The sequence below is a fragment of the Mesocricetus auratus genome, unplaced genomic scaffold (genome assembly GCF_017639785.1).
Source record: "Mesocricetus auratus isolate SY011 unplaced genomic scaffold, BCM_Maur_2.0 Super-Scaffold_100020, whole genome shotgun sequence".
NCBI classification, from domain to species: domain Eukaryota; kingdom Metazoa; phylum Chordata; class Mammalia; order Rodentia; family Cricetidae; genus Mesocricetus; species Mesocricetus auratus.
Window position 1 is genome coordinate 14,365,816 of NW_024429201.1, and position 288,358 is coordinate 14,654,173.

At 39.5% G+C, this 288,358-nt stretch overlaps 3 protein-coding genes and 1 non-coding gene across 5 annotated transcripts; 2 read left to right on the forward strand and 2 right to left on the reverse strand.

Annotated features, from left to right (window-relative positions):
• The first annotated feature begins 22,717 nt into the window (after positions 1-22,717).
• On the forward strand, positions 22,718-40,774 carry Shisal2b (shisa like 2B). The gene is made up of 3 exons (XM_005065571.4): positions 22,718-23,247; positions 27,865-28,022; positions 40,254-40,774. Exons 1-3 carry the CDS (start codon positions 22,787-22,789, stop codon positions 40,385-40,387), a joined length of 753 nt encoding a protein of 250 aa, XP_005065628.2. The 5' UTR covers positions 22,718-22,786; the 3' UTR covers positions 40,388-40,774.
• Positions 40,775-46,171: 5,397 nt separating this feature from the next.
• Srek1ip1 (SREK1 interacting protein 1) lies at positions 46,172-68,657 on the reverse strand. The gene is made up of 5 exons (XM_005065572.4): positions 68,519-68,657; positions 58,688-58,735; positions 50,983-51,126; positions 49,467-49,539; positions 46,172-47,158 (listed from the first exon to the last, which is right to left on the reverse strand). The coding sequence occupies exons 1-5, from the start codon at positions 68,529-68,531 to the stop codon at positions 46,975-46,977; spliced, it is 462 nt and encodes a 153-aa protein (XP_005065629.1). The 5' UTR covers positions 68,532-68,657; the 3' UTR covers positions 46,172-46,974.
• A 290-nt stretch (positions 68,658-68,947) lies between these two features.
• Cwc27 (CWC27 spliceosome associated cyclophilin) lies at positions 68,948-235,369 on the forward strand. Of its 2 annotated transcripts, XM_005065573.4 has the most exons (14): positions 68,954-69,155; positions 73,307-73,403; positions 77,002-77,114; positions 80,043-80,186; positions 81,548-81,646; positions 82,179-82,282; positions 83,719-83,788; positions 93,655-93,734; positions 94,587-94,620; positions 97,019-97,176; positions 154,482-154,579; positions 201,930-202,039; positions 206,017-206,120; positions 234,786-235,369. In XM_005065573.4, the coding sequence occupies exons 1-14, from the start codon at positions 69,114-69,116 to the stop codon at positions 234,946-234,948; spliced, it is 1,416 nt and encodes a 471-aa protein (XP_005065630.1). In that variant the 5' UTR covers positions 68,954-69,113; the 3' UTR covers positions 234,949-235,369. The 2 variants fall into 2 exon arrangements, with proteins under 2 accessions (XP_040584801.1, XP_005065630.1); XM_040728867.1 differs by lacking the exons at positions 154,482-154,579; positions 201,930-202,039; positions 206,017-206,120; positions 234,786-235,369 and adding an exon at positions 113,196-113,958 and having other exon boundaries at positions 68,948-69,155.
• Positions 201,468-201,540, reverse strand: Trnak-cuu. Its single transcript has one exon. It is a non-coding gene; the product is annotated as a tRNA-Lys (tRNA).
• Positions 235,370-288,358: the final 52,989 nt, after the last annotated feature.

Consider the following 288,358-nt stretch of genomic DNA (forward strand, 5'->3'; position numbering starts at 1 on the left):
CGTCCTCGGGGAATGAGTTCAACATGCAGGTGCAGGGTGGATCCTATGTGGAGATCCAGCACTAACATCTGGCTTGCCCTGCCTCCAGGTCCAAGTTTCAGTTCACCACCGTTCCTTCCCTTGATTCTTTTTTCTGTAAATAGTGCTTATTCCTGAGCTAACATCTTATTCCTAGGAACATTCTCCCCTGCCTAGTAACACAATTTCCTTCCTAGGTCTCAGCTTCTTATTTGGACAGTTAGAAGGCATTTTTTACTATGCTTACGGATCTTAAACTTACCCCCACCATGGACAAATGTCTTGATATTTTACCTCCAGTCTTTTCCTGCATTGAGTTCTGGGAATCCTATAGACTCCCTGGTGCTGCTGGCTTCTTGCTGGAAGGCTTCTTCCTTCCCAAGACTGAAGGACTAACTCCAGGGTCCAGCCCTCCTCTGTTCTACCCACCTGTTATCCTCTCCCCACATATGTATTATATCCATAGTTTTGATTCTCTGAGGAGTCCTGAAGTGTGAGTCACTGTCAAAATCCTCAAATATGATGCACTGGGTAATTAATTCCATGCTTTGCTGTCCTCCTTTGGTCCTCTGTTCTGACCATAAATCCTACTCCAACACTTGTAGCATAGCCCAGAACAGGGTCCAGGGTACATGACCAGAAGACTTTTCATCTATAACTGGACTTTGTTCCTCTGGAGAATCTGATGGTGGAGATAAGTGGCTACCCAGTAGTGGAGAGCTCTTCCAGGAGACCTGAGTTCTGTTCCTAGAATCCAAATCAGTGGCTCCCAACTGCCTGAACTTCAGCTCCAGACCTGATACCCTCTCCTGACCTCTTTGGATACACACACACACACACACACACACACACACACACACACACACACACTTTAAAAAATTGAATCTTTAGGAAATATCCATCCTTTCTCATTTTATCACAATTATTTAAAACTATTTTCAATGTTCTATTTGATGAAATAACACAAAATTAAAAATAATATGTAGATATATTTGAAATGGAATAAAATTATGGTTTCCAGATAGCCATATAACCACTTTAAATGATTAAAAGAAACTCTATTGAAATATACTAATTAATATGCATTCACTAAGGCAGCTAGTTACAAATATAGAGAGAACTAGTTAAATTGCTAAGAAAAATCTATCCTAAAGCAATGATTGAGTCTATAGGAACATACTTTACAGCATTGATGTTATAAATTGTAATTGGGCCCTGGTGTCAGCCTACACAAAGCCCACTTGAGGCAAACACATCAGAAGTATTATTTGCCATCCTCCAACTCTATATCAACTGGTTCTGTAAGGAAATGGAATTTGAGTTTTAGTTAGCAATTCTAGGAGCAAATCAAATCACTGTGCCGTAGCAGTTGAAAGATGAAATTTGTTCATTTCTAAGAAGGGCCTGTACTAAAATCAAAAACACCAATGACAGTTTATGCTGGAGAGGATGTGGAGAAAGGGGAACACTCCTCCACTGCTGGTGGGAGTGCCAATTCATAAGCCACTTTGGAAATCAGAATGGAGATTCCTCAGTAAAATGGGAATCAGTCTACCACAGGACCCAGCATTCCACTCTTAGACATATATCCAAAAGATGTACATTCAAATAACAAGAATGTCTGTTTCGCTATATTCATAGAAGTATTATTTGTAACAGGCAGAAAGTGGAAGCAACCTAAATGCCCCTCAACTGAAGAGTGGATAGAGAAAATGTAGTACATTTACACAATGGAGTACTATTCAGCGGAAACAAAACCAATGGACTCTTGAAATTTGCAGGCAAATAGATGGCACTAGAAGAAACCATTATGAGTGAGGTAACCCAGTTACAAAAAAAGAAACATGGTATGTACTCACTCATATATGGATTTTAGACATGAATCGGGAGTGCCAGCTTACAATCCCACTGCCAGAGAGTCTGGGAAACAGAACCTTCATCCAATGACTGATGGAAGCAGAGGCAGACACCCACAGCTAAACACTGAATTGAACTCCTAGGATCCAGTGACAGAGAGGGAGGACTGATGAGCAAAGGGGTTAAGACTGGGCTGGTTTAACTCCCAGAAACAGCTGACCTGAACAAGTGGGAACTCTTGGACCCCAGACTGAAGGCTGGGAGACCAGCATGGGACTGATCCAGACTCCCTGAATGTGAGTGTCAGGGAGGAGGCCTAGGCAATCTATGGAGCCTTGGGTAGTATTTATCCCTGGCATACAAATGGACTTTGGGTGCCCATCCCACAGTGAGGGTTGCTCTCTCAGCCTCGACTCTTGTGGGAGGGCCTAGGCCCTTCCCTGGATGAAATGACAGACTCTGGAGATCCCCCATGGAGGGCCTCACCCTCCCTGGGGATCAGAGTGGAGATTGGGAGAGGGACTGGGGGGCCTGGTGGATGCAGGGGAGGAGGGAAGGGAGAGAGAGCTGGGATTGACATGTGAAGCCAGCTTGTTTCTAATTTAAATTTTAAAAATGAAAAAAAAGAGTGAAAAAAAGAAGGGACTCAGAAAGACCCTTTAAGAACACAGAGATAACCGTAGCTAGGTTGACTGGAAGAGCTGGAAATATACTGACCTCAGTTATTGCTATTCAGAGCATAAGGGTGGAGAGAGAGCCCATCTGGTGAAGAACAGAAAGTAGGGAAGACACTGCTGAGAATGTCATACTTGGGCTGCCACTGTGGTTGGTAAAGAGCAGTGGGGCTGGACAAGGGAAGCTCTGTGCTAATGTAGTATGCACAAGATCTTGGGTTTAATTCTTAGTGCTTGTGGGAAAAAAGCAAGCAAGTAAGCACACACACACACACACACACACACACACACACACACACACACACACAGAGTATCATCTGCTACTTCGGCCATAGGGAAGCTTGCTGTATCAAAGCTAGAACATAACAAGCCCGAGAAGGGACTAAGAGTATGAACAACAGAGATGTAAGAACTGAGAAAACCTGTGGGCCTTTCTGCCTGGAAATACCCTGTTTTTCAATACCCATGCCATTGCAGTGTGAGGCCACCAAGGTAAACCATTGTCTTTCCTGAACTAAGCAGACTGAATAAGGAATTGACATTTCCTCCCTAGATATTGAAGACTAGGATGATTGAGACAAAATTTAAGGTCCCAGAGTTGGCCATAGAACAGAAACCCAGTTTGAGACAGAGGAATCAACTCGTTTGTTTATTCATTTATTCAGAAGGCGGTGTGGGGAGCAAAGGAGCTAACACCAAGTGATCACAATGTGCTGCCTGCAACATCACAGAGGATGCTTGGGAGAGCAGAGTGGGGTTCAAGAAGGGTGATGCAGTCCTGTGGGGAGCTACTTGATTGTGATGATTAATTTGGCATGATACGGAGTCAGAGACAAAAGGCTTCTTTGGCATTTTGGGTATCCACTCAGGACTTGCAGCTCAACTAATAAGTTAGTTCTTCATCTTTGCTGAATGACGCAGACCTAAGAGAATCTCTGTGGGTCTCATCTTGAGAAGGAGTAGCTTGTTGTTCTCTTTGTTTATATAGAAAACTTTGGCCGTCCTGTCTCAATATCCATTATGTTCTGAGTGAAAGACTAAGGTGCTGGTAAGGAAATATCCTGAATCTTGGTGATGGTGGCGCATGCCTTTAAACCCAGCACTCTGTAAGCAGAGGTAGGTGGATCTCTGAGTTTCTAGCCAGCCTGGTCTACATAGTGAGTTCCAGGATAGCCAAAGCCATATGGAGAAACCCTGTCTCGAACCCCACCCACTCCCCACAAACAAAGAAAGGATGAAAAAGCACACCCTGAGACAAAATCTGTAATCTGTAGGGTGGGTGAAGCACCTTGCATAACATGCACAATTTGGTGGGTAGTTGTTAAAACATCCATGGTCAAACTTTGTGATTTTAATTAATGTATTCTATCTCATAAAATTGTGATATTTTGTTATCTTCAAAGACACACTATCACCCACATTATTCACAATAACACATTTTACTGACAAGCCAACAGAACAATAATATAATCAAGATGAATATTGTTATATTGGTAAAAATAAAGCCAAACTGTAATTAACAAGTGGTGACTCAAGAGGAGAGTAATATTGCTGTGCTTGTGTGCTTCAAAAGTACCACAGATGCAATCATTTTCACTTCTCTAACTTGATAACTCTGTGTTTACAAGGACTGCTATCAAAATAAAAGTCTTCAGTACTCTTGACTCCTGTGGCAAAACAAAACAAAACAAAAAACTCATGAAAAACTAGCTCTGTGTATCAGCAAGGGTTTTCGAGAGAACAAGAATCTGTTGGAGAAGTATGTATGTAGAATGAAAGTCATGTAGAAAGAGATTTATTGTGAAGGTTTGACTGAGGCTGATGTGATTATGAAACTAAGTCCCAGAAAAGCTGAGTCTGGGAACCCAGCTGAAGCAATGTTTAAAGCCTAGCCGACATGCCACAGTCCAAGCATTGGGAGCATTAATGTTCAAGGGAGGAGACTGGGGTGTCCTGGCTCTGGAGGAGAATAAACCTGCCTTCCTCCACACTTTCTCCAGGTCTTCACTGGACGGCGGGGGATGCGTCCTGTACTGGTGTTCTGGGAACTATGGAGAGCAATCTTTATGCAGCCCACAGATTCAAGCACCCACAGAGACATGGCCACAAATGTTTTAGCAGCACTCCACACATCACTTAGCCTGGTTCAATAATATTTAACCTACTATCACACTATGTTTTATATTTATGATCTCTAAACAAAACTAAGAGATGCTTGCTCCAAATTCCCGTCCTCATCCCAACTCATCTTTTTGCAACACTTCATGAAGAACACTGGAAAGTTAAACTTTTCCTTGTCCCAGGACTATGTGTAGAGACGTTTTATCAAAACCAACCAAACAAGCAGAAAGCAGAAGTGTCCAATGTGTCAGAATTAAGCCACTTTATTGATGGCAGAATACAGTGATTCAGGAAGCTACAGAAGCTGTCCCCATGATGTGACTGCCCTGTTGCCAGTCTGAGATAGACAGGAATCCAGACTTAAGGCCACAGCCAGCACACTTGACACCAGTTTTTTTTTCATTCCTTTACCTCTTTGAGAAAAACCGTTCTTTGAATTAATCATATAATAGTGATTGTAGATGGAAGTTTTCTGTCCCACCAGCAGCTCCCAAATAATGGGCACAGAGACTTAATATTAATTACAAATGCTTAGCCAATAGCTCAGGCTTATTACTAACTAGCTCTTAATTTTTTTTTGAGACAGAAGTTCTCTGTGTAGCTTTGGAGCCTGTCCTGCAACTCACTTTGTAGACTAGGCTGGCCTAGAATTCAGAGATCCACCTTCTCTGGCTCCCAAGTGCTGGGATTAAAGGCTTGTGCCACCACTGCCCAGCTTAGTTCTTACATTTTTAAGTTAGCCTATATTCATTATTTATGCTCTGCCACATGCCATTACATTTATTAGCACGGCACGTTCATCTCCTGTTCCCTCTGCATTTGGTTGATGACTCTTCTGACCCCACCCTTCTTCCTCCCAGCATCCTCTTAGTCTGGTTTTCCTGCCTAACCTCCTTCTGCCCAGCTGTAGGCCAGTCAGCTTCTTTATTAAACCAATCAGATTAAGACATTTTCACAGTCTACAGAAAGATGATTCCACAGCAAGTGGTGGCTTTCTTCATGTACTCCTTAGTTTTAAAATAATTACCAAGTAGAAATACAATATAAGCTGTACTGTATAGAGCATGTCAAATATTTCCCATTGAACTAAAATGCACAGACTAAACAAGAATATTATACACTGTAATTTGCACTCTGATGCACAGCTTTGAATTTTAAAGAGGAATAAGACTCCACGGTGCCATACAGAATTGATAAATTAAGATATCTAAAGCTCTTCGTATATCTGTGTAATTAGTCACTGTATAGACTGTTTAAATTAAGGTATATGTAATAACATAAAACTTTGTTTAAGTAATTTCTAGTATTTTATAATTTATTGCTAAATAAATATATATGACTGGTCTGTGGTAGGTGTAGGATTGGGACTGATGAAAAAATGATGAAATAACTGATGTTTTATAGTTAAAGCACAAGTAAAAGAAAAATATTAAAAAATAAGTAATAAGTGTGCTCATTTGGGCTCACATATGTATTGGCATCTAGAAATATAAATGATTTTTGTGGAGGACAGAAAATGTTTCATTCACATTGTTAAAGATTGCAAAGCAAGATGTCTTAGCTTCATCTGTTACGGTGACAAAATATCCAGTCAAAAACAACGTAGGTAAAAGGTCTTATTTTGGACCACCATTGCAGAGAAATCAAAGTGTCAGTCACCAGTCAGATTGCATCAGATGCACTGTCAAGAACAGATAGAAGTGAATGCATGCATCCCTACTACTCAAATCACCTTCTCTACTCTAATATGGTCCAGGACCCCAAACCAGGGAAGGTGCCACCCACAGCTGTTTGGATCTTTGCTTATCAATTATCATAATGAAGATAGTTTCCCACAGACATGCTCACAGAGCAGCCCCTCAAGACAATTCCTCACTGAGATTCTCTTCCCAAGTGGTTCTAGGCCATGTTGAGTTAACAATTAAACCCATTCACATATGGCTATAGCAAGAAAGCAAAATAGAGGGAGGGGCCAGAAAGACCACTCAGCAGGTCAGAGAACTTCCTGCATAATCAAGATGACCAGGGTTTGAACACCAGCACACGTGCAACAAGTTAGGATTATAACCCCAGATCTGTGAGGGAAGGACACAGGAAGATGGCTGGGGCTGGATGGCTTCCAGCCTAGCTGAGAAAATACAAGCCCTAGGCATAGGGGAGACTGTGTCTCCAAGGAATAGATACAGAGTGAGAGGGGAGGATCTGGCCTTCATTAACATACGGATATGCACATACACACACATTCATTTTCTGTCAAAACATGCATACCTATGTACATACATACATACATACACCCTTTTTTAAAGACAGTGACTTTGAAATCAGCATTATTATTGTTTCAAATTGCAACAAAAAAAAACCTTATTCCTATACCCAAGACAAGCTGTTCCCAACAGACATTTTTTTGTTATCCAAAAATTATTTTGACTTGCATAATCTTCCCAGGACATGTTAACTGCCCAAGTAGAAATAACAGCCTCCCCAAGTATAACTGGGGCTAAATTTCCTGTCAGTCTTGTTGGCATTCAACATCATATTTCATTTTGAATTTTTAGAATTGTATTTTATGTTATTGTGCATATGTACTCAATGGGGGCATGCACATCACCGTGTGTGTCTGGGATCAAAGGACAGCGTTGGGCATTTGGTTCTCTCCTTTCATCTCCACATGGATTCCAGGGATTGACCACAAGAACTTTGACCCACTGATCCATCTCATTGGCCATAATTTCAATTTAAAGAAATGATTAACTTTTTTTCCTCCATCTGATAAATTCATGTTAGTTATAATAATATTACCATAGCTTAACTAACTTAAGAATATGTTACATGCCTACATGTTTGTATTTCTATATGAAAAACTCTAAGCATTCCTAGATTTTTCACTATAAAACATGGAAGAAATTGTCAAAATTTGAAAAACATAAAAAAAGCAAATAATAGAACTTTGGGTTATTTTTAATAGAAAGCTCTTCTTTCAAAAACGTAAAGCCTTCTACATATATGATAAACATGAACTTCCTTTATCAGCCAGGTAGTCACCAAATGTGTTCCAGGTTTGGAAAGTATGCTTATGCTTCCCCAGGTTACAGCATCCTAAGAATAAAATGGTGTTGCATAAATGGTAATTAAAAGCCTTTCTTGCTCAGCTCCACCTGCTACTTCAGTTCTTCAGTCACTCTCCACATACCTAATGGGACAGTTGACTTTGGCAAACAAATAAACCCTCTTAGTGTCCATTAGCTCAGAGAGTTCTACCTTCCCCGAGCTCATGGAACCCCTTAAGGTCACCTGGGCTATTACCATAGCCCTTTGGTTCTATGGAAGACATGTTGTCACTGCACAAAGATGTTGTCATCAATGTTTTTATCCGATCTGGGACACGGTTTCACAGTTGGCATGAACTGTGAAATCTCTGTGGATATTTGAACATTGGTAGCAGTGCTTGAGGCTGCAAACACAGTTAAGAAATACATACTTGTCCATGAGGAGTAAGGAAGGAAGATTTCCCAGAATGTTAGAGGAGAAAGCCAAGGGATAGTCTGAGCCCAGAATATAGAAAGCATGACCATTTCTCTTAACACTCAAACTTTCAGACTAGCAGAACTCCTCCCATCCAATTTTCAGACCCACAACCTGGCAGAAATATAGGCAGATACCTTTGACTAGACATATCAGTTAAGACTAGGTTTTCTCTGGTCATAGATGATATGCGTTGGTAGGATGACTATAAATTTTATCCTTTGTAATTGGGTCCTGTGAGCTATATATTACAATCAACTTACTGGATTCTTGATACTCCTAAGCAAAGAAACCTCAATTACTAACCTAGTCTAATAATCACTGCTTAATCTTACAATTAATTTAAAAATGGCTGTGAATTAGGTGTTGGTATAAAGAGTAATTCATCCTTTTCCTTTCTCCCAGATTTAATTTTTTTCTTTGCTTATGGCACCTGGCAAAAAGAATATAAAGACATTGCTAGATTGAGACTAATTCTGCTTAAATAAAGGCGGTTATTGAGAGCAGTGCCATAAATACAGTCATTTGGTTGTGATAACCAAATTTTGAGAAATATTTATTTATGTGTATGAGTGTTTTCCTGCATGTATGTATATACACTATGTGTCTGTCTAATGCTCACTGAGGCCAAGGGAGACCATCAGATCCCTTGAAACAAGTGTTACAGACAGTAGTGAGCTGCCATGCGGTTCCTAGGAACTGAACACAGGTCTTCTTCAAAAGCAGCCAGTTCTCTTAACTGTTAGTCCTTGTCCCCACCACATCCCATTGATTGTTTTATTTTATTCTTTGTTTCTTTGTTTTTGTGTGGGCATGGAAGTGGGTGTTCAACTTTGTGACCTCCTTAAAGATATGAGAAAATATATTGTCTCAGCTTAAGTCAAAAGTATTTGGTGGTGTGACAAAGACAGGTTTGACACTCATTTGTTACCACTTGGAAAGGTATTGTGTTTGCCTTCATAGTCATTTAATCAGATTACATTCTATTCTGTGTGAGGGCATAGACTCTCAAACATCTTGATGAGATAATACTTTGTCCCAGAGGGGAAACCTATAGATCTCCTGTGTCCATTGGATCATGTGCCTCTCTAGCTTATCCCTGGACCAATCCCTCTGTTGGGAGTGAAGTATGACACTACTTTCTACATTGTATTGTGAATTCTGTGCATGGCTGAGATGATACACTGTGTCCTCTTCAGGAGAGAAGTTTATTCTTAGGGCAAGGACAAGGGGTTGAATTTCCAGAATCCCATCTCAGCAAGTTTATCCAAGGCAGCAGTTTCTAACTTCTGGGTTGAGACCCCTTTGGGAGTCAAAGGACCCTTTCATAGGGGTCGCCTAAGACCATCAGAAAACACAGAAATTTACATTATGATTTATAATGGTAGTAAAACTACAGTTGTGAAGTAGCAATGAAAATTTTACAGCTGGTGAAACTGTATTAAAAGGTTGCAGCATTAGGAACCTCTGGTATAGGGCATCAGGATACTGCAGGAACTATTTTTACTTTTAATGATAAGAACACAGCTATAAATTTTATATATAATTTTGTGGGCATAAGATATGTATACATACATACATGCATACATACATACAATTTTGAAATTTACTCCTAATAGCATATTGCTATACTCATAGATCAGTGCAGTACTCAACTCTCGGCAGAGAAGCTTGCTCTTGCAGTAGATGGTAGTTAGTACAAAGACACACAACTGGACACTATGTGGACAGTGAGAGATTTTGGGACACTCAGTGCTAAATGGGATGCCTTCATCCAGCCCTCCTTTCAAGGATCTGAAATATTTGCAGAAGAGGAGGTGTTATTATGCAGACATCTGCCTGTTCTTAGCTTCAGCCACTAAGAGCACCACTTGTGCACATTCACTATACTCCCTTTTAAAAGGTTCCTGCCCACCGCCCACCTCCCATCCTTCTGTCTGTGTCTGTCTGTCTGTCTGTCTCTCTCTCTCTCTCTGTCTGTCTCTCTCTCTCTCTCTCTCTTTCTCTCTCTCTCTCTCTCTCTCTCTCTCTCTCTCTCTCTCTCTCTCGCTGGTCCTCACTCTGCTTTCTCCTTTTTATGATCCCTTTCCCTAATAAAAAAAAAACCTCTGCTTGAACCCTGTCGCATGGCATCTTTCTCTAGCATGGTGCCTTTCTTAAATTACCACAGGAGGTAGAACGATCCTTGGAGCCTAAGGTGGTGGATGACTCCAAGGAAGCAGTGTCTTCCAGACACAACAGGGTTGATGCAGTTTACTCAGAGACTGTAACAGCACACCCAAGACCTGCACAGTTTTAAACCAGACAAAATCCCAGTACTGAGAGGGGGAAATAAATGTAATCCTGCCCTTGACCAAGAAGCTATTTGCAATTGATATGCTGGGAAGAGAAAAATCTGTTTTCCCCAATGAAGTGTCACTGGCTGTATCAACCATGTGCCCAGGAGAGGTTGTCCAACACAAAAGAGAATGTGTTGTTTTGGTTTTTGTTTTGTTTTGGTATTTTTCTTATTGGTTTTCTCTTTATTTTGTTTTGTTTTAAATGTAGTTCTTTTCTTGTTTTAAATGTTGTTCTTTTCTTGGTTTTGTTTTGTTTTTTAAGAAAGAGAGCACAACACAAAGTTGAGTGTGTGGTGAGGAGGGGAATATCGTAGAGGAGTTGAGGGGGGGAAGAATATGTTCCAAATATATTGTATGATAAAACTTAGAAAAAATCTACATATAATGTAAGCACATATATAGACATAAAATTATAAAAATTAATCTTCTCATAAACCATTGGAGGTGCCAAGGAGCAGAAAATTGAGTGAAGGTAATGTATTCAGGCTAGATAGAGGGATTAGACTTTTACTCTTCCAGTTACTAACCATGGAACCTTACTGGTCTGTGAGCTTTAAAACTCTCTGTGCTTCAATCTACTTATTTTTGAGAAGGAAATGAGCACTTCCTACCTCAAATAGAATTATAACATTTTTTTTTTTTGGTTTTTACGAGTCAGGTTTTCTCTGTATTGTTTCGGAGGCTATCGGTCCAGCCCGGCCTCGAACTCACAGAGATCCGCCTGCCTCTGCCTCCCGAGTGCTGGGATTAAAGGCGTGCGCCACCACCGCCCGGCAGAATTATAAAATTTAAGTAAGGTAATACCTGTGCCATGTTCATGACAGCACCTGGCATGCTGAGGGATCCATAGCCATCATCAGCACTAGGTGATGTGGTATGAGTCAGAGAACAGAGCCACTCAGCTTTCCTTCAATAATGAGGGGATATTGTAAGCCTATGCATGGGATTAAGGATGCTTAGTGACTGATCATTTCTCAAACGTGGCTGATTTCCCCCCAGCATGTGCAAGGTTTGCAGGTTCCTCTTGCCACCTGTGCATGCTGATGACTCTGTTGTGGCTGATTTCCTCATGTCAGCTATAAAACAATCACATTGCTTTAGCTTAATGTGTGATCTATGAATGATGTCACTCTCACCATAGTCATTTGCAGCGGAACCTGAGCTCCTACTCTCTAAATTGAAGTTCTTAAACCAGACTTTAAAGAACAAGTTATTAGTTTTAGTGCAGTGCTCTCTGCTCCAACTTGTAAGTGGCCAGAGAGTAAGGTTGCCATGCATTGGCCTGCAGGGTGCAATGCTTCTATTTTCCCTGTAACTTGTCCAGGGATGAATGTCAGAGAGGTAGCCTGTTTGCTAGAATCTTCCAGCTGTTTGAAATGATAGCTACCTTTGTTTTAATGTCTTATGCTCATGAACAATCCAAGCATAATTGTTAAGAACATGTGTTATTAAAGTTCATGTCAGGGGAATAAGTTTATGAATGGACTTTTAAGCTACTTTTCTCTACTGCTTTTCATGTAAATTAGTTTTGTGGGTTTTGAGACGTCTCTAAAGGAAATTGTCTTCTTATCCCCTCTTGGCAGCTAATGGACTTTTACCAAATTTGAATGCAATGCTTACCCTAAGAACAACAACAAAGCACTAACGTAACTACCACTCTCAACCATGGCTCATATCCCCCTTCTAAGCCCCTCAAAACTGAAGAGGAATTTTTATTTTTGTAGGTGGGGTATGAAATTGATTAACAAACAGCTAAGTGTTTCATTTAAAATTTTAGTCTATGGCATTTTTTAGTTTAGGAAGCCAGTACATCCTTGGCCCACAGTGACAACGGGCAGCAATAACTCTTAACTTCTGTGCTTCCAAATAGCTGTTGGTTTTAAGAATTTCTTGATGTTCTTTACATACTACCTTTGACTTCAATCCTTTATTTCTATTAGACAAATGCACAGGATCACCTTTCTTTTTACTTCATCTTACCCCCACCATTTTGAATTGGTGGCCATATATTTGGGAAAGGCTCCACTTTTTGACTTTACTGAGTGTCTATGATACCCCACTTCATCTGCTTGCTTCCCATGGCCTCTGCTCATCCTCTTTCCTGTGGTGCAGCTATTGGCCCTTCATCTCTTTATTGGACCCATCAGGTATTTTAGACAGGCAAAGTAACACAGCTTCACAGAGTTAAACAAATGCAACATAAAAGAATGCAACACATCTTTGCATCATTTGCAACAAATGTTCCACAACATAAACAAATGTAACACATCTTAAAATAATATATGGATAATCACAGAAAAGAAGAAGGAAGGGATAGATATTAGTTGAAGACAGTAGCAAATACCATTTGTTACCCAAGAAAAATGACTGAAAGAGAAAAAAGACTTATTTTACCTCATGGTTTCAGAGACTTTTCTCTGTGGTCAGCTTTTGGGCCCAAGGTAAGGTAGATAGATAATCAGCGCATGGAATGTGTGTAATCTGCTCACTTCGTGGCAACCAGAGAGCAGAGGGTGACAGAGGCACCAGTGAGATGATAACCTCCAACTACTTATTTCCTCTAATTAGGACCCCTCTAAAAAGTTTCCACTGCCTCCCATTATTGCCATAAAATCATGACTCTATCAATAGATGAACCCATTGATGGGGCAGAACTCTTACCATCCAGTCATCTACCCAAATCCCTACCTCTGATATTGCAGTATCAAGACCCAACAACTCCAGGAGGGATGATCTTAACAAACTAACAAAATGTAAGAGACTCAGCCAGGTGGTGGTGGCACATACATTTAATCCTAGAGCTTAAGAGGTAGAGGCAGGAAGATATCTGAGTTTGAGGCCAGCCTAGTCTACAGAGTGAGTTCCAGGTTAGCCAGAGCTAGAAAGAGAAACCCTGTCTTGAAACAAAACAAAACAATATGAGATTCAGAAAGCTCAGAAAATTACAAGACTCACAATACCTATTCCCAAGGTGATGTGAGCAGTAGGCAATTTGCCAGGGAGCAGGGAGAAGACTCTAGAGGAGCTGCTTTAAATTGTATGGGATCTCCAGTGATACAGCCAGAGTTGCAACATCTGTTGTGTGTCATGAATGTTGGAGTGACTTTTAGGACACTGCAGCTACTCAAGCAAGGAACTGGTCACTTGTGCTGGTATAAGTAACCCTAACACACTTGCTACTTTGCCAAGATGCATTTTGGTAATATTGTTTCTTTGATCTACTTTTAAGTTTGGCCAGTTTTTCTTTCCTTTTTCCATTTTTATTAGAAATAGATTCTTTTCTCATACAATATATCCTGATTGTCTCTCCTTTTATCCACCCTCATTCCTCCTCACTTCCCCTCTTTAGCCTATTTTTAGTGCCCTATCAGAGGCAAATAAAAATTAGTTAATATCTTTCCAGGAAAAGCCACACAACAAACATAAAGAGATGTGTATTTTGAGGTTCTTTGATTCTGAGTGTATATTTCTAAAAAGTAAATGGGAGCTGTAATGTGGGCAGGAAATGTAGAAACGTCTGTCAATGTAACAGAGCACTTGAGATAGTTTAAATAGAGGGAGTATTTGTTTTGTTCATCATTTCAGGAGAGTTAGTTCATGATTCTTGGCCCTTGACACTTAGGCAGAACATCATGGCAGTAGATGCATCTGCCCAAAGAATTCTCTTAACCTCATGCTACACAAGAAGCACAGCAAAGGAAAGGGACTAGAGCCACTCCAGTTTGTGAGGGTATCCTCCTAGTCATCTATTTCCTCCATCTTGGTCCTTGTTCCTGAAGTTTCTACTACTTCCCATTGTAACATCACTATCTAGGGGACAAAATCATTGAACATATGAGCCTGTGGAAGAGATTTCATATTCAGATCATACATTAGCTCTCGTGTATGGCTGTATTCTGAAGAACACAGAAATTTCCAGGCACAGGTGAGTTAACCCCATCAGCAGCAAGGAGCCATTAGTGTCCTATCTACTACCTACACGGGGCTCACTCTCTTTTCTGTTCTAAGGCTCCTTTTGTTGCAAATAAATCATCTACTCTTTGTTTTTTAAACATGTATACTCACATGTGATAGTGCCTAGTAATATATAAGCCATATTTTCAGCACTCTCATGACCCCTAATTCCTCATTGCTCCTACATATGTATCTTTCCAAATCCAACTCTGCCTGCCAGTTGCTCAGTTCTATTAGTTGCCGGAATCTTCTTGGGGAGAGAAAAAAAAATGTGGCTTGGCTTTGAAAATTGCATACAATTTGAAGAGAAAGAAAAAAGTTGTAGAATTCTTTGGATAGAAAAGCAGATGAGAAGTTATTTCTGGGACAGGAAGAAGTCTGACTCACCAGCAGAGAACATTAAAGATGAAGAAGAGAAAAAGGAAGCTGGGAAAGTAGAGTTACACTGGTCATCCACACCTTGGAAATAAGGACTACTGAAGAGGTTGAGCAAAATACTCATGAGTCCACTGTTTTACAGACAAGTTGGCTTCATTGAACCTTTGTCTTTTACAGCTTACTAGCCAACTAGTTATTATTTTTATCTTCCTCTGTTTGTTCTATCATGGATATCGTGGGTGAACCTTGTTAGGCTAGAAGTTACCTGTTAGCAGTTAGGAGCATTTCTCATCGCTGTAGCTTAGTATTTTCTGTTGTCCTCACTATTAGACTCAATCTCCTTATCTTGTAATAAATATTTCTGAAGTCTTCCTTTGCTGTCTTAGAATGAAATTCATATGTAGTAATACTATATCTACCTAAAATTGTTGCAGATTAACCGGTCCACCTCATCCCATCAGAAATGTAGGTGCTGAAGTCCTAACTTCTGCTAACTTTGAATATGTTTGGAGATGGACCTTTAAAGAGGTCATTCAGATAAAGCAAGGCCATTAAGATGTACTTTAATCAAATGAAACAGGTGTCCTTATTTAAAATTGAAAATGTGGATGCAGACATGCACAATGAGATGCTGTAGATGATAGATCATTGACAAGCAGGGGAGCCAGGACTAGAGAGGAAGCAACCCCACTGACACCTTGATATTCTACAACCATAACAAACTAATCATTTGTTCAAGATACTGGATAAAGATAACGTACTTTAAACTAAATGGAGAGAAACTCAACACCATTCCTCTAAAATCAGGAACAAGAGAAGTCTGTCCAATCTCTCCATACCTCTTCAATATTGTACTTGAAGATATAGCTAGAGCAATAAGACAACAAAAGGAGATCAAGGGGATACAAATTGGAAAAGAAGTCAAACTTTCACTATTTACAGATGATATGATAGTTTACATAAGTGACCTGAAAAACTCTACCAGGGAACTCCTATAGCTGATAAACACCTTCAGCAAAGATGCAGGATACAAGACTAACTTTAAAAAAATCAGTAACCCTATCATATACAGACAATAAACAGGCTAAGAAAGAAATCAGAGAAACATCACCCATTACAATAGCCACAAACAACATGAAATACTTTGGAGTAATGCTAACCAAACAAGTGAAAGAACTGTATAGCAAGAACTTTGAGTCTTTAAAGAAAGAAATTAAAGAATATACCAGAAAATGGAAAGATCTCCCAAGCTCTTGGATAGGTAGGGTCAACATAGTAAAAGTGGCAATCTTGCCAAAAGCAATCTACAGATTCAATGCAATCCCCATCAAAATCCCAGCACAATTCTTCACAGACCTTGAAAGAACAATTCTCAACTTTATATGGAAAAACAAAAGACCCAGGATAGCCAGAAACCCTGTACAATGAGGGAATTTCCAGAGGCATCACCATCCCTGACTTCAAACTCTATTATAGAGCTATAGCTTGGTATTGACACAAAAATACCCAGGTAGACCAATGGAATCAAATTGAGAACCCTGATATTGACCCAAACACCTAGGAACACCTGATTTTTTACAAAGAAGCCAAAATTATACAATGTAAAAAAGAAAGCATCTTCAACAAATGGTGCTGGCATAACTGGATGCTGGCATGTAGAAGACTGCAGATAGATCCATATCTATCGCCATGTACAAAACTTAAGTCCAGATGTATCAAAGACCTCAACATAACCCAGCCACACTGAACCTCTTAGAAGAGAAAGGGGGAAGTACCCTTGAATGAATTGGTTCAGGAGACCACTTCCTGAACACAACACCAGCAGCACAGACACTGAGATAGACTATTAATAAATGGGACCTCCTGAAACTGAGAAGCTTCTGTAAGGCAAAGGACACAGTCAACAAGACAAAAAGGCAGCCCAAGGAATGGATAAAGATATTCACCAATCCCACATCTGAGAGAGGACTGATTTCCAAAATGTACAAAGAACTCAAGAAGCTACTCACCAAAACACCAAATAATCCAATTAAAAAGTGGGGTACAGAGCTAAATAGAGAATTCTCAATAGAGGAGCCCAAAATGATGGAAAGACACATAAGAAAGTGCTCAACCTCCTTAGCCATCAGGGAAATGCAAATCAAAACAACTCTGAGATACCATCTTACTCCTGTCAGAATGGCTAAAATCAAAGATACCAATGACAGTTTATGCTGGTGAGGATGTGGAGAAAGGCGAACACTCCTCCACTGCTGGAGTGCAAACTCGTACAGCCCCTTTGGAAATCAGTATGGCAGTTCCTCAGGAAAATGGGAATCAGTCTACCTCAAGATCCAACAATTCCACTCTTAAGCGTATATTCAAAAGATGCACATTCACACAACAAGGACATCTGTTCCACTAGTTCATAGCAGCATTATTTGTAATAGTCAGATACTGGAAGCAACCTAGACGCCCCACAACTGAAGCATGAATAAAGAAAATGTGGTACATTTACACAATGGAGTACTACTTAGCAGAAAAAATAATGGAATCTTGAAATTCACAGGCAAATGGATGGCACTAGAAGAAACCATCCTGAGTGAGGTAACTCAGTCACAAAAAGACAAAAATGGTATGCACTCACTCATAAATTGATTTTTAGACATAGATCAAAGGAGTGCCAGCTTACAATCCACACCACCAAAGAAGCTAAGAGAAACATACATGGTCCCTTGGAGAAGAGAAAAGGGACAAGATCTCCTGAGCTAATTGGGATCATGGGGAAGGGGAGAGGGAATTAGGAGAAAGAGAAGGGGAGAGGAGGACATGAGAGAGCAGGAAGATTGAGTCAGGGGAAGAATACATGAGAGCAAGAAAATAGGTACCATAATAGAGGGACTCATTATAGGTTCATTATAGGTTTAAAGAGAAATCTGGCACTAGGGAAATGTCCAGAGATCCACAAGGAGGACCCCAACTAACAATCTAAGCAATATTCAGAGGCTATCTTAAATGCCCTTCCCTGATAATGAGATTGATGACTACCTTATATGCCATCCTAGAGCCTTTATCCAGTAACTGATGGAATCCGAAGCAGACACCCACAGTTAAACACTGAGCTGAACTGTGGAATCCAGTTGCAGAGAGGGAAGAGTGATGAGCAAAGGAATCAAGACCAGGCTGGAGAAACCCACAGAAAAAGCTTACCTGAACAAGGGGAAGCTCATGGACCCCAGACTGATAGCTGGGAAACCAGCAAAGGAATGTTCCAGACCCCCTGAATGTGGATGCTAGTTTGGAGGTCTGGTTAATCTATTGGGCCTCTGGTAGTGGATCAGCATTTATCCCTAGTACATGAATGGACTTTTGGAGTCCACTCCAAATAAAGGGATACTCTCTCAGCCTAGACACCCTGGGGAGGGTCTTAGCCCTGCTCCAAATGATATGACAGACTTTGAAGATTCCCCCATGGAATGCCTCACCCTCCCTGGGGAGCAGAAAGGGGATGGGATAGGGGGATCAGTGGAGGTCAGGGGAGGAGGGGAGGGAGAGGAAACTGGGATTGACATTTAAACAAGCTTGTTTCTAATTTAAATAAAGTAAAATACTTTAACCATTTTATTCATAAAAAATATTGTACTTTATTATAGCATACCTAGCAAACAAGTACATGTATTATCTATAATTGTTTTATTGTAATATAAGCATGAAATGTCATTTACAATAAAATATACACTATATATGAAAATTCCAAAGTACAGCTATATTTAGTATCCTGCATGCAACAGCTATAAACCATGCTTGAGTGACAGTCTGACTACAGCCTGGCATGTTGGACTGTATTGGCAGGACAAACACAAAACCTTGAGCAGTATTAATCCTGGCACATGATTTTCCTAAAAGAGTGAACAACTCTTGGCAAAGTCCCAAACCAAACATAGTTACAAAGTAATTACATTCCTGGAAATTCAAAAGTGTGTTCCGTTTATTTGTAAAACTGGGCTGTGTTCTAGGCAGAGACCATTGTACATGGGCTTTTCACCTAACTGATGTCTTGTGGAACATTTGGAGGTCCCAGACAGTGCTCATCTTCCTGTAATTCTGCACAATGTAAAGCCAAAGACAGGTTGTTCTGTTGGTATTGTTACTAATGTTTGATACAGTATGCTAGCCAGTGTTTCTCATTCTGTGGGTCACAATCCACAGGGGCCACCTAAGACCATCAGAAAATACAGATGTTTACATTATGATTAATAACAGTAGCAAAATTACAGTTATAAAGTAGCAACAAAAATAATTTTATGGTTGGAGGTCACCACAACATGAGGAACTATATTAAAGAGTTGCAGCATTATGAAAGTTGAGAACCACTGTGTCAGGCAAACATTCCACCATTGATTTATATCCCAGGCCTTAAAAACATATTGTTTGTTTGTTTACCTATTTATTTATTGTGTGCATATATGATAGGGGTGGTGGTGGGTGTGCCAGGGTGCATGTACAGAGGTCATAGGACAAATTTGTAGAACCAGTTTTCTTCTTCCACACCTTTAAAAGGGCTCTGGGCATTGAATTTAGGTCATTAGGCTTGGACAGCAATACTTTTACCTGCTGATTTGTCTTCCAACCCTTCTCCCAACTTTAATAAAAATAAAAATAATAAAAACTTTTTATTTTGAGACAGAGTCTTGATAAATTCCTCAAACTAGTCATGAGCTCTTAGTCTTTCTGCCTTAGACCCCAGCATAGCTGGGATTATACCAGGCCAAGTTGGCATTTTCTTTTGAAAATATTCTTTATTGTTCAATATGATTTATTGTTAGTTACTTGTATGTTGCTGTGACAAAACATCATTACCAAGGCAACTTATAAAAGAAAGAATTTATGGGCTGGAGAGATAGTTCAATGGTTAAGAACACCAGCTGCTCTTCCAGGGGACCTGAGTACAATTCCCAGCAACCACATGGTGGCTCACAACCATCTGTCATGAAATCTGGTGCCCTCTTCTGGCCTGCATGTGTGCAGGCAGGCAGAACACTGTATACATAATCAATAAATAAATCTATAGAAAAAAGAAAGAAAGCATTTATTTGGGCTTATGGTTTCTGAGGGTAGAGTCCATGATGCCCAAGACTTAATGAGAGGCATTTCATTCAAGTCACATCATCATCATCATCATCATCAATGTTGGTGATGTTACAGAATCTAGACAATTGTTCTACTACCAACTATATCCATGGCCTTCTGTATTTTGAGGCCAGGTCTCAAGCCTATGTATCTTAGTCTGGTCCTGAAATCATGAGCTGTAGTGCTATGAGTACAGACTTATGCCACCCTATTCAGCTGGCTGTCCATTTTCTAAGCTAGTTCAGAGGTGTGGTCTTGACACTGTCACTGAATCCTGTGTGTTAAAAGGTGTCTCCTTCAGTTTGAACTTGGGCTGGTCCCTGCTGGGTGGAGTCTGGCAAGCGTGTATTGTGTATTTTGTCTGTGTCTGTGGGATCCTGTGATGCTCGTGTCAACTCCAGAGAATCTCCTGACCAATTCTCCCAGTCTTTCTTCTGCTTCTGTACTAAGTGATTGGATATTCATTGTCAGAGAGATTCTACCAGAACACTGTGTCATCTAAGATGGAGCCCTAGCAGTACCCTCTCTCCTTATTCCATCCTGCCTGCCTCCAAGCTCTATCCCCGCAGTGCTCATTCTCCATCTTCCCCATGCTTATCAAGCACCCACGTGTCAACTCGTGTGGTCTGACTTTCCCTCTAGCAAAGGAGCATGCCCATTGATTTAGGAGCCTCATTATTTCAACACTTCCTCCTCTGGCTTTCCCCCTGACAAATGCCTGTGTGAGGCAGAAAACAGTTTGCTGTTACCAGTCATTCACCAATGACACATTCAGAGAGTCCTTACTAATTGACTTTGTTGTGTGAACATCATAGAGTATATTTATACAAACTTAAGATTTCTAGGATGTCTCTAGGCAATTAGATTGCATGGGACTTCCTGTACCCCTTATATATGTGGTCCATCATTCATCAAAATGTTTTTTCATGGTGCCTGTCTATAGTAGAAACTAACTTGGGGCTATGGATGCAACTCAGTTGCTGGAGTGCTTGCCCAGCTTTCAGGAGACTATATTCAATCTCCAGCATGAGATGCATGGAACACAGCAGTGCATATCTATAGTCCCAGGAATATCAAAAGGTCAAAGTTACCCCTGATGACATAGCAAGTCAAATCCCACTGAGACCAGTGTCAGGAATAAAGTAAAATAACTTGAAGGCACATTCACCAGAAAGGGGCATTTGCTCTTGGGTAACAGGAGTCTCAAGGAACTTAAGAATAGGGAAAGAATTGACATGGCACAGGAAAGAACTCAAACAAAACATCACAAAGCCACCAACACTTGTCAAACCCTTGTTTGTTACTCCCCTCTGGCTCTTTTTCCTCTGTTACGTTTACTGCTTCTATTTTGCCTTCTTGTGCACGTGATGGGATTGCAATTCTATGAGAGAAACACACCCCTGTTCTAACTAAATAGGTTCCAATCTCTGGCTGAGTCTGTAGCCTGCTAGTGCTAGGGACCAGATTTAATTCAGAGAGAGAGAGAGAGTGTGTGTGTGTGTTCAGGCATCAGGCAGAGGGAACAATCCCTAGAGTTCCTACAGATCTGGAGATAGTGGGGGTGCTCACCAGTGGTGAGCTTCGCAATTTACAAGGTGTGGGGTAGAATTTTCAGAAGTTATTAGACTCAGTAGAGAAAAGCTTAGTTCTCAAGGCCATGCTGGCCCTGCCTATCAAAGCTTGAAAACAAAATGGAAAGAATCAAACTGTCTCCAAGTTACTACATTCCAGGGCAGAGCTCAGGAATATTTATGAGAACACAAAAATATCCAGTACTCAAGTTCATGATGTCTGTCTTCCAATCAAGCTCCTGGCCAAAAAGAGGATGGAGAAAATGACAAGGAGCAATATTCTGTCCTGGAAATTCTGAGTGCTAGTCTCATATTAAGGCTATTGTTATTTTTGTCCTTATACCCCTCAGTATTGTTTGACTTGCTATAACAAGCATACATCACTACTATTTTTTCAAAAGATTGAATAAACCACGAAGCAAAATGAGACTCATAGGCCAAAGCGCTTCTGTACTTCAGGAGTGATTGAAATCTCTTTCCTGATTCCTTCCCATTCTGTCTCACTTTCTAGAAAGTTCTCCCTTTCTTTTCGGCCATCTCTTGCCTTTCCTCCCTTTTCCATGTAGTTTAGGTCAATGTGGTAGTACTGGTGTATGTTTTTAAAAACCCGGGACTGATTCAGACCCCCTGAATATGGTATCAGTGAGGAGGTCTAGGCAATCTCTGGGGCCTTGGGTAGTAGATCAGTATTTACCATGGCATGTGAATGATCTTTGGGAGCCCATCACATATGGAGGGATGCTCTCTCAGCCTGGACACGTGGGGAAGGGCCTAGGCCCTGCCCTGGATGAAATGACAGACTAAGGACATACCCATGGAGGACCTCACCCTCCCTGGGGAATGATATGGAGATTGGGTGGGGAGCTGGGGGGCTGGTGGAGGGACAAGGGAAGAGGGGAGGGAGAAGGAGCTGGGATTGACATGTGAAGCAACCTTGTTTCTAATTTAAATAAAAAATTATATTAAAAAAAACCCTACAGTTAGTTACTCGGCTTTGAACACCCCATGCCCTCACTAAAGCTAGTCTAAAGCCTTTTTATTCAGCCTGCTCCGGGGCCTGGATCAGTTGGTAAGTGCCGGTAAAGCCTCTGCGAGCCAGGCTCTATTGCCATGTCTCTGGGCAAACAAAGATGACACTTTGGCTGCACTTGTGTAGACAGACTGCACCCAAGTTCACCTCTGCTGTTCCCGCTAAAGAGATCCTTCTCTTGTGGAGTGAAGACTACTACAGGCTATAAATGAAATGAATGAAAGTGGAGGGGAGTCCGCAGAAAACAGTCGGAGGGAGAAGCAGAGGGCCGGGCCACACAGAGAAAGGGACCACTCAGCGACGAGACCCAGCTGTGAGAGCAGAGCGCTCCAGCACGGCCGTGGACAGTGGGAGGAGAGCCTAGGGGCGCGGAGGCTGAGTGCCTGCACTCGGACCCCAGATCACGGGAGTCTCCCGAGCTTGGGACGCACGGTCCGAGGGCACATCGCACGCACCTCGGTGTCCTGCTCACGGCCACCAGCGATGAGTGAGAGCAGCCGCCTGTGCTCGGGCTACTACAGCCTCAACCGCAGCTTCGTGGAGCCCTTCCAGTGCCCGCGGCGCGGCGATGGGGCCGCGCTGCTCTACTGCTGCGGCTTCGCAGACCTCAAGTACTGCTGCAGCGAGCCGGGCAGCTACTTCCCCTACAAGCACAGCTACATGTGGAGCCTCAGGTGGGCAGGGCAGGGCAGGGCAGGGCAGGGCAGGGCAGGGCAGGGCAGGGCAGGGCAGGGCAGGGCAGGGCAGGGCAGGGCAGGATGGGGCAGGACAGGGCGACCCCTCCCGGACCTGGGAAAGTGGCCAGTGGAAGACACAAAACCGGAATCAGGGAGGTCTCCCAGTGCCCGCTGTGTTCAGGTCCTTGTGCCAAGGCGCCAGGCTTCTGAACAGCAACTCTGCAGGGCACCCTGGAGACCAGTGGGCACCATGTGCATCGCAGCCTGCCTCGGGGACCACTGCTGGCTGACGAGCTGGAGGCTCTACTAACAAGACTGGAGGTTTTAATTCCTTTTTAGGTGTTTGGCGTTTTTTGTTTGTTTGTACATTTGAACAGAAAGGGGGCTTCTTTCCAACACGAGTTAAGGTAGTAAGGATCATTAGAGTACTTAAGTGTCACTGGGCAGCAGGAGCCCTTAAAGTGTGTGTGTGTGTGTGTGTGTGTGTGTGTGTGTGTGTGTGTGTGTGTTTGCGCAGGTGCTTGTGTATAACTGGGCTTTACAACACACTCTTCTTGGAGGTTCGAAACACTGACACTGCCCAACCAGGCTGAAGATGGAAGAAAGCTTGAGTTACTCTGCTTATGCACACAGCACGACCTTTCTGGACACCCTTCCCTTACACTCTCACGATTTGACCATTGCTAGACGTCAAAGCCACATCTTTCTTGTTCCTTTTTCCTACAGTGGGGTTTTCCCTGTGTCTATTAGTCCTTATGCAGGTGTTTTCATGAAGAAATGCTCCCCTTAAAAACAGCAGACTTTGAAACTTTAAACTTGATTCTTTTCTTTTGTCTACAGAATGAGTGGAAGCCTGAGATTATAGGAAAGAACTTGCACTACCACCACCACAAATTGTGTGTGTGTGTGTGAGAGAGAGAAAGAGAGAGAGAGGGAGGGAGGGAGAGAGGGAGGAGGGAGGGAGGGAAGGAGGAAGAGGGAGAGAGAGAGGGAGACAGAAAGAGAACTAGCTAGTGGGAGTACAATAGAGTACAATACTATTGCTCCACTCTCTCATCATGATCCAGAACTTGGCACACGTGCCAGCCAGATCAACAGCAAAAGTATTTCTCGAGGCAATAAAACAAGTACTATTTTTCTGTATTGCCAACCTGAATAAACTCTCAAGAGAACTGCCTTCCCACTGGGAAGCCAATTGACCAAGTTGTTCTTGAGTTGGACAAACTTGGCAGAAATGATGCCAATTTATTCTCTATATTTGGGAGAAAGAAAGTGAGGTACTGCCCTGTCGTTTTGGGCTTTTAGAGACTAGCTCGGTAGGCCATCTGTGAGTGTTTGAATCTCAGGTGCACCTCCAACAGAGAGTGGCAGTGCCCAAGTCAAACTCAATTGGAAATGGTGCCCAGGGTCTTCCAATCCCCCGTGGTGGCAAAAAGAAGAGGCCATAAACCCTTCCTAAGGTTTGAGAGAGCACAAAGGAGGGAACAGCCTGCTGGTGTCTACCTTCATCAGGAAAAAATGGGCAGCGAGCTCAGTGTCAGGGAAAGAGAAAAACCATGCTAACTAAGGGCATCAGTTGGTAACTTTGAAGGGGTTCCTGTGAATTACTGAGCTCTGAAAACACTGTGGGGCGGTAAATTCATTAGAGCTTCATTTCTCTTCTATTCTTTGCTCTTCGCTGCTAATTTAAAATGTTCCAACTGCGAAAAATATTACAGAAGTCACTAGCTTTGGAATTGAGATTCCACAGCAACCAGCGAAAGACAGCCATAGCTACTTTGAAGCGAGCGAAGGTGCTAAGGAGGAGGATGGTAGCAATGCTATGATAGCAGCTTCAGACACTTTCCGGTGCTGGAAAAGCAACTGTGGTGGGACACCAGGAGGAAGGGTGATTCTCCCTTCCCTGTGTCAGTCCCTTTCTGTTCTTCCCTCCTCTTTTAAAGCACTAAATTCAAAGGGTCTCCTTTAGTAACCTTTTCCAGGACTTAAGTAAGAAAAGAAGGCTTCTTTGGCAGGGCCATTCATGGAGGGATGCTGAATAAGCATTTGTAAAAATGACCACTTTAGGAGACTCCTGGATCCCCACCTTTACATGGAAATCTGTAGGCACATAAGGAACCATGACTCTGAAACAATGTCAGCATGCTGTTTGGGTTTCCTCCAAATTGTGTAGTCTTTTTAAAACCCTGCACACTGAACACTCATGATGTATATGCTGAATTTCATTAGACTGACAAATTTTAATTTACAAAATAGCTTTTTTTTACTTTGAAAATTCTTTTCAACAACTGGGTTCTCATTTCAAGAGTCTGTCCAGATGCCCTACCTATCTGATCTGTGCACAAAGTAATTCTAATTCTAATACTAATAACAGATTCCATTCTTGTGTGTCTGTGTATAGGCAAGTAAACCAAAACCTCCCTGGCACAGTTTGCAGAAGACAAGGTACAAGGGTTTCTTTCCCAATCCAACTAGAAGAAAGGGCAAACAGTATGGCAACCTCCAAGTGCAAATACATAGCTCTGTTTGGACTTTGACATAAAATTACCTAGTCATCACTATATGCAGGGCTGGTTGAAACAAGCTCAATGTTAATAAACCAAGTACAAGAATTTGGACCTTTGACTCAATGTTGCCTATAGTTCAGGAGGACACAATGTCTTTTGTGCAAGGGTGTTTTATCTCCTCAAACAAGGAAGAGTGGAATAAACAGCCTGTCACCTTCAATACTGTTCTTTCTCTCAAAGCAGTGATGCTCCTGGTGTTCCTGATCTAATTTTCCCTTTCCTTTCTTTTGGTAAAAGTCAAGCTTGCCAGGGGCCTAATCCCCGAGAGAAAGCAGGAGCCAGAAGACAAGCCAAGAAGATAATGAAGACTAAGATTATTATCTTTCAGTGATGTGCATTGCAAATTGCTACATGCAGATCAATCATGAGCTAATTAGTGTTTACTCTCATCTGTTGAATATTTTCTACAAGCTAAACATACATGAATACTTATAGTATTCACAACACCATGGGAAAACCGACTGAAGTCAGCTCTTGAATAGCCTAACATCTAATTGCGGCTGTTTCTCCATGACTCAAGAGACACAAGTCTGCATACAGCTCAGTATGACACTGACTGCCACGGACCACCCCAGCTGTGTATGGGGGTCCCTGGGATGAGGGTTCTCAAAGACTAGGTGGGTAAGGATTCAGCGGTGACAAACAGAAACAAACACAGAGGCAGTTTGAATCTGAGTGTATTTTGCAGTTCTCAAGCAGGGCTTTTTATAATGAAAACAAATAGCATCTCAGGGGTTGTGTTCAGTGAAGCAATACCCAAATAACATCATCGTTACCAGGCACAAACACACAACTTATCCAACAATAGATCAGAAAATCATTCAGGGCTAACCGCAGCTATTTCTAAGATCAGGTTAATAAATTTTTATAGTCAGTTATTGTTTCATATCTGTTACCTAGTTCACAATTATTTGATATCTGTTACCTGGTTTTTGTGAGTCTTTGAAATATTCTACTTTGACTTTTTCTTATTAAAAAGCTTTATTTACCAAACATTAAAACCACTCTCGATTACACATGTACAGCCATGTGAAATTTTATTGTTGGGAAAGTTTTTATCAATACTATCACTATTAACTTATGTGAATGATTCGAAAAGCACTGGTTTTCCTGGAGACAAGGTCATGGTAGTGACCATGTCTCAGAGGACCGTTTCTCATTTATATTTTTTGTTTAAAATGTCAGCATAGGCTTTCAGGAACATTTCGTTAATATCAGAAAAGAATAGAACAGAGATGGCCATGAGAACTACGGCTCAATTTTTATTTCCTCTGGCCAAGAGTTCCTCAGCTGTTTCCAGGAGACCTCCTTCTTTTGAAGTTACTGCCTCAGTCTGTGGAAGTTATCACACAGAATCTACTGGATTTGGTGTGGTAATTGACTTTTTAAATCCCCTCTTTTTTTAACCGTAACAAGTGCACAGGCTTTATGAAAACTGCTGTTTCAGTGTCTAGCATATGTGTAACCACATAAAAAAGTTACTGCAATTGTGGTGCGGGGAAAATGACAGGAAAATCTCAGGCTTTGAAAGTGAATTTCATATACACCCTGTAAACAGCTTTATTTTAGCTAAACCCTCTTCTCTTTTGCAGAGGTTGTGGTTTTGTACACTAGCACATGGTGTCTTTCATATACATCTCTAAGAGAAAAGTTTTCTATCACTGATAAATATGTTTCCTGACTCATACTGAAGCAAGTATTTTCCTGTTTATCTTTCCTTTGTGAAACTGATCTTTCTAAGGTGTGGTATTAATTTGATTAGCTTGATTTATTGGAGTGGGATATTTATGACGTTCCTAGAGAATTGTCTGACCGCTGACCTCTCTCACAGATGCCATACTGACCGTAACATAACAAATTTTAAAAGTCCTTAAATACCATAGACAGGATATGACAAGAATTCATTGTGAAAGTTTCCATCGGTTACTCCTCGTAGTAAAGCAGAATTTGGTTATGAATGGATGAGAGCAAGAATGAGCGGTAAAATCTTGGGTCTGGCTTGTGTGCATAGATGTTTGAATGGCATGACTCTCTCCTGTTTCCTCAGCATTGGTGCTCTGATTGGATTGGGAATTGCTGCCCTGGTTTTACTTGCCTTTGTCATCAGCGTCTGTGTCCTTTGCTACTTATTTCTGTACACAAAGCCTCAAAGATTGGACAATGGCCTTAAACTTCAGCACCTGGAGGTATCTTCTACCCTAGAAGGTAACCCGAATCCATTCTTTGTAATCAATTACTTGTGCTGTGTCTTAGCTGGGTGACAGAGCACACTGTTAAGAATGCATGCTCTTTATTTTTTTCTTCAGGGACATAATTTTGCTCTCTTTTATTTACTTAAATAAGGAATTTGAACAAGAAATTACAAGATTAAGAAATGTGAGTATTTCCATGGCTGTTACCACACACTGGGAAACCTTCGATGTTACCTGACCTTCTCCAAATTAACCACTCTCAGCACCAGAATGCATGCTCTTTAAAGATTCTATTTACATCCGGGTGTTAGTGCATGCCTTTAGTCCCAGCACTCGGGAGGCAAGCAGGCGGATGTCTGTAAGTTTGAGCCTGGTCTACAGACTGAGTGCCAGAATAGGCTCCAAAGCTACACAGAGAACCCCTGTCTAGAACCCCCCCCCAAATAAGATTCTGTGTCCTTGCAAGAGTTCACGATGAATCAGCTTTAAGTTATGGGATACTTTAGGGAAATTGTGGTCAAGACAAACTAGCAGACTATAAATGCTTATGCCCTCATGGAAAGCAAGTCAATAGGCCAGAACTTTCACTTTGATATATTTAATTCCTTTTTAGTTATCAATAGCTATCCTCCTGAAACAATTACATTTTGGTTTTCTGGCAGAACCAAGGATGTCAAGTACATAAGACAATAAAATGCCCCTGTAGGACACTCTTCGTAGTGAGCTTTATATTGGTCAGTCAGTGGTCAGACTGGCACCTGGCGTGAGGAATCAAGGGGGTACCTGAGACAATTTAGACGTTTCCAAAAAAAAAAAACCAAAAAAAACAAAAAACAAATAGAATGTAGAATATTCTCTTTTAAAAAGAGAAAGCATTTAATTTGGGCCTCATGGTTTCAGAGGGTTAGAGTCCATGGCCACCATGCAAGGGGCATGGCAGTAGGCAGGCAGGAAGTGGGCAGTGGCTGGGAGCTCACATCCCATTCATGAGCAGGAGGCAGAGAGACACATAGAACATTCTTTGTTGTTGAATAGCCAACAAACTATTTATACTGGTGTAGGTATATGTGTACAATGTAACTTTAAAGTAGAAAGAAACTTTTATGTATAAATTACAAATTCTGTGTCTTCTTATTGTTTCAGTTATAAAATAGTATATAGATGTCAGTTGTTATCATTACGAAACTATCAAAATATTGTGAAAACTGGTTTCTATTAGTGTATTAGGAAACACCAATCATGAAATTTGGCATGTGTGTATACAGAATATAATTTAAAGACCATGTAGGTGACAATACATAAATTTAGGATCTGTGTTGACATACTTAGAATGGCATATGAGTGTTTATTGCTTCCATTTAAAAACAAAAGGAAAATCTTTCTCAAGACATGAAGGAATTCATAGGCTGTATTTTAGCTGAATGATGAGATCTGTGATGTTTACGCAGGCCTACCTTGTGACCTTATCCAATATATCACCATCACCGTGTGCCTGCATTAGCTATAGTCTTCTCTGGGGAGAAGACTCTCTCCAGCCCCTCTTGTTCTCTCATCACAGTACAGCAGGATAGATTCCTCTGGAATTCTCTTCCCAAAATGCTGATAACGAGGGGCCAAACTGACAGACTTGGAGCTGAGTTTAATCCAAGTGACTTTGACCCAGTTTCTCCACGAGCACAACCATGCGATTGATTGGCGGTTATCACATCATCAAACTGTAAAAGTAATTATCATCTCATTTGCTTAAAAGATTGAAAATCATGGCTCTAAATCTTTTCTGTACCCAAGAATCACCTGCACGGGGGTGAGGGGGCATCTTAAAAACACAGCTTCTCAGCCCCAGCTTTTCAAACGAACACCTCTTCTTCCCACTCTTGCTCGTCCTCCTACTTTCCATAAAGCAGTCACGGTGAGACTGTTAAAATCTAAGTCATAGGAGCTGGAGAGAGATGGCTCAGTGGTTTAAGGCACTGACTGTTCTTCCAGAGAACCTGGGTTCAGTTCCCAGCACCAACATGGCAGCTCATGACAGACTGTAACTCCAGCTCTACAGGATCTGATACCCTCATACAGACATACATGCAGGCAAAACACCAATGCAAATGAAATAAAAAGTAAGTAAATAGTCTTTTTTTTAAAAAAGCTCTGAGTCCAAGTAGGCCTTCAGTTCAAGATCCTCTTGCCTCAGCCTCCTGAGTGCTGAATTTATAACACAATGAAATTTGTTCATCATGAAATTATAATTTCTAAATGAAAATACATAAAATGGAGGGAAGATAGACTATGATAGTCAAATAATGGATGCCTGGATTCCTTTTCTTTTTGGACAGGGTTTCATGTCAGGCTGACCTCAAACTCACTATCTTATCAAAGATGATTCCAAGTCTCCTGACCCTTTTGCCTCCAATTTCCAAGTTCTGGGATGACAGGCAGGTACCACCATGCTTGCTTTATGGTTCTTTTAAAAATTTTTTATGTTTCCTTATATCTTTAAAAAGTTTATAAGTGAGCCGGGCATTGGTGGCACACGCCTTTAATCCCAGCACTTGGGAGGCAGAGGCAGGCAGATCTCTGTGAGTTCGAGGCCAGCCTGGTCTACAAGAGCTAGTTCCAGGACAGCCTCCAAAGCCACAGAGAAACCCTGTCTCGAAAAACCAAAAAAAAAAAAAAAAAAAGTTTATAAGTGCTTTGAGATGACTGAGTGGGTAAATCATTTGCCCCCAAGCCTGGTGGCCTGAGTTTGAGTCCCTGAACCCATATGGCTGAAGGAGGATTCATTCCCATTTGTCCTCAGACCTCTACACAGACAGGTGTCACAGGGTGTGTGTGTGTATCTGCACGTGCACGTGCATGCGCGCATACACATACACACTCACACACAGTCAAACACACTCTCACACACACTCACACACAGTCAAACACACTCTCACACACACTCACACACATACACACACACTCACACAAGTCACACACAGTCTCACACACACTCACATACAGTCACACACACACTTACACAGTCGCACACTCTCATACATGGTCACACACACAGTTACACACACTCTCACATACACACTCACACACAGTCTCACACACATATAGTCACACACATAGTCACACATACTCACACACAGTCTCACACACTCACACAAACTCTCACACACACTCACACATGCTCATACACAGTCACACACTTTCACACAGTCTCACACACACTCACACAAACTCTCACACATACTCACACAGTCTCACACACTCACACATACTCACATATGCTCACACACAGTCACACCCACTCACACACACTCTCACATACACACACAGTCACGCACACACACACTGACACAGTCACACACACTCACACATACTCTCACACATGCTCACACACACTCACACAGGTCTCACACACACTTACACACAGTCACACACACAGTCACACAAACTCACACAGTCTCTCTCTCACACACACACTCATATACTCTCACAGAAGTCACCCTTCAAACCCTAAGTTTCCCCCAGCCCTCTCAATGGATACAGCTCTCCACTGTAACCTTTTTATGGATGGCCCTCTAGGTCTTTCTTTTTCTAATCTCCTTCGCCAAACCACATTGGGCCCTTTTCCATTTCTTGAGATTCTTGAGCAGGACCTTTGCGCATGCCACCACCATTTCCTCAGACATCTATGTGATTTACAACTCTTTTTCCAGGAGTTCCTCTTTGCGTGCTGCTCTTCCTAGTCAAGCCCCACCCCACCCCCAGGCCCAAACATTCAAGAAATGTTTGGGTATGATAAGCACTGGGGATATCACAGTGAACAAACATGACCAAAAAAAATCTTACTTTGCTGAAACTTAGTTTCTAGTCATAATGCCAAAAATTATAAATAACAAGCAGACTAGAATAGATAATGGTGAAGTCAAATGTATCTTGTGAAATACTGACCAGGTATGTTCGTTGCTGCTGTCATCAAACATGTGTCTTCTATGTAATGCACTGTGCTAAATAAAAAGTGGTCATTTTTCCTGGCTTAGCTCAAGGACTATTGCAAAATTTTATTTCATGTTTGCTTTGTGAAGCCAGAAGCAGAATTACTTACTGGCATGTCAATTCAGATTTGGCATGTTTCTTGCTGTTTATGGGTGAAGCCAGTTAATATATTTCTTATGAAGTTAGATGAGACTGCTTTCTTGCAGTGAAATAGCCCTACTTTGTTCCTCACAAAAATGTATCAAGGTAGCAAGTTAATTTAATAGACCTTTCCTGAGTCTGCCTATTAGAAAGAAGTATGCAAAATTTAAAGTAACCAGGGCCTTGCTGTTACTTTCAAAGGACTTGATTTTTGTCATGTGGGTTAATTTTTTTTAAAATCATATTGCAGAGCACGAAACAAAATAGGTAATCCATATGCTGTTGGAATAGAAAAATGGGTTCCTCTTGAATCAACCCTTAGAAATATTTAAACACTGTGCACTTTATTAAATATGAGCATCCCATTCCAGTGTTCCCACCACCTAGCAAGAGATGCTGTTGTTTAAGCTATGGGGAAGAAAAGTTAGAGATAGTATTGCAGTTAAGGAACATGTTAAAGACTGGAAACATAAGGAAATGTTTGCATAATTAATCAGCTTTGTAAGTAGAATTGATTTCACCATTAGAAGCCTTTTGTTTTCAACACTATCTGTTCAAAAAAAGTATTACATTATTTTAGACTAATTTCTTAAAGTTATCTTTTATTTTCTGAAATTCTAATTACATATTTTCCCCCATTTCATGCTCCTTACTTAAAACCCTCCCACATATCCCTCCATGCTCCCTTTGAAATTCATGTCCTCTTTTTTCATTAATTGTTACATACATGCGCGTGCACACACACACACACACACACACACACACTCCTAAATACATGAATACAGCCTACTCAGTCTGTATAATGTTACATTAAATATGTTTTCAGAGCTGAACATTTGGCATTAGATGATTGATTGGCCTGTTTTTCCTTGGGGAAGAGTATTTAGATTAATTTTTATAATATAGACTGTTTTTGTTACAGGTAGTGAATGACCTAAGAGGAACTGTGTTCTTATACATTTTACAATGGATATAGAGTCATCTTTTTCTATAAATGACAATGGTGTAGGTCTAAAATAGGATAATCATAGATTACACTGCCAGGATTTTTTCTCAGCCTATTTTTATTCCATGGTATTTCGATTTTAAATGCATACAGCTTAAGGCTTTACAGTCTTTGAACTGATCTTGAAAAGGCAGGTAGGTCTCTTCTGGCCATGGCTGCAGACATTAGTGGTATAACCTCTGCAGTCCACAATGTACAGAGTACCTCTCACTGAGCAATTGGTGGACTTTTAAATTGGGCTCTGCAACTGTTTTCTTCTTTTAACATTTTTACAGTTTGGATTATGCACATTTCAAATGCCAATATTCCAAAGACTACTGGGGCTTGCATTGCTTTGCCTTGGGCACTATGTTGCCAAGCAAAAGATGCCTGTATGAAGACAGTCCTAGGTATGAGGGCTCTTCTCAAGACTGTGGGAGACTATTCACGGTCAATGATGGAGTAGTCAGGGGGACGATGCCATAGATCGCTGCTTCTCAAATGTGCCCATACTGAAGCTCTTACAGCTGTATCAGTGATGAAGTCAAGGCCCCAGAGTTCTCAGGGCTAGAGTGGGGAAGGTCTGCCCTGACCCTCCTGGGCTTCAGTGCTTAACTGTTTCTCATTTTGCTTTAGAAATCATGGGGATTTTCAACCGAATGCATAGTGTAAAGCTTGCTGTCCTTTAATAATGACATGTGTCACCCACATCTAAGTAAAATGGCTGCTTCAGGAAGATGAAACCTGTTCACCCTGAGGCTTTGACTAGATCTGAGCAGGTGAGGTGACGGGGAGTGATCAATGACAGGGACTCTGAGAAGTGGCATGTCTGAGAAAACTTAGAAAGACAGCACCAGGAGAACTGCTAGGAACAGTAACACAATTGTATAGACATAACAAACACCCTCAAGCTGGTATTTGGTGGTCACTTTAGAAAGGCTGAAGATAAGCTGGGCGGTGGTGGTGCACGCCTTTAATCCCAGCACTCAGGAGGCAGAGGCAGGCGGAAGGTGGAAGACAGAAATGAATAAGAGTAGGTAATAGCACTAAAGCACAGTAACAGGCAAAAAACAAAACTGCATATAGAATTCTGAGAGTGTAAGTTAGGGGCATATCACATAATCATTTATGCGGCCATGAGCAAAATGAGTCTCAGGCTGACTTGAAATGGTTTTGTGTTTCGTAGATGTTCTCACTTCCTCAGAAAGAAAAGTTTCTTTTCACTCACATTCATAATAGAAACACTGGAAATATGGAGAAACAAACAAATGCTCTGGGAACAGAGGTGAAAGGTGTCAGCACTAAATGAATATCCTTCAGGGAGGCTTTTCTACATATCCCTAGGTCACATATGAAGCAAAATGGGAAATGCAGGACATGGCAGCCTATATCTGATCCCAGCACAGAGGGTGAGGCAGGATGGTAACAAGTTTAAGGCAAGCCTGGGTTTTATGGTGGTTCTCTCTCTCTCTCTCTCTCTCTCTCTCTCTCTCTCTCTCTCTCTCTCTCTCTCTCTCTCTCTCTCTCTCTCTCTCTCTCTCTGTCTCTCTCTCTGTCTCTCTTTCTCTTTCCTGCCCCTCTGTGTGTGTGTGTGTGTGTGTGTTTCTGTCTGTCTGTGTCCCCACCCTCCATCTATCTCCAAAAAAACACAAATAGTTGCATCTTTCTTTGCCTATAAATGAATGCCTGTTATCATTTAACCCATTATTACTTCACAACGCACCATGACTTTTGCTGTTGATATGAAAGCCTTTTTATGTCACTCCGAAGATTTGCTGATTGTTAATATTTTGCTTCATTAGTTCTATCACTGGTACTTTGCAAATATTTTCTGGACTATATGACTTTTAAACTATAAAATCAATAGCATTTCCTAAAAACAAAGATACGTCCTCATGTGTGAACCCTGCACACATCCAAATCAGTCACCACAATGATGATACAGCAACATACACTCTGGGATTTATATTCAAGTTTTACAGTCTCAATAGCTAACTTTTCTTATCTCAGATCTGTTCCAGAATTACATTTGTGTCCTTTCATTCCTTGTTTCCTTGAATCCTCAGCCTTTCTTCTTTTATGCCCTTGGCAGATATTTTGTGCAGTGTCCCTCAATCTCTGCTTGTCTGCTTTCTCATTATTGGAGAGATAGCATAATTCTTTACATGAACACACAAAAGTTATAGTATCAAAGTACCACAGATGACACACAATCTTGATTGGCCTGATTATTTGTGATAGTAACATGATTACAGTGAGGTATTTGTTTGTTTGTTTTTTTATTTGAATTAGAAACAAGCTTGCTTCACAGGTCAATCCCAGCTCCCTCTCCCTCCCCTCCTCCCTCGCCCCCCCCCCAGGCTCCCCAGCCCACCCAATCCCCACTCTGTTCCCCAGGGAGGGCCTCACCCTCCCTGGGGGTTATCCAGAGTCTGTCATTTTGTTCCAGGCAGGGCCTAGGCCCTCCCCCCAAGAGTCCAAGCTGAAAGAGCATCCCTCATTGGGGGATGGGCACCCAAAATCCATTTGTATGCCAGGGATAAATACTGATCTACTACCCAAGGCCCCATAGATTGCCTAGGCCTCCACATTGACACCCACATTCAGGGGGTCTGGATCAGTCCCATACTGGCCTCCCAGCCATCAGTCTTGGGTTGCAAGAGTTCCCCCTTGTTCAGGTCAGCTGTTTCTGTGGGTTAAACAAGCCCATTCTTGACCCCTTTGCTTATCAGTTCTCTCTGTCACTGGATTCCAGGAGTTCAGTTCAGTGTTTAGCTATGGGTGTCTGCTTCTGCTTCCATCAGTTGCTGGATGAATGTTCTTTTTCCAGACTCTCTGGCAGTGGGATTGTAGGCTGGCACTCCCCTGATTCATGTCTAAAATCCATATATGAGTGAGTACATACCATGTTTGTCTTTTTGTGACTGGGTTACCTCTACAGTGAGGTATTTGAAACCATGAAAATATCCTGTTCCTCTGCAAATCTTCACCCAATCACTGATTTTTTTGACAACTGTTATTATGCTGACACTTATAAATGACAATTTTACAACTTCTAACAGCTTTTAAATTGATTATTTCACTGCTCCCCTATTTATTTATCTAAGTTCTTTGTGACACTGAAACAAAGCATCTTAGACTGTGTAATTTATAAAGAACAAAAGGTTAATTTGCACAATTCCAGAGGCTGGGAAGTTTAAGATCAAGATGGCCATGTAGTGAGCATTGAGTGAGAGCTAATGTCTGCTTCTCAGCAAGTGTCTCAATGCTGTGTCTTGTCGTAGAACAAGGAGAAGATGGGCAAAAAGAAGCCAGCTTGCCCCCTCCCCAGCCCTTTTGTAGGACTGCCAAATCCACACATAGGGGCAGAACTCTCAAGGTCTAATCACCTCCTAAGTTCCTCAACTCTTAATACTTCTGCTTTGATTTTATATGCCTTTTAGAGGAACACATGCATTCTAACCATAGGATTGCCTATTCATTTTAATTGTCAGTATGGACGTGTGCATTTTAAAATATTGTTGTTGTTGTTTATTTTGACCCATGAATGACCTTATATTTGGTCAGTGGTTTTTTAAAATTTATTTTTGGGTGTATATATGTATGTACTATATGCACATTGCATGCAGAAACCAGAGGTAGGCACTGAGTGTCCAGCTGTATCAGGTTCTTCCTCACTTCCGTGGATCATGGTTTGTCACTAAAGCTGGAGCTAGGTCAAGTGATCTTCCAGCACCGTCTTCTATAGTACTGGATTACAGGCATACACAGGATCTTGGCTCTTTATATGCATGCTGGGACCCAAACTCTCTTCCTCATCATTGCATAGAAAGCACTCTAGCCACGGAGCCATCTCTCTCGGCATTGAACAAACTCTTTTAAATTGTTTCCCATGCCTGCTTGAAGTTTGCCTATCATTTTGGGAGCACTTTTTTGTTCTTCAAGAGATTTGGTACTTTCCCAGTTCCAACACTGGAAGCTACCATTTCTTCAGATGGTAACAGTGTTTATAAATCAAATGTGGTTACACCATATTTAATTAACTCACTGACTTCCACTTTCACCATTCTCTTACAAATATATTGAACACCTAAGTATTCTCTTAGCATAAATCCTTAGCATTTGAATTCCTAATCTGAATGTGCACACATATCAAAAGATTTGGGTATAGTTTCTACTTACCCTCCAGAAAATTACTATTTACAATACTTGTTTTTCCACAATCTCTGTGGCTTTGTATATTATTTAAAGGTATTTATTTTACTAATTTCATAAAGTATATTATTTTAAAATTATTTAATCAGACACTTTCATGTTTGTATATTTTGTGACACACTGCTTATATTTTATACATTTTCTATGAGGGTATTCATTCTTTAATAGATACTGCAGGTTTTCTTCTGCTGCACTTATATTTGTGTGTGTGTTTAAAGCTTTAATAACTCTACAGAAGCAAAGTTATTTTTTTTATTTCCAAATGAGTCAGTTGTCCAAATATATAGTAGTCTTGTCTTTCTAATGTCAACCTACATGGTTACTTATCTTAAATTATTACATGTACTCAGGTCTGTTTTTAGACTTGCTCTATTAAATTATTCATTCTTATTATTCCTAAGATATGATAGACTTTAAATTATTGCTGTTACATTATTTTAAGTCAAGAATCTATTCCCTTCCTTCCATCAAGCTTCTTGTAAGAATATATTGGCTTTTTGTATGCAATGCTTAAGTTTCCAAATGAACTTTTGAATCACACTTTAAAATTTTGAAACAGTCAAGTGATATTTTGATGGTTTTATAGTAAATTTATAAATAACTTTGGGAGCCACTTTACTAAATACTTAATACTCCGTAAAAAACAAAGTGCTCAAAACTCGTTAAACTGGGTTGCTGACTCTACTCAGAAATACTTTATTTCACAACAGCTTTTAAAGAATTCATTGTGATATTAGTAGAAAACAGGATTCTAGCATAAAAAGCACTCATGGAGTCTCTTGGAAAGAGAGAACAAGTTGACAAACTTTCTTGATCACGGCCTGCAGCCGTGTCTGTGAGTCTGTTTTAAAAAAAATAAAAACCAACACCACCACAAAACCACAGAGTGACCTCGGAGTGCAGATTTGAGATTGATTCCCAAAGCTCTCCAGCTAGCCCAGCAGTGGAGGGGGGGGGGGAAGGAAAGGGGGAGCTGCTTGGAGCTCCATGGAAACAGAAGCTAGGTGAAGATGGATGGATAATGAATGGCAGGAAAGTGCCACCACAGTCTGCCAGGTGGCCAGGGGACAGAGACCTACAGGGATCCCCAATCCTCATTTTCTGTTTTGAAATCCCTGTCAATACCCAAGCTCACAATTACCCGGTAAGCTGATCCCCAAGGAACAGCTCTGAAATAAATACAAGTTTAACCGGTATCATAACAAGTATTTGGCATCACTGCAATGAGAACAGGTAGAATGATTTTGTTTGGTGAACTGAATTTAAATTTTGCCAAAAGTCAAAGCTTTAAGTGCCAGTTTATTATGTTCAGGATTAAGGGAAGACTAGGATTTACATATAGTAGCCAGACTAAAATGAAATAAGTGCAGAAACATGAAAGCTCAGCACTAGGAACCGAAGGGAAGAATTACAGTCTTGGCAACTGTACCCAACTAAAGACATAGGTATTAAATAAGAAAAGCTCTCCGAGTGTAGCAAATCCTTGGCAGTTCAACGGCATTACAGATTTCTTACTTGAAATCAAATCCATGCTGCAACGTGTGATAGAAGGCTTTATCCCTATTTGGCTGGATGAGAAATTAGTTTCTATGAAAGGAAAACTAGGCCAAACAGGATGCTGAGATGGCCCCTTCTCTTAAAATAGTCCCAGAAAGACGTTAGGGGACTTCGTCATCTCCTGGGCTCCACTTGCTGTTTTCCTGTATCTCCAATTACTTTAAAGTGCTGGAGGGAAACCCACTGAAAGTGCTTTTGGACTTTTACAGTAGTAAATTCTGGAGTGTTCAGGTGTTTACAACCAATCTCTCCTTATTCGAATAGGAAAGTGCTTTGTTAGGGGTAATTACTTTGGTTTTAGAAGCCAACCTAGGAAACTATCTTGATAAGCTAACTTGTTTAGAAGGATGTAGAAGCCAGGTCAACCATGAGTCAGGGCTGGGGTAAAAGGGCTTTTGCAAGTACTAAGGATGGAGAATTATTAACATGGACTGCATTTTGATAGCTTGTAAACTCAGAGAGCTGTAGGCAGTTCTGATGAATTCCTTTAGTTTTTGCCTCAGAAATACATAATGGAAACCAAACCTGCCAAAAAAGAGACAAGTTAAAGCACCCAAATTATTAGATTACTGAATAACACCCAGAGATTCCCCTTTGCTATATAAAATCACCAAACATGTATGTGATGAAGTGGGTGGGTGGGGGGAGACCTTGAAATTTTAATTCAAATATTATGAATTTTAAATATGTAGGCATCACTTAGTAAACATGTGGGAGTCAATATACCCACATTAGATTTAAGTTTTCAAACCCCCTCTAACAATACCCTAATTTGAAGCCTTTTAAATAAATGCTTGTATAAGATACAAGCACAGTAACAGTCCACAGAATAATATCCACCTCTCCTTTGTTAGCTCAAATGCTGATGAATGAAGGCTACATTGTCCAGTTCTTGCTTATTATGGGTTGTATGCAGTGTGTGAATTGGATTGTGGAGTGAATGTGTTCTTTTGAAAAACTCACATCCAAGTTGCTGATGGTGGCAAAGCCTTCAAGTCTTGAAATCATCATGATTAGCTTTAATGCAGTTTATTATATTTCTGTAGGGTTGGAACAGTCACTTTCATTAAGTGACTATGAATTGTTGCCTCCTAATGAGATGTATGCTTTCTCATAAAGAGAGACATGGAGAAAAGAACACGGAAATGAAATTCATATTCCTGTGACTAAGTATCTCCCTTCACTTTCAGAATGAATGGATCAAACTCGTTCTGAATGGACTTGCTTCTCACTCATCTATATAGTATTATCAGAACATCGTATTTTCAATACTATTATAACAATTCTAGCACAAACTTTGAAAAGGCAAATTCTATGTCACAAGTTTGACTAATTATTTCATTTGGTCTTGTGTATTTGCAGGAAACTTCAATAGAAAAACCAAAGGCCTCATTTCAAACGCAGCATCAAATTCAACAAATGAGACGGTCTATGAAGCCGAAGATGTAACGCAAGAAAAAACAATGGATGCAACACAAATAAATATTGCTTATTAGCTAAAATTCCTGTTCTAAAAGCTTACTGGAGAGGTGGACCATTAAGAATAAAGAATGTATTCTACTTTGACTTTTTGAGATGGGGTCTCTCTACATAGCCTTGACAATCCTGGAACTCACTGTATAGACTAGGACAGTCAACTTGCCTCTGCCTTCTGAGTACTGGGATCAAAGAATGCATTTTCAATAAGCTTCTAACATTGCCTCTTAAGTCTTTGCCACTCACAAAGCAAGATCAGCTTTAGCTTTAATTAACTCATTTATTAAGCACTTATTGAGGTTCTGATAAATGTTTATGTGGTTAAGTTTCCTTTGTAAAGTTTCTGTATGACATGAAACTATGCTATTTCTTCAAAATAAAGAGTTTAGTAATAACAGAAAAACAAACCAATCTCAGTGAAGCACAATCAATGGGTTTGTTTCATAACATTTCACAATGATTTAACACATTACTGTCATAAGAGATAAAAATGGGTAAGTAAATCTTGGGGGGGGAGGTTGTCTCATAAACCAAAGCCTCCCAATGTTTTTGAAGGATTATTGTGTGTACATCTGTGTGTATGAAACAAGAATATATTACCTTCATAAAAGTTAATATTCAATGACAAAGATATCACTGTATAACCTGTAAAAAGGGTACGTCCTAAATTTCAAGTATACAAGGCAATTCCTCTGTCAGTACGCTTCCTGAAGAATGTCCGTAATGAAAGTCATAAGAAGTAAGTTTGAATGTCAGCAGTAGGCTCGGCTGGACCTTTGACACATTTCCTGCTGAAGTAGCTCACCTCTGGGTTACCTGAGGAAACGTCATGGGGCTCCCCCTTGAAGCAACTGGGCATCTCTCTGTAACTTACAACAGTAGGTGCTTCTTAAGTTGACACAAAATATTAAAAGCAAAAAGCATTATTAAACTATGACTCATCTTGAACACTGAAAAACATATTTTAAATGATTTACTTAGATTTCACAAATATTCAGTGTAGTTCTAACTAATGCTTCCATCTAACATATAGAAAGTTTCAGTAGCTTACATCTCAAAAGATTTTTCTCATAAATGTATCTATTAAGAATAGAGGCATAGTTCTTTTTCTTTTCTTTTTTTTTTTTTCGAGACAGGGTTTCTCTGTGTTTTTTTTGAGCCTGTCCTGGAACCCACTCTCTAGACCAGGCTGGTCTCGAACTCACAAAAATCCACCTGCCTCTGCCTCCAGAGTGCTGGGATTAAAGGCGTGCGCCACCACCGCCCAGCTAGAGGCATAGTTCTAAAAATGAAATTCAATAGAAAAAAGGAACAACTTAGGGCCCTTGTCACTGCACTCATCTGCTTTAGGTAAGGTTTTCATAGCTGAAAGACTTGTCTTTCAAAATGCGCTGACCATGGCTTCTTTAGTCTGCTCTCAAGACTCATTCTTGTGCATGTAAAACTCAGGGGTAGATGTAGAAACTTCTCATCCTGTCTATCAAAGCAATGGGTTTCTCTCAGGCTAGCATTAGATTTTGAGGGGATGGAAATGCTTTCTTATCTGAAGTCTAGTACCACTGCTGCCAATCTTAGTGACACGTTTATTATTTTATTAAACAACTACATTTGACTTCCCCATCCAAATAGAATAGTTTCACTAAGGTTTAAATATTAAAATGCTAGAGTGTAACTGAAGTTTGAAAGTTCAAACATTTTTAATTATAAAAATGACCATTTCTATTTTTTTTTAGATCAGAACAGCAAATAAATTTTACATTGTGCAGGTTCAGAGCGTTCATGGATACTTGTGATCTTTTCCAATGTTTTAAAAAAGAAAACCCAGATACTGGGCAGCAGGGGCACATGCTTTTACTCCCAGCACTCAGAAGGCAAAGGCAGGCAGATTTCTGAGTTTGGGGACTGCCTGGTCTACAGACTGAGTTCCAGGACAGCGAGGGCTACACAGGGAAACCATGCCTCAAGAAACCAACCAACCAAAGAGGGGAGAAATGGAAGGAGAGAAAAAGGAGTAAAAAGGAGAAGATAGATAGAGGGGGGAGACGGAGAGGGAGAGGGAGAGGGAGAGGGAGAGGGAGAGAGAGAGAGAGAGAGAGAGAGAGAGAGAGAGAGAGAGAGAGAGAGAGAGAGAGAGAGAGAGAGAGAGAGCCCTGAAAATGTTCTATATTGATATACAGGAGTCAGTGATATTTCTATACCAGCTTGGATGGACATCTGAGTGGACAATGCTAAGTCAAGGCACTGGTACAAGTTTATTTTCTTTGCTGAAAGGCAAGGGAAGGTGTCATAAATGGCACAAAAGAGGGGAAATTAAGGTTGGGAAAGACAAAACTGAGACACACATGGTTGTGTACACTATAAACAGTGCCCAAAGAGTGGGACTTCAGACCTTTGCTGTGCCAGGCACTTACAGAGGGGTTGAAGGGAGGGACATGAGCGAAATTAGATGTCCCTGACCTTAGCAACAGGGGCTACTGTCACCTCTGTTCTTAGATACTGAAGCCTGGTACCGTGATCAGTTGGCATCCTTGACAGGTGACCTGCAGAGGCAGCTCACCTCTAGGTCACCTGAATGAAGTGAGTGATGTGTCTGTCTGTAACTCTGAAGCAGTGCTACTTCCAAAATTGAGACAAAATATTAAAAGCAAGAAGCCTTATTTAATTATGACATAATCTATACATTGAAAATATATATAAAATTATTTATTTGGGCTTCATAGTCAAATCACAGCTTTAAGCCCATCAAGAATAAAGTAAAATTAACAAATCACATTTTGAAAAAATGTACATGAATATAAATTCTTAGACCAATCTGGTGGTAATTGTAAGGCTTTTATTATTACTATTGGCTTTAGGAAATTTAAGCCATTGTGTAATTAATAAACAACAGAGCATAAAACCCTAAAATTATCATCTATGTGGACTTTTAACGACAGCAATTTCACCTTCTAAAAATTGAAGAGCAGAATCATGAAAGAGATGAGATCAAACCCCCTTGAAAGCCATTTTCTGCCTTATAATGCTGTCATGTCTCATGTCTCACAAACATAGGGTCCTAAGGGCTCCTTCTCTTGGTCACAGGAACCTGAAATGGTGTCAGTTTTCACCACTCTGCCGTACACAGGCACACTGCCCTGCCAGGTGTCCATTTCTTCAGACACAGTTCAAGTCTATGTCATCGTCTTCTTCCTGCCCAGCACTCCCTTGTCAAGAAGTGCCCAGACTCTGCTCATCAGCCCTAATAACATGAGCTTCAGGGTTGTGTTCTCTCTGCAGCCCCTCTAGCTGCAGCGGACTAAGGCAGCATCTGAATTTCTTTCCATGGATCTTTGGGTTCAGTACTGCACTCCCATGAATGTACTTCTAATGGCACTTCTACCAACTGGACTGTGAGCTCTTCAAGACAGCAGTTGGGCATGGTCTACAGGTACTAGTAAGAACTCTGCTACCTACTTCAAGGCAAAAGGTAACCTAGAATCTTAAGAGTCGTAAATATATTCACACACAGTTGTCCAAGTCATTTATTAATACCCTGGCCTCCAAGAATAAAAGGGGTGAGAGATGTACTAAATGCGAGCAACTAAGGAAAACACACTGAGAAATTTTAGACAAGATTTGGGAAATAGAATGGGAAGTTGGAGGACACACTTATCAGCTTAAAAATACTAGCTTCCAAGTGTTCAGATAATTTAGCTACAAACAGAAATCTATGTAAATTCTGTCTGCATTTGGAGAAAATGACATACAATCGGGTCATAACAAAGTGAAATGAATACCATTTATCTACTTAAGTAGATATATTTAGCAGTCATAATAATAAACACAGCCGCCGGGCGGTGGTGGCGCACGCCTTTAATCCCAGCACTGGGGAGGCAGAGGCAGGCGGATCTCTGTGAGTTCGAGGCTGGGCTGGACCGATAGCCTCCAAACCAATACAGAGAAACCCTGTCTTGTAAAAACCAAAATAAATAAATAAATAAATAAACTGCTGGATGCTTATCTATAATACTTCCTTAAAAGAATATTATTTGAAATTCACTAGAAGTGATCTGAGAAAACATAGTACAATATTTCATAGGCAAGAGACATCAAGGCCCCAAAAAGCTAAATGACTTTGCTGGGGATTACAGAGGGAGTTGGAGATAGAATGTACTCAGGATGGTGTGGTCAAAGGCTGTCTGTCGGGAGCTTAGAGGAGATGGAGCACAGTCAGGGTTGCAGAGGCTCAGACATCACAGATAGTTACCATACCAGGCATCTGGATTGTTACTACTAAATAAGCCTTCTTTCTGCTTCACATTGCCTAAAAAGAAATTTCACAAATTTTCCTAGGAAATAGTAATGAGACATGGATCCCACTCCAGCAACAACTTCTTACTTTAGTAAAAATAAATGACTTTTACTTGGGTATACTAATATTATAGGGAAATTTATTAATAATGCTAAGATTATTCCTGGGGAAAATGTCAGGTCCATTAAACATTTTTTATTTTATTATACCAGATTACTGAGTGAGGCCTAACTGTATATATAAAGTTTCTGATTAGCTGAATTAAGAAAAAAAATCAATAAAACCCAAAACTCACAAGTATAATAATCTCTTCATTTACAACTACTGTCACTGATAACATCTAAAAATACAAAGGGATGAGGCCATTTCTTTATGTAGTATTTGCTATTCTTTTTAAGTTTAAAATTAAAAAGCCTTAAATTTACATGCACATGTATGTGTCTGTGTGAGCATCTGCTAAGTGCTCATGAGTACCACAGAGGTCAGCTGAAGACACTAGATCACTTGGAAATGGAGTAATAGGGTTACAGGTGGTTATGAACTTCCCCGTGAGGATGCTGGGACCTGAACTCAGGTCCTCTCTAAGAGAAACAAGAGTGTTTAACTGCTGAGTCAGTCACCTTTCTTTGCAACTACCTGCTATTTTTTAAAAAAGGATTTTAAGAATGACATTTATCTATTTTCATTAATCCAGATAACCTAAATAATCAAAGAACTGAATTTTACAAAATTAGTGTCAACAAAACAAGTCCTTAAAAATCTAAAAGTTCTGTGCTTTAGTCGTAACAAATGACTAAACTATGAATCAAACAACTTCTTATGGGCCAAGAGAGTTATCAGTTTGTGGAAAAGCTGAGGATGTGTGCGCTTCATGGAAGCGATGCTAGGGAAGGGTGTGGGGGTAGCTTCTGTGGAACTCGGGGAGAAGGGAGGGTTTGTTCAGAGACTTACAAGGCCCCAGTCTGACCGGGGCACGCAAGTTTGGGTGCTGGGAAAGGGAAGAATTAGTAAATCTCTCCAGGCTGCAAGACCAAGCATACTTACCTGACAAATTTGCCTGCAGCCACATCTCTACTGACCAATCCCATGCTATATAAGTGCACCCTAGCAAGGTACTTAGAAACTTTGGTGCTGTTCCAGGCTAGCAGGTTGGTTTTCAATGCTTTTACAGCAAAATAAGGTAACCTGTTGGGATTTTGGAATACTAGACTTTAAAACACACTACCATGAAATTAAAAATGTCAGAAATATTCATATCTACTAACATGTTACTGAAAATACGTATGTATACCAAGTTTCATTATTATACAAGGCTTCTATTTTCAAAAGTAGAGAATGAATTTCTTGATTTAAAATTTTTTACAGTGCTACTAAAATTTGTGACTGAAGTGAAAGAGGAAGTATCAACATTGTGAGTGAAACTCACTCCAAAGCCATTTAAAAATAAATACATATGCAAACATTCATAAAAACTGCCACAAAACTCATGCATGCAAGCACCATGTACACTAGATATAATAAAAATCAGCTTTAATGAGGATTTTGCTGTTTCTACACAAAAGTTCTGTGTTTGAGGTATCACTGTAAGACATGTCAATGTGGCACACGTGTTCACAACCTAGGGTCGACCCTGATAATCCTGACCAGCACAGAATCTCCCTGCCAGACTCTCTAGTAAGCTAAGTGAGTCTCTTTAAAAAGGGGATATTTTAATTTTCATAAAAACGGGAGACAAGTGTTGGAAACATGCATTTCATAAAACAATGACACTTGTTATAAATACCTTCATTATCTTCCTATAGATCCCATTCATTTAAAAACTTAAGATCAATAAAGCAGTTTTATATCTTCAGTGATATTATTTAAAAAGCCTAGAGAATTAAAAACAACAGTGAAGAACTTCACTATCTTTATACATTACACAGTAGATAAAGCTATTAAATTCCTCAAGAGCAAATCACTACCACCAACCTAGCTATGTTGCTGGAAGGTGGATACCACTCAGTAGCTGCTATGTAGATTACTTGGAAATCTACATGGCAGTAAAGCCATGTGATAATTAACTCATGAAGTGACAATGCTAGCCTAACACACAGAAACACAAATACAAATATCTATACTTGAGGCATGGCTGTCGAGTAACAAGATGTATTTAATACAGATGAGCATAGAGACAAGGGTCCCAAAACTTGAGAAATGTCTTTATGGAAGAGGCTGGGATTTTCTGTGAAGTGTAATTATATAGTAATTCCAAGGAAGGTACAATAATTAAAAATAATGAATTCTTCAATTTCCTGAGTTAGGCCAAAGATGCAGTTACTTTTTAGTGAATTCAGAACGGTTAGGGGAAGAACGTTTTTCCTTTTTTCTCTTCTTTTTTTCCTTTTTGTGATGTTTTCCTTTTTTTGATTTGTTCTTCTTTTCTTTTTTCTTTTCTTTTTTCTGATACTTTTGTTTCTTTTGTCTTGAAGAGTCCTCTTCGGTGGAGCTGGAGTAAGACCTATGGGCAAGAACACAATATGTCTGACCACGCAGCAGTTAGGACTGGAGACATGAATTAAGTAGAATCTGAGCTGCCTTAATTCTTGAAAGAGAAAGTGCAAACACAGATACTAAGAATTTACTTTCTATTCTCTTTAAATGCAGAATTCGAAACTCTTGCTGCTTGGTTAAAGAAGCTGATAAAGCTACATCTGCATTCTGCTCAACTCTAGTAATGTAATGGGCTCCAGACTTGGTGAGAATGACATTCCCTTTCTGGGGCTGACACAGGTATGCATGCTGCCTGCCCTTCAGAATCTTATGGGGAAAACCAGAGGAGCTCACTGACCTCATGCATACAGCCCACTTGTATATGTAACAACTTGTTAGCATATTCTCTCAAGTCACAAAGGGATGCAATTATGGCTAAATATAAAAAGGATCCTAATTGTTCCTCAGTGTGAATGGATAAGAGCTGAAAATTAACAAAATAAAAGCACTTTTGTAATTCCTGTGATTTTTCATGATAATGAACTTGATCTGTCTGCTTTGCAGTGCTAGAAATGAACACTTGTATTTCCCAGTAATTTTTACTAGTTACAGAAAGGGTGCTTTGAAATGAATACTGCACATAGATGAATGAGGATGATTTATCATTATACTGTATTAATATTCTAACACAAAATTGAGAGGGAACACCCACAGAATTTCCTTCCCAGACATGGGCTGCAGCAGGGGGTAGGGGTAAGCTAAAGAAACAAACAAACGAACAAAATCTCGATCTTTTCAGACCTTAAAGTACAACATTGTACCCATGTCAAAACTAAAAATACATGTGACAACATAGAAATTGAATTATCTTAAAATCAACAGGTGCTTTAAAAGTTAGTTCATACAAGTAACATTATATGAACTGAGTAGGCTCTATTTATATATTTAGGAGTCTGTCTGTCTGTCTATCTATCTAAAAATATAAATAATATTTCAATGCCTTTTTTAAAAAAGCCATGAATTTGAGAGTTGGGGGAAGAACACAGGAGAGTCTGGAGGGAGGAAATTCTGTAAATATATTAATTAAAAAATTTTAATACTAGCTTACTAATTTAGGAGTAAAATCCAAACTAAGAAACTTCAGGACAGACACAGGGAGACAAAGGGAATCCATAGCCTGCAGGGCTCAGGGATCCCTGACCCTAGGAGAGGCTTGAGCGAGGCCCTGACTCCAAGCTTCCCTTTACTTCCCTCCTGTGCTCTTGCTGGCCTACTTATTTCCACACACAGCTTCGTCCATTCATGCACATTTTTCTCCATCTTTTTGGTCCTGGATTCTCATTTTTAAGGCAAAACTAGGTTTGGGCACAACACACTATTAGGTGGCTATCTGAATGTGCATGAAGAAGTTTGGGTTTCAGGTCCAAAAGTCTGCAAGGCTTGACACAGACAGACGTGATTATAATCTCTAGCTGCAAACCACATGTGTCAGAACGTGGAAGACTACATAGCCTTGTGTCTCCTACATGCAATGCAGCCCGCTCCATTAGCACAACTAACAACACACCAGTCAGAAATCCAAGCCTCTGCTTCTTCAGTTCTTAGGTTAGAGATTAACTTTCAACACTTGAAAGTGAGCTAACTTTGACAATTCACAGGTTTTCTGAAATATAGTCAAGTGCATTATAAAATTATAAAATGGGAACACCTGATTTAAAAAAGAAATCTGGGAGAATAAAGTCCAGACCAGACCTAACTGTGAACAAATGCTCAAAAACATGTCTACTTATTTTAGTATGAATATGACTGTACTTAATAACCAGGGGGAGGATTTGTCTTTTACATGCATTTGACAAATTTCTTTAATTAATCATTAAACACATCTACCAGTAAAAAATTCACAAATGGCTAGTGAGGATTGTGAAAGATCTGAAGGAAGTTTAAGCTCCATTAATAAATTATTTTCTTAGTCATGGTAATGATAGAATACAGACATTTAGAATCCAATTTCAAAATGAGCATAAAGAATTTAGATGTGTATCCAATCAAAATTTCAGCTCTCATTCTAAATGTGAAATCCAGAACACAAATGTATAAAGGAAGAATGTACTGCCTCTCATCAGGACCTTGAGAACATGTGAGGTGACTGCATGGTGACACCATTTCTGATCCAATGTCAAGGGCCTTGCCATTTCAACTAAAGTAAATACAAACATATTATTCTCATTAAGAAAACTCTTTAACTGGACTACATGAAAAAGAAAATTTATAAACCTTCCTGGACTAACAGCTTATCGTTTTCCTTTATAACACCTAAATAACCTGTTAAAAGGTACCTTTTCCTCTTTTTCTTCAATTTAAGTCTCTCCTTGCTTTTTTCCTTTTTCTTCTCCTCTTCTTCATTTATTCCTGTAAGGGAAAAGGGGGAGAAAAAAATCAAGCCACCATGAATCTATGTACAAATATGCTGTATATGTCTGCCTGCACACACACGTGTATGTGTGTGTGTGTGTTCCTGCATGTGTGGGCATGTGTATTCTAGTTTACAGTTAGAAAGATGAAGTCAACGAAAACAGGAATAAAAGCAAAAGTAATCAAAGGCCTGCAAATGGCTTTTCCTTCATTGATGGTAATTACACTATTAAACATGACATCTTCAACTATGGAACCCAGACCACATTAGCTCATAAATTATGCCTTAAAATAAAATTTTGCATCTTGCTGATCACAATGATATGAAATTAGAAATTAGTATCAAGCAGAAGCCTGTTTAGAGGTAGATTACAAATATGTATGATCAAACAACACACCATGACCCAACTTCCTGTCTGAAAGAAGAAGAGGAGTCAAAGAAAAGTGAAACACAGCACCCAGTGGGGCTTCAGCAGAGCAGATGGAGAGGAAAGCCCTCGATGCAGTATCCGCACCAACAAGAGGCTGAGACACCCGCTGGGCTCCTCATGCTTAACTGCTTCTCTTACCTCACGTGGGAATAATACAAAAATTCCTGCTTTAAGCCCTCTGAACATCTAGAACACAATGAGTTTACTTCTGCATAATATCTACATAGAGGCTGTGAAGTTTACAAACCTCCAGTGTCATGTTTACCCATTACAATAACAAGGCTTTTATACAAAAGATGGAGCAGAAGATTAGAGATGCTTCTTTTACAACCAACCAACTAAAGCTGGTTTTTGTTGTTTTTAAAAAATAACATAAAAACTTCTTATATAAATCACTCAATGATTTGACAAATTATTTTTATTTTCTGACTGCGTGACTGTAGGCAAGTGCTGTGGAAGCCAGAGGAGGGTGGAGGATTCCTTGGAGCTGCACTCACAGCAATTGCGAGCTTCTTGAGGCTGAATTCAGTCTCCCTGGAACCACAGCAAGAGCTTGTAACTGCTGAGCCATCTCTCCAACCCTTCTTAGGTGAATCGTGGTGAGAGTATGTTCAAAAGCAGAAAGGGAATTCCTGGGGCTTATATATTAGCACTCTTAGAATTCCTGTTTGCCTATGCCTAGGATTCTTTGATTACTTAAAATTGCTACTAAGCTTGCGAGCATCTAAAACCTCTGGTATTTGTCAATGGGACCTGAAAATCTGATGCATGTCTTATACCAGGTAACAAATAAGGGAAAAGCAAAACACCACTATGAAATCAGAAACTAACTTGCTCCTGATCTCTAATCACTGATCACTAATCTCATGCCAATGACTTCCATCAAAGCCTATGTTCTCACCCATGCTGTAGCCCTTGCATGTGAAAGGAAATACTACTTTGTAATAAGCACATTCGCATAAGTGTGACAAGACCCAAAAGAAGAAACAGGAGAAAAATCACTACTTACTTTTCTCCTGCAGAGCCTGCAATTTGTTCAGTTCTTCATTTTCTTCATCGCTGTCCTCACTACTTGTGCTGCTGACATCCAACACGATGTCCCTTTTGGGGTCTACCCGGAGAAAATTGCGGCACTCAAAAGTCAGATGGCCAGCTACATAATGAAAACAAGAGCCAAGAAGGATAAAACTGCACACGTGTCTATGCTCTTTGTTTGGGTGCTTCACAGGGTACAAGTTCAATAACAGCACAAAAGCTGCAAGTTTAGTAATTTTCCCTATGTGGGTTTTTGCTTAAATACAATGTTTCAACAGAACTTGCCCTTGGAACTTCTAATTCAAGAAAAATTGTAGGGGCACTTGTCATGCATTTCAGAATACTGAATCACTTTTTCCCTTTCTAAAAGCACAGGTTATTTTACATTATTTAGATTAGGGTAACTAAAAACATACTCTCATACATGAAACTTTATATTTTATTCCCCCCCTGTAGCCTTTCTTCCTCTGCTTGACTACTAACTCATGCTGTTACATTTTTCATCTAATTAAAGTAATCATAATGCATAAGCATCACACAAAACTAAATATACTTATCTAAAGGATTTAAAAAACTAAATATTTAAATTCTGATTTCATTTTTCCTAAAAATTCTTCCAGTAAGAAAACTTCCGTAATTGTTCACCATGATGGCTATCACTATCATGATCCTGACAAGATCTAGGATCACCTGAAGACAAGCCTCTGGATGTCTTTGAGGGTTTACATTAGGTTAGCGGAAGTGGGAAGATTCACCCTACCCATGGGCAGCGGCATTTCCAGGGCTGGGTCTGGATTGAATAAAAAGGACAAAGTTGGGGGTCAACAAGTTGGTTTAGTGGGTAAAACCACTTGTCACTGAGCCCAAGGACTTAAGTTCCATTTCAGGGACCCATATGGTGGAAGGAGAGAACCCCACAAGTTTCCACACACGGTGTGTGTGTGTGTGTGTGTGTGTGTGTGTGCGCGCGCACGCGCGCCAAAGTTCTGCCTCAGTCCTATCCCATCCCATTCTACTTTCTAACCTAATTACGGGGCTGCGATTGCAGGTGTTGGTCACTATGCTCAGAGTTTATATGATACTAGGAATTGAACTCACAATTTAGCGAATGCTATGCAAACACTCTACTGAGTACACCATTGGCCCCTATAACACCAATTTTTAACAATAATGTCATAGCACTGGAAAAACACCTGCCTCAATGTAAACCGTACAATTCAAGGTTTGATTGGCAAGTCTGCTTTGTTCTTTTCCTTGTAGTTGCTATTTTACAGGTACTCAAACATGAGTATTCTTGCTAATATCCCTGCTTCACAGTTAGGGTAGGGATCCTGGCTTTATGTGAGTGGCTCCACTCTAGGCATCCTGCCACCATCGGGGCTCTAAGGCGTCACTGAAGACTCACTGTGTGTTGAGCATGACTCCTGCTTTCACTTTAAGACCTTTTCATCGCAACACTGGGTGGGTTACCTTTCCTTCTTGAGAGCTCCAGTTCTAGGTTTGACTGTGCTATTATCGCATTATTTCCCTCCATGCTATGTACTTGGCACAGAAAAGTGGGCTTTCCATTGTAGCCCAGCTGGCCATCATGACCAGAATTCCTCATGATGCAATCTTACTTTACCCACGTTAGCTTTACACTGAAATACCTGGCACTGAAATGAACATGTATGGAAAATGCTTAAGAGTACCACGACTATTTTAGCTTCACTTTAATAGAAGTGACATGATAAATACTTGTGAAACTCTAATAAGTGTGGTTTTTGTTTGTTGCTGCTGTTTTTCTTCTTAGGTCTAAGGGAAAGAAGCTTAGGACATCATTATCTTCCTAACCATTTGTGTCCCTGTCTTTAAATATACTCTAAGAAGATGAAGGGCAAAGAGTCATTATAATGTGATGGGCAGGGAAGTTGGCTTAGTGAACAAAGCATTTGCCATTCAAGATGAGGACCAGAGTTTGGGTCCCTACTGACCCTATAAAAAAGATCAGGTGGACATGGGGGATACCTGTAGCCCCAGTACCTGGGAGGCAGAGATAGGGATCTATGGGGCAAGGTGGCTAAGGAGAGTAGCCAAATCAACAAGCTCTGGGTTTACTGAGACCGGGTTCAGGATGACACACCCCAAATGTGGGCTGTACCTTCCCATGACTTGGAGTTCCAGATAGAATAAGGGGGGTGGGGAGGATACCAGCAGTGCAGGACTTCTCTGCTTCCTGTCAGCAGTGAGGTGAATACACACTCCACCTGCCACCATGTTCTGCCCTACCTCAGGCTCAAAGACAACACAGCAAACCATGAGAGCTAGGAATCCAGGAAAGCTTAACTAAAGAGAAGCAGCCCCTCTGATGGGGGATGTCCTTCTATATATATGTTTCTCTTATTGGTTGGTGAAAAAACACTGTTTGGCCAATAGAGGCAGGAAGATAAGCAGGTCTAAGAGACAAGGAGATTTCTGGGAAAGAAAGGCAGATACAAAAATGGATCCCAAACCACCAAACCTTTAGAAGAAAGCATAAGGGTAAATCTTAGCTGTTTTAGATTTGTCAACAGACTCTTAGATGTGACACCAAACCATAAACCATCAAAAGAAAAAAATTGATAAAGTTTAACTTTATCAATCTAAAAAACTTGCTCTATTATAGAGTCATAGTCCTGAAAACAGCTTGGTATTGGCACAAAAGTAGACAGGTAGACCAGTGGAACTGAACTGAAAACCTTGATATTAACCCACACCCAATAAACACCTGATTTTGACAAAGAAGCTAAAGTTATACAATTGAAAAAAGAAAGCATGAGCTGGCACAACTGGATGCTGGCATGCAGAAGAATGCAGATAGGTCCATATCTATCATCATGCACAAAACTTAAGTCCAAATGGATCAAAGACCTCGACATTAATCCAGCCACACTGAATCTCTTAGAAGAGAAAGTGGGAGGTACACTTGACCGAATTGGTATAGGAGACTCCTTCCTGAACATAACACCAGTAGCACAGACACTGAGATCAACAATTAATAAATGGGACCTCCTGAAACTGAGAAGCTTCTGTAAGGCAAAGGACACAGTCAACAAGAATGGGAAAAGATCTTCACCAATGCTACATCTGACAGAGGGCTGATTCTCAAAATATACAAAGAACTCAAGAAGCTAGTCACCAAAACACCAATCTAATTAACAAGTGGGGGTACAGAACTAAATAGAGAATTCTCAATAGAGGAATATAAAATGGCTGAAAGACACTTAAGAAAGTGATCAACATTCTTAGCCATCAGGGAAATGCAAATCAAAACAACTCTGAGATACCATCTCACACCTGTCAGATGTGGAATTAGAAGAAACCATCCTGAGTGAGGCAACCCTGTCACAAAAAGACAAATATGGAATGTACTCACTCATATGTGAATATTAGACATACAGCGAAAGGTTACCAGCCCACAATCTACACTGCCAGAGAGGCTAGGAAATAAGGAGAACCCTAAGAGAGACATACATGGTCCCCGGAGAAGAGGAAAGGGACAAGATTTCCTGAGCTAATTGGGAGCATGGGGGGAGGGGAGAGAGAGTTAGGAGGAAGAGAAGGGGAGGAGGGGAGAGGAGGACATGAGGGAGCAGGAAGATTGAGTCAGGGGAAGAATAGAGGAGAGTAAGAAAAGAGATACAACAATAGAGGGAGCCATTATAGGTTTAAAGAGAAATCTGGCACTAGGGATGTGTCCAGAGATCTACAAGAATGACCCCAACTAAGAATCTAAGCAATAGTGGAGAGACTATTTTAAATGCCCTTCCCCTATAATGAGATTGATGACTACCTTATATGCCATCCCAGAGCCTTCATCCAGTAGCTGATGAAAGCAGAAGCAGACACCCACAGCTAAACACTGAGCAGAACCCTGGAATCCAGTTGTAGAGAGGGAGGAGTGATGAGCAAAGGGGTCAAGACCAGGCTCGGGAAGCACAGAAACTGCTGACCTGAACAAGGGGGAGCTCATGAACTCTAAACTGATGGTTGGGAAAACCAGCATAGGACTGAACCAGGCACCCTGAGTGTGGCTGTCAGTTAGGAGGTCTGGGCAGTCTATGAGGCTCCTGGTAACAGAACAGCATTAATACCTAGTGTACAAACCGACTTTGGGAGCCCATTCCCCATGGAGGGATACTCTCTCAGCCTAGACACAAGGGAGAGGGCCTAGGCCCTGCCCCACATGATGTGACATACTTTGATGATCCCCCATGGAAGGCCTCACCCTCCCTGGGGAGCAGAAGAGGGATGGGATGGGGGTAAGTGGGGAGCATGGAAGGATGGGAGGGAGAGGGAACTGGGATTGCTATGTAAAATAAGATTGTTTCTAATTTAAATAAAAAAGAAAAAACAAAGAACATGATTAAGAGAGGGAAAAAGTAACAGAACTGGAAAAAAAACTTACAAATCATATATTTGATAGTTTGATATCTGCTCACTGCATGTAAGAAACAACTAAAACTCAATGAAAACATAACTAGACTAAAAAAATGGCAAGATAAACATCTTCAGAAAATAAATACAAATGACCAAAACGCATTTCAGCAGTTGTTGCAAATTATTAGAGAAAAGCGAAACAAAACGATAGTGAAATACAACTTGACATCTATTGGGATGGTCTGGACTCTACTCACACTTCCCACAGCAACGTGTAACTTTCTTTCCATCCAACAACTAGTTCTTCACTCTCGGGGTACTGGCTGGGCACCATACAATTAAATCCACTCATGTGCCCAGGTGTGCACACGGGGATCAGAGGGCAACCCTACAGAGCTGTTCTCTCCTTCCACCCTTACATGCACTGCAGGGACAGGCAGACCAAGAATGCTAACCACTAAGACATCTACCTCGCTGGCCCCAGTTAAATTCATCCTGAACATTTTTCAGGCTGAGTGCAGCCCCACAGATTAAGGATTCAGTTTCACAAGGTTCCGCAACTTCAGATGTCAATCACAAATCTAAACCACTCACACAGACTGGGCAGCTATAAAGTCACAGAGTTCCCAGAAGCTCCTCAAATCTGATGATTCTCTTCAAGGTTCACTGAATGAAGGGAAACAGATGACTTACCATTCACAGTTAATTAGGAAGTACACAGATCACAGGCAGCTAAATGGAAGGGATGCATAGAGAAATATCTGGGTGTGTCTGTGAGGGGCAGCCCTCTCAGGGTGTGCCATCCCCAGAGCCCTAGTATATTTACCAACCCCAAAGTACTCACAATTCTGTAGAGTTTTCTATGGATTTCCATCAGACATGAATGGTTAATTAAATCACTGGCCACTGGTGATTGAAGTCACCCTCTACCAATTCTCTCTCCCTACCCTGGAGGGCTGGTTTCAACCTTCTAAACATCTGTATGGTTCCTCTGGCAATCAGTGTCTATACCGGATGCACTAAAAGTCATAAGAAATTCATGTCTGGCTGAAAATTATTTGTTATAGATAACAGAAAACAGCACTACTATCTCTTTCACTTGGTAATCCAAGTATATATATATATATATTTACCAGATCTGAATCTGGAACTAGGGACAGTATCAAACCAAATATATACTTCTTACTATTTCCCAAGTCTATACATTTCATCAAATTGGAAATACTATAAATGCTGGTGAGGGTGTGGAGACATAGGAAGCCTTATTTATTCCTAATAGGAATATAAAGTTTAGCCAGAGAGGAAAAGTTGGGAAGACTTCTCAAAAAGTTCAGACAACTCAGTAATTCCACTCCTAAGAATATTCCTACAGGAATGATGATCAGGACCCATCAATGATCATTTTAGCATCATTTGTAATGTTAAAAGGTAAAAACAACCAACTGTCTACCCACAGGTGAATGGATAAACAAAGTAGTATATCCATGCAATGCAACATCATTCTACCAAAGAAATAATGTCAACATGTGTGCACAGTACAACATGGGGTAACTTTGAAACACGCTAAGTCAGACACAAAGGACAAACAGTGTATGGGTCCTCTAATAGGAACTATGTAGAGTAGCAGAAATTATCGGGAGCTAAGGAAAGGAGGGAAAACAGACTTTCTACTTCGCAGTTAAGAGTTTCTATTTGAGGTTACCAAAATGAATTGGAATAGAAAGTGGAGATGGCTGTCTAGAACTATGAAGGTAATTAATGCTCAGAATGCTTTGTTGACAAATGGTTCAAATTTTACATTTGATACATTCTGTGTCACTATGGGAAATAAGAAAAAAGAAAAAAACATGGCACAGCACTGAGTGGAGTGCTGTGGAGTTCAAATTCCACTTTCCCATCTTATAATGGAAGAGCCTCAGTTTTCTAATGTGCAACAATGACGGCCCACAAAAATCGAGGACCAACTATGGCCAGCCAATGACCTAAAGTCATTACTTGCACAAGCTCATTTAATATTGACAGCAACCTCTATGAGGTTAGGCACCAGAATTATCTTGCTTTGCAGACAGAAAACCAAAATGCAGAACGGTTAAGTCACATGCCCAGTATTGCACATCTAGTAAGTGCTGAGGTGTTTACCGCAATCATCTGCTGCCAGAACCACCAGAAGCAAATGTCCATTAAAATGAAGATCAGGAAACTTCTTCAGAGAGTTTGTAGTCTGTGACATTTATTTTATTTGTAAGTTTTTTTTAATAACAAAGTTTATAAATCAATTTCTTGGTCTCCATGGAAATCTTCGTTAAATCACTTATATTTATAAGAAAATAACCTTTCAATGAAGTGAATAGCCTAACAGTCCAGTTTAGTTAGCACAGATGTCAAACAGCTTTAGAGACAGCAAGTGCTGCCAGAAACAACTATTGGTAAGGCCTGCGGAGCTGTTGGATTTATCCCCAGGAATGCTGTTTACAGAATAAAATCACATGACATTGTATGTAGTTACAAAGGCTTGGGTGTACCTTCTAATTCTATTATATTAATCGCATTGGAGACATTATTGAAATCTAGGTTTTTGGGGTTTTTTTTTGTTTGCACATGAGCAGAAATTCTGAGACCAATCAAACCTTTATGCAAAGGGATAGATTCAGAAAACATTCAAAGATTGTTTTCAATGCCTTTACTCCTCATCTGGTATCCAGAAACAAAGCGGTGGACATATAGCATATACAAACATACATACACATTTACATTTTTAAAAGATTTACTAATTTTATATGTATTATCATCTATCTATCTATCTATCTATCTATCTATCTATCTATCTATCTATCTATCTATCTATTTTTGCCTGCACGTAAGTATGTGTATCACGTGCATGCCTGGTGCCCTTGGAGGCTAGAAAAAGATGCTGGATCCCTGGGACTGGAGTTTCAATGGCTAAGAGTTATCACAAGGAGGGTGCGAATCAAACCCAGGTACTCTACAAGGGCAACAAATGCTCTCCAGCAACACCTATATTTTTATATGCATAGTCTCTTACTTTTATATTTTAAATTAACTTAATTCTATTTTTTCTAAACTTCTAAATCTCATGTCAACCCCTCGTATTTCATGGCACCTTGCTAGTTTCTGAGCCAACTACAAACCCTGGGAGGGGCTCAGGAGCCACCCACTGAGCTGCTAAAGTCAGGATGCCAAGCCATCCTGCCCACCCTCTTGCCCCCAACAATGGCCCCAGCAAACACAGTAGACAGTATGTTGCTTTTCAGTGCACTTACGGTAGCCACATTTTTTGCAGCCTGCTCGGACATTGTCCTTGTTGCAACCTGAAATATAATTGGAGAACATTTGGGGAAATACATGTAAGTAAAAATGAAGACTTTATCATACTTGCAACCCAAAATGCAACAGGAGAACATTTGACAAAGTACAAGTAGGTAAAAATAAAGACTTTATCATATGATTAAAACCCTATGATCTTTTATTCTAAAATCTCTTGAAAAAACAAAACAAAACTCTAATCTTAGCAATACTACTCAATTATTTTGATCAAGAGTCAACTTACTGAAAATGAACTCACCCAAATCATTTGACCAGTATTTCAAGAACATATATTTTTTCTAATTCAATAGGAACATAGCATTATACTTGAAAGCTTAAACATTTTAGGAATCCCACAATATTGGGGAAGAAATTCTAGGATATTATGACATATTGCTGATATATAACTAATTTACCATCTATCTATCTACCTACCATATATATGTATATATATATACAACATATGTATATATAAACACTAAGGTGTAATAAACATTTTTGTCTTTCAGTTGAAAAAATAATTCCATCTCTACTCCAGGAAATTGGTAAAATTCCATAAAATTCACTATAATTGTGAGGTACATAAAAAACAACTTAAATTCAGCACTTGAACTTTGAGAAGTGAAAACAAAGTAGTCACAGGTTCAATTCTGATAAAAGTTTACAAATATTCAGAGTAATTCTGTGTAGTCAGGGCATGCAGATGGTGCTGAAGAAATAAAACTAATTTTTAAGATTGTGATAAAATACACACCAAAGAGAGAATTTTAATCACTTCAAATGCACATTTTGGCAGCATGGGTGATAGTCACAGTGATGTACAGCTCTCAACTACTGTCCTGCAAATGACTTTTTATCATCAAGAAGAGTAACTACACCTAGCAAACACTTTGTGTCTCCCTAGTCTCAGCTACTCTAGTCTACTTTCTATTTGTCTCTCTGGAGAAACTGGACAATATTTGTCCTTTTAAAAGTCAGACACGGTATTTTCAAGAATCATGTATATTACAGCATGCACCAGAATTGAATTTTCTTATGGCTGAATATTCCACTGAACATCAAAACAATCATCAAAACAAAAACTTTAACCTCTCAATGCCTTCTGTGAAGAGAGGTCTGGTGTAACATTATTCAATTTCTCTAGGGAAGGCTGTCTACTTTCTAAATCCTTCAAGTGGAGTTATCCTAACAGGAGACTACTGTCAAACGTAGGCAGCAGATAGAAAACATTAGAAATTGTAAATAATTGTAATTCTTAAGCCATTTCTTTAACACGATAAAGTTGAAACAGTAGATATTTCTCCCTACTCCGAATTTAGAGAAAAATATACTAAATGAGCTGCTCTTGTGAACATGATCCTACAATGCCTGTTTAAATAGCAAGCATTGCCCACAGACATCCTATCCCAGGATATGCACCTTGCATCCAGGTGATGGATCAGGTGAATGCTGCATCTCACTGACATCTGAGCCTCTTGTGGACACCCAGTACAGATGTTAACATCTCCACGCTAGTCTGTGAGTGACAGCTTCATCAGGTCTGGTGCTAGAACTTTTCTGACATTATCCACTACACCTTCCTCCTTCATCTTCCTAAGAACTCATCAGGTGCAGTTCTTCTGAAGCCTACTTTCACCCCAAATTCTAGAGAGCGTCACTATTGTTTTTAAACAGTATTTACGTGTTTAAATCAGAAAATGTGTCACTGCCGAAGTTTCTGAGCACTCTGTATAGATAGATCCCTTCCCCTCCAGACTCTGTGTCTCTACTCAGTCCTGCAAGATCCCACACGCCACAGTTAGCAGGATCCACTGTAGAGTAAGACTGGATTCATATAATCTAAGGCTTCTCCATTATGATAATAATTGCATGTTGGCAATAAAGCTCAGAGAATATGGGTGGGTCAGTGTTAAGTTTGTTTCCATAGAAACCACAGATGTTGAATAATACTGAACAAATTGCTTCATGCACCATTATTACTACCATCACAGACTAACAGTAACAGTCAGGTGTGAAACTATCTCACCTCTGCCTATTCTAGAACTGAACTCATTTATAGCAAGAGACACTGGTGTGGACTCATTCTTCAGGTGCTTCATATTTTCAGAATGAACAGAACATGAAACTTTTCTCAGACTATCTTCTTTAACCAAACAAAAACTTTTATGGCAAAGATATAAGCAGATCTCCTTATAAGCTACTTGCTCACTAGCTTTTGGCTAAGATAAGATCCCAGCTTCCTTTGTGATCATTTGCAAGCCTGCCTGGCCAATGAAAAGCTCTACATGGACCTTTGAGACCAAGGCAAATGACACCACAGACCTGGGAGAAGTGAGGTAATCATAGTTCACCTGTTGTTAAGATCTAACTTCTAGCTAAATATCTGTAATCTCAACATCTGGAGGCTGAGGCAGGAGGATGCTGAGTTCAAGCTTAATTGGGCTACATAATGAGTTTGAGGCCAGTTTGGTCCATTTTCCAAAGCAGCAATGGCAGTGGCATAGTGTTTGGTTTGGTGTCCTTCACTTTTCTAGTTTCTGAGCACTGCTAGGAAGGATTTTCTTAGATTCAATAAATCCCTTGGCACCTTTCCTTTTCAACTTAATCTTTAATTTTCTGTTGTTGGGATAAGAACTCTGGCTGGGGTGGTGAGGTCCCTTCCCGGTGTAGAGATCCACTCTTTCATTTATTTGTAGCTCCTTTATGGTTTTGCCTTCCTTACCACTAAGTTGGCTTAGGCAGTGACACCTCCTGCCACCTTCAAGTTCTCCTTGGTAATCAGGACCAACAATCTAAAGGTCACAATAGAAGTGCATGATAAGGCCAGGTTGTGAGTGTGTTGCCAAATGGGGCATTGAGGGCTGTATTCTAGTGCTGAAAACCCCCAGAAGCAAACTCAGTACACACTTGAAAGATTGTGAAACAATATATGGAACTCACAGGAGGGACAAACTCTCTATTGTGGAAAGTCAACACAGCCTGAGTAAAAGACCAACAGCAACTGGGGGAAAAATGGGGAAGAGGGCATACAGTGGACCTGCAAGTATATGGAAAAGAAATAGGAATGACTCTAAAATGTGTAGAGGATTCTCACTTTTCTTTATATGTGAAATGCCTGTTGAAAATGGTACCAGGATTCCCTTTCACTTATGAAACGAGCTCAGGCAGAAAAACTTGAAGAGCTTTGAGTGGGTGACACTCTGGAAGGGTCAGTGGGGTGCAAATTAACATTGCACAGTGTCTACCACAAGGCTTTAATCCAACCATCTTAAACCTGGGAACTCATACAGTTCACTTGCATAAACGCAGACCAACTATGTATAAAGTTAGCCACAACAACAGTGTAACTCTAAGAAAAATGAGTTTAAATATAAGCAGGAGAATACTACATTCCGTTATGGCATAAAGGAATGAGGCCAGTGTTTAACAAAATGTAACAATTCTAACACATACAGGAAAAGGAAAGAAAGCTATAGCAGAATGGTTTATGATGCTGTATATATGTGACAAGGATTGACCTTTACTTCAGTTACCTATTGTTTTTCTTCTACAGCAGCGGTTCTCAACCTGGGTGGAGAACCCTTTGGGGTGGAACAACCCTTTCATAGGGGTCACCTACATAGAAAATATTCATATTACAGTTCGTAACAGAAGGAAAATTACAGTTGTGAAATAGCAACGAAGATAATTTTGTGGCTGTGGTCAGTAGAACACGAGCAACTGTATTAAGGGCCACAGTGTTAGGAAAGTTGAGAAGCACTCTCTATTATACATACACAAATTTTCGAGGCTGCACATTTTTATGTGCGGGCCTTTTAATGTATGTAAATTATATTTCAGAAAAGCAGTTGGCACAGGAGAACTTAATAAAAAGCAGCAGTGGGAAGCAAAAGCAAGAAAAGAAAAAGGATCAGCAGAAGAAGCAGCTGAGACAGGAAGACCACAAGCTGCTGGGTTACAGGGTGGAGACAATGTTTCAAAAACTGAAACAGAATGGCTAAAGGAAGGAAAGGAAGCTGGCGGTGGTGGTGCACGCCTTTAATCCCAGCACTCGGGAGGCAGAGGCAGGCGGAGCTCTGTGAGTTCGAGGCTGGGCTGGACCGACAGCCTCCAAAACAATACAGAGAAACCCTGTCTCGTAAAAACCAAAAAAAAAAAAAAAAGAAAAAAGAAAAAAAAAAAAGAAAGGAAAGGAAAACAAGTGAAGAGATTCTCTTGCAAGCTTTTGCAAAACAAGGCGAACACATCAGATTTGGCAAAATGCAGTTACTTGGAAGGTATAAAGCCTGTGATGCCCAAGCCAAACATTAGTTTTGAACGAGGCTCTACAGACCAGCTGGCCTGTGATTTACTATGTAGGCCTGTCTGACTCCAAATTTATAACACTGTCCCTGCCTCCAGCTCCTCAATGCTGAGATTCTAGGCAGGTATACCACACTAGACTCAAAGTCACCATTCAGTCATTTAAAATTGGAACCTTCAGGTCCCAGCCACACAAGATGGCAGTCTGGGTTCAGCACAAGTGGGACATTAGCATTCCTCAGAAACTGTGTTTCTTGCTTGCCAGGAAAAGCCTTTGTTACTGTCTTATCCACTCCTACACCTGCCTCCCCCAGTCTCCAGAAAAGGACATCTAGTTCTCTATTAACTCTAACAGGGCCCCCACACTAGTTCCCAGGCTGTTCTGGCTAACCTACCTTCCTCCCCCTGCACCATAATCCCTTATAACAGGCAGGACTCTCCAACTATTTTTGCTATCTTCTTTGTTCCCACATATCTGGCAACTGTCAGTCTGCTCCTCTCCCCACCTTCTTTCTCTGCTTCTGTCTCTGTCCCTGAGAGGTAGCCATGGCAGTCCCCCAGAGGTTGGCTATTTTCCCTCTCTTATATACAATAATAACCTTCCCCCTTATTCATGGAACAGGCATTTAGGTGGTTTCTTTATTGGGCTTCTCATACACCGTAACAGCACGGAGTAGAACTTAGTTTCCTATTTTTATTATCTGCCTTGTACTTTGAATACATAATCATTTAACGTCAGAAGCAAGCAGTTAACGAGACTAAGCTTTCTCTGTATCACTTAGCAACTGCATCACCTCTACCCCAGAATGCCATCTTTTTATTTTTAATTTGATTAGATTCAGTAACAGCGGGTTAGATGTCTTTTGTTTCATAACAACTTTTCCATTTGGTCATCTTATTATCATTTAACTTAACATACTATGGGGCTCCTTCAATAGAATATCAATTTATTGTGTGGATGTGTTTTTTTTAACCCCAAATAGTAGGGATATTTAATATAGAAGTGCTAATGTCTGTATAAAATATAATTCTGTCCTGTGGAAGTCAAATGCAAAAAAATAAAACAAGCTTTTAAACTTTCCCCTGGTTTATATTAATAGTTGTAGACATACTCTCCTTTGGGATCTTACATGGACTAATGAGACTAAAGTATAAAAAAATAAAAGAAATCAGAAAATTTTCATGAATTGAAACAGTAGGCTAAGTGAAATTCTTGATGGAAATTCTTCAAAAGAGTGGCTGTCATATAGTTTATATCTCTTTAATCATCTGATCCCTAAGAGAAGGATGAAAGTAATTCAGTTAGAGTCCCTGAAACTACAGATATGAAATAGTTAACTTAAGTAAATGCAAAAAATTCTTCCTTCTACATGTTTTACAAAATAATCTATGCAGGAAAAGCTAAGCTGGGTATGGTGACACTTGCCTGTAATTACAGAAACCACATCAAGAGCATTGCCTTTAGCTTGAGGGCAGCCTGCAGTTTGAGGTAGATCTGAGCTACACTTGCAAGAAGTTACAGGGACAGGTTAGAGAAATTACGAAGGTCTCCTTCAAAAGTATGTTGCAACTGCCTCCAACTAAGATAAGGACAAGAAGCCTGTGGTCTTTCCCAACTCTAAGATCCCTAACTTACCTCTTCGCTCTGCCCAAATCAGTGAGATCTTAACCCAGGTACCCATAAGACCTGGGTATATAACCAAAGTTATTGTCACAGGACAGCACGTTTAATCTGTTGTCTAATGAAGCAATCAAGGCTGCTGGCACTGGATTGTGCTTCTCATAAATGAGCTATAAATCCTGCAGATGGGTGTATAATTCTGAACTGCTATTAGAAAAGTCATCAAAAGTCCCTTACTACAAGAAGCTAGATCACATACTAGGTTACCTAGGGCAGTGTACCCATAGCTGTAACGCATGACAGCCTGTGCTAGGCAACATGAAAAACAACATACAATTTTGCTAAAAGGCATAAAAAAGCGGCAGACAAGATTGTCAGATGAAAATCTGAGGCAGGTATAAATATACAATGAAGTGATAACAGTAACAGAGGCACATAGCAGAGAGGAAACACATTTGAGAGGTCAGAAAAGAGCCAGGTCAGATTTTTTGCACCATCAAAGAATACATAAGAAGGGTAGAAAAGATTGGTCATGTTCAGAGATATATACTTCACTCTTATAGAGAAGGGAGTTTGAACATTTTAGAAACTGAAGAAGTCCAAGACACTGTCCCCTTAGTTATAGAGACAATGAAGCAGCCTATGAAAGGTTAAGTGGATTAAAGAGAAATATAAAATCTACAGGTTACGGTCTGCCTCCCAGGAATGACAAATCAGACATGATTTCAGCAGCCATGTTAGAGAGAAAAGAAGTTACCTATAATATGGCCAAGGAATGAAGGAAACAGTAGTGTGAGTTCACATTTCTATTAGTACATAAACATGCTGAAGGGATGTGAGACTGAAATGTTAACATACCACTGTCATCCTCTATCCTGGGGACAGACCTCTTTGAGAGACATAAAAAGGTCAGTTTTTGTGCCATCCATATCAGTAACACACATTGCCACTTGTGCCGGGTCTACTCTCGATGGAGAACAGTGACTTACCGACACAACTTCAACAACTGAGCTAATCTGAACAACTGTGAATGAGCAAAGAAATGTTCCAAAGAAGGTAAACTTTGCTGAATCCTATGTTCAATGCTATTTGTCAAATAACTGAGTGTCGGAGATTTTTTTCTAAGGTCTTCAGTACCTCATTGTTACTTACATAATGGTTGAAGCTGGCTTACAATGCTGAGAAACAGCAGTGGAAGCACGTGACCACTGAAACAGACGAGGCTGGTGGCTTGTGAAAAGCAGCCTCATTACTCTATAGTTACACCTTATAATAACCAGAAGCAGAATCACCCCAAGCTGAATCCATCACACCTAAAATAAAGGAGCATGACACAATACTTGTCCTCCTTGATGATCACCTCAATGGAGCTCTATTTTCCTTGCATGCAGCGTCTGGATCGATCATCCAAGAAATTATCTTAACATCTTCTGTGTCTGTACTTTCTAAAGCGGTTGCATTGTGCATTTGTGCCATCTGTCACGCCTATTATCTTGATTTTTTGGTGGGTTTAAGCAGTTTATGTAAGTCGTTCCATCTAGCTTAATGACACAATTTATTATTATGCTTTGAAGCATTATTTTGAATTGAAAGGTTAACATATTTTTAACACTGGTCTCAAGTTTAAGAGCATCTCAAACAAAGCTAGAAGAAAAGTTGTTTTTGTCCCTTTTCTTAAGTAGCAAATTTTCATTCCTAAAGTTTTACATTGTGTCTCTGGGTGTGCTCATACCACATGGGCACTCAGAAAGCCCGCTCAAGTAATAAACAATGACAGCAGGCCAATTCTGGGAGCAGATGTGTGATGCAGAGGCCACCCAGCATCTCAAAATGCCTAGGCAAGCTACTGTTCAGACTCTCTCTCTCTAATATCCCCTTATATGCTAACACTTTTGTAGGCTCCAGTCAGAACTCCCCTTCACACATTACACACTGTGTCCATACAGTCTCACACTTTCATCCCTTAATTCCTATGACTTGTTGTTTTTGACTCTAACTTCTTGCCTAAGATCTATTCACTCCTACGGTGTCTATTAGCTATTTCCATTTTGTGTCTGCATAACCTCAACACAAGCTCCAAACAACTCATTGTCACTCTCTAAACTCTGTTATTGGGAGGTGTCTTTCCATTTATAATGCCTCCCTAGTCATCTAACACCAAGTACCAAATGAATCTCATTTTCCACCTGCATCAAAGCAATCATCAATTCCTAGTAATTCTACCACCAAAAACCTACCCGTAACTTAGCTGCTTCTCATCAGAGCACAGCCTAGACAGGTGTCGTGATAATTCACCTGAATCACCTCTAATCACTAACTGTGTCTGTAAATTAACTAACTCTCCTTGAGGTTACTGCATACTAAGATGTAACTTAAAACTCTTAAGCAGTTTCCTGTCGACTATCAACATCAAAACACTCTGTTCTTCTTAATGTCCTTCAATTACAGGTCATCTCCTTATTGTTCCACGGATAGGTTAGGATATGCATTCCCACACGGTGGGGAAGAGCTAAGATATGCCGCCATTAGCTCTTGTAATAGGCAGGTTACTTGATTTCTACATCCCCCCTCTGTGATACAATGTTTGACATAGTATAGGGTGCATGGGTAACAAAGTAAATGTTCACTACTGTTATTATCTCTTTAATTTCTCTTTTCTCTCACACAGCACACTGAAGGTTAGCCACCACAGGCATCTTTCATTTCCTCTTCTTACTTCCTCTTCCTTTCCACATTCCATCCCTCTCCCTGCATGGTCTCATCTGGAACATCCTTTGTACTCTCTGTACCCTACTAGGTGTCCTTACTATTTTGCTTGCCATGGTATGAGTTCCACTTTTTGTCAATTCCTTCCTTTTCCCTGCTGAGTTCTAAGCGATGAAAAGTGTCTCTCATGCCCACTACAACACAATAAAGAGTGTACAGTCTTTTCACAGCTCCAAATGCGCTCCTTTGCAAACTGCTGAAGTTAGGAGAGCAGCTACCCCCCACCCCCGCCCCAGCTTTCTTTAGAAAAAGAAAAGGCTGCCACAGAACAAAGGCCAAGATCAAACTGTGGCAGGAAAGGCAGTTTAAAGAAAAATCGGGGCTTTAGAAACATTTCAGGGTGTTTGCTACAGTATGTGTGAATCTCCAAGAGTCGAGGCGGGCATGTCTCTTAGTATCACGGGCCAATAGGGTTCTGCAGAGACACATCTTGACCAAGACAGCTTGGGGAAGTTTTTGCAGCTCCTGCCCTCGCCAGTAAACTGAAGTAGCCGACAGAAACATCCCCGGAGCACAGTTTGCCGTTTCTAGGTTAGAAATCTCTGAAGATAAAATTGAAACCTATCAAGAATCTTAGATATAATTCACCAAAACTCCATCTTTTACAGATAGGGAAACCGAGGCCCAGAAGGGCACAGCAACCGGCCTACAGCTACAATGTAACTACAGAGAGGAAGAACGAAACAAACCCCAGGTGCGCTTCTGGACTTAAGTGTCTTTCAGTACAATGTGTATGGCTACCTGGGTAAGCCAGATGTTCACATTTCGAATTTTATTTTGAAGCCTGGTGAAAGTTCCTGTCAGTCTTTTGGGTAACTTGTCTTCTTAGGCCTACAGCTCATTGCTCCCAAGTCTTCTCTCCCTCCTACAATACACTTTCCGTGTAACCCTGTATAGGTCGGGCTTGCCTAGGAGCGACGAAGATGATCGCTCCCTTTCCCCCACTCCCTTTGGACTTGTAGTGTAAACTTTTTCATGGAAACCAACTGTACCTTTTCAGGCCTTCGCCCGAATCCCCGAGGATTCCCCGCCGCCCCGCTCCCTAGACTCCACTGCTCGGCCCATTCCTTTGTAAGGGGACCCTGTGGTTGCTCTTCACCTGGGACTGCCATGACGCAGGTGAGCGGAGTCCTGGGCTTTCGAGATCGCGTTAGGTTCAGGTCCGTTGAGAGGACAACGCACTATCAGAGAGATCTCTCCCACTTGGTGACCGCTACTGTAGCACTCGGCAGGGGAAGGCCGGATGCGCGGTCAGGGTTGGCGGAACTAAGACGCTGCGGATGCAGGTTCCAGGGGAGTCCTATCGCGGAGCACACTGGTCGGAACCATTCCGGCCAGCTTCGGGAGGTGAGTGCCCTTCGAATACTTGACGTGGACGCAGCACTGCGATTTACGGATTGGTCCTTTAACTATTATGACAGTTAACACGACAAATTATCTAAAGTTGCAGAAGTCTTATAATATTTTCTAGCTACCCGAAGAACGCGGAGTCCCCCCCTTCCGGAGTTAGCGGTGCTAAGGTCCGGGAGCAACATGGCGGCGTCCATGAGCGGCTAGTTTGGGGACTCACTAGTGTTTAGTACGGCTGTCTTGCCTAACTCTGAACGAGTCAAGTTTTCCCCAAGTATCCAAGTTAAGGATCCGCCATTCACTCGCGACCACACTAAGGAGCGGAGTTCTGATCACTGACCAAGATGAGTAACATCTACATCCAGGAGCCACCCACGAATGGGAAGGTGAGACCCTCTCGCTGGACACCTGGACACCCCCAATCGAGAGCTCCCTGATTTAGGACGCGGAGGGAGGGGCAGGTGTCGGGTTCGTAGAATTGGAAAGACTAAAAGAACTGTGGTCCATACACTGCTTATGGACAATGTTGCATCTACATTATTTTATGTTGACACGTCTCAGCATATTTTTGAAAGAATCCTTTTGAGTAACTTCTCTATTCGCTAGTCTTCTTGGTCCAACTCATGTGGGCGCCTTCTAGTGTCTGGTTTTTTTTTTTTTAAGATTTATGCTAAGATTGTTAAATTGGTTGTTGTTTAACTTGGAGACCATGCCTCTCCCTACAATCAATTATTGAACGCCTGCTAAGCACCACATTCTCTATTAGGTGCTGATGATACAAAAGTTGACATGCAATTATCTAGTTATTACTCTGACAGAGCAAGTAGCTTAGTTTGGGATTTGAATAGTTAAGGAAAGTCTGCACGACAAGCTCTCGTTATGTAGTCAACGCTAATTTCCTATCTCGTCTCAGCCTCCCGAGGGATGGGGTTATAGTCTCACCAACCTGGCTTTCGTATGTAAGGTTTTTGAGGAGGAGATTATATTGCCATGTCAGTTTGCTGGAGTGAAAAACTGGAAATGATGGGGAAAACATCTTGGAGGAGGTATCTTTAGAAGCAGCAGAAGAGAGGAATGGGAAAGAATTCCCTGATAGGTTTTGTGAACATGCTATATTTCTTGAGGATAGTGTCAATGTCAGTTAACCAATGTTGCCAGACCATTCTGTTTTGCAGGCCCTTCACATTGCTGAACATTTGCTGAACACATATGCCATTTTACCTGTTCAAATGTCACTCTTAACAAAAAGGCCCATCAAACAGCAAATCTCAGTGATGCCCTTGTTCTCAGCACTTTCTGGCCCTCAGGGTATCTTAATAGTATCTTCTTTTTGTTTTAGAATACAAACAGTATAGGGACAGAGTATGAACATCTAGAACAATGCTTGGCACATAATAGATGGCGTTCAAATACTATGCAAGAAAGTATGGCTAGGCAAATGAATTAATACTGTTTTCTTTAGCTCGTGAAAGGTATTAAGCACAGGTGAGGGTGAAGTTAAACTGTTGTGAGTCATGGGCACATTTAGTTGTTCCATTCTAATACTCTGGTGACTTTTTTTTTCTTTTTTAAGAAATAAAACTGGGTCTCATATGAGTCCTTATCTGTCTTGGAACTGGTTGTTTACTCTAGGGAATGATTTGACATGATCCCAGAGTTAAAGCACTTTTGAACAGGAGGTCATTCATTTAACAAATATTTTAAAAATTGGTATGTATATGCAAGTGTGAGATGTATGCATTTGTTTACCCATATACACATGCAGATGCCATAGATGTTTGTGAACGTTCAGAGTATAACCTGAGGTGATGGTCTGTAGCACGAATAATAAAACCCAGAGACAGATATTGGGGTTAAAGCTGAAGATCAGAGAAGCAAAGTGACCAAGCCACCAGAGAGCTCTTGCCTGTACCAATGCTCAGAGCGAAGGGATGATCCACTGAACCTCAGATTGCATCTCCAGATTACACTGCTCCTCACCAAATCTGAGACTGTTCTGAGCTCCTTATAGTCTCTCTAGTGCTGGGATTAAAGGTGTCAGCTTTGTTTCTCTTTTAGACTGATTCACTGTCAGGTTGCACTGGGTGGCCTAGAACTCACAGAGATCCATCTGCCCCTGTCTCCTGAGTCCTGGGATTAAAGAAAGGTGTGTGCCACCACTGCTTAGCTCCTATGGCTACAGCTAGCTTTGCATTTGAATTCAGGTTCTCAGACTTGTATGCCAAGCAATATCCATTGAACTATTTCCTTGGCTTAGCATTTTTTTCTCCTGTAAAGTACATGCAAGGTTTTATGTTAGGTTTTAAGGATGAACTGGAAGAAAATCCATCATCACCCCTTTTATTGTTGAGTCAGTTAAAAGAATGTGTATTGATAAAATAATTGTGTAAATAAAAAAATAGTTACAAATTATGATGAATACTGTTTTTCTTCAGGATAGAAACTGGCTGAAGGAGAACATAAAGCATGGTCTACAACCTTTTAGAGCGTCTACTGTCTAATGGCCCATTAGGTACCGTAGGGTGTAGTTGGATTCAGAGTCAATGGAGCACATTTCCCTTATTCAGGAAGCATGGTATCACATAGGAAGAAGTTGGTGCATGACACCAGCTTACTTCTGAATGCCATCATGGCTGAAGGAGGAAAAAGACATTATTAATTTAGTAGCTTATTAGTGGAAAGTTTTAAGGCATGCAATGTGTCCAAACCACACATTTTTTCCTAGATGTAAGTTGTCACCAGCAATAAATATATGTGTGTTAGTGTTTCTTGATTTATTTATGTGTAGTTGTTCCTAGCATTATATGAATAATAACTCATTTCATCCTCACAGCAACTCTATGGGGCTAATATGTCTGTTTTTATAGAATGAAGTTAGTTGGATGAGAACTGGTGGATATTATGTCCAGGTAGTCCAAGCTAGTAGGTGGAAGACTCAGCTTTGAAGTTGAGCCCCTTGACACAGAGTATGTGGAGGGAAGGGTAATATGTGGTACTTTGTTCTCAGAGATGGTTACTAAACTAATGAAGGCATGTTTTAGGGCTTGGGCCACTATTCCTGAGACACTGGGAGAAAATGTGTGTCTATTTGTATTATCTTCTCTTTATTTGTTTAGTTATGTATGTGTGCAGACTCCTCTTGAGGATCAGTTTAGTTTAGTTATTCTGCAGTGTTTCTTTGCAAGAACATTCTGTGAGGTAGCCACAGATTATTGATACTAATCAACTTCTGTACATGTGGGATAGAAAAAAGTTGATACTGGAGAAATTAGACTCCAGCTGTGCCACAATGTTCAGACGTAGGGACTATCATTCTTTTTCGTTATTTGTAGTTATTGAGCCAGTTGTTGAATAAGCTCTTTCATCCTCTGGACTTAGCAGAGGTTCTGGTTGTTTTATATCAGCTGGTTCCACCAAAGAGAAACTGTTGCCATGAACCAATAAAAAGGAGACTATTACATATGCTACCTATTATAGAGATGATGATTTTTAAGACATAACCATTTTAGCGAGTCACAACCGGAATTTGATTAAGAATATTCCTTTGGGCCAGGACTGTAGCTAAGTTGGTAGAGTACTTGCCTAGCATGCACAAAGTACTGGCTTCAGTCCCCAGCACTGCTGGTAACACATGCCTGTACTCGGAGATAGAGAGGAAGATCAGGAGTTTAAGGTGAGTTTGAGGCCAGTCTGGACTACAAGGCTATAAGACTGGTTGGAAACAAAACAAAACAAAAAACCTCCACAAAATACAAAGGAGCTAGCAAGATGGCTCAATTGATAAAGTGCTGCTTGATGTGGATTCCCAATATCCTTGTGAAAATTTGGGCATGGCGGCATGTATCTGATACCCCAGACTGGGGGGTTGGGGTATGGCAGAGACAGGTGGATCTCTGAACTTATTCACAAGCCAGCCTTGTTGAATTGGTGAGATCCAAGTTCAGTAGAAAAGCTGTATCAAAAAGTTAAGGTAAAGAGCTGTTGAGAAAGACACGGTGTCGACCTCTGACCTCTGCATGCACATATGTATATGCCACCTGCACACATGCATACACAGAAGAAATACTTATTTCCAGATTAGAGCTAGCATGATTTCAATATAAGAAATAGGGTTCAAAGGCAATTTCAAATGAGTGATTGTAAAATTGCCTAATACTGTCATAATTCAATGGGTTCATTAACTTCTTAATTTCATAATTTGCTAATCAATTTTATTGGAAATAAAGCAATGAGAAGCAGTTAAAAATTCTCACTCTTGGTTTTTAAATGAATGAAGTTTGTTTTCTGTGATTAGAAAGAGTAGCTGCCTTTTTTTTTTTTTTTTGACCTTAGCTTTTTCTGAAAATGGTGTGTTAAATCATCTAATGATGATTGGGCTATAATAAATATTTGACATTTGTTCCGTGTAACAACAAAACCCATACAGAGTTTATAATATTTCTTCTAAAATTAAAAACTCAACAGTCAGTGTTGCCAGTTGCATAGCCAATTATCAAGCAAAATAAATACTTAATGTGATGTCATGTTCTTTCAATAGGTTTTATTGAAAACTACGGCTGGAGATATTGACATAGAGTTGTGGTCAAAAGAAGCTCCAAAGGCATGCAGAAATTTCATTCAGCTTTGTTTGGAAGGTCAGTATTACAGTCAATATAATTCTGGGGAGAAACTTGCCTCAGTTTACAGATAATGGCAGTGTGTTAGGCATTCGGGGCTGCTCCAGTAATTCCAGAACTTGGAAGGTTGATGCAGAAACATTTCTAGCTTCAGAATAGCCTGCAAAACAGTAAGACTAAGTAAGACCTTTTTTTTTTTTTTTTTTTAAGAAGGAAAAGAATAAACCACAATGTGTTTTTCACATTGAGGTCTGGTGCTAGCGACATGATGTTATTGAGCAGTACATAAGGACATAGGCTGCAGGGATAACAGCTTTCCTCCAGATAAACTATAAATTCTGATATTTAAACACAAATCAGGCCTGACGGTGATCTCTGCTAATTGACACTCATTTCATCTTTCGTTCTTTAAATATGGATATTCCCTAAGTTTGCCTCTCATTCTGTGTTATCTTTTCCACTCTTGTATTGTCTCCAGACAAAAGACTATTATTTTCAGAACTCTATTCATTTCTTCCCTTCTTGTGCCTAATTGATCTGATGGTGTAATGGTCTTCTCTACTGGAAACTTCTGTTAGCTACCTGTTAAGAGAAGCTTTTTCTTTGAGAGAAGCCTTTCCGCCAGCCTGGTTCCAGAGCCGCTTTCCCGCCAGCCTGGTTCCAGATCCACATCAGTCCCAGATAAACACACAGGAGGCTATATTAATTATGAAGCTGTTGGCCTTGTTTGTCTCTTACTGGCTAGCTCTGCCTTAAGTAATTACCCCATAATTGTTAATCTAAGTATGTTTCTTACCGGAGAATAGTTCCCGGCGTCCTACCCCCATGGCGTCACATGTTGACTCTCTTGTCTTTCTCCTTCCCAGAATCCTCCTGGACTCCTAGCCCCACCTATCTAGATTCCTATTGGCCAGCAGTAATTTATTGACATATACACAGGACTTCCCCAACAGCTACCACTAGACCAAATTTCAGCTTCTTCCTCAGATGGCCTGAACTTTCATTTCCATGACTGTAAATGCTGCATACCTGGCCTCCCTTTCATTTCTTTACCTTCTGTCTGTGCACATGATACTTGAATTTTTAGAACTTTGGCTTCCTAGCTTTCCATTATTCTCCATTCCATTAATCGTGTGCTTTCAGTCAGCCGTTCTCTCTATTTCCTGAACATTCCTTTCCTCTTCTGCACATCCTCATACTAGTTCTCTCTCTCTCTCTCTTTCTTTATGGTATATTTCTCACCCTGTTTTCACTTAAGCATAACCAATTGTATAATTTCGCTCTAAGTCTGTTTTTCCACAGAGCTTACCACCTGGAATTCACTGCTTTGTTATCAATTTGAGTCATGACATGATTATTTTTCCTTGTAAGAAACTTGGCAGAATTTTATATTCACTTGGGTATTTTTGTTCATGGATATTTTTGTATGCAGCTATATATTCCATACACTCTTTACAGTTTCTGTTTGACTTCTAGAATGCATCACATATGACTTCAAATACTTCAGTGTCTTCTAGTTATACTTGATTTTTAGAGACAGTGTTATTCATAGGGTCAGAAAACAATATTTTGGGTGAGAAACAAGGTTTTTAAGAATCCACAGTACTCTTTTGTATGACATAGACAAAGCTCTCCAAATAGAAATTAGGTAAATATAACACTGCAGGGGTAAGATTAAAGAAATAATAATAATAAAAGAATCCAATTCCTCAGATGAGACAAAGGAAATATGTCTGCAAAGACCATTATTAATAATTGCTATGACAGGCAGGCAGGAAATCAAATCAGACAGGTAGTTTAGTTAGAGAGGCCTCGGATAACTGTCAACAAAACTAAAAATCAAGGGGGACAGAGAAGTCTGACTTCTGGGAATAAGTTTAAAGAAGTCAAAAGCTCAAATTTTACAGGAGAGTGAAATTACAAAAACACTAGAAAGAATGAATGGTAAATGCAACCGAGGACCAGGTGAATGAAGAAACAGAAAGTATCTGGATAGAATTCGACAATGAAATAAACATGAGGTTCAGCTCGATGCTGAAAAAGCTTCCTTGCATCAAAAAAAAATTATTATTCCATTTATAAAAAGGCCAGGAGATAGAAATAAAGAATGGAAAATTTATGAAACGACCAGAGCAATTTTCATAATGAAACAGGCAAGAATTTAATGGAATTATTGTTGGGAAGGCTAAAAACCTGAGAAGACTAATTTTTTAAAAAGATACTCCTACCAGGAGAGATGGCTCAGCAGTCAAGATCACTGACTGCATTTCCAGAGGCCCTGGATTCAATTCCAAGCACCTACATGGCAGCTCACAACTGTCTGTAACTCTAGTTCTAGGACATCCAATGCCCTCTCTGGCCTTCAGGGTCACCAGACATGAATGTGGTATATAGACATACATGCAGGCAAAACACACAAGCACTTGTTTTAAAAAAATATATCCATTTAATTCTTTGAGTATCTGATTCAAAGAAGTTAGGATGTTTCTGGGTCTTGTAGCGCGCATTTCAATACAACAGCAGCAGAATGAAAGGAAAATGGACAGAAGCCTAGGAGGGAAGGAGAGAGCTCAGTCTCCCATATGGCCCTTGATAAAACAGGCTTTTTTTTGTTAAAAGATGTCACATTCTTTGCAGAACTCAAATATGTCTTTACAAATTTAACCTTGGACTTTGAGGTCTTTGCTTATAGTTAGGGAAACATCTAAAATAAATATATTTTGAAAGTTGCCAATCTAAAACATGGTATAAAACTGTTGCAAATGAAGGAACAGAAACAAAGCAAAAGGCTACTAATTTTCAATTTTTATAGAGGATGTCCTATGGGTACCATGCTTCTGTCTTACCTAAGTTAACTTTTTCCTTCTTAATGATTCTGGTTTCAGAGAATAAATCTTATGGGAGACCATATTTCATCTCTGCTGCATACTTGTGGCTAAAATATATTTATAGTGTAGAAATATATTTAAATTGTATGAATTCTAGTTTGGTTTCTGAAAATCATTTAAGTGAATGACTCTTTGATTGGACTAAAATATATATTGTTTGTTTCATTTGCTGAACATTTTGCTTGAGGGAACTGCAGTGGACAGTGCTGGAACTATGATCAGTTAATAACTTTAGTATATTTGGGTTTGTATATTTTTGTGTATTGGTAAGTTAATTTCCTGTCAGGGGAAGAGTCTCAGTCTCAACACTGTTGGCATTTGGGATGGGTTAGTCTTTGCTGTGCAGACAACCCTTTGGAACTTAGGGTGCTTGACAGTATATTTGCCGCCTTGTATTCCAGTAGTATTCTCTAGTTGTGATATTTCAAAATGTTGATAAATATCCCCTGGGATGCTCCTCTGTTTCTCCTAGCTGAGAGCCATTGATGTGTATTAAATTTTTGTCTTCGAGAAAAGTCTGGAGATAAAACAAAAGCTAAAACTAAAGCACCGTTGTTTCTGTAGAAGCCTATAAAGTTATGAAGATCGAATGTTTTATAAAATGTATTGAGGAAAGGTTCAGGTCTAAAAGAATACTTAGCATTCTAGAAATTAAATCTGTGACTCTCTTTGTATATTAACTATGATAACTAAAGCCACACTGACATTTGGAAATTGATATATTTCAGCGTACTATGACAACACAATTTTTCATAGAGTTGTGCCTGGTTTCATAGTCCAAGGTGGAGATCCCACAGGCACTGGGACTGGTGGAGAGTCCATCTATGGAGCGCCATTCAAGGTCAGATCAATTTATTGTATTCTAAGTCAGCTTGGAATATGTCTTCCAAAGTAATAGTATTCCACAAGAAAAGTGTCTCATGTAGTATACGAAAATCAATAGAGTTAGAATTATTTAGAGATAGGAGAAAATATTACCTACCAACCATTTTTTCTGATTTATTTTGTGCTAGATTAAGTTGAGGTAGAACGAAGGGTTGCAATAAGAGTGAGGGAGAGAGAGAGAGAAGCAGGATTCAGGAACAAGTCCATATGGCGTATTTCCTGATGTTTGGCTGTGTCTGATCTCAGCAGCCAAGTTTAAGAACATTGCATGTGCTATTTTAGATTAAAACAATTTGATATAATATTATATGGAATTTTCAGTAGTCTCCTTGGGCTGCTACAACAGACTGTGGGGGAAAATTAGGATTTCTTTCTTTCAGTTGTGGAGGCTAGGAAGTCCAAGTCACAATGTCTGACCACCCCTCTTCCTGCCTTGAAGAGGTATGGGAAAGTAAAAGCCAAATCTGATGTCCTGATCTTTTCTTATAAGAACATGAACCCTATTGGACTAGAATGAGAGCCGAACCCTTATGACTTCATCTTACTTTTTCATGCTTATAATGTTCACCACCTTGACAGAGCCACAGATACAGCTGCACCAGGGATTAAAACTTGAATATAAAGCTTTTAAAGAACCAAGCTTCCATACCGGAGCTTACTGTATATTATGTACTAACTGTCCACAAAAGAACTCTGTAGCACAAAGCCATGCATGATTATCAGTCAGTCGTAAGTGAGGATAAGGAAGAGCCACAAATATTAGGAAAAAGGTATATTAATCAAAAATGGGTGCATAATTTCTCAATTAAAATTTTTATTAGATTTATTTGTTTTATGCATGAATGTTTTGCCTGCATGTTATATGTTTACCATGTGCTGCTTGCTGACAGCAGAGGTCAGAAGAGGGCATTGGATCCCTGGAACTGGAGTTATTGACGGTTGTGAACTACCATGTGGATGCTGGGAACTGAACCCAGGTTCTTGGCAAGATTAACAAGTGCTCTTAACTGCTGAGCCATTTCTCCAGTGCTGGCCTGTGATTTCTTGAGTGCCAGCATAAACTTAAGAAGGAAAAGAATTAATCTGTTTAAGAAATTAGGGACAGTTATGGGCTTAAATACAACAGAAATTGTATTTGTTATTAGTCAAATTATAACAGTGTTAGGTTTTTTGAGTGAATAATTGTTAGTAGTTCTAAAAACCAGGAAACTTTGAAAAGTTCATATTTATTCTAGTGGGAAAGAGCGTCTGGAGATTCCTTTTATGTTTTCCCGGGTCAGTGTGATTTTTAATTGTTTCAAAGTTTCTATCGAGGGTCCTGCTATATTGCCTTAGTTGGAATTTCAATATAGTACAGACTGGCTTTAAATTTGTGACTGTCTTTGTGCCTGAGCCTCCTGCATGCTAGGAGGTATGTGCCAACAGTTCCTCACTGCAGTATGATCTTGATTGTTGAGTAAAACAGTGGAACTTCTTTTTTTTTTAAACTTTGTTTCCAGACAATAGTCACCCTGGAAAGTAGGACACAGTAGTTAAAAAAAAACTCAGCTGTCACTGCTAATCACATCTCATAATTTTAGGACCTCCACTTGGTAAGAAATATTCCTGTATCCTGCGAATCCCATTGTTTAATCCTCACTTCTCTGTTCTGGTGTTTCCTTTCTGAGATTTTTGCTTTGTTATTTTAATAGGGTTACTATTGCCATGATAAAATGCCATGACCAAAAGCAACTAGGGGAGGAAAGGGTTTAAATTTCACTCACTGTTTCCCATAATGGCTCATCAAAAGCAGTGAGGGTGGGAACTCAGGCAGGGCAGGAACCTGGAGGCAGGGACTGATGCAGAGGCCATGGAGGAGTGCTACTTACTGGCTTGCTCCTCATGGCTTGTTCAGCCTGCTTTCTTGTACAGCCCAGGACCATCAGCCCATGGATGACACTTCCCAACAGTGGGCTGGACCCTCTACCCTTAATAGCAACCAAGAAAATGCTTTACAGCCTGATCTGATGGAAGCATTTTCTTAATCAAGGTTCCCTCCTTTCAGATGACTTTAGTTTGAGTCAAACTGACATAAAACTGTCCAGAACACATGCTGTAGAAATATCACAGATTCAGGGAATTTAAACAGCAGGGGTACTTTACTCACAGTCCTTCTGAAAGCTGATCAGTCAAGAGGTCAAGGTGTATGACTCTCTGGTTCCTGATGAGATGGACTGAGTTCAGCTCTTAAGAAGAATGTATTAAAGAAAAATAGCATCTAATGCTTGAAAAAGCACTGATTACAGAGATGGGTGTGCTATAGATGATCTCAGTGTAGGTCTGAGGGGAAATCCTAAGTAGCTTTCAGAACAAGGAAGGTACCCAAGGAACAATGGTTCTGCATTGTTAAAATCTGTCAAATGAGACTCTTGCCATCTCTGAGAAGAGTAAACTTAGAGAGGCTTAGGACTTTTAAAAGCACAGTAAAATCACTAACACATCTTAGTTAGGGCTCTGAATTGAAAAAGAAGAAGAAAGCCACTGCTTCACAACATGTGGAACCGGATGGGAAGGAGAATAGCTGGTGGCTTCCCAGCTGTTCAGATGGGTTTCTTGAGCAGGGAAATGATATTACACCCCGAGTCCCTTCCTCTGTGTGAATGGAGACTTGCCATAAACAGCTATGTGGCTGAATATATTTAGAAGATACAAGCTGCTGAATTCAGGTTGAAAAGGATTGAACAGATAGTAAATTTGGATTTGATTGTACTTCAAAATCAGTTAAATAAAGCTTCAGCATATTTGATTAGAAATTGTCCGAGCCTCACTGGTCTACTGCATAGCTGATTGAATATGAAGGGTCTTGTGACTGAGAACAGTCACTAAATCTCCTTCATTCTTGTAGGATGAATTTCACTCGAGGTTGCGTTTTAATAGGAGAGGACTGGTTGCCATGGCAAATGCTGGTCCACATGATAATGGCAGCCAGTTTTTCTTTACTCTGGGTCGAGCAGATGAACTTAACAATAAGCACACCATCTTTGGAAAGGTCAGTGTCCATAAGTTAAGTATATGGTTTGGTTTTGGTTTTATAATCTTTTAAGTTTTTATGGTACATACAATTAACACATAATTACTACCTTCAAAATGTTATACTGTTTACTTGCTGTTTTCAGAAATGATGGAGTATGTTCTAGTATGCTGAACTGTAAAGGACTCCCTGAACTTCGGGTACTTTAAGCCGGTCATTTGTCATGTTCTTTGTCATAGTGGTGGCATTAGCTACTTAAGGCCACTTTAGCCAGTGTTGTTGTACTTTTAAAAAGACATTTAGCCAAAACTATTTTACAGTTTAAAGTTACCAATGATAAATCCCCTTAAATATAAAGTGGAAGTTGTATCAGTACTTGTAACGTTACTGGAAGTATTACTTTGAACAATTATCTATTTAATCCTGTTGACATTTAACAACAAATGAAAACATGATTTTCCCATAGAATTTTCAACAGTTCTTTTTAGAGAGGGACCCTGAAAGCATCTCTTGCTCATTCTCCCCCCTTCTCATCTGAATATCCTTGTATTAATGCTTAGGCATAGTAGATATTAATAGCTTTTTAGCCCCCTCTGCTGGTTCAGTAAGAATTGCTCCCTTACGTCCTAGACAAAAGTGAGTTTTGACTATAAAAGGATGGAAACAATTCAGCACAGTTGGACAACTAAACCTTTGAATTCAAGTCATACGCAAACTGTAAAATATATCATTGTTGCTTATTTCTTAAGGACATGAGTTAGGAAATATGTACTGTTATATTCTTTTGATGCATTCCTAATGCAGGTTTTTCTGGCAATCATAAATTTTTCTTACTTGTAACCTTTTTTTTATTAGCAAGATGAGACTTGAGTTCCAATCTTGTACTGTGTTTTACACTCGTTGCTATATAACCCAGGCTTGGAAGAACATATAGTACAGCAGTCTATGGGTCTGCTTTTTTTAAGCCTCTGTCAAGGAAGGCAAATCTTAACTTCTCATTTTTAGAGTTTTTGTGTAGATTAGCTTAGGCAATAACCTGCAAAGTATTTATCATACTGTTAATGCTTAAGCTGCTTTAAGTCCAAGTTTGTTTGTGATATTTGGGTGAACTGTCATAGTAAGAAGGTTGACATTGTATTTTTTGTAACTGACCTTAGTATACACTGGAAATACATGAGGCTTATTAAGGGACTGAGCCCCTCTGTGCTTTTCAGTATTAAACTGAGCATGCTTTATCTTGATTGTTAATTGTACATAGTCTCAGTAAAAAATATAAAGATTCTCTTTAATTATTTAAAAACATCTTTTCAGAAGTCCATTGTCTATTGAAAAAATGACTACAGATGTTTGCGGTCATGTTCTGTGTTTTTGTTTGGTAGGTCACAGGGGATACAGTATACAACATGCTGCGCCTGACAGAAGTAGACATTGATGAGGAAGAAAGACCTCGCAATCCACATAGAGTCAAAAGCTGTGAGGTAGGCCCATGACTGCTAGGTGCCACATTGAAACCATTAGACAAAAGATTTATACCAAACACAATGTTTAAGAACAATTGCTGATACAGATGTTTTTTAATTAAAGGTTTGGATTCTGATATGAAACTTTAGATGATAGTATAAAGAATGGAAAGCTCAATGCATAATGAAAAGTTAACAGAATTAGGTTTCTTTGCTTAAAGAAGTGGATTTTAGGTGAATTAAGTTCGTCTTTATAGAGGAAGTGAGGTAATCATTAAGAGCATTTGATATGGAGTCCAAATGTCTGAGTTGGTTCCTTATGTTTTTCCTTCTGTAAAATAGGTATCAGATAAAGTATCTTTTCTTGAAAAGAAAATGTTTTGGGACAATCAGTGAGGCCGCGTGACCGGAAGTGCATTGGGTACCCCTGCACTAATCCAATGCATGTAGGGAGGGTTAGACACTAGTGTTAGTAAATTTCAGTGTTGTTTTTCATTTTTTATAAGGTTAGAAAACTGGAATAATGTCTTCAAAATGCTTCTTTTCATAGGTTTTGTTTAATCCTTTTGATGACATCATTCCAAGAGAAATTAAAAGGCCCAAAAAAGAGAAACCGGAGGAAGAAATCAAGAAATTGAAACCCAAAGGCACAAAGTAATTATAGTAGAAAGATTTTTCTTCAACTTTAATTTATTTAGTTAATTTGTTTTTACAGTCACTGTTTACCTTAAGGGGAAATGTCATTTTAAATCAAAGGGCTAGCAGAATTGGGGAGGGGTGTTTAAAAGTGAACATTTCTTACATTTAATGACATGAAGTTAGAAATGTATTGTTGCAGATGACCATATAATATGTGCTCATAAATATGTAGTATTCATTATATTTATATACCTGAATTACTGAGAAACATTTGCTTGTTTGTAAGTTAATTTATCCTTAGGATAAACAATTTGGAGAGGCAAGAACACTATAGAGAATATTTTTAATGTGTGCTATAGGATTGCATACTTTATTTAATCTACTTTGGTTCTATTCAAAGTAATCTTTTTATAAATATTTTTAAATAAAACCATTTCATTATTCTGATTTTCTTAAAGATATTTTTCTTAAAAATAGCAGTTTATTTTTTAATAGTTTATTAGTTTGTGTTAATATTGTTTGCATTTTTCTCTGTTTCATTAAAAATAATACAGTTAGATTTCAACTTGCCACTTTGCTAAATTGTAGCATCCTATTTATCAGTGTTAGATTCAGATAATTCTATGCATGGGCCTGGTACACCCAGTATCTCTTCGCTTTGGCCTTTTCATGGCAAATAAAGGGGGGGTTATATTAAGCACAACACCTGGTTGTTAGAAAGGTTAACATACAAATGCCCTGAAGTATATATAGGTGATCAGTGCATACTGGTTCCCACAAAGTAAATGCATTGAACTGTGTTAATAAATTGTCAAATATGAGCCAGGCACTTTAACAAACAGTAGATGTCTTGTGGCAAAATCCCTTTTTCTAGTGTTGTATGTTTAATTTTCTTTTATCCCACCATTGATTTCTTACTCCAATTCATTGGTGCTGAGAAGTCATTGTCACTGTGTTAGGATACAGTGTTTCAGTATTAGCATTTAGCCTGATGAAAAGTCTTTCTTTGTGTGTTTTTCATTATCTTGTTTTCATTCAGAACTTTAGTAACTTACAGTTCATCTTACCTGAGTTTTTGTTGTTTAGTTTGTAGGAGCTGAGACATTTTCTACCCATCAACTCTTTGTGTTTCTTAGTTTTAAAACGTTAAGATATATTTGTCAGCTGTTAAAGTAGTTTAATTACTCTCCTGTAGTACTCTCAGGTTTTCTCCCGGCTTTGATAACTGTCAAAAGCTTATTTCTGTCATGCGTGACTGACTGCACTATGGTAACGTTAGTGGTCTGAGGCCAAACCCTTTGCTCAGAGTTGTAGATGCTGGAACACTCCTGCTGAAGACTAAGTGATAATGTATAAATAAAATGTGTTACTTAGAAACCTGTGCTATTTCCTGAAAATAGGGCATTTATGAATTTCGTCTAACTTTTCTCCTGAATTTTCTTTTCTGATAGAAACTTTAGTTTACTTTCTTTTGGGGAAGAAGCTGAGGAGGAAGAGGAGGAAGTGAGCCGCGTCAGTCAGGTAGTTCCTGTTTGCCCTTTGCTTTATATTCTTGTATCTCCTGCTCTGCCCAGGGCAGCATGGTTGGCTTCACTTGCATAGTAAGTGTGCATTGTATTGTGGCATAAAGTCATTTGTGTAGATTCTGAATTGATTTGCTCTCATAGAAATATTGTTCATATTTATTTATTTATTTTTAATGTTGGTAGTTTTCTGTCAGTTGAATCCAGTCTTTAAGTATTTTGAATGGTTTGACTTTATGATTCAGATTTTAGTTGCTATTTACCTTTTATTTTGCTATATGACGATTATCACTATTATAATAGTCAATGACTCAACTACTTAATATTCATTTTAATGTTATTTCCATATATTGTGTTTGCTTCATTAATTCTCAACTAATTCCTATCATAGCCTTTTGAGATAGGTGTTGTTGTGAACCTTATATACATATTCAGATTTACTCATAAGTAAAACAAGGTTCAAAATAATGCCTATAGATTGTAATTATAAATATAAAATCACATACCTAGTAAGATGCTACAGCTGGAATTGACCTCTGAGTGAGGCTTTCTGCACTTGTCTGGAACACCTACCATATTTTGTCTATTTTTGGAACAGATTGCGATATTTGTACCCAAAGAAAATCACCTTCAGAAAGTTTTGGTTCCAAATGTTGTGCTTTGTGATTCTTTCTTGGAAGAGAGTGAGCACTGAGACCTGAGAATTAGATTAAGCTTCATAACCCAGTTCAGCTTTACCTGCTTATGATGATCTCCTGTTTCTCCCCGTGCTACCAGCAAGACAGACTGAAAAACACACCATTGTTGTTCTTGTCTTCTTTATCCTTGTGCTTTCATCAGTAGTGAGCATGGTTTAGATAGGGTCATGCTGAGCACAAACACTCGTGCAACAAAACTTTTTCTAGGGAGATGCTAAACACATCTACTCAACCTAGCTAGGGAGTTCACAGCAGACCAAAGTGTAGATACCACCAAAGTCCATCTTGGTGAACCAGTGAGTTTTATTGGGGTTATTTACGAGGGAATGGAGCCGAAACAACTCAGACAGCTGCATCACCAAAACCCATCTCAGCATGGCTGATAGCTCAAAAGCTGGGAACGTAGAGCATGCAGCACAGCCAGCAAGCAGATCAACAGAGTGTCCCTTCCAAGGCTCAGTTAATGTAAACCTCTTCCAGGCAGCATGGCTATTTTTCACTTGTTCCAGGTAGATAGTCTGTTTTCAGAGTCTTTGCATCTTGGCTCCTCTGAGAGTGATTCTCAGTGTTCTTTATTGTTTTCCTCTTGGGAGGTAGGGGCCTACTGAATCTGGTTGGCTTCAGGGACTTCCTGAAGCTATTTTGAAGTGTTTACCTTCTGGCTTAAGACACTTCCCTGCAGTGTGCTTCAATATCAGGGGAAACTGCAATACAATAGCACTCTCCTTATATGCCCACATTAAAACTGAATGAAAATGGGCTTGTGGAAAAGATAATTTGTCCCTGATTCTTGCTTACTTTTTATAGTATCAATTTTAACAACATGAGATCAGTTACTACTATCTATAAAAGATAGGATGAATATTTCTTTTGCCTTTTTATCTTTATTCTGAGCCACTTCAGGAAACGGTTGTATATTAGATTTCAAAGGTAAATTCATTTTTAAATGAAGACATTCCTGCTACAATCATCAAGAATTACTCTGCCACCATGGTGTTGAAGTTATCTTCTGTAGATGCCAGCAATTGGTGTTGCATTGTTGGTGATTCAAATTTGTACCTCATCAGAGTGACGAATACAGGATGCTATATGCCATAATTCCTGGGGTTTTTTAGTGAATGGACAAAACCATAATTGTTAGATCTGGGAATTACCAGTTCTTGGTTGATGCTATCTAAAGCTGTCAAATTCTGCAGGGCATAGAAGAGCATATCTGTAATTCTAGCACATGGAAGGCAGAAGTAGGAGGTTTTCAAGTTTTAGACCAACCTGAGCTATATAATCCTGTCACAAAACTATGTCAAATTTCCCTATGCCCTTCTTATGGTATCCCAATCCCCACTTTTCTTTTTTTCTGGTATGTTCTCTACGTTTCTTCTGTTGTTCTCCTTGTTTCCTTAAGAATTAGCTCCACTGTCACCTCACATTGCCTCTTTTCCCCCAAGCTGAGCTAGATATGCCTTTCTTTGACTATTTGCCTATGTTAGCAAATTACATTGCAATATAAGTAATGCTATGCATTACTTATGTAATAAACTTTAGGTTATTAATAATTTAGTTTATTGCATAAGTAATTCCTTTAACAATTATGCTATATAGCCATTATTTCTGTAACTGTCAGTGCTCAGGGACTTCTCATTAGGGGATGGTGGAATGAGAACTGGGCATAGCTTTATAGCTTTATAGCTTCTTAGGCCTCTGGGATAATTGTGAGTGATGCAGAAATCTCCCCTAGCCCAAGCCATTGGTGATGCAGCTGAGAATTTTCACTGGCAGTGCAGCACTCTTGACCTGCTTGCTAAGGTCCTGTAACCTAGAGAAAGAAGATGGGTGGTGGGTGGAGTTGTCTTGTATTTTTGTTGAAATAATGTTTCTGGTAATAAAGTATGTTTTTCTTATAGTTACTTTAAATGAACTAGGAAATTATTTTGAAAATTTTCTGTTAGCTAAAATTAAATGTACCAAGCTTGTCTTCCTTCTGCTGCTTTCTGTTTCCAAAGGATAAAAATAATATGCTTAAGTTCTACCGCATATTGAGAACTTACACAATCCATTGCTGCAAGACTGAAATGTAAAAAGAGTCCATCAAGGTAACCCTGGCTTCCTCTTTCTTAAACCCGAGAAACTCCCAACAGCTGAGAAAGAAGAAAACCCTTCCCTCTGCCAAGGAAGTTGCAGCCGCTAATATTTTTCAATGAGAATTGCTAACCCAATGCTGCGGGAGCCACTGTAATCTCCAATCTGACCTTGTTCTGGAGGGGAGGGGTGCTGTGATAAAATCCTGCCACATAGCTGCATGTCGTGGCTTGCTTGTTTCTTCCCGTCCAGTCGTTTAGTAGATAGCACTCTGAATAGCCCCCTACTTTCTCAGCCCTTGGCCAAGGTGAGACTCTCTTACCCTCCGCACCTCACTATGTTTTGTGACTTTTCTGTCCCTCATATCAGTGCCCTCCAAAGCTTCACTTCTGACTTCCCTCTGCACTATGTTGTTTTTTTAAATAGTTTTACTTATTTTTCATTTTATATGCATTGGTGTTTCACCTGCATGTATGATTGTGTGCGGGTGTTGGAGCTCCTGGAACTGGAGTTCCAGACAGTTTTGAACTGCTGTGAGTGTGCTGGCCATGGAACCTGGGTCCTATGGAAGAAGAGCCAGTGCTCTTAACCATTGAGTCATCTCCAAACCCAGTGCGTGGCCCTAACAAGCTTTCATTGAAGAAGTTTTTCAGGTCAGTTTTTTCCTTTTGTTATAATTGTGATTAGCCTTGTTTAGGCCTTCTGTGTTTCTGGCCTGAGCTGCTGCCCTGTCTACCCATGGGTCTGACATCTCCCTTTTCTTTTCCTTCCAGTCATGGCTACCAGAGTCACCTTCCTGAAGCCTAATGTTGCTGTAGCCATGGCTTCCTTGACTCCCTACTTTCTCCTAAACTTTATTTCAGATTAAATAACTTGAGATAATCTTTTTTTTTTAATTTCTTTTCCAGATCCATGGAGTCAGAATTTTTTAGTAAGAGGTTTAGTAAAACTGTCACCAATGACTTCTCCTGGAGTTTTCATAGCAGAGAAATATCAGGATCACCAGAGTGGGGGATCTATGTGGGTCACTGTTTGCAGTTTTCCTGCTTGAAGTGTCCTGTTCCACATCTAGATGCTAGAGATATATTTATTTTCAACACCCAAAATACCATCTTTTCTAAATGTTTTTTCCAGTGTTTGTAGATCTGTTCTGCTTCTACCCTAATGTCTATTGTTCATGTTATCCTGTGTTTCTTTGCAAAGCAGTTGTTTTGCTCTATTATAAAGGAGGCTGTGATTGTACTCTTCAGTAGATCATTCCAGTTCTCTGTATTCTTTGCTTTAAGGGCTGAATAAAGTTCTAGTCTGTGAGCTCCTCGAAGGTAGATTCTGTTCATCTCTGGATCAACAGTAGAGTAGCAATAGCTTAGATTCAATATCATTGAAATCATACAAATCCATTGAGACCTCATTTTTCCCTGACACTATGTGATCATGAATGATTGCTTTCACTTTCAGGTTTTCTTTGTGTAAGATATATCTGTTGTGAATAAAGATACTTTGATACATTAAACCATCCAGAAAGACACCATTGAAGGTTGTGCCTTTAAACAGAATGGTATCTTTTATGTTGTAATTGCTATTTTATTCTTGGACTTAAAAAGCTGAACAAGGGACTGGAGAGATGACTCAGAGGTTCAGAGCACTGGCTGATCTTCCTAGGGTCCTGAGTTCAAGTCCCAGCAACCACATGGTGGCTCACAACAATCTGTAATGAGATCTGGTGCCCTCTTCTGGCCTGCAGGCATACATGCAGATATAACTCTGTATTCCTATTAAATAAATAAAATTTTAAACAAGCTGAATGATTGTAACATGATCAAAATTATTATATAGAGGCTGCTACCCTCTTGTCCAAACATTATAGAAAGCTGCTCAGAAACCTTACCACAGGCTGGACATAACTGGTCAGTGTCTTTCCTAAGAGGCAGCCTGAGCAAGCTTAGGGTACATGTGTCTCCTCCACCTAATGCCTTGTAGCTCATTCTGGATCATTTATCTGTTTCCATCTACTATGTAATAGACAACTGAGCAATTATATTTGAGAAAACAAAACAACCAAAAACAGTTTGAAGTTCACTCACTTAGAGGACAGAAATTGCTCAAAGATCTGGATAAAAACTAAATCTAATTTTATTTGTGTTTATTTAGTTCATGTACAGTTATTCAGACCATGAACTTGTTTCACATACAGTTTCTTCTTTTTGGTAAAATGATAACTTGATATACAAAAAGGAAATAGACTGGATATTAGATGTGGTCTTAAAATTTAGTCTCATTTCTAAGTGTTGCGATAACTAGAGCCAAAGCCAAGTGAATCCTTTAGTGACAGAATGATTTGAAGTTTCAGTGCTTGCATGAAATTAAATATTTCTAAAAGGCTTAAAAGTAATTGTTCCATTATTCACTTGCTTATCAGGTTTCTTTTTTCAGCAACTCCACAGTGGTAAGCGTTATTCCAGAGCTAGATTGCAAGTTAATAATTGCTACGGTCTCAACTGAGGCATTACTGTATGTGAGAGAAGAAATCTGAGTCCCCTCTGGTTTGTGGATTATCAGTGTGAAATTACACACACGCTTTCACCTCACTCCTTTATGTATGCAAGGTGTCTCTCCCACGTGGATTAGCTTTGCTTTATTTGTCTCAGTATCTATGTACTACCTGATGAAAACCTCTTTGAAATCATAGAATTTATAGCTCCAAGGGATCTAGTCCAACTTCCTTTCTTTATAGCTGAGGAAACTGAGACCCTGGCTAAGTGACTTGCCAGACTCACCTGTTTCCTTTCGGATAGGATTGCATGATAGAGCACTCTGTTGACTTTCTCATGCTGCTCCTATGGGTGCGTGAAGAAATCTAATCTGGGAGATAACACTGTCAGATGGATTTGTAGCTGACTGAGTACTTGGGCCCAGAGAGTGCTGTCTTGTCAATCTATGTCTGATATTTTTTGTTTTTTTTCTTTTTTAACTCTTAAGTTGAACCATAATAGGAGTATTTGTGAATTCTGTATGTTAGTTCAGTAAGTCCAGAATGTGTAAGGCAAGACAGAGTAGATAGTATATCTTGAACTGCAGCCTGGACACTCAAGTGTTTTTTGGTTTTTTGGTTTTTTTGGCATGTTTTTTGTTTATGTTGCTTTTCATTCTGGGAATGAAAGTTGCTCTTAAGGCCTCCAGTTACTAAGATGAGGCCCACACATATTCTGGAAGATAATCCCAAAGCCTGCTGATCTAAATTAGTCACATCCAAAAAAATTCAACATCTAGACCAGTGTTGCCTGTAACACTGGGCATCATGGTCTCGAGAGGTCATGGTATGAATGAACTATCACAGTTAGAGGCAGTGCCCAGACATCCTGACTTGTTGACCACTGTTGTTCCTGTCTGTCAGCATGCCTTCTAGCTCTTTCTGCCTTCTTCCTTCCTTCCTGTACTCTGTCTATTTTGATGCTAATGATATTTTTCTGCTATTTTGCTCCTCTTTATTTTTCAATATGAAATTCCAGGTCCACCCCACTTGGTGTTCACTTTTAGATATGCTGGCAGTCAGTTTTGACTTTCTTGCCAAGTCTTTATGCAGAATTCACTAAGTATATGTAGTCTTGTTTTTAACATCTAAAACCTTTAGCCAAATAATGGCCTTAAAATAGGTCATTCAGGAAGAATTAGCATTAAAAAGAGAGTCAGACTTCTGTTCCAGTCTATTCTAATTTTTCCATTCTTTGCTAGTTACTTTCTGTGCTGCCACAGTTTACTGTAGTGGGAATGAGTGTGCATTTAAAAGCTGCTTTTGATCCTCTATCTCCATGCTAACTCAGTTTGAAAACTTAATTGAAATCTAGAGTGGTAATGGTTATTCAGCTTAATTTATGAGTTCTTCCTGTTTTCAGGTCTTATTTTAAATCACCATGAAACAAGTTTATTAGGCTGTTTAAAGTGAGTTTTCATTTGAGAGCTCAACAAGAACCTCATTTTACTTCTCTGTCTCTGTCTCTCTCTCTTTTTTTCTCTCTCTCTTTCTAAGTAGCCCTGGCTAGCCTCAAATATGCAGTTTTCCTGTTTTAGTCTCCTGAAGGTTGGGATTACAGCATGCAGCACAGCACTGTAAGGTTGGGATTACAGGATGCAACACTGTATTTGGGGGGAACCTTCTTTTTAAAAAAGTAATTATTTTAAATTGACAAATAAAGTTATAAATATTGTATACAAATTAATGTGTGTACAGTAGGATGTCCGAGTTAAGCTAATTAACATACACCCATTTCACCTACCACATACATGCTGTGGTTGAAATGTCTCCGTGGGCCTGGAGAGATGGCACGGTGGTTAAGAACACTTGCTCAGAGGACACAGGGTTGGTTCCTAGCACCCATTTGGTAATTCAGATTTATCTGTAAATCTAGTTCCAGGTGATCCGTTCTGACCTTGAGGTTACCAGGCATGAATGTGCTGCACATACATACAAATAGGTAAAACATTCATACACATAAAATAAGAAACAAAAAAAATTGCTGTGATTCTCAGGAAGATAAGAACTCACTTTTAATAATTAACATTACAAATTTTGTGCACGCATTTAATTTTCTCCTGTGAAGTAGGTAAGGCTGCTATTCTGTTTTGTAGCTAAGTGTTCTGAGATCTTACAAATTTTATTGCTTCCACATTATAAGTTTTCAGCTAAAAGTTATACGATTGTAGGATATTACATTTTGAACCTCATTTGATCAGATTGCCATCTTTTGCTGTTGTGACTATTTTGAGATGGAGCCTCAAGGTGTTGCCTTAGTAGGCCTTTATCTCCAGGGCTGAACCGACCCTCCTGTTCAGCCTGAGTACCTGTGATTGAGCCCAGGCAGGTGTCACTTTGGGCAGCACCTGTGTTATTGTCCTGTGTCCTTCCTGCTGTGCTCCCTTCTGTTTGTGAACAACTCTCCCAGTCTCCATAGTTAGACAAAGGCATTGATGAGTCATTCATTTTGTCCTTTCATCACTCCTGAGCTTTTAAAGAGGCTGTGGAACAGCAAGTGCAGACTAATGGCGTAATTTAGAGTCTGTGATTTTTAAAACTACAAATGACAGTGTATTTAAATTCACTTTTTTGTTTTGTGATAAAAACTAGACTATTGATGTTTCTTCAGAACTGGACTTGATTTGCCAGTGTGAAATTTGGTTTCCACTGAATAACAGGAAGTAAGATATATCCCAAATAAAAATGTTCTCTTCACCTCATCTGCTGACCAATAAAGATACAAGATCAGAGTTCTTCTAAAACTGCCTTTCTAGTGGTCTAGTAAGGCAAATTATAATAGATGATACAGGAAAATCAAAACAGCAAGATGCCATGGTATTTGGAAAAACCCAGACTTCCAAATTCCTTAAAGTTAGATTATTGTTATAGTTACTGATGATTTTCAAAACCTTTGGTGATGGCATGATGCTCCTTAATTAAAATGTGCTTTTGTGCTCAGGCTGTAGCTCCAGAGAACACTTGGCTAAGTACATGTGAGGACGTGGGTTTAATCCCCAGAATTGACACCTCCACTGCGTCCTCTTCTTCAGCCCAGGTGCTGCAGTCTGCGCTCTTCTTTGCGCTCTCCATTGCAACATTGCTGTAGGAGATGCTGTTAAAAGCTTTACTTAGTGTTCGAAGCATTATAAAACCCAGCATCTTCAGTCTGCGAATCTTTGGAAGATTTGTAGAAATCTAACTCTTTGAAAAATGAGCTGTTGCGAGAGTTGGAAACTCTGCACTTGTATGGAGATATTTTTAGCAATAAAGTACAGGCTGATAATGCAAAATAATTTTTAAAAGACCCTTAGATTATGTGTTTATTTTACTTGATTTTATCTCTGATGCACAGAGAATTCCATGTTGATGCAGAAATGCTTAAATCTTTGATTTTTTTTTTTGGTCGTGGAGGTATTTGTTTTTAAGGTATATACCTATCTTAAAGTAATACCATCAAATTTAAGGACCTGTTCACAAATTAATCAGGGAAACAGAAGGGCAGTTTAGAAATTTCCTACCATACAGTAGGGAAATACATAGGATAGGGCTTGCAGTGCTTGGTGTCTGTGGGAACCTAAAGGACATAGAAATGGATCCATTTGAATTCTGAGTGTGCTAATTTAAATCCCGATCCTCGTCAACTGGTTAGCTTTGTGTTTCCTAATTAATAGCCTACTCTCGACTGTAAAATGCAGCTATGTTCTACACTGTGTGTTTGCATTAGAGAGGGAGAGTGTTAGCACTATGGCTGGCATCAAGAACACACTTAATAAATTAGAACAATAACAACAGAAAAATTCCAGTTCCACTTTTTATAGTAGCTTTTTGCAGTAATGATTCCTCGTTTGTTTCCCTATAAAAATGTCATTGTTGAGAAGATGAACTTTGAAATGAAAGCACTTACTTTGATATTTGGTCCCTGGTGAGTGTTATCATCTTGAAATGTGCTTCTGAGTGTCTGTCTTTCATTTGATAAATAGCAACCTCATCTGATTGCTTGGAATGCTTTTTAAAAGTCGTCTTGTGCAGCATAGACTATATAATGAAGGACAGTGGTGTGCATATATCTCAATTTATTCTTGGGCCCTACCTTGTAAGGTTTTAGGTTTGGGTTGTAGGAATTAATCAGTTGTGTGTATATCATAAGTACTTAGAGCTGGCAAGCTATAGTGCTTTTGCAGTGTCACTTTTTGTTGGGAAAGATGATCCTAAAAAGTATGTCTTAAGTCATGAGTGGTTCTGCATTCCTGTAATCCCAGCATAAGAGATGCTGAGGCAGAAAGGTTATGAGTTCTAGGTCAGTCTGGGCTACTTAGAGAACTCAATGCCATCTCAGGTTAGGACTGTGTCTTAAAAAACAAAACAAATAAAGATTAAGAATTTAAATGATTAAATGAAGATCCCATTTTCAGCCAGTAGTATTCTTATTTCTAAAGCTTTGGTTATAAGGAACTTTTCAGAAAAAATGTCTTTTGTTATTCATACTATGTTCTTACTAAATGTCATGCAAATTTGGTAATTTTCTTTTTCAGAAGACTTTTAGTTTCCTACTCTCAACTATATTGTGTTCTTTCCCAGAGCATGAAGGGAAGAAGTAAAAGCAGCCATGACCTGCTTAAGGACGATCCGCACCTAAGCTCCGTGCCAGCTGTGGAAAGGTTAGTGCGGTCTTGAAAGCTGACTCCAGTTTTTAGACTTTATTTCATTCAGTTGCTTCTTTGTTAGCAAGCAGAGCTCATAAATTTCCTAAGCCTAGCCAAAACAATAATACATTTTGATAAGTGATTCATCTTAGCCTAGTGTGAATACTAGGAACTGCTGTAATAATTGCATGCTGCATTGCTAACTGTCTTTGGGGCATTTTTGTTTGGATATCATGAGTTAGCGCGAGAGTGCAAGGTTACTGGGAGAAGTGGCCACATTCTGGGCCGATTTTCTGTGTGTAAATTCTCACAACTTTCAGAATTGACAGAAATCTGTCTTAATTGTCTTTGTTGCTTCTGTTTGAGAGGTGGGATATTAATGAATGTTGAATGTATTAATTACACATGGTATATTAGCCAGTCTCAGACAGAGCTAAAATTCTGTTGTACTGAGCTTAACTCATCTTTAAAACTTCTATTTTAAAATACTGTTTCTTAGTATCCTTTAATTTGTAGGATTTGGTCCCTTTAGCCAGAACCTTTTAAGTTATAAAAAAAATCGTTTTCTGCGAATGGAACAGCTTGATGGTGTTTGCTTGTATTTGAAAAAAAAAAATCCAGAGAATTCTTTTATCTGCTGCGGGAGGATATCTCTTCCTGTTTATAAAAGGTGACTACGTTTGAGCATGTTCCCATCTGTTGTGCAGTGCCATTGTGAGAGTGCTCTGGAAAAACAAAACAAAACATTAATCCTAGCAAACTAGTTATAAATTCCAGTCTACACTTTATATAAATGAATATATAAGTGAATACTTCTATTAGTTTCACTTTGAAGCTAAAATGCATTTGTTTTACTTATTTTTGTAGTGAAAAGGATGATGCAACAGGAGATTTAGAAGATGTGAGTATTCATTTTAGTACAAATATAGCTTGGACAATTTATAAATAGGTCAAAGTTTTACAAATTACATTTTCCTTAAAACCATATAAATATATGTAATTTAAAATGAAAACAATTTCTTTTGTTATTAGAATATTTACTTCCAAATAGATTTGCATATTTCCCCATAGAATTGCAGTCTCATACGTGAATTTCTGCCCTGCCTTTTCTGTCTGTCACATAACATTATGTGGAAATGTTATGATTTTATTGTGTTAAAAGTTTAAATGTGATGAGTGAGCATCCTTCATGCTATATGGGAAATACATAGAGGAGTTATTTGTAATAGTATATTCCTTTGTATACATTTATTTGAGAAGGTTCTCTTTTAAGATTTACCTTTTAAGAAGATTCTCTCTTAATGTTGTGGGACAGTTTGAAATACTCCAGGGGCCAGCAGCAGGCCAGTGTGACCAGTATAGTGAGGAGGAGAGTGGGGAAATGGGCAATGGAGGGACTGGCGTGCTTACACAGTGCCACAGCTCTGCGAGGGAGTTTGGGTTTCACCTTAAAGGTAATGAATAGCAGTTGAAGGCTATTGGTTAGAAAGGCAGGTTCCTAGTCCACTCTGCATTTTAGAAATCATTGTTAGCAACATTACAGAGTGCAAGTAAGAGGGAGCAGGCCGGGTAAAGGGAGCCGTGGGAAAGCTGCCAAAGGAGATGTACTCTGCGGAGGGAGAGGAGGCAGGAGTATAAGATAACCACACGTTTCTGGCTTGGTGGCCTTGTTAGCGAGGTACCAAAGACAAGACAGGCTTGAAGTTGGGTGGGAGATGAAAATTAATTAACAATTTGTATATTTTTGGATGAGTTATATTGAAGACATCTGGTTACAATAATATGAGCTAGAAAATATGGTTTTGCTCTTAAGTTTATGATTGGGATGAGGTCACTTAAGGATAGTGTTTGGTCTCTAACCTGTTTTAGATCCCAGAGCCTTTTAATGTGTGGGTCCTTTCCCCAGAAAGTATCTATACTAAGTTTATGACTTTGCAAGAGATTTGTTGTATATTTGCTGAGGCCCAAATATGCCATGTCTGTGTCAGTGTTTAGGAATGAATATATGCCATTTCTGTGTCAAGGGTTAGGAATCTTGTCAAACAGAGACTTTTGGTTCAGTAAGTCTGCAACAAGATTTGGGATTATATGTAATCAAAGGATAATTTGATTGATTGTATACTGATACTTTCCACATATGAAAATCAATATAAGTATTTAAACATGTAGATCTTTTTGTTTTGTTAAGACAGGGTCTCACTACATAGTCCTTGCTGGCCTGGTACTTGCTCTGTAGATCAAGCTGGCATCCCTCTTAGGGAAGGGACCACTCTGACTCTGCTTCCTGAGTGCTAGGATTTAAGGTGTGTGCCATTAAGCCTGGTTGGGTTTTATCATTTAACTTTGGGAGTCAGAGAACCAGACTTTGAAAAACACGCTGTAGGGGTTCATAACCCTGAAGTCAGTAGTCCTGTCTTGCTGTAGTTGGCAGGCCAAAGAATCACAGGGGATGGAGAACCCCTTTGGTTTAGTTTCTTCTTTCTCTCCCTTCTCTCTCCTCTTCAGTAATGCTGGGAATACAAAGTAGTGGGCAAATAGACTAGACTTTAGTTTTTGTGGAGTATTCTCTTAATTGTGTGAGAAATAAGCAAACAGACAAACAAAAAACCATGTAAATAATAAGGACTGTAGAAATAAGGAGGAAAGAGATATATGAGGTGGGACAGTGTTTTCTTAATCTTTTTTTTTTCCCTCTGTTAAGTGGGTAGGCAAGGAAAAATGCAAGCATTCAGATATTTAGAGTAAGAGAGTTTCAGACTGAAGAGAATGACTTCAAGGACATGATGCCAGGGAGAAGGTAGACAGCCTCAGGCACGTTGGGGACTCATTGCAAAGCTTTCAGAAGAGCAGTGACTGCTGTGTCTTACATTAGGAGCCCAAGGGGGTTGGTTTGGTTTGATTTTGCTGTGGTGTGGGCAATCTGATGGGATTGCCCCAGGTTGCTTAAGTCTCAGCATCTGCAGGACACTCCTGTTTGAATGAATTGCTGGTTGATGTTATGCTGACCAACTGCCTGCAGAACCACATTTCCTACTGGGAAGGACAAGGCTGTGTGGTACAGAGGGAATGCTACACAGAAGAGCTGGTGGAATTGAGCCCATTATCCCTCTTGGGAACCCAGTGTACATTTCTAGCCTAGAGCAGAATGCAGGGGTTATCCCAGTGGGAGAATAGTCTTCAAGCCCTTACTGGTTCAGAGCTACACAAGGCTGGCCTAGAACCCAGCAAGCATCTAAGATAGTCTCTGGAAGTAAAAGGGGAAACAATGCCTGGAAAAGACTCACTTTTAGCTTTTACAGGATGGAGAAGATGAGAGTACAGATCGTGATGAATACATTGATGATGATGAAAAGAACCTGATGAGAGAAAGAATTGCAAAAAGGTTAAAAAAAGACACAAGTGCAAATGTGAAATCAGCTGGAGAGGGAGAAGGAGAAAAAAAGCCAGCCAGTCGCAGGTGAGTCAGCCATTATGCGTCGGGCGTCTGTACTTCTGTCTTTTGATGCTTCTCTTCACCTGGGACTGAGTACTTGACATCGCATAATGTTTCTTAACTGTTAGGTTCTGAAAAGTCAGCCCCTTTTGGGGCCTAAAAAAAATCAGAATTAAAGTAAATTTAATTCTGTACACAATATATTAGCTGCATGTATGAAATTGTGTTAGCTCAATACTAATGAGAACACTGAATGATTTGTATAAGAAAAACATCTTGAAAAACTTTAGGTCAGTAAAATTTGTCTAAATTGGTGAATAAAGTGGCCTTGAAAGCATTCTTAGACATCTTTTCAAGTCTGATTGGATCGTGCCTCTCTGATAATTGGCACTGTAAAATAAATTTCAGTAAGTGCTGCAAGTTCTGTCTAGTGGTAAAAGTTTGTTGGATTCTGCTTTTTTGAAATTCAGAGCAGTTGAAACCCCCTACCTATGTGATTCTTTATTACAACTCTAGGATATATACATCTTAAATATCACTGCTTTACAAAGTCATAGGATGTCTTTTCTTCAGTTGATCTCTGCAATACAATAGAAGTACACAGAAATTGCGTGTGTGTGTGTGTGTGTGTGTGTGTGTGTGTGTGTGTGTGTGTGTGTGTGTGTGTGTTTCCCAGCTTCATGTGGGAAGCTTTAGGATCCAGGCATTACCTTGGCAGAGGTTCCTCAATATTTGCTTTGTTTAGCTAAAAATAAAAGTGATAGCCAGAAATATCTACTGATGACATAATTTTTGTAGTCAGAAATAGAATTTAGAGTTCAGAGTGGTGGTACACTTATAATCACAGCACTCAGGAGTCAGAAGCAGGCTGAACTCTGAGTTTGAGGCCAACCTGGTCTACAGAGTGAGTTCCAGGCCAGCCAGGGCTGTTATATAGAGAAACCCTATCTTGAAAAACAAAAACTACATAAAAGGGGGGGGGGGGCGTGGAAAGAAATGCAAAAAGAAAACTGATGGTCATGGTTTTCGAAGCTGAAGTCAAGATAGAGGCTACAAATTTGATGTTTTCATATGGTAGAGGAGGCCTGTGATGTCTCCTTTTCAAAACAAATGCTTTTTTATCATAGAGTCTAAACGTCTCCAAAGCTTAGTCACATCGTGTTGGAGGGCCACCAGCATTTGGTAAGGAGAGAAGAGACTGGAAGACATTAGGGAGGCTTCTGTCAGTGTCTGTGCATGAGAGTTGGTGACTACCTGAACTAGTGACTCTAAAGCAGGGTTCTCAACCTATGGGTCGAAACTCCTTGGGATCAAACGAGCCTTTCAGAGGTCTACTTAATGACCACTAGAAAACACAGATTATTTACATTGTAATTCATAACAGTAGCAAAATTACAGTTATGAAGTAACAACGAAATAATTTTATGGTTTGGGGTTAGTGCACCATGAGGAAAAGGATAGAGGCATAGAAAGGTTGAGAAGCCCTGCTTAAGGGTGCTTTACAAAAGAGTGATGTGATATTTGAATCAGAGGTACTGTTGATCTTGTCATTGTCTTGTTCTCACCATCATTTCTCATATAGTCACATATTAGAAAATATCTAGTTATCTTAGCAGTCTTTCTGTTTTTATAGACCAGTATAATTTGCATATTTTAAATCATAAAATATTAAGTTTATGAGTATCTTTTTTACACTCAGTGTATTAGGAAAAAAACTTTGTTAAAGTACTTGCAAGTCTACCAAGGAAAGTAAATTGAAGAAATTAATTAATTCTGTAAAAGTGGTCTTAAAACATTAGGTAAGGACTTTACATGGTAGAAGGAGAAGACTGACGCTGGCAAGTTGTCCTCTGACTTCCACATTTATGGAGGTTGTTTTAAATAGATACATTTGAAATAAATGTATTTAATTTTTAAAATTTTGGGTAAATGTAAACATTGTGAATATTAATTGATTTTATATTTTTGTATAGTAATTAGTATATGTTCCTAGAAAATATGAAGCAAAAATTTATTTATGACTGTTTCTGTGTTCACTGAAATGTGTGTAACCCACATCCTTTAACCACCCCTCAGAAGAGGCCCTACTACTGCGTAAGCAAACCAGAATTGTTGTCACAGGTTCATAAAAACCTTCAACTCCCATTTATTCTTATGTGCACCCAAAGCTGGATGAAAGTTTAAGATGAGCATGTCCACCCACTGCTGATTGACAGTTAAGGTAGTACCTTCTGGAAATGGAAGTCTTAGCTGAAAGCTTAACTATGAGGAAACTTTTTTTTTTGCCTGTAGGTGGCACTCAGTGGCTACAAGTTAGTCATGTGAAAACCAAATTGTGAATTCTGCCCTGCTTATTTATTTCTAGCCTTGGTGTTCTAGTTCAAAATAAATAGCTAAACATTAAAATCAGATGGGACAAGTAGGCTAGTCAAATATCATTTGTTATGATTGTAGCCATTATGAAACCACTGTCACTGTGCATTTTCTTAATTTTTAATATGAAAAAAGCAATCATAGTACCAAGTAGTTAAACAGAAATATTAATCAAGGATGAAGACCTTATGAATTGTTTAAGCTTTGAATTATGAGATGTGTTAATATGAAATCATAAGTGAAGCATTCGTAACTCCTGAGGCCTGAGTGAACACTTAAATTTAATGTCACTAACTTTAGTCCTTTTCATCTTCCTCTGTTGAGTTTGCAATATGTGACTGGCATGTCTCATGGAATTTTGAGTTATTTTCTCCTCTAGAATTTCTAGACCTCCCCCAAAAAAGTATGTCTCAGGCTTGCATGAGTCTTGTCATACAAATGTTCTGCTTTTGATTTATAAAAACACTTAGAAGTGTACGTTTTCCATGGTACATAAAGTTTGTTTTCTTTCAAAAATTAAAAAAGGTGGCCTGATAATTAAATTTCAAAAAGTAAAGATAACACCTTTAAAATGATAGTACAATTTTTAAAGGCTAGTAAAATTTAAAAGATCAGAACACGTGAACCTTCCAATCAGTCAACTTAAAGCCTTAGAAGCCTCATCTGTAGGTTGTCCCCACTGTCTCCTTGGGACCTTTATGGGCAATGAATGGAACTGAACAGTTGTAGGATGCCACTTCACTTTTCTTTCTCTTATCTTATGGTGTGGACTGAAGCAAGGAGTGAAAAGACATGAAGAAATAGAAATGCATGGCTTAAAATCTGGATAATTGGTCCTCACATAATACTTGGCAATTATGTCTTTGGTCTGGAGTAATAGTGGTATAAATATAGGCAGCATATATATAGTCCTGGTTTGAATATTTGCATACTTTTACCAGAACTTGATGCTGATTATTTTTTTATGTGTATCTCTTAACTAGCCACTCTATTTTTAACTTTAATCTAAAATATTTGTTACTCTTATTGCTAGCCACTGTAAGAACTATTGGGTGCTAGGCTCTGGAAACATGAAAATACAAGAGAAATGGTTTCTGTCTGCAGATGTTCATTGTCTAATTGGTGTTGTTTGGATGAATCTCCCAATGTCCAGGTGCAACGGTGTTCAGAGACTGAAGGGGTGATTATTAGGGCATGAGGGCAATCGTACTAATTAATGTGATTACTCTAAGAGTGGCTTAGTTATTTGGGCAATGGATACTAATAAAAGTTTGCCTACCCTACCCTCCCTCTCACATGTGCATGTACACACACACACACACACACACACACACACACACACTTGCACACACGCATGAACGTGCACATGTTTTTGCCCTTGTGCTTCCCACCCTGGACACAGAGGAGACCCTCTTCATCCGCACTTGGCAAGAGAGGTGCAGAGGTGGTCGCCCATGCCTGCAGTCCAGCATTTGGGAGGCTGAGGTGGGAGACTCATGTGTTTGAGATCTGCCTGGGCTGCATAGTGTGTCAAAACCACAGGTTTCATATGTGTTCCCTTAATTCTAGTAAGATAAAGCTTCTTTTGTACCACTGTTTAAATAGTAACACGTGTATGAAGCCCAGTTCTTTAGATTAACGTTGCTGGTCTCCCCAAGCAGACTGGATGGTTTGTTTTACTGTCTTTACCTGTTATGGTTAAAATTTTGGAATAGTATTGGTTATAATATAAACCATATCATACTTTAGTATTTCTGGCAAGTTTCCTCTATCATACTGTTTCGAGCTTTATTGCAGGAATTTGGGATATTCTCAACAAAACTGGTTCTTGAAGTGTTTGAAATAATACACCATTTTTAAAATGCCAAGTCATAGTTCACTGAGAACTAGTTAATCCATATGCAAGGGGTCACCTTCAAACTAGCCTCCTCACCCCTCATATACTTGAACTTAAACAAAACATGTCCAGAAATATAACAGCTTTGCTGTTTTTACAATTAGATTCCATATGGCAGACAGGAAGCTATGAAATGCACACTGGGGGAAGAGAGGCCTGTCAAAACAGGCAAGGGGCATTTGCATGTCTTTAGAATATATTTACTTGTATTACCCTTGAGAGTTGCAATCTATTGATCTCACAACATCTGTTGTTTATGGGGAATATAGTTGCACTATTGAAATTTTACAGGAAAACATTTAAGTCATTCAGCATTTGATAAAGAATTCTCTATCCTGGAAGATATATTTCCATTGAAGAAGTTTGCAATACTGGTCATTTTGAATTCACCTGTTCAAATTCCTTGGTTTTGCACAAAGCACTTAACATTGTACAAAAGCCTGAAGGGAATTATGGCTAGTGATTCTATGTAGACTTCTCTTCTTCCATCATTCCCCCTCCTCCCTCTGCCAATTCCCTGCCCAAACTAGTGATTTTTGCCATCCTTAGGATACCACTTGAATTTTCCATGTACATTGAGTATATTTTAGGTCTCTCAAGCCAAGGAGTTGTTCTGGCTTTCTACGATTACTTACTGTACTTTTCCAGCATGGCTAGGCACTTTGCCAAGTATTTTTCCCCACAACAAAGTTACAAGGTATACTTTGTGTTATTATCCTTGTTTTGACAAGTGAAACAAAGAAACCTAAAGCACAGGACTTGTAAGTGTGAAGTGTCTTGCCTTTTGTTCATGGCTGCATGGCAGCAAAGCCAGTGCTCAGGCTACAATGATCTGTGCCTCCTCAGAGCCTGGACAAGACCCTGTCAGATGTGGCAGCTAAAGAGAGCCTGGCAGGGAGCACCAGGTTCAGTGAAGAACCTATTTCTAGAAATAGGATGGAGAAGTGATTGAGGAGACATTAACCTCTGGCTACCCACACAGTGCAGCACACTCAAATCTCTCTCTCTCTCTCTCTCTCTCTCTCTCTCTCTCTCTCTCTCTCTCTCTCTCTCTCTCTCTCTCTCTCTCTCACACACACACACACACACACTAATGCATATGCATATGAGGGGGTGGATAGAGAGACAGAGAGATGAATGAATGATTTTAGGCAACCCCCTCAGATAAATAAGTGTGTGTATATATAAACATTTCATAAATAAACAGACAAAATTTTCAGTAGCTTGGAACAGCTTCTGTTTCTCTCTGGTGAAGAGCTGCAGGTCAGCTCCATATTATCTTCATCTAGGGCCTGGAATGCAGCTTCTTTATGAGGTAGTGTTGGTAATGGTGGTTGTATTAGCAGTAGTAGTGGTTTAGTAGGCTCAATGGTTAAGAACATGTGCTGTTCTTGCAGAGGACCTGGAGTTGGTTCCCAGCACCCACATGGCAGCTTACAACCACCTGTACTTCAGTTCCAGGGCATTCAGTGCCCTCCTCTGGTTTCTGTAGGCACCAGGCATTAAATGGAGCACGTGAATACATGAAAACAAACGCTCATACACATACAATTTCATTTTAAAATTGTTTTTATTCATTGAGAACTTCATATATGTATGTATGAATGCATGTGCATGTATGAATGTATGTATACAGTGTATTTTGATCATATATAACCCCCATTAACCCCACTCAAACTCTCCCTGGACTCAACCTTCTATCCCCCACCCCCACCCCCTCCTGCCTGCCAACATAACAGCTCCCAATTCATGTTCTCTGTATTTTTTTGTATCACAGAGTGTAGTTAGTGATGCCCATCTACACATGGAAATAGGCCTGTCTACTGGAGCATTAGCAACCTTCCAGTGGCCATCCCCCCCAAATTACCTTCTTTCCCCCAGAAGCCATCAACTGCAAATAGCTCCTCAGGTAGAGGTGGGGCCACATGTACCCCTGTGTTATCCGCTGGAATTTTGACTATCTTGATCTTGTACAGGTGAACAAGGCTGGGTGAATTTATGAGTGTGATAGATAGCATTGCCATGTCCAGAAGACACATCTCATAGCATCCTTCCCCATCCTATAACTCTTACGTTCTGTTGTTTTCAAGATACAAATGATAAGTTATATTTATACAGTAAATAAGTATGAACAGTCAACACAAATCCAAAATCAACCACCAACCCTGGGACTGAGAAACATCAGGGTGACTTCCTTCAGGATGTTCTTCAGGAAGGGTATGGCGGCACGTGGGCAACACTCATGGCACCGGCCAGTGGTCTATGATCAGTGCAACAGGTAAAAGGGACGTGCACTGCATGGCTGTGTGAGGAAGGCATCCAGTGCTCCCGGGGCAGGGCCTCAGTAAGAAGGGCTCTTGTCTCCTGCAGCAGAATCACTGGCCAGAGGAGTAAGAGGTCCCTGGATTGTTCTCCGGCAAGAGAAGACCACATGGAAATACTTAGATTATTAGAAATGGGTTAATTTAGACAGAGCTAGCCACTAAGAAGCCATAGCCAGCAGCCAACATTTCATAATTAATATAAGTCTTGTGTCTTCATTTGTGACTGACACAGCTCTGGGACCAGGCTGGTGGCACGAAAACGCATGTTATATTCAGTAAGTTCTGTTCATAAATGCATGGGTATAGAGCCATCCACATATTTTTAAATCTCAGAAATATATTAGCCTCCATCTAGGTCATGAATGCTGTGGTGGTTTGAATGAGAACAGCCCTGATAGGCTCACATATTCAAAAGCTTGGTCCCTAGCTGGTGGCCTGTTTGGGGAAGGATTAGGAATTATGGCTTTGTTAGGGGAGCTGTGTCACTATGGATTGGCTTTGAGACTTCAAAAGCACACATCAGGCCTAGTTTTTCTCTCTCTGGCTCCAACTTGTAAGTTGGCAACAAGTGTAATCTTTTGGTTACTTCTCCAGTGCAATGCTTACCTGCTGACTACCATTGTACTACTGTGATGGTTATGGGCCGACTCTCTGAAAGTGTTAGCAAGCCTCCAGTTAAATGCTTTCTTTTATAAGTGTCTTGATCATGGTGTCTCTTCACTGCAATATAAAAGTAACTTAACAAATACACATCAGATTTACTGCTCCTAATTGTTTCAGAGAATGTTTACCATTATTAATTACCCATTTTCTCATCCTTGTAGTCTTACTGCATGTGTGTACCATAACTCCTCAATTTGCTTGGGCAGAAGAAGGGGAAAAAACTGCATAAGAATGTTTTAGGTGCTAAACCACCTGCAGTATTGTTGTGTTCTGTGTAGCATATGCTTTTGGATGTTCCTGTTTCAGCTCTACTATCCTGTACCTATTTCATATTTTAAAAAAGGGGGAGTGAGCAGCCAGGATCTCTCTGGAAGTATCTTTTGATCGCTAACTTTGAAGTGATGAATTTTATTTCACTCCTGTGGCATACCAAGCACTGGATTTCAATCAAGACATGTAGCCAAAAAAAAAAAAAAAAAAACCAATTAATTGTTCAAACAGTCTCAAAGTAAAATTGACAGGCATCTGTTGTGACTGAAAAGTCCCTTTCTTGTGAATAAATGCAGATATTGACACAAATTAACTTGTTAAATAATTTCTTTATAAATTGTATTATCTACTTGCTTTAGGAATTCATTAGATCAAATACGTATTTGTACTCACCAGGTAGGAAGTTAAATTTGTTCTTTGCTATGCATTTGACTATTGTTGATGTTTTACTCTTTGGCAATTCGAGGGTCCTGCCACCTAGCTCCCAAATAAATCATACACATAGGCTTATTCTTAGTTATGAATGCCTGGCCTTAGCTTGGCTTGTTTCTAGCCAGCTTTTCTTATCTCTCTACCTTTTCCCTCTAGGCTTTTATCTTTCTTCTGTGTTTCTTTCTTTACTCTTTCTTCTTGCCTGGCTGGGTGGCTGACCCCTGCCATCCTAGTCTCCTTGTTCTCTTGCTATGCCCTCTTTTCCAGGTTTCTCCTTCTATTTATACTCTCTGTCTGTCAGCCCCGCCTATCCTTATTCCTGCCTTGTTATTGGCCATTCAGTGCTTTATTAGATCATCAGGTGTTTTAGACAAGCCAAGAATCACAGCTTCACAGAGTTAAACAAATGCAGCATAAGCAAAAGTCACACACCTTAAAATAATATTCCCCAACATTCGATTTTTCTTGATTCTATAAAAAGTGTTTTCCTAACTTTGAACATTATGTGATATTTTCTCATTTCCTTTCCTTTGGGTGTTTGGTTTTTTAGTTCTATTAATCATTACAAATTATTAGTTGTTTTCTGGATATACTTGTTTGTTCAAAATATTTACAGTAACTTGAAATATCTTTAAAACTAGATTTGTGAAAGGAGTTATTAAAAAACAAACAAAAAACCCTTGCCATGGCTTCAGAGTATTCAGTTAAATACTGTGTCAGCTTGAAACAAAGACTGGAGTGTGTGAGGCCCTTGTATTTATATCCTTCTGGAGGTTGGTAAGATTTAGTTTTAAGGGAACTTTATATGTACTTGCCTTGTTACCTGAAAAAATGTTCAATAACAGACCTGTGACAGTACATTTATTATGATGGAAGATGAGGCTTTCAAATTTCCATGCCACTAGACTGGCCTAGCTTTTGAAGGCTAAGAAAACATTTCATTCCTCAGCCTTACTCATTTGTTCTTATGTTCATTTCTGTATTCACAGGTAGAGTTTATTAGTATTCCAGTAAAGTAAAAATGATATTTCTTTTTCTTTCCTTCTTTCTCTTCTTTTCCCCCCGCCTCCTCCTTCTTTTATTCTTCCCCTTTTTCTTTTCTTCTTCTTTTTGCTTATGCTATATATTATGATAAGACTTTTGGAATAAAATGTTCTTCCACTTTACCAGATGGGTAAAGGTCTTTACAGGCTTTTCTAGTCTGTTAACTAACAATGAAATTATGCTTGTTGCTCATCTGTTTTCTATTTATTGGTAGCAAAAGTAAATATGCTAAATAAAGTTAAAAGCAAGTTGGTATACAGATTTTTTTGTCTTTTCTAATACAATCCTCAGATGTTGATAGAAGACAATGGCCTTTTAAAAAGACGAAGTGAAAATGTTCCTTTTTTGCCTCCTTAGTTTTATTTCTATGGTGTGTCAGTTGATTGTAACAATTATCAGTAGGGTGGAAGGGACAAAACATCTGCCAAAGTCCTATGTGTGGCCTGGAGCAAAACCTGGTGCACCAGCCTCTAGAAAGAGGATGTAGCCTAAGGATAGTTAAACTACTTGGTATGTAAATATGATTGTAATATGAAATGCTATTTAAATTACCTAAATCCTTGGGATGTAGGTCCTTCCAAATCTCTCGCTGTGTATGGAACTTCTACTAAGCTGGGAGTAGTGACACCTGCTTATAACTCCATCCTCTCTGGAAGCCAAGGCAGGAGTAACCCATGTCCAGGCATGTCGGGTTGCAGGGTGATTTTATGGCCAGCCTGGCACAACCCAGTGAGGCCTTGTCCCAATAAAGTTTTTAAAATAGGCTGACAATGTAGCCTAGTGAGAGAATACTTGCCTAGTATATATTAGACCCTGAATTCAGTGTGAGTTCAATTCCCAGATTGCACAACAACTGGAAGTCACTAATCAGAGTATTTTTCACAAAACACTGGTTTATAATTTTTTTAAGTAAAAACAATGTAAAAGGCATATTTCCATTTGAAAAAAGTAATTCCAAAACAAAAGTAGATTTGATTAGTCATAATTTATAGATCTTTACTCTTTATGAAAACTGAAATTGCTGTAAATTAGTGTAGGTGAACACCTGCCATCTGAAAAGGTTAAAACAAAATTCAAACACATAAAACCTTTACAAAACTGTAAATCAGACACGTAAACAGACTGTACTAAAGAAATTCACCTCACCTGGCCTTTTGTAAAGGTTGGAAACTCCCAGTTTTCTGACAGAGCAATTGCCCAGCCTCTACATAGCTCTTCCTCTACAGTAGTGTGTCTGCTTAATACTGGTTGTTGCATTTCCATCTGATTAGAAAGATGGAATTCTTTTGTATGGAGTTATACCTGAACTAGAGGAGCTTAATCACCATATTATATTTTCCATAGATATAGTTACCAGGAGGGATGCTGGAATTGTGAATCAAGGATGCAGACAGTAGGTACAAGGGCATAGGTGAGAATTTGATACCACAGTAGCGGAAGGAGTTTGTGTACACGGATATGCATGTCTTCAGGGACTTTGGTAGAAAGCGTTAGAGAAGTAGAGTAGTGCAGGTCATGATGGGCCTGCCTTGAATCACGGGCTTGGAGCCTGAACTCTGTCCTCTAGATGGTAGAGAACAACATCAAGATGAAATTGGAAAATGACATAAGCAAGTTTCTTTATGGAAAGGTCACCCTTGTAATGCTAGGGAGGGAGCCAAGATGAGATGCTAAGGAGGCAAACATGATGAAAACCTGTGCTAAGGCAGTACTTTGCCTGCTAGGTGCTTTACATTTCAAAATCCCACCCCCGGCAGAGCCTGACAGACAGCCTTCTAAGCTCAGTGAGCTCTGTGTGAAACACAAGTGTAGGGAAAGCACAGTAACTTCATGTGGGAGGGAGAGTTAATTTTAATTGTATGGATCAGGAAGTCTGCATGTATTAATCTGGTCCTTGAAGAAGAAGTAAGGTTTGAATAAGGGGAAGTGGGTGGGAAAGGGAATTTCCAACAGAGAAAACCAAGAAAAGTACATAGTGTTCTTGAGGAATAATCTATTGTGACCAGAAGAGTGGATGCAGTTGGAAATGAAGCTGGAAAGATGGGCTGGGACCAGATGACAAGGGAACTTTTAGGGTACTAAAGCATAAATATAACTTACTTCATATTTTCATCGGATGTACCACAACAAATATAAATCAAACTTTTTCAGATTGAATAAATAAACTTGGAAGAACAAAGTTGGGGGAATTTTGTGTTTTTCACATCTGGATAGGAGTAATATAAATAGGAAAGTTTAATGAAATTACTGTATCATGCTACTTTATGTTCTATAGTTTGAAACTCAGTAGCAGAACACATTAGTGAATGGGTAGTGGGACTCAAGGACAGGTGTGCATCTACTAATGACCCGATGAACACTGATTTCTTTCTAGTTCTATTTCTATCTTAAATATCCTTTTAATAGTGAATTTTTCACTTTAGTAGCAACTGTGATTTATGACTACCCAAGGTTGCTAACTATAAATGTGATCAGAGTAAGTCAGTGGTTTTCAGATTATGTCCTTATGTTTAGGTGAGATGTATCTTCTCTTCTTGCTAAGTAGGATTTTTTAAATGAAGTAAAAAAAAAAAAAGACATACAAAACCACTTTGAAAAATGATGCCACTGATGGCATATATTGATAAAACTTAAATGGCTTTTGATGCCCTACAGTCTAGTTCTCTTGGTTATAATTGTGGGACAGGTCACTTTCTAGTATTTTTTACTAACCATACATACTGAAATTAAACTGAAAAATTGACTTGTCAATTAATTACTGATAGTTACTAAGCATATATAGGAACCTGAGTAGAATTTAAAGACCTATATATACTAAAAGTATGTAATACCAATGACATGGAAGAGATGGACGAAGTTCCTGGAGTGATTTGAAGAGGCAGGTTAAGCCTATCTATGGAATTAAAGGCTGCCATCCTTGATAAGAATCCTAGTTGTCTCATTTTGCACATTCCCTCTTGGCTCCAGAGAATGTAATCATATCAGATACATATATTGATTAAATCATGCACAGGGAAATGATAAAAAGTATCAGATGGTGTAGATTATTTAGTGCTCTGAATACATAGAAAATCTCAAGTAGAATTTCAGATTAGGTGAGGTTTGTTTTCCTGAAGGTGTATTTAAAGGAGGTTTATAATGTAGTAGCCAGAATCCAAACTGGAGAATGTGTGGATAATTTTACTAAGAAAAAGAAGGAAAGCCTCTATTTTGAAATGGGTTTGCTAATATATAACATTTTCATTGAGTCAGTATTTACTATTTTTATTTCATTTGTTTAATTTTGAATGCTTATAAAACAAAAGTATTACTCTTAAGAACATCTTGTTTATAATAAAAATTTTATGACAACTTCATGAAGCAAAAATAACTCATCTACCAACGTGAATATGGACATGTTCACTCAAGGAAACAAATTTAAAAGATAACATTCTAATTTTAACTAGCTAGTATATGCAAATACTTTGATTTAGAGAGATAAATATCCTTGTTTTTGGTTGGGTGACAGTCATTGCTTTGGGAAACACTTCGTTTTTTAAAAGATTGATGTTTTTAAACATAGTACTGACAGACACATTTCATATCATACTAAGAAAATAAATATAAAATGTCACTTTTAAAAATGTAATTTTAGCAATAAAGTTTATCTAATCTACTCTTCGGATTTTGTTAGAGTATTTACATCTTTTGAAGTTTGATGTGCCAATAGTTTTAAGAAAGTGGTTTAAAGTTTTTCCCTGTGTGATTATTGTTATGAGTAGAATTACCTAATACTTGGCATTGACAAAATGATGAATAATAGGATACTGCAGTGGTGTGTTGATTAGGAATTGGAGTTACTTGGTTGTGATGTCTGAAATTGAATTGGGATCGGCTCCTCAGGTCTTCTGCTCTGGGAGAACCATGGAGAATGAATGTCTCATTTCTTATCTTTAACCTACAGAAGGAAGTTTGTTTTGTTTGTTGGTTGGTTTTGTTTCATTTTGTTTATTTGTGTTTTTAATAGGTATTTCAGTGTGTGTGGGGGGGTTCTGATTGACAAAAATGTGCTTTATATGTTGGCCTATGAATGAACTTAAAGTAAAAAGAATAGTAAACATAATATTTATGTTTTACCATCATAAAATTATAATGTAAATTTCCACAAAGAAAGGGATAGAGCAGGTAAGTACGATGGCATTTTCCCTTGTGATTACAGCAAAATGGTGCCTAGGTGTACAGATTTCCTAATAAAGTGCAAGACAACCAGGACACAGTATGTTGTCACAGGAGTTCGAGTAGGGCGTTTAGGAACCTTAGTTCTAGGTCTTGTGCATGTAGGTTTTGCCCCGCCCCACCCCCACCTGCTTGACTTAAGTGTTTTGTTTTTTAATGAAGGAATTGAGTCCTGGAGAGATGGCTCAGACAGGATGTGCTTGCCACACAAGCACAAAGAATTGAGCTCAGGTCCTCAGGACCCACATATAAAGCCAGACATGGCGTTGTACACCAGAATCTCAGTGCTGGGAATGTGGAGACATGAAGAGCTCTAGTGTTTGCTGACCAGTTAGTGAGGCCAATCAGTGACTGTCATTTCAGGGAGAGAGCCCATCTCAAAAAATAAAGTGGAGAAGTGATTGAGGGAGACACCTCACATTATACTTTGGCTCTATACACATGCATACATGTGCATATGAACGTGCACCCAATAAAAACATGTAAACACACGTACAACACACACATACACCTATGTATGCAACGAAGGAATTAAAGTACCTTTGAGTGCATATCTAGCTTTTGCTTCTAAGAAAGTTCTGTCTAGACCATGTAAGCAGCTACAGCTAGGTGTTTCCAATGATCAAGTTTTATGTATCATTACAAGATAGCAGGTGTATAATCTCAACTGTTGATGAAACTGATCCAGGTGCATTGTAGGTTGAAGATCAGCTTGTATAACTTACTGAGACCTGCTCTTAAAAGTAAACAGAGGGCTGGGCGAACAACTGCATGATGTATAAGACCCTGAGTTCAGGCTCCACTACCAAAGAAACGAGTCCTTGAAATAACCTGTGTGGTCTATAATAGTCTGTCTGAAATTCGCCTCCTCCTTCCACATGTTTAATCTATTCCTTTCCTTTCCCCCTTTCTTCTGTCTTGTTTGTTTTTCAAATTTCTGATAGAAGTTTTGGCTGTTGATTTTTAGATCTTCTTCCTGATGCAACAACAGGCCTTTAATACTTGAAATATACCCTCACCACTGTTTTCTCTGCCTCTCACTGATTTTTGTTTGTTATTCTGATGATCCACGTTTTCCATGCCAACTTGGCTAGGCTGCAGATACCAATTACTCAAACACATGCAAAGCAAATTTGTAGAAGTGATTAAAGTCTATAATTGGTGACTTTGCTAGGTAAGCAGGTAATTCCAGATGTCTGGTGGTCTCATTCAGTTAGTTGAAAGCCTGTAAGGAATGCTGGGGTTTCTCTGAAGAAACTCCATCTGGATAGCAGCTTCAACCCATGCTCCCAAAGTTCCCTACCTGATGGCCTGCTTGTATACAGGTTTCACATTTTCTTAGCAGCACCTGTAATCAAATATGCCCATTCTTGGTAATACATCTATCTCCCCATCCCCAGATGATGTCTTTGATGTGGAACTGACAAATTATGCTTTTGTTTTCCTTTAGCGCAAAATATTTTTAAAATTTCCTGTTGCTTCTTTTTTGACCTGTGCATGATGCAGAGTGTGCTGTCTAAGTTCCAAATATTTGGGAATTTTTGAAGTATTTTCTGTTGATGATATCTAAATTTCATTGTATACAGAGGCCATGCTCTACATGATTCTGTGTAAAACATTGGGGTTTTTTTGGCTCAGCATATGATCTGTTGTTAAAAGAATGAATATTTGCGTGTATGTTGGGGAACTCTTGGTAAATGTTCCACATACACTTCAAAGCATGTGAATTCTGCTGTGGTTGCTTAGAATGTTCAATAAGTGCTCCTATTGTTTTAGATGGTACCTTAAACTTGCATTATTGTTTAAGTTATACTGACTAATTTGAAAATTCCTTGATCTATCAGATTTTTTGAAGGGAATGTATTCCTGAAAAATTAAGCACATAGTGAATTCCATCTGTATCGTGTGTTGATTATTCTGTATAATCTTAGGCATAATATTTGACTTTGTTTTCAAGTCGTACTGTAATTCTTCTGTGTTTGCTTTACCTTGTGTGATAGTTGGAAATTTGTTTTCTTTTAATTGTCCAAGAATAAAATTTTAGTGAGCTTATTCTTGGACTTAATCAATTTGCTTCTGAGTATTTGTGTGTGTTCTTTCATCCTAAGAAGAGACAAAGTGATAGAAATAAAATGTTAAAATCAGCACATTCTTCTGCATCTTGTTCCCCCTTCTTTAAGAATATGATACTATCTAGTTATTGGCATTTCCAATGTGTACAGATATCTGGATTCTTTCCTTAGATTTCCTGTATTCTTTTAAACAATGTATTTGCTGTTTGTGTTTAATTTACAGTTTTTGTAGCATAAAGTTAGGCATGTCCTCTGTGACTAGGGAAGTGGGTTCAATAACCTGCTTAGGTTCAGTGAATTTATTTTATCATTTCGGTTTGGTATTTGGAAGGTGCTCTAGAAACTTTCTGGTCCAGTGTCTCACCCCATCTCAGAACTCATTAGGTTTATCCATGTCCTCAGTTATTAAGGCCGTGTTTGTATGAGATTTGTGGAAAGATTTACCCTCTGTTCCTTTTCCTATTGTCATTAGTAATGAAAAAATTGACTCTGAAAAAGCTGCTAATCTGTAGGAATCAGAGATACTGTAGTGGAGAGGATGTTGCTTTGGAGTTTAAAAACATCTAAATTAGGGTATCAGCTATACAATTAACTTTTTATTTTTTATGAATTATTTAATTTCTTTTGCTCTCAGTTCTTAGGTTAGAGGAGAAGCAACAGTACTTGTCTTATTAGAATGCTTTAATAAGTTAATTTGAATTCAATAAATTGCAGCTGTTAAATTACATCAATTATATTTCCTTTGTCTTCTAGGGACTTCATACAAAGATATTCTCTAACATATATTCTGGGAATTTCAAGTTGATTCTGAATACTGTTTGTTCATTTTATGGTATGGCATTTTTAATTTAAAGAATAATGTAGGTTATGTTTTCTAAATAAGTAGAATGAATCACCAATACCACTGTTATTTTCCCATTAAATAGTCTTTGATTTCTGCCCCCACTTAATCATTCTATGCCAAATATCCACAGTATTAAAGAAGTGTGAAGTTGCCTAATCCATGTTAATTTTCTCCTAATGCCTTAATTTATTTGGGGTGCTATAACAAAATACCATAGGCAGGGCTGGTTTATATGCAGCTGAAGTTGTCTTTTCCTCAGTTTTGGAACCTGGTGAGTCCTAGATTTAGGGGCTGTCAGAGTCTATGCTAAGTTCCCATTTCCTTGTTCACAGACGGCCAATTTTGAGCAATGTCTTCATAGGAGACACATATAGGCCTTCCTATTTGTGAGGGCACTAATCCTATTTGGGAGGGTTCTGTATGGAGGGTGTTGGCCTTGAGAGCATAGCACTTGGTTTACAGATGAAGTCTTTGGGGGTTAACTGATTTATTGAAGATTTTTTTTTCTGATAGTGTAGACAGTTTGAGTCTAAATGTAACTCTGATTTATATTTTCCTATAGTGTCTTCTGACTTTTATACAGGGTTGGTTATAAATGGTAATGATTACAGTCAATCTCTTCCTAAAGGAAAAAAGGGTATATGATATAGAAATAAATACTTTGTCTTGGAATGTATTTTCATTTATTGATACAAATTCAAGGTAAATTTTGTGATATGAATATTTCTCCTGTTGATTAAGTATTGTGCTTATACTGATCTTTTAAAATATAATGCATAATTAAGTACAGATTATAGATAGTTACTTATAATAGTCAAAACTATTAGTTAGGTAAGTTAGGTTTTCTAGATATACAGAGATATATTTAAAATAGATAGTCTTCAAACCTTTCAAAGACATCCAAAAATGACATTTAAAATGGTTTAGGGTTTTTCTTAACAATAAAAAACATCTGCTCCTGGAACACCAGTTACATCTGAGAGTAAGATGTGCATCAAAGAGACTCATTATGGAGTTTGCTTTCAACATGGCAAGATTAGCCATTTGGGCAAGAAACTGCTCTTGCCTGGACTGCTTGACGGTTACTATATAATCTGGACATGCAGGACCCACAGAAAAGTCACTACTAAATTTGGACAGTCTTAAAGGGTTCCTGCTTCATGGAAGAGTCTGCCAGACTTTCTACAGGATACAAAAAAATGACTGACAGACTGCCAATAAAGATGAACAGTTTAAAACTTCCTGCTTTGCTGAGAAGTCTTCCAGACACACTGTGGCCTATGGGCTAAAGATAGATGTGCCAACGTTACAGTGGAACTTTAGGTGATGACTGTCCAGGTAGCAAAATATCTCTGTCAATTCTAGTGTTTATATATTATTCTTCTGTGGTCTTTGATGGAGTTAAAGACAGATAGTTATAATCATAGTTTTCCTTAGTTATAATAAAAGATAAGTTACATATAAGACTTTAGACTCACAAAGATAGGATAGATGATATTTTCTTTAAATCTTACTAAATGTTAATGGACTAAATATTGTAACTATAGTTCTTACTTGATAACTGTTCTGTTATATATAATTTGACTATGTTAAAGTTAAAACCTTTGTTTTTATTTAGACAGAAAAGAGGAGATGATGGAAGATGTCATTCTGTGAATCTGTCTCTCTTATTGGTTGTTTAATAAAGCACTGTTGGCTAATAGGGAAGCAAGATAGGTGGGACTAGGAGTCAAGGAGGATTCTGGGAAAGAGAGGCAGACGCAGAGGCAGACACAGTGTAGCCACCAGAGGAGTAAGAGGTCTGGACCCTTTCTCTGTTAAGAAAAATACTTAGCTTAACAATTATGGGTTAAATACTTAAGTCAGAGCTAGCTGGCAAGAAACAAACAAACAGCCAACAGCTTCATAATTATTATAGTGTCTTGTGTGTTATTTGGGGACTGCAACTGTGGCTGGCAAGGAAATCTACACTCTACAAAGTATCCTTAAGGAAACTCATTGAAACAGCAGTCCTCTGTGATGTATTAAATGTCTATCTACCCTGTGCATGAATAAGTAAATGTTCTGATCATGTAAATGAAAATACCAATAATTGCATAAAATAAGAATAGATTTTTAACTAGGTTTGGTGGTGCACTGCCTTTAACCCCAGAACTCGGGAGGCAGAGGAAGGTGGATCTCTGTGAGTTCCAGAACAGCCAAGGCTACACAAAGAAACTCTGTCTCAAAAAATAAACATAAAAGATTATTGTAGTGGTTGTGTTTGTCTGAGACTGTTTTGTTGCAACAGATAAAGCTGCTAATGTCATTTCCTTCAAAATGATATTTCTAGCTTTAGGTTTTCTGTAAACAACCCTCACCTGAAGTCTCTATGACTCATTGTTTTAATCTTTTACTTATGAGGTTATTTGTCAAGTCCAGGAAATTCATACCCTTTCCAATTTTAGAGTTACTGGCTCAATGACAGGATACTTACTGACTCAAGTTAAGAGTGCAATTTGATTTGTGTTATTTAGAATTTAGAACATTTTTTCCTGTATAAACAGGCAATATAATTAATAATTGTTTTGCCCCAATCAAAAATTTTAATTTGGATCTATGCAAGAACAAACACTGATGCTAAGAATTAAACATGTAATCTGTAGTTGTACACATGTGCATATGTAATGTCTGTGAAATGTCAGAGGGCTTCAAATAATTGTGATAGAGATTTCAGAGGCAGTTTGAAGGAAGGAATTATTGAGCACCTGACCTGTGGTACAAACACATTTTAAGATGTTTGTGTTACCTGAGAGGCTTGACTAGGTGACTATTACATTATGTAGTGCTTATGTCAGTCTTGGTCTTTCATTAGAAATACAGTTTATTTGCAAACCACACATTAGAACTTCTTTTGTTCTTCTACACAGAATCATTCAACTAGGTTTGATGGTCATTTGCTCCTTTTACCTTCCCAATTATGTTTTGATATTTGTAGATCAGTGACGACATCACACTTTGAAAACTACTAGTACTTTCTTGAATTATAGAATTACAGTTGATAAAATAATCTTCATGTTCGCTAGTCAGCATGTTCTTAGTAGTGAATTGTGATGGATGTGTGTGGGTAGGGATGTTCTGCTTTAACAGTTAGACACAAAGCTCCAGACTATAAAAAAAAAAAAAACCCAAAGGCTACTGTCTCCTGTCCCTAAACTCTATTGTTATGTATGCTCTTATTGTCATGTGTAGTAAGAGACTGTATGGCTTTGGTTCAGCATCCTCTAAGTTTTTGGTCTTGAAACTCTTTAGACTCATAGAAATTATTAAGCTTTGATTATCAATAAGTGACAATTTATACAACTACTTTTGAAATAACAATAATAAAACTCCATTATAGATTTTTATATGAATAGCATCCATTTCAGACAAAAAAGAAATTTCCCAAACAGAACACATTTAGAGGAGTTATAATAGTTTACATTTTCTCCAGACTGCTTAATTACTGGCTTAAAAGAAGTCAGATGGAACCCCATATTTGCTTCTTTATTCACTTTATCACTTTATTTTATGTGCTAAGTTGTTTTGGTTCAGTTGTAGGAGGAAAATTTGACTTCATACAAATATGTAGTTTGAGGAAAGAAGGGTGTTTAGCATCCTTTTCAGATAATTGTGGTAATTATCCTTTGACACTGTTCCAAAATCCAACAGGTAATAATTGTTTGTCCTATGGGTAATGTGAAATCTAAAACCAAATCAATAAGCACTTCATAGTCTGTTTTCCATTACAATCCATTGTTTATTTTACACTTTGAATGACTCATTTACCCATTTGTGGCTTCATAATATTATGTATCATTTGCAAAGTATTTATTCATCATAATTTTCTATTGAGAACTCAAATTATCATTGCTAATGACAACTTCCAGTCCTTCTTGAAATAAGAAGAAATTCACTTTTTTGCCTCATCGGAATAAGTGTATTCTCAAGATTTTTGAGTTGTTCTTTAAAATTTCAGTTGTATATGAAAAGAATCTTAACCTTTTCAGCTCACAATTGAAATAATTGCATAAGTGTTCTCTGTCAAAACAGCCGTCATGCCCTTGTGTTCAGGGTGAGTGCTCCACCCCAAAGAATGTGGTGGTAAAGGTTACATTTTCAAAAAATTAAAAGAATTTTCCTTTTTTTCATCAGGATATTCTCAGCTGAAGGAAACCTTTAGTTTTGGTCACTGCAAAGTGCCTGACAAGATGTAGAAATCAAAGGCCTTACCAATGGCTAATGCTACTGACGGAGTTCATAGGAGAGTTCAGGGTTTGCCTAACCTGGCTTTTCTACCATCACTGCGAAGGTCAAAACAGTGAAAAGGGCAAATCACAGGATAATGTCACTACTGTAATCATTTGATCTAGTGGATTCTTTTGAAATGGTTTTGAGATTTCCCAGGGTCCCTGATCTGTACTTTTGTACTGTTTCTCCAGTGATGTATGAATATGGGATACAGATCCTAGATCAAAGGAACCTAGCCCTGGATTTTAGAGATCTAGAAGTAGTTACCTCCATTTTCTTATTTTAAAGTGACTTAAATAGTATTATTTAATAAGATTGGTCTGCAACAACTGGACCCAGGGTCCATGCCTACTGTCCTGAGACAGGAAGAATATTTGAGATCTAGAGTTTGGTACATAGTAAGATTCTTTCTCTTAAAGAAAGAGAAGGGACACTGCAAAAGAAGACTCAAGAAATTGTGATGCTTAGATTGAGAACTGTTAGGGTGTTAGTAAAATGTATACATATCTGAGTAGATGTCTGAGCTTATTGCCTGAAACATTTGAATCATGGGGATATTCATCTAATGAATGGCTTAATATACCGATTAAGTTTTTTCTTTTTAAAGATAGGTTTTCATATGTCCCAGGCTAGCCTCCAAGACAGGTTGTCATATATTCCAGGCTAGCCTTATTCTATAGCAGGGGATGACCTTGAACTCCAGATCCTTCTGCTGCCTCCAAAGTTCTAGAATTATAGGTGTGGGTCATCATGCCCAGCTCTGGATTAAGATTTTCCACAGCCTGTGTGAGGTGATGAAACTATGGAAGGTATTCTGTTTGGAGGAAGGAGATCACAAAGGGCGTGTCCTGGATGCTGTCCCTTTTTTTGGCTCCTCCTTCTTCCAGTTTCTTGTGCATTGCAGCCTTCCTGTCAGAATGGACTGCATCACTGAAACCCTAAGTAAAATAACTCTTCCCTTCCTTAAGTTTATCTGTGAGGTGCTTGTTCACATCACCGATGCCGTGAATCCAAAACTGATCAGACAAGTGCAGCAGGGAACCTTGAGTAGACTTGGAATCAACATGAATTGTGCAGGTAAATGAGTTCATGTATAAAAAGCTCCTACGACAGTACGAATATAATAAATTATTAGTGATTTTAGTCACACATATACATACCAATTAATCTGTGTCATCTCCTGATACTGAATCTTTAAAAACTCCTGTTAAACTTTCAAATCAAGTTACACTTAAATAGACCTGGTTGATGACACTGTTTTAGCTGAAGGTGCTAGGATTCTCTATACCTTGCTTAGACTGTTTCAAGAAGCAAAGAGCACACTTGTACTTGCTTTGATAGCAGATAGAGGAGTCAGAGTTGTCATCCTTGCTTTATAACTGGGCCTTTGGGGTGATTCTTTCTGCAGTTTAAAGGACCTTAAAAGCTAAGTGTAGTGTGCTGAAGGGACGGTTAGATTGTTTTCCTTGATGGCACAACGTGGCTAATCCTCGGTTAACTACTTTCAGTTCTTGTATTGGTAACCTGGATGCTTTTGCAAGCTGAGTCCTCATGACATGCTCAGTTCAGGTTCTCATTTTCCTATGGATTTTATTCAGAGCAGGTAGTTACCAGGCTTGCCAGAAAATGTATGTAGAGAATGCTGAGCTTCTGAGTATAATGGAAATTAGTATTCTCTAAGTTAAATCCCTCACTCGCTCTAAACACAGGTACTACCCATTACTTCTCTTTCTTGAACCTATTTACCAGGACTTCTGATTGAAACTGAAAGTAACTTTGGGGCCCTAGAGGTGCTCTTGTGCTATTGGTTAGTCACACTGTATAGAATTACTCTGTTCGGGTAATGAACAACAATTGCTTGACTATGTATATCACTAAACAAAATGGACAGGAAATCAACTGTGAATTTTGAATGCATATGACTTCAAAATTAGTTCTTTATTTTTATGAAATGATTTATGTTTAGTATCCAAACTTTACTTTCTAGAGAGACTAAATCCAACTTTGGAATTTTTCTACATTTATTAAACTACGTCTGTTTGGATAGCAGTGTGATAAATACAGCTTTTTCTGTCCTCTTTGAAACCTAACTGCACTTTCTGATTCCAACTTTAAATGTTCTTCCATGATGCTCTGATACTGTCTCTTTCTGCTGTGCTGCTATCTTCTTTGTGTGATATAGGCTTTCCTTTTCTAAACCCAGGGTACTTTGATGTGATGCAGTTGTTTAGGTCCACATATGAGATCTGGAGTAATTTTCTGTTTTACCTTACTTTGGGCTTATAATCTGGCTTTCTGGATTTCTGTGACATGGCTTTCACACTGTTGGCTAGTGAAAAGTCACTTCTCAGTGTGGTGGCACCTTCAGAGAGAACCTCAGAGGTTCTCCTAAGCATTCTTCTCTGCTTGTATTGATGTCTGCCCTTGTATTTCCTGATGCTTTTTTTTTCTGAAACAAACTAAACTGTTCTTTTGTAGAACAAGGACACATATGTATTCTATACATAGGGCCAAGTATCTACTTTATATGCTTAGGCCACAGAGTTTCTTCAAACTTGTGGACACCTAAGCTCTTAATCCTTTCCCCTGAGCCATCTCCAAAAGTAAGGTTCATATTCAGTGAGGCAGGAATTGTTTCTGAAGATTGTCCTTGGATTCAGTTATAGAACAGTTTTGGGAGTTCCCTGGCTCCCATGACCAAAGCTGAAAGTTTCTGGAGCCTGCATAGGTTCCCTTTTAACAGCACAGAGATACATCTTTTAAGATCCAAGTCAGCATAATGGAAATGGAGAACACTGTGCAAACATAGGATTTTGTTGCAAATATAGTTTATTTATTTTGCTATATGTAAAGCTATCATTTAAAGCACACAATGGTGCACTAAGAAAAACTCCCAACAATGGAATATTTCTCCCTAAATTTTTTTCACTGTGCTTTGATGTAGTATCTTTAAATAGTATGATTTTAAATATTCTAGCTGCAAGTCTTGTGACCATTTTCTATTTAAAATAAAAGTCTAAATCATGTTTTTCTGGGATTATAGACTAGGTCAGATTTCTCCCTTCTCCTCACATAAATGTCCCTAAAACAGATGTAGTCCTGGCCATCGATGTCTTATGCACTCAAATTCTGTAGATTGCTGAACATTTGGCAAAGATAATTATATACCTTGGCTTGGGGTATGGAACCAGCAAACATTTCCACTTTCCATTATGTAAATTAGCAGTGGAAATAGCTGTATATTGCTCTATGATGTTATCTTACTAAATATAGATCATGTGCATTCATTTCTGTGAGAAAGAATAGTTTGCTATGACTAAAGGTCAAATTTTTGTTATAACAAACTATTCAGTACTGGAATGTTCTATATCTTTCAGTAATTTCTTTTGCCCTCTAAACTTCTTTAGGATTATAAATTGATCAACTTCTGACTTTAAGTATAAGATATTTCTTAGAATTTTTATGGAAAAACCCACTTTGTTCTATATCTATATATCTACCTATCTATATATATGCATTTATACATACATATATATTTTTCAAGTGGGTGCTTTGGAGGTCAGAGGCTTCATATACCCTAGAAGAATTAGAGGTGGCTGTTAACTGCCTGATTTGGATGATAGAATTTAACTCTAATCCCCTGCAAGAATAGCCACCGAGCCATCTCTCTTGCCCTTATTTGCCCTTATTTTATTCTTGACTAAAGAAAAAAGATGTGAATCTTGTACTATTTATGCTGGTTTTGTGCTCACGTGTCTTTGAGCTTATTTTTAACATTGCTGATATGTGAGTAATAAAAACCAAATGAAATTTAAAACTTGTTTAGTTAATCTTGATGATAAAATAGACGTTAAATTGCATAGCACAAGAAAGATATTTGGGGGTGGGGGAAGTAGTCTTTTGAGAAAAGCTCTCACTTGATAGCTATTCCTATGTAGTTACCTGTAGATGGAAGTTTCTGTCCCGTCCAGTCCAGTGGCTGTTTAGTCCCAAATTAGCCCATAGAGACTTATATTAATTATACACTGTTTGGCCAATGGCTCAAGATTCTTATTGGTTAGCTCTCTCTTAACTATTAACCTATTTCTATTAATCTGTATATTTCCACATGACCTTATCTTACCAGTAAATGCCCAGGTGTCCTACTTTCTTAGTAGCTACATGGCATCTCCTTCACTCCGTCTTTCTCTATCCCTGTTTGGATATGCTGCCTGGCTAAATCCTGCCTATTTATTGGCTGAAAAAGCTTTATTTATCAACCAATATGATAAACATATATTCACAGCATTCAAAAGGACACTCCCAGCAGTAGCCTAGGCTGGCCTTCTGCTCTTAATAGTCCTCCTACCTGAGTCTCTAAAATACTGGTATTGCAGGCATGAGCCAGTGCCTAGCTAAGTAGAGACGCTATAAGCTACCATATAAATTATATGACACACTACTTTTATAAATATGTGAATATTGTATGCAAATAAAAAGTTCATTTAAGGCACTAAATGAGACCATATTACTTTTATCTTGTTTATAAGTAACAGATGTATCTCTTAGTGAACATGAGATAACAGCTTACAATTAAGTTTATTGCTAAGGCTGCTTTTTTTCTCAAAATGCTTGATGCAACCTACTGTTCCTTCATGGCTCTAGGAGATGATAGAAAGGAAAAGAAAGAAGTGACTCTCAAGGCTTTCAGCACAAACAGCACTGCCTGCTGTGACATTGCAGAGCTCTATATGTCTATTTTTAGTCTCTACTGTTGTGTTTTTAGTGTCGTTCAATTGCTAATCAACAGTTTCCTCTGTGAAGATGTTTTTGCCATTCTTGGAACCATGTAGAATTTTCCCTTTAATAGTACTACTGTTTGTAGAGGTCCCAGGCTTCTGACCTTTAGAAAAGAGAAAAGAAGCAAACCATCTACCTAATTTAGTATGTGGTTAAAGTTGGCCCATTCACATCAAGCCTCATTTGATGTGAGTTAGTACAACCTTTGACAAAAAGTCTGTGGTTCACAGCTGGGACTGGAGGGAGACAATATGTGTAGCTGGGAAGCCACCCAACAGAGAAACAGTACTGTCAGTAACACCACTTCAGTCTTCATTCTTCATTCTTAAATCTGCTGTTCTGTAATATAAAGCCTGCTTACTTCTTAGTACTTTGACATTTGTTTGCTAAAGGTGGAGCTCAGGAAATATGCCCATCACTGAGAAAATGCTAAGTTTAGTAAGGCTGCTCTGGTGTTTCTATTTTAGAAGACTTGTATTTATCTGAGTTGCAGGACTGCTTTATATAAATGAGAAAGTAAGATTTTCCATATACTGGGAAACTTTTTTAAAGGATGGCCTTTGCACTTGCCACTTCATCCCCACCAAATGTTACAAACAAACATTCATGGCTGCAGTAGGCCGTTTGTGGATGTGCAGATTGTGGTTCAAGTCATTCAAGCTCAGGTCTTTTCCAGGTCAAAAAGAGAATGTTCAAAAATGATTACTTCCTCTTTATTTATGTAGAGAATTCAGTGTTTAAGGCTTATGAATGTATTTTTGATAGTAGTGAATATATCAGAGATTGGACACTTGGTAATGGCAATACTGTGATCACTATCAAATGTAATTACATTTTTGTTTCTTGAGATTGGGATTTTTAAATGTTACATTCTTAAACAGCCTACTTAATTTCTTTTGTATTGGACAGAGTCAGTTCTTCTTGTAATATGTTGGCTCTGCGTATTAACTCAGGTTGTCAGGCTTGGTGGCCAGTGGCTTTACCTGCTCAGCCATCTCTCAGCCCTGCTTTTTAAATAGAATCTTTGTATGCTAAGATGTCTTAAAATGTGGCTCCTTTGCTTACTTTGGCTACTAACATGACAAATGTGGTTTTAAAACTAATAATATTTTAATTTTTTTAACGGAAAAACAAGAAGAAAGAATCAATGAAGTCACTGTGTTTAATAATTAGTATTGGAGGTAGAGAGATGGGTCAGTGAGTAAAAGCACCTTCCCAACAAGTGTAAATACCAGAACTTGGATCTTCAGCACCCTTACAAATGCCTGGTGGGGGTAATGACTCACCTGTAATCCCAATGCTGAGAGGCAGAGACGGGATCCCCAGGAGTTGGCTAGTGAGGTAAGCTGAATATCAATGAGCTCTGCATTGATTCAAGAGCCCTGCTTCAATATATAAATTGGAGAACAGACAAGGAAGAGAGTAGAGGTCAACTTCTGGTCTCTGCAATCACATGCATACACATACACACCACATTTAATATTTAGTATTAATCTTACAACTGTTAGTAGCAGAATAGTTTCTCCTTATAAACTAAGAAGAAGACAGTTCAGGTTTAAAGCAATATACTTTGCTACTGTATATTCCAGTTTAAGAAGAGAAAGGAAATGTCACCTCACAGCAGTCATTTTTTATATAGAGTTTTATCACTTTAGTATGAAATTGTATAGAACTTCTTCTAACATATGAAAGCTGGAATAGTAGTTCTTATTTTACACACTGTTTACCATTGGAAGCTCCACCTCATCGCCCACCCCAACCCGACCAGTCTCAGAAAGCCCACTAAACGTTGGCTCCCCCCTAAGAGATACTCAAGACCATACCTACAAGATATTTAAACAGCCTCATACAAAAAGGCCAGTGGTTTTCCGGTTCCTTCTCCTCTGTTCCTCTCTGGGGCCCTGGAGACCATCTGGGATTGTTTTATTCATTAAACCTGGACTTTTAGTTCTTCGTTGGGCTTGGTTTGATTGGCTGTGTTGTTGGAGAGGCTTAATATTGGGGTACAGAAACCTTTCTTTTTTGAAGGTTGAAATTTTACTAGTATTTTGCTGAGAAGGTATTATATTTTTCCAATGTTTTGGGTGTCATTTCTCTTAAAAATGTGCCCCCTCCCCCAAAAAAGCATTTATTGATACAATAGTCTCTCTAGAGATTGTTGGGTATATTCATGTATCTGAGCAAGAGTGTCTGCACAGTTAGTATTGTTTTTGTGCTTGAGCCAATCCTCAGTGACTAGCAAGCATATTCAACGAAAGTAATTAGACTGCATTTATTATCTTTTTTTAAACATAGCATAGTGTTTTGGGTAGGTTATGGATAAATAGGATTACACACACATATTTGTATGCTTTTAGCTTTATTTTTCCAATTTAATTAATCAAGATCCAGGAAGAAACAGATGCATAGTTCCTTTTGGCTTCAATGACCTTAGTATATAGCAGCTAATAAAAATATACAAGCAAGATGGAGTTATTAAGTCAATGAGACTCCTTTCCTATATTATTGACTTTTATATTCATCATTCAGAAAGAGTTAACAATCTGTAGGCTCTTCCTTTTCATCACTATTCCAGAAGAACTTGAACTAACCATCTGTGGCTCTCCTTTTAAGGGAATGTTTATAATTGTCAGGCTTCCTTAGTTCTTGAACCAAATTCAGCATCAGCGAGGACACTTTTTTATCCAGAGGGAGGAAGCAGAATTAATACTCAGGTGCCCCCTCCCTCCCATTAGCACACAGTGTTTTGGAAACCCATTTTCTAGAAGTATTAAAGCTGACCTATATAACCCTGAGCTATAGAATAACTGATGAGCTCTTGCAGTTTTGCATCAAAAAGAAAAGCACAGAACAAGACCATCTAAGTTGACCAAATTCGTAAAATCAGTTATGTTTGGACTGAGAATGATTTTTTACTAATGTCTAAATTGACAGTCTTTGCCTAGGGAATTTGTGAAAAGTAATGAGTCACATTATAAAAACTTGACCCCAGAGAACTGTGAAGCTGTCTTCTCTCTCTCTCTCTCTCTCTCTCTCTCTCTCTCTCTCTCTCTCTCTCTCTCTCTCTCTCTCTCTCTCTCTCTCTCTCTCAGAAAAGAATATATTTCAAACCAATGGAAGATTGAATCATTTTCAATTTTTAAATTAAATTCCCTGTGTGCTCAGGAAATGTTTAAATGAGAGAATAGGTAAAGTTCTTGTATCTTTTGAGTACATTCACTAGGCCCTTAAATGCACTAGGTACATGACATAAAGATACAAAATTAAAGTCTTGGCTCTTAAAATATTTGTTGGGATGAAACATATTTTTAGTATTTATTTCAATCTATTGAATTATGTTGGGTCCTGTGAAGATTCCAAGGAGGAATAAAAGCTATATTTAAAAAAAAAAAACGTAGTGGAGATAGGCATATAAGTTCATGGGTAGATATATAGACATAAACAGTAGTAAACAAATTTAAGGCAAGAATAGTTGACATTTATCAACAGAAAAAGCTTAATAGAATAGGAAGCATTTACATCTAGAAGGATGAAGATGGATAGAAGAAAGTCATTGCTTTTTAGAGGGAAGTTAAGAAAGTATCAAAGCAAGAGACCATGGGAACTGACAACAGAAGGAATGAGAAAAGTTCAACTATTTCCCCAGGCCAATATTGGAAACAGGAGTGTTACCTTGAGGCAGACTGTTTCAAATTTCTTTGGGAGTTTATTTAAAATTACTGAATACCACTTTAAAGAATAGACTTATAATGGGAGGAAGTAAACACTGAAGATCAGCTGAGAATCTTTGGTAATTGTGTAAGGGAGAGATTAAAGCCTTTGCAGAAACAGAAGAGATGGTTGTGAAAGAAGACATGGTGACTGAGTCAAAGAAGCAAAGATGACTACCCACACTACACTGACACAAGAAGCTAATTACTATTGATCTTTGTGTGTTTTTAACTTCTTCACTAAAAAAGCTAATACATGCTCATGTAGAAGACAGAGGTGTTGGGGGGGGTATGAGCTTTTTCATTGTCTGCACAGAATGTTAATTAGCTTACACAGGGAAGGTTTAAATCTTGGAGGAACTTCTATGCAGCAGAACAACACAGGTACTTCAAGAAATAACTGGCCTCTTGTCTCTTCCTAACCACAAGCAGAAATTTACTTGTTTGTTTTTCAAATGAGGGTCTTGATTTGGAGTCACTCTGACTTTGAACTCTTAGCATCCCCCATTCCAGCCTTGTGCTGGAATTATAGGAGTATGTCACCATATCCAGCCATAACTTATACAGTGCTGAAAATAATCAAAGTAGAAATTATACTTGTAACTTAATCGCCTACCTGGTTATTAAAATTAAAATGTACCATAAAACTGACAAACATTACACTTTCCCATGTGGTTTAACTTAAATGATAATCAAGTAAAAGATACAAAGAAAAACCTTTGCTTATTTCAGTTGAAGATTTATTATTAATTAAATACTAAGTGTAAGGACATTCACTTGATGTTCATTAATTTCAGTAACTTAATGGCATTTAATATATTTGACTCATTTTCTTTTCCTTTTTCAGCTTCTAATAAATGCTTGAAAGCAGACTTTTAAGAAACAGCTAAAACCAATTTGAGTACATAATATAGCCCATCAGTGTAATTTAGAGAACTTGGGTCTGTTGTCCACATAGCTTTCCTTATTTCCTGAAATAAAGTTATAGTGTTAAGACACAAGAGGTTTCCCAGGGATGAAAGCACAAGTAATTGATTAGAGTGCTTCAATAGTTTCATATCTGATGCTAGTTAGTGCTTAGTTTATATGTTTACATATGTGCAAACTACCCCGTAGATCACAGTGACTGAAAATAGTCTATCATTTCAGGCCATTTAGTTGAAATCGCTAACACAATGAAAATGAGATCTGTGGTTGCTCAGAACCTGCGATGCTTCTCTTCTGCTATTTAGCCCATAATATTTTGTTGAACAGCATGTAGTAGATTTTGGAGAGTTATTTCAGGAAGAACAAGAGAGCCCCAGTGTTTCAAGGTCTGACTCCAGGTGATTGCAGAAGTAGGGGCTTTCCAAAAGGGGCTTCTGGAAATGGCAGGGTACAGGGAGTTAGCGGGAGATGAGTAGAGGAGGAGCAACAATAACAACAAAATAATGTGTAGAAATGCTGCAGTGAGACCTATTGGTGTGTTAACTAAAAATTAATTAATTGAAGAGCCTTTCACGTTTGCGTTTTCAGATATAAAATTATACATAAAGCGGCATGCCTTTGCATCTACTCATATTGTCTTGAGCCATGGGGATTTCAGGCTTTTGCTTTTGGATGACAGTCTTGCTAAATACTCCTGGATGGCCTCTGCCTCAGCCTCTGAACTCTATAAGAGAAGACGATGTAAAGTGTTACTGTCATTTAAAGCATTGAGCTGATGGACTCACCGTGAGGACACTGTGACTTCAATATTAAGGTGTTTTCCGTGAAGCCTTTTACAATAAAAAAGTTGTTCACAACAAAGAACTAGGTATTCTTGTACTCCCTGGTGCTTATGACAGAACCAAGAGCAGTGAATGAAAGGAACTCGGAGGCAAATTTGGACTCGAAAGTAAGGAAAACTTTCTAGCAGGCAGACAAGGTCCAGAATGGAATTGGGCTGCCATACCACAGAGAAGTACCAGTACTCTTGTGGGAGTTGCTGTGCTACAAGTGATAAAGGATGAAAACAATTTTTTGTTACAAAAATGAGTGTTCTGACTCTTTGGAGCATGAGTCATTAACTTGCATATCCCTCTGAGGAAGCTTTGTGAAACTTACTTCTGCACACATCAACACTTTGCCTAATCACTGCTGAGCAGTGTATCGACATAGTATTTTTTCCTTCCACCCCAGAGTTCATTTCAAGGATATTTTTCATTTTAACTGTAGGCAAAGTAGAATTCATGTGAAATTTACCAGCTTAGCCATTTTACGTGTGTTCTGTGGGGCTCTGTTTCTTCGACAATTTCACTTTCTGCTTCCGGGTGTATCTTTTATGTAGACTCCCACAGTCTTGTGACTGGCTCAGTGCACTTAGCATATGTTCTTCAAGGCTCATCCATGTTGTGTTACAAGAATTTCCTTCCCTTTTAAGTAGATTTTATTGCATTGTATGCATACACTGTATTTCTTTATCTATTCATCTTTAAGGATATTAAAGTTGCTGCTGTGAATGTTACCACAAACACAAATATGCAAATATCTCTTTGCCAGTCTATATTCAATGGGATGGCTGATTCCTATGGAAAGTCTATTTTTAATTTTTTTGAGAAATTGCTGTACTGTTTACCATAGCAACTGTTCCATTTCACATACCCACTGACACCACAGCATACCGATTTCTCCAGAAAGTAGCATTCATTATTTTCGCCTTTGGGATTGTTTTGTTGTTTGCTTGTCTGCTTTAAGTAGTATCTATCCTAGTGGATCTGAGAGGGTTAGCTTTGCTTCCATACTCTTGGGCAATTCCCTACACATAGCAGCTGCTTTATGAAAGCTTATGGATGAGAAGCACTACGACTGTTTTGTTTCCCTAGTGTGTTGCTTCATACAGTTGATCTTTGCCAGAGATTATTAATAGAGTCAATGTTCTGTACTTTAGTAAAAAATAAAGGAAACACCTCTTAGAAATAGCCACATCTACAAGTATTTATTTCAGTTTTAGCACTGAGGTTTATTTATAGGTGTCCTCATAGAGATCCATCCCAGCCCTCACTTAGCATTATAAGCTATTTTTGACTTTAGTAGTCTGCTCTGCTGATTCTAGAAGCTTATTATAACATGTATAAAGGATGGACATGGTAATTCCTCCATAACCAACCACTCAGTACACCTAGGAGTCAAGGTTTTGTTAAAAATTTTTGTTAAGAGTCTTGCCAAGAGACAGCTATATTGCTAAATACATTCAAGTGCTTCCTTCCTTCCTTCCTTCCTCCCTTCCTTCCTTCCTCTCTCTCTCTCTCTCTCTCTCTCTCTCTCTCTCTCTCTCTCTCTCTCTCTCTCTCTCTCTCTCTTTCTTTTTTTCTTTCTTTCTACCCTTGTAGTGCCTACAGGCTGGTGTGAGATCATTAATGTTATGAGCCAAGTTTATAGTTAGTGTGGTCATGTTTAAACTTTTGCTATCTGGAATAAAACTTGGTAACCTCAATATTAATGTTCTAACAATGAGCAATTCTAAGCCTTTTAAAAATGATTTATTGTCATATTTGGGGAAAACGAGTTTGAAATAAATAAAAGGAATAAGTCGTCATTCCCACGTAATTATTGCAGAATGTTGTAGGTAGCAATGAGTGAGGTCACCATTCTCAGATTGTTGTGATTGCAACTAGAAAATATGTGCTTGGAATCTCTGAGTTTCTTGGCATATTACACTTTGGAGCTGTTTCACCTTGTATAGATATTGTTTATGAGGAGTAGGGTGGGATTGGCTAGTTTTCTTCTTTAAAGTTGGGACATTTCAATTAATTAGGGAGTTTTTTTCTTTTAGAGTGATATAAAAACTGTCTATGCTGCAGCTGTACTTGTGAATCAGAACCAAATGCCAGGAGATTTAGTGGAGGAAGAAAACATTTTCATCTTACCCAGATACATGTTTATTAAGTAGTGACCAAAGCAAGGCTGTACAGTGAGCAGTGGGGCCTAATGTGGTAATACTGGACATTCTTAAATAACATTGCCTCATAACCACTGCACAAACAACATTCCCTTGATGACCAGAAAGCTTCTTCGGAAATATTTTTCAGGTTTTTCTTTTTACTTGAAAGGACAAGGCAGATGAGGAGAAATCTTAGTAACTAACTACTAATATTAGTGCTTTCATAGGAGAAAGTTCATCTTGGGACAATAGGAAGAAGCCATTGAGAAAAAAAAAAATAACAGCCATTCCTACGACATTCATACTAAGCACAGGTGAAAGGTACATGAGTTGTCAGGGGGATGCATGGCATTTGGGACATGTTACTGACATCACCATCCTTTTAAACCAAAAAGTTATTCATCATTCTTTGTATTCTAGGCTTACTAGGCAATGGGGTTTTAGATAACTGTAAACTAGTTGCAATGCTTGCCTTTTTGTTTTTTCTTTAGCAGATACTTCATATTTTCTTAAGCAAATTAGGACTTTTGTGATGGGCCAGTTTTATCTTGGCCCTTGCCACCCAGTTGATTTAATCAAATTGTTTTAGTTTTTGAAGTTGGTAATATATTTATGTTATAATAAAGCACATATTGCTAAAAGTAAATCCGAACACTTTCCTGGTTAGAAGTACCCTAGAGCATTTAATATTTTAATTTATTCTTTGATAATTCTGTCCATGTCTTTAGCTCTGTAGCATCTTTGACCGCATTCACTCTCTATTCTCCTCGTACGTTCTTTCACTGCATCTTACCCTTTCTTCTCCCAGTCCATGTGTCCCTCTTCTACTTTAACGTCTGTTTGAAAAATAACCCACTGAGTTCATTTCTTGCATGCACACAGCATTGTAGAGAACTTACCAATGACTGAACCTCTGAAGAGAGTAAACTCTCTTCCCCAATAGTCACTAATTGCCCAGTGTTTAAAGTTTGCTTAGAAAAGTTTCATATACATACATTCTGAGAACTATCATGCCCTTCTGAAACACTTCTCTTTAAGAAACTTAAGTTTCTGAATCGTAACACATTTCTAGATTTTAAGCCAGACATTTTAGTATTTATACAAGAGCTACTGTTGTTCCTTTTGATGTCCCTCCCCCCCCTTTTTTTAGACTGGTTTTTTGAAATAGAATCTCTTATAACCCAGAGTGGCCTTGAAGCAGTCTCCTCCTTTCTACTTTCAAGTGCTGTGACTAGAGGCCTACACCACATGCAAATCCATGGTAGTGTGCTATAGCATGCTGTGTTCTGATTTGGTACTGTGGTGGTGTGATTACAGGCCTGTACACATGTTGTTGTGGTGTGCTGTTACAATATAGTGTGGTATTGTTGTGACACAACATGATGTTGTTATGTTGTGCTATGGTGTGCTGTGTTGTTGAGGCCTGTACTGTGCTGTTATATTGTGTTGTGTTGTGGTATAGTATGTGTGTTGTTGGGATTACAGACCTACACCATCTGTGTTGTTGTATTGTGGTGTGCTGTGCTGTGCTAATGTGATTTTAAACCTGCACCTTCTGTGTTGTTGTGTGACACTACACCCAACTCTGGATTGGGGAGATGAAACCTTGGTTGCTTGATGCAAAAAGTAATTCTAGAAAGAATTTAGAGATTTAGATCATTTGGGGATGTTGTGTTCATTATTAGAAAAAATCATATTGAGTAAATGATAGTTTAAGTGATAGGAATTGAGTTAAACAATGGTAAACATTTTGAGGGATATTTAGGAGTAGTAGAAATTAACATATTCTTAGCTGTTAACTACAGCCTTTCTGAATAAGGAAGTCTACAGTAACAATGAAAGTTAGATCTGCTTTCAATTTTATTATTTCTGCAAATGATCTTCATACAATACCTTGTGATACACCAGATGTTCCTAGCTAAGGTGGTTAGCCCAAGTGAAAAGTGTAAGTATGTTGATTACCATTTGTAAGGTAGGAAAGCCTGTAAAGAATAGTAATACTTTAGTAACAAGAAGGAAAGTATCAGTTGACAATGTGTTTTCCAGCCTGTTCTCCCTAAAAAGGTACCAGACAGGAGACCTTGTGCTTGATTTAAGGTTTGAGTGAGTTAGCAGCTGGGCAGTACATTGTTTTGAATAATAAAGTCTAGGTATCACTCTTTATTACCAGTTTAAATTTCAGTATTCAGTCCATTCATCACTGCCTAATAAAGACTGCACTTCCTTTTCGCCACATTTGCTCACTGATGGGTATTCAACACTGTCCAAACAAGACAAAGACAGATGTCTCTGTATGGGTAGAATAGGAGCAGTCAGGATGTCTACGTGATGTCTACTAGGTTTAACAAATTTAACAATACACACTCTATAAAGTAAGACCTTGGCAAGGACCTATGCTACTTGATTTAAGAATAATAGCTAGAAAGAACCTGTTAGTAGCTATTGACAACCTGGAGCATACATTGTATGCCTCTTACTTATAATATCCAATTTAATGACTTTGAAAATCAGGGGTTGAGAGAATACTCAATATGTGTGCATAAATATATTAGCCCTACTAAAATACTGGATGCCAGGTGCAGTGCGTACAGGGGTGGGGTAGTTAAAACTAGAAAGCAGTTCAGTCAGGTCTGATCTATCAGAGGAGTGGAGTCCATCCTACAGTGGGAGCCAGTGACCCATCTCTTCATCCAGGCTCATCTTGGGTTTGTCTTTTCTTCTAGATTTAGTAGGTGAGCATTTGAATTTTGACTGCACTGTACATCATTTCAGTATCAATTGTACTTTAAAGAATATACATACAGAGTGCGCTAGTTATCTATTAAAGGAAGCAGACTAGTAACGTATGTCACGGTAATTTCTTGGGCTTACAAAAATACCTTGTGCTAAATGATGAACTCTGGTCTAGTGAAAACATAGTGCATGACTCCATGCATGCTGATAGTAAAATAGCTGTGTGGCACGGAAGGGCAGTGGCAAGGAGGAAAGGCAGAGATAGATTGACGTGGCATTCTCAGTGATGAGAACAGCACTGGAAAGGTGTAGGTTGTTGGTGTGTATGTATGTATATGTGTCTGTCACAATTCTTTGAACTACACACATTTATACTACTCATTGCACTATAGCTAAATTATTATCCCTCAAAGAAAGACAGAAAAGAACAAAACCGGAACTAAAACTCAGAATAGAATGGCAAACATAACTAAAATCATAGACAGTATACATTATCAAGAATGGTAAAGTTATCAGAGGATTTGAGCATTGGTAAAACCCAAGCAGACCATGTATAGAAAAGTATGTCTAAATTGTGTGAGTGTAAGAGCCAGACATAGTCTCTCATGCCCAGACAGTTGGGAGGCAGGAGGGTCACCACAAGTCCTAGGCTATCCAGCCGTATACAGCGAATTCCAGGCCACCCTGTACTACAGAGTAAGACCCTGTCTGAAAACAGGCACATGTGCACATGCATACACACACATACCCACACACACCACAAAAAAATAAGTGTATATGTAAACAAGACAGCACATAGTAGAAGATGAATCAGATGATGTCTTCAAATCTGTTTCTATTAGAATTCTGTTAGTATTATTGATGTTACTGTATTACAGGCTGCATGAAGCTCCTTATGTTTATTTTCTCATTTGTAGGCCTTTTCTAGAGCACATGAAAGTTTATAAAATGTTATTTTATAGACTGTATCATCATTTTATCATTGTTTAATAACAAGTTTTCATTTGGTTTGTCTGTGTGAATTCATTAAACCTCTCACCAGCTCTAACAGAAGTTGCTATTATTAGACTGCTTTTTGAGCCGAGGCTCTATAGGCATAACCAACCAAACAAACAAACAAACAAAAATCAGAGCCAGACTTTCACTCCTGTACTGTCATTTCAAAGTGTGATGCTGTGCCATACTAAGCCTACAGGAACATTCTTAAGCTCAACAAGTCATTACAATTGAATCACTTTCTTCATTCATTTATACGTAAATGAATTATTCCTACTGAAATACAGTGTTTAACACGGAGTACAAAAAATTGAATATATTTAAAATTTCAATGTGAATAAAATGCAAAGCTCGTTTAACATTTACTACAGTAAGCCACCCACCAGAAATCGGCATCTGTTTGAAGAAAGTTCCTGCTGTCTGAGCTGAGAGTCTGCATCACCCCAGGAGCCTTCACAGATTTGCTTTCAATGCACTCCACCATTGTTTCAGAGTGGTTTTCAGATAAGGGTAAAGTGTCAACCTCACTACAGGTTTTCAGTTTTACCTTTTGTTGTTTTGACTACTTTTATGATAGGCACCTCTTCAACATAAGGATCTCATTTAAGGTCAGTTGTGGTATTTTATGCCTACCACAGTATCAGTCTTTGTGATGTAAAACTATCCATGAGTTTTGAGTAGGAATTTCAATTTTATAACATTTTTGAAATGTTTGAACACTAATATTTTCATATAATTCCACATAATTTAGTACAACTTCTTGTGGTTCAAAATTATAAATGAAGAGTTTCTTTAGGTATTCATTCACTGATAGCTTCTTGGTGGATATAGTTTGTTATCAAATAAAAAGGATTCCACATCATAGTATATGGTCCTGTTTCAGGTATCTATTGTATAAAAACTATCGCTGAGCTCAGTAACTAAACAAAACCTTTTAATTCTGAATGTTAGGAGCTGGGTTACAATACAGGTGGATGGTTGAATCTCCTGCAGTGCATGGACCTCAGCTGAGGTTTCTCAAGTGCCTAGGAGCCCAGGGCTATCTTAAGTGGGGTCTTACTTTCCCAAGCCTTATTTCAATTCAGTTTGTTGAAACATCCTGCATTCTTCCCTTCATGTGACCTTTCTTTACACTAGCTTTGGTGATTTTGCACTATGGTCTTGGGTTCAAATAGGACAAACTCCAAAAATACAAGCACCGTTATTTTAGGGATGACCAAGCCTCCTCTTGCATCACTTGTATTTGTTTGTTTGTGTTGGTGTTTGTTGGCCAAAGCTGGTGGTCACAACAAGTCTTCTCTTAGGGAGTTATGGTCAAATCTGAGGTCATGGCACAATGGATCCCACCTGCCAGTAACTTTTATTTGTATCTCAGTAGAATCTAGTTCATTAAGATTTTATTTGTCTGTTTTGTTTTGTTTTTTTAGTTTTGGGGGAGCAGGGTTTGTGTATGTAACCCTGGCTGTAATAGAACTTAAGGTTGGCCTTTAACTCACAGAGATCCACTGGCCTCCCACGTACTGGGAAATAATGGCATGTGCCACCACTGCCTGACTGCATTTTTTTTTAAGTAACTATTCCATGAACATTCCTTAAGTATCAAGTGTATTTCTGTTCTAAAATATGATGTAACATAGATTTTTTTATACATTAGGAGCAACATCAGGCATAGAAAAATATTGTTGTGTTGGTCAAGTAGACTACGCTTAATATTTATAGCAAGGACAGAATGTGGCTATTGTTAATATTCAAAGAATAACCTTTAAGAGACTGTGACTTAACTGACCTGGTTCACCATGTAGTGAACTCAACTGGCCCTGTTCTCCATCACTTTCTAAGAACTGAATGTTTCATAGTAAAAATAGTTGGAAGTTCTATAATATTACCATTAAGAATCATCTGATACAAATCTGTAAGGAGAAAAGAGGAAGTTATTATGCAGGGATGCAGGATAGCAAGTAATTTATAGCCTGTGTGTGTGTGTGTGTGTGTGTGTGTGTGTGTGTGTGTGTGTGTGTGTTAAACAAGGGCTTTGAGGAAGGACTTAAATGGAAATGCTGTTATCAAACAGGGGAAGGTTAGTGAATGGGTCAGAGGTTATTTTGTTTTTGAGGTGACTTTGAGAGTAAACTTGTCTGCCTTGGTTTAGAGGGGAATGGTTTTATTTAGGATTGTTGCTTTTATCATTTTGGTAGTAAGCCTGGCCTTTGATGGCTGAGCCATCTTTTCAGCCCTAGGATTATCCTTTAAATTTAGGTTGATACTTTTGCTCTGTAACAGCGAATTATTTATTTGGGAAACTATGCCTGTTTGCTGAGTACTCTGGTTCCTAACAGCTGACAAATAAGCAAAGAAAAGCTGTGACGTTGGGTGCAATTTTCATCTTTAAGAACTACACTTATTTTAAAGTCTTCCAACCACATCTGTTTGTTATATGTTGTGCCTATAAGAAAATGGATCCAGATTTCACATGTTTAGAACTCAAACTAGACTACCTCATTATAACCAGAGCACATGAAAAAGTCTTAGTGATTCACAAATGTACATAACAGATTTCAAAAGTTACGGAACTTGAGACAGGCTTTGTCTGTCAAAGGGGTTTCTTAATTTGAGCCTCAGTGTCCTCATCTGTAAAACATATGATAAGTCCATGTTCTGTACTCTCCAGGCCTCCCTCAGTTACACTTAGTTGATTATAAGAAAATGTTATAATTCAAAGACCATGTTTAGTAATTTTGTCTTCAAGTCATCACATTAACTTTTAGGACCCCCAGAAAAAAAATTCCAAATACTCGTTGTCAAGCCAGAGATCACTGGCTGATTTTTTTTCCCCTAATATGTTATATGTTCGTTAATGGGGGGAGGTCAGAAAATGAGTACTAGGCTGTGCGAATAATCATATTGATGACTTGTTTACCCAAGACTTAATAGCATTCCAAAACTATGCAAAGTACTTTTCCAACTTCTTTTGGTAGAATGTTATATTATTAAGTCTACTAACATAAGCACCAACATAAAAATGATTTTCTCTAAAGCCTTGTTTTAGATGTATTGTGTAGAGTTTGAATATGTTTGCTTGCATTTCATTCTGCTCAGTGTCTTCACCTGTGACTTCTTTGACCCTTGGTTATTTAGGAATGATATTTTCTCAAATATCTCTTTGTTCTTAATTTCAAATCTCATTACTTGTTTAAAAAATACACTGTTCAATTTTAACCCTTCTACATATGTTGAGGCTTGTTTATGGGATACTATATATATAATCCATTTGAGACTGTTTCCTCTGTGCTAAAGAGACTGGATCCTGCCCTTGGAAGAAGTATTTCTTAGATGAGAGCGCACACCTTTGATCGCTCACTGCATGGTACAGGGAAGACTAGAGGGAAAATGTAAACACGAAAATCAAGATCTGTAGAAAGTCCTTCACCGTGTTCATTCTTCCTTTTACATATTAGGAAGTAGCCTTCTGGAAGCAAGCTATATGCAGCTTCCCCTGTGTCACACAGCCACTGAGAGTTTGAACTACAGTGTGAGCTTCTGTCTATGGCAGACGAGCAGTGTCCAAGCCTGTCTTGGCCTTCTAGATCAGCAACCCTAGAGAGGATGGTAACAACGAAGGGCAGGAAAAGCACTTTGGAAACTGCTTGCACCTAATAAAACACATTTTAATTTAATTAATCTGAAATTCAAAGTAAATTCCATCTGTCCAAAAGGAAAAGATTTCTAGTTTTTATTTGTATTTACTTACATGAGCCCTCAATTTAGGCTTATACATGCTTTATGAATAAAACTGCCAGTATATAAAATGCATTGCACTTTGATCTTCGTGAGCCCTTACTATTCTCTAATAAACCAGTAAGACATGTGGTAAGAGTTGATATTTGCCCTTGATTTTGTGAATAAACAAAACTTTTGTGTTATAGAACAAGTACAATAAAGTTATAGTCAACAAAATAATTAATTAGAATTTCAGGCCCGCTTTTTTTTTTCTTTATTCTCAAACTTCTCCAAAGTACTATGGTAAGCATGTCACATAACTTATGGCATTGAATGACCATATCCAAATCTAAAAAGATGAAGCTGGGGAGATGGCTCAGTGAGTACGAGCGCTTGTTTATTGTTGGAAGAAATTCTATGAATTCCTCTTCTCCCCTTTCTACCTCTCTTTCCCCTGTCTCCTCCCCATGAGTCTCAGGATAGGAAAGAATTTAAAATTAAAGAGGGAGGTGCAAGTTAGTGTTCAGTCTCCAAAATTAACTTCTTGGTGGCTTAGTATACTCATACAAAAGCTAACTCATTCCCAAACTACAATATTTATCAATGTATTTCTCTAAATTTTTTGTTTGTTTGTTTTTAGGCAAAAGACTTAACTAGTGTTTTTTCCTTTTCTTTTTAGCTGATTTGGGCTGGTAGCCAGTTTCTAAAGAGATAAATAATAGAGCCACAGTGGAAATGTTAGGAAGCGACACTTAAAGTATCTGTACATGCATGCATTGTAGTAATAGACTTGTTATTTAGTACACAATGTAATATGCTGTATGATAAAATTCACTCATTCCACAAATGAGACATGCCACATCCTTTGTTCTGTTCTTGACTTAATGAATTCATTTGAAAAGTATGGGATACTCAGTGACACTATGGTATAAACCAAATATATAAACCAGAATATTTTATTTGATTAAATTTAACCTCTTAATTATGGCATGTGTTTTAATTCTAGAGAAGGGGACTGAAAGAATGTTTCATGAGAACTAAAATACCCCCATAGACTTCTTTTCTAAACAAAAGTGGGTTTGTCTTTGTAATCAGACATAACAATTTATAAAATCATTAAGTCATACGATGTTGCATTCTGCAGGGCTAACTACTGGTTTCATTTTGGTATCTTTATTTTTGGTTTTGTGTATATAAACAATACTCTGGTTGTATTATATAATGCCTATGGTATGCTCTAATTACTGGAAACCTCCCATTGTAAACAGTATTGTAATGTACACCCAGTATACCCTTTCATGTGTGTGTCTAGATGCTTGAACATTTTGGATTATTAGCATCAATGCTAGAAATTTGTCATTGATACATATTACTAGAAGTTAATGGAGCGAAATTACATTTTAATGTTAAGTACTTTTTAGAAAACCTATTTAGTAATGGAAACCATAACAATGGATGATCTAAAACAATAATTAACACTTAACGCTAAATATTTAATTTAGGCAGTGTGGCATAGTCATTAAGTACTGAATGCTGATAGTTCCTCTGCTAGTTGTTCTAGTTACAAAGTGAAACAACAGTTTTATTTGACTGCAAAACATACAAAAAAGTGAACTGGAAGAAATAGAAAAAAAAGTGACTTCAAGACATACAAAAAAGTGTCGTAATAAAATAAATATGACACAGAAGGGATAATTGAAGGGACTTGAATACCCTATTGAAATTGAAAGAAACTTTTGTGGAGAAAGTAACAGAGAAGTCAAGATTTAAAGAGTGACATATATGAGCTGTGGAGAAAAGGGAAGTAAAAGGGAGGACTTCCTCAGGCACAGTGATTATTACAGGTTCCAGGAACTTGTGCAGTTTTTAAATGTATGGAGTACAGTCTGGAGAGATGTGCTTGTCGAAGACGTAGGTTCAGTTCCCAGTGCCCACATCAGGTAGCTCACAACGGTCATATCCAGCAACTTCTGGCCTCATAGGGCACTGCACACACGATACACATATAGTCAGATACATATATACATAAAAATAAACTTGTGGACTACATGTAAGTGATGAGGTAAGAAGGAGAAATGAGAATTATGTGAAGACCATGAGGAACCTTGTAGTTGTGCTCAAGAATTTGGACTTTGAGATTTAAGTGGTGTTAGGGCAAAGACATAAGATCAAATTTAATTTTAAAGAAATTGATTAAAAATGATCATGGCTTAGTTTTCATAGAAACTTGAAGGTAAACAACGTCACAGAGCTGTGTGGTGGCCTTAATTCTAATAATCAGCTGAACTGAGAGAGACCACACCTTCCAGTTAGAGAAGGCAGTAAATCAGACAGTTGTCACCATCAGATGAAGAAGATACAGACTGGGAAACTCCTACCTGCCTGCCTTAGTTAGGGTTTTTATTGCTGTTAAGAGACCATGACCCCATCTCTAATAAAGGAAAACATCTAATTGGGGTGACTCATTTGGTTTCAGAGGTTCAGTCCATTATCATCCTGATAGGGAACGTGGTGGCGAGCAGGCAGACATGGTGATAGAGCTGAGAGTGCTACATCTTGCAGGCAATAGGAAGTTGACTGAGACACTGGGTGGTGTCCTGAGCATAGGAAACCTTGAAGCCTGCCTCCATAGTGAGATACTTCCTCCAACAATGTCATACTCACTCCAACAAAGCCACACCTCCTACTAGTGCCACTCCCTGTGAGGTTATGGGGGCCAGTTATAGTCAACTACCATACAACCCAATCTGGAGAGTCTGGAATTAGAAGAACAAGGTGAAGTAAATATCCTTATCCTCATTATCATTGTGTAGTTATTATCAGGAAGGCTTGCATATAGATATATTTGATGATGTACCTGAAGCAGAATGACTTGGTTTTGACCATGTTCTTGAGTGTCTCAGAAGAAGCTCATGCATCACAAATGCAATTGGCTTGCAGATTAAAAAAAGGGCGGGGGGGCTCAGCTTTGTTCCTTTAGTGGAAGAGAAGGGTAGGGCCAACATCACTAAAATTAAATTGTGAAATCTTAATGATTTAAGAGAATTCCCTACACAAGTAAGATACTTTGTGAAACTGTAAAGCTTTGCGATCCTCTAGAAGCCAATTTGTATGATCTTAATCTGTTCTGATAAAAGACTAGTTGATCCTTTTCGCCTTAGTCCTTACCATGTGTCCTGCATTTGAAGTTGTTTGTCCATACATTCTTTCTTTTACATAATGTGGAAAACATTTTACTGTCAGTAAAGCAAAGAACTCTGTTGGAAATGGAAAATCTTCAGTCATTTCTAACAGTTACTATTTCTAGTGGATATAGACTTCATGATATGACCTCATCTTTTTCATGTGTACATTGTTTTGTCTAATGTTGTGTTCTCAGTGATTTTATTATATGTGCTACATTTGAGATACTTTTCTTCTCACAAAATCCCCCTCTGTTCAAGCCTCTGCGATTTCCTTTAATAGTTCCAGGGTTAGTATTCTGATACTGTTCTGTTTTGTGCCTGTGCTTATTAAGCACCAACTAAATACTCAGTAACTTTATCATGGTACTGTAGTTAATGCAGCTGGCTAGACTTTTCTCCAAATGACTTCAGCTTTTTCTGTAAATATTTTGCCTAGTGGACTGGAAAGATGGCTCAATGTGCAAAGCATTTGCTATGCACAGATGAGGAACCCCAGAACTTATGTAAAAGCTAGGAGCTAAGCAAGTGTGGCAGCCCTCTATAATGCCAGACCCAGGAGGCAGAGACAGGAGATTCCCTGAGCAGGCTGGCTATGTAGACTATTCAGAATTGGTGTGCTCAAGCTCCACATTCCATGAGAGAGAGCCTGCCTGAGCGAATACCATAACGAGAGATGGGGAATATTTTTATTCTGTTGAGTTCATGGCATTCATTGTCAACTTCCAGCCTCCACACACATGTGCTCTCACACCCACACATATACTTACACACAAACACTCATATATACAAGCACACACACCATATACACATGAAAATTGAATTATTGATTTAAAAATTTTTTTAAATTCATGCCTGGTCATAGAAAAATTGAGGCAGATGGGTATGATTGCATATCCTTGCACTCCCAGCACTTTAGAAACAGAAAGATTGAGAGTTCTGCTAGCCTAGGAGGCAGAGCATAGACCTGCCTTAAAATAAAAGAAAACGAAATGTAGTGTAGCCAAGAGAAAAAACAAAAGAAACTGAAAACAACACCTAATGGTACTCAGCAATAGCTAGTATTCAGAATAGAGCAATGTCCATATTTATATAGAAAAGAAAATGAGGTTAAGTAGATAATTTTATTAAAAGAGAATTATCATACCTTTAAAAATGTTATATTTTACTTGAACTTAAAAAACTGTTGTCCTTCAGTTTCCCACCCCCTGGTTCTGATTTTGGGATAGTTGCACTGGTGTTCATGCTGCTGGAGTGCATAGCATCTATGTGGGCCATGGTGGCTGTAGTAGTTCTAGTTCGATACTGAAGTACATTCTTCATCATCTCTTCCCCTAGTACCTTCATTGGAATTCAAATTTAGTTACTTGGTATTTTTCTCTTCATATCTCTTCTGAAAAAGGTATCACAGAATTTGTTAATCCCATTTTCTTTGTGTTTGTGATTGTGTGTCATCTTTATAACTACATGATATTTCTCTAGCTGTTTCCTTTTCCTCACTAAGCTCTAGACATTTCCATATTGGGTTTTTTATTTGTTTGTTTGGGGTATTACTTTTATTGATCCCACGAAATTGGCCTTTGCCCTTGCAAACCGCACCCCCCATCAAAACCAAAACCAAACAAAACAAAGAAACTAAACCAAAAACAACCCCCCCAAAAAGAAAAAAGGTGGAAGAATCTTGTCGTGGAAGTTGGTTGTAGTATGACCTACTGAGCCACACAGTTTACTTTTAGTTCATTCATCTTTACTTGCAAGTGGTCATTGCCTCCAGTCATTGGTCTTGCTGGAAGCCTGTGGCCTCTGCTACACCAGTGATAATGGTCTCTCACTAGGGCTTTTCTTGGATAACCTGATATTGTCCTGTATCATGGAGATCGTGCTGATTTGAATCCAAGCTGCAACAGTTCATAGGTTCAGTGGATGCTGGGGTGGGCCAACTCATAGCAGTGTTTCTGGTCCTGGGTGGTGGCTAGGTTGGTCAGCTCACTAGCTTTCCCTCATTGTCACTACACAGATGAGCTCTGTAGCACTGTCTCGACTAGTTCACCCGGTACAGCCTACAGCAAGGAGTTGGGCTAGTTCTCCTGCTCTTGAACCCTCAGCTCTGGCTTCCCCTTACACATATCGTCAGGGCCAGCTCTACCGTTTTGCCCAGGCTAGGTGCAAGTCCCTCTCACCTAATTGCTGTAGAGGGATTATGAGGGGGTGACAGGGTCAGCTCTCCTGTTCTCATGCCCTCAGAGCTGGCTCATCTTGTTTTGTTTTTTTCTTTCACTGTCTGTCACAGACCGTAGTCACCTCCTTCTGTCTTTCTGCCCAGAGTAAATTGATTGCACTCCCAGATTTCTTTGGGGTTTAAATTATCCTTGAAGTTCATTAATATACTCAAGATAAAGCAGTATCAGTTGTTTTATATTAGCTTTTCCTTACTAGTAATACCCAGTTCATATCTAGATTCAGTTTATTTCCCTTAAGTTCACCTTTTTTCTTTAGTAAATATAGACTTTTTCCCACATATAGCTGCTATATGTTAATGTTTAAATGAACTGTTCTCTTAAGGATGAAAAGCTATTCATTGAAAGGACCTGTGAAAACAGATTACAGGTCCTTTCAATGAATAGCTTTTCATCCTTAAGAGAACAGTTCATTTAAACATTAGCAAAATACCACATTAAAATACTTAGAGGCATTGAAATAAAGACATATATACTACATTGTCAATGAATGGGGACATCATAAAGTATTCTGACTGAATACTAATTATGTAAAGTTATTTTAGCTTTGACAGTGCATAGTAATCTAACCAGCAGATGAGGATGTGTACAACCAGATACATGCTTCTGTGTGTCCTTCTTATCTGCAAGAAACTGACTGATGATAGTTTTGAAACAATGACTTTGGTCAAATTGCATCCCACTCCTAAGATGTTCACTTGACAATTTATTCTTCCAGAGTCAACATTAATGTATAGAATAACTCTACACATTAGAAACTTTACAGCTTTTGACTTTTCAAATAAAATGTTTTAAAAAACATCTGAGAACATTAGTCATATTAATGAACATTTGCACAGTTTGAAAAAATGCAAGTTATTGCAGATTATTGTTTGTCTGATACCTGAAGTATCAGAATGCAAAACCAGCTACACTAGTTAACTTTAAGAGCTAGGCAGTGGTGGTATACACCTTTAATCCTGGGACTCACGATGGATCTCTGTGAGTTCAAGACCACCCTGAACTACACAGGAGTGAATCAGTCTAAAAGACCAACAGAGCTCATGCCTTTAATCCCAGCCCTAGACAGGTATATAAAGGACAGGAGCCCAGTGTCTCAGGAGAGGCACCAGTTTGAGGCTTGGAGAAGAGCTGGTGACAGGATCCCTCTTTCAGTCTGAGGTAGGGGTAAGAGGTAAGGCTAGTGTCTAGCTGCTTTACTTTTCTGATCTTCAGCTTGAAGCTTGAACCCCGATATCTGTCTCTGGACTTTTATTTTTTGTGCTACAAGATACCTCATAAAATACGTAACTGTATATATATTTCTTTTCTGCCTTGTTTATTCCTATTTTAATAGGATTATAATAAAAGAAAAGCAGTTTGGTTCCAAGTGTTTAATGATAAGATATAGAATATGGGAGTCTTATGATTTTTACTTTTCTGAAATTGATATCTTTTATTTTCACTTTTTTTGGGGGGGGGTTAGAGACAGGGTTTCTCTGTGTAACAGTCCTGGCTGTCCTAGAACTGACTGTGTAGGCCACGCTTGGCTTGAACTCACAGAGATCTGCCTGCCTCTGCCTCCTGGGTGCTTGGGAATAAAGGCCCACACCACCACTTCCTGGCCTGGTATCTTTCACTTTCATAACAAATGATATTTCATTAAAGTAGTGAGTCAAAGAAAAGAAACTTACCAGTAAGAGTTTGAAATCTATATACCCATGAAAAATATATGAAGATTTGAGCTTTTTGTTTGTTTGTGTATATTTATTTGTCTAGTTGATTGGTTGGTTGGTTAATTAGCCTGGAATCTTGGAATCTCATTTTGCTAGTAGCTGGTTCTAGACTCTAAATACTAATAATAGTCATGTCTGTGTGGAGATGAAAGCCGTCATCACCACAGGAACAATTTTGTGTTGAGTTTGTCTTCTAGGTCCAGCGTGTTGTGAGACTTGCTAACTACCACTGAATCTTGGTCTTTCTTTCAATCTTCTCTTCCCTTCTTAACCTTGGGAAACTAAGACTGCTTGGTTGGTCTTCTTGTTTGCCTGGTGCCTTACCACAGAATAAGTTTGGAATCACAGAGAGATACCCCTTGTTTTGCTTTCTAAGTTTATACATAAGCTAGAGCATATTATGATATTTATGAGTTATGGCAAAACTGAATCTCTGCTCCACTTGATGCTACCATAAGTGTAAGAACCATGCCATACACCTATAGTCTTGATACCTGTGATGGGATTTTATTGTAGTGATTCTGTGATTTCATTAATAGCCAAGTTATTGTCTCATTATGAACAAATTGATATTGTGATTAAAGCAGCAAACTGAAATTCATAAAGGTTGTACTGGTCATCTATCAGCCATTTCCATGTGTTATAAATTCATACCAGATATTGAGAAATAGAAGGTTTAAGCTAACTTCAAGTGTTAAGTTCATGATCCAAGAAACAACAGTCTGTACTGGACTTGTGTTTAGCCATCAGCTTGCTTAATGAAGTCTTTAACAAATTGATTTGCTATCTTATGTAAGAAACACATGTATTTCATTTTTTGTTGACTAAAATTCTCTTTAGGCATATCAGAAAAGTCAAGGCGTAATAATGTTTTCCCAGTTTTTTAAAAGTAAATTTAAGTGATTGTTAGTATTTGAATTCAGCAACTTATGTTAAGATAATATTTATCATTCCATAAGGAGAAAAGAACAGATATAAAATAATTTTTTTCTCTAAGGAATATTCCTGGTACCTGGAGAAAATGAGAGAAGTACCAGGTGAAGGTTAAAACTGAGTGAAAATTGTGCCACTGTAAATCCCTCAGTCTCAAATTCAAAAGTTGCATAATTAAAGAAAATTACAGGATTAAAAAAACTATTTATATAATATGATACAAACACCCTGATGAAAGTGTAAACTGCCATAGTGTACTATCATTTTTAAATTGCCTATGTAGCTCATTGTCTTCAGTTAAAAATGTGCAAGTAAACCAAGCTTTTCCTTTCATGGGCAGCTCTCAGTTCAGTGGGAAAATGCATCAAGAGCTGGGATGTCTGAGTCAGTTTGCAGCTCTGCCCCAACTCATGTTGTTTCTAACTCAAGCCTTTGTCCAAGGTGAATATCAAATTCTTTGACATGTCACTGTTTTCTTAGATGTGAGAACCAAGAAGAAATAATTTAATTCACAATGGGCTTTAATGTCCTAAGGCTAAAAGACTTGAAATAAAATGACCTGCATATAATAACTATTTATACTTAAAACTTTAATAATATAGCTCAGAAATGTTAATGGATACCTTACCCAGACTGTTCTTGTGATGATGAAACTAAAGCAAAGGATTAATTGTTTTTTTGTGGCCATACAATAATGTTGAGCCTAGATCTCTGATAAGCAACCCTGCCTATACACATTCGAATGTTTTGTCTAAGATTTTAGGATGCTAACATGGATATTAGGTTGGAGGGTCGACATGTGTATGCAGGTCTGAAATCCATGTCTCCTGTTGTTTCCTCAGGCACCATCCACCTTGATTTTTAAGACAGGATCTCACTGAAGCTGGAGCTTGCCCAATTACCCTAGGCTGGCTAGCCAGAGAGCTTCAGGAATCTGCCTGTCTCCATCTCCTCAGTGCTCAAGCACATGTCACCATGCGCAGCTTCCCTTGCATTTCCTAGGATCCAACCCAGGCTATCATGGTTGCAAGTCAAGCACTGTACCAACCAAATTACCTCCCCCATCCCTGACATCAGTTTCTTTCATTTATTTTGCTTTTGAAACATTTTTGTTTATTCTTTCCATTTCATGCACACATACATAAGTACTTTAATCTTATCTCCCCATTATTTTCTGCCCTCTCATAATGAACCCCTTCTTTGTAACTGCCCCCTTCTATTTCATATCTTTCTGATTGTGTCGCATATAGTTGCTTGCATGAGTATAAGTAGGAGGTTATTTGCTTGAACAGGAACAGTTCACTAGTTGCTAAACCAATGAAGAACATGCCTCCCCACATAGCAACTGTTTACTGGCTGTCACCTTATCAGAGGTGTTAGGACATTATGGACCCCCTTCTATCCATGATGAATGTTGATTGCCTAGCTTTGTGCCATTAACCACCATTGTTAACATATCATGGGTACTACAGCTGTGTCTAATCCAGAAGACAGCATTTCAAAGCACTTGTTTCCATCCTCAGCCTGGACCATTCATTCCACTTCCTCTTCTTCAGTGTTTCCTTGGTCTTTGGGGTAATATATAGATGTCCTTTTTAGGGCTGAACACTTAACAGTTGCATAGTCCCAGTACCTTTACTGGTTCTGAATCTCTGCTAATTGCTGCCTACCACAAACAGAAACTACCCTGACCTAAGCTCAGAGCAGCACTCACCTGTGAGTATATGAGTATAAACATAAATGTTCCATGGAGAGTTGTACAGCGTAACCATTTAGCAAACGGCCAGCAGTAGGTTCCCCTAAGCAGTGTTTCTCAACCTTCCTAATGCTGCAACCCTTTAATACAGTTCCCCTTATGTTGTGCTGACCCCCAACCATAAAATTATTTTTGTTGCTACTTCCTGACTATACTCTTGCTACTGTTATGAGTTGTAATGCAAATGTCTGTGTTTTCCAATAGTCCTAGTGACCCCTGTGAAAGGGCTATAGCGGTCACAACCCACAGGTTGAGAACCACTGACCTTCTAGCCATGACCCTTTCATCCCATAATTTTTTACATTAAAACTAGATTCTTCTCTCATACGATACATCCCAACCACAGTTTCTCCTCCTTGCACTCAACTCCTCTTAGCTCCTTCCCACCTCTGTTCACCTCAAGATCCACCCCTGTTCATTTCCTCTTCAGAAAAGAGCAGGAGACAACAGCCGAATAGGACAAAACAACACACCAAAAACAAGGTGAAAACCTTCATGACAAGGCTGAACAAGGCAACCCAATAAGAAGAAAAGAGTCTCAAGAGTAGGCCAAAGAGTCAGAGATACAAGAGTCCCACAAAAACACCAAGCTAACAGCCATAACATGCAGAGAACCTGGTGCAGACCCCTGCAGGCCCCCTTGCTTGGCATTGCAGTCTCTGTGAGCCCGTGAGAGCCCCTGCTTAGTTCATTCAGTGGGCCATGTTCTCATGGTGTCCTCCATCCCCTCTGACTCCTACAGTCTTTCCTCACCCTCTTCCTTGGTATTCACCAATCTCTGAGGCAAGGGACCCGATAGAGATCTCCAATTTAGCCATGAGTTTTAACCAGCTTTACTATACCAGGCATGAATTCAAACAGATTTCAACCAGAGAGCAGTTAATTACCCCATAAGTATCATGCCACTATTATGCTAGTTGTCACACCTTGCCTGGCAGGTTGGTATTCAGCTGGGCAAAACCATTGATTTTATTTTTCCCCTAGCATCCTAGGACTGTGAAAGCTAGCTGGTGGGGAGGGAACTTCCACTACAGTTCCAGCTTGATCTGTCTGTGTCCTCCAATCAAAGTATGTGGTGCCTTCAGCAGTGGAATATTGTTGTCTGGTCCTGGTGGAAAACCAACAGCACTAGCAATGGTAGCAGCCTGCATTGTATTAGGGACGTGTGGAGCATCGCTAAGCAACAACTAGTAGGAAGGTATCTCACCTGGCACTGAGATTTTTGCATAATATCTTATGGCTCCTAAAAGAGGTATTATGTACTCATTGAGAGTATCTTCTTCAATTCAATGTTTTAATACAGTTTTAAAGTTAGCATATGATGTAGTTGCTCTTTCATGCATGTCCTCAGCACTCTACTGATTGAGTTACCTCCACAGCCCTCACATTAGGATTTTTGTTGTTTTGGTTTTTCAGACAGGGTTTCTCTGTATTGTTTTGGACCCTGTCCTGGAACATACTCAGTAGACCAGGCTGGTCTTGAACTCACAGAGATTCACCTGTTCTGCCTCCAGAGTGCTGGGATTAAAGGCGTGCACCACCAATGTGCCGGCCCCACACATTAATTTTAAAAGGAAAAAAAAATCAGTGGCTAAGTAGATCTTGGTATAATATTCAGTATCATTTTATAATTTCTTTTAAAAATCTTAATCCATTAAGTTGCTGCTCTAATTTTATATTCATGAATTGGTTCTGACATATTTTGATTAGAGACATAATTTTCTTCTGAATACATGGTAGTGTACTTTTTCATGTTAATCCTTAATTTTTTTTACACTATTGTAACATTATGCCCTGAATCGAGCCACAGCTTAAGTGCCACTTTTTCCATGAAGCCTGGAAATGAAGATTTTAGTAAACAGCAATAGTAACATAACACTATTTTAAGTCACAGAAATGGCATGAACAAAGTGTATGTGTGCCAAACCTTAAATTTTGCCAAGATAATGATGACTTCTTTGTTTTGACTGAAATTTAGAGTAACTGTGTAGTCTACGGGGAAGACAGAGTAGAAGAATGTGTTTTGAAGCTAGCTCACGAGAGGACATAAGTATTTGAAAAAGAAGTAGGTACATGGTTCAGTGGGGTTTATGGAAATCAGTGCAGGATTCAGTGGGCTTTACGTAAAGCTCCGGGGAATACAATTGTGAGTTTGGTATCCACGCCAAGTTAAGATCAAGCTAGACAGACAGGAAGGCACTGTGACGAAAAAGAAAGGGTGTGTGTAAGTCAGGACCAGGGTGAGACCAAAACAGGAACAATATACCTCGCAAGTCAACGGGAGAGTTAAGACAGCACAGTTAAGAGTATGCTTATGATAGTCCTGTACAGGTTTCTGTTTTTAGTTAAAGAGTAAGTTCCTGTTTGTCCTGTGTTAAATCTTTACAAGTTAGTTCCTATTTGTAACTGAGAATAAGTTCCTGTTTCTTAAGTCTGATATAAACTGCAAAACATGTTTTTCAACCTACACTAAACCTGTGACTCCATTCCCATGATGTATATCCTTGCCCTGTTTCTTGTTCCTTCCCTTTCATTGTATTTTTCTTATTGTCTAATAGCCACCTCGCTCACCCCTGTAAACACTTCATGTTTCCTATAAAAAGGAGTTCAAGAGGCCAGTAGGGACTGCTCTCTAAAATCCCCGACTTGGGATGAGGCAGTCAATTGACTAGTCCCAGTTATATTTGGCATATAGGTTGCTTTAATAGGACAACTGTGAATTTGGTCTTCTATCCTCACAATTCTCAGGCTTAACAACTGATGCCAGAAAGTGCACCTGACACCAGGTTCTGGTGACTTTGTCAGAAAAAAGGAAAGAATCTTTGAATAGTCCAGGCTAACCTAGAAACTCACTATGTAAAGCAGGCTGTCCTTGAACTCACATTCATAAAGACTCACTTGCCTCAGTCCCTGGATGGTGTATAACAACTTGCCTGGCTCCCATCGAGCTTTTTTTCATGTGTTCCAGGGACAGAACTCAGTTGTCAGGTGTGTACATCAAGCACTCTTACCTGCTGAATCAATGAACCTCTTTCTTTTTCTTTTAGAACTTCCCATACCCTTTTACTCTCTGCTTTCTCAAGTCCACTGTTTGGTTGCATCATCATCTTGGTCATGTGCATGTCCCCAACTATTGCTAGGGTCCAGTTCCCGTGCCTCTTCTCTGAAGTTCTCTCTTATCTAGCCTGCAGTGATCTGTCTTTCACTCACTTCCTAAGTGCTTCAGTGCTTTCTTTACTTTTTATCATGCACTGTTTTCATTATTGGTGGACAACATTCATGTCCTTCTTAGAACAGGTTGTATAGGTATTAGTGTGCTGTCCTAGAAAGAACATAAACTAGAATTTACAGGTTTCTGTTTTTAGTTTCTAGTTCCTTCAGTGTATGGTAGTGTGACTACAGGCAAGATTTTTATTTATTCTCCTTAAACTCAGCCTGTAATCCACACAGTGCCTGTATTATAGGTTATTAAAAGATTAAGTCATGAGTGAGGTAACTGAATCGAAGGATTTACTGAAGTTAGGCTCCCATCTCGTCTTGCTTTTCTTGATTTCTATGCATGTATCCAGAGTGCTACATACAAATATTAGAAATTGTTCAGTAAATTGGTAATCTTTAATAAGACGGAAAGATAGTATAGATCTACTAGATTAACATGTAGTACAGAATTATTTATTGTTGAATGGTGTTGTATTCAAACTGTATTAAAATTCAGATGAATACATAATTAGAAACATACCTATTAGAAAAAAATCTTAGAATTAATAGCAGCAGAAGCCATTAATAAAGTCACTTTCTCTTATTATTCAAACAGAAACTGGGCTTTGAAGAGGCTTTTTTGGACTCTAAAACAGGACCATAGTTTTGGCAGGACATACTGGATTCAAGATTATAATTTTCGTTTTTGTTTTAACAGATTTAAACATATTTTATGCCAGTGGATAGAAGGATTATGTTCTAGAGAATGTAAGATTGGGATCCCTGAAGTTAGCCTATGATCTAATTTTTATACCCTTTTAAGTATTTATATGTTATATCTTATATTTCTGTCATGCATCATTCTCCATACTCTATATAGAATGTGTAATAGTTAGGAAGGCAGGGCCAAATTCAAGGCAAAGTGTGCACACTAGATTTAAAAAATAACTATATAGGAATGATAGTAGGTATGAGATTAAAGTGTCACTACATAGAGGATACAGATGAGGAAAACTAAGAAGTAACCAAGACAAGGGGAATTGGGAAATCTTGATTCTAAAATGCTGAGAAGTCTGATTCAGATAGAATTTCAGGAAGGAAGTAGTTAACATTTTTGAATGACAGTGAGACCATCTGGAAAGTAGAGATCTAAACACAGGCCATTGAGTTTGGTTGGTGTAGTAACAGTTTCAGGAGATTGTAAGAAGGATAGATTGCAAGAGATTGTGAGACAAACTGTGAGTATAAACTGCTCTTTCCAGGAGGGAGTCCATTTGTAAAGATAATAATCACTTGATTTCAGCAGTCTGTAGAGAAATTTGAGTGTGTTTGTTTGCTGAATGTAAAGATTAGTGAATAAGAGTGCTTGATTGTAAAGGAGAAAAGATAATTTCTGTAGTAGATTACTAAAGATTGTCTCCCAAACCTCAGTGCATACTGGAGTTATCAGGGGCATCCATTACAAGGGCAAATCTCCAGGCAGCATCTCATGGCAAAGGTTACCCTTTTCTGTAGAGGTTTGTGTCTTAGAGCAGGCCCCTGAAGGGATAAGGGAGAATTTGAACCATATTCATAGTTTTTTTTTTTACAATCAATTATGTCAGATTGTTCAAGAAAGTAAGAGTTCTGATGAGGACAGTTGTAAAATGACTGCCAGTATAGTATCCAGAATTAATATAATACTAATGGGATTACTAGGTGGGCAATGAAGTGTAGCTAAGGAAGTGGCTTTGCTTATTTTAAGAGTGACTACAAGCTCACTAGAAATGAAAGACGGAAAACATTTAAGAGGTAGTGAGCTTGGATCAGAGAGAATAGTTTCAGAATTCATGACTTTGAAAGCAAGTAGACAAAATGGGGCTGTTTGCATACAAGGTGAAAGAACTGAAGGATGCATATTTAAGGCTTTTCAGTTTGATAAACCTACTACTTGTTAGTAAGTATTACAAGGGGACTCAGGACCAAAAAGAAACTATACACCCAGGTGTCCATTCTTTTGACATGGTGATGCAACATGATCATCTGCAAAGTTCATGCTCAAGCACTATAAAGTTACATTACAAAAATAAATTGCAAAAAAAAATCTCCTAATGTTTCAAGTGGCTTTGTAATTTTTTGTTGGGCTACATTCATAGCTGCCCTGTCACATGGGGCTATGTGCTGCAGGTTGGATACTCCTGCAAAGTTGGGTCAGTGTAGAACAAACTAGACTTAAGATTGTCTTGAATAACTTTAGAGGTCAGGGTGTTGTATCTGCTTCAGCTTCCAGTCTTCTGTGAGCATCCTTGATCCTATCTGGCTTTTTAGTAAACAGAGTGAATACTTTGCTCTTAAGGATATACTATAGCTGATTTTAACTGGTCACAATTGTCTCTAATGGTTTATGTTTGTCATTACTGATAGATGGATGGATGTATATGTATATGTACATGTATGAAGCTTATAGTTTGCAATGCTAAAAGGCCAAACAGTCTAAGAGCTTTGGCACAAACCCCACCTTAGCTGTGTTACCTGGTGAACATCAGTGCTGAAAGCTGGTTTAAAAGACATTATGTCTTGAAACAGTAAGCCACAGATAAATTGAAGTAACACAGTGCCTTCTAAGGACAACCCCCCGCAGTTAGCCTAAGAACTTGCTACCTGTTAAAGGATCTTTCCTTACCTATACCATGACTGAGGACAAACATCCACTCAGTGGACCCTGGGAGAGTAATGGAGCATAGCCAAACTAGGGTGCATGACATGAATACTTAATAAGTGTGCTCAGGAAGTAAATTTGAAGCTTCTGTCTTAAAACTGTGTTGCAGGAACAAGTCACTTACCTAATGACTTGTAAATTAGCTTTTGCCTTTAACACATGGGACAGCATGTTAATTATCAGAATATTTTGGCCTAGGTTTCACAGAAGACAAATTACATGCCAACTGTGGCATTAGACAAGATTTTAAAAATTGGAGTGGGAAAGTTACATTGGAACAGGAGCTCACTGTGTAGCATAAACTGACCTGGAACTCACCATATAGCTAAGACATGGTCTTAAACTCTCACTATTCCTTCTGTTTCTGCCTCCCAAGTGCTGAGAAAACTTAAATGAGCAAACCGTGTCCAGAGAGCTAAAGATCAAATGAATTTTTAAAAATTTTAGCTATGCAACTACCATGTAATAATTGCCTAACAAATGGTAATTACTGGTACAACTTCAGTAATTAAAGTTTTGAAGTCAGACTGTATTGTGTATGTCTAGATTTGATGAATAGTACTTATTCAAAATCTTGTTTCTGTGCCAGGTATAGTGGCACATGCCCATAGACGGGAGGAAGAAGTGGGGGCTTTCATGTTCAAGGTCACACTGAGCTATGTAGCCAGTACCAGGTCAGTCTGGAATACCTACAAAAACCCTATCTTCAAAAACATATAGTTTTAAATTTTGTTTCGACACAAGAGCCCTGTTCATTGAGACTAGTATTAAGTTCGCTCCTAAATTAGGGAAGCAACAGCCCAGTTTTCACCCACTAGATTAGTTACCTTTCTGTTGCTGTGGGAAAGCACTGTGACTAAAGTACCATATAGAGGGCTTTATTGTGGGCTTATGGTTTCAGGGATAAGAGTCTATTAGCATCACACCAGGAAGTACAGCACTAGGTAGACATGGCTACAGGAGCAGCTGAGAGCTCACATCTCAAAACGGCAAAGAGCAAGCCAAGAGAGCAAACCCTCAAAGCTTGCACCCAGTGACATAATTCGTTCAGCAAGGCTGTGTTCCATCAAGCAACCACTTAACTTCTATTGTTTAGAAAATTAATTATTTTCTTTGATTTTTGTTTTGTTTGTTTTGTTTTTCAAGACAGGGTTTCTCTGTAGCTTTGGAGCCTGTCATGGAACTCACTCTGTAGACCAGTCTGGCCTTGAACTCACAGATATCTGCCTGCCTCTGCCTCCCAAGTGCTGGGAATAAAGACGTGTGCCACCAACACCCAGAATTTAGTGCACCTAAAAAAAGTTCTGTTTTTTGCTAACCCTGTTGTTCTGTCAGTATATTATAAACTTATGTATCTTCTTTGCTTTATAGTGAAGAGCTCAGAAAAGAAGCAAGACAACTAAAGCGGGAACTCTTAGCTGCGAAACAGAAAAAGGAGACTGCAGCAAAGGCAGAGAAAGGAAGTGAAGGTAAAGGCTTTAGTGGGTTGCAATCTTTTATTTAATGATGTGTGTGTGTGTGTGAGTGTGTGTGTGTGCGCGCGCGCGTGCGCGCGCGTGCGTGCATGTGTGCGTTTGCGCACGGGTGGGAGCCTGAGGTCAACCTCAGATGCCATTTATGCATCAGGAGCTGACACCTTGTTTTGAGGTGGTATTCTTAACTGACGCTGCAGTTCACTGTTGTCTAAGCAAGCTCCAGAGATGTTTGTGTTTCCCCCTTCCCACTGCTGGGTCTGCAGGTGCATCCCGCATGCCCAGCTTTTCTGTGGTTCTGGAGACCCAAGCTCAGGTGCTCATGCTTGCACATCAAGCACTTTAACAAGTTAGCCGTTGCCTTAGCCCCTCACAGTGTCTCTTAATGCCGTTTTTACTGCCTTCCTGCCTCCTTGCTTCCTCCTCTTCCTTCTCCTCTCCTTCCTCCTTCTTCATGGGTGGAGGTTTTGGTTTTTCCTACAAACTTGCCCTGGACAGTTACTAAATAAAATAAATCTCCATTTAAGGAGATTATTTTTCTGAGAAATAAATTTGATGGAAACAGGGCCATGATTATTGCTTTTAAGTAAGCTTAATCAGAACTTACAGAGCACATAAACCAGATAAGACAGTGTGGCTGTAACAGGCAACTGAATTAAAAGTGCACAGAAATTGTTAATTGTTTTCATATTTTATACTCTTTAAGTCATTTAAGTTTTTAAAAACTATGCTAGGACCCGTACAAACATTTGTGTGTTGGTTTCAATGGTATTAAATGCCCATTCGGTTGTTGTTGTTGTTACTGTTGTTATAACATGTATGTGTTTTGCATATCAGCACATGCACAGAGGTACACACATGGAGGGAGGTATGGAGAGGTTAGAGGACAACTTCAGAGTTTGAGCCTTCAAGCTTGTTTGAGCTATGGTCTCTTGGTGCTCACCACTGTGTACTTTGAGCCAGCACACCTTGGGCTTCCAGGGATTCTCCTTGTCTGTCTCTTGTTTCACCATGAGAACACAGAAGATACAGATGAGCATGGACCATCGCCGGGTCTATGTGGCTTCAGGGGATGCTAACTGAGGATCTCATACTTGTGACAAGCACTTGTACCTACTGAGCCATCTCACCCATCCCACTTATGTTTGGGTTTCCTCTACAACAAGGCATAGAAAGCCTAATACATTTAAAGCTGATCAAAACAGTACTGTACTTCTATACAAGTTTCTATATTTTATATTCTTTATTCTATGAGGCACTGTGATTTTTCCTAAAAAGGAAAGATCGGCTTCAAAGAAAGCTATCTGTTTCACAATAAAGCATGGAATGTTCAGTTTCCAAAATTACTACTTAGAACCCTTAAACCTGTTTTCTTTTGATCATGCATTATACTATAAATTCCCATTGTAGCTTAGTCCTAAGTGTTTTAGTTGCCTCTTCTACAATGTGTAGTAAATTCGCGGTAACACGTTACTTTGTGCAAACAACTTCACCTTCACACTTTTGTAAAGCATGGAGTATTTTCATCTGTTAGGTTTTGAAGTGTTTATTGGAGTTGTGCATGTGTGACATGTGTCATGTATATAGCCTTAAAGAATATATGTGCCAAGAGAAAACAGAAGTATATCAACTGCAAAACATATTATTGTAGTAGGCAGTAAAAGTAGTACCCTTAGCTACTTGGAGGATGCGATTCGAGAGTGTACTGTATCTCCCAGTGATTTGAAATAAAGGCAGCCCCTTGATAAAAAACTCAAGTCATTGGAGTATACATTTAAGTTGCTAAAACTTTAAATCATCCATAGTAGTGCAAATTGTAAAGGGAAAAAAGGATTTATTCATGGCTAACTCATGTAGTTAAAATATAATCCAGAGTACAAATAAGCTGTATTGGCAGTATAACTGTTAAATAAATTTAGTAAGGATTATTTTATATATAATTTTCCCAAGGGATTGATTGTTTCTTATATTAAAAGCATATTAAATACAGAATTTCTGTTGGACTAGAAAGGTGCTGTAGTTAAGTATGTTATTCATTTTGAGCTAATAATTATGAGTGCCCATATGTGACAAAGTCTCTGCTAAGAAGCCAGCCTTTAATCCCAGCACTTGGGAGGCAGAGGCAGGCGGGGCTCTGTGAGTTTGAGGCCAGCCTGGTCTACAGAGTGAGTTCCAGGATAGCCTTCAAAACAGTACAGAGAAACCCTGTCTTGAAAAACAAAAAACCAAAACAAAACAAAAAAATCTCTGCTAAGAGCAGGGTATGAGGTTGGCAGTAGGGTGGTTTCCTGCTCTGTTACCTCAAGGTCTGGAAGGAGAAGAGAAGTGCAGCAGGTGCCAGCTGTGCAGGCAAGTTACACACCTGCACCAGATGTGTGGTGTGTGTCTGTCAGCTTTTGAGACGCCAAGTGTAACTAGGGAGGGAAGACTTCCTTACAAGAGAGAGGACCCTTTAGACCCTGGTTTGGCTTACATGTAAATGAAAACAAGCCATGTTAAAGTCTCTTGTGCCGTAATTAGAGATTCTCCAGCTCCAAAAATTGTAACTCTGAGATATTTTTGCTGGTGGTATTTAAATAGTTAAGTGGGGGTATTTTTTTTCTTTTTTAGAGATTTATTTATGTATTTTATGTTTATGGGTGTTTTCTCAGTATGTACATCTGCACAGCAGAAGAGGGTATTGGGTCCCATGGGACCGTAGTTATATAGAGTTTTGTAATGAAAGAGCATCAAGCCATAAACACTATTTTATTATTACTATGTGTGCTGTGTGTGTGTAGTTTGATGCAGCCTTTCCTAGAACCTATTTATGATATACATTATGGATTACATTTTTCTTGGAATTGTGTTTCCTTTAAACTACTTTGAAATTCTAAAAATGGCAAGTATTGGACCAGGCAGTGGTGGCGCACGCCTTGAATTCCAGCTCTCACTGGGAAGAGGCAGGCGGTTCTCTGTGGGTTCAAGGCAAGCCTAGTCTACAGAGCGAGTTCCGGGAGTGCTAGGGCTGTTAGACAGAGAAGCTCTCTCTCTCTCTCTCTCTCTCTCTCTCTCTCTCTCTCTCTCTCTCTCTCTCTCTCTCTCTCTCTCTCTCTCTCTCTCTCTCTCTCTCTCTCTCTCTCTCTCTCTCTCTCTCTCCCTCCCTCCCTCCCTCCCTCCCTCCCTCCCTCCCTCCCTCCCTCCCTCTCTCTCTCTCTCTCTCTCTCTCTCTCTCTCTCTCTCTCTCTCTCTCTCTCTCTCACACACACACACACACACACACACACACACACACACAAACCCTGTCAAGTATTAGTGGAATGTTAATAGAAAAATAATTATTCTGAAAGATTTGTTAATTTCAGAAAACATCACTTTATATTTGGAAAAAAGTGTTGCTATACAATTTTAAGCAAATGAAGCATCTTCCAGTGATTATCAATGATTGCACAAGCCATCTTACAGCACAAGGTTATAGAAACAAAGTAGAATTTGAATATTTTTCAGTGTATGTTAGAACTCAGCCTGCCTTCCCATTTAACATATATTCCAAGGTTAGAACTATGTGAACTCTAGGAAGAAATACAGAGGCTCTTGTATGTGTTTCTCTGAAGTAAGGTCCACATGTGAAAAAAAAGTTGGACAAGTATTATTTGACCTTGGCTTTGCAGAGTTTTTTTGACAGTGGAGCTGAATATACTCATGAACCTATTCAGGAAAGATTTTGTGATTGAAGTATGGCTGCATGTCAGCCTGCACATCTGGCTTTTGTAATGCATCTTATTTCAGTCCAAGACTAAGTTATCTTAGTATTATGGGAACTAGATGATTTGTCCTTTTGAACATGTTAGCTATATACCACAGTTGAATTCACTGATAAACTTAGATAAGCAGTAGTCTAAAGCCTTCAGATAATTTTGAATAACAAATTTTTATGTAATATAGATCTGTCTACCATGTGAATTTTCACCTAATGCATCTTTTTATAATTGCTGGTCTGGATAGACCAAAACTACATTAACTGTGATGATTCTGATTTAATAGCAATTCTGATTATAATGCTTCATTCTTAATATATTTGGGGGCTAGGAAGAAAACTCAGTGGGTAATATCACTTACTACAACAGGCCTGGATATGAATCCAACCTCCAGAATCCTTATAAGTGTAGATGAAGGGTATGAACCAGTTCCACAGCGTTGCCCTATGACAACACACACACTGCAACCCAAAGGCACATGAATGTTCTCACACAGACACAGACACACACACACTAAGAATATTTTAATTTTAAAAGAAAAAATTGAAATGTTTATTCTCTAAGTAAGATAATGGGAAAACTCTTAATTTTAGTTACTAGCAGGGAAAATATTTAAGCCTCAGTTTTCTTATTGTAATTCTAGGGATAAAACACCTTATATACGCTTCAGGCTTCTTATTATTGAGAAAACTTAATAAAATTACACTACTGTGTTAAAAATAGTAATTTTAAATTTGCAAGAGAAAAGCATAACTAGCTGTTCCTGCTTTCATTTTGTTTCCTGCCTAAAACCTACATTCAAAACTATGAATTGTAGTAGTTAGTGTTATGTAAAGGCCACAACTGATATGATATGACCATTTTAAAATATGTTATAAAACTCTTTAAGCAAACTTCCTTTTCGTGTTTATCAGTCCTATTTCTATAAAGATACTCTGTTTGAACGTGTGAACGTAAGTACCTATTTAAATGTCCAGTGAATGCATCTGGCAAGTCTGGGCACATGCTGATGGCAGACACTTCATTTTAGAATTCACTTGGGAGAAACATGAAAGACCAAGAAAGCCTTGCATTCTAACATTGTGCTTTAAAATACTAGCTTCAGTCTTGCTTGAATGAACGTCCCCCATTAAGCCAGGTATTCTCATATGTGTGATATTGACTCAGGGTATGACCATTTTAGGAAACCTTTGATTAGGATTTAATTAATATTCTTCTGGGTTTATAATCTTTACCCAGTTTCCTGGGCCAGTTTCATATTCATAAATGATGATTTAACCTTAGTCATTTTAAATCTGCTCCATCGCACTAGGCAACTTACTTTGAAATCTGGCCTCATGCTATTCTTCCATTATAAAGATAAATTTTGCCATCCCTTGAGCTGTAATATATTATCAGTTAATAGACATAAATACACTTAAGAAGAAGAAACCCCTAATTTTGGCACTTGTCTTCTATTTTTTTATTACATTCACACATGTGTGTACATGAATGTATATGGGTACAAACATACTACAGAACATGCCCATTGGTCAGAGGACAACTTGTAGGAATTGATTCTCTCTTTCTACAATGTGGGTTCCAGAGATTAAACTTAAATTGTTGGACTTGGTTGCAGCCATCTTACTGGCCTGTTTACTTTAGGAAGACTGCAGACAATACCTAAGTTTTGGTAAATAAAATAAACCAAATGTCAAAGAATAAAGCTATTAGTACAGTCATCCAATTAAAATTTTCATAATAGTGTGAGATTGAACCTTTCAAAATTCAAAATAGTTCCTTCTCTTAGTTGAGTACAGAATCTGCAGTAAATTCTAAGATAAAACACCCCAGTTTAGGTAAACAAGGAACAGTGTTTGGTTTAGATACCAGCAATGTCAAAAGAGATTTATTGCAGGACGCTCTTGTTCACAGCCTTGGGGTCTTCTAAATCCCGCTGTAAATCATCCTGGTTTATGAACAGGATTGCTGTGGAAGGTAATAAATTTAAAATAAGATTGATAATTAATTGGTGATAAAGTTAGCTTCTTGTGTTATCTCTTTCAAGTTCTTTAATAAAATATATAATCCTATTCATTAAACCTTTCCAGGTTTTTTAAGTTTCACCATCTTAGAACTAGTAACAAACTGAATGTAGTCACATAGAGCTACAGGTTTGGACGTATCTTTAATCAGCTTTAAGGAGATAAGGTGTCTGAGTCTCCTTGATGTTCTAAGCAGAGAATTCCTGCTCTGTGGTTCTTGCCAGAAGTGAGAGTAGAGGGACAATGTGAGCTTATAAATCAAGGAAGAATTTGAAACCGTCTTAAGTAAACACACCCGCCAAGGTACGGAGCGCCTCTTGAGCACACAGGGCCATTTCAAGTTGTGTCTGACTGTCTCTTAGTATCGCATTGAACAATCAAGAGGCTCTGGGCTTGACTGAGTTGTGACCGTATACAGTATTTGACTACTTCCCATCTATCTGACATATAATGCTAAACTAGTTTAATCTTGTTTTGTTTTGTTTGTTTTTTTTTTGGAATGTTTGCGCCCTGCTAACCTAACAGCACACATGTTGAGTTCTCACTGAGCAAGGTGGTCCTTTCCCAAGCTTTTAACTTTCTCTAGGTACTACTGGTTCATTTCCCAACCCCTTAGAGGCTGGTCCAAAGTTCCAGAATTCACTTACTTCAATAGTTGCCTCCTAATATAGGTGTTAATTTTAACTTTATTTGAATGGAAGGTAAAGTATATTTGTGTCTGATTCATAGATACCCTTTCAGGCCAGCAATCATTCTGTTTCTTCTCACTTAAGGTTCAAAACACGTTAAAAAGTAATGACGATGTGGGCAGTTATATCTAAAAGGGTGCCTGCACATGCCATAGTTAGGGTTTCTGTTGCTGTGGTAAAATACCATAACCAAATGCAACTTTGGAAGGAAAGGGCTTGTTTCATCTTAAACTTCCACATCTCAGTCCATCGTCACAGAATGTGGAGGTATGAGTTGACATGGCAGGAAACTGGAGTAGAGGCCGTGGAGGAACACTGCTTACTGCCTTGCTCCCGGTGATTTGCTCACCCTGCTGTCTTATAGCATCAGAACCATCAGCCCCTCGGTGACACTACCCTCAGTGAACTAGGCCCTCCTGCATCAATCATTCATCAAGAAAATGCCCCACACACTCACCCATAGGCCAGTCAGGTGGGGGCATTTTCCCAGTTGACGTTTATACCTCTAAAAGGATGCTAGCTTGTGTCGAATTGGTATAAAACTAGCTAACATAGTGTGTGGTGTATATCTCAATTATTTTTTAAGGAGCAAAAAGAAAGTCAAAGCAGGGGCAATCCTGTGGATCTTCCTAACCCACTACTTTGTGTTTGTTTTTGTTTTTTGGTTGTTTCTAAAAGCCATGCTGCAAATATATAGTATGCAAATATATGATATGATTCTAGCACATGGGAAGAAGTAATATGTTCAGTAAAAGTCGTTAGCAGATGTCAAGATGTGTATGCCAGTGGTTATATAAAGAAATTGAATCTTTTGGTAACATAAATGAAAGACCCTCTTTGAGTTCATGGTTCTCGGGGACAGCAATGTCACATAGCAAATCACTCGTTGCAGACCCCTTCCTAATAGTTCTAGAATGAATGAATGCTTTTCATTTACATTTTAAAAGTTGGGAGGTAACTTTTTTTTAATGAAAAGCTTTGAGCCGAAATGAATAAGTGAACAAAAAAATTAAAGTAACACAACAAGTGTAATGACTTGTAACTGTAATGTCAGGAAGCTGAAGAAGGAAGGTACAGAGTTCCAGACCATTCTAAGCTTCATAGTGAGACCCTGTTCCAGAAAAATAAGTAAATGAAGCAAAATTAAGTAGCATATCCTGTATAAAAGACTGGAATTGTGGAAGAGCATAGATAGAAAAGATTACCCATGTAATCCTGTTAACCAACACAACTGTGGTTAGTATGTAATACCTGTTTTCCCAAACTTTGCCTTAATGACAGAAACATCATACTTTACCCTAGTAATGTGATTTTCTTATAATCTGTAACATGTTTTTTGGAATCTTTTATTGAAACTGACCAACAACTCCTAAATGATCAGTTTGCTTTAGAAATATTTGTTCTCAGTCCTTGTAGCCAATGCAAAGCATTGAGCATGATGAGATATAGAAACCATATGTATAAAGAAAAAAAAACTCCTCATGACTCTCAGCTCTACGGTGTAAAATATGTGTAGTGTCGACAGTCAAGGACTCCATTCTTGAAAATTAAATTATCTCTACTGCTCACTCAGAAGAAAAAAAACAACTCACTTTTAAACTGTTCCTAATTGATTTGGTAGTATGCCACCTCTTCCTTTCTCAAATGGCTTATGATAATTCAGCAAGGAGACAGTGGAGTCAGGCTAGCTACTTGGGTCCTAAATTGAAATAATTATAGATTTTTCCACTTAGAAAGTAAAAGAGATGCTGGGGTGAGGGGTGCTGTGTGTGTACTTGTATTGCTTGTTTTGTTTTAGTATTTAGATTCACTCAGGAAGATTTAATATCATTTAAAGTTTGATTATAAACAGTGTTCCCATTTGGAAATTGAGTTTTTAGCTTTCTAATGCTAATGTCAAGATCTTATTTTAAATCAGATGTTTTTCTTTCATATGACATTTTGTGATTTTTTTTTTTTGCCAAGAATGACAAATTCACACAGTTAATCATGTGAGTGCCGAGCACCTTTAAAGTCCCGCAGTGCACAGTCACATTAGAAGGAAATTTGCCCTAGTTCCATGCTATCCACCTGCGCCCCTGTTATATGAAAACTGATTTGGGCAGCTTAATCTGCAGAGTTAACTGACTCCCTTACACAACTGATGTGGTATGCTGACAGTTGTAATAGTTCTATTTTCAGAATTCCTCACCAAAACTCCTGGCCGCTGGTAGAATTGCAGCTTTTCATTCTGAGTATTATTTTCCTTAAAAAAAAAATCAGATAGTCATTGAATTGTTTTATTAGTTACAAAGACAATTTGAAATGTCAGAAAAGACAGAAAGAATAATGAAATTGTCAGAACTAATGGCCAAATACCAGGAAATAATTTAGAAATGACTTTGGTGACACAGGAACATTGTATACTGTTTTTTGCCTATTATTTTTAGAAAATGGCCATAGCAGAATGGAAGCCCACTTCAGACTATGCTGTTGAACACTTACAATGTGACTCTGAGTTGGCATCAAGGAATGTATTAAGTACCAGAGCCTCTGGTCTTGAGTGTGCTCTGGTTATATTGCATTACATGTCTGTAATCATCACCTGATAGGATCATCATCTAGACTTCCTATTTATGCACAGAAATCCAAAGGCAATCATCTACAGAGCTCAGTGAACACCACCCAGCAGAGTCAGAGTCCCTGTACCCCAGACAAGTGACCCAGCATTTAGACAATTTATTAAAATTGTATTTATTAATATTCCACTGAGATTTTGACAAGAATAATTATTTCCAGAACCCCTTCAGCAAACCGAAAGTTCTGTAGCATATTGCTAATATAAATATGCACCATTCTGAAGATTGAGCATGTAAGTTTGGAATGAATGACAAAAAACATAACATGTTATGGAAAACATCAGCTTCTGGCAACATGGGCAACTAGAAGTCTAAATTGAGCTCCCCATAGGAGACAACTAAAAACTTCTCATAACTTGTAACTTCTCATATACTCCTATGACTTACCACAGGTCAGTAATACTTACACCAGGAAAAAAGTAAAGGTATGAACTGAGAGAAATATGTGAAACGTGCAGTCTGGCTTTAGTCCAAAGGACATATGCTAAACTGGTGAGTTGAACATTGATTTTGGAAGTCTCACAAAGTTTTCACAGAAGAATTCAAAACCCAAGGTCCTCAAGGCAGGAAGAATCTAACAAAAGACTGGGCAAAGGACCTCATCATCTATGACCAAGAGAATAAAATTAAAATTGGGTTCCTCATTCTCAACAGAGAAACTCTTACTATCTCAGATCATAGCACACAGTATTAGAGAGCAAGAATAGGAGTGCCCAAAATTATAACTAAGAAGTAACCTTCCAACAAGTTAAGAGCCACAGTCTCCCAACCAAAAACTTAGTTGCAAATAGTCAAATTCTAAGTGAATCTAAAAACCTAAGGGAACCAAACTTAAGTTCTTTCAGGGGGAACTTGTTTTTATCACAGAGAGAGAGAGAGAGAGAGAGAGAGACAGAGACAGAGACAGAGACAGAGACAGAGACAGAGACAGACAGAGACAGACAGAGAGAGAGAGACAGAGAGAGACAGACAGACAGACAGACAGCGAGAGAGACAGACAGAGAGATAGAGACAGAGAGCCAGAATTAACATATAAAGACACAATTCAATCATCCTGACTAGAAGAAACAGCAAACATCAGGTTCAGACGCATACAAACTCAAATTTTATTAAGACAATAAGTGTTAAGTATACCTAACCTACTTCTAAAATGACTTGAAACTATGAAGAACAAGCTAGCTTAAAAGTAGAAAAGGGGAAACAGGGATGATCCTAAGAGAGATATGTATGTTACCCCAGAGAAGGGGAATAGGACCGGATCTCCTGAGTGGACTGGGAGCATGGTGGGAGGGAAGAGGGAGCTGGGGAAAAATGAGGGGGAGAAGAGAAGAGGAGAGGAGGACATGGGGGAGCAGGAAGGTTGAGTCGGGGGAAGAACAGAGTAGAGCAGGATGAGAGATACCATAAAAGAAGGACTCACTATAGGTTTGAAGAGATCTGGCACTAATGAGATTTCCAGAGATCTACAAGGATGACAGCAACCGACAATGTAAGCAATAGTCGAGAGGCTGCCTGAAATGCCCCTCCTTGATAATGAGATTAATGACTATGTTGTATATTATCCTAGAGCCTTCATCCAGTGGCTGATGGAAGCAGAGGCAGACACACACAGCTAAACACTGAACTTAATTCCTGGAATCCAGTTGTAGAGAGGGAGGAGTGATGAGCAAAGGGATCAAGATCAGGCTGGTAAAACCCACAGAAACAGCTTTGGGGCCTCGGGTACTAGATCAGTATTTATCCCTGGCATCTAAATGGTCTTTGGAAGCCCATTCCACATGGAAGGATGCTCTCTCAGCCTGGACACATGGAGGAGGACCTAGGATGATATGACAGACTTTGGAGATTCCCCCATCAAAGGGTCTTACCCTCCCTGGAGAGTGGAGTGGGGATTGGGGGGGGAGGCTAGAGGGGGTTGAGGAGGAGGAGGAGGGGGAGGGAGAGAGAGCTGGGATTGACATGCGAAGCAAGCTTGTTTCTAATTTAAATAAAAATTTCTATATGATAAAAAGAATATCCTGTGACTTAGAACTCCAGAGGGAACGCAGTGACGTGTCTTTTACTTTGAAAGCAATTCCTTTTATTGGTATCATGAACGTGTTACAAATATAATGAACATAATCAGGCAACAGTGGGTTGCTTCCTGAGTAGATGGTGGAAGAGGGGTGAGGTATGAATGGCTAGACACTAGGAATATCAACTCCAGTCATATTTACTGGGAAAAATTCTTTTCTAAAAAATTTTTAAAATTTTTGTTATTAAAAACATACAAACACAAAAAGTAGAGGAGATTACCTGAAAGTGAAAAATGTAGTAGCTAACACTTAAAATTCAACAGGTTTGATAGCAAATTAAACAACAGTTAAAAAAACATAATTTATTGAAAGATGATATTGAATAATACTATTTATGGAATTCAGCCCCAAAGAAAGAGGATACTTGGGAAATGAAGACCTAATAAGTGTCCACTCAAATTCCAGATCAAAGAAAAGGTGAAAGCAAGGTATCAGGTGGTGGTGAGTGAGAGTTCTCTTAACTACTCAGAGAGATCTTGTCACAAGGTTGAAGAATCCTCAGAATCCTAATAAGATTAAAAAAAAACCTAGATTTATAATATGGTTAAGGTCAAGATGCATTAAAAGCATCTAGAGAGAAACATATATTACCTTTAGAAAAGTAAGAGCTGATTCCTCAGCCTGTGAAGGAATGAAGCAAAGTATGGTGTTCAGTGTATTAAAGGCCGATTGATGTCCTTCCTGCCTGCAGACCATCACGTAGACAAACAATGTAGTCTTTCTTCTATTTCTTCCCACACAAACTCAGTATTCTCACTAAACTATCTTGCTGAATCTATGACAAAAAACACCCTTTCTTATTTGTGTCAGGTTTCTTGGACAGTTCTATTGACTGAAACACCTTCCACCATTTTTGCCTACCAAATGATTTTTCTTCATGGTTTACCTCAAACACTTTAACATCCTGTGAGTCTTTCCCCAATTGGCATTAGAGTATCCAAAAAAAAATCCCCAAAAAAGTATGGTTACTACTTCCATCAAAGATTACTCACTAATCTTTATTTCCAGCTGCAAGCCTCCCACACATATTTTAGAAGCATCTGCGTAAACCCAGTTCACATCTTATGGTCTTATGCTAGTCTGCCTTGCATTAAACTTCTGTATCAATCTATTTGTAATTAAGTTGCAACCAACCTGATTTCAATAAATATACATTATTTAGAAAATTGCTTGTTTTATTTAGAACGTTTTGGTGCGGTGGTTTTTTGTTTGTTTTTGAGACAGCGTCTCACTATGTAGCTCTCACTATCTTGGAACTCATTATGTAGACCAGTCTGGCCTCAAACTGATCTGCCTGCCTCTTGTCTCCCTGTTACTGGCATAAAAGGCATGCGCCACCATGCCTGGCTTAAGCTAAATAATAATTTTATAAACTCTTGACATTAGTATAGCCTACATTTACTACTGAGCTAGTAAACTAAATATAGTCATTCTTAGAAATAATTGATAAAAAGGGCATTTGTAACTATTAAAAAAAGTCATGTACATCAGGCTTACTTTGTTTTACACATTAGGAGTCTACATTTGATTTTCCAATCCATGTCTTAGTCTTTTCTACAGTCTAATCATTTTTCCAGGATAATTTATAAAGCAAACATACTGTTGAAGTGTCTGTCCTCTAGGGCTTACATTCCAGTGGGACACTGAGTGAATACAAACTGTCGATAAAGAAGTAAATACACAGTGTAATGACAGATGATGGCAATTCCACTAACTTTTAGTTGTCAGAAAAATACCCAGTCAGTTCTCGAAATTTCTGTTACAAGGGAGACTTCTAGGTTACAGATTGCAAATAAACGGAAAGAAAAGGCAGAGCTTACTTCAGACTAACCTCCAAAGAGCGCCTTTCTGTTTACTGTCAGGCTTTTCAGTCTCGGAGCTGGATGTAGCCATGATTTTAGATTATGAACTCTTGGTCTCCTTTGGTTTCTCTAAAAACAAGATAAATTCCTGGAAACTGTTCCCAAAGAAATGAGTATGTAACTATGGAATAGCAAAGTTTATTAAATTAAACTTCAATTCATTCTCATTAGTACATAGATTAGAAATATAGTTCCTTCTATTATTGTTGCTAGTTTATAATAACAATGTGAATGCATATGTAATCACAAATATATATTGTTATGTCAAGTTGGACAAGAACTATATTTTTTAAATTCAGCTTTTGATTGAGGTGATATGTTGCTTGTGACTTAAAGGGAAAGTTTAATTTTCTTAATCTTGTAGTAGAAGGATGACAGTAGTTTCAGAATGTACTTCATTTTGTAAATCTGGCCAGTGTCTACCAAAATAGGGAAGATCAAAAGGCTCACTTCTCATTGACATCACCAGTGTTCACATAAGCATATTCTATATTATTAAATTCCCACAGCCAAAGAAATTCCAACAGAGGCTGTCATGTTTACAGAGTTTACCATGCACATTACCTCTGTTTCTCTCTCTCTCTCTCTCTCTCTCTCTCTCTCTCTCTCTCTCTCTCTCTCTCTCTCTCTCTCCTTGTTTCTTTTCTATGCTTCCTCAGAAACTCTGGCTACTACTATCACCTACTTGTGAAAGGAGTAGTTTCAACTCCTTGTTTACATTCCCAGACATGTTCTGAGATCTCCATTAGCAGTTTTCCCAGGGTTCTGAGCTTGTTTATGAGAGTGCACAGCACTCACTACCCCTTACTTCTCAGTCAGTCCTCATTTTTGGATTGTCTGACGAATGCCTTTTCAAGGGCTCTGCTCGTTCGTGTTTTGGAAATTCGTGGTAACAAACCAAGTGCACAACAATTACGGTGCACACCTACCTGCCTTTTCTTGCTCTTGCAAAGTGACACCTAGAAAAGGACGCCAAGAAAAGACTGGTGCTGGTTATTTGTAGAGTGAAGAGTTTATCTTTTGGAACAATTTGACTTTGGAGATGTAGCCATGTTCTGTGTTTTTTAAAACGTTAAATCAGTAAGCACAAGCACAAAAAAAAAGCTGAAACAGTAAAAATAAAAATAAACCTCATTCTCCTTGAGATGAGTGACATCACACAGTGGAGAGTTAACAGAAAACTAATTCAAATTGTCTACTTAACAGTACTATTATGAAATAGCAGATCGAGATGATCATAATGTTTTTGTACAAGAGAAGAAAATGGTAAAAATGTGTCAGAGTATTAAAATTGGTGAATTTGGGTACAAAAATATTGTAAGGTTTTTGAAATTTTATTCAAATTGATAGCCATCATTTTTTCTTTCAAGTTTCTGTTTGTCTTGGAAACATGGTAAACATATGAAAGAATACAGGGTCTTTATATTTTTAACCCAATTTACCTTAACATATTTTATATTTGTTTTAGACTTTAGCATAATTGAGCATGAATATTGTATTATCCCCAAATGATTCTCTAGTTTTGTTTATCCCCCTTCCACAGAAATGCCCTCTCTACACAGAAATAAGTGTGATTTCTTTGAGTGTGTTTTAATCCTTGTAGTGCGTGATCTGTGCAGTCATAGTACCTTCCTGTGCTGCGTTATGTAATATCAAGTACTTGGTTTCCATTGTGTTGTTATCCCTCAATGTTATACCTTTAACATCTGTCTATGCCTTCATGCTCAGTAAATACTCGTTAATCTTGAGTAGTGCATGTTATTACATACACGTGCCAGTTTTGTATATTTTGAGGGTCTTTGGTTGTATCCCTATTTCAGGTACTTAACCGAATGCATTCCCCCACATATCTCCTGTGACCACAGGACCTTCTCTAGGATGTGTCTTGCATAACTGGTAGAGTTATCAGAATTAGGAAATTAGTAACACTCATGGTCGACTTTTAGATTCATCTTTGGTTTTTCTAATGCGCTTTGCAGTTGTCTTTGTTCTCGTAGCTGGAATCTAAGCCATGAGAATGCCAAATGTGTCTCTGTGGGAGCCTTTAAGATTATGTGTCTCATTCTTGCTCAGACTTTCACCCTTTAGTTCTAGTATTCAGTTGTCTGTCATTAGTTTCCATCCCACTGGACAAGCAGCTCGTGGAATCTGAGCCCGTGCACTCCAGTTTGTTGGTTGTTGACTTTTTACTTGGTCAGGGAGCTCAGCTCCTCCCTGTGTTCTTTTGAAATGCTCTTGATAGTGTTTTAGTACTTGGTGCTCTTATAACAAACTGTTCTAGGTGCAGATTGTCCTTTGTCTTCGTGCAGCCTGAAATCATCTTGTTTTCTAAGGAGCTATGCTTACCACCATTAAGTAATGTTTAGCACTCAAGGTCTGTCCCTGGGTGCTCATGGGTTTTGCTGCTAGGCCTTTTCAGTGTACAGAGCAAGGAGAGGCCCTCATAGTCTAACTACAGCCCTGCTTTGCAAGGCATGTTCTTGTCTCCCTGTTTCTTCTAATTATGTTCTTCAGCAATGAGGATCTTCAGGTCTTTTCTACTTCTTTTATATAGACAAATGCAGTTTTTAAATTTTAATATATATTTAATATATAAATACTGTAGAGTATTTTTATCATAAGAGAAAAAATTACTTTCATTCTTAGTATCACTGGCATAATTATGCTTCCATTCATTTTTATTTTAATGATCATATATGTACAAAAATAAAGAAATAGATGATTCTTCTACTTTTATTTTAATGAGGTTGGGAATTACATTGCTAAATGTTTATGAGGCATATTTGCCCCATTAGCACACTATCAGGAGTGTGTTTTCCCAGTATACTTCTGTCACAGAGATGTAGATTTGGGCTCATTTACTTCACTATGTTACTCAGCAATCTTGAGTATGTCATTTCTGAGCCTAGTTTACTTGCCTGAAAATAGTAATAGATAAGTAAATTTATTGTAGTCTATTGAATTTGTGTGTGTGTGCCCAATAATTACTAATTTGTTAGCATGGCAGTCAGCAAATTACAATCATGTAAATATCAAAGCACTTATTTGTGTGTGTAGACAAATAATTCATTAATAATGTGTTGGTAGGTGGAATTTACTGTTTGAGATTAAAGCACTTTTTTCTTCATTTTTGCTGTATTTGTTTTTGTGTGGTATTGAGCATCAAACCCAGGGACTATTATATGCCAGGCAAGTGCTCTGCAATTAAGCTACATCCCTATCCCGAAGCACTTTCCAGGATAAGAAAGAAATCATATATTTTATGCTGGTCAAGAGTCTGCCAGAAAGCCGGTGGTGGTGGTGGCACACGCCTTTAATCCCAGCACTCAGAAGGCAGAGGCAGGCGGATCTCTATGAGTTCAAGATCAACCTCGTCTACAGAGCGAGTTCCAGGACAGCCTCCAAACAATACAGAGAAACCCTGTCTCGAAAAACCAAAAAATAAATCTGCCATAAATCTTTTTTAAACAAATGAGTAATGTGAAAACATTTAAGACACATATAAAATGTATACTATATCTTATATATAAACATATATGTATATATAAATCCATAAATTAGGGATCATGCTTTGTGTGCAACAAAGGCGTGATGGATACTTGTGTTATTTGCTGGCAGAATGTGCTTGGTCAGCCTGTTTTTAGCCTTCATTCTTGTAACATGCAATGAAAACATTGGCTCTCCACAGCCAACCAAATATTTGTTTTGCTGCTACTTACTCATTACTGTAGACTAAATAATTTTTCTTGCCTTCAGCAGCATAAATATGGGTTTAGTCCAGACTTTAGTCACTTCAGGCTTAATTTTATGTCTGTTCATGCAATGTCCCATGTGTGTTTCATAATAAAATTGTAAATATTTTATCTTCCATTGAACAATGAGTGAGTCATTGGGCTCAGGTATACAGAAATAATTCTAGGAGAAAAGGATGATGGTATCTGCTAACATGAAGGGGGAGTGTGCTGGCACAGAATGTAGAAGAACTACACTCTTCTAAAGGAAAACGCACATCCTGAGACTCTTAAATGTTTAAAGCAAGCTATCTTGTATGCTTTTCAGTATAAACTGCTGATAGCCATGGTAAAATGTTCCGTCAGTATGCTGATACTGCTTGTTTAAAAGAAAAGAAAAAAGACAGAGACAAGGTGGGAGGTAGGAAATTAATGAATAAAACAATTGTCACCCTACATTTTGTCTCTGTATATTTCTTTCTAAGGAAAAAAAACCCTGAGTTTATAAAAGTTTTGTTGTTGTTTTCAATTTAAAATTATAAAGGAATTGATGTTGTCAGAATTCCTAACACAAAGATAAGCATTTGTTATTAACATTTACAGAGTGACAAGCTGCTTGTCATTATGGCATGTCATGAAATATATTTCAAAGTCAAGAGTAGATAGATAGGTCTGCCTCAGTTACTTATCATTGTGTACTAACCCAAGTATGACTTCTTGTCTTTCCCTCTGCCCTTCTGAACCTCCAATCACGTGTTAACTGAGTTGCCAACTTCCTCTCATAGTCCTAAATACCTGCTTCAGCTCTACATGGCTTTCTTTGGCATGTAATTGTTCAGAACATGGTCTGAGCTACATATGATCTGACCGCCCCTGGGAAAGAGTAGGCTTTCGTAACTCTAAACAACTGGGAGAAAACTACTGTTTTCATTGCCACCAACTCTCCTGAGCCCCTGCCATTTGCTGACCTACCCTCTGGCGACTGCACTGCTCAGCCTGTGGGCAGAGCATCCATCCGTCCTGTCACCTACTTGCAAATGTCATCTTAGCAGCTCTTTCTCTCATCACTCTCCTTTGAAGTCTATCAGACCCTATGGGTGCTTTAAAAAGCAAACAAACATTTCTCAAAAACCAAAGCCTCTGCATGTGTCTGTGCACTCTGTGTAGTCTGCACCCTCGGGGCCTGCCTTGTCAGTCAAATTTCCTTGTGCTTCTCTCACATGCTGTCCTAGGCTCAGCAGCCTCTTGGATCAGAACCTTTGCCCTCTCATAGCATTAACTTTAGACTCATGTGCCCCACGTGGCAGGCCTCAATTGCCCTTTCCTATGCCATTTTTCTCTGTATGATTTACCATTCTCTCGTGTTATATGCATCTCATTCTTTCATCCCTCAAGAATTTTTTGTTGGCATTCTTCATTGTTGTTTTCTGCACACCTGTAACCAAAAGAGTTTGGAAAGTTAGTTGCATACATGAACGTTGAAGTAGAGTGACTCTAAGCAATAGCAATGTGTCAATTAGTATTCTTAGTATTACTTAGTATTCCATTGCCTTAAAAAAATCAGAATTTGATAGCGAAAGAGAAGATAGACTTATAACTTAGGTAGTCCATTGTATTTAACACGTGCATACTTGAGAAAAACTTGACACGTTTTTCTTTGTTCCTTCCCTTCATTTTTTTATAATTTTTTTTTCATTTTTTTATTTTATTTTTTATTTTTCAGTTTAAATTTAGATTAGAAACAAGGTTGCTTCACAAGTCAGTTCCAGGTCCCTCTCTCTTTCCCTCCCCTCCTCCCATATCCTCCCCCCAAACCCCCCAATATCCCCTCATTTCCCCAGGGAGGGTGAGGCCCTCCATGGGGGTGTGCATAGTCTGTCATTTCATATAGGGCAGGGCCTAGACCCTTCCCCAAGAGTTCAAGGTGAGAGTGCACCTCACATTGTTCTATGGGAGTCTAAAGTCCATGTGTATACTCGGGATGGGTACTGATCTGCTGCCCAAGGCTCAATAGATTACCTAGGCCTCCTCACTGACACCCACATTCAGGGGGTCTTGATCAGTCCCATGCTGGATTCCCAGGCTGATGCCTGGGATTCAAGAGTTAACCTTTGTCAGGTCAGCTGTTTCTGGGGGTTAAACCAGCCCAGTCTTAATCCCTTTGATCACCAGTCCTCCCTCTCTGTTACTGGCTTTCTTGAGTTCAGCTCAGTACTTAACCAAGGGAGTCTGCCTGTTCTTCGATCAGCCACTAAATGAAGTTTCTGTTTCCCAGACTCTCTGGCCATAGGATTGTAGGCTGGCACTCCCCAGATCTATGTCTAAAATCCATATATGAGAGAGTACATGCCATGTTTCTCTTTTTGTGACTGGGTTACCTCACTCAGGATGGTTTCTTCTAGTGTCATCCATTTGCCTGCGAATCTCAGGATTCTATTGTTTTTTTTCTCCACTGTGTAAATGTACCACATTTTCTCTATCCACTCTTCAGTTGAGGGACATCTAGGTTGCATCCAAGTTCTGGCTATTACAAATAAAGCTGCTATGAACATAGTGGAACAGACATCTTTGTTGTATGAATGGGCATCTTTTGGATATATGCCTAAGAGTGGAGTTGCTGGGTCTTGTGGTAGGTTTATTCGCATATTTCTGAGGAATCTCCATACTGATTTCCAAAGTGGCTGAACTAGTTGGCACTCCCACCAGCAATGGAGGAGTGTCCCGCTTTCACCACATCCTCTCCAGCATAAATTGTTGTTGGTGGTTTTGATTTTAGCCATTCTGACAGGAGTGAGATGGTGTCTCAGAGTTGTTTTGATTTGCATTTCCTGGATGGCTAAGGATGTTGAGCACTTTCTCAAGTGCCTCTCAGCCATTTTAGACTCCTCTATTGAAAACTCTCTATTTAGTTCTGCAGCCCACTTTTTAATAGGGTCCTTTGGTGTTTTGGAGACTTGCTTCTTGAGTTCTTTGTAAATTTTGGAGATCAACCCTCTGTCAGATGTGGGATTAGTGATTATTTTTTAATACCACAGTTCTCCCTCCCACTGATCCTCCCTCACTGCCCCCAGCCCACCTCCTAGCCCCTCCTCCCAACAGGTGGGGCTCTCATGAGGAGTCAACCGAGTCTGGCACATTAGGTTGAGTCAGGATCAAGCTCTTCTCCCACACTTTAAAGGTGAGCGTGGCATCCCCTCATAGGGAATGGGCTCTAACCAGGGCTAGATTCTGGTCCTTCTGCCAGGGGCCTCTCGGATAGTTCAAGCTTTATACCTGTCTCCCACATTCAGAGGGCCTACTTCAGTTCCATGGAGGCTGGCTCCACAGCTGTCGGTCCAGAGTTCATGTGTTTCTAGTTCATTTGTCTCTGTAGATTTCTCCATCATGATCTTGACCTCCCTTGCTCATGTGTTCCCTCTTCCCTCTCTTCAACTCGATTCCCAGAGCTTGGCCTGGTACTGGTTGTGGATCTCTGCATCTGGTTCCATCAATAATTGGATGAAGGCTCCATGATGACAGTTGGGGTATTCACCAATCTGATTACAGGGATAGGCCCATTTGGGCATCCTCCCCACTATTGCTAGGAGTCTTAGTTGGGGAATCCTTGTGGATTCTTGGGAATTTCCCTAGCATCAGGTTTCTACCTAACCCTATGGTGGCTCTCTCTATCAAGATATTCTTTCATTGTTCTCCCTCTCTGCCTCTCCCCATTCCCTCATGTTCTCACCTCCTAACTTTTCTGTCTCCCCTTTCCCTCAGTTTATCCAGGAGTTTTCATTTAATTTCCCTTTCCAGGGTAATCCATGTGTCTCTCGTAGGTCCGTCCTTGTTCCCTAGCTTCTCTCATTTATCTATGACAAGAGCCCACGGGGAAGATGGAACAACTGGTGTTTACATAAAGGAACGGTGGCTCAGAGACGTCTATTGATGTTTTGTCCCCATGTCACCCTGTAGCTGATAGGACATATATTGTCCAAGAATATATACAATTATAGGTCATAATCCTGTGCAGTAATACTTTATAAAAAGGTGTAATCCTTGTGAGTCAAGAATCTAGCCCTTTTTTTATAATTTGTTTTTTAATACCACAGTTCTCCCTCCCACTCATCCTCCCTCACTGCCCCCCAGCCCACCTCCTAGCCCTTTCCTTCAGGAAACAAAATTATTTGTTTTATGTCTGTAACTTGAAAAGAAATGGACTGTGTATTGGAGATTTTAGTATTTCTCTATTAAAAATTAAGTTCTTGTACAATAACTGAGAAGTTAGTTTCTGCTATTATTTGCTAGCAGTATAAATGGGGAATACGTTCATTTGTGGCCAGCTGCCTCACATTTCACCCATAGCATCTTCCCTCCGCCAGCAATGACTGCCTTCAGCACCCATTCTACTACAAGGCACAGCCAAACGTAATGAGGACTGCATTTGTCAGTAACATCACAAATCAAGTGGTTAACATAAAAACAAGATGATTGTTACTTTTTGTTGGCTTATAGAAAGATGGCAGATATCTATAAACTCTCTTGCTGGGAAGAAATTATTCTTAGTAATTGTAGCCTGCTGAACTCCAGTCCGTTCACTATGTTTGTCACTAATTCCCCGTTTGATGCTTCAAACTGTATTCTGGGGTTTTTAAGGCTCCTGTGTCTATCAGTGACCTATTGATCATTAAACTGTAGATAAACAGATGTTGCATTTACAAAGCTTGTGGAGAACAGTGATGGCCCCTCCGACTTACTATTTGCTGAAGAAAGCACAGTGGGCACCCTCTTGCATGAACATGAAGTCAGAGGTTGAAACAGATGTAAGTGATGGACTTTTGGTCTGGAACTGAACGAAGACATCTGTGTTGAGAAAGAAAGAGGTTTATTGATGAAACTGTTTCCATTCGCCCTCAGCTTAATAAAACTGTCTCAGTTTTTACTTCTTTTCTGCAATTAGGCAAGCAATTTGATTTCCATCTGCTTTTTATATTTGTAGCATAAGTTGAATGTGGTTTTTGATTGGCATAGTAAGTAGTCAGGCCTGTCATAGTCTAGGACTTACTATTTTTGCCTTCAATTTTTGTCTTCTGTTGCTTAATCTGCCTGATGCAAAGACCTTACCAGCTAGAGCTTGTCTCAGCTGCATGTACACACTTATAGGTGACCATTTATTTCCTTAAGACACGTGTTTCATGTGAGTATTTGAGTAACTTCTTGTACACATTGGTCATTTATTTGACAATCTTTGATTCTTTGTTTGTTAAAACGTAAAAGCGTTTCTTGTATCAGCAGCCTATGTTAGTCTCTTCCACCCTTGTTTCCATGTATCGTCTTACTGCTGCTTCCTAAAAAGGAAGCGTTCCCTCCAGCCAGCCTGTTCCACCTTGTTTCTCATCAGTAGGTTTGGCACCAGCCCAAGTTCTGTCAACACTATTCCATCAGATAAATAGCTGTTGGTAACACAGAGAATGAGGTTGGTGCAATGCACACCAACACCACTGAGCAGCCTTAACAGCATTCCCACTACATCTGCCTTAGCCTGCATGTTATTGCTCAGCTGGAAGTCTAGTCTAATTTATCTGTACCTTGGTGCTGAGGGTGATACTTGACCTTGAAAGAATGAGCATCTGTCTGATAAGCAGTTGAGTCATTTGGATAAGAATGTATTGTCTTCTGGTTTTTGTTGACAAAATTGTTAATAAGCTTTTGTTCATGATCTTTATATACACACTATTTCAGTAAGATGCAACAGAACACAGCAGCCTATCTGCCATCTTATCATCTGTGCTAGTTCACTGTTATTAATAAAACTAGATCGTCTTCACCTTCAGAAAATGCTCTGTAGCTATAGATCACAAGTGTTCTTCCAGACAGCACAGAGTACTCACTGCAGCTTTCCTCTGCAGAAGGAAACTTCGTGTTACATATAATGTCATCACTGTTGTTGTCAGATTCAGGAATCTCCATTCTGAGCATCAGAACACAAGAATCAGCTGTGTTATATGATCAGTATAGTTATATCTCATCAGCAAAGCTTTAGTAAAAATTCTTCCATCTTCAAATCACCTGCATTTGCTATGGTCCTCATCAGCTCTGTCGAGTACTCCTAGGTACTCAGAGTTTCCAGACAGATACGTTACCTTAAATACATTTTATTTGTGAAAACTACATGAATTAGAGGCAGAAAAAGTTAGTGTAATTATATGAAGCAACTCACTAGTGGAACATGAAAGCAATAGTTTGTCTGTCAGCTTTTTTGTTGCTCTTGTTGTTATTCAATGGGAAGGCACAGGCCAGGAAATGCTAGAGTATGTCTTATATAGTAAGGGTAAATATTATTTGTGAATTTTCAAATTTTTTATTGATAATATGAAATTAACATCTTTATTGATAGAAAACAATGTCTGTAATTTTGTAACACTTATTTATTTACACTAGTTTTATATATTAAATAGATACTAAATATATAAAAATGTATTGGTCACATGTGTGTCTAATCAATAGAATTCAAATGCGACTGAGTTAGAATAAATGTGTGATAGCACTGTGGTTAGCCCAGAAAAATCCACAAAGCACTTACCCTCATCTCTAAAGGAACTAGCCTCAGCTGGACAAACCAGTTCTAAGTCAAACAAAGGAAATATCTTGTGATCAGTATCTTAAGATATGAGCATCTAACTGTCATCATTACACAGCACTCATTCTTAGTGATCTGTGTTTTAAAAGCCAAGATTTGGTGTGCATATGTATCAGAGGCATAGAGATCAGCAGGAGTGAATGTTGAGACGTGTCCACACTGAGCTAGGTGGATGAATATGAGGTTAGCAACATTCTAAGAGACATAAATACATAGACGAAATAAGGTATATCAGTCAAAAGTTGTCAATAGTAGACAGTTCTTATGAAATGGGTTCAGCAAATAATTTTAAAACCAACTTTCATTCAGTGGCTGATGGAAGAAGAGGCACACTCCCATGGCTAAGCACTGAGCTGAACTCAAGAAAGCCAGTAACAGAGAGGGAGGACTGATGACCAAAGCGATTAAGACTGGGCTGGTTTAACCCCCAGAAACAGCTGACCTGACAAAGGTTAACTTTTGAATCCCAGGCACCAGCCTGGGAATCCAGCATGGGACTGATCAAGACCCCCTGAATGTGGGTGTCAGTGAGAAGGCCTAGGTAATCTATTGAGCCTTGGGCAGTAGATCAGTACTCACCCTGAGTATACACATGGACTTTGGACTCCCATCCAACAATGTGAAGTGCACTCTCACCCTGAACTTTTGGGGGAGGGTCTAGGCCCTGCCCTGGATGAAATGACAGACTATGGACACCCCCATGGAGGGCCTCACCCTCCCTGGGGAAATGAGGGGATATTGGGGGGTTTGGGGGGAGGACACAGGAGGAGGGGAGGGAAAGAGAGAGGGACCTGGAACTGACTTGTGAAGCAACCTTGTTTCTAATCTAAATTTAAACTTAAAAATAAATAACAAAAAATTATGATTTAATTATAAATATAACTTTTAAGTTAATAATTTTAATTTAAATAAAAAATAATTTAAAAACTGGTTTAATTTGGAGATTTTGTTAGGGAAGACTTAAATATTTTACTTTCTAAGTCTGTACTTTTCTGAATGAATTAGATTTCTGAATTAAATGTAGACTGCACATTTTGGGGTATTCTGGGATACATGTGTTCTTTGTATTTTTTGTTTGCATACTCTCCCTACAAGTTCCTAGCCAGAGCCTTATGTCCGACCATGACATTTTAGCCACACTGTTTGTGCTGGGTTATTTTAATAACCTGCTAACAGGCTGCCAACAGATTGCTGTTGCTAAGCTTGGAGAGCCTGCCACTGCCATTCTGCGTGTGGCTTTTCCTAAAAACAAACATGATCATGTGTCAATCCCTTTCATAAAGTTAGTTAATGGTGTCTCATTTCCTAGTGGATAAAGCCCTCTGCACAGAACACAGGCCTTCTACAGCCCATACTGTGCCTCCCACGTGGATCCCATCACTCACCCAGGATTCTATGCTCCACACAGACTAAATTCTTTAACACTCAAGCCTATTTCACCTATTGACCTTTGGCCTCCTCGCTTGCTCTTCCTGGAAAATTCTCTGTTTCTAATGAATGCCAGTATTCAGGTGTTTATTTAAGGTAATCTCCCTAAGATGCCCTTCCTGATGCCTCCTAATTGGTAGACTGCTGGTTCTCAAAGTTTTCTGCATTTTAGGGTCTTCTAGAGCTTCCAAAGCCCAGGGCGTAAGACCTAAGCACCAGTGTTTTTTGAAGCCTTATGGGTGAATCTAATCTGGGTTGAACTGTGCCTATTCTAAACTGCGATATGCTGTGAATGTGGCATATAAATCCGTATTTTAGTCTCAAAACCAAAGGTTACTAGCTAGCTCATTAGAACTATGTTAATTGTATATTGATATAGTATTTTAATATTAGATAGTTTTTTAATTATTACAATTTCATCTACTTCCTTTTATTTTTTCATATAATTTCTAGACTATTTTAAATTATATTTTTGCTTGCATTATAGTTCTTTTAATAACACTAATATAGAATAAATCATAAATATACTGAACTATAGTCGTACATCACATAGTATTCCAGTCAGGGTTCTCTAAGTAACTGAAGTAACAGAAAGAATCTCTCCCACTATGTGGGATTCATTAGAATGATTTACAGGTTGCAGACTGGCTAATCCAACAATGAATGGCTGTGAGCAGAAAGTCCAAGAATCCAGTACTTGCTCAGTCTGCAAGGCTGGCTGTCTCAGGTGGTCATCAGTATATGCTGAAATCCCAGAGAAGCAGGCTCCAAAGCCAGGGAAGGAATGCATGTGCTAGCCAGGCAAGGGCAAGCAGGCAAAAAGCAAAAGCTTCCTTTTTTTCTGTCCTTGTATAGACTTCCAAAGGAAGGTATGGCCCAGATTAAAGGTGTGTTTTCCTGCTTCAAGATCCTGATTAAAGTCCTTTGTCTTCCCACTTCAAGATCTGGATCAAATGTGTCTCTTCCTACTTCAAAATTCGGTACTAGAAGTGGATCCACCCATGTTAAAACTAGCAAAAAAATCTCTCATAGTGTGCTCTCCATTTTTGGATTTTAGTTCATTCCAGATGTAGTCAAGTTGACAACCAATAATATCCATCACACCTGCATATACTACTAGTCCCATAAAATTAGAGAGGAGCTGAAAATGATCCCTTAGAAATATGGTAGTACAGAAAGCTGTTCATGGTTTTTGGTGCTGCAGCTATGAACATAAGACTTGGTGGCTATGTTACTGGATTATGTATTTACCATACTTCATTGTTACTTTGGAATGTATTTCTTCTACTTGTAAGTTGATAGCAAAACAGTATGCAATGCTATCCTGGCAGCAGACTCATAGTTTCTTGATAGCATCAAGAGGCCACCTAAAGGTTAGGGAGATAGTTCAATTGGTGAAACACCAGCTACACAGACATGAGGACTTAAGTTTGATCTCTGGCACCCCTGTGAAAGCCAGCATGTTAGCATGTCTGTAACTCCAGTGCCGGGGAGGCAGAAACAAGCAGATCCTTGTAGCTCATCCTGCCAGGAATCCAGTCAGTGAGCTACAGGTTCAGACCCTGTCTCAAAAACTAAATTGGAGCATGATGAAGGAAGACACCACTGTCAGTCTCTTGCCTGCACGCGTGAGTGCGTGCATGTGCACGCACACACACGGGCACATCACATGTTTGACATGTACTACCTAGACTTGTGTGGGTTCGATTTCTTGGCCTTTAGCTAAGACCAAGTGTAGTTTTTGGTAGTAGCTACGTAGTGTGAACACTTAGGAAGTTGTTATTGATGAATTTTTAGCATGCCTCCATCACTAAGGATCACATGACTGACTGTAGACTTGTTACTAGTAATGCTATATGGTAACTGTGATATTTACATGTGAAGTGCTTTTGCTGACTCATGCCTTGTTGACAAAGTAAAAATTGCAGAATTTTCATTATGCTAGAGACTTCATTTGCTAATTTCTTAATTCAGCACATTTTAAATACTACAATGTATTATATATAAAAATTGGGAGGGCTAGGAAATTAGACAAAATAATTATGTACAACAAAATTAAAAGTTAGTAAACATAAATTTCAGAAGGATAGAAATTATAGCCAATATCATTTTAGCCATTTAAATAACTGTTATTCTCCCATAATGGTGAAATAAGATAGTATCTACTTTATGCAGTTATGTAACTCCCACCACAATAAAGATATCCCATTGTAGTAACCCTCTAACAGAGACCTTGCCCCCATAAAACTACCTCATTACACTTCTACTTATCTATAATTACATATAGATGGCATAGTCTGACTTCTCATCTGCATAATACTTCTGCTATTTGTTCGCTATACTAGTACCTTGTTCCCTCCTTTTTCTAAATATTTTCCACTGTATGTGTATATCCTAATATATTTCTCCATTTGTCAATTGAATTTTTCTCAGGTTTTGTCGAAAAAAACAGTTATGATCATTCAGAGTACTCATTTCTCTTGGGTAAATGTCTAAAATTGCTAGAATTATTCATATGTCTTTAAGTATTTACTAAACACTTTCTCCAGTGTCTCTCAGCCATTTTATACTTCTCTATTGAGAATTCTCTATTTAGTTCAGTCCCCCACTTTTTAATTGGATTCTGTGGTGTTTTGGAGACTTGCTTATTGAGTTCTTTGTAAATTTTGGAGATCAGGCCTCTGTCAGATGTGGGGTTAGTGAATATCTTTTCCCAATCTGTGGGGTGTCTTTTTATCTTGCTGACTGTGTCCTTTGCCTTACAGAAGCTTCTTAGTTTCAGGAGGTCCCATTTATTAATTGTCGATCTCAGTGTTTGTGCTACTGGTGTTATGTTCAGGAAGCAGTCTCCTGTACCAGTTCGTTCAAGGGTACCTCCTACTTTCTCTTCTAACAGGTTCAGTGTGGCTGGATTTATGTTAAGACTTTTGATCCATTTGGACTTAAGTTTTGTGCATGGCGATAGACATGGATCTATCTGCATGCCAATATCCAGTAATGCCAGCGCCATTTGTTGAAGATGCTATCTTTTTTCCATTGTATAATTTTGGCTTCTTTATCAAAAATCAGCTGTTCATAGGTTTGTGAAATAATCTCAGGGTTTTCAATTCTATTCCATTGGTCTACCTGTCTATTTTTGTGCCAATACCAAGCTGTTTTGAGGACTATAGCTCTATAGAAGAGCTTGAAGTCAGGGATGGTGATGCCCCCAGACGTTGCTTTGTTGAGGGTTGTCTAGGCTATCCTGGGTTTTTTGTTTTTCCATATAAAGTTGAGAATTGTTCTTTCAAGGCCTGTGAAGAATTGTGCTGGGATTTTGATGGGGATTGCATTGAGTCTGTAGATTGCTTTTGGCAGGATTGCCATTTTTACTACATTGATCCTACCTATCCAAGAGCATGGGATATCTTTCCGTTTTCTGGTATCTTCTTTACTTCCTTTCTTTAAAGACTCAAAGTTTTTGTGATACAGGTCTTTCACTTGTTTGGTTAGCATTACCCCCAGGTATTTTATGTTGTTTGTGGCAATTGTGAAGGGTGATGTTTCTCTGATTTCTTTCTTGGCCCTTTTATTGTCTGTATATGGTAGGGTTACTGATTTTCTTGAGAGGCCAACAGGGGACTGATCCAGACTCCATGAATGTAGTGTCAGTGAGGAGGCCACAGAAATCACTGGGGCCTTGGGTTTAGCATGGTGTATGAATGAACTTTGGGAGCCCATTCCAAATAGAGGGATGCTATCTCAGCCTGGACACTTAGGGAAGGGCCTAGGTCCTGCCCTGGATGAAATGACAGACTCTGGAGACCTCCCTAAGGAGGGCCTCACCCTCCCTGGGGAATGATGTGGGGATTGGGTTGGGGGTCTGGGGGGACTGGTGGAGGGACGAGGGAGCTGGGATTGACATGTGAAACATTCATGTTTCTAATTTAAATAAAAACATATATTGAGGGAAAAAAGAAATTACTAAACAACAATTGAGCATAGTGATGCACACCTTTAATCCCAGCACTCAGGAGGCAGAGGCAGGCACATCTCTGTGAGTGTGAGGCCAGCCTGGTCTGCATAGTGAGTTCCAGTACAGCTACATACTGAGACCTGTCTCAAAAACAAACAAACAAGCAAACAAAAACCTGTTTCCACTCCCCACCTCCTGCAGCAACGTGGACATGGTCTAGTTGCTTGAAATCTTTGCCAACCTTTGATCCTATGAGTTTTTAATCTGAACAGTTCTAGAGACCACATCATGACAATGTAGTTTATTTCTAATTTTCATTTCTTTAATGACGTTTGTTGAACATCTTTTCCTGTATTTATCCTCCATTGATTTCCTGTTTAAATATTTGCCTATTTTAAAAGTCAGATTGTCTTTCTTGTGTTTCCTATATACAATTTCTTTATTTGGTATATCTTTTTCAAAAACTTCTTGCAGCCTGTGCTTTGCTTTATCATTTTGTTAACAGCAGGTGGATCCCTGTGAGTTTGTGACCAGACTGGAATACCTAAGTTCTAGGCCAGCAGGGGTTATATAATGAGACTTTGTCTCGACATACATACATACATACATACATATATACATACATACACACACACTTTTTAAAAAGTGAGTGTTTTAATTATAATGAAGTCCAATTTATTAGTAGTTTTCTTTTGTTCCTCTGAGTGTTCAAATATTGTAATCTTTGAGGATTTCTACAGCATATCTTTAATCATAATCACACATACCCTCCCTTTAATTCCTCCAAGATCCACCTCCCCACCCTCTCCCAACTACACGTCTTCTTTTTGTTTGTTGGTTGTTGGCTAGCTAAAAATCCCTTTTAAAAAGAGTTTAATAATAAAAACTGCTGCTAGAATTTTGAAATTTATGAATAATTTGAGAAGAATTGGCATGTTATATTTAGGGGTTTTATTTTCAAATATACTTTATCCTTCCATATAAGTAAGTCTTCATTTCTTTCAGCTGAGTTGTATAGTTTACCAGTGTAGAGATACTTCACTTATTTTAGAAGTATATCCCTGCCTGCTTTATGTTAAATGGTGTTATTTTACGGTGACATTTTAATTTTAACTTCTAAATTTCCACTGCTAATAACTGAAAAAATCATGAAGTTTGTATATTAACTTTAACTCTTACCACCTTGCTAAGCCTGATTGATAATACTGGTTATTACCTTTTACCAGCTTGCTGCACCTGTTCAGCAGTAGTAGTTGTCAGTAACTTTTACCACCTTGCTAAGCCTGTTTGGTAGTACTATTCAGTAGGTGTTTTGTCGATTTTCTGAGGTTTGCTTTTTATTTGCCTTTTCTATGTACAAAGATAATTTAATTTTGTTTGTTCTGGCATTTTTGTAGCTTTATTGGGACATAAGGAACAGAGACAGTGAGAACACATATAGTGTCTTGGTCCCATGTCTTTCAAGGGAAGCATTCAGTCTTTCACCATCCAGTTCAGAGTCAGTTATTGAGACCAGTAGATGTCCTTTCTATAGGGTAAGCAGCTTCTGTGTCTGCACAGAACTTATATAAATTAAGATTTGACTCAAAAGGAGTTAAGATATGCATCTCCCATAAATACAGTTATGCTATTTCATATATAAATAAGCATAATATTCTTTGTGCTTTTGTTTTCTAGTTTTTTAGTATCTTGATTTCAGTCTTAATGATAGTATTCATTATTAGACATTTTTACAAGAGATATGCCCCCAATGACCAATATATCTGAGTAAAATCATTGAAATGTTCATTAACATTTCCTTATAATTATTTTATGATTTAATTTTAATTGCTTAAGCACTCTGAAAATTATTTTAGCCCATGATATGAATAAAGCTTATAGTTTTGCAGGGGAAAAAGACACAGTACCTTTTAAAATCAATATGGACTAGCTGATGAAAGAATAAAATGAGATAATTGACTAGCACAGCTTCTAGATAGAGTAACTCAACCAGAACCAGATGGCACTGAGACCAGCTATTACACCTGCAGACTAGAGGGGTCATTTCTTTTGTAAAGCTTTCTGAGATGACTCACATACCATGTAACTTGCTCATTTTAATGGTTCTTAGTCACAGTCACTTTAAGGCATTTTATGACCTTTCACTATCTGTTACAGCCTCAGTCTCCAGATGTAGTCAGTCACTAATCTATAGATTTCTCTTTCCAGGACACTATCAGTTACTTTTCTCATTGCTGTGACAAAATACTGAACAGGAACTACTTAAGAGGGAGGAATAGTTTATATTGGCTTATTGCTTCAGGGTTTAATATTCTCTGTGTGTGTCCTTCCCTCCCTTCCTCCCTCCCTACTTGCTTCCCTCCCTCCCATATATATTAGTCCCTCCAAGAACCTGGTCCATAGATGGTGCCACCTATATTCAGGGTTCGTATACTCCCCTTTAGTTAATCCTCTATGGAGATACCATCAAAGCTTTGGCTCATCAGTCTCCTAAGTGGTTCTAAATCCAACCACAACAGGGCATATGATGTATAGTGTTTAAATTGCTGGCTTTTCCTCAGTGTGTTGTCCAGGTCAATCCATAGTATAGCATGTATCAAAGCACTTCTTTCCTTTTTAAAAGCCAAAAAATATTGTATTGTATGCCTGTCTTAGATTTTGACTATCTGAAAATTGATAGACAGGTGGGTTGTAAAATAAATTTGGAATACTTCAAGTTTATGGATTGTGTATATTTTTTATTCATAAGTAGTTAATGGTAAATGTATGTGTTGTATACTATATGTGACAGTCACAAAAAAGTTTCTAAGTGGGTCATCTTCTGCACTAGAAACCCCTTGCTAGTGCACATATTTAGGCTACTGATTCAGATGGATAAATTTAGCTAAATAGACAATGCCTCAGACAGAGTACAGCCCTGCAAGCACACACAGATGAGAGCAATAGTGATACAATTTCTGAAAATGGTGTGTCTGCAACACAGGGTAGAAAGGGTATGGAATCTTTCATTCAGTCATCTCTGCTCTTCCTGCACCAGAATCATTTAAAGAACAGTGATGGAACACCTACATGCTCTTGGGTACCTAGGAAAGAGTGTTACCTAAGAGTATGTTCCACCTTGTGATCTGTAGCTGTGTTGTTGCTGTTACCATACCTTAGCCTGGGACTTTAAGCATCCTTAACCTTGGACTCCCTTCAGATGACCCAAGCCGAGAATCAGCAGCGCTGCTTTCCTTTTTTCACTCCTCTGGTTTATTTTTGCACATCTTAGCTAAGCATCATTGGAGACTTTGAGACACGAGTTGGCTCTAGGAAAACACCAAAAAGCAGTCCTTTGTGTCATGCCTGCTACAAAGCTCACAGAGAAATCCCTCATACTTTATCCATGTTGTTCTAAGTTGCCATGTGAGACATCTATAGAAGAATAATTGTGTTTATTTTTCACTCGTTTGGGTATGGTTGAAAGGAAAGTAATTTCAAAATTTACTCTACTTCTGCCAAAGATTTTGCTAGTCTGTGGCATGTATTTTGTAAGGATGCTGGGTGAGGATTGGGAAAGAATAGTAAGAATCGCCTTACTTATTTTTTCTGTCATTCACACTGTTATTAATCTGTGAAACTTAATGTATTTACTACATGTCTTAAAGACAATATTAATTAATAGTGTTTTCTCATCTGAAAATGGAGACAAAGCACTTGCAAGGCAAACCTGGAACCCTGGGAGGCTGGTAACCCTGAATATCCAAACCCATCCACGCATTTTGTTCTTCCTATTTAGTGACTAAGCCAAATATATATTTTAAATTAATCAGTGAGAATGTGACTCTAATTATGTTCTAATCCAAAATAAGAGAGTGAGAAATATTTCACTTCACCAAGAAGGAGTGTAAGAGTACTTCAGTATCAAAGCCCAAATAACCCTCTACATTAAAGTATTAATTTGTGCTCTTTCAAAACAGAAGCCATTTTGGACTTTTTTTCTTTTACCTAGAGAGTATGTTTTACAATACCATATTTGAAGACTTTAGTTTGGCGGGTTACCTTGATGAGCAATATATTTGTTAACTTTTTTAATTGGCATGTGTTGATTGAATATAATAGGTTTTATTATGATGTTTTATACCCATGTTCAATATGTTTTATCGTATTCTTCCCATTACCCCCTGCTGTGCTGCCCCTTTCCCATTGATCCCTTTCTTCTTCCTACCTAGTCCCTTTTCAATTATGGGTTTATTTTGAGTTGCTCACAGTTCCTAGGTGAGGAATTTTTTGTAGGACTGTGGGCTTATTATCAATGACTACACTACTGAAGAGTGATGGACATTCAGGCATCATATACTTTTCCAGTTTCCAGCTTTTACTGAATGGATGGACTTCCAAGTGGAACACTGGTCTTTCCAGTACAACCAGTTCCCAATTCTATTCCAATAAGTTGTGCCTGAAGCTCTCATTTAGGGCACTGTCTGAAACGGCATGTGGTGTAAACAAAATATGGGAATGGCAAAGCATGTTCTACCAGTTAGGGTTCCAGCAAATATTGCTTGTATATTAAGCAATTTCAGAATGGTAGGTAAGCCTGATAGTAAGCTGCTCTACAGCTGCATCCAAATGTATAGAAAACATAAATTAAATTTTAATCATTTCACAAAAGAATTTTTAGCATTTCTCCTCTTAGGCTTTTCTTGGCGCCTCAGAAATAGGATTGAATGTACAGAAATTATATTTTATTCAAACCTGTATGTTACTGAAATGAAAAATTGTCTCTACTTTCTGTTTCTTCGAGTGAGATTTAATTATTTGAAAGGCGTTATGACTATAAAAATTGCTTATAGAAGTAAAATACAATGCCTATTACTCACTGCCAAATAATACCTCATATTTATATAACATAACGCTGTGCAGAGTCCTGCCACAGCCTCGTTACAGCTCAGGCTTCCCCATCCTGAGAAGTATTTTAACCGAGGCGGGTTCCCACTCTGCAAATGAAGAGTCTAAACCGTTAAAGCTCCTCAGTGCCTACCCTAGCTTCCTAGTGCATTGCAGGGGTCAGAACTTTTACCAAGGGCTCTTTGCACTGTAAAGCTGCAGAGCTCTGTTTCTGTTAGAAATGCAATAAACCACAAACCACAGGACTTGTTGCTAGATGCTATGCTCAGCAAACTGGAGTACTTGTATGCAGCGCACAGCATCAGGCTAAAGCTAAGCAGAGGGACCCCTGCTCCAACCACCCTCCAAAGCCAGGTTCCAGAAGGACATTTGGACATAGTCACTTATCAGAGAAGGCAGTTTGGTAACTTCTTCCCTACATCTCACAATTTAATTTGTGAGGGCTGTCACTAACGGTAGATTTTAGGGAAGACTACTGCATGTAAACTGAGTTCAAAACAAGCAACTGACTACCCACCGTGCTATTTTAGAAGTCAGATGTGTTTTCCCAGTTATATTGTAGTATTCTGAAAAAGCTGGAAAAAATAGCTTTGCTTAAAGTAGGAGGAAATTCCAAAGTTTGAAAGATCTCTCTCTCCCCATCCCCCCTCTCCTTTCCCCTCCCCTTCCTCTCTCCTCCCCTCCTCCCCCATCTCACTCCCTCCCTTTCTCCCCCCTCTCCCACTGTCTCCATCTCATTCTCCCTCCCTCCTCTCCCTGCCCTCTATTTTCTCTGCACTCTTAAAACTAAACTACTGATTAAAAGAATTATGCACGAGAAACAGAACTAGTCCCATCAACTACCCCAAACTAGAGCTATAATTTTAAAAATAAACCTTTAAATCATTCTGGAGTTTCATAAAAGACTCAACACACCTAAGAATGGTTTCTTGACCCAAAGATTGTAAATGTGCCCACTTTCCTTTGGCCAAATCTCAGTTCCTTGATTTAGCACTTTCATGATCATGTGATGGTCTCATTTTCTCTCTTCCTCATCTTATTCATCCATTCTTCATTTTCAAAGAATGATTGCCCCTCTTCCTCAATGTGCATCCTGCACTGACTGAGTTATCCTAACACCGTGCCTCTTGCATCTGCTGTGGCGAAATAGTATTTCTCCTTCGAGGTCCATTTTGCTGCCTCATTCTCTATCTGACTTTCCCTCTCATTCAGCTACATGAATTTCCCAAATGCTTTCTCAAAACCTCTTGTGGCGTTTGTTCCACCTCAGTTGGTAGGGTATGTCTTATTTCTTGTCCAGTTTACAAGTGTTTAATGTCAGGAGCTGGCATCGGTTCCCTTCCTTCCATGCACAGTGTCACCTCCCCCACCCACGTAACTACTTGCTTTGTGACAGGATAGAAAATCCAAGGGCTTCGAAGTCTGAAAGGCCTGATTTCAAACCCTTGCCCTTGCATCTATTGGCCCTATAACCTAAGGCAAGAGCCTGAACCTCTCTGAACCCCTGCTTCCTTGGGTCAAATAGAAAAAAAGAATGCCCCTTCTGTTACAGAATGGGGTGAAGTGAGAAACACACACAGTCTTCTTAGAATTGTGTCTCAGGCACATCAGGTCCCAAAAAGTGGTGCTGGTGTAGATGGTAGTTGTATTTTAGAACTCACTTTTATGGCTTCAGTTTCTACAGTCACAGAGGAGAAATAATGAATGCCATGGCATTATCCACTTGCACTTTACGGACCAATGTAAACTCTTGCAACAATTTGGAGAATGTTATCTCATGTGTTAATAGAAACACTAGAGCTTTCCTTTAAGTTCTATTAAAATCATACATATTCTGCAATGTTTTAATTTGCTGGTATAAGATCATAGCTGTAGGGAATTTTAATGAGCTTTTCTTTTTAGTCTACCTAGTTGGCTTCAGAAATCTTTTTTTGTGGAGAATAAAAAGTTTTTTTTAATTTGGCTTTGTTTTTGTTCCTTATTGCTGCTACAATGTTACATACATAATTTGTAGTGTCCGCATCCAGAGTAGTAGGGTAACATGGTATTGAACTAAAAGGTAAATGGCTATTGAACTTTAAGAATTGTGGGTCAAAACATCTAAAGAAATACAAAATGTGCTCTGTAGAGGTACCTGTGAGAACATTAGTCAACATCTGTTGAGAATGCCAATTGAACAGAAACAGCAAACCGTAGCTGATAAGTAAGAGCTGAATCCTCTCAGGGAAAAGTTGTTCATGTCCCCCAGTAACTCTTAATAGTCAATTGTACATTACATTTCTTTCTAGTGTGGAAAAGAGCTACTTATCAGATAGAGTAAATTTACTACTTAGTGAATAAAATCCAATTTGATACCTTTTGTTCAGAATCCATCCTTATTGATTTAACTTTTCTCTCTAGTACTAGGGAATTGAACTCGGGGTCTTGTGCATGCTGGGGAGTCTATCGTTGAGCTATATTCCCAACCCTTGATTTTTTGAGGCAAGATCCCCCTCTTTATCTGACATGGCTGAACTTGACTAATTCATCTCCTGACTGAGCCCCAAGTACTATGAAGCAGTGAGGCCAAGTATAGAAGAAAAATAATAAACTTGATTAATATCAGCATTGAGGTAGTTCAGTGTTCAGATATAGTTCAAGTAAACCCTAAATGCTTCAACCACTTTGACTGAACTCCGTGAGACTTCAAAGGCTTGTTGACCACCAGATGGAGCCAGTATTGCTTCCTTGTAGCATGAAAATACACTGGATGGTGCTTCACAGATGAAGAAGAAAAAAACCCAGCCTCTGTATACAGTGAAATTGCCAAAATGAAGTTTCACTCATAGTAAAGTAAACTTCTTAGGTTTCTGTCTAGTTTTCGTGAATGTGTGTATACCAAAGACACTACTTATTATTATTATTATAATCCTAACATGTATCTTGTAGACAAAGTAAGGATTTATGTCCTGGTTACATAATAAATATTATTTGCCATAGTTATGAAAATGGTAGTAAATAATGTATTGCATTGTGTAGTCATCATTTAGATATCACAGTCACTTTCCATTATAATCATTACCATAATAGATGCACAAGAAAGGAAGGAAGATCATTATGGCGGGGATGGGAGAATGTGTCCTTTATCCCCAACAGCTTCTTAAGGAAGATGGTAAAGATGGTGAATGGTTATATCTCCTGCAGAGATTCTACTCAGAACACTTGGTGTCCATGGGCCTTCATCAGTGAGAACTACTTCAAGTTCCCCATCAATTTAACAAGGGTCATAAATCCCATATTTCCTTAAAACTCAATTTAATGAATCAACTACCTGTGGAAAAAAATCTGTATATTCTGGGGCCCTAGGACCTTTAACAACACTCAAAGACCTATTCCATGCAGTTAAAGTAAAGATGACTGTAGACATTGTTACAATTCAGTACCTTAAAATGATTATTTGTCCCTTTTGCTACTATGTACTGAGCACCTAATACAGTACAAGACCTATGCAAGGCCAGGAACAGTTCTAGAATTTACAAGGGAAAGGAGCTTCAGACAAAAGCAGTTACAGTACAGTCCCTTTGGAGTTATGGTATGTGTTGAATGGTTGAGGGAAGAGGAACTGTGATTAGGGGGAGTCAAGGAAAGGCCATAAGAAATTGTTTGGAGGTAGGAATCACTATTCTTGTACTTTTTCATTGTCCATTGAGCCATATATTTAAAACGTGAGAGGAGTAAGGGCCTCTTCTTTTTTAAATTAATTTTTTTGTTTTATGTGCATTGTTATTTTTCCTGAATGTATGTCTGTGAGGGTGTTGGATTTCTCAAACTGAAGTACAGACATTTGTGAGTTGCCATGTGGATGCTGGGGATTGAAGCCAGGTCCTTTGGAAGAGCAGGCTCTTAACCGTTGAGTCATGTCTCTAGCCTCATAGGGCCTCTTTTCTATATTTAATCTTATTTACTAGAATATGCCTTTGCGTGTTTAATTATAACTTTCCCTTCTCTCTCTCTCTCTCTCTCTCTCTCTCTCTCTCTCTCTCTCTCTCTCTCTCTCTCTCTCTCTCTCTCTCTCTCACACACACACACACACACACACACGTGCGCTTGCATGCAAAACTAAACTAATTAAAACTAATTAAAAGCATATTACTTTAGAGCCAAACAATATAAGTTTGCACTTTACTCCCAATTTAGTAGCTGTGACTTACATGATTAAATCTTTTGGTACCTTAATTTACCAATCAGCAAAATGGGATTAATAGCATGCCTTCCGTATAGGGTTGATGGTTATAAGGATTAAGAACATAATTCACTTACTAGTATTTGGCACATAGTAAATCTTTCCTTTAAATATTTACTGTTGTGGTAGTTATTTTCAAGTGTGGCACACTTTTCCTGGATTCAAGTTATGGTTAAAATAAATTAAAAATTTGATGAAAAAAATATGTTGCCATTTCCAGACTATATGATAAACACAACTGCACATTAGTAGCAATCTGTCCCTTTGGTCATTCAAATTTATTTACTGTTATTACAACATGACCTAAATTTACATAAAAGTTTTTATTTATTATGGAAATTTCACAAAAAAAATTTAGGTGATGAATCCAGTGCCACTTAAAACCATTTATAAGCAGGCTTCTGGCAGATAGAAGCCATTCAATACATGTTGGTTGGTGGTTGGTTGTTTAGTTGCTTGCATGCTTGCTGACTTCCTTGCTTGATGCTTGCTTGGCTTAATGAACAAATTTGTTGCTTCTTGGACAGAGCTGCTAGCTCCTTGAGTTCTGGTCCCAGAGCCATAGAAGACATAAATTCTTTTACCTGTAGAATGAAGTTTGTGGGTAGATATCAGTTCATTTGCTAAGTAGACAAAAAATTCAAGTGGACCAAAGATTAAAAGTTACTGACTAGTTTGTAGAGGAAGGGTTAAGACAGGCAGGATTTGTACCTTATTATAGTTGGATTGTAAGTTGTAGCTGCTGCCTCACATGGAACTTATAAGTAACTTAACACTTAGTTGCCTCATCTGTAAGTGAAGTGCTTAGAGTTAGGGTCTCAGCTTACCATATGGCTCTGATACTCCAGTTGTGAGGGTGTGGTCCTGGTGTTGCTGGGTGCTTGTCTCCTCAAGCCCCTTCAAGATCTGACCTGACTTTGTCTTTGAGATAGCTAGTAGTTTACATTTTTATTCTAATGCTATAACAAGAAATGTTTAAACCCTCTAGAATAGTGGTATTCTACCCATGAATCCAAATTCTAGTGATTACATTATCTTAAGTAGCTGGATTTATTAATATTTTCACATGTTAGGTTTGTTTACCCTTCACATTCCTTCCAAAACATCTCTGAGTATTAGGCACATGAAGTGGTCTGAACTTTTAAGTTTTAATTGAAAACCTCAAGGATACCATTATTTTATAGACCTGGGCTCAGCCTGTCATTGAGTTTTGTTTCTCTCTCTCTCTCTCTCTCTCTCTCTCTCTCTCTCTCTCTCTCTCTCTCTCTCTCTCTCTCTCTCTCTCCCTCCCTCCCTCCCTCCCTCCCTCCCTCCCTCCCTCCCTCCCTCCCTCCCTCCCTCCCTCCCTCCCTCCCTCCCTCCCTCCCTCCCCTCTCTCATTTGTAAAGTAAGTGTTTGGACACGTCCTTCATGGTTATCAAAAATACCTCAACTTGGTAACTAATATGCAGCAGGTCTTTTATAAATGTTCTTTCTTTCTACCCTAAATTCCTATTTAATATATTCCATAAGAATTTTGGTTGAGAGTCGTATTGTATTACTGAATCATAATCCAGTATAAACTGAAATTTATAAGAAACTTTTAAAAACATAAACCACTTTGGAAACTAAATGTCTTTTAATTTCTTATGTATCTGATTGTCCCAATTTAAACTACTAGAAGCATCCAGTTGCTTATTCAATTTTTATTTGTTCAGGATGACTCAAATGCATGAGAAACAAATGCACTACTTCCTGTTCTAGCAACTATCACACACTCCATAATCCTACAAATATATGGAAGTGCTGGATAAGATACGGCCCAACTCTATATAAATATTTAGACAATTGTGCATGCTTATGAGGAAGGATGAAGAAGAGAGACACACAAAGAAGGGAGATACCAGAAACAAAGGGAAGTGTAACCAGAATATTAAGTGAGCAAGCTAATACTAGCTAGACTGTGCCTGCCCAGAGGGATACTGAACCCAGCTGTATGCTCTGATAGTTAATTCTAGTATTGAGAAGTTGAAGCTTTACTCTCATAGTTGAACAGAATATGCAGTCTTGGGTTGGATAGATCCAAAAGTATCCACCTTGTCAGTGAGGTCATAAAACAAAACAAAACAAAAAACAACAGCAAAAACCTTGGCAGTTTTCAGAACTATGAAAGGAAGGAAAAAGAAAGTTTCTCATTAAAAACAAAACAAGCAAAAACAAGACTCTAACCTCCAGTAGACATAATTATAAAATCTGGCCATCTTGTATGGTATAAGAATGTTAAATCAAAATGGCAAAAGATAGCCTTGGGCCAATAGAATGCCTTGGTTGTCTTGGAGAAAGAATTGCAAAGGAACCTTTACACAGAATTTTTGCCAAAAATTTCCTATGGGGTATGATGAAAATACATACATGACTGAAATAAATTCATCTCGAAACATGAGAAATTACCTCTGTAGGCAGAGCCAGAAGGTATAGCAAAAGGATCCAAGAATCTGAAAGAAACAAGTATGTTTTAATAGCTGGAGAGGCTGTTTAAGAATAAAAACGACAACAGATGAATACAGTTATGGAAAAAAGAAAATAAATTTGAAAAAGAGACAAATACAGTTTCTATAAATTAATTTTTAAAAAACAGCTATTAAAGTCAGCAGCTGAGTGGTTGATGCAAAAACTGGTTGGATACAACTAAACAGAGAATTGATGAGTTGAAATTCAGAACTAAGAAAATCTGTTTACTGATGAGGACTGAAAACATTGCTACATGAGTATTCATAGTATATCATACTTTATATTGATGTGGAAATAACACACATACACACTGTTAGGAAGTGAACGAGTTAACAGCCTTTGTATGACAGATTCCTTTACCTTTAACTGAACTTAACTTGTGAAAGGGTTTGAGCTACAGTTTCCATTCAGTTCAGAGAGAACCTGACTAGACAGACCTGTGGAGGGAAGTCCTTTATCTTTCTAACTAGAAATGAAAGCAGAAGGAAAAGACATCCTTAAGCCCAGTGATGTTAAATTGATCGATTGATCAATTGATTGATTGATTAAAAAAATTGTCTCACTTCACTAAACAAAGAGCTAGAATGGACACAGCGTATGTCTTGAAGGCGATATGCCTACCTAGACTTGTCTGGCTTTAATGGTTTAGAATTACTAATTGTAGAAAATAGAATTCTTATGATGAATTTGATTAGGTCTTTATATTTTGCTTATTACATTTCTCACATAAAAAATAATGTCCAGCTTATCTTAATTCTTTTCTTAAAAAGAGTTTCTTTTTAGTTTATATGTATGCCTGTTTGCCTACATGTATGTATGCCTGCCATGTGTATGCCTAGTATCTGTGGAGGCCAGAAGAGAGTATCGTACCATCTGAAACTGGAGTACCACATGGTTATAAGCAACTGTATTGTGCTAGGAACCTAACCTGGGTCCTCTGGAAGAGCATCAAATCCTGAACCATCTCTCCTGTCCAATTATGTCAATTCTTGATCCAAAGCTGACTTTCGTTTTTAGGGTTTTCTTTGTCATTGGCAAACAGGTAAAATAAGTTATGTAGTGAATCTTTTCTACCTTTAATTTTCATGAGCATAGTCAACCAAATCTCGTCATTATTTCCTGTGGTTGTAAGAGATGAAATTCATTAGCTAATTTACATATCTAAGAAGAGGCTCACTTAGTGTCAAACAGTTGTGAATATTAATTTTGACAGGAAAATTGCTTTTATAAGGATTGAAGATATTAAATATTACTTTAGGGGGATAAGTAAATATTTTTTCAACTGTAACTGGAATGATTTTATTTACAAACTTTATTTTAGAAAATCTTTTAAATTTTTAGAAAGGAATACCATTTCCATAAGATATAATCTTTCTCTTTTATCCTGTGAATATATCTTACAAAATAACACTTAATAGTATATTGTATTTTAATTACCTGGAGGTGAATCAAAACAGCTAATCCATTCCTGGAGAGATTGTTCAGTGGTTAAGATCATTGGCTGCTCTTCCAAAGGACCTGTGATCGATTTTTAGCACACCCAATGGCTGGGCAAACTGTCTGTAATTCCAGTTCCAGGGATTTGATACCCTCTTCTGGCCTCCATGGGTGTGAGCCTCACAGTGATACACAGACATAATGCAGGCATACAACACAAAGCAGAATCAAACTGCCCTTCATAAGGATTGTAAAGCACATCTATCTTTATTTTATAACTTTGAGAAAATTATCACAAGATAAAGTCAGACAAAACCAGAGTGCAGCACATTTTACTGCTAAAATTGTATTCTAGAAATAAGCAGATTAGCAAGACCACCGTTCAAACAATCTGCAGGGCCTAGCCATCTGCTTTGCCCTAACCCTAAACTCAGGGGGTGCACCTGTGTTCTCAGTTCCTACTACTATAAATAGTAAGCAATAGGGCATTTTCTTATCTCCTTTGAGTATATTGAGCATATTATTAAAAATACAAATTAGATTGGAATAAATGACCAATAAACATAATTAAGCATTAAGAACCTTCAGAATGCATTCAAGTAGTCAAGACCAAAGACAGTTACAGCTAAAAAATGCAACTTCTGGGTCAGGTGGTGGTGGTGCACACCTTTAATCCCAGCACTTGGGAGGCAGAGGCAGGAGGATCTCTCTGAGTTCGAGACCAGCCTGGTCTACAAGAGCTAGTTCCAGGACAGACTCCAAAGCTGCACAGAGACCCTGTCTCAAAAACTGCCCGCCCCCAAAATGCAACTTCTGTGCCATCCAAGAATCTGTGGATCCTTCTAGAACATTCTAAGGGGTGGAGAGAATTCACAGCTGTGTTAAGTTATAGCCTGTGATTTACCTATTTAACCCCAAAGTTCCAAACATTCACGTTCTTAGTTCTCATAACAAAATCCAGTCAGTTTTATTAAAGTCAAAATGCTATTACTCGTGACTAGGGAGTTAAAAGTTTAGTTTTTACAGTTTCCCTCTTCAGAAGCCAAAAGCTATAGTCAAGATAAGATTACACTCCAGGACTGTTTTGAATGCCAGTTGGTTTAGCGATTGGGGGATAGGTGGTAGTCTAGAATTCTGTGTAGTTTCAGTGTGTCTGTTGAAAATGATTGAACTGGAGCTTTCCCAAGAATAGATGTAGTTACAGGGGTTTAAGTACTCGAAGTGCTAGAGACCACACTCAAACACCCCAAAGAGAGAGTGGAGAGAATGATGGTTGTTTGGTCTGGAATAATTTAAGTAATGATGAAAAATCCCAGTTTTATTCAGCTATTTCCTTAACATTTTCAAAATAAAACTGATTCTACAACCTATTGATTAGAGATATAAATTTCTGTCATTTTAATTTGACTTACTATTACCAAAGAGAATGTATCAAAGAGATCCTAAAATTCACAGGAGACTCACTCATCTTTGAGATGCTTGCTGTTGATACCACCAGTTACATTATACATATTTTATTATTCATACTGGGTATGAACATACCTTTAGGAAGGATGACTGAGCATTACAATATTGGGATAGTATCAGGGCAATGTATTTAGTTATGGCTACACTGCATGCCTGTATCTTTATTATCATGACTATAAAATATATAAAGAATATAGTCTAGTTTTTCTCTGGTTTTTCGAGACAGGGTTTCTTTTTATTGTTTTGGAAGCTGTCCTGGAACTTACTCTATAGACCAGGCCGGCCTCGAACTCACAGAAATCCGCGTGCCTCTGCCTCCCGAGTGCTGGGATTAAAGAATATAATCTAATAAATATGGAGGGGATAAAGTGATTCATTAAACTACCTTAAGTTTTCAAAGAAATTTGAAATGTAGAAAAGCAAAGAAAGAGTGAAACTGAAATATTTCCATATCTAAAAGCATACCTACTCAGGGATCCTTATCACAGACTCTAGATGGCTTTAGAGTCTGCTTAAAGTAGCTTGTGTTTCCCTCCATCAGAATGAGTTGTTTTCATAATGAATGGAATAGAGAGTAGGTAGAGAGAGGGTATAAATCACCCCCCCAAGCAACAATGATAATATACCTTGAATGTTGATCAAAACCAGCCATAACAGAGTAAAACTTTCTTACTTTTAAATATGAAAAAGAGCTAAAACTATATCCTTTAAATAAAAAAAAACATTAGGGAAGGAACTTATGTGATCTTGGAGTGAGTGAACAATTTGTAGATAGCTCACAAAAGAAAAAGAGAGAGTGTGTGTATTTGCATATAATACTTTTCAAAAACCGATAAAATGCCATTCGCCAAAATGTAATTTCTCCTCTGCAGAAGGCATATTCAAAAAAATTAAAAAGTAAGCTATAGATTAAGAGACACCATTTGCAGAAGATATACCTGATGAAGGCCTTGTACCAGAATATATTTTTTACATTGTAATACATTATAAAGACAAAAAATAACAAAAGATTAAACAGTTCAAAAGAAGCAACATGAATGGCCAATAAAGTCTCGTAGTTGTCAGCAAGAAAGTCACAATTGGAACCATAAGGAGAAAGCAGTCACTCCACTAGAATGTTAAATACAGTTCTAGACACAGCTAGGAATTAGGACAGCTCAGTCTCCCGCATCACTAGGACTAAAGATGGAGGGAGGCGCAGCCTCTTTCCAAATCAGAATGACAGTACCATAGAAGTTGTGCAGATGGCACTCAATCAGTGCAAAAATTAATAAATTAGAGCAAAATCATACTGTGACTGCAAAGGACTGCCCAACAATGTCGATGTACTTCATAAATGAAAGAAGTCAGACATGGAAGTGTATACAGAATAGTTTCACTTATGTGAGCTTCTAGAATACAAAACTATAGTGTCAGAAAAGCAGCTGTTGTCTGAAGAGGGCAAGTGGACTACTATCAGAGATACTTTTTTAAGGCTAAGGGTGATTATGCATCTCCATTGCAGTAGGAAAATGCTATAAACAATACCAGAGTAGTTATATGTTGTGTCCCCAGTGCATTTCACTGTATATAAAGTATCCCTCAATATAGCTTCTTTAAAACTTTTGTCATTACTGGATTCCAAGATGAAGTCAATACTATTCTGTAAACTATTTGAAGGTTTTTACTCTAGCTAGCACAGCTGTAGAATTTCCATGCTCTTTTATATGCCTAAATTTATCTATTGCTAGCTTTTAAATTTTGATTTATAAGGCTTCCTTGTTACACAGTTTAAAGAATGTATTTACTGAAGCTGGGCATGGTAGCAAGCCTCTGTAATTGTAGTCTCAGAAAAGGCTGAAGCAGGAGGATCTTAACATTTTATGGTAGCCTGCGCTACAGGGTAAGACCTTCTTTACTTCATTGATTTTAAAGTCTACTTTGAAAACACTTCTTAAAAATTAAATCAAGACACTGACCTTGCTAATAAAGGAATGCATGTTAGTCATTAAAACAAGTGTGGTTATATAAACTTGACTTAGCTGTGGCAATGGTAAGTCAACACATCTATCAGCATTCCCGGTTTTTTTGTTTTGTTTTGTTTTTAAGTTCTCACCACAAATAAATGCTTTCAGTCCCTTGTGCCTGAAAATCTTAGGACCTCTCTTTCATGTTTCATGCTATCTACTTCTGAAGATATTCATAATCATTAGAACTTTACCAAATTCTAACATAGGAAAATGGCAGAATATGAATATAACTGACTCCCTAACATTACAGAGCAGAAGATCCCAGATGCCAGGATAGTTCTGCTACAGCAGTGTAAGTCTGGGGATCAAACTGACCTACTACCTGTTCATTTTCTGCTTCCTTCACTTATTTTGTTAGTTATCAACATGTATCACTTGCCAAACTCTTCTCTAAGTGATGGAAAATATGACTTTCCCTCAAGGATTTTAATGCACCCTAATAGGAAGAGTAAACAAGAAACTGCCATAAAGTCTGATAAGTATTAAGGGGAGGTCCGGAAGCTCAGAGGAACATCCATACCAGCCTTGATGGCTGCAACCAGAAAGGGTACCTGAACCAAGTACCAGCCAAACTGAGACCTACAGGGTGAACAGGAATTAGGCTTGGAAATTAATTGGGGAGCGATAGAATGTTCTTAGTATTCGTAAAAGAAAAAATGACAGAAGGTAGGGAGTCAAGAGAGTTGGGTGAGTTTCAAGAGGAATGGAAATCAAAGGAAAACACTTTGAGGTGAACAGGACGAAGAAGTGACACATGCAGCCCGGAAGGAATCCATTAGGGCTTGCGGGTGTAGCTCATTAGTAGAGCATGTGCTGAGCAGTGTGAAGCCCTATATCTGAGCCCCAGCACTATGGAGGGGTAGGTGGGGGAGTGAAAGCATTGACTGCCTCATATAAGGATCTTAAAGCCGTGTCCAGGTGCTAGATTCCAAGATGGTGAAAGTGCAGCCGTTAAGGGGTAATAAAAAGACAGAATCGAAGATATAATTCAAGGGAAATGTGAAAATAATCTTTTAAAATCTATTATGAAAATATCATTTTCTATATAGCAAACATAGTGATCCCTTCCTCACAAGTGATTACTAACCATGTGTGTCTCTGACACTATTACTAGATGCTTGTTGTTCATTGAAGTGCTGAATTGTGTAGATTTGTTCTCTACATTCAGATTTAGTAAAACATTTTTTTCTGCTTCTGATGTCTTCACATAATTTGGCAAGTATATTATTTGTTTTCTGATATGGGAGATCCTTCTGTATCCTGCAACTGTGTGCTGACTTTATTGGTTGATGAATAAAGCTGTTTCAGCCAATGGACAGGCAAGATATAGCCAGGCAGGAAGTATAGGCAAGGCTACCAAACTAGGAGAATTCTGGGAAGAGGCTCCGGGAGTGGGTCGAGAGAGAGATGCCATGTAGCTGCCAAGGAAGAAAGAGGCCTGGGCATCACTGGTATGGCTAGACCAAATGGAGATACAGAAATTAATAGAAACTGTTTAATAATTAAGAGAGAGCTAGCCAATAAAAAGCCTGAGCCATAGGTCAAACAGTTTATAATTAATATAAGCCATTGTGCATTTATTTGGGACTGAATGGCTGCGGGACTAGGCAGAACAAAAAGCTCCATCCACAGTGGTACCTAAAGTGGGGCTTAAACCCATGCCCCTAGGATTAAGAGTCCTGTGCTCTACCAACTGAGCTAGCTGGGCTGTTAACTATTAACCCATTTCTATTAATCTGTGTATCTCCACATGGTCTAGGCTTACCAGTGATTCCTGGGCCTCTTTCTTCCTTGGCATCTCTCTTGCCACCCACTCTCCAATCCTCTTCCCAGAATTCTCCTAGTCTGCTAGTCTCGCATATACTTCCTGCCTGACTATATCCTGCCTGGCCACTTTGTAGTTAGGAAAAATAATAGATTTTGATGGGTCAGATTGAATTATATTTCTTTCTTCCTTTCTTTTTTTTTTTTCTTGGTTTTGTTTTAATTAATGGGAAAAAACACGCCCTAATTTGAGCCCCTATTTGGAGAGCTGAGTATGTGCATGACCCACAGGCCTTTGGGCTGCCACACTGAGTATGTGCTCCTGTTCTCCAGAGGAAGAGCCTGCCCCAGATGGCGCTGTGGCAGAATACAGGCGAGAAAAACAAAAGTATGAAGCTTTGAGGAAGCAACAGCCAAAGAAGGGAACGTCGCGAGAAGATCAGGTAACTATAAAACCAAAGTCCATGTGTAGTTCAGTGCTTATTTTTATTCTTTTCCAGTGTTGCTCTAATATGATTATGTGTCCAGGAAAGCACTGAAGAAAAAATGTACACGATAGAATACAATAAGCTAGACCACTCATAGGATCCAAATTTTAAAGTTCTTCTCAGATATTTGTGTGAGATATCCTTCAAACTTTGAAATTTCAACTGGTCCACTCATGTCGAGCATAAGAGTTTCGTAAGACCCCATGTTTTCAGAAATGCAGTGAGTATTGTCTCCTGTGATCCATGGAGCAGCAAAGGCTGTAGAAGTATAAGGACCTCTTCTGGCCCAGCATAGCACATACTGAACATGAAATAGCATGCTGCCTAAGATTATAGGATTTCCCTGTTCATTGCAAGAAAGTTTCTCAATGTTGTAAAGCAGTGATATGAAGTTAATGTTAGCAGATAAGAAGAGGTAGAATAAGCTAGCCAGCTTGCCAGATGGTATAGGAAATTGATAGAACAATTCTTTCCATGGCCTTTTATGTTGAAAAGGTGTGAGGCTGGAGCTGGGGTACCTCAGTGGTTAAGAGCACTTGCTTCTGTTGCAGAGGAGCAGGGTTTAGTTTCTAGCACCTTACATGGTAGTTGACAGCCATTCACAACTCCAGTTGTTCATAACTCCAGTTCCAAGGGATGCAGCACCCTCTTCTGGCCCCCTATGCCACCAAGCATGCACATAGTGCACATACTCATACACGTGAAATTTAAAAATCTTGGGGGGGGGGGCAGTCTGAAATAGATGTTTGGTGTTACCTTGCATGTATGAGCATATACTATTTTAGAGATATAAATAAACAAAATAAAAGTGTATTAAAACTCAAAGCCTGTTTGGTTAAGTTAATTTAATCAGGCCAGCCTGGTATACAGATCAACTTCTAGGGCAGGCTCCAAAGCTATACAGAAAAACCTTGCATATAGATGATAGATAGATAGATAGATAGATAGATAGATAGATAGATAGATAGATAGATAGGTAGATAGATAGATAGATAGCTATTTAAGAGCCTAATCTCTGTTTTTAGTGATCAGCAAGTAAGTAGCTCCCTGACTTTTCTGAACTATCTAGGGAAAGAGCCCATTAAGTGAGTAATACCAACAGAAAGCTGTGAGCATTGTCAAAAGAATGGGTCCTAAGGAACTGTAGAAATGTTAACAGTAGGATCTACACATGACCAAAGAACCTAAAAAGGTCTCTCTGAGAAAGCAATCCTCCTGAGTTTATAGACCAACCAGGAGATACCCAGGTGAAGCAGAGCAGTATGTGGTGAGGCAGAAGGAGTCTGTGTGGGAAGTCTTCACCCTCATTCAAAGAGGAAAGATACCATGGCTAACCCATCCAGAAGACAAAACTGACATAGAAGAGTAAACAGGAGTCTGCTCATATTTAAACTCTAGTAAGGATGTAGATTTATTCTATGCAGTAAAGAACCATTGCTACCAGGAAATAACATGATATCATTTGTAGTCTGCGGCCATCTCTCCCAGCATGGACCACCAAAGAGGGGACAGACGCACAGTAGTCAAGTAGAAGACTCTCGGTTATAGATGTTCCTTTAATAGAAACCTGCATACTGAGTCATTCCCCAGCAAATGCCAACCAGAAATGCCTCCATTGTAGGTGCTACCATCACCTACAATGTGCCCCATAAATGTAGTGTCATATCTTCTGAACTGTGTCTTTTACTGCAGGCTGTACCTAGACAAATCTGATGTTCTTAAATGAAAGAGAAGCTCAGAATGAGCAAGGAGATTTTTGTTTGTTTTTAATGGTTTTAAGCAAATGCTATTAACATGATAATTGGCCCTAAAAATGAACAACCTTTCCACTCTAACTCCAGGGGAAAGATCCACATCTAGCATAATTCTGCAGGAAATTTTACATTTTCATTCCACTAAGAAATTCTTGTTCCTTGTTTTCATTGTTCTTTATTTCCTCAAAGCATATATTTCCAAGCTGAAGAGTTGACCCAGCCTGTTAAGAGCACATACTGTTTTTGCAGAGGCCCCAAGTTCAGAACCTATGATGAGTGGCTCATAACTGCTTGTAATGCCAGCTTCAAGGAGACCCAATGCTTCTGGTCTCTGTGACATACACTGTGTGAGTACACAGATATACACATAACTAAAAATAAGTCTTTAACATTATGTATACATTTCCAATTATGTAAGTGATTACCTTTTAAAACTCATGTGACTTACTTTTAATATTCAAATTTAGTTAGATATGGAGATACAGATACCAAGATATTCATATATAAAACATAAACAAGCATGTATGCATACACTCTTAAATGGCATTTGCCAAAACTATTAACACTGGCTATTCTGCGTCATGAAATAGTGGTTATTTCTATTTTGTTTCTCTGTTTCCCCAAATCTCTGCATTAGTCTTTTTTCTCACTATAATAAAGTTGTAGTCAATAGGGTGTTTTGTTTTGTTTTTTACTGACTCAAATTTAAATTAAAAACAAGGAATGTTAACATTATTTGAAGTTCTTAATTCTAGAATGTCTACTTTAAAAGCAATAAAAATGTTCAAGGCCTAACACAGGTTGCCCTCAGGTTGCCTGTGATGACATTTTGTTGAAATAGCAACTATGGTAATGTGTCTATTTTTCATTCTTGCCCCTGTGGGAATTGAATATTTTATAAAGTAATATCCTTTTTACTACCTTTTTAGCAATAGCTTCTGTGTTTCTTGCAAGTATTTTGACACCTCTTCTTTATTGAGCTCAAACTAGACTATAATTACTACTTAATTTTTCCTTGAGCTAAATCTTAATGGTCTCAAGATTGTGATTATGGAGCCTAAGTACCTCTCCTGCCGCCAATTCCTGTCACTCACATGTTGGACCAGCATCCACATATTCCTTGAAGAATGGAGAATTTAGGGTTGAATTAAAATGCCAAACTTGTTATTAGGCCCTCTTTTCAGGCTGGTTGTGCCACATCCCTGTTCACGAGGAGGAGCTCTTTAAAACCTAAGTAGAAAACATTCATCCCTAGCCCATGTTTTCTGCTTAAGTTCCAGAAGACTGTCAACTGTAACCAGGAGGAGATGTGATTGCAGAAGTGTGTAGTCATTTGTAGCTTCTTGCCCACAAGGCTAAGAGAAAACTAAGAATCCAAAGTTTGCTCTTTTTCTTAAAAAAAAAAACAACAACAAAACAGCAGTAGCAGCAGCAACAAAAATGCCTGTTGAGATCCTTATAGCGTCTTTCTCTAAGTATTTCCAGTAGGATGTATTACTCATTTCTGTAATTTCTGACAACCATACAATGACATACCTGTTGCTTTTTACCAAATTTATTGAATTTCTTTTCATAGATATTTAACATGTTAGCATTCATATTCTATCTAGATGAATATTGCTGTACAAGTCATTTTCTGACCTCAGATTATTTTTTTTAAATATGTTCCCAGGTCAGAGTTGCTGAATTAGAGGAAATGCACTTCAGTTTCTAAGACATGTCAAGAGTTTCTTAAAATGTTATTTCACTTTACCCGTAGTCCACCTATTGGTGGGTTCATGCATTCTACTTTCTCAGTGTAGAGGTTTTCACGTCTTGTGTTTGATTCAGCATATGCTGGTGACTTGCTCTTCTGTTTGGAAAGCACTAAAAGCTTGTCAATGAGCATGCGTTTTACAGTCAGAGTGTCTGATGTGTGAGAGCACCTTTAAGTCTTAGAATAGGAAACACTGAAATGTCTCTAAGGAAAAGATGCCAGTGCAGATCCAGGCAGGACAGTGTGGGGGTTTACTAATGCCACCTCTGTAGCCTGAAAGCAGTTTTATTGATTAAAAAACAAACAAGCAAGCAAAAAACATTTGCCTGTGTCTTACATCCAAGTAGATTATTTTCTTTTTTTCCAAGTGTCTCTCTTCAGATGACTTTTATCAACAACTTAGCGTCTCATTGTCATTTCAGACCCTTGCACTGCTGAGCCAGTTTAAATCTAAGCTCACTCAAGCGATTACTGAAGCGCCTGAGAACAATGTTCCTGAAGCAGAAGTGGAAGATGATGAAGGATGGTAAGGACTTGGGTTTCTTTATATTGACCATGAACCGGAGACTCAGCGTGAAGACAGACACTGGGACATTGCTGCTCAGCATCCTTTCCAAACTCTACCCTCAGTACTCTAGGGGCTCCCCGCCCTTTTACTTCATTTCAGTTATGAAGTGAAGTAAATGAACTCACAGTCATTCTCTTAATGGCAGTATGTGAGCCAGGAAAAAAATGGATAAAAAGATTTGATGCCTAAGTAATTACTAAAATTATTTGTTAAAAAAGATAAGATTGGTCTTCTTTTTTATTTTATTATTTTAATTTTAAATAGCTTGCTTCACATGTCAGTCACAGTTCCCTCTCCCTCCCCTCCTCCCACACCCCCTGCCACCATCTCTCCCAGCCTCCCACCCTATCCCCACTTCCTTCCACATAGCGGATACCCAGAGTCTGTCATTTCGCTCAGGGCAGGGTCCAGGCACTCCCCTAAAAGTCCAAGCTGAGAGAGAAGATTGGTTTTCTTTCTTTCTTTCTTTCTTTTTTTTTTTTTTTTTTTTTTTGGTTTTTTCGAAACAGGGTTTCTCTGTCTTGTTTTGGAGGCTGTCCTGGAACTCGCTCTGTAGACCAGGCCTGGTCTCAAACTCACAGAGATCCACCTGCTTCTGCCTCCCAAGTGCTGGGATTAAAGGCGTGAGCCACCACCACCGGGCAAGATTGGTTTTCTTAAAACTCAAACAACAGCTAGGAAACAAAACTTAAAAGATAGGAAATCAATATGTTTGTATACTTTCACACAAACATTTTAGAATTCAGTCATCTATTTTAGTAATATATTCCCTACCAACTTCCTATTCAAGTTTCTCTACAGGATACTAGGAACAGGCACATGATTAATTTTCTTTAGATACTTTTTAGCTTTTTAAAGAAAAGATGTCTATGTGCCATGTGCTTAGAACTTCATCTTATTCTGGGGAAGAAGGTATAAGCAAAAACCAAAACCAGTGAAACCCCATTTTCTATTATCACACCCCTGTCCTCAAGTTGACTTCACATGCAGTATATTAGGCCTCCCCACACCTAACTGCCTCCACCTCCTACAGTATTCTGGCTCAGGCACATTTGAAACAGGCCAACCAGTGTAGTACCCCCACACATGTGACTCACCCTTTGGAGCCTCTGAACTGTCATGTGTGCCATTACCCCAACCCAGAATCATGGCCCCTTGCTCCCTGCCAACAGTATCTCCCCTATTTCAAAACTGTCCAACACTCCCACCATCCAAGAAAGCAGTCAGAAAGATTTGTGGCGTACTTACAAATCTAGTGGGTGGAGGATAAAGGGCTGGACACACATTTAAAAAGGCATAAAAAACACTTATTAAGAAAACATTTAAACAAGTAAAACTCTGCAACTGAATGTAACTTTAGCCAATAGGACTACATGAGAATCGCTTGAATGGAATGAAGCCTACCTACTCCAGGACCCTGAAAACTATCTGTATACTTCTCCATTAATTTATAGTTTCCATAGGATCTGGGCTATGATGCCAGTCTTTAAAAACCCTTGATCTCTTGTAACCAGTTTTTAGTACTTATGTAGTGTTTCTTTCTACCTAAATTCAAAGTTGCTTGAAGGCAGAAGCTGGCCACTCCTGTAGTTCTTGAAGGCAGAAGCTGGCCACTCCTGTAGTTCTTGAAGGCAGAAGCTGGCCACTCCTGTAGTTCTTGAAGGCAGAAGCTGGCCACTCCTGTAGTTCTTGAAGGCAGAAGCTGGCCACTCCTGTAGTTCTGTGCCAAAGGCTTCCCCACTGCTGATGGCCCATAGAGACAAGTGCCCGCTACATAGAAGAACACTCTGTTTTTATGTAACTTTTATTTTGAATTCTTTTAGTGTCTCAAAATATCTTTCAAATATTTATTTGGGGGTCAGCACACATATACACACACTCTTTAGAATCTGTGCAGTTTTTAAGGAAATGTGACCCATGTGTTTCTGATTCACTTAACTCATCAAGATGGGCATTTTGTAAGAGCAGCTCAGTGCCCACTAAGTTTTCCTAACCTTTTTATTAGCCGTCTAAGCACTTTTTTATTGAGCAGGAAAGTCACCATCAAATTCAAACCCCAGAAGTTTCATTCAAAACCCATAACCCACAAGATTCAGATTTACCTTCAACTTGGCAAGATTAGTTAACTTCTTAGGATTCTTCCGAATCCTTTGATTCAGTATTTCCTAGTCCTGAATTCCTCTTTATCTTCAGATACCAATTATGTGTTTTAAAAGGCTCAATTTTATTTTTTAAAGGATTTGGCCATATAATCAATGTTTTATCTAATCCCCCCCATTTGAAAGTTAAATAAGAAAATTCCCTTAAGTTGGGGGGGGGGGATCAGTGGTCTATGATGTTGGTTTATTCGCCATCTGAATGAAAAAATGGGGTAAAGGAAGGGAAATAAAGGGGTCATTAGCCAGTCTTGGGGATTCGTTTTTCCTTCCAGTTGTCACCTTCTAAGAAGAAAATCAAATCTGTATGCCTGTACCTCCAGGGTATTATTGGTGTTTGTTTAATGCAACATCTTTACAAGAATATCTCTAGTAATGCAGACACTCTTCAGAACCCTCTAGAACACACAGTGTCCTTATGTAAGGCTTTGCATCGCACTGTAGACCACAGAATTGTGTAGCTTTATAAGAACTACATCACTTGTGTTCACAGAGTGGCCAGCTCAGCTTCACTGGGTCACTGATGACTTAGATTCTCACTCATGAATGTGAATTCTGCCCGGGAAAGGGATTTCATATTCAAAATGAGTTATAGCAAATGTTATAAGTGCATGGCATGTGCATGTGTGTTATGCATAAATTACATGGTTCCCAGACTGTTTTGTAGGTCATGGTTGCTGTCTCTTTTGAGACGTGAAAGTTAGCCAGTATGCTGTATGGCACTGTCAGGGTCTGTTATCTGAGGTAAAATGATTGCTTCTAAGACATTTTTATGTGTCCACATGAGTGGCCACACATTGAGGGATCATTTTCAGTTTCTGTCAAGATAGAAACCATTACCAATTTGTTATGTTTTCTTTTACTTGGCAAAGCATTCTATTCACATTTTTGGCTGAGCTGCTGTGTTGGCATGGTATACAACAGGCATTTGGGTACCATTCAGCAGCATTCTATTTTTCATGCAAAAAAAAAAAAAGCAGGAGGGGGAAAGAAAGAAAAGAAATGTGATTCTATTGTAAACTGTGTATGGTGTTTGATAATTATTACCAGATTTCACTGTCTAGCAAGGCACTTAAAATATGTTACTGTGGACGAAGCTCAAGTGTATGATAGAAATTTCTCATTTGCATTTAGTAGAATTTTTCCTTTGTCCAGACATCCACTGCCAGTTTTTGGTGGCAGTGATGGCACCAGATTCAAGTGTAGCAGGTGGAGTGGTCTCCATGGTACTTTATTTCTTAGTCCCACATTAGACTCATGCTGCTGTAGGACTCCTCCTCAAGCATGGATTTCTTAAAGTGATTTAGACACATGGCAGGAGGCATCATCCAGAGGACTCATATGACCGTGTGGATGAAGTCAATATGCCAGTTTGAGTTTGCTTAGCTAAAGCTTGATTAGCTCCAAATAAGGTTAGAGACAAACTAGCTGTTGCTAAAAAGCAGTGGAGAGACATTTATTTTGTTTTGTTTTGTTTTGTTTTTAAGCCACCTGCTTCTTCCACAAAAATATTAAATCTATGAGAGCCAGCTGAAATCCTGGAGGTACTCAATGTGTACTTTCGGGTTCTCTTGCAAATGTCTTCCCAGGTTGCTAAGCTGAAATGATCTTAAAACTGTATAGCACATTCACGTGATGCAGTGATAACTAAGATGGTGGTCCACTCCCTTCTTTTTTCTCTTCATCTCTTTCCTATACCACTTTCCTCTTTAGTATATGCAGCCTTCCATATTAGAAGAATTCAAATAACCTAACATTGCATGATTATGTCAAGTCAATGCTTTAATGACTATTACAGAAGTAAGACTATTTACTACAGAAAAGCAAGTGATATAGCCTTCAAAAAAGTAAAGATCATCTACAATCTCAATCTCCTTTCTTTCTTCAGAAATACATAGGGACTACTTTTGCTTGTATAATTTTTAGATAATTTTAACATTTTATCTCATTATATTTTATCATGTGGTTAACAACAGGCTTACTTGACCATGTACTGTATATTTAACCTCTTTCCAGTTTTCAGTTTTTGGTATTAAGAACAATGCTACAAGAAATTTTTTTCTATTTCATTGCCTGTTTTCTCAGTTACTAAGACTGGAAATGCTTAGTCAATGAGGGTACATATTAGTTCTCTGCTAAATATTTTCATTTTGTCCCTCCCCAATGTCATTCCATTTATACTCACAAGTAAACATCACTTCAGATTTGCCTTTAGGGCAGTTAACGTCTCCAGAATTAATTAAGGTTCTCTGCTGGCCTTAGTGAACGAGAATAGCTTTTTAAAAGAAATGCTTTGCTTTTATAAAAATGAAATGCACATATGGTCTAGTTTGCTCTGTTTCTAATAAGACTGTGCAAGTTTCAGAGTAACTGCTCTTCTCAGGAGCCTCATCCCTACGTATTTAGTCTTGACTCTGAAAAGCTATCCTTGTGGAACAGCCCTGTCTGATAGGACTTCAGGATCGATCTGCGTTTCTTCCCCTCTACATTATCGCCACACCTTGGCCTGCCTTAAAAATCAGTTTTATCCCTCAGTTGTAGTTTGTTTCTGGTAGAGATTGGAATTTCGTGAGCCAAGATTTGACTTGAAGAAATTTTAAAGCTTCCTCTAGAGTTAGCCGTACTCTAAAGTAATGAATACCAGTTGTCTGAGTATCCAAAACAGTGAATTTTTAATAAGGCAAATGTTTTTAAGAAACGACTATTGACTTTTAAACCCACCTGGTCAGATCATGTTATAACATGCTATTTTTAAACATAACATCATCTTGTTGCTTATACCGCTAAAGTTCTAAGCATATCAATTTATATTCACTATATACTGTTGTTTGTGGGTAGTTCAGCCATGGAGTGACAATAAGTATATGTTTTAGTGATAGTCTTCATTCTATACAGGCAGGACATTGTCAGTCCTGAGTAACAATTTGGTGCCCACAAACACAAGACGAAAGTAATGAGAACCCAGGTTATCCATGTGGGAGACTCATCAACCCTTAGTGCTAGCTTGGCAATAGGTCTCTAATTTTTGGTCTCAGGATCCTTGAGATTTTAAAAACATATTGACAAGCCTGAGAACTTTGTTTGTATGCAGTGTTACTATCAGTGTTTGCCTTATTAGAAATTAAAACTAAAAAGGCTTAAATATCTTTAAAATAATTATTTAAAACCATATGTTAACATAAACAGAAGCTTTTTTCATTAAAATATAATTGTACCATTTCTGCCCATCATTTTCTCCCTCCAACTCTTCCCATGTTCCCTCACTCTCATTCCCCCTCCAATTCATGGCCTTTTTTCTTTGTTATTATTACATAAATATGCATAATATGTAAATACAACCTACTAAGTGTCTTTAGTTTTGTTTGTATATAATTTCAGGCTGACCACTTGGTATTGAATAACCAATTAGAGGCTCACCTTTGGAAAAGACTTAAGGCTCCTTTTTTTCAGCATTCCTTAGTAGCCTATAGTTTCTTTGTCTAGAGATGTCCCCACCCCATAAGATATCCCCTTCCCCATTAGCATATCTATTGGTATTGGTATTGGCATTGGTATTGGTATTGTTCAAGTCTTGTTTAGGCAACCATATTGTTGAGGAATCATAGGTGAAGCATCTGTGTCATTTCTAGGAAATATAGTATCATTACATATTCTGGTCCTCTGGTCCTTATAATCTTTCTAGCCCTCTGTCACAACATTCCCTGAGCCTTATGTGCAGAAGTTATGTTGTAACTGGCTGGCCCCCCAATGATCAGTCATTCACCAGGGATAATTGGCTGAGTTTCCAGTACCAAGCATTATTTCCCTGTTGTTGAAGACACCTTAAATTCAATTAAGAAACTGATGGTCACTGCCAAGATATGAGTGTCACTTTTGTACTCTTAGGGGTATTTTGCTATCCTGGTCATTGTTGTGGTTCTAATTATAACTAAAAAACAGAACAAATTCATGATGAGTGGCATTGCCTTAATATCTCTAAAGTCTAGCATGTTAGGAGCAGGTAGATTCTCATGCATACTTTATAATGTTGTGATCTTTCACATCATGTACTCTCTGAAAAATCTCAGCAGGCAAAGAAAGATGCTTGCCACCATGCCTTACAACCTGAGTTTGGTCACAGAGACCCATGTGGTACAAGAACCAATTCCTGTAAGATGTCCTCTGACCTCCACATGCCTGGGGCAAGTAACACATACATTGACACAGACACACAAATAAATGTAATTTTAATTTACTCATGAAGGAATGAGAATGAAAATGACAAATAAGTGTAGTAGGCTTTCTTGGACCACCAGCCCCCCGATCATGACAAGGAGACTTATTATTAATTAAGAATACTCAGCCTTAGCTTAGGCTTGTTTCTAACCAGCTTTTTTTTAACTTAAATTAACCCCATTTCTTCTCATCTATGTGTGCCCCAAGGCTAATTTACCACATTTTGTACTGTCCACTTTGCTTTCCGCTTCCTTCATGTCTGTTTGTCTAGCTAGCTGCTGGCTAGCTGACTGGCTCCCCTTTTCTCTCTGCCCAACAGCCCCCCCTTCTGCCTAGCTATTGGCCATTCAGCTTTTTATTAGAGCAATCAGGTGCCTTAGGCAGGCAAAGCAGCCAACACATTTTTACATAGTTAAACAAATTTAGTATAAACAAATGCAGCTCATCTTTACATAGTTAAACAATTATTCTATTCCACAACAAATAAGTGTCTTAGTGTCCATACAATGGCTTTGACCTTGTAAACACAGGATTCCCATACCACCCTTGGTGGACTGCTGAACTCAGACTCTAATTCTGTGGTCATGTTGGCCCCTATTTACCAGAGGTTATAAGCAAACATGTTGGGCCTGGAAGCTTTGTTCCAGCATAATACTTTCTGAGTTAAATGATATTGAAAATACTGTGTAGTATTTATGGTTTTTAGTCATTTCCCATATTACTTATTTGTGGCTAACCTCTCATAATAGATCATCCCCTTAATCACATCTAATTGATTCTAAGATACATAAATGAGGCAAATTAAGTCAAAATGACATGAGATCTTATATAGTATTTAGTAAAATGTAATTTGTGATTTATCTGACTTGTGGCCAGTAGTAGACTTTCAGATCCTTTTACTGACTTCATGCTGATCTTTCCTAAGGAAAGGAGTGTTTGAGACTATGACATACTGTTTCCTAAGAAAAGGAGTTTTTGCTTGAGTCTATGACACATTGTTTCCTAAGGAAAGGAGTGTTTGAGGCTATGACACACTGTTCCCACTGGACCTGGGTTGTGTACAAAGATGTACCTACTCCTGCCTGGTGCCCTCAGCTATTTCACTTGCTGTTCTCAAAGGGAGCTGTCATTTTCAGGATGTCCTGTGCTTGCCTTCTGACCGTCGCCCATTTTCTCTGAGATTGTTTCTCTATATGATCTAGATCAGATTCATACTTTTCTCTCATGCTTTTAATTTTTCAATTTTTATTGTATTACTTTTCATTATCAGTGTTTCATTGTCCATACAATGTCTTAACTGACTTCTTTTTCTTTTATGGATTGTGCTTTGAGTGGTTGTATTTAAGACCTCTTTCACATAGAATTTCCTATAAGTTTTTAGTAACTGTTTTATTCTTTTACATTTACGTCTATTACCCATTTTTTTTTGTAAGAGGCTATGTGAGGTATGAGGTTCAGGTCATTATTTCCTTCATTTGAGTGTCTGGATGTTACAGTGTCAGTGTTTCAGACATCGCCTTCCTCTCCTGAGTGCCTTGCAACACTGTCAGCACTTGGTGCAGGCTCTCCTGTTCTGTCCGGTTCATGTGTGCTTACCCTAACGCCACACTGGCTTTCTCAGAGCTGTTTCTGAAACCAGGTTATGATCAGGTAGCAGGAGTCTTGAAACTTTTCTCTTTTCTAAGTTGCTTTGGCTAGTCTAGTTGTTTTGCCTTTCTGTGTAAATTTTAGAATCAGTTTCTCTTCAGTGCAAATAAACCTGCTATGGTTTTATTTGAATTCCATTGTTTATTAATCAATCTTAGGAGAGTTGGTATCCTTACCATATCTGCTTTCTGGTTTTGAATTTTAGACTTTTAGTGTTTTCCCACACGTCCCTAGGCTTTCTTGATTTTTTTTTTCACTTCTAGTTCAGACTGGATACTTACTGATGATCTGTCTTCAAATTCACTGACATTTTTCTTTGTCACAGCCATTCTGATACTGAACCCATCAATGGTTTTTCAGCTTTGAACTTTGTGTTTTCTAGTTCTAAAGCTTTTAGTTATATTTGTTTTTACATTGAAGCTTCCTTCTGTGTTTCTGTGTATTCCAAGAGTATTTGCCCTTACTTCCTGGAGCACATTTTTAAGTCTTTGTCAAGTAATGTTAGTGTTTGTCATTTCATTATTAGTGTCTGTTGACTGTGCTTTTCCATACAGCTAAGAGTGTCTTTAGTTCTTTACATGCTGGTTGATTTTTCTTGTATCTTAAACATTTGAATATTACAAGTTTCTGAGTCTTCTTTGAACCCTATGATAAATGTTAGTATTTGTTTATAGTATCCCTGTTTGGTTTTAGTCTAAGCAGCCTTGTGCAGAATCTGATTTCGATATCAGTTCTGGTGCCTTAAATAGCTGTATCGCTATCTTATATGAGCACTGACAGTCTGAGTCCTAGATATATGTCTACCTCTCATTTGACTTCTCTTTGTCTTTATTATACAGTTTAGAGTAAGGTTGCCAAATGCACTGACTTTATGGGGTCTCTTTCCTTCTTCACGATGTTGGCATCTTACACAGTCACTTCCTTTACAGCCAGAAAGTTAGAGCATGAGCTTGCCTTCAGAACCAGGCTGTAGTAGCATGGGAGCCCCCCAAAAAAACATGGACTTTAGAATATGTGGGGCTTATTATAGGTAAATACAAACCCTCCCCCCATTTTGTGACTATGTATTATCTTATGACATAAACCTCTCAGTGTCATCTATGATGCCACAGTGCTTATTCATAATATTCAAGTAGATTTGCATACTGTGAAAGCTAGCCTTAGTTTACTTGAATGTTCTTAATGTAAATAATATGAGGCATGAAATGTGAAATGAAGTTAGACAGGACACTATCTCAAGTATGATAAGGTCTCACTGTGAGGAAAGTTTCTACATTTTTAAAATGTCCTGGGTTGAATGATGTTTTTCTGTAGCATGAACCTTGCCAACACATTAGGACTTCTAATGACTGTGATGTTGGGACTATTGAGTTCTTGTTGCCTAAAATGAGACTAAATTAGGCGGAAGTGTGTAGTAATATGCCAGACACTGAAACCTTGGGATATTGTACTACAGGGCACTCCAGAATTTGACTAGGTATTTACTTGGCCTAAGAGTTTCTGAAGTGTACTATTACCTGTCTAACTTGGAAGTGGGTTAAAGGAGTTCACAAAACCCAGATAAAGAATTAACAGGTATTTATTTGGAGAGCCTCACACAATGATGGTAAATAACAACCACGGTCTTCCTGCTCCTGGTGATGCAGCTTCTGCCCTTCAGGATGCTCTGACCACAACCCAAGAGAGTGACAGGCAGTCCCTCCTATTCCTAATAAAGGGTCATGTCTGCACACACTGAAGCCATACTCTAAGGTGTGGCCACCACCCCAAGTCCACTGTCAGAACAAGATGCCACTACCCTAACTCATCTTTGATTTATCTTAGTTCACTACATTTTGATGTATAGCAGCCAAGTAAAAGCTTCAAATGACCAAATTTGTTCTGCCTTAAGTGGAATGTAGATTTCCACAGGCTCTTTCACTTGTTTGGACATACTTCTAGAGTCACTTTAATATGAGATCCCTTCATTTCTTTTCAAGCACTGGTTGATTATACTTTAAGCAACTATCATTTATTCAGATTATTAAAGTTACGCAAAGTAACTTATAATAGAAATCACTTATTGTTGGTAAAATATGCTTCCTTTTCTCCTGTGGTCTTTCATCCTAACACTTGTGCTGATGGAGTTGGCTCTGGTTTCCACCAGTTCTTTCAGGAAGCAAATGCTTGTATGCACTGTATTCCAGGCCCCTACAGATCCTGTATCCTATCTCCTCCCATTAGCCCTCACAAGAACAGGTTTGTAGGTTAAGGGATTGCTGCGGCAGAATGCTTTTTCCCCAGTTCCATCAGATAACTAGTGTTATTCCCATTCTATAAATGTGGTACCGAAGTTAAAAGAAACTAAACTTTTTGCCTCTGTGGTAAATGATAGAGTTGCTTGCATTTTTTTTAATTCACTACTTTTATCTTATGTACAGTGGTGTTTTGCCTGCATGTATATCTGTGTGAGTGAGGGTGTTAGGTCCCCTAGAACTTGAGTTACAGGCATTGGAAGAGCCCTGATTGCACTTCTTAAGAGCAAAAGTTCCTTTCAGAACACCAGCTCCTGCTGACAGCGATTACACCAAGAAATAATGACGACTGGAACAAGACAGTTCAACCTGACTTTCAGAGGTGACTTTCAGGGGCTGTGCATCCAAGCAACAGTGCCCACCTCTGGAGCGGGATGCAGCACTTCACCCACTCTTGTCTGTGGAGTACTCTGCACACTTTGCACATTCTTGGTTTTCTACCAAGAGTTCAAAATCTACTGTCATCCCATGTATTGAATTTTCACATGCTTATATAGTGGACTGTCTACTTAGACCTCCTGGGTTCAAATCCCTGCTCAGATTGCTGAATGACCTTGAGGAAGCAGCCTGACTTCACGTCTAAAATGGAGATACACGTGCTCAGCACAGTTACTAGAACTGAGTTAGCAAACTCATGTAATAAGGCATTCAATCAGCACAGTGCCTAGCACTTAGCAGAAGCTCTGGAAACAGGTGTGGAAAAAAGCAGGGCATGCATGGGACCTGGGGCCGTTTCAGCAAGGCTTGACTTACTGCTAAACAGCATAAAAACGTTGTGAGTCGGCAAAAATGTTACTGATGCATCTCTCTTCTCCTATCCCCTGAAGAAATAATATGAAAAAGATGATGCTAGTTTCTGACCTAGAGAGAAGGTAGACACCCCTGCAGTGCCCCACTCATATCGGCAGCTGTCGCTTTAATTGTTGTGCTGGCTGCAGTAGACCTTGGAAGCATGGGCTTTTTAAGTTTTTAGCTGAATATAAAACATTAAGGCTGGCAGACTATAGTTAATATAAATTTAGCAGAGAGATTACCTTTTCTCCTCTCTTCAGAATGCCTTTTGTTTGTTTCATTCTATTAACAAGATCATCTTAAATAAGCAAAAATATGTATAAAGCCCTCTATTTCTATTAAAAATGAAGTTCAAGGAGAAAGAGTTCTAAGGGTTGGTATTATGTAGCAGAGGAAGTCACTTCGTTGAGGTTGTTACAGATAGAAACAAAGCCAGTGCAAGGAGCATGGAGAGAGGGGAGAATGTTAGTTTCCATGGTACAGAAGCAACTATTAAGTTATCACATGATCTGAGACTTTAACCATATCTCAAAATTAAACAATACTTAGAAAGCCTAATTAGGATTTTTTCCCCAGGCATGCCATATACCATGTTTCTTTCATATGTTCTGTCTTTTCAGTAGATTATCATTTTCATGGCATCTCATTTGATGTAATATAATATTCTATCGTAACTGAAATTTATTGATTTTCCTTTTTGGAAAGATTCATCTAATTTTTAGTTATAGCCCTTCATGAGTAAATGAAGTGACAAGCTATTTTATAAATTGATAATTCCATGAGGCTAAGATGAAATGAAACTACTAAGTAAGGTTTTCTGTGTTTTTTTTTTAAACCTTTAATCCCAGCACTTGGGAGGCAGAGGAAGGTGAATCTCTGTGAGTTGAGGTCAGCCTGGTCTCTAGAGCGAGTTCCAGGACAGCCAGGGCAGTTACACAGAGAAACCCAGTCTCAATAAACAAAAAACTACAAGTGAGAAAACAAACAGTTGTCATGTCTGTGCTGAATTTTGGCATATGAACAAAAAAGATCAAATGTTTGCATCACCCTGGAGAGTTCCTCAGCCCCTTTGCATTCCTGTCCCTTAAGCACTTTCTAATGTCCACTCCAGAGGACCCAACAGGTTTTCCTAGACAGCACTCTAGAGTGTCAGAGGCTCTGTGCCCAAACCAGCAAGTCAGGCTTTAGTTCCAGTCTCAGAACAAGTGAGTAGGTGTGTTATATCAGAGATACATATTTGTTAATTTCTGCTGCTTTATATTAACTTGTATTTCGTAGATTAATGGCAAAGCTGGGCACTTTTGTTTTGTTTTGTTTTTTGGTTTTTGGTTTTTTTTACGAGACAGGGTTTCTCTGTATTGTTTTGGAGGCTATTGGTCCAGCCCAGCCTCGAACTCACAGAGATCCGCCTGCCCCTGCCTCCCGAGTGCTGGGATTAAAGGCGTGCGCCACCACCGCCCGGCAAAGCTGGGCACTTTTAAAACATCTAGCTATTTGTTGTGGCTTTGGAGTTTATGTTTATGTCTTTTGGGTTGGTTTTTTGGGGGGGGTTAAGATATGGTTTCCTATATACCAGATTGGCCTTGTATTCACTGTGTAATTGAGGATGACCATGAACTTCTAATCTACTTGCTTCCACTTCCCAAATGCTGGGATTACACCAAGTTTATGTGGGGATGGGAATTGAACCTAGGCCTTCATGCAAGCAGTTTACCGCCCATCTGCAGCCCTATTTTTACATTTCTAATTGATATGCAAAGTTACTAAATATCACTGGTATTTGTTTTGCTTAAAATATTTTTACCAACTTGTCACTGCCTTATAATTATGTGGGGGTTATTTTGTTGAAATAGTTGCAGTGCCAAAGCTGTCAATATTTCCCTACATGTCTTCTGTCTGATGTTATTCTTAAAGTCTTCATAATACCAAGATTATATGAATATGCTTATATATTTCTCTAGTGTTCTGTGCCATTATTTTTGTCTTTAACTACCATCAAAAGCCCACCTGGAACTGATTTGGTATATTAGGCCAATGTTAGAACTTTTTGTTTCTAAATTGCACACTACTAAGTGAGTAATCCTGTTTCCTCAACTGATATTATCAGAGTGAAGTCTTATGTTTATTTTTAAGTTCATTTCATTATTTTACATTGATTTTTTGTTTGTTCTTCTGCCAGCACCGACTCTTTAATTACTATTAGCAGCATGTTACTGGTTAGAACGTGAGAAGGTAAAGTGGACCATTATTGTTCTACACTTATATTTTTACTTTCAAAGCTTGTGTGGATAATGTGCTACATTTTTATTTTCTTTTAGTTATCCACACCTGGAAGAAACTTAGACAATAGACCATGGAATCAATAATAAAAAAGAAAAAAGCCCCATTATTTAACAGGTGGCCTCTACCTGAATTGCAACCCTGGTGCCAAGAAGGAAATAATTAGTCTTTAGACAAACCCTTCAAAGAAATGGAAAAGATCACATGTGGAAAATAACTAGCATGTAGAAAAAAGAAAGACTGGAATACAGTGGTTTAATTGCCATCTTTCTGGTCCAGGTATATGTGTGTTCTTAATGAGACATTTGGTCAGGTGTTTTCCATCTCCACCTCTCTGGTACACTGACCAGAAACACAAGAAATTTTAACCAAGTCTCAGAGTAGATGTCTCAGCTCCTCATGCTTTATCTGTTGTGAATACCCAGAATGTCTCAAGAATGGCCAAGTATAAATGCAAGCTACAAAACCATCTTCCAAAGATATTCTGTCTTTCAACTACTTGATATTTTGAATTAGTTATAATCCTCTCCCTGGTTATTAATGTAGATAATTGTCAAGTTAAATGTACCAATAATGTTTTGTTTGTTTAGATGAATTATTTAAACTGATAAACGGTGCATTTGAGCTCTTTTGTTCTGAATTTTGGTTGTTGGGTGGGTTGATTAGTTGGTGATTGATTGGTTGGTTTCCTTTGAGATACTCATATAACTCAGGTTGACCTCAAACTTGCTGTGTACCTGAAGTGGGCTTTGAACTCCTGACCCTCATACCTCCAGATGAGAAACTTAAATTGTGTGTGACATGATATATATCTATAAAATTCTAGCATCTGAGAGGAAGCTGAGGCAAGAAGGTTGCTGTGAGTCTGTACTACAGTGTGAGACCTTGTCTCAAACCAAAGTCGTGTGGTGGGGAGGGGAGCAGGGCAAGGGAGTGGGCATATGGATTTAATCCCAGCACTCAGGAGGCAGAGGCATATAGATAGATCTCTACAAGTTTGAGGCCAGTCTAGTCTATATAACAACTTCTAGGTCAACCAGGACTACTGAATGAGACCCTGTCTCAAAGAAAAAAAGAAAAGAAAGAAATTCTTTAATTGGGAATGGTTGTGCATGTCTGTAATCTCAGCACTCAGAAGATGGTAGTTGTTGGATCAGGAGTTCAAAGCTAGCCTTAGATACTTGTGGCCAGCCTGGGCTATATTAAGACATTGACTAGAAAAATAAAACTGTAGAAGCTTGCTTATATTAAATATTCGCATATCACCAATTCCATTTAACTCTACAAGCTAGATATTGTTAGTATATTATATAGGGGGAACTTGAGATGGTGAAAGATGTATGATTAAGATATCATAGCAAACTATAAAAAGTAAAAGCATTACTTTGTTGAAACTGGTTGGTTGTTTGGTTTTTGTAACAGGGTTTCATATAGCTAAGGCTACTCTGAAACTAAGTATTCCAAGATGACTTTGAACTTCTGGTCACTCTACTTTGTGCCCCACACCAAGTACAGGAATTACAGGTGTGTACCACCATGTCCAGTTTTACACAGTGCTCAGGGTCAAACCCAGTGCCTTCTGCATGCCATGAAAACATCCTACCTAATTAGACACAGTCCCAGCCCTTAGATAAGGAAAGTTAATACATCAGTGTTTTGTGACATTCTATTTCAAATGCCATCTGAGGTTTTTCCACTCAAGCAACAATTTTTCTGAATTAGTCTGCATATTTTTCATGTTTGCTAATACAGTAGTGTTGTTGTTTTCAGCTGTAGCAATAAGTCGCCAAACATAACTCTAGGACTTAGTAGCTCTTGAAATTAAAAAAAAAATGTCCAACCTCTTCTAAATCTTGAAAGATGTTAATCACAACCCTAATATTATTGGTGTTATTTGAAGAATTAAAATTTGGAGAGAGATTTAAAGGCGTGTTTAGCTAGACTTAGAAATTCCTGTGTGTTTTCATGGAAACATAAATAGTAGAGTGGTTATGAGCATGGGAGTTTAAGGTTCAGCCTAATCTTGAATCCCAGCTTGGAAATTTCCTAGCTCTGTGTTTTTGGAGAAATTATAGAATATTTCTATCATTGTTTCTTAAATTATAAAGTGAGGGTAATACTGGCAGCTTTTGTGGGGGTCGGCTCAGTTTGTGATCAAGCTAAATTCTATTAAAAAAGGGATTAGCAAGATATTAGGAGAAGTCACTCCTCTGTAAATGTGTCACCGTCATCTTGGATGTTGTCTGTTTTTTGTTTTGTTTTGTTTTTTAATTAGAATCAAACCTAAACTTGTTAATTTATTTTTGCATTCCAATCCCAGTTTTCCCTCCTCTCCTTCCACTCTTCCCACTTTCCCCTCACCCCACCTCCCATCTGCTCCTCAGAGAAGGTAAGACCTTCCCTAGGAAGTCTAAGTCTGTCCTATGACCTCACTGAGGCAGAACCAAGGCGCCTCTCCACCTTCCTACACCCCTGGGTTTAGTCTGGGCAAGGTATCTCTCCATATAGAATGACTCCACTAAGTCAGTTTGGGCATTAGAGTTAGATCTTGGACCCACTGCCAGTGGCCTCACATATTGTCCCAGCTGCACCATTGTCACCTATATTAAGGGAGTCTAGTTCGCTGTTACGCAGGTTCCCTATTTGTCAAACTGGAATCAGTGATCTGTCACTAGCGCAGGTTGGCTGACTCTGTGGGTTTCCCCATCGTGGTCTTGACTCCTTTGCTCATATTATCACTCCTCCCTCACTTGTACTGTACTCCAGGATCTTGGCCCAGTGGTTAGTTGTGGATGTTGTCTGTTTTATCAGTAGATCTGTCAGGGCCATGACTGGAACTTGTATCATTTCTGTTAACGGTTGATAACTTCTAGACCTTTTCTTTAGTTGACCTATAACTCACAGTGGCTAACTTGAACTTGGTTTTTATCATAATACTTAATAGTCTTGAGATACATTTGAAGCTGGGATTTTTGTATATATTTTATGTAGGCATAGTAATCCTCATTAATGAAATAGTGACTTTGTCCATTAGACTATACTCAAGTGTGGAAGCAAGAAGCAATGTAGCAGAACATGCATTGTACACATAATTTAAAGACATAGCAGAAGTAGCTCAGCTTTGAGTAGCATAAAACTGTGAGCTCGATGTAATACAAATGTTTTTATTCCATCCCTTTCTCCCAGCCAGGTTCTAAGGTAGTGATCAAATGAGGCAAGAAGGAATATGATTATAGACCAGAGTCCCTGGTTAGTGTTCATTTTATACAGAACTATAAATAATACTGCAAAAGTCCAGTGTACTTTGTTATAAATAGGGCCTCATCAGAGTTGCTGACCCTGGAATGGTGATTATTTTAATTCTAAGCTCTCTAGCCAGCCTCTGACGTCACCTCTGCGGCTGCCTTTGTCTTCTAAGTGAAGAAAGCTCTTCTGCATTGACTCTGTTGTTGCAGAGTTTGTCCTCAAATCCCTTCTATCACGAGAGAGGCTTTGATCGTGGGTATGATTTGAGTGAGATGAGCAGCCAGCCGTGTATGCTAGCTGCTTAGGAGACCTTGTGCTTGGGAGCTGCCTCTTCCCCCTGGGGGCTGCTTAGGAGACCTTCTGCTTAGGAGCTGCCTCTTCCCCCTGGGGGCTGTTAGTCTGCTGGCCGCAGAGGTCGTATTCCTGGCTGAACTATCAGCTAAAGCTCCCAGCAGGTGTAAGAACATGCTGCAGTTGTATTCTGGAAAGTGTCTTAACTCTTTCCACCTGGTCCTGCTCAGTGTTAAGCTGTTAGATAGGCAAGAAAACCGAGGAAGAGCATTCTCCTGCTGCCGGAGAGATTTGGAAAATTACATCTTCCACATTTAGTCTAGCAGTACCCTACATTTACTAATATTTTTTAACTAAGGAAAATGAAAGACATTATTTAGAGTTGGCTTTTCAAAACCCCAGAGGGGCAGTGTTCTTTAAAACTCAGAACGAAGGAGATTTTTCCTTGTTAGTGGTGAACAGTGACAGTACACTGATTTCCATATTTGTTTTCTTTTTCCAGCAGTCTGTGCCTATTTTCCTCCTGGCCTGGTTTCCCAAATCTCCTCTTTTCCTGTACTTAATTCTGTTAGCTCAAGTATTTTAAAGTTCTATTCCTACTTTTCTCCTGTTGTCAATTTTAAATGTTTCTGTTGTTCCTGCCTTCATTTCTGTCTCTTCTCCTCTTGGGTCACTTTCTGATGCCCATTTAAGCCGTCTTCCATCCTGATTCTCCTTCCTGACCCCACCGCCCCTTTCCCAGGCCTCTCTGGCTGTGCCACCTGCTCTGCTAGACCCGAGCAGTGCCATGACCTCACCTCTTTAGGGCTCTTTCCCTAACTACTCCATCTCAGGATGCATGTGTGGCTTTCTGTCTGCCCATCTTCTCGAGTGCATTACTGTGACCTCAGCTGCATACTTCCTTTTGGAATAAAGATTTACACTTTTTTTCCATGCATGCTAGTCCTTAAACCCTAAACTCTTAATTCCTAAATAAGTTGCTTGTAATCCGTAATGAAGAAAAATCTAAAATCAAAAGTCCTTATGTTTTTAACTTAAAAATAACATCTGATAGTTTAAAAACAGAAATAAAAGTGTTGCTTAAAATATGTTTAAACATATCCTTAAGAGGTATAAGAAAGGTCAAAATTTTAATCAAATACCCATTTATATTTTAAATAGAAGCTAAAATACACATGGCTTTTGTTTTGAGCCTTCTTAGCAAGTAAGTACCAAGTGTTTGTGAGTAGTTTTCAAATCCCTAGAAACTATTCTGCTCTTTATTTTTCATTAGCAGAAATGTTTCTCCAACAGCACCAGTTACATTTTGGCTTCCCATTTTCCACAACCTGACTTCAGAGCAGGACCTCCCTCTGTGCCCTTCCATGACTTCTGCTCTTTTATCTGTGAAGTGGGATGGCCACCACTCCGCCAGACATTCTGAGAGCGCCTTCAGTATCGTCGTGAGGACAGAATAGATGCGTAAAAGACAGAGGTGCTAAAATAACCACTCCTAAAGAACCAGAGCCGGGCTGGAGAGATGGCTCAGAGGTTAACAGCGTTGACTGCTCTTCCAGAGGTCCTGAGTTCAATTCCCAGCAACCACATGGTGGCTCACAACCATCTGTAATGAAATCTGGTTCCCTCTTCTGGCCTGCAGACATACATGGAAGCAGGATGTTGTATTAATAAATAAATAAATATTTAAAAAAAAAAAGAACCAGAGCCATCAAATAGCAATTATGTGGCAATAGACCTAAGACTTCTCTGAATCTTTATGTAGAATACAAACTGCAGCCCATTATAGAGATAGGTAAGTGTGTCTCTGGATCCAAAACCAAATTATCTTCCTAATTACAGGGTTATCCTATAAATTTAATGTAATCTAATAAAAAAAATACCAGTAAAACAAGGAAAGAAGCCTACAAACAAAACGGGCCAGCGTAGTCTCTAGTAAAAGGAAAAGTGGATGATGGGATGTATGACGGTATGGGACTGCTGGTATGTGCTCAGTCATGAGTTCTGTCCTCAGCAGATCAAAGAGGAAAAAAAAAGTGAAGAAATAGAACTTCACACCTGAGGTGTGACTTACCTATAGGGACATGGAAAGCAAGAAACTTTAAGTTAAAAAAATAACTGTATGTAGGAGTGTAGGAGAAACCTAAGCAGTACAACCTCAGTATCATGGTACAAATTACTATTAGCAGTCATTGAGTCATGTTGATAATATGTAGCTGCCATGTGATAAAAATGCCACCTACTCAAGAATCTTTAAGCCACATCTTACCGTGAGAAAAGCGTCAGCTTACAGTGGCATGCCACATAACCAAGACCTTACCAGCACTCCTCAAAATTCACAAGGACATCAGAAGGCTCAGTGGGTAAAAGCACTGACTTCACAGATCTGAGTTCAAATCCCCAGAAACCACCAAAAGGAAAAAGAAAAGGTCAGGCTAGCATTGAACATAACTGTATCCCCAGCACTGGGGGATAGACAGGGCAGACAGGGGGATCACTGCAGCTTACTGGCTCCTAGTCTATCTCCAGATTCAGCGAGAGACCCTATCTCAAGGGACTATGGTTCAGAGTGATAAAAGACACCCGTGTCCTTCTCTGGCCTCTACACACACACACACACCCCACCAAGGAGACATTACAGTGAAATGTAATAAGACATCCTGGATGAAGTCCTCACGAGGGAAAAGACACCGGGTAATGTTGAGTGTGTTAGTGTGGGCAGTATGCTGGGTGGCTTTGACATACATTTATTTTCACATAGACTGGGCACTGAAAGCTACAGAATTAAATATTGGTCAGGCTGATACCTAGTAAAAAGTCCATTTTTGCTTGTAAGTGATCAGTCTCAATTTGCCCCAAAGGTCTGGCCAGTGTGAACACATACTCCTGGTGTGTCTTAGAAGCTGAAGAAACTTTTTAGCACACCCTTCTTTTTCCTCTCAGTTTACTTTAATTCTTAATATATATAGTGTCCCTGACTAGTTTATTTAGAAATGTATACATAAGCATCCATGGCTGATTGGGTCCAAATAAGGTGTATGTATATGATGATGCAGCATAAAAATAAGGAGTGTTATTATTATAAAATGCCAAACTATGAAAATGATAAATATTTTTTATATAAACATAGTTTGTAGGTAATACAGTTGATCATGTACACAGATTCAGGTGCTGAAGATCTAATGCCCTATATGGTAGTATTTAGAGGTAGAGCATTTGGGGAGAAATTGGGTATCAATGAGATCATAAGGGTGAATCCCCCATGATGAGATTAGTGGTCCTCTGAAAAGAAAAAACAACAAAGTTCTCTTTCTGCTCACACTGTGAGAGGAAGCCATCTTGTAGACCAAGGAGTCTCAGTTTTTGTCTTCAAGCTGGGGAAATAAATTTCTGTTTTTAAGTCACCAAGTCCATGGAATTTAGTTACAGTCCATCCTGAGAAAGGCACAGAAAGCACATGGGTTAACGTGACTTGGACCCCTTTGCCATTTGCAGAGGCCTTCCGGTGTCCAAGCCTTACTTGTGCTGTGTGCGGTGAATAGGCTGGGCCTCACCATTTTCTCATCACAGGTCAGGAAACAGACCTCAGAAGCATGGTGATTCCCACAGCTATGCTGAGTGAGACAAACCCGGGTCTGACTTCATTCATGAGGGTTTCCCTAGAAAGTATTGAAGAAATTCAACTGTAGGACCAGGTTCTGAGGACCAAGGTAGTAAGAAAAGATTTTAGGAAGAAATGGGAATTAAACTGGGCTTTGAAAGAACCAGGAAAGAAGGGGATGGAACATTCCATAGAAGTGACATGGACAGAAAAAAGTATAAAAGTATGCTGCAGTCTCTTTCTAACAGAGCATTGTGGTCTTTCAAAGACTCGATGGAAGCAACACTTGGAAACTGTTTCGTCTTTCTGAATGTGTATTTACAAACAAAGACTGCTTCCACCTTTCAAACCATTCCCCCAAATAATGTACATTTGTGATCTGTAGTCTAAAGAATAACCAACTTAAATATTGACCAGGAGCTATTTAGTTGTGTTTCTTAAGAATTCTAAGTTAATAGGGAAAGACAGAGTCATCACCATACGCAAACAAATTATAACAAATTATGTGTATGTTCTCTAAGATTGACAAGGTCATTCAAACCAGGAAGGAGAAGGCTGTCTGAGGACAGTAAATGCATTTTCCCACACTTCAGAGTGAGCAAACATGAGCAGATGTTAATCTTTAAGCTATTTAACTAGTCCATTTGAGACAGGTCAGTACTAGATTATTATAGCACAAATGTGCTGTCTGAAGAAATGCCTTGATTTTAGTACTAACTAGATTTGTTAGAAAGTTTGGAAGGTGAATTACTTGCCTGAAAACTAAGGAGTTTGTACAACCTTTAACTGCTAAATAATTCTGAATTGTATATGAAGACTATCAAGAAGAAAAGTAAAGAAAATCAATATTCTAGCCAAAAGCTTTTTAGAGGTGATGGGAGGCCCAGAAATATTGACTTGTTTACAAGTTCTTATCATCAGCATTCTTCTGGCCAAGCATTGCTGGATGATGAGGTGCAGAGGCCAACAAAACAGCCTCTGTTTTTCACAGGACCCCAGAGAGGCAGACTTACACCATGCCGGAGAAGGCTAGAGCCATGGACAGGACTATCAGGGAGGCCAGGAGAAGACTTCACTGCTGCTGGAGCCAGGGTGATGGGACAGCCAATGGGAGGGAAGAAAGAAAAGTCTTGGAAACACGGGCAGCAGGGAGGTTGGAGAATGTAGATATTCTTTAGGAAGCTACCCAGAATCTGACATGTCTGGAATGCAAGATGGGGGATCATGTAGAGCATGGCAGGCATTCAAAAGCAAGATTAAAGAAGGCACATATGCAATTTGGGGTTCCCTCTATAGACAATGGACCAAAGAGTTTACACCACAAGGGTTTTCACAGCTGGGTTTACTGCATTTTTCTGAAGAAGAAAGAAAAACAGAAAAAAAAGAATATTTGGAGGAGAGGGAGAGTGAGAGGGGAGAAAAGTCTGAGAGATTGCCATAAACTACAGTTTCACCCCTGACATTGTCAGGCACCCATCCTCAAAAGGGACAGATCCTGGACCCTGCTTCTGCCTCTCATGGACCTGTAGCTGAATGGGGTCTTCTTCATTTTAAATAGAAAAAGAAGCTAGGGCTGGGATGCTAGAAAACAGGGATTTAAGACATTAGCAGGATTCATAGTAGAAGTTGATGCTCTTTTTAAGCAATGGTTTCCCCAAAGATGCGCCCATGCTCCTTGGGATTTGCAGTGTATCTTTTAGAACTGCTTTTCAGGCCAGCCTGGGGTTCCCACCTGACCTTCCCTTTATACCTACATTGTAATTTCTTGTACTCCAGAATAAGCACTACCCATTCTGATTTTTGTCTTACTAGACCTAGCACTGAACTAACTTTTGACTGGTTCCCAAGGTTAAAACTCCATCATTGCAGATAAAAGCCTGTTACTTGTGAAAACTATCATGAAACCACCTGGTCAACAGCTTACAGATTCCTCTACCCTCTCGGGAGTTGCCTGTGAGAAGGGACTGGTCAGCTAAGGGTGTAGCTCAGTGGTAGAGTGCTTATCTAGCATGAACAAGGCCTGAGTTCAGCTTCCAGTTCTGCAAAGAGAAAGGAGGGGGATGGTAATCTCTCTTCTACCTGTCCATCGTCAGTGCAAATGCCATCAGGCAGCATGGAAAAGCTTGTTGAGAACACTATCAGTGGATGCTCTGATTATCATCTCACACTTTGTTGACATTCCAAAACACATGTTTGCCACATTGTGGTGTCTGTGTGTTCTCCCAAATAAATCGTTTTCTTCTGGAGAGCAGAGCCTGGGTCATGTTTGACTTTCTGTCATCAGTAGCTAGCATTGGACTCTTCCATTAGAAGCCCTCGATGAGTGTTGAGTGAATGATTAAATCTAGCTTGTTGACTTGTTTTCATACCATATATGAAGACTGGACTGTGCCCTCAGAATTACTTAGTTTGAGGAACAGACTCAGGCCCACTTAGGCCTCATCAAGTGTGTGAGCCCAGTCTCAGGGCTGGAGAGATGGTGAGCAGTTGAAAGCACTTGTTGCCCTTACAGAGGACCTGCATTAGGTTCCCAGCCCCTACATAATGGTCATAACTAACCATAACTCCACTTAGATCTGGCGCCCTCTTCTGACCTCCATGAGCACCAGGCAAAACACTCATCCACAAAAGTAAAACAATCTAAAGGTTCTTTTTCCCTAGAAAACCCACTCTTCTCTATCTCTGAAGAAACAAAGCAAAAGTAAATGGAATGAAATCCATCGTGTGGAAATATAAAGTTTCCTAATCTTTGGCTCTGTGTTCTTTACATTTAAAAATAATGGTTTGGAATGTTTTAATGACTAGTTCTGCGATCCTCATCCTAGAATAATTAAATCAGTACCTTTAAAGGCAGAAGCCTAGTGGGAGTGATTTTTAAAAATACCTAGCTGATTTTCATATGCACCCTGCATCTGATATAAGGGTTCTAAATCTACTTAGAGAAATATTGCTTAAAAAAAAAAAAAAAACAAAAAAGCAACCTGTGCCCTGAGTTCTCCATTAAGAGCTGTGGGAGACACAGAATAACAGGAGGCGTTTCCCACTGAAGTCTGCCAGGGAGTAAAATCGTGCAGTACCTGATAGAATGCACTGTAAGAGCAACACTTAGTGTGTGCTGAGTTGTGAAAAGTCGTGGAAAGTGGACTTGAGACTCTGCAGCCCAGTAGGTGTTTCAGGAAGCTTATCATTAGAATAAAAGACAGGCAGCCCTGCCCATGAAAGGTCAAGTGGTTGCCTAGCAAACCTGGTGCCAAGCTTAGCCAGTACCAAGGGCCCGAAGATTTCATTCTCTTTTTAAAAGAAAAACCACTGTGCTCAGCACTGGGCATACAGCTGTGAACCAGGCACACACTGTCTCAAAACCCTGAGTCTCCTTCCAGGTCAGTGAGCAGACAATTACAAAACAGTGAGAGATGATGAGCAGCCAAGTAAGGTTGGTGATAGGAGTGCCGAGTGCTTCTGCCTGAGCTATTTTAGTCTAATCCAACAGTGAGTGGTTCCTGAGTAGAGGCATATGATAAGAAAGATGAGTAAGAAAAAAATTTAAAAATGGAAAGATGAATAAGTAACGCTGTGCAAAATCTAGAAGAATCTGAAGAGGAAGAATGGTTAAATAGTTTAAAAAAAAAAAAGCAAAGTAGAATGGCAGAATGATTGTTTCTTTAGTGGGGCATGGTGACACACAGCTGTAATTCTAGCACTCAGAAAGGTACCAGGCCAGCCTGAAGTACATAGCAAATCCAGCTCAGAAAACAAAATAAACATGTTTATTTCAAGAGGGAAATGTTCTTAAGTTAGGGTGACTTGGAAATAAGAAGGAATGGCTGTGAAATCTTTTAACAAGAGAACTGTTGACATTCTCTTGGGATAAGTCGTTTAAATTCCTTTTAATCAGACATGAGTTGCTAATGTTGGGACTCTGTATTGAGTTAAGAATCGGATCTTCTGACTTTTAGACAGATGTCACTGCCATCCCATAGTTTGTCTCCCAGTTATGTGAGAACTTTATACTGAAGGTCAGAGAAGAGCCACTGGTTTTTCCTTTGTTTATGCTTTTACACAAAGTAAAATTCCTTGTATGGCACCACTCTGGAGATAGGAGGCCTCCATCTTCTAAACCTGTGCTGAAGATTTTGTTAATCAGAACTAAATTTCTGTCTTTGCTTTCAAGTAAACAAGTTCTGAAATTCTCACATGTAAATCATTAGTGTGTAATTAATTCCACAAGAATTCATTGCTCTGATTGGTCCAACTGTGTAACTAACCAGTCACCAAATGGATAGGACTGAGTTGTTGGGATGTACAAGACAGAGCTGCCAGCACCTCCAGGATGATGAAATAAGTTCTCAGTCTACATGTGTACCCTCACAGGAGACTGAAGTGTGGGCAAGCTTTCAATTCATACAGTGTGTGATTTATGGAGGCACGGAGGTCAGGAGTTTATTATACTCAGAATCATAATAACTACTTTGTTTTCCCTTTAGAAATGAAGTGACCAAAGCATGTTGAAAGATAAATGGGTGAGCCATTCTCTGCTATTAAAGATTGAGTATTATTGTGGAGTAGCCAGCCATTCTAAGTGTTGTGGTATTAAATCTGAAGTAGTCTGTAAGCTGAGAGCCCCTCCTTCCCTCTGGGTTTAACATTGCTATTAATCAAATTTTTGGACCTGTGTAGCAGTCGCGTATGAAACAAGCAACTGAAGCAGACAGTTCCTTTAATTTATGGCTTTCTGTGTTTTTCAGACTTGTGAGAGAAGGTCTCCTCCTGTAGACTTGGTTCTGTGGCTCGCATGTCTAGATTTCATTTATGATACTAGAGCAACCAAGTTCAATAGTTGCAAGATTGTCTCATGGCATTGAAAGGAGGAATCTACCTTTTCATGTTTTTAATTTACAAAGTCTTATAAAGTCATTTTGAAACATGAATAATTTCTACTAGAAATAGGTGTTTTTAAAAAAATGTGGCCTGGCAGTGGTGTCACAGGAACCCAGGTGGTGGTGGCACACTTTTAATCCCAGCACTCAGGAGGCAGAGGCAGGCAGATCTCTGTGAGTTCCAGACCAGCCTGGTCTACAAGAGCTACTTCCAGGACAGCCTCCAAAGCCACAGAGAAACCCTGTCTCAGAAAAAAAAAATCTGTATTGGAGGCAGAATATGTGATCATTTTTAAAAATAGAACAATGAAATTATAGAAAGGTTAATAACCTAACTAGGGTAGTGGGGTAAGTGAAGCATGGACATAGAAGTATTAAATAAAATTGTTTTTGAAAGATGTGACATTCCAGCTTAGGTATTAGCTTAGGGTGTGCACTTCGGAGGCTGTAGGAGCTCACCGCCCTCGAGCAGGGCCTGAGCTTCTATGGTGTGTAAAGGGTCTTTAGCAGGACAGCTGTACTGCTCTAATGCACTTGCTCCCCTTTCTTGGTAACATGCTGAAAATTCCTAGAGTGTACTTTGTGGGGTACACAAGCCAGACTGTAGGAGTGTGGGAGGAGCGGGGTTATGCAGTGCATTACCAAAGTATAAAGAGCACTACTTTATTCACTGTTTCCAGGTGTCTACTGCTGTGACCAAACACCATGACCAAAAAGCAAGTTGGGGAGGAAAGGGCTTATTTGACTTACACTTCCACATCACAGTCCATCATCAAAAGGAAGTCAGGACAGGTATTCAAATGGGGCAGGAACCTGGAGGTAGGAGCTGATGCCGAGGGCATGGAGTGCTGTTTATGGAATTGCTCCTCATGATTTGCTCAGCCTGCTTTCTTACAGAACCCAGGACCACCAGACCAGGGATGGCACCATCCATGTGAGCTGTGCCCTCCCACATCAACCAAGAAAATGCCCTACAGCCAGATCTCATGGAGGCAGTTTCTCAATTGGGTTTCTTTCCTCTCAGACAATTCTGGCCTGTGTAAAATTGATGTAAAACTGTTTAGCACACCAAGTGAAGCAAGTTGCAGATGTTCTGGGTTGGTGGGGGAAGGGGGGTGTTGCTTAGGGCTTAGCAGCAGCCTGGATAGTAAAAGCTGTTGCTGGCTTTCAGAAACACTTTACCGGATGAGTCTGCCACCGATTGGCCAATTTTCAGAAGTAGGAAGTTGTTGCTGGTGGTTGGCTTTCAGAAGTGACGTGAACTGTCACTGCTTATTTAAACCTTGGTAAATCAGCATTAACTGGTTAAAGCCAGTTGTGTTTCCAGCTGGATCAACTGGTTCCTTATTTCCGTGATTACTGAAAATACTGATAATTTTTTCAAGGAATTGGGCATTCTCAGAAGCTAACACCCAAATAAACACCACTGGAAATTTAAAACACAAGAAAATCAGACTATATAGGGAATCTGTATATGTATTCGATGGTTGTAGGATGCACTTTCTAATTGGCAGTATTTAATGAAGCAATGGACCTGTTAGAAGTCAGCAGTTATCACATGTGACGTGGCTTGTTCCTGTGGTGAGATAGGTTAGTAAAGTCAGAACAAACGGTATCACTAGTAATGAGACATGTAATTTAAAGGGGTTTACCTCATGAGAATACAGCGTAGGCCATCTAATGTCCCTGACACTCACTGCACCACCATGGCCAGATCTCTTCAGGAATCTTCAAAATCTAAACATACTCATAGGAGTTTTCCATACAAATAAATGTCACTCATCATCTATGCTGCAGGAGGAAGAGTGGGGGTTCCTGACAGTACCAACCACTCAAATCTCTACTTATACAGATCAAAGGAAATCAGTGTCACATGTGGGCTTGTCTGAAAGGTGCAAGGGCTGTAGGCAGGGTTTTACTCCTGTCTGCTATGATGAAGAAAATAGGTTTTTAAGATGCACTAATACTAACTGGATATTTTTAATTATGAAACTAGTAGAAAATTCTTAACACTTTCGTTTATTCATATAAAAACTGAATTTTTCCCCTTCTTCATTCATTCAGTTGCCCTGCAGTGTTTTGACTCCCCTGTGTATTGCTGACACCTTACAATGGAAGCACAGCTAATCGCTGGCATATTTCCCTGCTGCTAAGGATAACTAGCTGATGACCACTTAGGAATCAAGCACATGCTGATACCTTAAGACCAGTAAGCATTTGCTGAAGTAGAAAGGCAGGATAGTGAAACTTGCTGTAATCAACAGTAAGAGGAGAAAATTAGTTCATGGAGTTATGCCAGAAGTTCCAGTCCCTTTTGTATGGAAAAATTCAGCCCCTCCCAGAAAAGACAGCCACACCATTTGAATATCACTTTTGGTTATTTTTAAACATTTATCTCATAGATGCACACTTTTTGTTCTGTTTGTCCCTATTTATTTGATATTTTGTTAATTTGCTAGCAGTGCTGGGGATCGAACCTAGGATGTAGACAAGGCAAAAATGCTCTACCACTGAGCTACACACCAGCCCTAACACATCCCTTAAAGGTGGGGATTTTGGGGGGGGGCTTGGTTTTTGTTTTGTTTGTGGTACAACCCTTGCCTTTGACCCTTTGAACCACTTAGAGCACAGACATCAGATAGGTTTGGTTATTGGCTGGCTCCCTGTGTTTGGGTACACTCTTAAAGAAAGAGGACAGAGTTCCAAATACAGTTTTAGGAGACCCCCCAGGTAGAAATCATAGCCTCTCACCAGGGAGGAATTCGCAGTGAGCTTGAGAGCAAAGATCCTAGAGATACAAAGTAGTGGGGCAGACAGACGCGTTCACCAAAGTTTCCTTTGTTTCTGTTGTGCAGTTCTGGGGACCCATGCTGGGAACTCTGCCCCCCAGTGGGATTCCTCACACAGCCTTGTTTTCTGTAGAACAGCTTTCCAGGTGGGATGGGTACTGTAAACAGCAACATCTGATGCTCCAGGCTGCCTACTCCCTGTGTGAGATTGGGGAATAAAATCTCTCCATTGGGCCTGGCTGTGGTCGTACCAGTCTTTAATCCCAGCACTGGGGAGCCAGAGGCAGGCTGATCCCTGTGACTTCAAGGCCAGCCTGGTCTGCAGAGAGAGTTCCAGGACAGCCTCCAAAACTACACGGAGAAAGTTTGTCCCAGGGGCATAAAAGCTCTTCATTGAGTTCTCAGCCTGCTCTTACCGGGCCTCTCTCTCTTCTTCAGGATGTCTCATGTGCTGCAGTTTGAAGACAAAACCAGGAAAGTGAAAGATGCAAGCATGCAGGACTCGGACACATTTGAGATCTACGACCCTCGGAATCCAGTGAACAAAAGAAGAAGGGAGGAGAGCAAGAAGCTGTTGAGAGAGAAGAAAGAACGAAGGTGAGAGGAGAGTTGTGAGGCAGAGTGGCTGGAAGCCTGCCTGCAGGGAGTGTCTGAGATGGCCAGCCATCGTTCACGGCAGCATGGAGGGCTGTGAAAGTGCATCTGAACCTGTTCTCTGGTTCAGAAACCATATTCTGTTTTGTACATTTGGAATGCTGTAAGCAAATGCTTTTTGTTACTGACAGATTTTCTTTTCCTTAATTGACCTTTTGTATTGTTAAATCAGAAATAAAGTCAGTTTCTTTCCAGTTTAAATGTTAACCACTTGCAGGTTATATAAGCCTGTTTATGCGCCTTCACTGTGAACTGTGAGAGGTCTTCTTGTCTAGACATTTTATAAGTGCTCACAGAAAGAATAAGGGGAACTTCCTTGACACTTTGATATAAAATGAAAATTATAAAATAAAAAACATTAACACTGATGACCCTTTTTGTATATAAACATATAAAAATAGCCAGACCAGTAGGACTCTTGCCTTAATTCCTGAGGAACCCACAGACAAATTAATATTGTCTCTGTCCAGGCCATTGCCTGGGTGTTATGAATGCATTCAGAACAGTAGCACTCTGCTGCTGTGCTCACCAAATACCACACCCTGGTGCTGGGCCACCTGCCACCTTGTGCCCCGTTCAGCAGCACAGCCCCAGGAGCATGTGGAGCACAGGACCCGTAGCACCCGCCAGTGGAACACATCAGGAATTTACCTCTTGATGCAGACGTTTACACTGGGTATTTCTGTTCCCTATTTTTAGTTCTAAAATCTGCTTGCTAGAATTGTACAGCAAGCTAACTTCTGTCACCTAATAAAGCTCCAAAGCCACATCTTCTCAGAAGAAGCAGTGACATCGGTTTCCTCTTCCTCAAGCACCGCTTCTCCATCTGTGACCCCAGGTGCAGCACTGGTAGTCACCGTGAGGATGGAGAAATCCTAGTCCCTGCCTTGCTGCCGCCAGTTACCACCAACACCCCTCCTCTAGACTATCAGTGTCGAGGGTACTTAAAAATGTCATATCCCATGGCCAGAAAGTTAGAATCCTAGGCCTGTGCCCTAAAGAAATTTTCAGACTGTTCAGAATGAGAAGGTGCTAACGTACATTGAAGCATCGTGGAGCAGAGCATGAATATGTCCTGACATAGCCACACTGTGGAATACCTTAGAACAATAAAGACTGCCATACTCTGGGGATGTATCTAAAGGAGCAGTGTTTGCCTAGCATGTACCAGGCCCTGAACCAACTCCTCAGAATGGAAAAAAATAAGTAAACAGAGCTATATTACTGTATCTTAAAAGGAACAAATAAAACCTGATAGATAAAAATTTAAAGCAGATAACAAATCATTTGTATTATTATGGATGTGCACATATGTAAAACAAAAATGTAAAGCTAGTGGTTCCCCTCTGAGGATGAGAAAGGAATACCTGGGGTTGACTTGGCTTTCAGCTAGATAGTAGGCACTCAGGTCTCATCCTTGCACATTTCAGGGTACACAAAACACTCCACTGCCTTTTCTCCACAGTCGTGTCTCAAACCCGAGCTGAGGAAACCAGGGAATCCCTATGTTCACAGGATTTTCTTTTTTTGAATGAGGAAGGAAAAAATTTCAGAGAAAAGAAAGGAGTTATAGAAGTACTCTGGAAAATATCAGTCAACTCAAAAGTTTGGATGATCAAACAGGATTTCGCTGCAGTTATTTTTTATTGGCATGTATTCATCAAACTTAGTAATAGGTTTCATAGAAATTTTTATATCATATCATGTACCATGACCATATCCACGTCTCTCCCCAAATCCCATTCGTCCCAGCAATGGTCTCATTTCTACTTTTGTAGCCTATGTACCTGTACAGTTTTATGTGCTTATATAAAAATTTAGGATCCACAAATGAGAGAAAATGTACTTGTCTTCCTAGGTCTGTCTTATTTTACGTAATATACTCTGCTACTAAATCTATTTTCCTGCAAAGGACATAAATTCAATCTTTATAGCTGATTAAGCCTCACCCTACATCCATACACATTTTCTTTGTTCGTTCGTCCACTGACAGCTAGGCCGAGTCCATGACTTGAGGTTTGTGTCTTTGCAGGCACTGTGAAATGTATTATACCTGAGTCTGTGTGTATTAAAATGGCATCTCTGCCATTCTTTCTTTGATGTGGCCACTTTTACTGATTCAGTATCAGCCCACAGAAGACTACAATTCTCCCTCCAGTGACCAGTCAAAGAATAATGGCAGTTTTAAAAGGCAGTCCATTAATTTTTTATTTTTGAAGTTATAATTTAATTATATCATTTCCCCTCTTCCCTTTCCTCCCTCCAAACCCTCACACATTTCCTTCCTTGCTCTATTTAGAATTCTTTTCAGTAATTGTTATTACATACATAGACACACACACACACACACACACACACACACACACACACACACACACATAACCTGGTCCGTCTGTATAATGTTTTTTGTATATAAGTTTTCAAAGCTGACCATTTGATATTAGATGACCGATTGTGCTCTCCCCTGGGGAAGACAATTTCTTTTACTCTCAGCATTTCTTAGTTCTTTGTACAGGATTGAGGCCTCGGGAGCATACCAACGTCACCACAGTCCACGTTAGCATGTCTGTTTTGTCCCTGTGTAGCTCCTGTTTAGGCAGCCATGTTGGTGTGACTTTATGGTTGTGGCTTCTGACATCACAAGGTGGGCACAACCTCACAGCAAACTCCTGATTCTCTGGCTCTTAGAATCTTTCTGCCCCCTCTTCTGTAAAGTTCCCTGAGCTTTAGGTATGGGAGTGTTTTGTGGATGTATCCATTGGGACTGGACTCCACAACTCTACATTTCTATTGGTTGTGTTTTTCTGTAACGATCTCTGTTAGTTACAAAGAGTCCTCAGCATGAGGTGAAGACTGCACTTTATCTGTGGGTATAAGGTCAAATATTTAGAATGTAGTAAGGGATTATGTGGGTTTTCCTCCAATATCCATGACTTCACTAGCCCTGGATAGCTGGCTAGATTTCTAGTACTAGTACTAGGTATGGTTTCCCACTTGTTGAGTGGGTAGTGAGTCCAATTAGAGAACTGTTGGTTACCACAAGGTTATGGGTGCCACTACAGCACTCGGGTTTACAGTACCATGATGGTTCATAGGTCTCATAGCTGGTGGTTGCTTCCCTCCTTTAGAAGCTTGCATGGCACCTTCTGATGCCATGAAAGAAAGGTAATTGACAAAAGTAAGATCTTATTGTAGTTAAAGGTCATCCTATTTTAACTGCAAGAAGCAGAAGATTCTGAAGTGTAGTAGTGATTAGAGTATCGTGGGATACTAAAAAATTCACTAAATTTAACTAAGTCATTTTCAAAAAGAATAGGAAACTAAATTTGGTATAAAATATACTTATAGTCACAGGAAGATGTTTAGGCCAAATAAATGAACTGGAAAAAAAACCCTAAAATAATTGTGAAAACATTAAAAAATAGCCTTACTTTTTATATCTGGGTTTACATTTTGTTTACATGCTTTGGCCAAAGATATTCTCCTGAAACAAAGCAGCCTGTCGGAGTTCTTGTTCTTTGCCTGGGACAATGCTAAAAGAGAAAAACAATGGCGTTTTCTCGATATGGCGAGCTCTGCCTTCCACTTTGGGTGAAGCTGGTTGTAGATAAGTGCTAAAACTCCCCCTTGACTTTTCCTTTCTCAAAGGGTCATTGAAGTTAATGCAGATACGGCTGGGATTTTTAAGGTTACAAAAATGCACATCACCACATGTCCTCAGCTGTGTCTCCTCGGAGGCCACATAGTCAGTAATGCATCTAAAAATGGGACTGTCATTAGAACATGTGAGGGGATGGCTGGCTCACTGCTGTTTTTAGAACTCATTCAGTGAACGATGGCGGGCATCTTTATCATACTGTCACTGCCAGGTTCTTGATAAGATCAGATGTGTGAGGTACATAAACCTGTCGTGTTGTGTCAGTGTGGCCTGTATGAAAAAGGTTAGATAGAAGGAGAATATGGCCAAAACATGCTGTTTTATCTTAGCGATAACAAGAAAGAGAGGGGAGGTGTGAAGTGAGTTACCACTGAGGGTCTTATCAGTGTGAACAATTTGTATATACGGTGTAGATGTTGATGTGGCGAAGTTAAGAGGGGCTACATTCTTCACTGCCATTCACAAACAAGAGTAGGTCTGCCTTCGCCATAGCTGTGACAGCCAACAACCTAGCAGTCCGTCCACTTCCTGGAAAGCTCAGTACAGTTCCCATGATTGCTTCTTTTAGCCTTTTATGGAGAGATGTAACACAGGAACCACACTGTGGAGAAATCCATGCTACATGAAACTCAAATTCTAAGAAAAATGCTAAGACATCGGACCTCACTAGGATGGTGTTAGAAGCACTGGGTCTCTAGAGAGGATGTTCGCTAACAAGGCCATCACCACCACCTCCCTGACATTCACACCCCTCACCACACCCACAGACCACGTCTGTAACAGCTCCTAAGTCTCTTCAGTCCCTGTGGAGAGGTGTTTTCAGTGGCGTGATGGCAAGCAAGCTCAGAAAGAATTTTCAGCACTTGTCATGGTGTCGCACCATGGCGGTTTCAAGCCCTGATACAGCCCTGATGTGTTAGTGCCCTTGCCATTCGCTTTCATTCTGGCTAATGCCTTTATATATTAACACTCACATTGGTCAGCACTGAAGAACTCACTCTATTGTGACTCCTTTTCTAAATCCACGATCATGCTTTTCTATTTTTCGTGATTACCATCTTATGATTGATTTGTATCTAGATTCTCTGTTGAGGAGGATCTCCAAAGCTTCACTTTGGGTTTTTTTTTTTTCAATTTTTATTTTCTTTTTAAATAGCTTGTTTTACATGTCAATCCCAGTTCCCTCTCCCTCCCCTCTTCCCGCACTCCCCTTCCCCCCCACCCTCCCACCCTATTGCCAAATCCTTCCACATAGGGGATATCAGAGTCTGTCATTTTACTCTGGGTAGGGTCCAGGCACTCCCCTAAGAGTCCAGGCTGAGAGAGCATCCCTCTTTGTGCTATAGGCACACGAAGACTGTTTGTATATCAGGGATAGACACTGATCCACAGCTCAGGGCCCCATAGGTTGCCCAGGCCTTCTCGCTGACACTCACATTTGGGGGGTCCAGATCAGTCCCATGCTGGCCTCCTCACTGTCAGTCTGGGATCCAAGAGCTCTCCCCTGTTCAGATCAGCTGTCTCTGCTGGTTTTGCCAGCCCATTCTTTGCCAATTTGCTCATCACTCCTCTCTCTCTGTCACTGGGTTCCTTGGGTTCAGTTAAGTGATTAATTGTGTGTTTGCCTCTGCTTCCATCAGTCACAGGATGAAGGCTCCCGGATGGTTATAGACATCAAGTTCATTATCAGGAATGGGCATTCGAGATGGTCTCTCCACTATTGCTTAGCTTGCCAATTGGTGTTATCCCTTTAGATCACTCGAGGTCGCTCTGGTGCCTGATCTGTATTCGATCCTATGATTCCCTCTTCCCCCTATTCTACCCCCACCCCCTCAACTTCCTTTTCCCCCATGACCAACTCTCTTCCTTTTCACCCCCTCTCTTCTTCCCAGGTCCCACTCCCCCCCACTCCTCGGCGCGTTCCCCATCCATTCAGGGGATCTTGTCTCCATCCTCTTCTCTTGGGTACTATGCATATATGCATATCTTTTAGGTTCTTTCCTATTTCCCAGACTCTCTATCAGTGGAAGTGCAAACTGGCACTATCCTGATCCATGTCTAAAATCCATATATGAGTGAGTACATACCATGTTTGTCTTTTTGTGACTGGGTTACCTCACTCAGGATGGTTTCTTCCAGTGCTATCCATTTCCCTGCGAATTTCAAGATTCCATTATTTTTTTCTGCTGAGTAATACTCCATTGTGTAAATGTACCACATTTTCTCTATCCACTCTTCAGTTGAGGGGCATCTAGGTTACTTCCAGGTTCTGGCTATTACAAATAATGCTGCTATGAACATAGTGGAGCAGATGCCCTTGTTGTATGAACTTGCCTCATTTGGATATATGCCTAAGAGTGGAATTGCTGGGTCTTGTGGTAGATTAATTCCCATTTTCCTGAGGAATCTCCATACTGATTTGCAAAGAGGCTGTATGAGTCGGCACTCCCACCAGCAGTGGAGGAGTGTCCCTTTCTCTCCACATCCTCTCCAGCATAAATTGTCTTCGGTGTTTTTGATTTTAGCTATTCTGACAAGAGTAAGATGGTATCTCAGAGTTGTTTTAATTTGCATTTCCCTGATGGCTAAGGATGTTGAGCACTTTCTTAAGTGTCTCTTGGCCATTTTAGCCTCCTCTACTGAGAATTCTCTATTTAGCTCTGTACCCCACCTTTTAATTGGATCCTTTGGTGTTTTGGAGACTTGTTTCTTGGGTTTTTTTAACCCTGCTTTTTTAAAAAAAAATTCCAGTTAATCTTATGCTCAGCTCGAAAGAAAGCAAAAGGAGGAAAAGGAGGCGTAGGAAGTAGAATAGCGGGTCTTTGACTTTCCCACTTTAAATGATAATGTACAAATTCATCATTTAATTTAAAAGAGCAGTATTGAGTTAGAAGATGGGGATTCCCACCTAAAAAGAAAAGCATGGATTCTAAATGAAATGCAGGCCAAGTCTGGTCTCTCGCTCTCTCCCACATCTGCTGGAAATTATTCCCTGAAGATTACATCATGGTATTAATTCATGTTACTTGATCAGCTAAAATGTCTTCTGGATATTTTCTTCACAGCATCAGTTAGGAAGAAAAAGATTTTTTTGTCTTTTTAGAAAATTATTGTTTTCTCATCCTCATGATGCCAAATGTGATCCTTATGGCTACACTGCTCTCTCTTTTTTTTTTTAAATAATCAAGATAATTTTGAAATTAGGAAATACTCATGTGGCTTTTGCAACTATTTTCTGTGTTTAGTGTAGGTTAAGATTGTATCAAGCTATTCAGATACTTTAATAAAAATATGCTAGAAATGAAGGGTCCCACATATAGAAAATATATCATCACACTTAAAATTCATGATTTGTAGTTAGTTCTCAACAGTTACAATGAACTTATAATCTGAAGGCCTCTTTCTCTTTTCCATATGGTATATATAAAGTGTTGATGATTTTCAATTTGGGGGAAAAATTCTGTTTGGGTGAGAAGCATGGAACATTTTGCCTCTTCTAAAATCTCATAATACTATATTATGGGAGCAAATGAATAAACTGATTATGAAGTAATGATATTTCTCAACCAAAAAAAAATCTAGCAAGTGATTCTTGAACATACAAAAGGGATGTGTGATGTGTAGGGTTTAAGTCCATTACGTGTGAAATTTCATGTGTGTCAAACTTGGCATATCCAAAGTTGAACGTAGCTACCATTCCTAGCCTTGCCTTTGCCAGTTCCGCTTCATGACAATTTTCCAATCTCTGCACTTCCTACTTGTTCAGGACACATAACCTGAGTTCCTATTACCTCCCACACTCAAGCTGTCATGATATTCCATTGGTTCTACCTTCAGAATAGACCCAGGATGTCACTGTTTCCCACTGTTACCACACAAGTGAAAGGTCCCATCAGTTTTCACATGGACTGCTAAAGGATGGCCATATCTAGTTCCCTTGCTCTCGCCCATCTCCCTGGAGCTTATTATCATGGCAGTCAGTGAACGGTTTTAAAGTGTGTCACAGTGTTATATTCTGTTTAGACCCTATATGCTTCAGAGTACAAGCGTGAGCCCTTACAGTGGTGTGTGAGGCTCGCTGGAATTGCCTTCCTGCTCCCGTCTCTCTGACCCCCCTCATCACTTTCCCCACTCACTCTCCTCCCTGGATGATCATTAGGAGAGCTGTTTGTATTCCATGCAGGGTCTTTGTAGTGCTCCTGCTACTGAAAACAGTGTTTCCCATGACAATATATCTGTTGGCTTCTTCGGGTCTTTGTTCAAATGATGCCTCCAAGAATTCCACAGTAACAATTCTGCTTTAGAAGAGCAACCCTCCCCATTGAACGTGTTCAATACCAATTGGCTTGTTCATTTGTCAACTTTTTTTTTTACTAGTATCCCAGTGTTCAGAACCTAACAGAGAGTGGATAATCTAATAAATATTTGTTAAATTGATGGATAAACCACTACATTCCAGAAAGAACCTTTGGGGGCCAATATGAGTTTGTTACATGCTTATAGTTCAATATCATTTCATGAAGAGAGGTTATGCTTATGATAAAAAATAATGCAGCTCTGTGAACTCTCCAACAATGTATAATCTGTCAGCTTCCTTTCTTTTAGATGGAAACAACGTCCATCTAACCTTCCCACCAAAGCCCTGTCACAGCCTAGCAAACCACAGGCAGGAAAACTGCTTTCACTGGTGAAGACTGTAATGAGTAATGCTAGTGTCTAGGGGGTGCTGACTTTATCCCAAATTCTCTTCTAAGCATCGTGTGTTAACTCTTAGAAACAGCCATATGAAGTGTTCATCTCTATCCTTATCTCTGTTTTCCAAATCACAGTGAAGTGATTTATCAATGTCACACAGTGAGCAGAGGAGCTAGAGGATCAGCCTCAACCCATAGCTTCTGCCCTGATCACTAATTTACTGAGTCTCTCACTGCATGAACCAAGATGTCTTTCTGGTAGACCTTCTACTAACCTGTAACATTTATAACTCAGTTAAAGTACAGGGCTTCAGCTGAAAATAATTATACACGTGAAAATGAATTGAATGCCAGAAGGGACCAAGAGATGGGGTTAGGGAGATTAGCCTAGAACTACTTCATGACAGGGAATTCTGACCATAATTGAAAGGAAAGGAAAACATGACATTGAGGAGACAGGTCTTGTTCCAGGTGGAGAAAAGGTTGTGCAGATGGACTATTAAGATAAATGTTAGGGACAATGATGTGTCAATGTAATGCCAAAACATCTGGTCAATTCCACTTTTTCAAAAAGCCAAACTTCATCAATGTAGTGAATTCCTTCAGTCAATCCAGATGTTTGGCGTCTTGTAGACAAAACATCCAGATGATTAACTGGAGATTTGACAGAGTTGACTGGATTAGCCAGCTGTTGTAGCATTGTACAGACACTGTCAGGACATTACTTGGCTGGAGTGAGGTGCAGCTGTAGAGGAGATAGATGGTCTGGGCAGTGAGGAGTGCTTTGGAGCAGAAGACCTGGGCCTGGACTGGATGCAACTGGGAGCTGCTGTAAGAGGTGTGTGATGGAAATGGTGCTTCAGGAAGAGAGTTCTATGTGAAGAGAATAAAAATAACAGTGAGAGGAAAAACTGTAGACAGGAAAGAGGATCTTAGGAGAGTGCAGGTGTGTGTGAGGTAATTAAAGCCTGAACCCAGAATGTTGAGAAGGCAGCAGGAAGAAGCGGATCTGAAAAGCATTACAGAGAAAGAACAGGAAGTCGTGATGGGCTAGACAAGGGAGTAAATGCACATCACCTCAAGGCTGGAGACCATGAAGCCTGGGAAAGCAGCTGCTGGCAATCTCACCACAGGAGTAAACCAAGGGGGAATCCCCAAAAGACCCCTCCCCAAGCCTCCACTCAGAGACCACTGCCAGGCCTATAGTCAACTTTAGGGTCCCTCATCAGTTGAGTGCTTCCTAAATTGATTTCCTTTTTAAGTTCAGTTTTATGAAGAGATCAAGGATGCTAGATTCACACTATCGGGTGGACATAACCAGTGAAAAGTGTAACCAGCCTTTAATGGTGTTTGCTTTCATGTAGTATGTAATGGAAGCTAAGAAATACAAAGCATAGTTAGATGCAGTGAGATTATGAGAAACTTCACAGCACCTATTTCATTTGACAGACTAGCATTTTTAAAAAACCTATTTGTCCAGGCAGTGAGGCACGTACAGACAAATCTCTGAGTTCGAGGCCAGTTGGGTCTACAGAACAGCCAGGACTGTTAACACAGAGAAACCCTATCTAAAATGAGAGGGGGAGAGAGAGACAGAGACAGAGACAGACAGACAGACAGAGAGACAGAGACAGACAGACACAGAGAGACAGAGAGAGGGGAAGGAAGGAAGAAAGGAAGGGAAGGAAGGAAAGCCTGTTTATAGGCAGGCATTAACAGCTGAGTACATGAGTACAAGCATTTACTTGTGTTATTTAAAGATCTGATTTATAAAACTTTGGAGATCACAAGCCTTGGCTTAGTTAGATGCTTTACAGAATTTTTTTTAATTTTCAAATCTTATTTGATGAATCAAGCTCATCTTTAGACATAGTCGAGTATTCCAATTTATTAGAGTTAACACTGTGATGTTCCGTGAAAGGGTTCTACAGTTTAAATCTTACCTGTCCCCCAAAGACCCATCTGTTTACAGATTGGTTCCTACCCTAGGGTGCCAATGAAGGTAATGAAAGTTTCAGGCACAGACCTAGTGAAAGGAAGTTATGTCATGGAGGGTATGGCCTTGAAGGGAATATTATCTCTCTTTTCCCTTCCTGCAATCTCTTTGCTCCCATAATGCCATGCTTTACTACTATGCCCCACAACAATGTAGTCAAGTGACCATGGGTCAAAACTTCTGAAATCATGCACCAAAATAAACTTTCCCCATCTCAAATTGATTCATCTCAGGTATTTGCCATAGTAAGGGAAAGCTACTAAAAAGCATCCTGAATATTTATGGAATTCGTGGTTTTCTACGTGTGCAGTTTCCAGCATTTTCAGTTCCGAGCCTATGGGCCCATATAACCAGTTGGATGCCCTTCATAAACACACTGAGGTTTCCTCTAGATATTTGCTTGTTCAATGGAGAAAAAACAAAGCAAAACAAATTTTATCATAGTTAGAAATTCAGCTTGATGGTAGAGTTGCCTCACATGTGCAATGCCATAGTCCCAGTCCCCAAAAATAAAAACAAAACAAGCAAAAATAGCAAGAGAAAAAGCCTTTCAGAGAGGCTAAGCTCCCCTTGTTCAAGGCTTGTGTCCCCACCCACACCCCACAAACACCCTAGAAAGTCATAAAAAGTGTAAGGACAGAAAAGTGTTCCATGTTGCAAAATCATCCTGGGTAGATGAAGGGATCAAGAATCCTGTCAATCATCAGTTCCCAGGACTCAGAAATGACAATTCCACTGGTCTGGGTAAGGTCTGGGGGCCTGTTGGGTTTGGTTGGTAGGTTGGTTGGTTGGTTGGTTGGTTGGTTGGTTGGTTGGTTGGGTTTTTGTTTTCTTTTGTTTTTGGTCTTGTTTTTTGTTTGTTTGTTTTGCTTTGCTTTGCTTTTTCTCTTACTTTGTTTTGGTTTTGTCTTGGTTTTTTGTTTTTATTTTGTTTTGTTTTATTGAGCTCCCCAACTCATTCTCATGCATGGTTTTGTTTTTCACTTTCCTGAAGATTGGTCCTGGGAAAATGCTGCCCTAAGGCAGGACTAAAGAATGAGAAACACCTAGGTTTATGAGACTCTCAAATTGTAAAAAAAAAAAAAAAAAAAAAAAAAGAATCACATTACCTTAAAGATTCCTTTATGAAGTGAGTTCGCAAATTCACTATGTCCTTTAATGGTAGAATTTTACATAGAAACTGCATGGAATCAGCCTGAGAAGCCAAGGTGAATAGGACCCCTGTCCTCAGTTCCCAGCACTGCCACATCCCCTCCCCAACCCTGTGAGTGCATGATGGGAAATGTAACTAACGATCTTGATAAGTCTTTCCTGGTATTCCAAGGCTGAACGAGTCACTTATTAAGCAATAGAACACCAGTTGGTTTCTCTGAAACAATGAATGATTCAGTGTTTCATATATGCTTCCCATAGCCATGCTATTATAAGAACTCAATTTAGCAGATAGCAAGCTACTTTTTAAAAAAGCTAATCAATGGAATGTCCTCACCCAGGATTAGAGTGTTTGCTCTCTTAGGTGCCCTTCTTTTGGCAGAATAAACTACAAGAAAAAGGACTGGATTGTTTTTCCCTTGATAACTATGGTTTCATTTGTCTTGGTATCAACTTGTTTTCCTGGACTTCTTTTTCCCAAGGTATAGGAGAAGTAGACATTGAGAGAATTTTTATTTAAAAGCCAGTGAAGTAGCAAACTGGCAAGTCAAATTTGCATTGAACTCACCTGGTTGTTTTTTAAATATACCAGACATCTCATACACAAGCCAATTACTTTTGAATAGTGATTGTTTCCCACATCTCTGTTAGAGTCCCTTCCAGCAACCATAGTAAATAGTGCTGTGTCTGAGAGGGAGGGAGGACAAGCAGAGAAGAGAGGCCTGTGAAAGAAAACCCCTAGGAATTTCACAGCATAAAGGTCTAGTGTCCTGAAACAAATCAAAACAGAGAGATTCATTTCCATTGATCTTCTTATCTTCTCTGTAAACACATTAATGTTCACCACCTTGATCTGAACACAGTAGTGATAAGGGTAGGCCCTCCACAGATGATTCTTTAGGTACTTAATTGATTCTGCTACCCTAGTATGATTGATCACATAGAATGGCTTTTGAGTATTGTATATTTTTTTTCCTTGAGGGAAATTGCCAGCCCATACAATGACTTTGTAAAAACTGGAAAAGGTTACCATTCCCAAGACACTTTCTTCCCATGCACCAGAAACTGTAAGAATGTACTACATCATTTGGGAAATCCTTTGCTGACTCTGCAGTCTAACAAAGTCTGTCCCACTGTTTGCTTGCGATCTCTGTTACACTGTAGTTCTCTGAGGACCTAGATTTTTGTCCCTGCCACAACATGGACCTGGAACCAGTGTTCAGCAGATGGGCCCTGCTTGGCCTGATTTGTCTCTGTCTTACCTGCAGAAACTTGTTGTTATTTAAAAAAAAAAAAAAAAAAAAGGCTTGAGAATTCAAACTAGACTGGAACTCCAGAGTCTTCAGTGACAAGGATCCCCACCCTGCCTCTGACACTTGGCTTTCTAAAGGATTCTGAGGAAGATAATTCTTTACCAAACTTGCCAACCAATGGCCACCCAACAAAATGAGGAATAGGCTTTCTCCCCAGCCCTGTGGAATGTGAGTAGTGACTATGCCTCTTTTACAAACTGGTAATAAATAATTTTAGGTCTCCACAACCTACTGGCTGGTATATCACTGACTCCTTGGAAACATTCTGATATGGTCCACCACCTGCCTGTATACCTGGGTGAGCCCTGCCTGTATGACCCATGTGTGTGGAATTGTCTCCTCTCCAGAGCAAAATGCCCTCTGTGCCAACAAGTGCTAGTTATGGGTTAGGAGGGTACACTAACACAACTCTTTGAATATCTCAAACAGTCAACATCTCCCAGGCTTGTTCATTAGTAATAGAGTTTTCTGTTTCTCAACAATCCTTCATCAAGGACCACATGAAGAAGGAGCCATTTCAAAACTCTGTACTAGTCCAGGAAGTCTTCTGGCTTCTAAACATCTGTTCTATTATTCTGTATTGCCCTTGCTACTGGTAGTTCAGGCCTTATCCCAACAAGAGGGGGATACATGTTTTGTTTTCTTTTCTTTTCCACTTTCCATACTGAGTATAAAGTACCGAATCTACAATTGCTAAAACCTTCAAGAGCCCAGCAAGTTCTCACTCTTCTGGGCCCACATAAGAGAGGCAAGGTCTGGCATTCCATTGCCTTTTAAAATTACTACAGAGTGAGCAAACGGCTCTGGTGGTTACAGACCCAACATGTATATAGTTGAACCTTAAGAAATCCACTTCCAAGATAGGACTCCGATGCTCCAGGACTTGTTGGAATGGTTCAACAGAAAAATAAAATAAAATAAAAAATAGAATTTCAAATCCTGGTTCATTCGCCTGCAGGACCTCCATGAGATGGGCTCTATGGGAAACAATTCCATCTTCCAGAGTGGATACTAGTTTGTTTTTCCAGCCAGGAGTCTGGAAGAAGCCAGCAGGCAATGTAGTTATTTGGTAATGTCCTTCCTTCTGCCAAAGTGGATTAATGCTGGGAGATCTTACAACTGGTGAGTAATGGGTAGTGTTTACAGATCCTCCGAGATCCCCAAGGTGTGATTATTTTCATACGTAGGTTTCTGTCATCATTCCCCCAAAGGGTGCTTTGTCATTTCCTTTACTCTTCCTTCCCTGAACCCTCAAGTCTGTGTTATAAGGACAGCAAGGTCCATAAGTCATTGCCAGTCTCCTCAAACCAATTGGTAAACACTTCCCAGACACTACTAAAATGAGAGGTTGTCCCAGCAGTTGGCACTGGCTTCCTTTAAATGTTCTGGAGAGTTAGAAATAGTTATTTATTAAAATGTGATTTTAATAGCCACCCTCTCATTCCCCACTTTGGTTTTTTATGGCCCTATGTAACCCTCTCAGAGTGGTGTTAGAATGCCATTGGCCCAAGAGGAGCTCAGTCCATGAGCATCTCCCTATATATAAGATGTGGTTTTAGAACTAATTGCTCTCTGAATTTCTTTTAGCACTATTGTCATTCATTCCCCCCAGCTGATGTCACTGTCACCACCCCAATTCTTCAACTTGTATTCTACTCCTTTCTGGATTTCAGAGGTCTGTAAAAGCCTTCGAACATCAAAAAAGGCCACATTGTAGAGTGTGAGTTCTGTACACACAATAAAATTAGTCAAATAAACTCTAAAGGGTGAAGAGCTTGTCTAACATGCACAACACCCCTGGTTCATTTGCCAGCCCAGCAAAAATATAAATGAATAAAAGCAAAAGGAAATAAAAATAAAATTAACAGTTCAAGTTCTGTCTGTGCCACCAACTAACTGGCTTGGATCCCTGAATGATCTTTCCCTCGTCTTTAAGCTGGACATATTTGTTACCCAGAAGGTCGAGGGTGTGTAGAGGCTAACCCTGCCCAAGTGAGACAGTACTTGGTAAGGCTGGCCACAAGTGCTAGTGTTCAGCAACGGTTACCATTAGGGTTTCCTTGTCAGTCTGAAGTGTTTCAGCACACCTAGGAAAGGCCAGGTTCTGTACTCCTGGAAAGGGACTCTGTAGCCCCTCACTACTGGCTGAGTTTCGAATCAAGAATTGTGCAGCTGTCTCCTGGTCTAATCCCTTGCTCCATTCATTCATGGGCCTGAGCCCAAAACCTTTCCCCGGCCTTCAGTGCCTTTTTCCTCCTGGTCACTCAGGAGATCAGGAGCGTAGGTCTGCTTCGAAGATCCCTTCAATTTTGAGTTAGATGTTAAGGTCACCCACAACACCACAGCCAGAATTGTGGAAAGCTGGGCCAAGTGTTTCTCAGAACCTGGGATGTTCTTATCAGCAGATCCATCCCAGGAGAGGCACTGCGCTGCCGGAGCCAAATGTTGTGCCTGATATTAGGTAACCAAGGCCATAAGCCAAAGGTGCTGCCTTAGCTGGTGCGGAGCTTTAGCAGGGGAAAAAAAAGCAGGTGGTTGCCGCCCAAGCCCATGACCCCAGGTTGGGAAACCCTGCTGAGAGAAACCCCCAGTCTGTTTCTCCTGGGCCAAAGCTGAATTGTCCTTCCTGAACCACATAAATTTGCCAGTTACCCTGGAACTAGTGAATTTTTGATAACAGTCACTGCATACTTCCAACGGATCACAGAGCATCAAGCCACTGATTACAGCTTCTGAACCCCTTTGTCCCACACCTCACCCCGTTAGCCCAGGAGAGAACAAGGACACGGTATTTGAGCCAAAGTAATACAATCAAGAGAGAACATGGGGTTGTAGAATCAGCAGCAGCTTGTCTGGAACAATGGATAAGAGTTCAAAAGATTTAAAGGCCGGAGACTGAACACTGATCAAAAAGCAGATAAAAGGACTGTTCTCTGCCAAGGCAATCTGACACGCCAGAGCACTTACTGTGCTGGTAACCCTAGTGGGACCTTTGTTTTATAAGAGAAAGGAAAAAGGAAAGAAAATAGAAGATTGTGAGGAAAGCCTTGATGTGGTTGAAACAAATGAGCAGGGCAGTGGCAGGGGGCCGTGTTGTTGTGAGATGTCTGTTCTGCCTTCGTGGACCTAAACATCCCCAGGCCGTGGGTCCTTCCTACACCCTGACCACTCCAGGGCCATGGAAAGGATTCTACAGTAGACAGGAACATCTAAAGAGCCTACTAGACAACACAGTGGGGCGCCTGGAGCCTGAGAGGGACCTAAGCAAGTAGGAACTCCTCAGGGACTGACCCTGGAGGTCATTATTGCCACCCAAGGCAAGTTCAAGCTCCCACTATGACGCACCATGGTCTCTAGGCAGAGCCCAGGGACTTCCCACTTCAGATACTGAAGCTGTTCTTCCTGTTGGCTCTACTGACGGCAAGGTCTAGCCTCACCCAGAATCCTTAGATTTAAAAAGCAAACAACAACAAGAAAAACAAAACAAAAAAAAATACTCCAAACATGAACATTGTCTCTTTACACAATCTTTATGCAGATTCCACCTCTGAACTTTATGCAAGGATACACCAATCTCAACATAACTTCATAATCCCTACCAAGCCCATTCTCTCCTTCCTGTGGTCTTCATGGCCCCCTGTTCCTTATGGTCCCTGGTCCTCTCATGGCTTGGGACCCGCGCCTACATGTCGAGAAAACATCCCCGCTCCTCCCCAATGGTACGGATTGCTGTGTTCTAATGAGATGAAATCGTTAAAATGATTTTAATAAAAATAAAATCACGAATGGCATGTACCTATGGTACAGATCTCATTAAACCTCCCAGCTGTAAAACCCTATACTTAAGAAGTTTGGCCTCTCCCTCCAAGTGACTTACAGGCGGTCCAGGATCTGATTTACCCGTTTTGGCTCTGGTATCAGAGTAGGCCTCAGCCAAACAACTGTCTGCCCACAGTGGTGATACCCATCTTTAAGAGCACAACTAGCAGATGTGAATGTAGCCAGTACGGAATGAACCAGCAGAAGGACCGCTTCCTGCTGTGTGTGTTCATCCCGCGAGCAGGAAGGGGGGTCCAAAGGATGATGACCATCTGTCTCTTCTAAGGGACACCCTGGGATCTCACGGTGCCCTACTTTTCAGAGGTTAGTTCTGTCCTTCTTAGGATGACATCATCTCTGCTAGACCCAAATCAGGCAGGACTTCGATAGCTCCCCATAATGGTCACACCCAGGCCCACAGTGCCCCTGTTTGCTTCTGCTGACTAGTTAAGTACAAAATTCCTTTCCATCATAATTGTAAAATTAGAATATGAAGTTTTTTAAAGGTGAACTTTCAGGGCCCAGGAGGTAAATCTGGAGTTCAGCCTTGCCTGTGGGTGCAAAGCACTGGGTTTGGACTGAGGGATCTCAGAAAATAGTTTCAAAGGGGGAGCCTTGCATAACATCAAGCCCTTTTCTACAGACTAACAATATGCTAACTTCCATGTGTTTCTTTCCAGTCTTTTTTTTCTTTCCCTGTGCAACAAATTTTCAGGTTTCCAATATTGCTCAGCTATGAACCTTTTATGAAGTTTTGTTTTGCTGTGTTTGAATTTTAGCAAAAACGTGAATATTTTTATGAAACGTTGTTGTAAAGCTTTTAGAGGCATCATAATTGAAGTGCCACTTAGATGTTATTTCTATTCAGGGGCATCCCTCTCCTGTGGTTTCCGGTTTGTTTTAATTAGTAAATACTGGGTAGAAAATCTTTTCAACACCACCCTGTCCCCATTGCCCTGTATTTGGTGGCCCATGGAGCATGCACACACAACAGACTGCCACCCTGTAGGTAGTAGAGTCACTAAAACTTGAAAAACCTTTGCTCTTTTCCATATTGCTGATGGAGGGGAAGTTCTTTAGGATACCTTCTGTGTCTGTGTGGAGAGCTTTGCCATGGGGAGAGGAGCCAGGGGAGGGGGAGCCAGACGTGGTCTCAAAAAGAAATGACTAGTGGTTTTTGGAGCATTGATGACAATACTCAATATTCCCTTAGTCTCAAGCCCCAGTGTTATTTGTGAAAACTGTTCTTGTCTCTTATTAAAAGAACTGTAAAGTATGGTCAAAAGAACTAGCCTAAGGGAGCAGAGAGTAGCACTGCTCAGCTCAGTAGCTGCCTCTTTGAAGCCCTTGTCCCATGTTGTGAAACAGTAGGGTAAAGTTCCTGCTAGATTCCAGATCATGAATCATTTGAAATGTCTCTGAGTCCCTGCCTGGGTTCCTGTCTCCTGAAAACTAACGTGATGGAAAGTGGTGGTAATAGGAGAAGGGGTAGGAAAAAGACTTGTGGCTGAAGGATCAGTTCAGCCCCTTCAGCCTTTAGACAAGGAGGCCTTAGACACTCTGTTGGTAGTTTCCCTGGTCAGTAAAGGCCATGAAGTCCCGCTCTGTGTATTGGCATTAAGCCATTGTGGGTACTGCCTGTCTGGGAGTGGTATTTGTGACCAATGCTTCAGCAGGAAGAACCTGACTTGGCCTTGTTTGCCACGGGGTGACTTTCTCTTTATGAGACACAATCTGCCACAAACTTTGTCTCCAGCTGAGTCAGTGTTCTCAATACTAATCTGTGAGGACGGATAACTAACCAACTGCACACACTCTCTGCCTAGTGGTTGCTAAGTTATTGTCAATGCAGCCATCAGTCCCTGAGCTATGTGAGCCCTGCCAGATAGCCTCACAAGGGCATAAGGGTTCTAAGGAATAAGACTGTCTCTTCCAATCCCAGAAGAGGTGCCTGGCAGCCCCCTCTCTCTGAAGCAGTGCCCTTCCTGGCAGTGTAGCCATCGCCCTCTTATTCACTTGGCTCTCGTCTGTGGCCTCCACCTCGATGGAAAGTCATAGTGCCGGAGATCAAAAACCCAGTCTTTGTTGTTGTTGTTGTTGTTTGTTTGCTTGTTTGCTTGTTTGCTTGTCTTAGTCAGGGATTCTCTGTGGCTTCGGAGGCTGTCCTGGAACTAGCTCTTGTAGACGAAGCTGGTCTCAAGCTCACAGAGATCCACCTGCCTCTGCCTCCTGAGTGCTGGGATTAAAGGCGAGCGCCACCACCGCCTGGCTGGAGATCTAGCCTTTTGATGCCTGCCAGCAGCAAACCTACCAGCCCCCAGACCTCCAAACCCACTCCCTTTTTCTAGTCTGTGAGGATTCCCACTGTTCCCATTTCTGAAGGATGGTTTCCTTGTTGCCATCCAGCTCACACAAGATTGGAGGAAAGCCAACTCCGCTCTCATCATGTCCAGTGAAGTCAGCTTCTCCAGGCCTGGGCTCTCTGCACCCTTCCCCCAGTCACAACATTCTCTAGACACTTGTTGACCCTGCTGCGTTGTCCTGTTAAAGGTCACCGGGTTTTTGAATTCTTTCCACTCTCCTCCCAGTTATTTGTGATGGCTTCTTAGAAACTTAAAAATAACATTTATTTCCTCAGTGGTTTTGTATATTTCCATTTGGCAAACTTTATTTTGTTCCGTGTGTTTCTAAGGGAACAGAAACGAAAATGGTTTCTGTCCCACTCCCTGCGCTGTTGTCAGAACCGGAAATGCCCTCAATCCAAAGTGGGTACACCCAACCACAAGCTGAGCCTCAGTGCAGAAGTTGTATAAGCTACGGGGGCAATGGGCATTGTTGGATTGTTGGAACATCGGCTGCCATGCACTTGCCTCAATCAGAACTTTTTTTTAATAGATTCATGCCACTTTGTCTGGATATAATTACAGTGTAAATGTGGTTTGCGTTATAACAATTACCGCAACAACAGAGTCCTGTTATTAAAATGAAAGTGAGGACAGGATAGGAAGTTAAGAGGAAGGGCAGTAGTTACGGGGAGGGACCTGTGGGGGTCTGCTAGAGTTCAGGAAGCGTTCTATTTGAAGAACTGGGTGGCAGTTTTCATCCTGTCACAATTCATTGAGTTTATTTGTAGTCATATTTTTCTATATATTTGTCCGACTTTAATATGATTTTTTTAAAGGCAAAAACAAAACGGGATCTGGTTGAGGTAGGTAGCCGAAGTCATCACTCCCTTGGTCAGCAGCATTATTTTAGTGTCCACCTTGTGATCCGCAGTAAGCAAACGCTTAGACATGTTACAGAGAATGTAAGTGTGGGACCACAGGCCTCGCTTCAAGGAGTTTACAGTCCACAGGCAGTTACATATAAATGAAAACTGCTCAGTTAAAAAAACTAGGTAATTATGTTTAACTAACATGTTAATTGTAAATAATAATGGTTTTCATTGTGACACTTCCATATTGTATAAATATATTTTGATCATATTCATCCTCACAGCCTTTGTTCCTTTCTACCCTGCTCTTCCCTCTTCCCAGACAGTCCTTTATTTTCACATTTCGGCTTCTTCCTTCTCCTTTTCCTCCCTCCTCTTTCTTCTGCCCCCATCTTCCTGATCTGGTGACCCATTGTATTTTATTTGGGTTTCTTATTATATCCTACATTATCTTTTACATAAATATGGTCCCTACCAGTGGTTATGCCACTGAAGACAATGTCCTTTTCTTTTCCTAGCAACCACAAGCAACTGCCTGTAGATACTCAGGGAAGAACGAGCTCTCATGGGGAAATAATGCCGCTCATGGCAGGGTCTGGACAGCAAGCTCTGTGTGGGTCTCTTGTCAGTAAACATAAATGTTTTGAGATGAAGAATGTGAAAGCATGGTTTGGTTCTGAAAACAGCACCCCACCTCAGTCCACTCCGCCCTCCAGCCCATGTGTGTCCTTCCTCCTCCTCTCCCACAACGTCTCCTGAGTTTTCAGCCTTTAGTCAGACTGATCATGCTTCATTTTGGCAAACACACCATACTAAGATGTGCACATTAGGGGAGACTGGCCTAAGGCGTACATGAGAACCATCTATACAACCTTTGCAGCTTTTGTGCATTGGCCCTGTTTTAAACGTAAAATTGTCCTTTTTTTTAAGTGTTACAAAAATGACTATGAGCTAGAGATTATTTTTGATCTCAGGGAATTGGAAGTGACCTTAAATATGAAAAGAAATGTAGAAAGAGCCATAAAGGAAGAATGAGATCATTAGAAAAGGAAACAGGAAGGAAGGTTCCAGGGAGGGGGACACACAATACAGGAAACAGGAACCGTGGCGTCTGTACAAGGACGGTGAAGAGTTCTACAAAACTGCACATTTGAGCAATAATGGAGCAATGTGGAGTAAGAGTGGGAAGGCAGCAGCGCCTCAGAGCAAACCAAGTTTTAGCTTCTTTACTTTATTTCATGGTGCTGGGATCAAATCTCAAACCTTAGGCGAGTGCTTTACCACTGTACTTCAAGTAAACATTAAAAAACCTAAGAAGCATACACACAGTTCTGAGTTGCTTCTGGAATCCATTGCTCTGCAATGCACGCTCATCTGAAAATAGAAACAAATACAGTGCAGTCAGCTCCTCCGCACGCCGTGTGCTCCTGGGGGGGGGGGTGAGGGAATTAAACTGAACAGTTAAGAAGCATCTCCCCAGCACTCAGTGTCTGCTATCTCCTTAATTACCCAAGAGCCTTATGAAGCAGCTGTTCTTATTTTATTTTACAGATAGAAAATCAAGAACTTGTTTGTGTCCAACAAATACAAAAGTCATAAATATAAGTGGATGCAACCACCTGAGATCGCGCTCATTTCCAACAAACACAAGAGTCATAAATGTCTGAAGAAGGTGGTGCACTTTAGTGCCTGAATGTGCTCCAGCCATTAAAATGGAAACAGCTTTACACTTACATTTTATTTAAATCCATTTTAACTGAAAAGAAACTCATCTGGGACTAATTTAAGTTCTTCAAGACACAATGGCCTTGATAAAACCATTTATCAAGTGTGTTTAATTCAGAGAAGCATATTTGGCAAGGGGGTAATTATCTCAGAATCCCAAAGTCCGGTAAGTCTGGTGTGCATGGAGCAGACATGGTATGGAAGGGCTCTCTTCCCAGTCTCCATCGTTCGTGGAGAGAGAGAAAGCACAGCCATGCCACATCCCCTGTACACGGACAGCCCAGCTCCCGACTGCGAACGTGTCTGCATCCACCTACAAAAATGGAAAGGATTTAACATTACTGTCTGGGTTAGATTCACCATGCCTTGCCTTCAGAAGAGTCAAATTGCTCTGTAATTGAAAGTCTGCAATGTCGCTGACAGTCAGTAATGTCATTTTTCTTTCCCCTAGTAACTACTTGGAGAAGACGCAGAGAGACATATTTTGAAGGTTCTATGTGGGTTTTTTTTGTGACTGCCTTAATGAGACAGAAATTAAAAGTTCATCGACAATCGATCATTGCCATTAGGAATTTTCCTTTCGTTGTTTTCTAAGGTGTCCCTTCATGAAAGTAAACCGCGAAACCATTTCCGCCTGTCATTTGTGGGAGAGGATGAAATCCTTGAACGGAATGTTGCCTAACTGCAGACACTCTGTGCCCTCTATCTGCAGTCTCGTGGTAGGCAGCTGGGCAACAGGAAGCTTGTCTTCTCCATCTTGCCACTCAGCATCACAGGGCGTGATGAAAACTGGAACAAATACGGAGAGCGCAGAGGTGCCAGAACATTACATTTAGAAGATGGAATTATTTGAGTCAATCTGGAATGTCTGGTTCTTTTGGTTTAGGCCTCATGGGTAGCATTGTGCTGAAAAACAACTGGAATTGGCAACGAAGATTCCAGAAGAGTAAACATGATCTTGTACCTTTGGAGGGAGATCTTGTCTACTGTTAGCAGAAAGAGGCCGAATTCTTCCACCTTTCATGACTCAAAATGAAAATTGTTCAGCCCAGTTCCAAACCTGAGTGGAATTTGGAACTAGTGGTGGGTGGAGAAGCTTCCTCTAACTTTTGCTTTCTCCTGGGTTTTATTTGAAATAGATGCCCGGCCATGAGTCAATATCCTTTAGAGCCACAGACAGATGAGACTGTGGAAGGTTCATCCTCACCACTTCCTGTTATGTGATTTGACAGTTATAGAGAAGGACCCAGCAAAGGTTAGGTGCCCTGAACACAGCACTCTTGTCTGGGGTCCTGTTCCCATAAGTTTCACCTCCAGTATGAGGTATGAGTTGGAGATTTTTTCTGAATTCTTCCTCTTAGAAAGCACATGTACACACACACACACACACACACACACACACACACACACACACACACACACATACTTCTCCAGCTATACCATTATGAAATACAGGAAATATACAACATTGAGGGGATAATTTTGTCTGTGTAGTATTTGTTCAGCATGTCAATCAATCACTGCCTTGGGGACTATCACTATGTAGCTTCCGGGTAGTGCTACTGTTGGTGCTGTTCCACAGCCAAACTCAGAGCAGCAGGGCTCTAATGTACAGTCTACATTTAACTTTCTTTGGTTGTCTGCAAACAGCCTTTCCCCCATCTGGATCCAGGTGGGAGCTGTGCATTGTGCAGAACTGTCCAGCTCTTTAGACCAGTGGTTCTTAACCTGTGGGTCATGACCTCCTTGGAGTTGAGTGACCCTTTCACAGGGATCGCATATCAGATATTTATATTACAATTCATAACAGTAGCAAAATTACAGCTATTGAGTAACAACAAAAATAATGTTATGACGTGGTCAGCACAACGTGAGGAACTGTATTAAAGGGTTGTAGCATTAGGAAGGTGGAGAACCACTGCTTTAGATGGAGGGCACAAATTTTTCACTGGTTGCTCTCTTAGTTATAAAATGATCGGGAGACAGTGTTGCGATGTCTCCTTTCACGATAACCCCTGCTAGCCCTTTAAGTACTCAGCCAGCACCTGCCTCCTAGCCATTCAAACAAAAGAGAGAAGGGTGAGGGCTTGCCATTGTGTGGGCTCCAAAGCCCCAAAGACCACCATGAAGTGCTGAGAGCAATGCAATGGGTAACTCCACTGTGAGGGATTTTGTTTTGTTTTAAAGCAAGCAGCACACACCCACATCAGGGATGCTTGGTGCAGCTGCAGTGCAGTGCAGAGCAGCCCGAGTGTTTGACTGTTCCTTCCCCAGAACTCATGACCTTCTCTTCCCCAGCAGAAACAACCAACAGTATGATGCTACCTACAGATGTGGCACAACTTTTGATTTGCAGACTCAGTATTCAGATCAATTTAATCCCTTCCTGGTTATGTTGGTTGGTTTTTGTTTGGTTTGGTTTGTCAAGTTGACACAAAGTAGACTCACCAGCATGGAGGAACCCTCAACTGAGGAAATGTCTGTGGTGGCTCGTGTCGGGCGTTTTCTTAATTGTTGATTGATATGAGAAGGTCCATCCCACCGGAGACTGTGCCACTCCTGGGCAGGTGGCCTTGGGAGGTGTAAGAAAGGTACAATGCAAGACTGAGAGCAAAGCCAGTAAGCGACGTTCCTGCATGGTATGTTTCAGTCCCCCACCTCCAGGCTCCTCCTGGAGCTCCTGCCTTGGCCTCCCTTGAGGATGGACTCTAACCTGTAAGATGAAGTAGATTCCCAAGGTGCTTTTGATCAGGATTTTATCAGCACAATTGAGAAGGAAAGTAATACATTAGATAACTCTCTTAGGGGATTCAAACATGTAGGAAGATCCCAAGGGCCTGCAACTGTCCCCGCTGATCTGTCCAGTGTAAGCTCAACACTTCCGCCTCTCATCTCTCACAGAGGGTGCTTGCTCATTCCTAGCTCAGAGCCTGCTGCCTCTGTGCTAAGGCAAACTGCCCGAAAGGAGGAATGATGTGTCAATGTTTCTGGCTCTCATCTGAAGACTCAGAAAGCTGATTTAACGAGCTGATGTAGAGCATGCAGGTCATAGGGCTCTGTGGGGCAAGAGTAAGTATCTCAAGGAAAAGGGAGCAGGGAATGGTGGCCAAGAAGCTCCCCATTCAGCAAACTCACACTTTGTTCTAAGGTTACCACTGTACACTCCAAGATAGTGGAGAAGTTTCTCCAGTGGAGGAAAAGAGATCTAAGATCGGAGGGTGTCCTACCACCCTGTATGATGTCCCCTGCCGCATGCTTATGGAATTATTACAGTCTCTTCTTGAGCATTTTCTGTGGAGGTTTACAGTATGCCTGTAATTCCACCTAGCACCAACAGCTAGCAATCATCACTGCTTTTAACCGGAGCACTGGGCTGCACATACATTCGACCCTTTAACCGCCTCAACGATCTGAATGATGTGGGTCTACTTCAATGTCCATGTGACATGTTAGGATCCTGGAGCGCTGAGAGCTCTAACAGCTAGCTAGCCCTGGGGTTCCAAGGTCAGTGGCCATAACCATTTCTCTGAACTGCTTCCTACTGTTGTCTTGCAGAAGGCTAAATCCTAAAATATGGAGCACATGATCACTATCTAGCATTTTTCTTGATATATAATGCCTCGCAATGTACTTCTCTTTAAAATTTCTTGCTTTGGTTTTCAGTTTTTCTTAGGTTCTATGTTTTACTCCTGATGGGATCAGCACAGACCTCCTGGGGAAAGACTTTTGCCAGAGAAGAAAGTTAAAGATTCCATCTATAATTCACTCTGAGCGGGGAGTTTCCCATGGCTACAGGTGGGATTTCAGAAGGGATTTTGAGGAGGAGGGGAGAGGTGGGAGACAGCTTGTTGGCCTCAAGTAGAGAGAGTCATGGAAATCTATAGACAACACCAAAATATTAGGTAGATTATGCCCTTGTGAAGACAGCGGGAGAGCATGGCTGAAGGTCTCTTTGCCCCTTTCTTCATGGCACTGATACCCTCCCCCACTAAATCTAAACTCCCACTTCAGGGAAAACATGGACGTCACCCATAAGGGCTTCCTGACTCTTGGGTGTACTCTTTGCATCTCTCTCCATCCTGTCTCCTTCCCAAGTCAGAAGAAAAGTTGTCTCTTTCGTCCAATGGTTTAAGCCCCATTCTCTCCTTTTTTTATTAACTTAACATTTATTTATTTTTTTTACTCACTTGTGTATGAGTGCATTTGGGTATACACGTGCCACGTTGAGTGTAGCTATTAGAGGACAACTTCCAGGAGTAATCTCTACCTTTCCATCATGTGGGTACTGGGGAGTGAACTCAAGTCGGCAGTTTCAGTAGCAAGCACCTTTACCCACCGACGCAGATCACCAGTGCCAACCGTCTCTCTTCACACCCTGCTCCTCCTGCCTCCTCCCTCTTAGCACACACTCATGCTGTAAGCCCTCCATCCAAAGCGAAACACTTCCCTCATTCCTACTCTCTCTTATCCTTTGTGCCTTCAAGATGAATGCCGCATGGAAGCTCTGAAAATGTAAGTCAACCATTTCTCTCACTGCCCAAAGTCTTGTGGCTCTAATCAAACTTAAAATGAAATAAAAACCACTCGTTGTGGTCAACAGCATAAACAATAGGACCTGGATTTGGCCCCTTCCCTGGGGTAATCTCCACTCTCCTCTTGTTCATGCTGACCCTCAAGCCACACTTATTTTCCTCCTTGGATGTGTTTCTCTCTTGGATGAGACTGCCTTTCCCTGTCTCTAAACACGGACAGCCTTTGTTCTCAAATTTCACCCAATGCCCTTCCAGTGGCTGAATGCTGCCGAAAATCACTATTTTAACCTCAAGTCTTATCTCGTTATTCTGATCTTTTTTCTTTATACTGTTTATCACTCCTCAGATCAGGTTTTATATTGCTTGTTTACTTATTTCTGATTTATTCCATTAGCTTAAATGGATTATAAAAGCAGAGTCTTGTCTTATTCATAGCTGTTTCCTCACTGTCTGGCACACTGCAAGAGCTGAATTAATAATAATTTAATAAGGAAATACATCCTGACAAACCCTAAATTGGTTTTTATCCTTTTTTTACTGATACTGAGACTCATATTTCTCACTGTCTTTGACTGTACGTCCCAAAGGACACTCAAATTCAGCATGCAGAAAGTTGAACTCTTTATTACCTCCAAGGGCTTCCTAGTTGTCTTTCCCCAGTCGGCCCAAACTTAGGTGACATCACTGTCATTCACCCAACACACAAGACACAGTGTCTGGGTGTGTTTCCAAACATTGCCCCGCTCCCAAGCTGATCATCATTCTGCCATGTCCACTGATATTAGCTTGGATTCTTAGTGGCAAACAGTAAAACATATCCTAGGAGGGAAGGAGGGAGGGAGGGAGGGAGGGAGGGAGGGAGGGAGGGAGGGAGGGAGGGAGGGAGGGAGGGAGGGAGATTATTAAGTCATTAAACCTAAGCTTGAGAAAGAAGGCCCAAATTGCTTGGGCAAGGCAAGGCTGTGGAGACAAAATCTGGGGTGAAATCAGCTAGAGCTGGTGCTCTCCATGTCCCACCGCCAGCCTAGAAGAGAATCCATGTGCTATCTCCTTCTTTCTAGCGATGTCTTCCAGTTAAAGTCCTGATGACACCAAATATGCAAGGTCTGGGTCTCAGTTTAGGAGACCGGGAAAGAGTTTCTACCTTCATCCCGTATAGACAGACTCATTAACTAGAAAAATCATCAACATAGGAAGGGTGTTCAAGAAATTGTAGTGTACACACACACACACACACACACACACACACACACACACTACCTGTTATCCACCGACACTATCTCCTACATCAACTCCCCACCACTGACTTAGTTCCTGTCTTCAGTGTGTGGTCTTGGTGAATGGGATAATCACCTCTCAACTGGCCCCCATTCATCTTTTGTTCACTATAGATTAAAGCTAAAGCTGTATCTTTTAGAACAAATCTCAAGGTAGCTTACTCTCATTTATCATGTTTTATTCTCAAAACTCTCTGATTGCTCACAAATAGTGTCCAAATGTTGGCAAGGCAAGCTTCCTGAGGTGTGGTTTTTGCCCATTGTTTTCAGAATTCTCTCTTCACTCAGGATCCTACACTTTGGCTATACCAAATTATTTGCTGACTTCCCAGTGTCATTTATTCTCCCCTGCTTTTGTGGTTTTGTATATACTCATTTCTGCTCTTGGAGTGGTCCTCTCTTGTACAAACTTTACACTTCAAAGCTCATCCATCCTAAGCACCAACTGCAGTCTGCATCAGCAAAGCCTAGAGATCCACAGTCAAGTGTTGTGGGATATTTGATCAAACTATGACATTCTGAGACTGTGTTAATAAAGTTAAACTTGGATCAGGGGGTGGATCCAGCCACCACATGACAAGAATTGACCATGGAGATTGTGGAGGATCCAAAATACGGTAAGAGGGACACAGGAAGGAGTAGGAAGGTGACTTAGAAGATTCACAGTTCTTCTCCATCTGGGAAATGGGGAGAGAGGACCAACTGGTTGTTCTGCTGCTTCTTCCATCTATCAGGTTTTTTATGCCAATATCTGACTCCTGAGTCTTTATTGATAATAGAACAATTTAGAAAAACACTCATTCAAGTTGAGATGCAACCAGCATGACTATCTTTGATTCTTGTCACTATCAGTACTCACCCTGTTATATTCTAATTGTTCACCTTTCCACCTGTTTTTAGATCAGGATGGCACTGGACCATGAGCGTGCTTCTGGCAAACAAACCATTGCTTTCTGTTTGTTTCCATTGTGGAATGTGATAAGAAAACACAGTGAGCCTATGCTGGATGACTAGTAAGGTGCTTTGTTGCTGGAGTCTGTTTCCACTCATGCAACCGTCAGCCAGGATCTGCCTTTAAGTGTGCTTGGGGCTGTGCCCTACTGCAGCCACTGTGAGAGGACCTGCTTCCAGACTACTTCATGTCCATTCTCCCTGCTTCAGAACATACTGCAGACCAAGAAGTCTATTGACAATCAAAATGTAGGTCTTGTAGCTCAGGCTGGGAATTTCCAGCCTCAGAAATCACCAGATTTGGTGTCTAGAGAAGCCCTGTGCCCTGGTTCACAGATGATCAGCATCTTACTGAGTCTTTAAACCAAAAGGAACAAAGGAGTTTGGGGGTGTGATCCCTTTAGAAAGGTGTCCATTACATCCATAATGGCTCCATCCTAATGTCCCAGGAAGCTCCCTAAGGTGTACCCTTCCATTGGGGATATGAATCTGGGGGGAGACACACGCATTCGGTCTACAACAGCCTTTCTCCTGATTTCTGGGAGCTCCGTGTAGTATGAGAATAATTTTGATCAATGAATATTCTTTATATATATATTTCTCTGTGTTCAAAGCTCCCCTCATTAGAAGAGCACCATTCAAATTGGGTTAAGTTTCAACCTAAAGACCTTGTTGTAATTTGTCCACCCTATTTCTAGATAAGATCACATTTGTTAAAAATTCAGTAACTTTTGGGAATACAAAATTTAACACATAATGTTGTGTGTTTGGTCAAATGCCTTGCAGTTATTAGATGTTCAGTTAAGGTTTATTAAAAGATCTTGGAGGCCACTAACAAGAAGGAGGAGGAGGAAGAGGAGGAGGAGAAGGAGAAGGAGGGGAAAAATCATGGCTCTCAGCTGGTCTGTTGGAGAGCTGTGAACAAAGAGAGATGGTGATATCTCTGCAGGCCTGATGTGTAGAAAGGACACACAGTAAAGAGGGTCATCTTCTCCCACACAGATTTGTGGATGAGGTATAATGTCCTAGGGCCCAATTTTACATTAAAGGGAGCTGGCTGGGTTTATGGCAGTGATGTCAGGCTAAGAGACTACAAACATTAGCACCCTCCAGAATGCATCTACCCACTGGACTGGCAGATTCCTCCAGGGCTGGATGAGCTCTCCTCCATGTCTGGGTTCTGCATCCCACGTGAAGGGATCATGAGAAGATGACTCTTAACCACAGTCTGGTGTGCTGTGACTGTCCATCATGCCTCCTAGACTGGTCCATTGAAGACTTCTTTGATTCCTTCTGAAATATAGATACTGAGAAGCTCTTAGATGCCAACTACTCTGCATGCCTTTTGTCATTCAATATTTGCTACAGTAACAAGAAATGGAAGTTTTAATCTAATTGGGGGGTATGCTGCATATGCATAAAATTAACGAATTTTATCTGTAGAACTTAAGAAGTAATAAACACAGAGTTTTGAAAACCTAGACTACTCAAACCACTGTTATTGAGACCTCTCTCCAATTAGTCACTTCACACAGCAGGAAAAACAGCATGCGGCTGGGTGGGGTAGCATCTGCCTTTAATCCAAATACTCTGAAGAAATACTCTGAAGGTAGAGACAGGAGGATCTTTGTGAGTTTGAGGCCAGCCCCTTCTGCGTAGGGAGCTCCAGGCCAGTCAGGGCTACACAGTGGGAACCTGTCTCAAAACACCAAAACCAAACCAAACAAGCAAATACAAACAGTATGTGAACTTTATGTTAGCCATTCCTGCTCTTTATAGTTGACCAAGAGTATTTAAATACGAGACATATTTGTTTTTTGGATAAGGAGAATTACAGTGCTGGCAATGCAAGTGTCTTGTTTATCTTTATTGTGGTCTGTGAGATTCTCCCATGCTGACACACGCAGCAACAGTTGGTTCACTGTTTCTGTCCTGTAAACATTCCTTTGTATAAATGTACCTATTCTGCTCTCAATGCACAGTTGAAGTATGATCAGTTTGCACTGTTATGCACAATGTTGCTAGTTACTTTCTTCTATGTGTCTTCAATGTTCATTTGCAGCTTCTCTAAGCCATATATTGAGACAAATAATAGACAAATTTAAAATATGCAGAGTGTGGTGGCTTGGATAAGAATTCCTGATGGATTTGAATGCTTGGTCACCTGGGAGTGGCACTATTAAGAGGTGTGGCCTTGTTGGAGTAGATGTGGTCTTGTTGGAAGAAGTGTGTCACCGGGGTTGGGCTTTGAGGTTTCAAAAGCCCAAGCCAGGCCTAGTGGCTTTCTCTCTTCCTGCTGCATGTGAATCCCTATGGAGAACTATCTTTTATTTTTCCCAACTCCTTATCTGCCTGCTGCTGCCACGCTTTCCGCCATGGTGATAATGGACTAAACCTCTGAACCTGTAAGCTAGCCCCAATTAAATGTTTTCCTTTATAAGATTGGTGATCATGGTGTCTGTTAACAGGAATAGAACACTGACTAAGCCCACAGGTTATTTTTATTAGATATGCTGAAGGCTTTTTCAAATGCTTATACCAAATTACATTTCTGCTAACTCTGGGTTAGAGATCCCACTTAGTTCCACATCCTTGTCAGTTTTTGGATTTATCAAAATTAACATTTTTTACCTGACTAGTTTGCATGAAATTGTTATTCTACTATAGACTTTCCTGATTTCTGAAAAAAGATGCAAACTAATAAGGATCAGTTTTCCTCATTTCTGTTTTACTTTCCAATTTTTCTACTGGGTTGTCTTCAGTGTACTCTCAGTTGTAGGCTTTTTTATTTCATGCACTGGAATATTGCATTCACCTTAAAGAATTTTCTTTTCTCTTTATGATGACCTTGTGATGACAGATATTTAACAGAATTCAATTTTTCATTTTTCTATGATTTATATTTCTGTGTCTTTCTTTAAAAAATTCTTCTTTGTCATTACAACATCTTAAAGATATCTTCTTAATTTGTCTTCCAAAAGTTTTTTGACTTTGCCTTTTCCATTTAAGTCTTTATTCTACTTGGCCTTGATGTCTGTATATGGTAAAAGGAGAAATCTGACTTTATTGCATAAGGATAATTGATTGACCCAACACCATGCATGTTTCCACATTAATCTGCAGTGGCTGTTCTATCCTAGAGTTTCCATATGTGCTTTGGAAAGTCTATTTAGAGACTTCTAGCTGATTCCATTGGCCTATCTGTTCCTTCATCTGTACCAGATAATTCCTGTTGTTTCATTATACTTTGGCACATGGTAGAAATTTTTCCAATTTTTCTTCACCGGAGACTATTGGCTGTTTTAGACCTCTGCTCTCACATAAAGAGATATGTTGCCAAGTTCCAGGGAAACCCCCAAGAGAATGTGAACTGGAATTCTAAGGAGTGTTTACGTCTATCAGTATGTATACTATCAATCATCCTGTGTATAGGTTGCCACACAGCTCCATTTCCTAGATCCTTCTTAATCTATTTTAATAAAGTTTATTATTTTCTCCACAAACCACTTTCACACTCTCTGCTTGGATTTGCTTCTACATACATCTTTGAGTTTTCCACAAACACACACATGGATTCCTTAAGTCCTGTGAAGTAGCCTCAATGACAGATAGAGGTCCAAATTGCTGTTCTTATAAGAGAATGAACATTGATAACTTCCTCCATCTTGTTCTGAGTCCTCTATTACTACACAAAGACTTTCATCAGTTCTAAAAGCTCATTATGTCCTGAATCGCCTTTTCCATTATATACTTACATACTCGAAATATATTTACTTTACCTTTCTTTTTATTTTTTGACTTTTACTCGTGTGTGTGTGTGTGTGTGTGTGTGTGTGTGTGTGTGTGTGTGTGTGTGTGTCCTTGGAAACCAGAAGAGGGTTTCAGATTCCCTGGAATTTAAGAGTTTGGGGCTACCATACGGGTGCTGGGAATAGAACCCAGAAGCTCTGGAAGAGCAACCAATGCTCTTAAAAGCTCTGAGCCATCTCTCCAGCTCCTCCTACCTTAGCTTTCTTTTGGTTCAGTTTCCCCAAGTGTTTCTGCCTCCTTGTTGGTCTCTCCCTTCCAAACAACACCCACATAGAATTTAATTCAGTCTGCAATTTTGTCTTTTTACTGTGTATGATGTAGGTCATTTAAACTTATCACAGCAAATGTTAAGCTATTTGAATTTGGTTCCACCACGGCATCATGTGATATCTGTTTGGCTTTCTTCTACCTCTCCCAACCCTGCCTCACCCTTGCCTTTTCTGAATTGTTTTGATTCTTTTCTTGCCTATTCTTCACATTTAAATGTTGTTTAAATGATTCTAGACACATACAATTAGCTTTGCTTTCCCCACATACTTAATAGTACCCTTGTTCATCACTCCTCTGCAGAAGGCCATTCTTACTGAAAGGTAAGGATTAACTACTTATAGAACATGTTTTTAGTATGTCAACAGAAGACTAGAAATATTATTCTACTTTATTCTGGCTTTCATTGTCGTTGCTAGAAAGAGGGAATTATTGGAACACTGGTCCTTAGAAAGTCACCAGTGTTTGCTCTTTGACTATTGCTTAAGTAGTAGCTTGATTTTATAGTCCCCCACTAAGTACTGCGATTCAGTGGTCCCAAGTGTACATAGTATGCAAGCACAATCGCTAGTTTAGAATGTTTTTGTTTCTTTGATTGTTTAAGACTTATTTATTTATTATGTATACAGTGTTCTGCTTGAATGTATCCCTGTAGGCTGGAAGAGGGCACTGGATCTCATTATAGATGGTTGTGAGCCACCATGTGATTGCTGGGAATTGAACTCAAGACCTCTGGAAGAGCAGACAGTGCTCTTAACCTCTGAGCTATCTCTCCAGTCCAGTTTAGAACATTTTTATCACTCCCTGGGAACTCTTCCTCCTCCTCTTCCTCCTCCTCCTCCTCCACCTCTTTCTCTTCCTCCTCCCCCTCCTCCATGTCTGGGTTTATATGCTCTGTATGTAAAGAGGCTTTAGCAGACCTGAACATGGGGAACATGGTTGGCAGGTCTTTGGCCTCTCCCTTGCGAAACCACTGATTACATTCCTAAAACTACTCTCCCTGAAAGGACTATTCCATTATTTGGCCATTTCTTCCTCCTGAGGCAGACAACCAAAGTCCAAGTGTTGAAGTTCATCAATCAAAAGACCCCCCTTTCAGCTGCCCTAATTAACATGCCCAACCAAAACTAACTCATGCTAACATGGGTTTCCCCATCCCTTTATAAACTTCCATTTGCCTACTGGTCACCAAATCTGTCTCCTCTGGATATAGAAGCAGTCCTTTGTCCCTCAGGGCAAATATCCCTTCTACCCTCTCCCTTGTTCCTTTTCTCCCTCTCTCTTGTCTCTGTCTCTGTCCTGGGGCAAATAAATCTCCTTTGTTCTGAGAACTTAGTATGGGAGTGTCCTGTGTCAACTCTGGTTGTACATCATACCTGAATGGAATTACACAATATACATGGCCTTTTGTGACTGGCTTCTTTCACTTAGCACAACCTTTCAAATGTTTACTCATATAGAATGCCCATCCTCCCTCTGATTTATGGATACATAATATTCCTGGTTGTGTAGATATGCTATATTTTGTTTATTTGTTCATTGGTTGATAGGACTGTGGGTTGTTTACAATCTGGTTCTGATATCTATAATTTTATTGTGAATACAAATCTTCTAACCTTGTGGGAATACATGGTTTTGAAGTATATACTTAGACAGTAGAATTGCAGGGTGTTTTAGTAATTTGATGTTTAACACTGTAAGGATATCTGAAACTGTTTACCGAAGTGGCTGCACAGTTCTTTAATGGATTTTAAATTTTTTATTATGATTTGTATCCTTCAGTTTTATTATTAAATGTTTAAGTGTGGATTTTTCCTAATCTCTCTTGGGCATCATTAGAATTTCTGGAACTAAACATGATAATTTTCTTATTGTCTTATGAAGGAGGAAAAAAAACTTTCAATCAGTTTTTCTTCTATGTTTTACCAGTTATTTCCTGTGGGCTGAGATGTAGCCCAGTTGGAAAAGTGCTTGCATGGTGACCTGGACTCCACTCCTAGCACAGCACAAACTGGATATAAAGACGCTTGCCTGCAATCCCAGCATTCGGGAGGGAGAAGCAGAAAGGTCAATAGTTTGAGGTCATCCTCAGTATATGGAGAGTTTGAGGCCAACTTGTGCTGTGGAACAGTCCTTGTACACTGTAAATATGCATTACTCCCATTGGTTAATGAAGAGCTGACTGGCCTACAGCTGGGCAGGAGAGACTGGATGGGAGGGCCAGACAAGGATGAAGCTGGGATGAAGAAGGGGGTGAAGTCTGGAGAGTCTCCAGCCAGACATAGAGGAAACAGGATGTGTACAGAACGAGTTAACAAGCCGTGAACCATGTGGTAGAACTTAGATAAGAAATATGGATTAAGATTTAAGTTGTAAGAGCTATTTAGTAACAAGCCTAAGCTAATAGCCAACCACTTCTAGTTAATATTAAGTCTCTGTGGTTATTTGGGAGTTAGCTGGCTGTCTCTGCCTACAAGACTGTCTCAAGAATATGAAAAAAATAAACAAATAAAGTATGCTGGCCTTTCTAGTCTATTTCCATCTAATTTTTGTTATTTTTTTGCTTATCCTTTTGTTCTGTATTCTAATTAGTTTATTTCTGTCTTCCAGTTTGCCAATTTTCCTTTAGCTTCAACACTGTCTACCGAGTTGTCATCCATTGAATTTTAAAATTCAATTGATTTTTTATGATTATTCCTTTTGCAAATTCTTGTAGAATCCTTTGTGAAATCCATTTTTTCACTAAATGTATTTTCAAATTATTATGTTATTTCTTTTTTAATTAGTTTTATTTAAATTAGAAACAAGCATGCTTCAAATGTCAATCCCAGCTTGTCCCTCCACCAGCCCCACCCCCACAACCCACCCCCAGCCCAACCCCCACATCATTCCCCAGGGAGGGAGAGGCCCTCCTTGGGGGAATCTCCAGAATCTGTCATTTCATCCAGGGCAGGACCTAGGCCCTTCCCCATGTGTCCAGGCTGAGAGAGCATCCTTCCATGTGGAATGGGCTCCCAAAGTTCATTTGTATGCCAGGGTGAACACTAATCTAGTACCCAAGGCCCCAGAGATTTCTGAGGCCTCCTCACTGACACTAGATTCATGAGTCTGGATCAGTCCCCTATTGGTCTCTCATCTGTCTGGGGTTCAAGAGCTCTCCCTAGTCCAGTCAACTGTCTTTGTGGGTTTCACCAGCACAGTCTTGACCCCTTTGCTCATCACTCCTCCATTTCTGTCACTGGGCTCCAGGTTCAGTGTTTAGCTGTGGGTATCTGTCTCTGCTTCCATCAGTCTCTGGATGAAGGTTCTAGGATGTCCTATAAGGTAGTCATCAACCTTATCATCAGGTAGGGGCTATTAATGTAGTCCCTCCACTATTACTTAGTGTTCCAGTTGACGTTATCCTTGTAGATCTCTGGAGATCTCACTAGTGTCAGCTCTCTCCTCAAAGCTATAATGACTCCAACTATTATGGTATCTCTCATCCTGGTCTCCTCTATTTCTACCCCGACTCAACATTCCTGCTCCCCCATGTCTTCTTCTACCCTCCTATTATCCCCCTCTCTTTTCCCTGGCTCCCTCTCCCCTCCTCCCATGTTCCCAATCTGCTCAGGAGATCTTACCTCTTTCTACTTCTCTGGGGTATAATGCATATCTCTTAGGAACCTCCCGGTTTCCCAGACTCACTGACCCTGGGATTGTAGACTGACACTCCCCTGATCCATGTCTAAAATCCATATGTGAGTGAGTACATACCATGTTTGTCTTTTTGTGACTAGGTTACCTCACTCAGGATGGTTTCTCCTAGTGCTGTCCATTTCCCTGTGAATTTCAAGATTCCATTGCTTTTCTCCCGCTGAGTAGTACTCCATTGTGTAAATGTACCACATTTTCTCTATCCAGTCTTCAGTTGTAGGGCATCTAGGTTGCTTCCAGGATCTAGCTAGTACAAATAATGCTGCTAGGAACATAGTGGAACAGACATCCTTGTTATATGAATGGGCATCTTTTGGGTATATGCCTAAGAGTGCAATTGCTGGGTCTTGTGGTAGACTGATTCCCATTTTCCTGAGGAATCTTCATACTGATTTCCAAAACGGCTGTACAAGTTTGCACTCCAAGCAGCAATGGACGAGTGTTCCCTTTCTCCACATCCTCTCCAGCATAAGCTGTCATTGGTGTTTTTGATTTTAGCCATTCTGACAGGAGTAAGATGATATCTCAGGGTTGTTTTGATTTGCATTTCCCTAATGGCTAAGGATGTTGAGAACTTTCTTAAGGGTCTCTCAGCCATTTTAGACTCCTCTGTTGAGAATTCTCTATTTAGTTGAGTCCCCCACTTTCTAATTGTGTCCTTTGGTGATTTGGAGAGTAGCTTCTTAAGTTCTTTGTGAATTTTGGAGATCAGCCCTCTGTCAGATATGGGGTTAGTGAATATCTTTTCCCAATCTGTGGGTTGCCTTTTTGTCTTGCTGACTGTGTCCTTTGCCTTACAGAAGCTTCTCAGTTTCAGGAGGTCCCATTTATTGATTGTCGATCTCAGTGTTTGTGCTACTGGTGTTATGTTCAGGAAGCTGTCTCCTGTACCAATTCGTTCAAGGGTACCTCCCACTTTCTCTTCTAGCAGGTTCAGTGTGGCTGGATTTATGTTGAGACTTTTGATCCATTTGGACTTAAGTTTTGTGCATGGTGGTAGACATGGATCTATCTGTAGTCTTCTACATGCCAATATCCAGTTTTGCCAGCACCATTTATTGAAGATGCTATCTTTTTTCCATTGTGTAATTTTAGCATCTTTGTCAAAAATCAGCTGTTCATAGGTTTGTGAATTAATCTCAGAGTTTTCAATTCGATTCCATTGGTCTACCTGTATATTTTTGTGCCAATACCAATCTGTTTTCAGGACTATAGCTCTATAATAGAGCTTGAAGTCAGGAATGGTGATGCCTCCAGATGTTGCTTTGTTGAGCAGGGTTCTCTTGGCTATCATGGGTTTTTCCATATAAAGTTGAGAATTGTTCTTTCAAGGTTTGTGAAGAATTGTGGTGGAATTTTGATGGGATTGCGTTGAGTCTGTAGATTGCTTTTGGCAGGATTGCCATTTTTACTACATAGATCCTACCTATCCAAGAGCATGGGAGATCTTTTCCATTTTCTGGTGTCTTTTTTAATTTCTTTCTTTAAAGACTCAAAGTTCTTGCAATACAGGTCTTTCACTTGTTTGGTTAGCATTACCCCAAGGTATTTTATGTTGTGTGTGGCAACTGTAAAGGGTGATGTTTCCCTGATTTCTTTCTCAGCCCTCTTATCTTCTGTATATAGTAGGGCTACTGATTTTCTTGAGTTGATCTTGTATTCTGCCACTTTGCTGAAGGTGTTAACCAGCTGTAAGAGTTCCCTGATAGAGTTCTTTCGGTCACTTATGTAAACTATCATATCATCTGCAAATAGTGAAAGTTTGAACTCTTCCTTTCCAATTTGTATCCCCTTGATCTCCTTTTGTTGTCTTATTGCTCTAGCTAGAACTTCAAGTACAATATTGAAGAGGAATGGGGAGGGGGGCAGTCTTGTCTTGTTCCTTATTTTAGAGGCATTGCCTTGAGTTTCATTCCATTCAGTTTGATGTTGGCTGTTGGTTTGTTGTATATAGCTTTTATTTTGTTTAGGTATGTTGCTATTATTCCAGATCTCTCCAAGATCTTTATCATGAATGGATGTTGTATTTTGTCAAAGGCTTTTTCAGCACCTAGTGAGATGATCATGTGACTTTTGTTTCTCTGCTTGTTTATATGGTGGATTACATTGATAGATTTTCATATGTTGAACCATCCCTGCATCCCTGGAATGAAGCCTACGTGATCATGGTGGATGAGTTTTCTGATGTGTTCTTAGATACGATTTTCCAGTATTTTATTGAGTATTTTCACATCAATATTCATGAGGGATATTGGTCTGAAGTTCTTTTTCTTAGTTGTGTATTTGTGTGGCTTGGGTATCAATGTTATTGAAGCCTAGTAAAAAGAGTTTGGCATTCTGCTTATATTGCATGGAATACTTTGAGGAGAACTTGTACAAGCCGTTCTTTGAATTTCTGGTAATATTCTGCACTGAAGCCATCTGGCCCTGGGCTTTTTTTGGTTTGGAGACTTTTGATGACTGCTTCTATATCCTTAGGTGTTATAGGTCTATTTAAATTGCTTATCTGTTCTTGATTTAATTTTGACAGGTGATATCTATCCAGGAAGTTGTCCATTTCCTTTAAATTTTCCAATTTTGTGGAGTACAGGTTTTCAAAGTATGACCTGATGATTCTCTGGATTTCCTCAGAATCCGTTGTTATGTCCCCCTTTTCATTTCTGATTTTGTTAATTTGCATGTTCACACTCTGTTGTTTTGTAAGTTTGGATAAAGGTTTGTCTATCTTGTTGATTTTCTCTAAGAACCAACTCTTTGTTACACTGATTCTTTGTATTGTTTTCCTAGTTTCTGCTTTATTGATTTCAGCCCTCAATTTGATTATTTCCTGGCGTTTACTCCTCCTGGGGGAGTTTGCTTTCAACTGTGCTGTTAATTCTCTAGTGTAACTATTCTCCAGTTTCTTCATGTGGGCACTTAGTGCTATGAACTTTGCTCTTAGCACTGCTTTCAAAGTGTCCCATAAGTTTAGATGTGTTGTGTCTTCATTCTCATTGAATTCTAGGAAGTGTTTAATTTCTTTTTTATTTCTTCTTTGACCCAGGAATGGTGCAATTGTGCATTATTCAATTTCCATGAGTTTGTAGGGTTTCTGCAATTTGTGTTGTTGTCGAACTCTAACTTTAAAGCACGGTGGTCTGATAAGATACATGGAGTTATTCCAATTTTTTTTGTACCTGTTGAGATTTGCTATGTTGCCAAGTATGTGGTTAATTTTTGAGAAGGTTCCATGTGGTGCTGAGAAGAAGGTATATTCCTTTGTGTTTGGATGGAATGTTCTATAGATGTCTGTCAAACCCAATTGGGTCATACCTTCTATTAGTTCCTTTGTTTCTTTGTTAAGTTTCCATCTGGTAGTCCTGTGTAGTAGTGACAGTGGGGTGTTGAAGTCTCTCACTATAAATAAGTGTGTGAGGTTTTATGTGTGGTTTGAATTTTAGTAATGTTTCTTTTATGAATGTGGATGCCTTTGTATAGCTGTTCAGAATTGAAACTTCATTGTGGTGGATTTCTCTTGTGATGAGTATGAAATGACCTCCTTCGTCTCTTTTAATTGATTTTATTTTAAAGTCTAGTTTGCTAGATATTAGGATTGCTACTCCTGCTTGTTTCTTGGGACCATTTGATTGGGAAATCTTTTCCTAACCCTTAACTTTGAGGTAATGTCTGTCTTTGAGGCTGAGGTGTGTTTCTTGTATGCAGCAGAAGGATGGGTTCTGTCTTTAAATCCATTCTGTTAGCCTGTGGCTTTTTATGGGCGAGTTAAGACCATTAATATTGAGGGATATGAATGACCTTTTATTGCTCGTTCTCTTTTGTTTTGGAATGGTTGTTCTTGGTGGAATTGTATGTGGATTTCCACCCCTTTTCTCTTTTGGGTGTTGGTAAAGTGGCATTATCTATTTCCTATGTTTTCCTGGTTGTAGTTAACTTCCTTGGACTGGAGTTTTCCCTCCAGAACTTTCTGTAGGGCTGGGTTAGTGGATACATATTCTTTAAATCTGGTTTTATCATGTAATATCTTGTTTTCTCCATCTATAGTGACTGAACGCTTTGCTGCTGGGTATAGTAGTCTGAGCTTAGGGTGCTCAGGTCTTACTGGTGTAGAATCTCTAGACTCCAGTGGTGTCATATTTGTTTTACTGTTGCTGAGTGTGTTCTTATATTGCCTTTTCCCCATCACTTCTTCCAGTGGGTGTAGAAAGAACCTCTTCCTCTCCTGGTGGGTAGGCGACCAGGGTTCCCTTTTGGTGGGTGCAACCAAATCCAATACTCTCTGGCTTCTGCTCTCTGTCCTCTGCCCTCTGCCCTCTGAGTGTGGGCAGAAGTGGACCAGCTCTCTTTCAGGCTCCTGGTCGCTTGGTCGTCTCTGTCCTCTGCCCTGAGTGTGGATTGAAGTCTTATTTTATTTCTTAAATTAATTGTGCTCAGTTGTTAAGAATTTTCTATGTCTGATTTTTCTGATAACTGAGCATTGTGGTTTTGATTCTGTTGTTATTTTTTCCTAGTTCTTATTCATAGTGCTCTGTTTCCATAGTCTGGGTTTTAAGTTTTATTTTATTGTGAGTTATTTGTTTTCTTTGTAGCTTTATCTGCAAAATTCTTGAGGGCAGGGCTGAAGTTGAGTTCCTCTCAAGAGGAATCAAATAGTTTTGCTTGTGTCCTAGGGATGGTGAGCTGGCACTACATACACTACAGTCTTCACTCAGAGGCTTCCAGTCACTTAGGTGGAGTGAACTCCAATACATCCTGTGAGTACCCAATTAAGATTTATGATCTTTGGCAAAGGGTTGCTTGGTCTCTCAATCTAGAATCTCAACCAATATAGGCAAATCTCCTCACCTTCCTTTCTGTGTGGCAGAACTGTTGTTTTAGGTTTTTAGTTCATGCCAGTTTGTGCTAGGCTCTTTTTTCAGTCTCCATGTTGTTTCAACTCTAGGTTTTATCTCCTCAAGTGCTGTTGGTCTGTCAGGTTCCCCGACCTAGGCAAAAGTCTCAGCGATTATCCTTGTACCCCATACCTCTGCCTTCCGATGGTTGCTTGACTTCTCAGAGTTTAAAGCTTCTTTAATTTGGAAACAGCTTGACAATGTGACTAAAGCAAACAAAGGAGAGGTCACAACTGCTCCCCTGCATCTCCTCTGTACCAGTCAGCATTCTGTAAAGAAACAGAACAAAGAATATATATATACATATACATACATGAGTATATACATACACACATTTCTCTATAAACCACACACACACACACACACACACACACACACACACACACACACACGGAGTGGGTAATAAAGAGATACCTTGGGTAATCTAACAGTAGCTATCTCATGGCCAAGAATCCAATAGTTGTACACCCCCAGGAGGCTGGTGTTGCAGCAGCCCCAATATGGCACCAAATCTACCTTAGAATCCCCAAAGTGCTGGTTTTAAGATCTGTCAAAGCTGTTGCAGCACAGGATAGATGGACTGGCCAGTGAGAGTGAGGGCAAGCTGGGAAAAAAAAAAACAAATTTTTCTTTTGTGTCTTTTTATTCAGGCTGCCTCCCAAATTCAGTGTGAGTATTCCTGATTCAAAGAACCTGACCAAGATAATCTCTCCCAGGTGTGTCCCATGTTTGTGTTTTTCCTTTGTTCCAGAAACAGCCAAGCAGACAACGAAAACTAGCCATTACACCCCTCTTTCTTCACTCTGGCTGGACAGGTCACTCTGTTGTTGGTGGTGGTTTGTTTTTTAACTATTAAGAATTAAACCCTCATGATCTCAGAGGAGTAGAATGAGGCTGAGGAGCTGGACCTGCGTCCAGCAGCCATTGCTGATACCTGGAAAGAACATGGGACACTTCAGCTTTGTGCCGTGCTCTGGGCAACACACAGGTCCAAAGGGGAATGTCCAGTCGGAGAATATTTCTACTCTTGTTTAAGGTATTATGTTTATGTAGCGTATTTAAAAATGTTAGTTAGGTTTCCTAGATATGCAGAAATACATTTCAATTGGATAGGTAATCTTCAAACACTTCAAAAACCTACAGGATATGGCATTTAAAATGTTTAAAGAACTTTTCCCAACAGTGAGACACCTCTGCTCCTGGCAGCACCAATTATTTCAAGAAGATGATGGGCATTGAAGAAGCTCCTTTATGGAGTTTGTCTTCAGTGTGGCAAGGTTAGCCATTGGGCATGAACTTATCTTGCCTGGACTGCTTGACAGTATGGTGTATAAATTGGACATGCAGGACCCATAGGAAAATGACCACTAAACTTTTTCAAAACAAGGCAGGATGGTCCTTCAGAGTTCCTGCTTCACAGAAGAAACTGCCAGACACTCTGCAGGACACAGAGGAAAGTGACTGACAAACTGCCAATATAGGAATGACAGTCCATCAAATTTCCTGCTTCACTGAAAAGTCTGCCAGATACTCTAGGCCTATAGGCTGAAGATGGATGCCCCAAAATTTCAGAAGAACTTTGGGTGACTGTCCAAGTAGCTAGATGTCTCTGTCATTTCTAGAGTTTTGAAAGTTGCTTGCAATGCATTTCCTGTTTACTCTGGTAATATTATATCCTTCTGGGGTCTTTGATGCAGTTGAAGACTAGATAGTCATAGTTTTTCTTAATTATGATAAAAGATATGAAATTTGAGACTTAAAAGATAAAATAGATCATAGAGTATTTTCTTTAATTTTGCCAAATACAAATAGACTAAATACCGTAACTGTAATTCTTGCTTGATAACTATTTTGTTATATGTAATTATTATGTTAACTTTAAAGTTAAAACCTTCATTTTTGATTAGACAGAGAGGGGGAAATGTTGTGGGATCCTGCATGCTGTGAGTATGTGCTGTTCTCATTGGTTGATAAATAAAGCCACTTTGGCCTATGGCAAGATAGGACAGAGCCAGACAGGAAATCCAAGCAGAAATACAGGTAATGAGGGCAGAGTCTGGGAGAAGCCATCCAGCCACTGAGGATGCAAGACATATGGAAAATGAGGTAACACCACGGCCAAGTGGCAATACATACATTAATAGAAATGGGCTAACTTAAATGTAAGAACTAGCTAGTAATGAGCATGAGCCATCGGCCAAACATTTGTAATTAATATTAAGCCTCTTAGTGGTTATTTTAAAAGCAGCTGCGGGATCAGGAGTTATGAAAAGCCTCTGGTTACAAAAGAATTCTGTCTCTCCTAGAAATTTCAAATTGTATCTAGAAGTACCTACCTCTTTCTGTGCTCCCCATGTTATCTGCCCTCAAAAATATCAGTTTTAGCTGAGTGTAGTAGTCAACACCTGTATTCCCAGCAATGTGCATTGGAGGCTTGCCTGGGCTGCATAGCAAGTTCAAAACCAACCTGAGCTGTAGTAAGTTCAAAGTCAGCCTAAGATACATAGGGAGATCCTGTGTAGAACCAAGTGGGGGTGGTTCTGGAGAGATGGCTCAGTAGTTCAGAGCACTAGTGACTCTTCCAGAGGACCTGGATTTAAATCCCAGCATCCACTCAGCAGCTAACAACCATCTGTAACTCAAGTTCCATAGGGTCTGGCGCCCTCTTCTGGCCTCTATAGGTGCAGCACACATGTGGCACATAGACTTATGGGCAAGCAAAGCCCTCATATACGCCACGGCCAACCGCCATAGTGGGTGGCTATCACAGGGACCTGGAAAAGTGGGTAAAGGTAGACAGAGACAAGAGTCTGAGTTCATTTCAGGAGTGAACTCACCCCCGCCCTGCTGTTCATATCTTGTTTAGCTACTAGAGAGAGCACTGTGAGCAGAGTGTGGTGAAGCAGTGTCTCTTCACCCTTTATTTGGGGTCCTCCTTTGTTACAGAATTTCCACCCAGTACCGCAGCTGCCTGGCCCCAAACGAGCACACAGACACTATATTAATTATGAAACTGTTGACTGGTGGATTGGGCTTCTTATTGGCTAGCTCTGTCTTAATTATTAACCCATAACTACTAATCTATATATTTCTACGTAGTCTTATCTTACCGGAGAACGCCTGACTCCCATCCTCCTCTCTTCCTGGGCTCCCGTGACAACTCTTCTCTGCCTATATTTCCCAGAATCCTACCGCATCTCCTAGACATGTATATCTTCCTGCCTGGCAAATCACTGTTTTATTCATCAACCAATCAGAGAAACATATACAGAATAACATCTCCTATCATTCCTTCTGCAGCTCCCTGCCCTTGGGACCTTGCTTCATCCCAGAGGACATTGCTCCTCAGCTTTGTCTTGTCCCTGTTGCTTTCTGAAGTCACCAGGTCACATTTGGATCAAGAGCTGTATTTGAGAAAGGAACTACAAACCATCTGGACCCAACACATACACATACACAGAAAATAAAAATAAATATACCTCTTTGTCTATTTTAATTTGGTTTTCGAGGCAGGGTTTCTCTGTGTAGCTTTGGAGGTTGTCCTGGAACTCGCTCTGTAGACCAGGCTGACCTCCAAGTCACAGAGATCCATCTGCCTCTGCCTGCTGAGTGCTGGGATTAAAGGCGGGGGCCGCCACCACTGCCTGACTCATCTCTCTTCATCTCTCTCTCTCTCTCTCTCTCTCTCTCTCTCTCTCTCTCTCTCTCTCTCTCTCTCTCTCTCTCTCTCTCTCTCTCTCTCTCTCTCTCTCTCTCTCTCTCTCTCTCTCTCTCTCTCTCTCTCTCTCCTTCCCTCCCTCCCTCCTCTCCCTCTTTCTCTATCTCTTTTTAAAGTTAAATATATCAAATGACTGAGGTCTGAGGAGGGACCTTCGTGGTAGAGTACTTGTGTAGCATGGGCTAGTACTGTGGTTCGTCTCTGGCAATCAAACTAAAAAACAAGCAGCAGAAATGTTATAAATATAGCAATTCTGTATTCTGCAGCTTAGGGAGGAGAGACAGGGAAAGGAGTCTTACCGGGATCAGCCAAGATCAGTATTTTTACCTAACAATTAACAAATGCGTGTGGAATACAGTCTCCCTGGGGGAGGAGTTAAAACTCAGACTTGATGAGGCTGATGGAGTCAAATGGAAGGGGGCGGGGCATTGCCACAGAGGGTAAGTACTAGATGCCACAGAGGGTAAGTACTAGATGCCACAGGAGCACTAGACAAGTCAGGGGGTCAGGGGTCAGCAGGCACGGCCTGAAAAGTGGCATCTAATGCCAGGTGTGGTGACACACCTGTAATGCCAGCACTTCGGAGGGTGTGGGCCTAGACACAGAGGACCAGAAGTTCAAAGTCATCCTCCAATACATAGTGAATTCAGACTAGCCTGGGATACATACAACCCTGCTGCAAACAACCGCTTCCCTCAAGAGAAGTGATGTCTAAGATGAGACCCAAGAGCGAAAGGATCGACCAGGCAGACAGGAAGAGACATCGTGTCTAATGCACAGTAACCACTTACTGATTGGCCCAGGGCTTGAGCAGGAGAGGTGCACAGAGAAAGCAGGCAGGGGCAGAGGTCGTACTAGTTGTCTGTGTCCAGTGGTGACAGGGAGCTATGGGGTGTTGTAAGAAAAGTCCAAGCCAGGTTGTGGTGGTGCTGGCCTTGAATCCTAACACTCAGCAGACAGAGGCAGATCTGGTCTACGGAGCGAGTGCCAGGACAGGCTCCAAAACTACACAGAGACACCCTGTCTCAAAAGAAGACAGAAAGAAAGGAAGGAAGGAAGGAAGGAAGGAAGGAAGAAAGGAAGGAAGGAAGGAAGGAAGGAAGGAAGGAAGGAAGGAAGAAGAGAGGAGCCCAGTTGACAAAATTCTCTGTCCACATTATGGGGAAGGCATTATGGCTCAATGGTGAGGAACTGGGATAATGCTCCTTGGGGGCAGAACAGCGGGAGGGCAGTGTGGTCTCTGACAGAGGTGGAGTTACAAATGGGAAAGTCCACAGAATTCAGAATTTCCATCACACCTACAACCTTCTTTTATCCTTTACATTTTCTAGGAGAAAACGCTGCCTTGTTAAAACTCCCCCAATGTATAAGATGCCCTGGCCCCACTGTTGCCCTTAAGGAAACTACTCAGAGCTGGTTGTAAGTCTTCTGTGAACCTGGACGACTCTCCCCCTCAGGCGTGCTCCACAGACCGATGCAGGGGTGAGCCTCTTTTCTGTGTGTTGCCCAGAGCAGATGGCGGGATCAGGTAGTAACAAGGGACAACTCTGCTCCTCTTCATGTGTCAAGTGGTTGGCAGGGAGCCAGACAGCACCGGGCTCCCTCTCACTTGTCAGAGAGCCCGTCTCTCTCAGCATGATTTGTTCTTTCCGCCTTTGAGGTTTGGTAAAGCCACCCAAATTTTCAGCCAGAAATGTAGCCGCAGGCCAATGCTGACAGAACATCCTGGTGATTTTCCAACATGAGGAGACCAGGTGTGTTGTTCTCGCTTCTCCTCGGGCCTCCACAACTGTCACTGCCTTCCACGGGCCAGCAAGCAGCCTCTCCTCCAGGTCACTGCCAATTCCAGTCCCCAGGGCAACTGCCTAAACCCCTACAGTTGGTGTTGTGCAAGAAAAGGCCTTCCAGAAGCAACAGTGGGTGGTCTTCATTGCACTTTCCAGACCAGCTGAGGGTTCCTGAGGAGTGGCTACCACCATGACACTTTGTTCCTTCAAGACAGAAGAGGCAGCAAGACGAGTGGATAGTTCTGCAATTCCATGTTCCCAGGAACTGGGTTCAAATCCCTCCTTGGCCAACTCACTGGGTATTAACTTTCAACAAGTCAGGACTTTACTTCTTCACCCATAAAAACCCTTGAAAGCATGGAGATGAGAGAGGCTGCTTTGAAGAGATGCTGAAAAATTAAAGACAATTATGGGAGAAACCTATTGTGAGGCAAACATCCAGAAATTGACAGCTACACTTAACACCATGTTTTATAGGCATTGACTCTTAGGGGAAGGCTACAAGAATTCAGAAGGTCCCAGGGCAATGTGTGGACGCGTGGTTTCCTGACCAGCCAGGCAATGAGGCCAGTTCAAGGTGGGAGGCAGCTAGGTTTAAGACTTTCCTTGAAGAGGAAGGGGATCTGTGGTAGGGAGGAGGCTAAGCAAGACAGGGTGACTGCGATAGAAACATACATGTGTGGAAGTGATGTTGCAGTAAAATCTGTCATTGAACTAAAATATCCTACACAGGGTATTTTACATGCATGTAACAGCAGCCAATGGGGGTGGGTAAAGGCTATGAATTTGAAAGAGAGCGAGAAAGGGTGTGTGGGAGGGGTCAGAGGAAGGAAAAGGAAGGGAGAAAAGATATGATTATAATCTCAAAAAACCCAGCCTTTTGTCCAGTTGAGGTGCTTTTTTGGGAGACTGTGAACATCCAGAAGATGGGGCCTAGCTGATGGAAGGAGGTAGAGGTGAGGAAAAGTAGTCTTTGGAAGGTTTACTCCTGCCTCCTTCTCTATTCCTGGTCCAAAACAGATGAAGAACCTCAGCTACAGGATCCAGTTGCCATGGACTCTGCCAACCCTTCCCCACCTGATGACCTGGAAACATGAACGAAAGTAACTCTTTCCTTACATCATTTCTGTTGGGTGTTGTGCTACAAGAACTAATTCAAGCCATCCCTTGTACAACACACACCCACACATATACCCTTCCTTATTTTTGTCTTGTTCTCCGTGGTACAGCAGGGAAGTCAAACAGTGGTAGTTTACTTCTCTGGGCAAAGGATGAACTCATCTTCAAATCCCTCCTCTGTCTTCTCTGTGAATTTCTTTACAATATATAATTTTAAGTTATTACTTCTTGGTTATTATATCCAACAGCCTCAAGTATTTTGTTACAGTGAAGGCTTCCATCTCTTCCTCTTCAGCATAGTTGAGTGAGGGAGAGAGTCTCTCCCTCATCCCTAAGAGGTCTGTTCTGGGCATTTCCCCATGTAGTAAAAGTTGGTATCTCAATCTCTAACCATAATCTTTTTTCTGGAGTCATGCCACACAGGGAGAATTAGATATGCATATTGCACATACAATTTACTGTTTGGGCTTACAAGTTTAAAATCCCCACTGTAATTGTGCCTGAGTTTAGGAGGAACAGGATGCTGCAAGGCTCCTTGCAGATAATCCTTGGGGATTTGAGCAATCCTCCCAGCCAGACATTACAATGTGCTAACACCCTTGTGAGTCATGCCCTAACTCATGGTCAACTCTGTGTGAAGAACAGGATGAAGAATTGGAAGTAGCTGAATGTTTGCCTGAATCCAAGCCTAAGCCAGTATTTATTCTGGTTTTTTTTTTTTGTCTCTGTTTGCTTAAATCAAACATGTCCATTTTCCCATCTCCCTTCACATAGCCTGTCTAATCCTGCATTAGTTCTTAGAAAAGGGTCCAAAAGTTTGAACAGTCTTAAGAGCTCCATAGGGTGGCCTTGTCTACCTCCAGGGTGTCTCTGAGCTAAGCTAGCAGACTGGACATTCAGGTGGTAACATCCTTGGGGGTACATATCTAAAAGCCACAAATTGATTTTCTTTAACATTTTATTTTAGAATAACTTTAGACTTGCAGATAAGTTACAATAAAATAAAACATTCTTCTATTTCCTTAACAAGCTTCCTCAAATGCTGTTATGTACTATAACATTAGTATTTTGTGGGGGAAAAAACAAGAAAACAACCATGGCACAATCTTGTTAAATTAATTACATTTGCCGGGCGGTGGTGGCACACGCCTTTAATCCCAGCACTCGGGAGGCAGAGGCAGGCGGATCTCTGCGAGTTCGAGGCCAGGCTGGACCGACAGCCTCCAAAACAATACAGAGAAACCCTGTCTCGTAAAAACCAAAAAAAAAAATTTAATTACATTCCTCGCTTGCATTATAGTCATTTCCCCCAATACCATTTGTCATTCTGGGTCCCTGTATTGCCTTAGATGCCTCAAAACTGTGACAGTTAGTGCCACCATTCATTGCTTTTCATAACCTAGGCTCTTTGTAAAAATACCAACCACTGAGTCATTTTGTAAAATTCCCCTCAATATAGATTTGTTTGAAATCTTTACACAGTCAGACGAAATTACATTCTTTTGACAAAATTACACAGGAAGTGATATTGCACATAGCTTTAAGAGGTTCGTGATGTCATTATGTATTATTATTGGTGACATTAACCTTAAAGCGTCATTGACTAGAGTTATCTTCATCCTTATGCTCAACCTGTTATCTAGATAACTAGAGTTATCTTCATCCTTATGCTCAACCTGTCAGTGTTTGTTCCTCTTCTGTACTATTCCTACTCTTTGGTGAACTCATGCTTTGCTCTGGTTGGAGAATCTTCTTCTTCACTTCAAATATACCCCAAATGCATGTTTCAGTTCTGGATTGTTCCTTTGAATTCTAGCCAGTCCATTAATCCAACAGCCGAATCCATCTTTCTATGCAGATGTCTAATAAGAACTTCAAGCCTAAGCTACTGAGTTCCCAGGGTCTCTTACATCTTAGTCAGTGGTAATCCACATTTCTGGAGCTCAAGGATCTTGGTGTTGTCAGTTCTTCTCTTCCTCTCTTGTTTCATCCAATCAAACAGAAAATGGTAACTCTTAAATTCAAGTTCCAACCAGGACCTCACTTCTAAGCCACCACCCAGAGCTAAGTCATTGCCACCGTCTTCTACCTGGGATGTTATCATTGTCACACAATTCGTCTCTGGTTTTGGCCTTGACCCTAGAATGTTTTCTGTTTGCAGTAGCTGTTCCAATATTTCAAAAGTGTAATTCTGACCACATAATTCCTCTGCCTGAAACCTGACACTTTCCTCAACTGTCCAACTAAACTATAAAATCCCTCCAAAGCTCTGTGAGTCAGTCCACCTTCCTCTCCCTCCACACTCCCATGACCTTATCTCCTACAACCTGCTTCTCATCCCTCATCTGTAATGTGGTTTGGACTTTGATTTTTCTTTTTGTAATTTTGGAATATTTGCATATAATCAATGAGGTATTTTGAGGATTCAACCCATGTCTAACCACAGAATCCATGTGCTTCACATACACATTTTACACCATGTCTTCCTTCAGTGCACCTGCGTTTTATCTGCAACCTGCAATATGATGCATGGGGTTTTCCCCGTGTCGTTATAGTACTCGAAAGGTTCAGATTCTCGGGCATTTCAGACACCAGATTTTCCTGTTACGGATACTCTGTATTCCACGTCACCCCCATCCTTGCTAGTTCTTTGAAAATCTCCAAGAATTCTATTGCTTTAAGGCTCTTCCTCAGGAAATACAGAGCACACACACACACACACACACACACTCACACTCACACACAATTTTAGTCTTGCTTTGCTGTATTTTCCCCTCAGTAAATGTGCACCCAAAACAAATGGAAACTCTCAGTCATCCTTAACAATCCCTGCCCCTTGCCCAACTCAAATCCTGTTCTCCCTTTCCCCGTACATGGTATCAAGCCCACCCCCTTCAACTTTACTGTTGTAAATGATTAGCTTTGACATTTTCCATGTCTGCCAGTCATATGTCCCCATTGCAACCAAGTGGGTTTTCCAAAACACAAATCCGATCCAAGTGACAATTTTTACGATAGGTCTACATGGCCTTCCCGATGTGGCCCTCACTCTCTTCTCCTCAGCAGAACTTCTCCTGGATGCCCAATCTCAGCTCTTTTGTTGTATGCTAGCAAAGAGCCTTGCTTTTTGCCTAGAGAACATTAGCTCTAACTTATAACTCTGTGGCCATGGTGTGGTTATCTGTCAAATATTTAACTCTCCCACTACTAAGTAAATTTTATTATAATAGAGACCAAAATGCTTGGCGCACAGTTGGCATTCAGTACATATTTGTTGCCTGGGTGGGTAAATAGACATACCACTGGTAATGAAATCACCATTCTGGAAGACAAGGCTGGCAGATCAATTAATAGGAGGAGGAGAAGGGAAACGAAGACATTTTGGAAATGAGGAGACTGGTGGGCAAGAGAATACAGGAAAGAGGAAATGAATCCTAAATTTGGATGTTGAAAGAGGATATAGAAAGCAACTGTCCCTGGCGGGACTGTGTTATGCTACCAATATACCAGGTAAACCACAAACAGTCCAGCAATACCAAAGACTCTGTGCTCAGTGCCAGCGGCTCACCCTAAGAGTGGGTGGGAAAATCAACAAACACTTGGCCTACCGAGCAGTCTCAACACTGAGGGAAGTTCTGTGGCACAAAGGCACTCTCTAGGACAACTTGTCTCTTACCAAGACAAAATCATTGGAACAAAAAGATGCTCCATTACTGTCCTGACATCCCCAGTACATCAGGGGTTCATAACAAAGCTGGATCCTGTGTCTTTAACAACCTCTGGTGCATTTGACTGTATTTTGAATTCAGATGGCTCCATTACTACAAGAAGTAACTTCATTACCAAGAGGGCCCAGAGCCCAGACTACACACTAGCTCCCTGTCATATAATTTAGCCTCAGTCATACCTCAGACAATATTTATACAAGGTCACTTCTTCAGACCATGTCTAGCCTGCCCAAATGACAATATTATTTATGCCAAATTCTTCTCCTAAGGGATGGAAAACTGCCAACTCTGGTTTAATAGGCTATATGGACAGGCTAGAAAAACATCATTTGTAGCACACACAGTTTAAGTATTTAGTGTATAACTATGAGTACAGACTGATCATTGGAAATATGGCTGAAAACTGGCCCCAGGAAGAAAAAAAAAGCCACAAAAGCACTAAGGTTTGGATCTTTCCTGCCTGGTATTAGTTTTGGAAGCCCTAGGTTTGGCCAGAATTATGAATGCACAAGAGAGAACTGCCTCAGACGTTCGTGGCTACCTGAATATCCAGAATGGGGGGGGGGACCTGAAAAAGGAAATTTAGCTTGGGCGTATGTGCCCAGCAGCCATCCTCCTGTGGGTTGCAAATTAATGTGACCATCCAGTGGGACAGGCAGGCTGCTCGTAACAAAGAACAGTCCAACCCATTGATGTTAATTTACCAAATTATTCACATCCCACAATCTGGAATAGAAATCAGCCACCCCCAAAAACGCCTCTTCTACACCTCAGTCAAAACACCTATAAAAATTTAGATACCAGGAGGCAAAGTCTGGAACACAAACTACTTTCTCATGTTGCCAGTCAGTTATTAAAGTGCAGAGTGAGGGAGCTGCCAGGGGCAGCCTGCTACCCCCGCTTTTCCAAGCTCTGTTCTTGCTAAGTGTCTTTCATAAAGCATTTGGTCAAAATCTACTAGTGGCAACTCCTTTCCTTTCAAATCTAGTGAACGGTGCAACTCATATGTTCCAGTCAATCCTTTATGGACCATTAGCACATTAAAATATCTCTGGAGTAGAGAGTTCGCAAACCTTCGAGTGCTTTCAAATAAAGTATAGCATGTCTGTATGACTTTGTATGACTAACCAGTAAGTATCACTAGTGATATTTATTTAAATCTTCAAAATGTCCACACATGAATACTGTATCTAATTCAAAATTTGGAGTGCACCGATGTCAGCTTCTAAAGGGCTCTCAAACACTCAAAAGTCTGCCTTTGGGTTGATGAATGGTTCTTATTCTTTAAACATGCATTCCTTTAAGGCTGCTATCTGTTTTGGTTTTAGTAGTTACTTTCACAGGAAGCTTTACCTATAATACCCCAACAATTTGGCTGCCTAAACAAGACCTGAACAAGAAAAACACTAATAGACATGGCTAACATGGAAGGAGAAGTGCTCACAGGGCCCCATCTATACACAAGAACTAATAGACATGGCTAACATGGAAGGAGAAGTGCTCACAGGGCCCCATCTATACACAAGAACTTTAGGCAACAAGGAATGTTGAGAATGGGAGAGCTAGTTTTCTGTGGGGATGAGCACCCTCTTTGGTATTCAATGTCAAGTGGTCAGTCGTGAAATCAATATATATACAGACAATGCTAAATGGACTAGGAAGTCTGTATTTATACACTTGTGTGTAATATATATAAAGATATAGATATATATGTATATATGTATTTACTTATTAAAGAAAAAAGATGATGAAGTTGAAGGCCAGACTTACAAAACTAACCCTAGACAGGACAGAGACACCTTGGTGACTCCCATTGAGATGAGGGCAGCATTAAGAAGAAGCTTGGGAACTGACAGGTCTCAGTCATATCTGCAGACTAGTGATCCTTGCAAAGTTTTATTATAGACATCATTTATTCCCCAAATGTCATCATTCAGTTGAAGACAGGATGTCATGGGCATTTTTCCTGCTCCTAAACCAGTGGTGGCTTGGACTAGACCCATGTAAAACTT

Coding starts and splice junctions, on each gene's coding strand:
- Shisal2b (XM_005065571.4), top strand. CDS start 22,787: ATGAATGAAAGTGGAGGGGAGTCCGCAGAAAACAGTCGGAGGGAGAAG. Junction 23,248..27,864: donor AGCTACATGTGGAGCCTCAG/GTGGGCAGGGCA, acceptor CTGTTTCCTCAG/CATTGGTGCTCTGATTGGAT. Junction 28,023..40,253: donor GGTATCTTCTACCCTAGAAG/GTAACCCGAATC, acceptor GTGTATTTGCAG/GAAACTTCAATAGAAAAACC.
- Srek1ip1 (XM_005065572.4), bottom strand. Junction 51,127..58,687: donor CTGCAAAAAATGTGGCTACC/GTAAGTGCACTG, acceptor TTCATTATGTAG/CTGGCCATCTGACTTTTGAG. Junction 49,540..50,982: donor GCAGGCTCTGCAGGAGAAAA/GTAAGTAGTGAT, acceptor TTTCCCTTACAG/GAATAAATGAAGAAGAGGAG.
- Cwc27 (XM_005065573.4), top strand. CDS start 69,114: ATGAGTAACATCTACATCCAGGAGCCACCCACGAATGGGAAG. Junction 82,283..83,718: donor TTGAAACCCAAAGGCACAAA/GTAATTATAGTA, acceptor CTTTTCTGATAG/AAACTTTAGTTTACTTTCTT. Junction 154,580..201,929: donor GGCAGAGAAAGGAAGTGAAG/GTAAAGGCTTTA, acceptor CCTGTTCTCCAG/AGGAAGAGCCTGCCCCAGAT.